Source organism: Theropithecus gelada, unplaced genomic scaffold (assembly GCF_003255815.1).
Source record: "Theropithecus gelada isolate Dixy unplaced genomic scaffold, Tgel_1.0 HiC_scaffold_15884, whole genome shotgun sequence".
Taxonomy (NCBI): domain Eukaryota; kingdom Metazoa; phylum Chordata; class Mammalia; order Primates; family Cercopithecidae; genus Theropithecus; species Theropithecus gelada.
The window spans coordinates 3,623,509-3,908,875 of NW_020257641.1; the positions used below are offsets into that span (position 1 = coordinate 3,623,509).

Genomic DNA, 285,367 nt, shown 5'->3' on the forward strand with positions numbered 1-285,367 from the left:
GTCAGCTCCCATATCTCTTCCACTCTGCATGGGCCCTGGGCGTAAACCTTTCTTTGCCCATGTTCCATAGTCTGTAAAAGGAGACACGAGCTGTCCCTGCTTCTGGGCCTGGTGCGAAGCTGAGATGAGAGAGTAGGAGCCATGCCCCTGACCTGCAGTTGCTGCCGGGCCTGGCCTGGTCCTGCTCCACCCTCACTGCCCAGCAGTGAGGGCCAGTACTGTGAGTGGGGAGGGATGAGGAGAAATGGCCTCTGATAGGGTGGTGGTCATCATTCCCAGGAGGAATGAAGCTGGGGCTGAGGGGCCAAAACCAGGGGGGCAGAGGCAGATTCTCCTCCCTCGCCCTGCCAGGGTCAGAGCAGCAGCCCCCTCCTCCCATTCTGAGGCCCGGGATGCTCCCCCCGGGACTGGCGGAGCACACAGTCAACTTCTGAAATTTTTCCTACACTCTTTCCATCAGGAGTCAGGCTAGATTTATAGTTTCTCCTAATATTTTCTCTATATTTATTAATAAGTAGCATTTTAATGGAAAAAGCAGAATAACCTTTTTACATTAAAGAACATTACCGGCCAGGTGCAGTGGCTCATGTCTGTAATCCCAGCACTTTGGGAGGCTGAGGCGGATGGATCACCTGAGGTCAGGAGTTCGAGACCAGCCTGGGCAACATAGGAAAACCCTGTCTCTACTAAAAATACAAAAATTAGCCAAGTGTGGTGGCACACACCTGTAGTCCTGGCTACTCGAGAGGCTGAGGCAGGAGAATGGCTAGAACCTGGGAGGCAGAGGTTATAGTGAGCTAAGATTGCACCACTGCACTCCAGCCTGGTGACAGAGTGAGACTCCATCTCAAAAAAAAAAAAAAAAAAAAAAAAAGAAAAAGAAGAAGAACATTACCAAAATTTCTGGCATAACTCAAAATCCCATTATTCAAACACAATTTTTTTTCTTATATACTGTCTCCCTTATACATATAATTCATTTTCCTAGTTGGAGTTATAGTGTGTGTGCAATTTTGTTTTATTTTCACTTACGTGTGATCTTAAACATTTCTGTATTTCTCGAAGTCTTTATAATAATAACCTAAAATAGGCACAGTACTGTCCCGTTGTCTTGCTATGATAGCAGTATATTAAGAACTATTTCCCTCCCGTTAAACATGTGGGGTGTTGTCAGGGTTTAATGAGTGTACTTAACCCTTCAGTGAACATCCTACATGTTTCTTCTTACCTGTGACAGTGTCACTGAGGCAGGCCAGGGACTTAGCAGGTGTTTTATGGCAGGTGGTAGACATCCTCCAGGGATAGCTGGAGTTCTACTCTTCAGTATGTTTTAAAACCAGAAACCCCTGAGCAGGCCTCCTTTGGTTTAAGTGCCTTCTGTGTGTGGGGTGCAGTACTAGATTTTTTTTTTTGCCATGAACTCATTCATAGCAATCCTGGAACATCAAATTATTAGCTCCATTTTCCATGACAAGATACCAAGGTGTGGTGAAGCTGAGTCAGTTGCCCACAGTTTGCAGCAAGAGGCTGACCCAGGCTTTAAATGCAGTACGCACCACTGCCTCTTTACAGCTTAAGGTGGTGAGACCTCCATCCCCGGGAGGATATTCGCTCAGAGCCTGGATGACAGTGCCTAGAATACGCTGGGTGAGGGTTTCTCGACTTTGGCATCATGGACATTCTGGCTGCATAATTCTCTGTTGTGGGGACTGTCCTGGTCACTACAGGATATCTACCAGGATCCCTGGTCTCAACCCACTGGCCACCACTAGCACAATTTGGAGACAGTCAAAAATGTCTCCAGATATTGCCAAATGTCCCCTGGTGGCAAAGTCACTCCCAGTTGAGAACTGCTGCTGCAGAGGATTCCTGAGTAGGTCAGGGGGTTGACTGCAGGTTCTCTTACAATCCCTGGGACCTCCATGAGGCTCCCCTACCTGGCGGGATCCCTTGGCAGACTGTCCCCATCAGTGGGCCATTGAGCGGAAAAACTTGTTGGGGAGGCCATCGAAAGGAGATGGGGAAACAGCAAGCAGCACACTGCAAAGAGTCATGGGATGCAGGCTCAGGAGAAAGCCTGGAGCACCTCTTTCATACGCAAACGCAAATTTGGGGCACACAGCTTCACAATCATCAGCTCTGGGGCAGGGGACCTGGCTCCCAGTAATGACCTCGCCTAGCAGCCTGGTGACCAAGAGACACCTACACCTGTCACCTCCTCTGCAACTTCTTGCCATCTTGGAGGACTCTCTGGTGCAAGGAAATCTCATGTGGCACCCTGGCCTCCCACATGGGCTGGGGACATCCTTGAGTATCTTTCCAGGGACAGTCCTGGCCAAGGAACCCAGAACCAAGCCCACCTGTGGCACCTGTTCTCACAAAGCCAGGCCACAGTGGGGGCTGGCAGGGAGACCGTGACTGGATTTGCAGGCTCCGTGTAGACTGGGCTTTAAAGAGCTTTCTCATTTCCTCTCCGGAAGTCTGCAAAAGGCCACGGGAACAAAAAAGGCTTGATTGATTGTGTCTTGGAGAGAGTCATCAAAAGGAGAGGGGGAAGAGCAGGCAGCACATGGCAAAGACACTTAATTCTGCACACAGTGTCATGCCAAGAAACCACAAAGTGCAGGAACAAGCAGCAGACATGCTCCTTTTATCAGTAGGGTATGTCCTTAGCGGACATGCTCCTTTTATCAGTAGGGTATGTCCTTAGCAGTAACAGCCAGGGACAGCTGGCAGCACAGAGTTTTTGGCACCTTGCTTTCTTCCTCCTGCTCCCTCCATCCCTCTCCATACTATCCACCTTGATTTAGAGAAAGGAACTGTTTATATGAAAACCACTTAAAATCGAATCTTATTCCAGGGCAGTTTGCATTTCGATAGGCTGTTCTTGAAAACTAGCAAGCTTCAAAGAAGTGATTCTCCAATGGTAGAATTTCAGGTAGGGAGTCGGGGTGATTTTTGTTTAGTTTAGCCAATGAGATCTGACTGGCACCTTCTGAGATACCAGCCACGAGCTAGGCTGCAGCTTCCTGGGAGGCTCTCTGGGGTCAGTTAAACATCCGTTACCAGCTGTCTACTGGGTGGCAGCCATGGGTGGACATGATGTGTGGGGTCAATCCAGGAGACAGCTGACTTTAGAACACTGGGTTCACGCTGATGGCCCTCACGCATGGCATGCTTACTGGATGCCAACTGTGTGCCAGGGGCCTGGGAATGAAAGCCAAATATCTGAGCCATCCAGCGAAACAGGCAGTGAAGCACACTGTGGAAGCTTCACCCGGTGCTGTGCTGTGGGTCTCCCAGGCCAATACGGGGCCACGTGGGAGCACCAGGCCCTTGCCTGGGGCAGGAGGGCTGGGACACATGTGCTGGGGGGAGGAGATCCCAGCCTTAGCTCTTAGGAGTTCATTAGACAGGTGCTTTTTGAAGGGGAAGGGCATGAATGCAAAGGCCTGACAGGCAGTGTCTGGGGGTTGCAGGCTTCTAGAAATAACATAAAGGGTGAGTCCGGAGTTGGTGGCAAGTGAGGCGGAGGAGGCAGGGAGGACACAGGCCTTGGGGGTTTTGGGGGCCCAGATAAGGAGTTTGGATGTCATTCTGCAGACAGTGGGGAGTCCCGAGGGGTGAGCACACCCTTCCAGTCTGCTGGACACTTGACTTCCAGGACTCAGAACTACAGGGTCCCACGCTTGCCCTGCCTCCTGCTCGCTGCCCAGACGCAGACTCCATCTGCTGTGGTCCTCTCTGCTTTAGCAGGCCTTTCTGGACCGGAAGTGTTCTTCCTTTGAAAATGCTCATTCATCCCTGCCTCCAGGAATCCTTCCTTGACTTCCTCAGGTCAGCAAGGTTGGCAGCCCCTGGGAGCTTATCTCTGCTGGGAGAGTTCTTCTGGGTTGGCATGGCCTGTTTCCTCTGATGCCGGTCTCCCCACCCCACACCTGGACTGGAAGCTACTGGAAGCTCTGGGGTGGTAGTACTGTTTCCCTCACCTCTGTGGTCAAGGTCGGAGACTCAAGATGGGCACACAGTAGGCCCTCAGGAAACCTGGGCCACCCGAGTGAAGAACGTCAAGCTTGTCTCAAGTCATGGAGCTGGTCGATCCCTCCTGACCTCCTTGAGCCAGCGCATGTCCAGGCTGCAGCAGACCACATTGTTGGATCCACGGGCCCAGACACCTGGCTTGGGCTGCAATGTGGTGGCTGCCAGGAGGGAGGGTGGCTGAGGGCATGTGGCCTCCTGGGCATGCAGAGGAAGACCAGGGCCTGGGAGAGGCTGGACCAGGTGGGAGCGAGGCTCACCTGGGGCCGGCTTAGCACGTGAGCTACCTCCTACCTCATCATGAAGATCCCAGCTGAAGGCAGGGCACTCCTGTTGGCTTCATTGCAAGGAAAAAGTGGTGTTCTGCTGGCCAGGGTGGTGCTGGCTGTTGGTTGCTGGCAGACTTGGAGGAAAGCCGGTGGCTGAGGCTGGCAGAGGCACAGACAGAAGGGCTGGGTGCAGGCATCACCTGGGAGGTGTGGGGAGGGCTGCAGCTGGGCAAGTCGGAGCAGGAGACCAAACCAGGAGATGCCAGGGCCACACACCGGCCCAGTTCTCCCTGGAGCCTTGAGAAGCAGAGCTGCCGCCCTGGATGTGCAGTCAGCGCTCCCACCCCTGCCCTGCCCCTGCCCCAGGCCCAACACCACCCATGGAGAGGGTGACCTCAGGCCTTGGAGATTGTTGGCTCGTGGCTGCAGGTGGCTTGGATCCATGCACTTGGATCCTGGTGTGCACCCCTCACATGGCAGAATTCCTGTTTCCATCCAATCATGGCATGACACTGTACTCCCCGGGGAATCCAGCCTGCCTATCTCACACCCAGAGTTGTGCTTCCAGTCTGGGCTGGGATAGTGGTGTGGTTAACTGCAACCAGCTGCTGTGGTTATAAGCCAGGTAAGGGGCCCAGTGACAGCTCCGCTGCATCATTGGCAAGGGACTGCTTGGGGACTGAGCTGCCCGGGGGCTGGATGAGATGACCCTTGGAGGCCTTTCTGGGTGCCAGACTCTCGCATAAGAGGGAGAAGACAGAGGGGTTAGAAACACATGGTTTGGGCTTGGGGTGGCTCCTGGCAAGGCAACCTCACAATCCCAGGATCCATAAGAAGGCAAACTTAGAGGAATCAAAATGCAGCTCTCCCCACCCCCTGGATGGGTCTCAGCGAGTGTCAGAGCCCATCCCCAGGTTCTGAGGAGCAGTGTGATGGGCCAATGGGAGGCTCCTCTCCCTGTAGCTTGCCCAGAGTGCTGCCAACCAGGCAGGGTCCCAGGTCAGCCCAGCTCCTTTCTCAAGACTTTGTGACTTGGTGTCACTTGGATCACATTGTTTGGAAGAGGTGAGATTTGTCCTTGATCTGCAGACATCTTCCCCCACTGCCATCATCCCTGCTGTTTGGGTCCTAATTGGAAGGGCCTGGAAAGGCCACCTGCACCATTCCCCTGACCCCAAAATACCACCTCAACCCCAACCCCCACCCAGCCTGCAGTTCCACTGAGAAAAAAAGCCCTTTTGAGTGTGTCTGTGTTCAAAAAGCGCTTTTAAAGAGATAAACACTTTTTAATTCATCTTGAAAATGGTTGTGCTTAGAGCACAGCAGGTACCCAGTTAATATGTATAGGCTTCAGTGCTAAGGACTATGCATGGCAAATCTTTTGCTCTCAAGGGGTTTACAATGTAAGGGAAGGAAGGCATTCTTATGCAGTGCTGGCAAACACAGTACAGTGCTGGCAGACAGTACAAGTTGATTAGTGTGCCTCCTGCAGCAGACATTAGGAGTCGATTACTGCACTTTTCCTGACCTAAGAGATAGCCTGATGCCTTCTCCAACCCAGCCCTCCCTTAAGGGTGCTTGTGAGTCTCAGGGTCTAAAAGCTGCTCACCACCTGGACTTTGTGAGGCATTGAAGCCTGAGAGGATGCTCAGAGAAGAAAAGGATTCTTGAAGACTTGAGTGCCTGAGAGCATTTATGTGTTCAGTTGGTCTCTGAGTCAGTCAACAAACATTGATGGTGTCTGTGCCTAGGGTGACCATAAAGGGAGACGAACATGTAAACATGTAGTTAAAACACAATGAGACAGGAGCCTTGACCTCGGCGGGCACACAGGCAAGACAGACCCCTGCCTGGCCTGGCAGGAGGTGGTCCCAGGGAGGCTTCTCTGAGGGGGTGTCTAGTGGGTATTGGGGAACTAGCCTTCCAGCCAGAGGAACCGCGTGATCAGAGTCACAGACAGCACGACTGAGGTGGAATGGGGGTGGGGCAGGGAACCTGGGGGTGCAGATCCTAAGGCAGGGCCTTGGGACCATGACAGCGACTTGGACCTTATCCTTTGGGCACTCACTGCCTTTGTGGTCCTTTGTCCCCTCTCAGAGTCTGCTGCAGGGATTTTCCACCCTCAGTGGTCCTTGGTCCTTGCCCCCACCACACCCAACTCCCTGCCTCCTCAGCCTCGGATTAAGGGGACCTTGGCATGGGTCTGGGTGCCTGTGGCTCCCATGTGCTAGGCTGCTGGGGTCTGTTTCTGATGTCTGCTGCCTCCCTGGGCCCCTGAGAGGCCTTCGCCCAGCCTGCAGCCTGCCCGGGGCAGTCTGTTTTCCCTCCTCAGGGCAGAGGTCAGCCTTGCTTTTCCTCCACACTCAGGAATCGTGCTTCAGGAATACACAAAGCAGCTGTTAAAATATGTGGGTCTGGCGGGCCCGCCGCACAGTGGGCCCCTTGTTCCCCTTGCAGACAGCGGCCTCAGAGCACGTCCCAACCCTCTGCTGGGTCGGGGGTGCTGGGGGAGTGGTATCAGGGAGCGACCCTGGCCCTCTAGGCTTCAGGGCTCTCCAGGGAGGAAGGTGATGGACAATGGGAATTTAGCACCGAGTGGAACAGGCACGTTAGAAACAGATGCCAACCTGAGATTTTTGATGTCAGACTGTAGAGGCGCTGGCACCGGGGTGGGTGGAGGAGGGGGGCTTGATGTGACTGTCGTGTCCATTCTTGGACAGAGCCTTCTGTTGGTGGGGCAGCTTCCAGCCACTGCTCAGGGGCAGACCTTCTCCAGCTGCAGGGACGATAAGGCCAGGCCTGTGAGTGCCAGGCCCCATGAGAGACATGCTGTTCATCCCCATTTAACGGATAAGGAAACCGAGGCTTAGGGAGAAGTCGATTCTTGTCGACAGTCCCTGATAGAGCTGGGAGGCGAACATGGCCGCTCCTTCTCCGGAGTCTGCACTCACTGGCCTCCTGCTGAATGTGCCAGCCACTGACCTGTGCAGAGCATAGTGTCAAAGTTCAGTCACAGCACAAAGAGGTTGGTGAGCTCTGTCTAGGACTCTGGGAAGAGGGTGTGAGAGCAAGCTCTCTGGGTTTTAAAGCATGGCATCCTCGGTAGAGCAGAGGGAAGAATATTCCTGGCAGGAAGGCATGGGGATTGGAGAGGGCCTGCTGGCTTTCAGGGAGTACACCCAAGTGGAAACAAACGGAAGTCACGAGGGCGTCTCAAGTGTCAACCTCAAAGTAGGTCTTACCCACAGCCTCCCAGAGGGAAAAAGCCCTCTTGATACTCATCAACTCTTATCGGAGACTGGCTGCCCCTGGAGGGGCCTGCATTTCCCACTGGGGCCCTCCCTGGCCCCTGTTCCAGCCCAGCAAGTCAGTGAATTAGGGTTAATTATCTGTTTTCCTGGACACCAGCAGGCCCAGGAGCTGGGCAAATTAGGGGAGCTTTTGTACTTGGAAAAACAAATTCAAGGAGCGATAAAGAAGCAGGTGCACCTGCTAGGATGGGGATTTTGCATGGTGCCTGCTCCTGGCCACACCGGGAGGGTGAGGGCTTTGGCCACCCCCTCAACTTGTAGGCCCCTGGGCTGCATCCCCTGGAAGAGGTGGGGGCAGCAGGCACCGGCTGGCCAGGCTGTGCTGCAGAAGCGTGTCAGACACCTAGGGGCTGGAGGCCTTCCTAAACCTCAGTCTCCTTCTAGCCTGCCCTTCCCAGATACCCTGACGGCCCCCATGGTTCCCCTTCAATCTGGCTTATCACCTATTTCTTTTCTTTCTTTCTTTCTTTTTTTGAGATGGAGTCTCGCTCTGTCGCCTGGTTGGAGTGTAGTGACAGGATCTCTGCTCACTGTAACCTCCGCCTCCCTGGTTCATGTGATTCTCCTGCCTCAGCCTGCTGAGTAGCTGGGATTACAGGCGCCTGCCACCACAGCTGGCTGATTTTTGTATTTTCAGTAGAGACGGGGTTTCACCATGTTTCACCAGGCTGGTCTCAAGCTTCTGACCTCAGGTGATCCGCCCTCGTCGGCCTCCCAAAGTGCTGGGATTACAGGTGTGAGCCACCGCACCTGGCCTCACGTACTTCTGTCTCCCTGTGGGAACACTTTTTTTCTTGCCTTAGTGTGCCAAGGGCATTTCCCTCCCTTTGCTCATGCAGTTCCCGGACCCTGGAGTGCTCTTCCCTTTGTGCTGTCTGGGCTAAGTTCAGGACCCTTTCATTCTCTGACTGGAAGCCACAGGGCAGACTGGAGGGTCACCAGGAAGCCTCCTCTGACCTCCTCAGGTAGCCCGCCCTTGTTGAACTCCCACAGGTAGAAACTCACTGCTGCTTCTTTGACATTTAGCATATACTGCCGTGGACTTTGAAGCACTCTCTACACAAGTGCCTGCCTCAACAACTCTTTACATGTGTGTCTAGAGCTGTGCTTTTATACATTTTGACACCCCTATAATAATTCTGGAGCCTGGCAGGCATCTATGCATACAAAGAAGTTGGCCATGATGGAGAAAGTAGAAAACTAGAATCCAGCAGACATGCCCTGGACCGCCAGCACTGCCGTATCTTAGCCGTGTGACTCTGGGGAGCTTACTTATCCTCTCCGGGCCTCTGATTTTAAGTGAAAGCAAGGTTCGAGATATTGGCCCAGTGGGAGTAGCTGCTGTGAAAGGTGAAATTACTTGAGGAGAGGAGCTAGCCGGCTCGGGACACCTACGTGTGCTTGAAGGTTTTGTTGTCTTTCTCTGAGCATGGGGCTCCCAGTGTAGGGTCATCCTAGGCAGAGGAGGGGGTCTCAGGAAGGACAGAGCAGTTCAAGAGGACCCTTCTTCCTCTGAGTCAGCGTGGGAGCCATGGATCCCAGGGGATTTTGGAAGAGTGATTTATTTTCTTCCAGATGTGTCTCCCTTCATTGTCCTCACGGCCTACTGGGTACCAGGTGGAGTGGTGGGCCATGCACCAAATCCGTAGAGAAACAGGGCAGTCTGTTGGGAGCAGTGGCTGTGCACTGGTGCCTCACGAACATCGCCACTTTCGAGTTTCTGGATAACCTTGCTGGGGGTGCATCCCCCTCACTGTCTGGGGGAAGCCAAGGTCAAGGTTTTAGAGCCTGAGGGGCATGGGGCTGGCCTGGACCCCATGGCCCTGTGTCCCCACATCTGACCAGTGCAGGAATCTTTTGCAGGGTCTGGGCTCCCCTCCTGAGTTTGCCGTCTCCCCAAAGGACCCAAAGTGGAGGCTGTGAGCTGTGGGAGTCCCTGGCTGGAGTGGTGGAAGAGGGACCAGCACAGGTTCCCCTCCCAGTGTGGTATGACTGGAAGAGGAGGAGCCAGGGACAGGGCATTTGACACAGCTGCCCACCCCTCCACACTCTGGAAGGCCTGGCACACCTTCCTGAGCTCTGCCTGGCCCCAATCCTGGAGCTCCTTGTTGGTGCCACTCTCTGGGGCTGTGCGGAGCTGTTATCCTGCTGGACCCTAGTGAAACCATGGCAGGCTTCGGTTTCATGTACAGTGATGGGAAGGTGGACAGAGAAGGCAGAAATTGGTGCTGCCTTGGCCTCAGACCCCACAGGCAGGTCCGAGGAGCTGGCGGAGGCCCTGACCATCCCCCCAGCGCCCTGCAGGCAGGTGATTTTTTCTTGGAGAAGAAGAAAATGCAAGAAGCTGCCCATGTAGGGCAGCTGCTATAACAGGTGTTCTGGGCCGTGCTGGGAAGGCTGACTGTCTTCCCACTCACCCTGGGAAGGAGGGTACTCTGCATCACTGGGGAGCAAACTGAAGCTCCGAGAGGGGAAGTAACATGGCCACAGACACACAGTGGATGCAGACGATGCTGGTCCAGGCACACACACACCTCTCATTGTGGGAGAATTCAGTGCCTCATGTTTTAAAATAGGATTATTTTGCCACTGGCAGTAAAATGCCAGCAGTCCTGGGGAACCCTTACGTTCCTCACGTCCCTATCTCCTTCAGGGTGGAGGAGTGAATGTAAATTTGTCTGGGTGGGACAGTGGGGACCGACCTGGGGAGTCAGAGCCCCCTTTGCTTCTAGGCTGCCAGCCTTGGCATTGTGGCATTGGGCTGGTGTCCCTGAGGTCATTTTCCCAATGGAGACAGTGATGTGATGGGAGAGGAAAGGACTGGTGCCCAGCCCCTGGTGGATATAGGACCAGTCCTCAGGGCCTCGGGCCGTGAGTTGGCTGCTCCCCTTTTAGCTGTCATGAGGTTAGAATGATGATTTCCCTTAATCCGGGCGGCCGTGTGCTTTTCACTCCAGGAGCTTTCACTTTTTATCTCCTTGGATCTTAAAAATAAGTCTGCAATCAAGGCAGGGCACGTGTTGATCTCTCGTGTATGTGCACGTGTTTGCCTGGGTCTGTGTCCTTGTATATATACATGTGAGTGTGAGGGGGCTAATGAATGGCCGGCGTAAGTCGGTGAGCATGGGCGTATCTGCGACTCATGCCACTGGTAGCCCGAGGGAGACACCAACTTCAGCTCCAAACTAGCAAAGATAAAAACTAGCAAAGATACATGTGTGTGTTCGTGTACCTCTGCGTGTAACTACATGTATCCTGTATGTGTGCACGTGTGTGGCTGCATATGTGCTGTGAGCGTATGTGTGGTGCATGTGACCATGTGTGACTTTATATATGTGTGTGCCCATGCACACATCTGTGACTTTAATGCGGTGTGCACGTGTGTATGTGGCCTGCGTGCATGTGTATGCATGCGTGTGGCTGTGTATGTGGTTTGTCGGTGTATGTGCTGTGTGCTGTGTGAGTATGTGAGCTTGCATGTGTGTGTGTGCATCCGTGTGTGCCGATGTGTGTGTGGGGGTTCTGGGCACGCATGCCGCACAGCTGACATCACAGCAGAGGTGAGAACACCGTGGCTCTGTGGTGTCTGTGATTGCTGAGAGGCGAGGCTTCCTCTCTCTCCTGGAGATTGATTTTGCCTGGGGAACAATGCTCTAATTCCTGTGAGTCACTCGTTAGAGGAGTTAAAAGAAGCCAGGTGGCGGGAGGGTGTCTGGGATTTCAGGTTTCAGGGTGATTCGCTCATTCTGCTCTGATTATTAATTTATTCTTCAAGCCAGTCCTTTAACTCAGAGTTCTTAACCTTTTCTCTGCCGTGGGCCCCTTGGCAACCAAATGCAGTTTGTGGACTCCTCCAATAATGCTATAAATGCATAGAAGAAAAGACACAGGACTATGAAAGAAAGCGATGATGCGATGTCTAAAATGTTCAGGGCACCGCATCTGTGATCAAGAATACATGTGCTGCTTTACTAACACATCAAAGGGCAAGGTCAGCGGTGGGGGTAATGAATGGCCGGCGTTAAGTCGGTGAGCATGGGCATATCTACGACTTATGCCACTGGTAGCCCGAGGGAGACACCAACTTCAGCTCCAAACTAGCAAAGATAAAAATGTATTTTTAAAATCAGGTTAGATAGTCTGCTTTAACCGGAACGTGTAGATTGTTTGTTTATTTATTTTGAGAGAGTCTTGCTCTGTTGCCCAGTCTGGAGTGCAGCGGCATGGTCTTGGCTCACTGCAAACTCCGCCTCCCAGGTTCAAGTGATTCCCCTGCCTCAGCTTCCTGATTAGCTGGGACTACCGATGCATGCCACCACGCCCGGCTAATTTTTTGTATTGTAGTAGAGACAGGCTTTCACCATGTTAGTCAAGACCGTCTTCATCTCCTGACCTCGGGATCCGCCTGCCTCGGCCTCCCAAAGTGCTGGGATTACAGGTGTGAGCCACCACGCCTGGCTGAACTTGTAGATTATTTGGAAGCCAGAAGGGACCTTATAAGCACCCCGTTCGGTTTTTCATATACCGATTCTGTGTCAGAAACAGTTGTAGAACTAACAGAAATGCAGCTCTTCTTGCCACCCCCTGCCTAGACTTGGGGAATCGGAATCTCCAGGGGAAGGCCCAGAAATGCTCCTGAAGCTTCTTGCTGTCACCAGTGCCCCTGCTGAGGCCCCAGAGAGCAGGCGACCTGGGTGAACCTCCTAATGGACAGGGGGATCCTCCAGGCCCTGGGTCCCGGGCACCTGCCCCACCCCCTTAGCAGAATTTTGGAGAGTGTGGCTGTGTTTCCTTTGTGGTTGTTTGGACAGCGGCAGAGCTGTGTGTTTCGAAGGTAAAGTGAGGAATTGACTCTTCTCCTCCCTGTGGTAAGTGCTGTGACTCCCAGCCCCTCTTTTTCTGGAGCCCTGTGGAGCCTGTGGGAACCATCCCTGGAGAGACCCTCCCTGCTGTCCCCAGGCAGCCCCTGGGGGCCCAGGTGAGACTGTCCGCTGGGGCTGCAGGGCTTGACGGGTCTGCCTCAGATGAGCTTTGGGGAGTGAAAGTGGCTGCCTGGGACCCTGGGCGCCTGGTGTTTACCTAGAAATTGTGCTAATCCGGCTAATTCCTATGATTTACACAGCCTCTTGGCTCTGTGTACTATCTTCTTCTCTGGGAAGGGGTGGGAAGGCAAGGCCACGGATGCAGTGGGCACTGCCTGGAACCCCCCTGCTGCATCTGCTCCCCACAGGCGTTCACGAAACGTCAGGTGCATCTGTGTGCACATCCTTTCCCCGAGCCACAGTCTGGGAGGTGGGCATCTGAATAAATGCCCCTCCTCCCTCACTACGTTCACCTGGTTTCTGGAGCGACCACACCCTGAGGTCTCAGGAGGCATTTGGGCTGGAGGATCTGACTGTAGGCCTGGCCCTGTGCCTCCCTGGGGAGTGGCCTTGGGCAGCTCACTCCCCATGGGGGCCTCAGCTTCCTCCCCTATAAGAATTGGTGATGACATCCGCTGTGCTGAAGTGAATAGGTGGAATTGCCATGAGGAAGCTGCAGCTGCTGTGTTTTGGGTCTGTTCTTCATGGACGGAGCCTTCTAGTTACCAGCTTGGGCTGGGCCTGGCTATGGCAATGCTGTGCTGAACAGCTCCTGGCCTGAAGGTGATGAATGTAATCCGGGGACGTTGAGTAGGGACGTGATCTGACTGCTTCAGGGCTCCAACCATGGGCTAGGAGGGGAAGGGGGGCTTCCTGGAGGAGGTGACGTCTGAGTGGCACCTTGAAGGAAGAGTAAGAGTCCATCAAACACAGAAAGGTGAACGGTTTCCAGTGAGTGGCACAGCTTGGGCAGAGGCCTGGCTGTGTGCAAGGGCAGAGCCAGTTATCCCTGTTAGGAGGGTCACGCAGCCAGGGAGCTGGTAGGGAGAGGAAGCTGTAGGTAGACATGGGAAGACTTTACCTGAAGACCAAGGGGCTCAGCAGGGGAGGGATGGAGTGATATGTGGTTTCTGGGAAGGTCCCTGGCTGAAGCACAGGGAATAAACTGGAGTGGACCAGAGGTGTGAAAAGTGCCAGGACCCAGAGGGGAAGAGTGTCTGGCACAGAGCAGCCAGTGGGAGAGGCAGTGCTGGTGAGGCGTGCAGGTGCTAGGGGGTGTGGGGTGAAGTGATGGGGCTCACAGTCTTCGTGTGTGTGGGGAGGAGAGGAGGAAGGTGGTTCAAGGATGCAGCTCAGGTGACTGGTGTGGTGGTGCCTATGACCAGGTAAGGGGCAGAGGAACAGCAGGCACGAACCAGTGCATACTGCTGGTGGCCATTCAGATAGCCAGAATCTTAAGGGGTGGATTTTAAAGTAGGCTTAAAAGAGCAGGCAGCAATCCCTGAATTTCTAGGCCACAAGGAGGCCCCTGACTCACCAGCAAGGAGATTTTTCTCTGTCCCATCTTCTTGACTTTCTTGGGCTTTCTGGGCAGGGAGTTTTGAAAGATTGTGGAAACTGGCCAGACTGGTGTGTGCAGATGAGCCAGGAGCTGACAGGAGCTGTGGACATCCTTCATGTGGCTCCTCCATTGTTCTTGTGTACTCATTTTTTTCTACTTAAAACGATGTGGAGTATTGTGTGGATTTAAAAAATAAAATTCTAGGCCGAGTGTGGTAGCGTGCACCTATAGTCCCAGCTGAGGCCGGAGGATCGCTTGAGCCCGGGAGTTTGAGGCTGCAGTGAGCTTTGATTGTGCCACTGCACTCCAGCCTGGGCGACAGGAGAGACCCTGTCTCAAAAAAGAAAAATTCTTGGCTGGGCTCGTTGGCTCACGCCTGCAATCCCAGCACTTTGGGAGGCCGAGGCAGGTGGATCACTTGAGGCCAGGAGTTCAAGACCAGCCTGGCCAACATGGTGAAACCCTGTCTCTACTAAAAAATACAAAAATTAGCTGAGTGTGATGGCACACACCTGTAATCCCAACTACTCAGGAGGCTGAGACACGAGAATCGTTTGAATCTGGGTGACGGAGGTTGCAGTGAGCTGAGATCACACCACTGCACCCCAGCCTGGGTCACAGAGTGAGACTCTGTCTAAAATAAAAATAAAAATAAAAATAAAAATAAAGACAGAAAAGTTCTAGGGCCTACTAATGTGGATTTAGCTGAGGGCCCTGGCAGTGGAGCTGACTGCAGGTGTCTGCACAATGTGACCCCCATCCCCACACTCTCTGCAGGACCTTCACACAGCTGCCCGTAACCTTTCTGCCCCACTCCTCCAGGTGTCCAGCCAAAAATGCCAGCTGTCTTCCTCACCACCTTCTTTAAAACATCTGACCGGCCAGATGCGGTGGCTCATGCCTGTAATCCCAGCACTTTAGGACTAAGGCCGAGGCGGGCAGATCACCTGAGGTCAGGTGTTTGAGACCAGCCTGACCAACATGGGGAAACCCTGTCTCTACAAAAAATATGAAATTAGCTGGGCGTGGTGGCGCCTGCCTGTAATCCCAGCTACTCAGGATTGCAGGAGAATCGCTTGAACCTGGGAGGCAGAGGTTGCGGTGAGCCAAGATCACGCCATTGCACTCCAGCCTGGGCAACAAGAGCGAAACTCCGTCTCAAAAACAAACAAACAAAAACCAAACATGTGACCTTCAGATTTCTCTTCTGATATGAAGGCTGGATTGCCAGTGTCTGCTCTGACCCACAACCCAGCTGGAGACGGAAGTTGCCTGTTTCCCGAATCCCTCTGGGTGTTCCTCCCTTGCTCACAGCCACTTTCCGTCCCTCCTTATCCAGTCTGTGGCCCGGCCTTTTGGCTCTGCCTTCAAAGCATGTCCATGTTTCATCAGCTCTACCGCCACCTGCTTAACCCAAACTTTATTGTCTCTCCCTGAGTCAATGCAGTAGGCCCCTCTCCCCCGAAAAGCCTGTTCTCTGCACAACAGTGGAGTGATCCCTTTACACAGAGAGTCAGTCCTGCCCCTCCCCTGCTCAAGACCCTCTGACGCCTGCACTTCCCTTCTGGTCACTACCCAAAGAAGCCAGCCTCTTCCCACATGGCCCCTGGCTCCTGGCTTTGCCCTCTGGCTGCAGTGGGGTGGCCCCTCAGGCATCCCATCCCTACCCCAGAGAGGCCCAGCAGTGCTGCCCCACTGTGCCCCTGCAACCCTCTCTGTCCTGCTTTCTTTTCCTGAGCCACCTCCCACTCACTAAAATTAAATCTACATTTATTTTCCCCTTGTTTGCCCCCAAGGAGAATGTAAACTCCACATATTGTATCTTCAGCACCAGGCGTGATGCCTGATGCATACTAGGGGCTTAAAAATATGTTGACTGAGTGCATGTGAGTCAATAAAGGGTGAACATTTATTGAATGAATGGGTGAAGGAATGAGCGAACATGCAGATGAATAAGTGAAAGGTTCTGGTGAGCCGGGAAGCAACCTGAAAATGAGGGCCTTTCTTTGAGGACCTCCAGGTCATTGTCACCATATTTATTTTTATTTTCCCCATGATTTGCAGACAGAGGTCATTATTTCTGACTTTACTCCCCCATCAGAGGTTACCTGCCATTCGTATCAGTAGGAACTTGTTACTTAGATTTTTAGAATCTGGGTAGAAGATGATGAGAATGGCCTGCAGTTGTCCGTGGGGTCGTTCAGAAGACCAGACGAATCCCAGGACTAATAATTCTCAAAATTAATTAAACCCTCCTTCCTAATTATAAGAGAATTAGAATGAAGTGGGTTGCTTTAGAAGCGAGTGGCGGTGTGAATCTGGGTCGGCGTTTCCCGGCTGGGTTTGGGCGCAGTGTTGGTGAGTGTCTTTGTCTTCTCTTTTAGGGTTGCCACCTAGGACGATGAGCGGCTGAGATGGAGACGTCTGCCTCAGCCACTGCCTCCGAGAAGCAAGAAGCCAAAAGTGGGATCCTGGAGGCCGCTAGCTTCCCCGACCCAGGCAAAAAGGCCTCTCCTTTGGTGGTGGCCGCAGCAGCAGCAGCAGCGGTAGCTACCCAAGGAGGTACTTTCTGTTTTGCACACTTGGAGGGCAGCAGGGGTGTTTTTCATTAGCCCATTAGGATTTAATTAGAGTGGTGGCCTATGTCATCGGGGAGGCACGCTGGGTTTATGGAAGGCGAAGAGGAGGGCGCCTCTGCTCCCGGGAATCCAAGGCACCGTGAAGGTTGCCTGTGAGTTTGCGAGGAGGTCTGGCCACCCCAAGTCCTGGGGCGGAGCTGCCTCAGACAGCGGCGGGTGGGGCCTGAGTACTGGGAGGGGAGAGAGGGAGGAGGGGCGTGGTCACTGCCAGGCAGCCCTGGGGTGCGTGCAGCTGGCACATTCGAGATGTGCCCAGAGAACTTCTTGCTTCTTGCCTGCCAAGGACTGTTTTGGAAAGTAATTGTCTCCTGATGCCTTCTGGCTCAAATTAGAGGGTCAGGTACGGAATTTACTATCTTAGGTGAATTTTTGGCCAACTTAATTATAACAAAAGAGACTCCACGAGCCACAGCCTCTCATTTTACTGCCCCAAAGAGAAAGACTCTCGGGTTTCCACTGGGCCGTCGGTGCCAGCATCCCGTTGGGAAAGTTTGGCGGGAAGACGAGACCTCCCCTGTGTCTGCACAGTCCATCTGGAGGCCACAGAACTATTTCTGTCTCGGAGGAATGGAGAGACTTCGATTTCTGTTCCTCCCTTTTTGTTCCAGTGCATTTAGTCAGGCCCTGTTGCTCTCACGGCTCAGGCACAGCTCAGAGAGCAGCCGGGGAAGAGAATGCGCCTTTTCTTCCGGCCGGCGCTTGGGTAGCGCCTCTCACACTTTGATGTGTACGCAGTTGTGGGGGGCTTGTTTCGGTGCAGACCCCGATTCAGTAAGTTGGGGCGGGGCTGAGTTTCTGCATTTCTGTTGGGTGCCAAGACGATGCTGGGGCTGCTGGTTCACAGGCCACGCGGAGCCTGTGAACACGGAACGGGAAACGGGGATCAGGAACACGGAAAGACCCTCGGAGGGGTTTAGGAGTTGGTGTTTCTAAGAGTGGACCTGAGGGTCTGCGAGGGGTTGTTACTATATTTGCTTTTATTTGTCCTGTGATTCTAAGTGGGAGGTCATTACTGGGATGTGTGGCCCATGTCAGGAAAGGGAGATCTGAGGTCAACCTTCAGGCCCCCTTGGGGAGATGGCCTTCTGAGCTGGACGATGCCTCTCCACCCTGTGCCCCTTGGACAGGGACTCTCTAGGCCCTCCCTCTGTGTGGAGGGGACGGCTGGGAGTGGAGGAAGAGCTCTTAGGTGGAGTGGGAGGAGCCAAGCGCACAGGGCGGGAAGAGCGGGTGGAGGGGCCCTGGTCCTGGGGCCACATGGTCTTTTCCTTCCCCTGGGTCAGGGCCATCCCTGGCCTGTGGGGACGCCCCAAGCTGCCCCTCTGTCCATGCTCTGAGGCCTTGTGAGCTCCAGGAAGCCTGGCCTCCGTGTATGTCTGGCCTGCCGCAGGGTTTTCAGTGGGAACCATCCCCCCATCCCTCCGCCCTGCACCCTGCCTCTTCAAGCCATGAGTGGATCATGAACCACCATGGTGCAATTTCCTGATGTGTCACACAGCAGTAGAGGACAGACTTAGGCACTAATTAGACAGTAATTAGAATGTAATTGCGGGGGAGCCCCTCTAGTGTCAGGCTGAGTTGTCATTATTGGTGCAATAGCAACAGATGCTTGAGGGATTCTTGATCTGTGGTGGGAGTAGGGGCCAGGCAGGAGGCCCAAAGCTTGGAGCACAGCACCTCCGCAAAGGCCTTCACCTCCCAACGCCACCCCACTGCACCCCACCCCTGATGCCTTTCCTGCCCACCCCGCAGTCTCTTGTTGTTTGACTGCAGGGTGACTTGGCTGGTGAGGTTCCAGCAGAGGGTGGACCCAGCCTTCGTGACCATAGTTGCCACAGGGCAGGTGGCCTGTTGGCAGTCTCGGGCCAGATGTCTGCTGCTCTGTGAGGACCCCACAGCCTCCTTACCCATCGCTGCTCCCTGCACCGGTCTCTGAGCAGCTTTTTTGGGAAGGGTCCTCCTGGAGTCAGGGGAGAGCAGCTGTTCCCGCGTGGCACAAAGCAGGGACATTGTGGGCTGAGTCTCCTGGTGCTGGTGAAACGCGGCGGCTGCATTCGTGGATGGGATGGGAGGTGCGCTGGCCTGGGTCCCAGTTTTCCTAATCTGTGTCAAGAGTGGATTTGACAGGTGTTGTCCACAGTCTTTATGATCTTGGAACTTCAGATCTTCCTTAAATGTTGCTGGATGGTGGCAGAGGTGCGTGGGCAAGAATCCTCATGTACTTAGCAACCCTGAGTCCCCCGGAAGACTCCAAAGAGCCGCGGATGTGGGCCTCACTGCCTGCAGGAGTACACACCTGTCGGCGGTGAGGAGAACGTGTGGACAGAGGTGCCTGGCGGCTGCAGGTGGTTGGCGTGGGTGCCCCTCAGGGGCAGGGATGCTCTTGCATTCATCTCTAGGTCTCAGCATCTGGTGCTGGGCCTGGCATGAGGGGTACCCAAGGGTCTTCTGGGACCAGAATGGTGTAGGAGAAAGGGTGGCATTGGTGAAGCCCGAGGAAGTCGTCATGGGCCAGAAGCATTTGCTGCGGCCACTGAAGAGTTGGGCACTCAGCCTTCAGGCGCAGGGCTGGGTGTGGGCAGTGGGTGAGGAGGGGCTGTGAGGAACTGTGCCAAGCCTGGGAGAGGGACAGTGCTGCAGGGTGCACACTGGGTGGCTGCAGGGAGCTGAGAATTCTTGCTGAGGGGCCTCTCTTCTTGAGTTATTTCTGGGAAAGACGAATCATCTTGGTCTGGGCAGCTTGTCTGAGACCGGTTTGCTGGGGGCAGGAGCAGACTGAGTCAATTCCCCTGTCGCTGCTCAGGTGACCACTTAGACACCGGCTCCTCTGAGGCCTGGCTTGTTCCTCCAAATCCCCTGACATTGTCCCCATGGTTCACACCCTGATTTGCTGTCTGGCAGAAAGGGATGATTTATACGAGCTTAGTGTTTCCTGACTTATTACACATCCGAGGAGGGGTGGGGTGGGTCCTGTCTGAGGATGTCAGGGGCACAGTGGTGAGGAAACAGCCAAATCCTTCAAGCCGTCAGGGGCTGTTTCCCGGCATCTGTAAGGTATCCAAATGTGGGGGCACCCTGCATTCCCCTGCAGTTCATGGCCCCTCATCCAGCCTCCCCCACCCCTCACTGTCACCAGTTCCAAGAGCTTCCATTCCATGGCTAGAATTGTATGGCTTCAGTTGGTTCATACAGTACACATACCTGCAGGCAGAAGGATTTCACTTTTTTGTTTGTTTGCTTGTTTTTTGAGACGGAGTCTCACTCTGTCGCCCAGTCCGGAGTGCAGTGGCATGATCTCAGCTCACGCAACCTCTGCCTCCTGGGTTCAAGCCACTATCCTGCCTTCTGAGTAGCTGGGATTACAGGTGTGCACCACCACACCCGGCTAATTTTTGTATTTTTAGTAGAGACGGGGTTTCACCATGTTGGCCAGGCTAGTCTTGAATTCCTGACCTCAAGTGATCCGCCCGCCCTGGCCTCCCAAAGTACTAGGATTACAGGCATGAGCCACCGCAGGATTTCACTTCTGAGTTATTTATATCTGTGAAAAATTGAAGACAGCCTACCTGTTCATTGATAGGGGATTGGTTCATCTATGGAACATCTTGAATGGAACACGATGCAGCCACTGAAAATGTTAATTAAGACTTTTCAATTACAGGGTGGGAACATGCTTATATTCTAATATTAAGTGGGATGAAAAGACGGTGCAACTGATCTCAAGCCCCGCTAGGAATGAGATAGAAAGTGAAGGTTCAGAGTGAGGAGAGAGGACATGAAGGAGGTGGGAGGCCCCAGCAGCAAAGCTCGGAAAACCCAGGCAGGAGCTCCTGGGTGCCAGGCTGGTGCGGTCAGAGCCTCTCTTTCAGTACCTCCCGTATTGTAGATGAGACTGAGGCCCATTTGGGCATGGGGCTTGCCCAAGGCTACCAGCTGCTTCAACCATGAGCTGGTCCCGGGGCTTGGGGCTCCTGCCTCTCACATGGTGAGAGTCTCTTTCAGGTATTTGCTTTTAGATCGTTGTTTAGATTGCTGTTAGACTTGGGCCTTAATTTAGGTCCTACTGCTACCCTGGGGTGAGTGTCCAGCCTTGGTAAGCTCTCCTCGTGTGTCTTCGTGTCTCAGTTCCCTCATCCATCCCAGGCCCTGATGGCACCTGCTCTCTTCCAAACAGCCAGTTTGTTGAGGTCTGGGGCTGTGACCTATTTGCAAAGTCACCTACCTCGACTGGCCTCTGTTGCCTGACTTCCCCTAGGAGTCCATGAGGCTGGGCCTGTTGGGGGCTGGGTGTTTCCACTCAGAGTCACTATTTCCCTGTGCCAGAAAATGCTTGAGAAACATATTTGCAGAGCAGAGCACGGCTGGGCTGGACCGAGCTGGACCAAAGGAAAAAGCAGCCCTGTGGTCAGACCGGGGAAAGGTTAGTTTAATCATCTGGCTGGAGCAGTTCGTAAGAGCAGACAGCAGAAGCCTGGGAGGGCGAGTTCTTCCCCAGCCTCTTTTGCTGTTGTGCTAACACTTTGGAGGCCATAAATCTTTTAAAACACATTTTGGCCCAGAGGTTTTCCCCTCCTTTAACTTCTAAAATGGTGTAATTTTAAAAGCAATTTGATTCAGATGTTTCTCATTGCTTTATACTGAAACTGTCCAAATTCTGTTGTATTTTCCTCCTCCGCTGTGGGTTCTCTTTCAGAAATATTTCCGAACCTCTCTGTGTGCCTCACTGAGCACCAGGGACTACTCAGAGCCTCTGGGATAATACGAAAGGCGGAGCTGGGTCTGATCTCATGAGCTTTGCTAGTTTCTGGAATCAAGCAGCCAGACAGACTTTAAACATCCTGGGATGTACCTGCCATGGCCAACACCCACCTTTTCCATGGAGTAGCCACTGTGTGCTGGGCCAGGTGTCCTCCCAGTGTGGGCCTCACCAGCAACGTCAGCATCCCCTGGGAATTGTTCGAAATGCTAATTCTTGAGCCCCACCTTAGACCCACTGCATCCGAGTCTGTGGGGGTAGAGCCCAGCAAGCTGTGTTTACACAAACCCTCTCGGTGATTCGGATACACTCCTAAGTAGGCGAACCACGTGTTCTGACTCCATGAGGTAGGCTGGAGTTTTCCATATGTAAGACGGGAGTTAGACACAGAGCTGCAGTGCAGATGATGCACTAGATGACTCTCAGCACAGTGCTCCAGTGTTCCAGGAGGCCTCTGTGCTACCTCCTCATACTGGCAGCCCTCCTATCTTCTGCATTGGCCCTGCTGGGTTCTTGGAAAGTTTTTCTGAGGCACAGTTTTGTAAGATGGGAGTTAGACACAGAGCTGCAGTGCAGAGATTTCTTTCAGGAGACTTCTGATGTACGTACACAGGCCTGCCAGGGCACTTCTTGGATAGTAGCTGTAACACTGCCTCTCTTCAGGCAGTGCCAAGGAAGTAGTGAGAAGCAGCCCAGGCTCTGGAGCCAGGCTGCCTGGTTAAGTCCCAGTTCTGCTGACTTTAGGCAGGTCTGTGCCTCACTGTTCTCATCTATAAAATGAACATGATCTTGGTTGTGAGCATTCCTTGAGTTAGCACATGGGAAGTGCTTAGAAAAGTATTGGGCACAGAGGTGGCTCTGTGTGAGGTCCAAGTAGAGTATTTGCTTTGTGAACTATTGCTATTCTTCCTACCGGTTTTCCTTTTCTAGATCTGCATACTGTGCCTGACTTAGAAAGTTTCCCTTTCACTGGTAACCCTTGCCCCCTGACCCATTGAGGCAGACAGCAGGTGGGAAGCCCAGGTTTCTGGTGATTTCCTACTTGAGAGTGGTGGGTGCCCTGGGCTGGAAATCAGACCTGGCTTCCTATCCTGCTTTGCTTTGCTCCCAGGGCCTGTCCTGGGTATCTGTCCTGAGTGGGCTCCTGGCCTGTCTGACCTGGTCTTTTCCCTAGCACACTGGAGACCAGACCAGACCAGACCAAAGGTTACTAAAACTGGCCAAGCCGTAGACTCTCGTGACAGTGACTGTATAAGTGCAGGGTCCAGGGCAGCCCCTGGGCTGGGGCCTGGGCGTATGTATTTTTAATACGCTTCACAGGTCATTGGGTGCAGTCGGTCCAAGGCATGAACAAGATCCTTTGGAGTATTAAAGAGTCTCAGGTGGGGAGACGACGGTTTGCAGCTGGTAGTACTGGCGGGGCTGTGACCAGGCTAGCATAGCTAGGGTCAAGCACTAGATGACTCTCAGCACAGTGCTCCAGTGTTCCAGGAGGCCTCTGTGCTACCTACTCATACTAGCAGCCCTCCTATCTTCTGCATTGGCCCTCCTGGGTTCTTGGAAAGTTTTTCTGAGGCATAGTTTTGCTTAGTGGCGAGGCATGCATGTCTATATGGGAACGCTAAGCAAATACCAGAATATTTAGATGACTCATTTTCATTGAGTTGGCCAGAGCTAGAAAATCCCCTCCCACCACCTGCCTTACCGCACCTAGGAATCTGTCCAATACCCCTCCATTGATACGTACCTCCAAGTCCCTGGTGTCTTTGCACTCTGCCTTTTTCTGTGCCTCCAGGATGTCCATGTGGGCAGGGCATTGCTTCTTCACCACTGTCCCCACATCCGCCCTTGCAGCAGACATCCCATAGGTGACTGTGGAATCTGATGCTATCATGCCAGAGGTGTTCCCGGTGGGCTGGTGTGGTCAGCTGTCTCTGGGTATATGGGTCAGTTGAGGCTGGCCCTGGTCTTTGGCTGCCCCCTCCCAGGCCCCATGGCCAGCAGGGAGCTGAGTGGGCCAGCTTCCCCGGCTTATCCGAGTTTCTTTGCTGGGGCCACACACTTTTGCCCTGGGCCTGGAGATGCACCCAGGTGTGACTAAGTGGGCAATTACTCTTCTTTAAGTGATTTTCAGGATGGCTGTTGATGCCGCTGGGCTTGTTTTATGGCCCAGCCACCCAGAACAACCAGTTCCCATCAGACTTTATCCAGAGAGCAGAGCTGAGTTCCCCTGACAGCCTGGCTCACCCAGGAAGCGGGGTGCAGGCTGAGCACCCAGATGTTTTTCAGGTGGTTCAGGAGTGTACTGCAAGGTTGGATGCCTGGGGTCGGGGGATGAGGCTGGAGGCTTCTTCCTGTTCCCAGCAGAGTCTAGTGGGAAGAGCATGGCTTGGGGTCAGGCAGATCTGGGCTCTTCTTACCCTCTGCTTACCAGCCATGTGTTCTGGGCAAGTCACGGAACTTCTCTGAGATTCGTGCAATGGCAAGGGTAGTGGTCACTACTTCTGGCTGCCATGGAACTAAGCGAGACAAGGTCTGCAGGGTGGCTAGCAGAGCATGTGGGCACGGAGGAAGTAAATGTCCACATAACGGAAACCTGAACATTCCTCTGGCCTGTCCTGGCCTCCCACCCACTGCCACTCAGAACGACTGCCGTCCAGAATCAGCCTGGCCGCCCCATTTCCCCCAGCACAACAGGTTTGTTCTCTGCTTCTGGCCCCAGCCCGGGTCCTGGACTCTGGGAGGCTCTCCTGGCCCCTGCCTGTTGCTCCTCTTGGTTGCAGAGACTGGCACACATGTTTGCACGTCACCTCTGTGTCACTTTGTTTTCTGGCTGGTGCCTATAAGCTGGTGAACTCTACCTGTCTGGAATGACAGCGTCAGAGGACAGTGCTGGTGGCTCCTGCCCCTGTGTGCTCCCTGGGGCCTTGGCCATCCATGCCTGGCAGGCACTCCTTCATTTCTCATGGTTCACTGTGAATGTTCAGCTGATGGCAGAGTTGGGTGAAGCTTCAAAGTCATTTCCACTTACGGAACTGGAAGAAGCTTTTGAAATCCTTTAATCTGAATCCATTCATTTTACAGATGTGGAAACTGAGGCCCAGAGACACAAACTGCAAAGGGTTGCCTGGTGATATTACTTGGACTGGAAACCAGGTCCCCAGGAACATTCTATCACATGGGACACAGCTGTCCCTCAACCTGGCCCAAACCCCAACTTCCCAAGTGACTGTGTTTATGTTGGAAACATTTTTCTGACGTTTGGTTCTGTCAAAACTAATTTTAGCATTTCTAAAGCTTGGTAAAAATACAGCCTCATTACTTTGATGTCAGTGCATAGTTTACTATTAGTATATTCTGGGGTTTATCATTTTAGTCATGTTTAACACGGCTGCAGCAGGCATGCACTATTAAATCTGGCTTATTTTACATTCCTGTCCGGAATTATTTATTTGTAACAATTTCCTCTCTATCAAAAGACACAGCTAATGCTGTGTTTTAATGTGTTATTTACACACAAAATAACCTATTTACAACTCAGTATGCGCCGGAGGGAGAATAGATGGGCCCCCGTTCCCTGCGTTCTGTTATATCAGAGTTTAACAATCTGGATTGCTAATAGAACCATTTATCATTGCTTGGGAGGGGGGAAAACAGATAATTTATTTTATGTTTGTGGCCAGGTCTCACCGCCTCTGATCTTGGGACCATTTTGAGGATAATGAAGTGAAGGGCTGCGTTTGGTGGGGGCTGTGGGGCGCCCGGGCCTGGGTGCCTGGGGGTTCCCTGCATTCATGTGCCCATCCTACAGATGGTCCCCAACTGTGGATCAGAGAGGCGGTGATGATAGGGACGTTGCCTCTGCCTTCTAGGAGCTCCCGGTTAGAGGTGACACTCAGGAGATGGTGACAAATCCTGCCCATGGGGCTTCACGGGGGAGGTGGTGTCTGAGCCTGGGGACATTCAGGTTCCACCAGGTGGAAAGAGGAAAGGGCAGGTGGGCCCTGGTGGGAGGAGGAGGGGCAGAGTGGCCCCCTGGGAGTGCGGGGAGGGGGAATTGGGAGCCATCGGCTCAGTCCGTATGTCTCCTGCGTGAGTCCGTATGTCTCCTGCCTGGCATGTGGGGTCTGAAGGACAAGGCCCCTGTTGCCCTGTGGGGAGGTGCAGAGGTGGCTGGCACACAGGTGGGTACATGGCTCATCCAGGGTACAGGCCGAGGTCTCGGAGGCTCCACTGAAGTCTCTTTGAATGGACACTGAGGGGTAAGGAGAGAACGCTCCATTTGAAGCTCCTGTCCTCTGTGGAGCTCTGTGTGGACACCAGAGGGGGATAGGAAGTGAGGGGAGATGGGTTTAAGAACCAGGGGCCATGGCCCTGTCCCCAAAAGCTTGTGGTTCCCCCATGGAGAAACCAGATACCCCAGTTACGATGCTGCTGTAGGCATTATCTGCTGCCTGCAGTAATCCAGGAAAACATTAGGGAAGGATTGTGGTCTCAGGACCTGGTAACACTGCTGTGTACAGCCCTATGACCTGGCTGCTCAGTCAGTCCCACAGAAAGCCACTGTGCACTCAGATCAGGAGCCTGGGGAGGGGGTCACCAAAGTGTGATTGCAAAGTGTGGCAGGGCTTGGGCAAGCCCCCTGGGGACGATGCAGGGAGCCATCAGCCCCAGGACACTAGCATGGTCTGGGGGCTGGGGTCTAGGCTTGGACAGGTGAGGTCTGAACCCTTGCCCTGCCCCTTCTCTGTTGCGTATCCTGTGCTGATCCGAATCCCAGTGTCCTCATTTTAAACACAGGCAAAAATACGTATTTTTAGAGGGCTAGGGTGACCAATAATGAGACTCCAGTGCTCAGAGAGCCCCTGGCGCACAGTAGGCATTCTGTAGATGGTAGTGGCAGCTGTTAGTATTATGGTTCTTGCTCTCGTTATGATTCTTCAAGAACTGTTTTCTAAGGGGTAGCACGTACGTCCCAAAAAACAGTTGAGAGAGCAAATGAAGGAGCTGAGTCTCTGTAATGAGTTAGCAGTTCACCCATGATGTGCAAGGAGGAACCACACGCTAGCCTGAGGAATAGCATGGGCAAAAAGTCCTGGGGTCTGAGAATGGCTGGAGAGGCTGAGCGGAGCAGGAAGCACTGGCAAATGAGGCTGGTTCTGTCAGCCTCCTTGTGAGGACCCTCCCAGATCCCGCACAAGCTCACATCTGAGGCCGAGTCTAGTGGCCCCTCCTAGCGTCTGTGTCCTCCCTCTGCTCACGGCCACACGTGGACACTGATGACTCAGCCAGGCCCTGTGCGCACGGCTTGCTTGGACCCCCACCCCCACCCCACCCAACCCTCAGCATCTGGCTGCTTCTTCTTCTGGGTGGGCAGGGTGGGGAGGGAGCCAGAGGGGCTCTGTCTTGAGAAGCCGCCCTTGGCTCTTTCCCCACGAATATGTCCTGGCTGGCCCTGCTCGCAGAGGGCGTGGACCTCTGCTTTGTGTTGTGGGGGACTGTGAAGCCTGAAACCCTGGCACCAGACAGTCAGGCCTCTGGGCAGAGCAGGGCCTCATCGGCCGTCTGACTTTCCATCTCGTTTTCAGCAGCGATATTTGAGAGGAGGTTTTGGTTTGGTGTGGAGTGGACAACGCTTTGCACCTTCTGTTATCCCTGCAATTCTAGAAATGGAAGGACGTCCAGGAGAAGCCCCTTGCAGGGCTGAGCATGTGGTCTCTGCATGGTGTGATGGTGGCCAGGGTGGGGAAGTCCCTGCCCCCGCCGAGTGCTGCAGTCCCACCATCAGGTGTTTACCCCCTTACTGTCACCTTACCTCTGGGTTTGGGCAGAGGCCCCGGTTGTCCATCATCCTCCTGTGACCTCTCCCCAGTGGCTCCTGGATCAGCTGGAGAGGGCCAGGCTTCTGAGCCCTGGAGTACCTGTGTCTGGGGAAGCTCACCCAGGAGAGAAGAGGGTCAGGGAGGGAAGAAAAACTTGCCAACGACACACTGTGCTGACTCGGTGAGTTGCTGAGGCTCGTTGTCAGCGAGATCTTTGTCCTGTTGCCAGTCCCCAGACTGTGAGGTCTCCACGCTGGAGTCAACAGCCCTCCATGCCATGTTGGTGACAAGAAAAGCACCAGGCACCTTCACTTAGAGGACAGACAGGTATGAGTTCACATCTAGGTGTAGGAACAGGGGCCACCCTTGCCTTGTCTGTCTGTGAAATGGGGGTGACAAGGCTCCCCTCAGCCAACTCTGTAGGGCAGGGGGGCCTGGCATGTGGGCAGTGGGCTGCTGCTGTTATGGGATAGTGGCAACCCTTGCCTGAAAGTGCCTGAGGCTGTTTATGTCATCAGTGACTGGGGCACTGTGGAGCTTCCCAGCTGCCCATAGTTCTCAGCAGCACCCTCATGCCTGGCACTCTGGATTTTCTAGCTCCAGGACAGCAGGGAGGGAGGACCCACCAATTCCACTCTTCAAGAACTACCTCGGATAATTGAAAACCTATGTGCACACAAAACTTTGTATATGAGTGTTTATGGCAATGTTAGTTACAATAGTCCCAAAATGGAAATGATACAATAGTCCCAAAAGCGTCCATCTGCTAATGAATGGATGAGCAGAATGTGGTATGTATGTAGAATGGAATATTACTGGGTCATAAAAAGGAGTGAAGTGCTGATCAATGGTATACACAGATGAACCTTGCAAACATATGCTAAGAGAAAGAAGCCAGGCATAAAAGCACAAATATTGTAGGATTCCATTTCCATGAATTGTCTAGAACGACAAATCCATAGAGACAGAAGGGAGATGAGGAGGTGCCAGAGGCTGGGAGAAGAGGGAATGGGGAATGACTGCTGTGGGCATGGGGTTTCTTTTTGGAGGGATGAAAATGTTCTGTAATTAGATAGTGGTGATGGTTGCAACAACCCTGTGAATATACTAAAAACCACTGAATTGTAGACTTTAAAAGGGTGAATTTTATGGTATGTGAATTATATCTCTGTTTAAAAAAGAAGGGAGGGAGGAGAAAGAAAGGACAGGAGGGAGGGAAAGAAAGGACAGAAGGAAGGAAAAGAGGAAGGAAGTGCCAGGGAGGGAGGGTGCCTGTGGCGGCATGGGGGCCTGGCCATGCTACTGTCCACAGCCCCTGGGATCTCCAAGTGCCTTGTGCACCGCTGCCCCTCAGGGAGGACCTTGCTTCCCCTGGCCAATGAGCAGCCTTCCCATCTAATGTATAGGCCCCAGAAGCTCTAAAAATAACTGAAGTGGAAGGAGGGTGTTTAATGACAAAGTAAATAATTACATTAAGCATGTGAGTTTGGAGGGGAGCTGAGTAAATCACTGAGAAAGAACGCCAGCCTCCAGCTAACTTCCACTCCTTTATCACCAGATTACGTCGTCTTTAGAACTGGAATCATTGACTGTGGCTGGTCGCAGGCTCTGCAGTGGTGGGGGCTGCAGTCAGGTGGGGGCTGCAGTCAGGCGGGGGCTGAGAGAGATGCCCTGTGAGCATTTCAGGGTGACCCTGCTGGCCCTCATTCCAGGTGGATGAGCCCCAGGGGTGGGGTCCCTGTGCTGCTGAAAATTAACTACTCTGCTCAGGGGAGCCAGGTCTCAGGGATGGCCTCACAGCCTTGCTGCCCACAGCTGGAGGGGCCCAGGCTTCTGAGCCACAGTGGCTTCAGGGGCCATTTGGTCCATTGAGGTCCAAGGAGGGGAATGGTCTTGCCGGTGCTACGTGGTGAGCATCTACCAGATCTTGGTAGGGAGATTTCTGGGACTGGTGTTCCCAGTCCGGGTGTGCTGGGCCGTCTTCTGTGTTGACAGCAGCATCTGCAGTGGGCAAGCCCTAGGCAGACTGTAGCCCTGGGAAGTGGCAGCGTTGACCAGCTTTGGCATGGTGTGGGTTGGGGCTGACTGGCACACCTGCCCACCTCCCCTGTCCTGGCCTAGAGCCCTCAGTAAGTCCCTTCCCTTTGCTGTCCCTCCTCCCTCTACCTCATGGCCTCATCCTGTCCTCAGGGAGGCCCAGCTGACAGCCTCTCTCCTCTCCCTGGCCCTGTGCTGCCCCTTAGGATGTGGAGGATGAGCAGGCTCCCAGGCTTATGGGATGCTCTAATAGGGGCGCTTGGAAGGGACGAGGATACAGGGAGACAGCAGTGCGTTGGTCTGCAGGGACAGATCTTCTCAATGGAAACTGAGTTAGGACGCTTGGTGCAAGCGACAGAAGCCCACTCTGGCTCTCTGAAGCTTACCTGGGGTTGTGGTCCTCCATAACTCAGAAGTTCAGGATTAGATTTGCTTTTAGGACTAGTTAAGCTTGAGGCTCCAGTGACGTCACTGGGACATGTCTCTTTCTCTCCGTGATCTCGATTGGCTTTCCGCTGGCCTGGCGTCCGGCAGCTGTGATCGTCAGAGGGTGGAGTTGCTGCAGGTGCATGTGGGCCTCATACCCGTGAGCTCAGATGGAGGAGTGTCTCATTCCAGGTGATTCCAGCAAAAGTCCTGGGGGCGACTTATTGGCTGGGCCTGGGTCCCATGCACCCTTGTGAACCATCCACTGTGACCCAGCCATGTAGTATTTTGTGGGGTCCCATGCATACCCGTGCAAAGTGAGGCGGGTCAGCCCTCTTATCTGCTGGAGCTGTGCGTAGAAGGGTGGCCCATGTGCTGCTGGTGAGGCCAAATACCAGTGTCTGCTGTGAGTCCAAATACCAGTGTCTGCCTCCCTGAAGCCAGATGGCAGGAGGAGTGGGCAGGAGACCCAGAGAGGCCTGGGCACCTGTAGACATCCACTGGTGGATGGCGGGGTCAGAGCTGGGCCCTTCAGAAGCAGCAAGGAGTCCTCTGGTCATTCCGTCCCCCCAACCTCATCCTTTGGGTTGTACCAGGGGTGACCAGGCCTGTCCCCCTCCCCTAGTTGTCCTTTTGAGCTCCCCATAAGGGTACACACACTGCTCCCTGAGAAGCGCCAGACCAGCGCCTTGGAGAGGAAATGCCAGAAAGTTCCAGGGGTGGCATCGCTAAGGAGGGCTCCTTAAAGAATGAGAGAGCTACTGGGAAGGTGGAGGTGAGCAGAGGCTCAACGGGGGGGTGGGTGACAGGGCATACGCCAGGGCAGGGAGCAGGGCAGGGAGAGGAGGCTTCATACTAGAGGTAGGAGGAGAGGTGCAGTTGGAAAGGGAGGTTGGAATTGCTGTGGGGAGCCTGGGATACCCTGAGAGGAATTTGGACTGGGGGAGTAGGGAGCCATTGAAGGACTTTGAGCAGGGGAGGGGCATTTAGAATCAGCCCGTCTCTTTGCTGATTGATTTAAAGCATTCCATACCCACAAAAGAAATCCTGCTGGACAGCTCTGCTTTTCAGAAGATTCTTTTTCCTCCCTCCCTCCCTCCCTCCTTTCCTCTCTCCTTCCTTCTCTTCCTTTTTTCCACAAGTATTCATTGGGGGCCTACTATGCACCAGGCAGTGTAGTCCCTGGGTGCTAGCAGGGAGCACACAGGCAAGGTCCACTTCTCTGGAACTGACATTCTAGTTAGGAGACATAGGCAAGTACCCAAATCAATGACCGTGCGAAACAGGATGTAAGATGGGTATTCCGGCAGGGAGAGATGGGGGCTCGGTGGCCTCAGCCTTCCTCGAGACAGGAACGCTTTTCCCAGGGTTGTTGAAGCCACTGTCTCTCTCAAATGTGCTTGTTAGGGCACAATAGAAAACCACTTCCTCTGCTGTGGGAGGAGAAGAGACTCATCCCGAAGCCAGCTGCAGGCTGAAGAGCGGGTTCATGTCATCCCCCGTGTAGCACGGCAGGGCCACACACACATGTCGTGGCCCGGTCCCCGCATTGCCTCTGGAGTCCGGCGTCCCCAGGAGCCACTGGATGGGCCCTTGTGCAGGCAGATGCCCTGGGTCCCGGCCCTGCTGTGGGAGCTGTGGCGGTTCCCGTGCATTGTTGTCTTTCACGGGGGAATGATGAGGACTTCCCCACTAGGGCCGTGGTCAGGGCTGAAACTGAGACGCAGGCCGGATACGATCCACAGGGTCATCCTCACAGGGGCTTTGGAAGGACTGACCATGCTGCCCCCACGGGGGACCTGAGGCTCTTCTTTCCATCGCTGGGGTCATGACTCCCAGAGTGGTCTTCTAGGGGCGTGTCTGGCCTCTCCCCACCCTCACGCCCTGGGGTGTCGTGGAGGATCCCATGGTCTCTGTCAGGGCACATCACCCTTCCTAGTCATTCAGGCTGCCGGGGAGACCCTTTCTCCTGTTGCCATCCTTGGCATGCGGGCTCTGACCTCTCTTTTCCTGGAACTTTTTCTCCTGGGCTGTGTTTTCAGGTCTCTGAACCTCTGGGACTGGCCCAGGTGGGCGCCCCCTCCAATCTGGCCAGTCTGTGAGCTCTGTCCTCCCTCTTCCATGGGGGGGATGCTTCACAGCAGTGACGGCGAGAGTCTTCTGTTCCTTCTGTGTGTCCCCACTGAAGAAGGTGGGGACACCTGGCCATGTTGTGGAGCCTTTCCTGGGTAGGGAAAGAGCGCTGGTCTGGGGTGGGAGATGGACGCCTAGCACTGCGACGTCCCCAGACGATGGCTGTGAAAGGGTCCTGAAGAATTTTCAGCGTGCCACGCACAGGACATGAGGTGTTGGTGCTCCTGGCCAGCGCCTGAGCACCACTAATACGGACAATGTCCTGGTAGGGCTGGGGTGGCCAAGCATGCTCCTTTTGTGCATCTGTCCCCAAGGAGGAATTGGAGGCTTCTGAAGACTTAAAAACCACACCAAAACAAAATAACCAGAGAAAATGTTTCCCTGTGCTGTGGTTCTAAGTGCTGCATTGCTTTGGGGAAGAGAGGAGGGCAAGAACCCCCTTTGAAAGCTTTTCCCGGAGGAGATGGGGGATGGTGTGGGTGCCTGTGGACATGCAGTCCACGTGATGGCTGCCATCCTCATCCCAGAATGGCCCAGCTGCACACAGAGGAACAGCCTGATCCCCTCAGCTGTGTTGAGTCTTGGGAGAGGGAGAGCCAAGCCCCAGGGGTCGATTGAAACTCTGAGTCCTGCTTGTGCAAGGACTTTGCAGCTGTGTGAGTGCCCGGGGCGATGGGTGCTGCCGCACTTGTCTGCCAGGCCATTCTCCTGACGATGTTCTTGTACATGCAGCTGTAGCTGGCCCTAGATCCCCAGGTCCCCCACCACCACCCTGGCCCCGCCCTGCCGGTTTCTCTGCCATTGCTTGCCATTCTTGCATGCAGTTTTGTCCCCAAGACAAGTGGGGAAGATGGTGCCAACCTAGTGGGCTACATTGCCCTGAGAAGGTCATGTTCAGCTTCCCCACCATCCCAGGGAAGTCTGTGCCCCTGATTTGAGGGGGAAGATGCATTTCCTAAGGTTACTTCCATTTATGGTGTCTTAGTTGTCATTCTTAGAAGCAGGTGCTTAAGAGAAGGATTCCGGTGTACCTGGTTTATTTAGAGTTGTAGGGAAGGGAGTGGTGAGATGAGATGGGAGGAAAGCACCCATAAAGGGAGCGCTAGGGAGTCAGCTGCCGCCAAGAACACCTGGAGCTTCATCCCTGAGGGGACTCTGGGGGCTGGCATGGTTATCCCATCCCAGAGGAAGGAAGCAGCTCTAAACACCAGTTGTTAGCAGTGTCCCACTGAGGGCTCCTCTCCCTCTCCAGGCCTGTTGCACAGCTGGGCAAAGTGGGCTTTGGAGACAGAAAACCCTCAGTTTACCATGATGCTGGTGGTTGGAAAGGATGTGTGCACCAAAGGGGTAATACAGGCACTGGGATTTGAGTGGGAATCAACAGGATCTGCTCTACAAAGATGGGGTGGTAAGTACTGATCGCCATGATTTCTGGGGGCTTAGGAAGCCTTTTCTGTGTCTCTGTATGATTTTGTGGTTAAACATGAAAGCTGATGACTGAAAGGTGTGTGAGTGCGGTAAAATGGATACCTCTAGGTAGACCACCTGGCTGTTGTCAGATATCAGTGGCTCACTGGGAATGAGTTGATCAGATTTCACGTTAAGAGCAGTGTTGGGTAGGGTAGAGCAGGGGTCCAGCCCCCCGGCTACAGACTGGTACCAGTCCATGCCCTGTTATGAAGCAGGCCGCACAGCGGGAGGTGAGCAGCAGGCATGAGGATTACCACCTGAGCTGTACCTCCTGTCAGATCAGCAGCGGCATTAGATTCTCATAGGAGCAAGAACCCTACTGTGAACTGCGCATGTGAGGCATCTAGGTTGTGTGTTCCTTATGAGAATCTAATGCCTGATGACCTGAGGTGGAACCGTTTTGGGATTCCTGCCCCCCGCATTGGTCCCTGGAAAAATTGTCTTCCATGAAACTGGTCCCCAGTGCCAAAAAGCTTCGGGACCATGGGGGTAGAGGGTAGGACAGAGACTGCCTCTTGGAGGATGAGGCCAGAAATGGGCGTGATGGTCCCGGAGATCCCCTGTGTGTATCCTCAGAGACAAGGGCCAGTGTCCTGTCCTGTCCTGTCGATGCCAACGTCCAGGGGGCCTGAGACAGGGAGAGGGCGATGGTTCTCCCAGCTAGGCCTTTTAGAATGGAGGAGACCCTAGACCCTGAGCCCCAGGGACGAGCCTGATCTATAACCAGTCAGTGAAAATATATACAGTGAAATGGAAGTTTCTGCCATTGAGCAGGCTCTCGCCGACCGCTGTAAAGGTAAGTAACGACAGTTTTCAGGCCACTTAAACCCTTACCTTTCGGGTATAAAGGGGTCTCTGCAGACAGTAAGTCTTTATCGGGAAATGTTTACTCATAAAAAAACACAATGAAGCTGGGGAGAGAAAGCACCTCAGCTTTTATGGCGCTGCAACCCATCTGTAACAGGAGCTGCAAATCACCTGTGGGCGGCAGACGACTCTGTCCAAAAAGTTGGGGGCGGAAGTGAGAGTAAAACCTGACTTGCTACCATGCAGACAGCATTGCCTGCCCCGCCAGCCCCCTCCCTCCACCGATAGGGGGACTGTGCTGCCCTGTGTGTGGCTCAGCCGTCTTGCTGTGGCTCCCAAGTACCGCGGGATTGAGCCTGAGCTCTGTGTTCACATGCGCCCGGGCCCACCTCTCTGGCCCTTGTGTCTGTGCACCTCTGACAGTGCTCCCCGCTTCCAGAGCACCTTCCCCTGCTTTTCTGCCCCGGGAGGGCTACCCAGATGCCCACCCCATACCAGTTACAGTCCGATCAGTGGAGTAGAATCACCGTGAGAGACTTGGAACCAGGGTGGTGATAGGATCAGCTCCTGCCCAGTCATGGGAGCAGTGATATCTCTGCACAGCCATGGTCTCTGCATCTCGTGCTGGGCTGAAGTCGCTGTAGGTCAGTGGCATTGGCAATCCGAGGGAGTGTTAGGCGTGACGTCGGGGAGAGCAAGGACAAGCTGGGACCCACCAGGACGGTTAGAGCTCACGTCTGCCTTCCTGTGCTTCCAGATTCATGACAGATGGGGGATGCACATGGGGTTGGAGGGGGGTTGCATAAGCCTCCCCCTTGGAACTGTATCCACTCCTGGCTCTACGGGAGAAAGAGCTGGCTCCAACTCTCTTTGCCCCACAGATCAGTGATGATGTTTGGAGACTGAGGGAGCCTCGGGGATCCTACACTAGCAGTTCCAAACCTTTTGGTCCACGGATCCCTGTACACTTAAAAATTACTAAGGACCCCAAAGAGCTTTTTTTTTTATGAAACTGAGTCTCACTATGTCACCCAGGCTGGAGTGCAGTGGTGTAATCTCGGCTCACTGCAACCTTCGCCTCCTGGGTTCAAGCAATTCTCCTGCCTCAGCCTCCTGAGTAGCTGGGGTTACAGGTGCCCGCCATCTTGCCCGGCTAATTTTTGTATTTTTGTAGAGACAGGATTTCACCATGTTGGCCAGGCTGGTCTCAAACTCCTGACCTCAAGTGATCCGCCCGTCTAGGCCTCCCACAGTGCTAGGATTACAGACGTAAGCCGCTGTGCCCGGCCCCAAAGAGCTTTTTTAATGTGGGTTATATCTATTGATATTTACCTTATTTGAAACTTAAAAAAATGAGAACTATTTAAAATATTTTGTCTTCAAATTCATTTGAAAATAACAATGATACAACTATTGTTTTTATGAACAGAACTTTTCCAAAATTAAAAAAAATAGTAAGAAGAGTAGGACTACACTTCTGCAAATATCCTTAATTTCTGTCTTAATGGAAGACAGCTAGATTCTCCTGTCTACCTCTGCATTGAGTCTGTTGCACTACGTTGTTTTGGTTAAAATATATAAAGGAAATCCAGCCTAACGCAGATCTAGAGATAGAAAAGAGAAGGGTATTTTAAAAGCCTTTTCACCTAATTTGGATAGTCTTTGATGCTGCACCAAAACACAACATCATGGAATCTGAAACAAATCAAAGACCTTCCCGTACTGTTGGTTAAAATCCATGGGTCTGTCTCGCACTTTGAATGGATATTTTTTTACCCATGCGTTATTTTGTGTGACTGTGCATCGATCATTCAGAATTGGAAGCTCACAGAGTTGTCCGGATCTTCCAAAGCTATAGTGGAAAACACGGAGACAATGAGCGAGGAAGACAAATGAGGTTTTAGGATTATTATGAAAATGTGACTTTGCCCATCTCTTGAGAGGACTGCTGCTCTATGCCGTCCTTCCTCCTAATCCCACATAGATTTCTGCTGTGGTCAGCCCTCACCCGGAACCACACTGGGAAGTGCAAAGTGTCAGCTTGGCTAAGTGGCTTCGGTATGAAGCTACCCCCACCGCCTCCATGGGGTCTCTCCCCGAGCTCCCAGTCCCGCAGTCTGGCTGCGCTTGTGCCCTGAAGGAGCAGGCCGTGCTCACCACCCACCTGCCACCCCTCCCATCACATGCCCATCATGAGAGACCCCCTCACTTCACCCCATTGGGCCTGCTGATGGGCTCGCTGTGGACCATCGGGGGTCCTCTTACAGTCTCTTCACCACTCTGCCTCGGCCCTTTCCTTCCGTGGCTTCTAAGCTCCCCTTGTGTTCTGCCTGCCCCTTCTCCCTCAGTGGAATGTCCTAGGCTTTGTCCTGTGTGCTCTTCTCTTCTCACGGGAAACTCATCGCAGGGGCACCTGGGCAGCGAGACCTGTTCAGCTGTCTCTGCCCAGGACCCCTATATCCATCTCATCAGCTCCATCTGCTCATCCAGTGGCCTGCCTGGTGCTGGATGTCCCAGGCTGTGTGCACAGTGCTCCCTCCCCACCCATCCCACATCACCTGGCCCCGCTCCAGGCTCCTTTGCCGGCACAGCATCCTCACCCACTCGCTTGTACGGAGCAAACTTAAGAGACCCAGCCGGCCTGAGAACCACATGGCAAGGCTGAGGGGATGGATCCCCACGGAACCTTCTGATAACAGCTTTCTGCGGCCTCCATGTCCTGCCATTACACAGGAGGCCCAGAAGGGTCCCCTGGCTTGCCCAGGGCCTCACATGGGATTTGATGGGATCCTGTTTCTAAACCCTGTGCCCCGCTCTTTCCTGTGCTTTTCCAGGCACCCTGCTCTTGGTTCAAGGGCCCTGTGGCCCTGTGCCTGCATCTGGCTGAGGTCACAGCTGCCTGAACCCTGGGGCCTTGCAGAGAGGTGGTGGGAGGAGCTGGAGAGCTCCAAGGAGCCCAGCGTTCATCCCCAAGGGGTGGCAGTGCCTGTTCCAAGCCTGTGGGGCAGGGGTGTAGAGAGTGAAGTCTGACACCAGGACAGCCAGTGGGTACATTTAGGGCTCTTGTTTGCCATCCAGGAAGAAACGTCCAAGAAGAAAATAGCATCTGCCTCTGTACTCAGCCCCTGGGAAGGAGTGCGGACGTGCCAGTGGCCCGAGACAGAGATAAATGGTGTGCACTGACCCTTTCAACTGGCTGGCCTAGTCTGGGTGCATTTAGTGCAAACAAAGCCAAGAGCCAGGGAGGACTGAACCAGACAAGGCCGAACTGGGCCAGGCATTGGCATTGGCTAAGTCCTTACCGAGTAGGCGCTGGGCACCACAGGGAGGAAGCAAGGGTGTGTCTCTCCTCCCCCCATCCAAACCCCACCCCAACACGAACCACTCCTGAGTCTTGAGAATCTTCCCAGTGAGTCTGGACCCCAGGCATGTCTCTCCAGGAACCCTCTAGTCCCTCAGTGTCTCCCTCCAGGCCCTCTGCCCTGCCAAATCCCAAGGTTCCTTCAAGGCCAAATTCAGTAGTCAATTCTGTTTCATTCAAAAAGCATTTAGATGTTTATGAAAGGCCTACTGGTTAGCTTGTTGCCAGGGCCACCCGGCTAGGAAGTGGTTTGAGCCAGGATTTGAACTTGAGTCCTTCTGAACCTCCCCCACCTTATGCTGATAACCTGCTTATCTGAAGCAGCCACAGCCCCCCCTCCTTTCACTGATACTTCTAGGTTACGTGCTGGGAAACATACCATTTTGTTAGAATCGCTTCTAAACCAAGAATCCAGAGGCACTGAATAAGGGCCTAGGGGCTCTTTTATCATACACTCTTAGTGCAAAGCCTCCGACGTGTAGGTTTGGGGGCTCAGGGGCTTCTTGGCTCTTGTTGGGTTCCCGGCTGCAGCTGGTAGAGTTGCCTTTTAGAGGTGAGGGACCTCCAGATGGGTGGGGTTTGTGCTGCACTTTAGAAGTACTGATAGTAGATATTCAGAGTGACAGAGTGCCACTAATAGAGATTTTTTTTTTTTTTTTTTTTTTTTTTGGTGAGATGGAGTCGCTCTGTCGTCCAGGCTGGAGTGCAGTGGTGCGATCTCGGTTCACTGCAACTTCTGCCTCCCAGGTTCAAGCAATTTTCCTGCCTCAGCCTCCCGAGTAGCTGAGATTACAGGCATCTACCACCATGCCTGGCTATTTTTTATATTTTTAGTAGAGATGGGGTTTTGCCATGTGGCGTGAGCCACTGCACCCCACTGGTTTTTGTATTTTCTGTCCACCCTCCTTTTTATCTTCCTTTGCCATTCCTCCTTTAGCAGCTGAAAGCCAGTGGCAGGCACAGAGACTTCTATAACCTGAGCCTTGTTCTCAAGAATTGGAAATATGAAGGACTTTGCCACAGGCAGTTTATTCATCTACTTGCAGTCATTTACCAGTTACTGTGCCAGTCCCTTGTGCTGGGGCAAATACCCACTGGCCAAGCCCCCAGGGAGCTCACCGGCTGAGAAGAAGGATTGATCAGTGCAGGGACAGCATCTTAGTGTGGTAACGACTCCAAGAGAAGTCATTTCCAGACACTTCGCCCTGCTTCTGGGGGAAGAGAGTCAGGGAAGGCTTCTTGGAGGAGGCAAGACCCAGCCTGAGCTGGGTCTTGAGGGATGAATAGGGGTTCACTAGGCAGAAAAGTGGGGTCCAGAGAACAGAATATGAACACAGGCAGCAGGATGGGCAGCAGCCAAGGCCGGGGAACCTGGGGACGGTTGACCGCTTTGCTGGAGGAAACCTCCAGCAGCATCTACTGAGGCATCCACCCCTAGAAAGACTGAGGCTGATGAAGGCAAGTGAAGGAAAGGTCCAGGCTGGTCCCTTTTGCCTTCTGTCTGGTTTTCTCTTAGCTAATATAGTTCTCTCTGGCTCCCTTAAAATCTGGACAGCGGAGCGAAGGTGGGTTTGGGGGCCAATTTCCCCCCCTCTCAGGCATCCCAGGCTGTGCTTTCTTGCTGACTGTAAACTCTCAGCTGTCGCCCTCGTATTTGCTCAGGGGCCCCTGTTAGGGGGACTATGCACTTTCATCTGGTTGGATGCCGGAGTTCCCTGGAAGCCGAGAGGGTTAAATCACTAAGCCAGCTGGTGAGCATTAGTTCCCCCCTCTCCAGGCAGTAACGTCAGAGGCTGATGCTGGCGGCAAAGAAGCTGGTGGCAGGAAGAGGCGGAGAGCTGCCGTGAGGCACTCCGGGGGTGGGCTCCTGGCCTGGGACCCTGCCCCCCCCACCCAGGTAGGCTGGCTGTGCATGTGTGGGCTCCGGACACCCTGCGAGGACGGCCGCTGCTCGTGCCGGCGTGTGGATGTGTGTGCACACCCTGTGTGTGTGTGTGTTTCTTCTCTTTGTGAGAGTTAGCCTTCTGCCGTGGCAAAAACTTCAGCGGAGAAGGAAAGAGTGAGTGCTGGCGAGGGTAGCTTTTGTTTCTAGTGGGAAGGGGACTGACTTCTTTCAACAGACACTCAAGTGTTCCAGGGGCCACAGAGCAGGCAGACGTGGCCCACCCTGCAGCTTCCAGGGGTGCTCTGTGCCACTCGGGGTGCAGTCTTGAGTGACCAGAGGAGCAGTTCGCTGAGGTGGCTTGAGAACATGTTTTCTCATCTGTCCGTGACCAGGAGGCGTTTCGAAGGGCTTGCCATGTGCCGACTCAGTAACTAGTGTGTGGCCTCCCCGTGGTTTCAGACGCCTTGCCAAGGCCGACCCGCCCCCCTCCTCGAGGAAATGCAAAAAGTGTTTCCAGGGCCCAGAACACGAAGCCTGGGATGATCTGCTCCTCCCTGACCGGCAGCCTGTCTTGGCGTGGGCGGCGGAGCTCACAGCCACCAGGACCTGATGGGGACAGTGTTTCCTGGGGCCTCGGGGCGGGGGAGGTTCTCTTGGGTTGCAAAGGTGCAGATGCTCCAGGGGAGTTCTTGGCTCCTAGGCGTCAGGGATAGAGTTTACTAGGACAAGCAAAGGCCTGGTGTGTGATCTGTTTTCCTATTTGACTGGATGTTGGGAGAAAAATGTCCAAATTAGGGATGGGCCCGTGGCTCAGCTGAGCAGAACGTTGGGTGAACTTCTACTGTGAAAGAAATAGCAGATCTGGCCGACAGTTATGGGCGACAGAGAAGGGGAGCTCAGCATTGGGGAGGGAGTTTGGTCTCGTTCTGGCCGAGACTGTCCAGTCCTCAGATGGGCTTATAAGCCAGCTCCTGGCCTAGCCTCATCAGATGTGAGGATGAAGAAGAGAGAATCTGGTGGGCCCTGGAGAGGGGACCTACACCTACACTCTCAGTGGGACACCTGGTGCCCAGTAAGCCTGGTCCACTGCCCTTCCTCACCCTCTCGTCTTTCTAATAAACAGAGGGAAGGTGCCTGTGCATAGGAGGCTGACTTGGGGACTGTTACACTGACTCAGAAAGACCCTCTTTTCCCTTTTGTCCCAACCAGTGCTTTACGAGGTTGCCTAAGCCTGTGTTGCGACCCCCAGAGGCAGGTGCAACCCTATTTTACAGATGGGGATGCCAAGGCTCTTCACCAGGGCCACCCAGCTGGATGGCAGTGGGGTGGGTCACACCGAGCCTCCTTTCCCCTGGGCTGGGCTGCCACCCGAGGCCCCCAGTATGTGTTCCTGTTTGCCTTTGCCTCTACGGGGGCCAGGAGAAAGTGGCATTGGGGAAGCCACGAGGCTGCTTGTCAACTGGCCTTTGCTGTGTTCCACACCTCTGACATGGAGGTGAGGCTGTGGTGGCTAAGATTGGGCAGTGGGCTGAGTTCATGTTCCTGCTCTGCCAGTGACAGCTGGACGAGACCTAGAGCAAGGCCATGAGCTCTTGTGGTCTTGGAGTTCTTGTCTGTGCAGCATCCTTTCAGGTGCAAGGATTGTCACAGGGATTGAATGAGCTGTTATCAGCGAAGCACTGAACAGTGCCTGGCAGGTGACAAACTCAACAAAATGTCTCTGGAGTTAGAGCAGCCTCCTCGTGGTCCCTGGACCCAGCACTGTGCTATGGGCATAGTGCCCTACACAGTGGGTGCAGCTCAAGGGACAGGGACAAAATGACCTTTTCAGAAGCATGTTAGGAAACAGCCCGGTGGGCTCTGAGGCTCCAGAACCTTTGTATCCGCTGAATCCTGACCCTCACAGGGTCCTTGCATGAACTTGACACAATTAATGCCAAGAGAGATGGTGCTGCTCCCATTCCACCCCTTCGCACGTGCCTGAAGATCACAAGGACAGCAAAAGGAAATGCCTCTGCAAATCACTTGTTCACTATTTTTCTGGTTATTAAAGTGATTGAAAATGTGAGGACTATGGAAAAGCCCAGTGAACATCTCGTTATGTTCTTCCCTGATTCCACCTCCCAGGGATGACCCTCACTCACATGTTAGTATGTTTCTTTCCAGTTCTTTCTTTCCATGCAATACTACCCTTCCAATGGAAGGTTCAATTAAGGACGTTAAAATACAACAACAACAAAACACACAAAAATAACTCCCTGGGCTTTTGAAATTCAGAGCTTCAGAGGAAATGGTACGAATGCAACCCAAATGGCAAATTGCCCACCTGATTTTATTTTCAGTATACTCTGAACCCATCTTCTTCCCCTTACCCTAGCTCTTCCTCGGGCAACCTTGAGTTTCCTTCTCCAAGGGGCATCTCCCAGGGGTGTTCTAGGACTGGGAGGCTGAGGGGGCATTGGAGGAGACACCTGGACAGGTGTGCACAGAGGCGGATATGAGAGGCGAATGAAGGACATCCCAACAGGAAACTTGCTCCTGCCCCCCGCACCCCCGCCACCTGGCTGTGTGTTTCCCAGGCGAGGCTGTGTTTGACATGCAGCGGCCGCACACCGTCTTTGGTATGCCGTTTGGTCCCTGGACTTAATGAGTTCTGCAGGGACGTTCCACTGTAGCTAAAGATCATTTACCTGAATTGCTTTTTAATTTCTGCCGTGGGAAGCTGCCCCGGCGCGATATAATTACGTTATAATTTACAGCAATCCCAAATCTATAAATTGAGCCATACGGTGGGGGAAGGGACTGGAGTTGTGTGTGGGGCTGGGGGAGAAATCCCCCCGTCATTAAGTAAACCCATGTTTCTGGGTGCAGGTTCCAGTCCCTGGGCAGGGTGGAGGAGACAGAGAGGGACATCTCTCGCCCGGTACACGCTGAAGTGTGCTTTAACACCACGCAGCATTTGGGCTAGAGCTGCTGGTGGGAGAGGATGAGTGGGTAACGTGACATTCTTTCTGATCTGCCCTCTCGTAGCAGTTTTGCTGTGGGATGTGGGGAGCACACAGAAGCAGGTAGCCTGGGGACGTCTATGGAATGCCTAGCATTGGAAGGCCGGGGTCGGAATGCTCCGCTGATTCTCTTAGGGGAAGATCTCCTGGCTGCGGGCTGTGCAGAGGAGAGCTGGGCGTAAGGGTGGAGTCCTGGGGATGTCTCTGGGCAGATGGAGCCGTTCCCTGGGAGCCTGTGGCATGTGCGGAAGTGAAACCCTGTGGGATTCCGGTAGGCCTGGGTGAAGGCGCAGTGCCGTGCAGGCCAAGGGAGGGGTTTCCTTTCCGCACCCACAAAAGGGTTCACATTCCTGGTGGTCCTGCCATTCCACGTCACTGTGTAATTTGCCCTATTCCTGTAAAACCATACATGGACCAAAATTATTCATATTTTACGGACACAAAGGCTGTTCATTAATTAATGGAATTCTATGGTGAATTAGCTTTATTTAACAAAATAAAAAACAGGCTTTTCTGATTTGTCTGCTCTGGAGATCCAAATGTTCATATCTTGGGTGGATTCCATTGGGATGACTTTGTAGCAGTGGGAGGCAGTATAGCAGCCAAAGCACCGGTGGCACCTGGGTTCGGAGAAGCTAAGTCACTTACCCCACATCAAGTAGCTGGTGGAGGAGATAAAGACCCCATGAAGGCTGAGTGGAGGACTGTCCAATGGGAAAGGGGACTAGGGGAATAGAGAGGAAGAGGGAGGCAGCAAAAAATGTACTTGCTGTGTCAACCTTGACTGTTACCAGTTTGCCCCTTAGATGGGGGACTGTGTGGAGTGGGGCTGTAGCAGCACCCTTCCCCCTGACAGGGGTGTGGGCCCCCACCCTGACACAGGTGATTGTCCCTCGCCACTCCAGAAAGCTGGTTGTCCTCAGGTCCACCCTCTGAGCTTTGGCTCCTACGTTCATGAGCGCTAGGGCTCAGAGATGGCAGAACTGCATCTCCAGAGTGTCCTCCCTCCAGGTACTCGTCGTTAGCCACTGCCCCTTGCTCCATCTCTGGCTGTAAACCCCTTTGGGCCCCCTTCGGGTCTTTACCAGCACCTGTCAGACTGACTCTGAGGAGGTCGGAGAGGGCAAGTCACGTACCCCAATGACACAGCTGGTCTTTGAGGATGTAAGCCTGCTCTGGGGGCCTTGCTCTGAGATAAGGTGTTCCCACAGCCTGATGTTCCAACCAAGTGGCACATCAGGACCTGAACTCGCTTGTCAGTGACACACCTGACAATGGATGTCCCCATGGCATTTCCTTGTTGTTGTTGTTATTTTGTCTTGAGACAGGTTATTGCTCAGTTGCTCAGGCTGGAGTGCAGTGACACAATCGTGGCCCACTATAGCCTCGACCACCCGGGCTCAAGCAATCCTCCCACCTCACCCTCCCAAGTAGCTGGGACTACAGGTGCCTGCCATCACACCCGGCTTATTTTTGTATTTTTTATAGAGACAGGGTTTCGACATGTTACCCAGGCTAGTCTTGAACTCCTGACCCAAGTGGTCCCCCTCCCAAAGTGCTGGGATTACTGGTGTGAGCCATTGTGCCCGGCCCCCATGATATTTCTCACAGCCATTGGCATTGGCATGATTTGGGAGTTTTGGGAGAATTGAAGCAAGTACTTAGAGTCTGAAAGAATGTAGTTCCTCTTTAAGGAGCCCATTTATCACTCAGGTTTTACAAATACATAAAACCCAAGGAAGGCCTGGCCCTGTCCACCTGTGCAGCCACTCACTGCCCCCACATTAAAACAGCCTCACCTGGCTGTGAGTGCGTGCTTGGCTGTGAGTGCGTGCTTGGCTGTGAATGTGCACCTGGCTGTGAGTGTGCACCTAGATGTGAGTGTGTGCTGGACTGTGTGTGCCTAGCTGTGAGTGCACCTCGGTGTGAGTGTGCACCTGCCTGTAAGGGTGTGCTTCTGGCTAGGAATGTGACCTGGCTGTGGGTGTGCTCCTGGCTGTGAGTATGCTCCTGGTTGTGAGTGTGACCTGGCTGTGAGTGTGACCTGGCTGTGGATGTGCACCTGGCTGTGTGTGCCTAGGTGTAAGGAGTGTACTCCTAGCTGCAAGTGTGCTCCTGACTGTGAGTGTGTCCTGAACTGTAAGCATGTACCTGACTATGAGTGTGCACCTGGCTGTGAGTGTGCACCTGGCTATGAGTGTGCACCTGGCTGTGAGTGTGCACCTGGCTATGAGTGTGCACCTGGCTGTGAGTGTGCACCTGGCTATGTGTGTGCACCTGGCTGTGTAGCTCCTTCTGCCCAGATGCCTGTCCTTTGCCTACTCCCTCCAGGAAGCCTGCCTTGATGACAGCCCTCTCTCCATGTCCCCCTCCTGGTGCTTCCTGCAGACATCAGATCCCTGTGGGTGTCTTCTGACAAGTCTTACCCCTGTCCCCAGGGCTGAGCCCAAGGCCAGGAGATGTTTGGATAATCTGGCCAGGGATCACAGGAGCGCTCCTTCCTGTGGCTGCTGGTTCGCAGATGGCCCTGCACAAGGCTTGGCTGCTCAGAGCTTTGCACTCCAGCTGTGGCCCAGCAGTGTCCCAGGGAGGGATAGGATGCTGGGTGAGAACACCACAGGCCCTTGCTGCTGGGCACTATGGGAGGCTGCCTGGTGACGGCCGCCTTTGTTATGACAGAGCAGAGCATTGGGCCGTGGCCAGGCTCTGTCCAGAGACAGCTGCGATGCTTCCAACCCGGCTGGGTGGGGTGGGAGGGAGCTGTGGCTGGCATGCATCTGCATGCACCCGACTTAGCAAGTTCAGCATGGAGGAGAAAAGGAGAGAGGGGAGAAACTGAGACAGAGCGGGGCTGAGTGCATGCAGCTCAAGTGGTGCCCTTGTCCCAGTCTGAATGTGCCAGAGCCAGGTTGGGCGTGAGGGTCTGCTGTCCTGTCTGTTTACATTCACTCGTGCCTGCTGTACTGCAGGCCCCAGAGCTGGAGTTTTTATTCAGCTTCTGATGTTTACATACACAGTTTCCATGCACAGGCCCGGAACCCAGCCAGCCCCTCCCTCTGCTGCTGTTCGATTTGGGAGGCAGTGTGCGTCTCCACGCAGAGGAGACCGCTGGACTGCACTTTGGAGGAAGTGGGCTCCCCTCCGTGTGGGAGCTTGCTGGAGGTGGGCAGAGGTGCTTTGGAGTGGTAGAGACTTTTATCTCATGTATGGTCTTTGGTGTCTAATCTTGGCAAAAGATGGGATTCCCTGCTTTCCCGTTTTACAGATCAGGGACCTGAGTTTCAAAGAGAGCATGTGCTCTGTGTCACACAGGTTGGGAAGTGGCTTTGGACCCAGGCCTTTTGGGAATGATTTGAGAAGCAGGCAGTTCAGTCTCTCTGTACCTGTAGTCCCCAGTGACAGCTCAGAGCCTGTTTCAGATCCACCTGGGCAGCCTGCCCGGCTCCCCCTTCCTCTGTCTCCCCTTCAAATGCTGGCACATTCTCCATCGTGACTTCCCAGCCTGCCACATCTCCCCACACCCCAGCCATGCATAACCAGTGGTGGCTCCCAGGACAAGTGGGGCTCCCACCATTTCGCCTTCACTGTGTGGTGACTCCCATGGGTCCATGAGGGACCGCTGTGTCCCCACCTCCTAGAACAGGGCCTGGCACTGCCAGTGCCAGTGGTTTGTTGACTAAATCCATGACCAGATGAGTGCCTCAGGGACCTCTAGGCTTCCCTCAGAGCCAGCCCAGAAACACAAACCTATGACAATGTTGCCCAGACCTGTGGCTGTCTTCTTTCAGGACAGTGGAGTTGACACAGCCAAACCCGAGTGTCTGCTGATAGGCTTCTTGCTAAGTGGTGAGCCCGGCCTCTCTAAGTAGTGCCTCTGCCTGTGAGCGGGTGCTGAAGAGTCAGTGGGGATTCATACCCACCGTGTGAATAGGATGGCTACTAGTAGGAAAAACACTCAGAAAACAGAATAGGTGCTGGCGAGGATGTGGAGAAGTTGGCCTTCTTGTGCACTGCTGGTGGGAAGGCGAAATCGTGCAACCACTTTGGAAGACAGTATGACAGTTCCTTGAAAAATGAAACAGAATTACCTTACAATCCAGCAATTCTACTTTTGGATTTAGACTCAAAAAAGTTGAAAGTGGGGTCTTGAAGAGATATTTGCATACCCATGTTCATAGCAGCCTTATTCACATTAGCCAAAAAGTGGAAGCAACTCAAGTGGCCACTGATGGATGAATAAATAAACAAAATGTGGTGCGTGATACAAAGGGCTGTTGCTCAGCCTTAAAAAGGAAGGGAATTTGGACACAGCACGGATGAACCTTGAGGACATTATGCTAAGTGAAATAAGTCAGTCACAAAAGGACATACACTGTTTTATTCCACTTATACACGGTCCCTAGAGTCATCAGAATCATAGAGACAGAAAGTAGAGTTGTGGTTGCCAGGGGCTGGAGGGAGGAAGGAGTGAGGAGTTCGTGTTGAATGGGTACAGAATTTCAATTTGGGGAGATGAAAAAGCGCTGGAGATGGATGGTCGTGATGGTTGCGAAACAATGTGAATGTACTCAATGCCTTTGAACAGTATGCTTAAAAGTCATGAAAATGGTAAATTTTATGTTTTGTATATTTCCCTACAAGTTTAGAAAATGAAATTCTTCAAGAGAGCCTGGGGAGCAGGTCTAAACACCCATGGACTTCTAAAGCTTCCACGAACCTTGGGTCCCCCTGGTTCCACCACCATCGATGACCAGCACATCACCCCCGGTTCAGTGCACTCTTTATGCGTAAGAGCAGCTTGCTGGGCCAAGGTCCCTGGGCCAAGCGGCTTTTCTGAGGAAATGTTCATTAGTTCTGCCCCGTCTCTCACCAGAGAAGGCACCTGTGAGGCCAGCCTCTTGTCTGAGCCCCTGCCCAGAGACTCCTAGGACATTCGAGCTCTCAACCCCAGAGAGACGCTGAGGGTGGAACTTGTGGAAAATATGTTGGTTTTAGAAATTTAAATCTGATTTTTGTCTCCTCTGTGAAAAGAATCAAAATCCAGCATAAGCTTATTACAGGCGGACTGAGGTTATTTTGGGAAGTAGCAATTAAAGGTTTTATATTTTTCCTCTCCCTTTTGCCCTTGCAGCTTGCACAGGTCTGTGAAGCTATTAAACCTTCACCCAACCCACAGCCCGGAGGAATCTGCCCTGCCCCGTTTCTCCTCCAGTTCAGTGCCTTGGGAAAGAAAAGAAAGTTAAATTCATATTAATTACAGCCAAATCCGCTCAGTAAGCACTTGCTGAATATGCTCGAGGATGAGGTTTAAAGCTCTCCTCCAAACAAAACGGTAAAATGAAAGGAATAATTTATTTGGTCAGACACTATAATTTGCCACGTCATTCCATTTCTCTTGTTACTAAAATGGATTCTCTGCTGAGGCCGTGACTTCCAGCTCCAAAAAAAAAAAAAAAAAAAAAAAATCATCCACAGCCACTATTCCTCCCAATTTCTCTGATAGGTCCTCCTTGCCCCACCAGGCTGAAGCTGGACCCAGGGCTCTTGGAAGAAGCACACAGCATTTGCTCCTGCCCACTGACACACTCTGTCACCCACAATGACATGCTGTCACCCATACTCACACACCACATGCTCACAGTCACACATATGTACACATGCATGCACGCACTCACGCAAGGACAGCCACACACATGCACCCATGTACGCACTCATTGTCACACACCCCGTCACCACGTGCACACCCAGCACCCACACGCACCCTTCATACACTTACACACACATGCACACGTTCACATGCAAATGCCTGCAGTCACCCAGTCACAGATACACAGGGACACGGAGCCCCACGGGCAGTATGCTTCAGAGCGTGTTAGTACTTCCATAAACGATCTGTTTCCACATCATTTACAGAGTGGGCGCATTGTGAGTGTCTTAAGTTTCTGACCACGGTTAATGGCTTTCTGAGGCTGACTTAGCTCAAAGGCAGTGTCGTGATTAAGATCTCAGGCCCAGGAGCTGGACAGTGCTGGGACTGAGCCCCAGTCCAGCCACTCACCAGTTGTGTGACATTCGGCAAGTAGGAGTTCCCCCAGCCTCAGCTTCCCATCTATAGATGGTGATAATGAAGAGTTGACCTCATAGGGTACATCTGAGGAATAAATAAGGCTGGGCCTAACAGCTGTTTCCCAGGAGGTTGTCATCAGAGTTGGCTGATATTGTCATTATTATTACCAATCCGTAATGCTGGGGTCCCATCCCTTCTCCAAGTGCTGACTTGGCTGGAGCTGTGGGCCTGGGCCCGGGAGAAGAGGACTCTGTCCACCAGGGTGGTTGCAGGAGGGGCTGTGTGGGCCTTGAGATCCTGCTTCCTGGCCAGGACCCATTCCCTCATGGGGCACCTTCCCCAGTTCATGGAGGGAGTTCTCAGGGCTGGGGGCACTCAGAGGGAAGTACAGGGCTGAGTTCATGTAAGTTCTACAAGCAAGTTCTGGTCTCTTTGAGTCAGCACTGTGCTGGGCGTTCAGTGGGGAGGGGACGCATGTTTTGGTAAGGGCAGGTGTGCCTGCGTGTGTGTGTGTGTGTGCGTATGTATGCACATGTATGTGTAAAGTTTGCTTAGAAGAGGTGGCTTTTGAGCAGAAGTGCCTTGGATGAAAATTGTGGCAGGCTTGGGGGTCAGAGTGTGCTGTTGAGTGAATGGGAGTCTGGTGGAGGTGGTCTTTCTAACCGGCCACAAGACCCTGGGCCCGCTCTGCCCCTCAGTCTGAGTACCTGCCATCCCGGGGGATGAGCGCTGGGCAGGCTCCTGGTGCAGACACCTGCACCGTGCAGTGCCATCACCGGGTCGTGTCTTGAGCCCCTCCTTGCCCTCCTGTTTAAGTGGCCTTGGCCTAGGTCTCTCTGCCCTCAGAGGGTCTCACTGTGCCCCCTGCATTCTGGCTGTGCCCTAGCCCTGTGGGCATAGTGCCTGGCAAATAGGGGGCCCTCAGTTAGGGCACAGGGGGAATAGAGGAGGAGGTTGGCCCTGCCAGGGCAGCATGCTTGCCAAACCTGCGTGCGTGTGGGTTTGTGTTCATGCACCTGCTGGTGTGTACGGAGAAGCGAGCACAGACAGACACAGACATACACGGATGCCCACCAGGCCCCATGTCCATCCGTGGGAAGGGCAGCACATGCTGGTAATGTGTTCCCCAAACAACAGCCTCTTGGGCTGCCTGAGCTCAGGGCAGAGCAGGGATAGGGGCCTATCTGTTGGGGCTCCGGCAGGGCAGGGGAGGGCAGGGAGTGTGAGCCCTCTGGAGAATGTGCAGGTGGCTGGGGAAGTGCTCTTCCCAGAACCTCATGGCTGAACCTGTGAGACTCAGCTCCCTGCCGTCCCGGTCCCCACCACGTTCCCTCTGTTTTCTGGGTGGCTGTCTCTGCCTCCTTTCTCTGGTTCTCTCTGTCCTTCTCTAACTTTGTCGCTGTCTCTCTCCCTGTTTCTTTGTCTGTCTGGTCTCTCCCTCTCTTCTCTCTCATTCTGTTTCCTTCACTCGGTCCCAGTCCTGGATCTTTCTGTGTCTCTGCGTCTTCTGTCTCTGTGTCCTGGTTTCACTCTGCCTCCGTATTTCTCTCTGTCTGTTTGTGTGTGTGTGTGTGTGCGCGCTTGGTCTCTTTGTTTTCCTGTCATTCTGTTTCCCTCATTTGGTCCTCGGTTTCAGCTCTGCCTGTCTGTCCTCCCTGTTTCTGTCATTCTATCTCTCTTTCTGCCATTCTCTCTCTCTGTTTCTGTCATTCTCTCTCTCTTTCTGCCATTCTCTCTCTCTCTCTGTCATTCTCTCTCTTTCTGTGTCATTCTCCATGTTTGTCTCTCTGTTACCCTTTCCTTGTCTGTCTGTGCACACCAAGGTTGCTCCCAGTTGGGAGGCTGGCCCTGTCCCGATGCCTGGCCCTCCTTCTGCCAAGGGTATCTTGGAAAGACTTGAGGTTATTCCGGTGCATTCAGTCCAGCGCTTGATAATTTTACTAACCTGGCAATTGGCAAGTGCTCCTCCCAGAGAAAACCGTCACAGTGCAGGGTCCTCTGCTGTGGGCACCAGGCCTCCCTGGAGGTTGCAGGGCTCACAGTGTGGGGACAGGTTGTCCAGGGGCAGCTGGAGTGTCCACTGGGAGGCTGATGTCAGGCCAGAGGACACCTAGGTGACAGGTCACAAGCAGGACAGCTCACACCCAGGAAAATGAAAGCCAGGCTCAGAGTACTTGATTCCTTGTTATGGTTGGGGATAGTCAGTAAAATAGTAGATTCCATTTTGAGAGTAATGTCAGTGCTCTGGGACCTGTGAAGAGAGCTTGGTGTGCTGTCTCTGGTTGTCACACAGCCCCCGATGGTGCAGGTTATTGTCGCAGTCTGCAGGAAGGGAGGCGCCTCCTGGTCTGGTGGCTGGGAGCGTGGCTTTAAACCAGTTCTGATTCTTACCAATTCACCCAACTCTCCAGGCCTCAGTTTCTGCGTTTGTCCATAGGTGGTTGTGAGGATTCAGTGAGGTCATGCTCGCAAAGTACCTGCATGGAGTAAGGATGAAATCAACGGCACTAGTGTCAGGGCTGTCTCAGAGATTATCACTCAGTCTCGGGGACTAGAGTGCCAGTGGGATTACCTGTGCTGGGCTGTGTCTGCTGCCCACCCATCGCTTCCCATATGGGGCACCACAAGGTGGTGGAGGGGGAGGAGTGGGTTCTTGGTTTGTTCGTTCAAGCAGAAGTAAACACCAGGTACATAGCATGGTACTTGCTTGGTGGAGAGGAATCAGCGTGGATTGGGGCCCCAGTCCATGCCCACCTGGCACAGGGTGCACCATCTGGTCCCACAAGGAGTCAGAGCCCCGGCCACTGAGCCCTTTGTCTCTGTATCTTAAGAGCTCGTCGGTCTCGAGTTTGCACCCCGGCTGCCCCTGCCAAGTGCTAGGGCTTATACCCAGGAGACCTGGGGCCAATGTCCTGAAAATGAGGTACCCAGAACCCCGTCACCCTACCCCACAGACCCAGAATTTTAGAGAGATGGCAGAGAGAAGAAAGGAGCTAGGAAGGGTTGCAGAGTCTGCCTAAGGCAGGGGGTGGCACCAGGGCCACTGCAGCCAGGCTAACCCGGGCAGCAGGGCCTGGGGCTGAGGCCCAGGCTGTGCCCCTTCCTGATGCGGCCTGAGCCTGGGCACTGGTCAGTCATCCCTGTGTGGTGGAGAACTCTAAACCTCACTTGCTTCCCCTCTAGGCACACTCGGGCCCTTGTAAGGGAACAATATGTCCCTCTCCCAGCCCCAGCCCAGGACTGAGCAGGCCGCAGGCCCCTTGGGGCTGCTGCTTCTGCCCAGGGTGAGGCTGGCTGTGACTCTTTTGGAGTGTGTTGGGGTAGACAATGAGAAAATCTGTGACTTTCTGCTTTGAGAAGAGACAAAGCTGGGCTGGAGAGTAGCTCTTTCCCTGCAGGCTGCGTGATGGGCAGGTCACTTCATTCCCTGAGCCTCAGGCCACGGAGTCTTCAGGAGCACGGGTGGACTGTTAGGTGGCAGCAGGCCCGGGAAGGGCTGGTCCTCCAGCCTGGGGCTCTGCTGGTCTCGTTCCTCTCTGAGACCCTTCCTCAGCTGGGTGCTGGCCGAGAACAGCTGGAGAGGACCCTCCTGCCTGAAGGATGGGGTGTGCTAGGGTGTGCTCAGGGACCAGGTCAGACACGGAGACTTGGGGCCTGGCTGCCCATGGCCTCTTACCAGCCTGGATTGCTCTGGGACTCGTCCTCTCCCAGCCCACCTCCAGGCCTCCTTCATTTTCTTCTCCTTGCCTTGCCTTTCTCTCCTGTCCACCCTCCTGCATTTCCTTTCCCTGCCCTAGCTCCTTTTCTTTCCTCCTCGGCTTGTGCCTAAGACCTCCAGGGCCTATGAGATGGTGTTTGCCTGCTGGGGATTCTCAGGGCCAGAGGCAGTGTAGCTGGGGGCCTGGCATTTGGGGAGGGTTCCTAAGGGTGGTGAACCCCAGGAACATTCCCCCTGCAGAGGGCAGCCTGCTCCCTCCCTGAGCTGGGTGAGGGTCTGCAATGGGGCCAGAACATGGGATCTATACCAAGTTCTGGGAACCAGCTCAGCAGGCCTGGGTCTGCCTCTCACATCTCTGTGCCCTGGCTGTGTGACCGTGGGCAAGGCACTGCACCTCTCTGAGACTTGTTTCCCCATCTAGAGCACCCAGAGAATCAGGCTGCCTTTGTAGGGCTGTCATGATTGGAAGCCTCGTCCCCCAACCTTGGATGAGCAGACCCCTCAAATGTGCAGCTACCCACAGAGATTTGGGCTCTCCATGGACTTTGGTGTTCAGACATCACAAGAGCCACCTCCCACCACCTCAGGAGGTCAGCTCCTGCCACGCTGCTAGTCATCAACAGGACTGCCAAGACTCCTGGGCCGGAGCATCCTTTAGCTCCCCAAACGTGCTAACTGGCAAGAAACGTGGAGGCCATTTAGGGACATTCAGCATTTGAACTTGAGATTTGTTTTCAGTAGAACCCACAAACCAAGGTTTAAAATTCAGTTGGACACCAATCCACAAGCCTTCAAAGTCATCTTAGTGCAGTTCTTAAACTTGCAAGGTAACACCTAGTTTACTAGGTCTGTTACTGGGGGTCTGTCATTGGCTTGTCTGGCTCAGCTGAAGTCAGAGCTTACAGCACATTGGCCTAACTCTCAGCCTGGCTTCACAGTAACCTGTGATGCTGCTGCACAGCTCTGGGGGTGCTCAGTCCCCCCCACCACATCATCTTGCTCAGCATCCTCTGCATAATGCACAAAAATGTTTTCAAATGCAGGTTTTAGCATGATTCAGGTATGGTGAGGCCAGTAGAGCAGCGGAGAGTTGTCGTTGAAAAGATGACTTGGTGCTCACACTTCCCAGTGCGGGGGCAGCCCACACCACGCAGGGCTACTTGGGGAAGCATCAGGGTCAGTCAGTGAGGGATCGAGGGGAGAGCATGGGAAGCAGGCTTCATTGGTTTTTCTGGAAGGGCTGGCAAGGCAGGGCCAGAAGCTTGGGGTTGGCTGGTTTGAATGATTCTAGCAGTCTCTGGGCATAGGGACCATCGCTCTTTGTCTGAGACCTGGCCCTGGGGTGTTAGGGCAGAGGCATCTGGCCTCCCAGAGTGTACAAGCCAGGTAGAGGAGATGGTTTGGAGTATGGACTCCGGATCAGTTGGTTTGCCCACGAACAGGCTCACTCCTGGGTAAGTGCTTTGCTGTCACTCGGGGAGCCTTGGGAGGGGCTGCCTTCCCCTAGTCATCGGAGGCCCAGACGTGAGAGCATCAAAAACTCAGAAAACAATCACCAGGATTGTTTAATTAATCCTGATCATCAGGAGCTGTGAGATGGGGTCTGGGTTCTTGCAGACCCCTTTGCTCACAGACCTTTTCCTGGATTTCTTTTGCGTCCAGTTTCAGATGCCTGTGTCCCCTGCAGTGATGGCTACTGTGTCATCCAAGTCATCACTAACTTTCTGTGGGGGATTATGCACAAGGCATGATCCTGGTGTTCTGGTTTCAAGGCTGAGAGGTCATGTATAAGGAAGGACCTTCTGGTGCACTCCTCGTGTGGCATTTTAGGAGCTCTGTACCCCAGGTTCTCTGGGCTAAACCCACATGGGTCCTCACTTTTCAGCTAGTTTTCCACTGTTTGTGTGCGACATTTGGGTAGAGTTGTGACCAGGCAGCCTTATCATTTTTGGAGCAAACATTACTATTTTGATTAATTGACTAGTTTTTGACAAACACACCAAACTGAAAAAAAGACAATCGCTCTAAGGGAAGGAAAGTGATCATCAAACAGTGAACGCCAGGATTTGGGGGTGGTATGGGTGGGGCCAATGGTCTTTTAGTGACATTGCTGTACTCATTTGATAGACAAAGAAGCTGAGGCAGGAAAAGAAGCTTAGGCAGTGCCCCACAGAGCTGCCCAGGAGCTGAGCCCAACCAATACCAGGCTTTGGTGGGAGCTGGTCAGATGTAGCCTTAGGGAAGGTTGGCTCCCGTTGTTGCTCAGGTGAGGCGTTAGTCCTCCCAGGCCCCAGCCAGTCACAGGCACCAGAATTTTGTTTGTTTGTTTTGTTTTGTTGTTATTGTTGTTTGTTTGTTTTTGAGACAGAGTCTCACTCTGTCACCCAGGCTGGAGTGCAGTGGCACCATCTCGGCTCAGTGCAACCTCTGCCTCCCAGGTTCCAGAGATTCTCTAGCCTCAGCCTCCTGCGTAGCTGGGATTACAGGCGCCCGCCACCATGCCTGGCTAATGTTTGTATTTTTAGTAAAGACAGGGTTTCACCATGTTGACCAGGCTAGTCTGGAACTCCTGACCTCAGGTGATCCGCCCACCTCAACCTCCCAAAGTGCTGGGATTACAGGTGTGAGCCACCGCGCGCTGGCCCAGACTATCTGTTTAGACCTTACATGTAACTGTGCTCTGGAGGTATCTTACCTTGGCATGTCTGGTCTTTGGAGAACACACATATGCACAGAAAGAGATGTGTGTGTGTGTATGTGTATACATATATATTTAAATGTTTAATATTTTAACCACACCAAAAAGATGTAACCAATACATGTACCTCCATGCAGCTTAACTTTTTTTTTGGCCGTTTTTAGTCTGCAGCATGTCAAGATGGGGGATATTCTGCCCTGGGTGCAGATAGTAGGGAGTGTGCATTGTTTATAGAGAATTCAAAAGCAATAATCAAGGCTAACAGTTTACTATATATTATTACTATGTCCTGGCAATTTTAACCTATGTCAGAGATAACACAGCCCCAACTGGGGTGGTCTGATCCCATGGCCCTCCCATCCGGACTGTTAAACCCTGATTTAAATCCCCATCTAGGGCCGGGCACGGTGGCTCAAGCCTGTAATCCCAGCACTTTGGGAGGCCGAGACAGGCGGATCACAAGGTCAGGAGATCGAGACCATCGTGGCTAACACGGTGAAACCCCGTCTCTACTAAAAAATACAAAAAACTAGCCGGGCGTGGCGGGCGCCTGTAGTCCCAGTTACTCAGGAGGCTGAGGCAGGAGAATGGTGTAAACCCGGGAGGCGGAGCTTGCAGTGAGCGGAGATCCAGCCACTGCACTCCAGCCTGGGCTACAGAGCGAGACTCCGTCTCCAAAAAAAAAAAAAAAAAAAAAAAATCCCCATCTATTGCTTTCCCTTGATTCCATCACCCTCTTCTATCCCCTGCCCCTCAGGAGTAGCGTCAGACCAGAGAATGTTGTGTTTATCATCCCTCTGGCATATTTCTCCATTTTTACTATATATGTAAATGCCCATGCATGGTGTGTTTTAAAAGTTGATTAAGATGTTATCTTATTACGTATGTGTATGTATATATTTATATTTTTCTCTGCACAAGATTATGTTTTTGAGATGTGTTCGTGTCGTTACCTGAAGCTCTGGTTTACTCATTGAAAGCTCTGTAGATGCCACAATCAATGAATATTCCACAGCCAATTTCTCTCCTCTCCTGTTGAGGTAATTTACATTGTTTACACTTTTTTATTATTGCAGACATCGTTGCCATGGGTGGCACACCTCCCTTTGTGTCCCTGTGGGAGAACTTGCTTCACATCAGGGGTTTATAAAATCAATTTTGTGGGAAACAGCATTTAAAAAGATGAAATAGAATATATAACAGTACATTGCAAGTAGTAAAGTTTTGTCAGACTGTGTTATTTGTGTGTGTGTGTGCCTGTGTATGCGCGTGGGCACCCGGAGGACATTGCAACACAAAATGTGTTTCTTTCTCTGTATCACACTGCTCGTTTAGAAGCCCAGGCCCTAGTGGAAGGATAGATGTGCTGGTCTGTTGGGTGTACACACTTTTAGCTTTGTGAGGTAGTGCCAAATTGCTCTCCAAAGTGGCTGCACAGTTTCTTCAACCTCACTTTTCGTGAAATGTATATTAGACTTGAATTTTTTCCAGTCTCATAGTGAATGATCTTAGTTTCATTTGCATTCTGCTCCTTTGCAGTGTATTGGACATTTGGGCTTCTTCTCCCTGATTTGCCTGTCTATCTCCTTTGCTCGGCTTTTTACTGGGTTGCTGTGTTTTCTGAAAATATTTTAAAGAGATACTAACCTTAAAAATCTTAATCTTGTTTAGACATGTTATAAACAATTTCTCAGTCTTCTGGTGGCCATTATCTTTGGGTATGGCATGGTTTATTGAGACAACAGTTGTACATTTTAACACAGTCAAGTGTATGATTCTTTTCCTTTGTGACTTGTATTTGTATTTCAGGAGGTTCTTTCTGTCCTTGAGGTCACACAGCTATTCTCCTATTCTAAAGTTTAAAAAATTGTGCATTTACATGTAACTTTTAAATCTAGCTGAGATTGTTTTTTCTTTGACATTATATAGAGATCAAATTTGTTTTACTTTATGTAAATAATCGTCTCAGTAGCAATTATTCTGCTTCTTAATTTTTAATGATTTTTTAAATGCAAAAACTGTCACATGTCAATTTTCCTTGCATGTGTAGCTCTGTTTCCCTACTTTGGGCTCCCTGCTTTGTTCCTGTGGTCTATTAGTTTCTTCTGGTGCCATGTCACATTGTCTTAGCTCCTACAGCTTTCTATTAAGCATGGTAGGGAAAATCCCCTCATATGTTCCTCTTTCAAACGCTCTTGGCTCTTTTTCTGCCCTTGTTCTACGTAAGAACTTTAGGATCAACTTGTTAGAGTCCTGAAAATCCCTGTTGGGGTTTTGATTAGAATTGAGTTATTTATGAATGAATTTGGAGAAGATTGCCATCTTTGTCATTTTTAGTTCTCCTATCCATGATCACGGCCTTTCTCCCTATATTTATTGGTTATTTTGTCTTTTTGTTTTGTCATTTGTATCATAAGGGTCTTACACATTTTTTTTACATTTATTCATAAGTATCCTGAAGTTTTCTTTGCTGCTGTAAATGTTTTATATATATATATACACACACACACATATATGTTACACACATACATATATAAGTTTAAAAATTACAGTTTCTAGTTCATTATGCCGGCATCTAGGCATGTAGTTAAATTTTATATATTGATCGTATTTCTAGAAATCTTGCTGATCTTTTACTAGCTTTAAATGTGTCCCTACAGATTTTATAGACATTTTATTTAATCTTGTCATTTACAAATGGTGATAGCTTTTTCCTTTCTGATTTTTCTCTCTTTTAGTTATTTTCTTGCATCTTACTGTGCTGTCTAGATTAGCACTGTCTAATAAAAATATAATGTGAACAACATTTAATTTTAAAATTTCTGATAGCCACATTGTCTTAGTCCACTTTGTGTTGCTGTAACAGAATATCATAGACTGGGAAATTTATAAAGAAAAGTCATTTACACTCATGTACCCCATAACAATATTTTGGACAATCATGAACCGCATATAGGATAGTGGTCCCATAAGATTGTAATTCCATGTTTTTACTGTACCTTTTCTAGGTTTAGATATGTTTAGATACATAAATCCTTACCATTGTGTTACAGTTGCCTGCAATATTCCCTGCAGTAACGTGCTATAGCCCAGGGTCAATAGGTTCCAGGAAGAACCTATATCATATAGCCTGGGTGTGTAGTAGGCTATACGTTTAGTGATGCACCTAGTGATGCATTTCTCAGAACATATCCCTGTCATTAAGTGGTACAGGACTGTATTTCTCACAGTTCTGGAGGCCGGAAAGTCCAAGGTTGAGGAACCTGCATCTGGCAAGGGCCTTCTTGCTGTGTCATTCCATCAACAGAGAGACTGACCTATAAATTTCCATTCTTCTCCTTATTTAGTTGAATTTTCAACTAAATTAACCTTATAACATGTCCTAAGGAATACTTCCCTTTCAATATTCAAATATTTGCCTACAGTATGGATTATCTTCAAATATTTTTATATATTTGTACATGTTCATATTTGTATATGTCAAAGATATGTTAAGGATTGTTGTCAAATATTTGTACATGTTACGAAGTTTGGAAAAACCCAAACTATAAAACCTCAGCCTGGGTTTGTTGGTTTCTTAACGTTTTTTAAAAAATTACTAATTCAGTTTATTTAATGGTTAGAGATAATTCCAGTTTTCTGTTTATTTGTGTCATCTTTCATTCAACTAGTCAATCTCCTTCTGTCTTCAGGAATGTGTTCATTTTTCTTGTTTTTAAATTTAGCAGCAGTGTTTATAACTATATCCCCTTTTCCATTCTTTATGTCATTTATTTGTCCCTTCCCTGTTTCTTGGTTAGTCTTCACAGAGTTTGTTTTATTTATTTATTTATTTATTTATTTATTTATTTATTTATTTATTTTGAGTTAGAGTCTCACTCTTGTCATTCAGGCTGGAGTGCAGTGGCACGATCTCAGCTCACTGCAACCTCCACCTCCTAGGTTCAAGAGATTCTCCTACCTCAGCCACCCGAGTAGCTGGGATTACAGGCATGCAGCACCACGCCCAGCTAATTTTTGTATTTTTAGTAGAGACGTGGTTTCATCATGTTGGCCAGGCTGGTCATGCACTCTGGACCTCAAGTAATCCGCCTGCCTTGGCCTCCCAAAGTGTTGGAATTACAGGTGTGAGCCACTGTACCCAGCCTTTTCACAGAGTTTTATTAATCCTTGCAAAGGTATAATTCAGGAGTTGGTTGATTCTCTTTCTCGTTTCTTTGTTTTCTGTCTTACTGGTTTCTCCTAGTATTGTCATTACATCGTTTCCTTTCTTTCTTAGGTGTGCTTTGACATTTTCCCAATTCCTTGAGTTGGGCACCTGTGTGATTGATTTTTAGCCTTCCTACTTTTCTGTTCTTCTTGATATAAACATATCTCTAAGTTATGCTTCAGTTACATCCCACACATTCTGAAACGTAGCAATTTTATTAAATTTGAAGCTTTAGGATCCATGTCTTTGTACAGTTTTGAAAAATTTCCACCAACCATCTCTTCAAATTATGCCTTTCCCCTCTTCTCTCCATTCTCTCTTCCTGGAACTCTCTTATTCTATCTTCCATATCTCGGCACCTCGTTTTTATATTATCCATCTTTCTGTTATGCGTCTTCTAATCCTCTCTCAAGCTGACTTTGATAATGCTCTTTGTGGTATCTGGTGACTCTTGCATGTGTGTGTGGGTGTGCGCACACGTGTGCATGTGCACTTTGTAATTTCAGATAATGAGTGGAGATTTATTTGAAGGAAATCTATGCAGCATGAGTTGAGACTGTCCTTTCAAAGTGCTTTTCTGTGTGACTACCAGGTTCTTCAGGAGTAGCATAGATGTGAGATCAATTTCATATTCTTTTCATAGCTTGGGGGTCCTCGACCACATGGGGACTATACATTTGAACCATCACTCAGCGAGAAGGCAAGCATGTGGCTACAAACATTCAGATGATACTTTTTCAACTCCTCTGCCCATTTCCCAGCAGAGGCGTAAGAAGCCAAGCATCTTGGTGTGTCCCTGTGCCGGTGGACATTAAAGGGTGTCCAGCCTGTTAGTAGAGATGCAGCGATTCCATGGCCTTGACTGCACGTGGGGGTCTCGGATCCCACTTCTCGTTTCTCCCAGACTCCAGGCCTCCTGTCCTCTCACTGCTTGGTCACTAAAAAGAGACCCACTGGGTGACTGAGGCCAGCACCCACTCCCGGGCTACTTAGCATCAGCTCTCTGCTTCTGCTCTGGTCTTTGGGGTCCCTTTGTTGTCTGGCCCCAGGTGGCCTCTTTCCTTGCCAGCTGAAATGTGCATCTAAACAGATGTTCATTCTGTTTATTGAGCTGGAGGGCTTTTAGTTTACCTTGTTGATCGTATGGCTGAAACTCGAAGTCACTATGCTGTTGTTTTTCCTATGCAAAATTAAAGGTAGAAAATGAAGTTGATGGAGAAAGAAACACATATTTTGAGAAAGAACTGTGTAATTATTATCCACTCCAGGCAAAAGACCCATGAAGTGGTCGGTTTTCAGAGGAGGAAATCCTTGGCGTCTGCCTTATTCCAAAATCCACTGGCTAAGTCACTCACCACCTAAGCCCTCTTGGACGAGGACCAAGGCTTATACGCTCCATACTAAGGCACAATGTGAGGGATTCTACAGAGGGCCTAGTGAAGAGAGAGGAGAGGGCCCATTTCATCTCACTTTGCCTAGGGCCATCCTCCAGGCTACTCTGCTGTGTGATCTCTGCAGGACACTTGACCATTTTGTGAGCGCATCCTTATCAGTGAACTACTATTTTTGTAATGGCAGTTCCCCCCAGACTCTGAATGCACAAGCTGAAGGTAAACTTGAGTCAAGAGTGATAACGTCTTGACTCTTACTTTCTGGATTTTCTCTGTCTTCATTCATTTCAACAGTATTTACTGAGGGTCTTCTGTGTGCCCAGCACTGTCCTGGGCACTGTTTAAAACATTTCTTCATTGCCTGTGATACACCAGGTGCTGGGAGGACAGAGGAGAACTAGACTTGCCTCCTAGCCTGCTCAGAGTATGGTGGGGGAGAGGCCTGTCCCCAGATTCCAGTGCAGAGCAGAATGCATGGGCCAGCTGGGGTCTCTGGTTCCCCAGTTGGGAGGAGGACCCATGGCAAGCCAGTCTGGAGTGTGTGTGTGTGTGTGTTTGTGTGGTGCTGCTGCTGGCCTCTGGGAAAGATAAATGAAGGCCCTTCTTCTTCACTCCAGTTCACTTTTGGATGAACTATTGGAGGTATTTGACTTTTGGTAAGTTTGTTTTTTTATTATTTTATTATTTTAGCTAGAGTAGTTTACATGATTCAAACTCAATAGTTACGTATTTGTCAACTTAAAAAAAAAAGCAGACCTCTTTGCTTAAAGTTGATGAGATTGAAACCAAAACAAATTCAGGAAAGGTTCTATGGTGAAAAATCTCCCTTTCAGCCAGCCCACTGGTTCCCCTCCCTGGAGACAACCAATGTTCCCCGCCTTCACATGTCCTTTGCAAGAGATTCTAGATGTGTACACATAAATAAAACGTTATTTGTGAATATTTATATATGTGTGCTTATCTATAAATTTATACACATACATACATATATATGTTTTTTAATGGAATTGTCAGCATCTTGCTTTTTTGCGTGACAATGTATCTTGGAAATTGGTCCATATCAGACCTGAAGCGCTTCTTCATATGGTTGTTTGGTATTCCATTATATGGACAGACTGTAATTTATTTAACGAGTCACCCTCTGATGGATATTTAGATTTCCAATCTTCCGCTATTTTCAAACAATGCCATGAGAAATCGTCTTGCCAAGGTGCGTCCCACATTTGAGAGCATGCTTGTAGGATGCAGGATGTAGCTTACAGGGAGCTCCTGGCATGCTGATGTGAGAACCAACCCTCCATAGCAAGGCTGACCCACGTGGCATGGGCTGGCCTGGCCTCCGAGCTTCCTTTGGGCTAAACCTATAGTTACATGAATTTTCCTAAGCCCGCCATCCACAGATGTGCAATGTGTAGTTTCTGAATGGGTGAATGAAAATACTTAAGAGAAATTGCCCTTAGCAGAAGGCGTAGGACGTAGTTTTATTTGTTAGACTTACAGACTATCTGCCTGTGAATTCAAAGAATAGTTTTCTTGTTGTTTTTGAAATGAATACATTCCATGAGAGCTGCTTACTCAGACCTTCAGTGGCCCAGCTGGAAGTCTGGTTGGGGAATCATTGCCTGGGTTGTACAAGTTGGTGCACCAGATTAAAGATAACATCATTTATGATGACACTAAAATAATGTGAGCATCACATTTGGTAGAGACTTTGTTTTTGACGCAACCCAAGATAAGACCTTATCTGCTGTGTGTACTGGAAGGTGCCCTTCAATAAAGTCCTCATTTTCCCTTTAATATTCCAGAATGCAGTGGGAGTGAACGAATGCTGGCAGCCAGCCTTGACAGAGCTACCTCCCCACCAAGATGTTCCCACTTAGTCCTCCCAACCCTGTTGTTACCACCACTTTGCAGATACCTGTGGCTCAGGTGGTGAAGTCATTTTCCCAAGATCCTGTAGGCAGGATCCATACCAGGCCTCCAGCCCCAAGGTAGTAGCGTTCAGAGCTGAGCCCTTTGCTGTGGCTACCCAGGCACACTTAGAACTTAGACATCGGGACCAGATCTGTCTGTACTTACAGCTGTACCCAGTCTGTGTTTTGGAGTTCACAAAAATAACCCCAAATGAGATTACAAGGGTAACTGAGGTGCCGCTTAAGGACATTATGTCCCTTGTTTCCTCCATGAAAATATTTTGAGAAGGAAAGCAAATACCCCGCTTTGGTTAAGGTCTGTATAGTGGATTGCAGGGCAGCCGGGACTCTGCAGGTTCCGCAGGCGTCAGAGGGGCTCTGGAGCAGGGAGGAGTGTGGTTTATTTTTGTTGTTGTTGTTGTTATTGTTGTTTTGAGACGGAGTCTCACTCTGTCTCCCAGGTTGGAGTGCAATGCACAATCTCAACTCACCGCAACCTCTGCCTCCTGGGTTCAAGCGATTCTCCTGTCTCAGTCTCCCAAGTAGCTGGGATTACGGGCACATGCCACCATGCTTGGTTAATTTTTGTATTTTTAGTAGAGATGGGGTTTCACCATGTTGGCCAGGCGGGTCTCGAACTCCTGGCCTCAAGTGATCTGCCCACCTCAGCCTCCCAAAGTGCTGGGATTACAGGCGTGAGCCACTGTGCCTGGCCAGGAGTGTGGTTTTGCTGGAACCTGCAGTGTAGTCCCCGGCAGGACCCATCTTTCACTGGGCCTGTTTCCCACCTTTTACATCAAGGCAAGGGTTCTATCTGATGTCACCAAAGAGCCCTGAGTAGCTCCTAGCAGAGGGTGCTTGACATTTTACCCAGTTTGAAATTTTACTTGTGTCTGTAAAGGCCCAGAGAGTAAAGATTTCAGTCTTTCCAGGCCGTACATATGGTCTCTGTCACAACTACTCTCCTCTGCCATTGGAACTCAAAAGCAGCATAGATGGTATGTGCATGATCGAGCAGGGCTGTGTCCCACTGAAATGAGCAGTGGACAGATTTGGCCTCAGGCTGTAGTTTGCTAATCCTTACTTTGATTGCCTAATGGCATTAGACGGAATCTGCATGAAATTAGTACATCCAGCCCTACTTGGGTACGAACTCCATTTCGTGTGTCTTTATAGTGGGTGCAGGCGAGACTTGGAGGGTCTCCGCCCCTTCCTGTCGCTTTGCTGGCTGGGAAGTCAGAAGACCTACTGCTAACTGGCTCTGTAGCCTGGAGCAGCCTTTGTTGCTCTGAACCTCACTTTCTGCATCTGTAAAATGGGAAGGTTGGACTATGGTTTCTCAAAGATTCCTTCCAGCTCCAAAATGTTCTGAATTCTAGTTAGAAAGAAAATGAACGTTTCCTTCCCTGGAGGTTGTGGTTTCAGTGTGTGTCTTTGTGACCAAGACAAAGTGGATAGGGTAATTTGGTGGTGTGATCTGCACCCCAAAGAGCACTTACTTTCTGGGGCACCCCATCCTAGCAGAGACCCCTCAGCCTCAGGAGCCAGTTGGGTAGGGATAATCCTTATTGCTTTCCTGGCCCACATAATGTCCTGAAAAGAAGCCTTCACCTGTGAGTTGCTGCATGATTACAGGTACGGACCATTAACCTCTCTAGCCTCCTGCTCTCCACCTGGAATTGCCCCCGTGTAGACTGGGTGGGAGGAGCAGGTGAGGAAAAAGAGGAGAAAGAAGCTGGTCATGGTGGCTCGTACCTATAATCCCAGCAGTTTCGGAGGCTGAGGTGGGCAGATCACTTGAGGTCAGGAGTTCAAGATCAGTCTGGCCAGCATGGTGAAACCTCGTCTCTATTAAAAATACAAAAATTAGGCAGGCATGGTGGTGCACGTCTGTAATCCCAGCTGTTCGGGAGGCTGAGGCATGAGAATCACTTGAACCCGGGAAGTGGAGGTTGCGGTGAGCCGAGATTACGCCACTGCACTCCAGCCTGGGCGACAGAGTGAGACTCCATCTCAAAAATATAAACTAAAAATAAAGGCTAAAAAGGTGCTTTGGAAATGCAAACAGTGCTAGGACTTCATTAAGACAATGACTTGTGGTTGTTCCAAAGGAAGATGTGCTATACGGGGAGGAAACATCCCCACTTGGCTTCAAGGAACGAGATCAGTCCTGGCTCAACCAAGGCCCAGGCACACCCACATGGGCCTGAACTTTCTGCCGTGCTCACATGCTGCAGCTGCCAGTTGGCTGGGGCTGGCTGCCTCCAGTCTCCTTCTCAGACACCCCGCCCAACTTTGGGTGGCCTGGGAACTGGAGAGGTGCTCCCTGGGAGACCTGGAAAACAAACTGCACAGCAGTTGGGAGCCCCGGTCAGCTTCTTGTGCTGATTTGGCTCATTCTACCACTAATGAACTGGGGACACTGCTTGGACTCTTTCCTGATTGGAATCATGGGATGGGGTGGTACCTGCATGGATACTTCTGTTTCCATGGCAAATCATCTAGTTAGTAAATATTCATTACTTACTAGGTTCCAGGTATTGTGCCTGGAATATGTCATAGTATTATGTAGATACTGTTGCTGAGGTTTTCCTAATTGCCAGGCATCAGACTAAATATTACACAAGTTAGCTCATTTGATCTTCACAACAACCCTCTCCAGTTTACAGATAGGAAAACAGAGGCTAAGTGGAATTATCTAAGTTAGTCAGCTGGTTAGAGACAGAGTCAGGATCTGGGTCTGTCATTGGATATCACTGGGGGCTCTGCCTTTCTCCAGGTCAGCTGGGAGATGTCACTAGAGGGGTCCAACGCATGACTAGACCTACTCGTGTGTTGTCATTTGAGGAGTGGGCCTGGTTTAGATCTCCCCCATTAGTCATTCTGATTTCTTGCTGTGCACTGGCCTCCCTTCCACCTTCTTCAAAGCCGTCCAATTGGGGTCATTTTCCTGGCTTGCTGGACAGAGCTAATTACACCATGCCTCTGGTCCCTGGACTTCCCATGTGCATCTGTCTGGAGAGAGAGAGGTGGAGTTCTGGGCTCTCTGTTTCTGGCCGCTCAGCGCAAAATCACTCAGAAGAGGTTTTGTGAAAACATTTGTAGGCCTTAGCCATAACTGACTGGGACTGGGAGGTGCCCAGGTATCTACATCTTTAGAGCAGGCTCTCCAAGGGGCCTCTTCACAGTTGCTGGGTCTCTGGGCACTTGGTAGTTTGGTGTGGGCTGAGTGCACAGGTGGTGGTACTGTACCTGTTCTGCAGGGGTCCTGAGGGGCTGGCACCTCTCCAGGCTGTTTCCCAACAGCCCCTGGTCATGCCGAAGCACCTGTCCTGCCTGTGTGTTCCAGGCCACTCTGGTGTACCAGGTCAAGAGGCAACAGTGTTTGGTTCTCTCCAATGAGTCTGGCCCTGGCAAAACCATGGCTCAGGCATGCAGCTGGGCAGCCCCAAGCTTGGTCCTCAGCCCTTCCCCTTCAAAGCCAGTTGGGTGAGTTCCTTGACCTCCCTGAGATTCTCTTTTTTTACCTATAAAACCCATGTTTCTAGCTGCATCTCAGAGTTGCTGTGCAGTTGGGAGGGTCCGTGTGTTCAGAGGAGTGACAGTGACCGTGTCTTCAGTCCAGGCCTTGCACAGAGCGGGCACTGCAGCTGTTTGTTTGCAGATCCTGGGAGCAAGCGTGGGTTTTAGCTGTGTCTTTCCAGCTCCTAATAAAGTCTTGGCCTATGGCAAGAGCTCAGCCACTCTGGTTTAGTCTCCAGGTTTGGGGGTTGTGATGGTTAGACTGTCGTGGCTGTCCATGCTTCTTGGGGCCTCTGAGTCTGAAACAAGAGGTGCGGGGAGGGCGACCAATCATCCGGGTTTGCCTGGGACTTAGGGAATTCCTGGAACAGTCCTAGGAAAACCTGAGACTCTGGCAAGGAAGAACAGGTGCTGACTGCTCCATCAGGCTCAGCAGGCACCGTGCTGAGGGCTCGTCATCCTGGGATGGGCCCCAAAAGTTTTAATTCTTTAATAATTGGAAGAAAATAAATGAATATAATCCAGCCCAAAAGCCTGGATTATATTCGTCTTTAAACCAACACATTTGTGAAATACAATTTTTAGTATGTCTTGTGGAGGAGGAGGTCCACACAGGCAACAGCATTTAGAGCTATGAGAGGCACCATGCAGCTCTGGGAGAGGCCGCTGCACCCAGGGACCACCTGCCCACCACGTCTCTTGAGGATCAGGAGGAAGAGAAGACAGCCAAAGAGAACTCCTGTGAGGCTCCTCCTGAGTTTCCAGCGATGGAAAGAAGTGGAGCAATGGCTGTTTCTGGGCCTGCCACCACCTAGAACTTGGATTAGGGGGTTGGTGAACTTGGACTGGGGGTTGGATTGGGAGGTTGGATTGGAGTAGGCTGAACGTCAGCCCTGGAAACTGCCACTGGCCTCCCAGAGTGAGCTGGGAGATCCTGGTGTTCAGATGTTCCTGCCTTGGCTGCGTGGGGGGCAGGGGCGGGGGTGGGGGGTTCCTATTTGGAGCCAGGGAGTTGATTTAATACAGCTGAGGCCAGGACCCAGCGTGGAGGCTACGACTGCAGCTGGATCCCTGCCAGCCCTCTTTCCCAGCCGCATGTGGCTCCAAATCCCAGAAAGGGAGAAACCCGCTGTGGGGAGGGGGTGCAGCAGATGTCACTGTCCCCACATGGCACTTCTTGTTTATCTTTTATTAAAGGCAGGCGCTTAGGCAGGGGCAGTGCTCAGAGCAGCCCTTGTGAGCGGGCCATGGTGGCGGCCTCCCTCAGAAGCTGTGGGAAGAGGAAGAAGGCATGAATGATGCAGGCTGCATCTTGACGGAGCTTGTCAGGCCCCCGCACACGGCGCAGCACACACCTGAGCAAGCACTTTGAATGCCTCTGGCTTCTGAACTTGGGAAGGAAGCTCCCGGGATAGGACTGGCTCTGCCGCCTGGTTGCAACAGCCCTGGAAGGGGCGGCAGAGCAAGCAGAAGCCTCCTGCCCTGGCCCATGGGTTTGCAACATAGTACGTGGGGCTCCTCCATTAAGAGCTCCATAGTGTTGGGAGCTACGCAGCCTCACCCCTCGTCTTATCACACCAGGAGATCGGCGAGCAGAGTGGGGATGGCCACACAAGGAGTTCGCAGCAGGGTGGTGCTCTGCCTCCCCACTCGCCCCTGGGGTTGTGCCTGTCGCCTCAGCCTTTCTCTTTATTTCGGGTGGAGGGAGGGTACTCAGGACAGGGATGAAAACTTAGGTCTGTTTTTCATTGTTCATCCTATTCTTGGCAACTTTTGCAGAAGGCGCTGGCAGGAAGGAGACCCTGGCGAGGGAAGAGTTGGAGGAGAAAGAAGTCTGTTTGGCACCTTTGCCTTTCCTGCTAAAAATGGTGGCAGTTCTGCATTTCTACTAAAAATAGCTAGTCCTCTGTCAAGAAGGCCACCCACACTTCGGTGTGGGGACTGGGGACAGCAAGATGTGGGCCTTGGGCCACACATTCTGTGGAGAGGCCTAGAAGCTCACAGACAGTCACTTTTCTTAGGAAGAAGGAAGGAGTGGTGGGAAGGGGCTGGGATGCCATCTCTGGCGAGCTGAGTGGCCCTCCTGCCCCTGTGTGACAAGGACAGGACTGCACACTCCATCAAGTATTACTCTAAGTGGCTTTAAGATTAAATGGATGATGAAGGCAGGGATAAATAAAGTGTAGCTTACCATATAATGGAATAGTATTCAACCATCAAAAGGAAGGAAATTATGACACATGCTGCAACATGAATGAACCTCAAGGACATGTGCTAAGCGAAACAAGCCAGACACAAGAGGACACATCCTCATGATTCTACTTATATGAGGCCCCTAGAGTAGTCAAATTCAGAGAGACAGTAGAATCACAGCTATCAGCAGCTGGGGAAGAGGAGAATGAGAAGTTAATGTTTAATGTACACAGAGTTTCAGTTTGGGAAGATGGAAAAGTTTTGAAGATTCACAACAATGTGAATGTATTTGATGCCACTGAGCTGTACACTTAAAAATGGTTAAAATGGTAAATCTTATGTTATATGTATTTTACCATAGTTTTTAAAAGATTCAATGAGAGTTGTTGACTCCTCTCTTCCTCTCAATCTCCCATATAGAATGACTAGAATCCAGGTATTTATCTTTTATGCCAATAGTGATGATGATGATGATGATGATGATGATGATGATGATGATGATGGCAATTGTGTTCTTTTGTGGAGAAAGTAAGGTAACTCTCTGGGGTAACCAAGGCAGACCCTGTGGATATTGGATCCCAGGGCCAAGCTTGGAGCACTCTGGCATTTGGGGGTCTCCCTGTGGAATTGCTAAAGATACCATCGGACAAGCTCCACTCATCTATGCAGAACTTCCAACCAAGTTTCCAGTCCCTCTTCTTTAAATGTGAGTGGACAGACATCTGAAGAAAGGCTGCTATGTGAAAGAGCAATGTCCACATGGACTACTGGGAAAGCATGGTTCCCAAAGCAGCAGAATTCAGGAGGAAATGAAAATGTAAGCAGACAAATTGACCTCCCACCCATTGGTATCCTCAGAAAGGCCCAAGAAAGCATTGTATCCATAAAACAAGAACAGGATGCTATGAAATAAGAATATTCAGAGAACCAAAAAGAGCTTTAGATTAAAAATATGATAGTTGAAATAAAAAGTTCATTAAAGGGATAGATGAGATTTCATAAAAGAAGAAGAAGAAAGTAAAGACTGGAACATCTGAAAGGAAAGCTTAGAAAGATGGAATACAAAGGCAGGTGATGGAGTATTTGACTAATGGAAGTTCCAGAAACTGAAACAGAAAACAGATGGGAGAAAGTTATACAAGAACAATACAAGAAAATTGCCTGGATCAGAAGGACAAAAATCTTCACATTAAAACATCCCTCAGTGTGCCCAGCACTTTAAAAGAAAAAATAATAATAATTTAGACCTGTGATTGTGAAATTTCAAATAACCAAGAATAAAGTAATGCTTCTAAAAACTTCTAGAGAAGGGGAGAACAGAACAGAACAAAACAAAACAAAACTAAACAACCTAGGTCATCTACAGAAGCAGAAGGACTAAACTACTACCCTTTTGGTCAACAGCAGTGAGTGTGTGAAGTCAGTATATTTGCCCTGGGAAATTATCAATGAAACTATCAGACAAGCTCTCAGGCAGATGGGATGGGAGAATAAGGCTGTCTTCAGTCATATAGGAGGGACTCAAAGCATTTACCTTCTGTATATATTTGGCCTTTACTTAAGGATTCTCTCTTACAGTGTGAGGGAGTAAGTGAATGCAGGGAAGACCTGAGGTCCCAGCAGGGAGACCCCCAAGAAGGGAATGACAGCAAGGCTAGGGCTGTGCAGCTGCCCCCTCTCTACAGTCGGAGCAGGGGCCATCGGGCCTGAGGGATTCCAGGGGAGGGCTGCAGCCCTGATGCCTGTGGAGGATCGGGAGCTGCTGTCATCACTGTGCAGGAGGCAGAGGTTGGCCTTATACACCATTCTGTGTGTGGTGGGGGAGGTCCAAGTGAATTGAGTTGTCCTCTATATAAATAACCGATAAATCAGAAACATTAAGCTCAGAGGATTAAAGAGTCAAAATGTGGTATTTTAATACCTTCCTCATATAGATCAGATAGCTGCCAGAGGAATTAAGAGCAGGAACATTTTTTTCAAAGTTAAAAGTGGTTGCCTCCAGAGCACAGGGAGGGGACTCTTGCCTTTCATTATAAGCCCTTTGGTGCTGTTTGTTCTTTAAAAAATCATATGCAGATCGTTTCTCAGCCTTTTGGCTAAGATCAAGTGTAAAAATCACATGCAGGATTGCTTAGATTTTTTAAAAAAAGAAAAAGAATCATGAAAATTAAAATGAAAGAACTTTCATGGGCCTCAGTTTGTAACAAGAACTCACTGGAGGTAGACTCAGGGCAGCGCGGAACAGGCCCCTCAGTGGTGCTCCTGGAACCACGGGCTGGGCCCACCTTAAGGGAGGTCATGATGGTCAGGCTGAGCTGACACTGGAGTGACCTCTCCAGTGAGGAGTTGTCAGTTCTGTGTTGCTCTGTTTGGATTTACTTTTTTGGAAATATACAAAAATGCAGCCCGTGGGCCCCCAGGGCCAGGGGACTGGAGGCGGCCCTTGCTTTTGGTGCCTGCAGGTTAGGGACGGGCTTGTCTGACATGCAGCATGACCAGGAAGGCTTTGTCAAGGCTGCTGTGTGCCTAGGGGTCGTTAGATCCGGGGATGACCTGCCAGTGACTTAGGCCTGGTCCCTGCCCTTGGGGCCCGGCTGGTACTGAACTGGAGCCTGGTGTAGCTCCAGGCAGAGTGGGGGGCCCCACCGGGGAGGTCTTTACACTGTCCCCGAATGCAGAGGAGACAGCCAGTGTCCGTTGGGCATCAGGCAGTGAACTTGGGCTAAACCAGTGCGGTCCCCACCTCCATGGCGCTCCTGTTCCCATAAGGAGGAATAGACAGTCAACAAGTCAACACACAGGTGAAATGCTTCCAGGAAGAGGTGCTATGAAGAAAATAGAGTGGGCATGAGAGGGTAACTGGGAGATGCCCCCAATGCGTACTGGGGGAGGCCTCTGCCAGGAGGTCCCAGTTTAGAGCTGAAAGCTGAGATAGTGTGAGCCTTAGGAAGGGGGTTTGCGGAGAATACAAGTAGTGCCGTCTGGTAGGAGGGGGAGGCCGGTCCGCATGGGGTGGCATTGTCACATCTTGGAGAAATACACCAGTCAATTGAAGAGTAAGTGGAGACTGGAAAGGCAGGCCAGAGGTGGGACAAGGAGCCTGACTCCACACTGAGGGCGGTAAGTCCCAGGCCCAGAGTGAGTGGGGAAGGCCCTAAGGGAGTTGGAGGATTAGAACCCAGATGGCATTCGCTTGTGTGGAGGGTGAACCTGAGCTTGGATTCTTCAGGAATTGGAGGAGGACAGGTTGGAGCACCTGGAGTCATCCCTACCCTGCCCAGGCCTATGGATCGCACAGAGACGGATGGGTAGAGAGCCGTTCCCCGTGCCACGGGGCTCCTCCTGAGCTCCATTTTTGAGCCAGCTCTGTGCTGGGCTTGGGTGGGGCCACTTCAGGCCAAAGGACATGCTGGAACACGTAGTACTCCTGCCTACTCCCACCAGGGGTGCTGGGGGGACAGCTGGCTGTCCAACAGGACCCCCAGATGATATGTCGTGTCCGTGCCAATGAAGTCGAGGCAGGACTGAGGGACGAGTGTGTTTCTGAGGGATGGCATCCAGGACCAGTGCCAGCATTCCAGAGGCAGGGCCGCCTGTAAACACAGACAGAGGAGGTAGCTGTTTACGTGGTTGGTTTGAGGAAGGCTTCTCTGCCCACAGATACCTCTCCTGCCTCCCCAGCCCACTTTGGGATGAAGCCTAGAATTCCACCATTATAGGTTCATTCCTCTGGCTTGCAATACAAACATCCCAGCGAGGAGGTGATCCCTGAGCTGTCACTGGTACTGAGCACCCCGTATGCCTTGGTAGGTCATCAGGACCTTTGCCATTCAACAGAACAGCCAGCCAGCACTTGCTGTGGCCAGCGTGGTGCCACTGTGATGGTTCTGGGTATGTGAAGAGGGTCAGGTGCTGTCCACCCACTCTGGGGGAGACAGACGCAGGAAGGGATATTGGGGGTGTAATGGATTCTGTGAGAGAGTGGCCAGGAACAGAGGAGCACAGAGAAGACAGCAATGTGCATCCTTGGGCAAATTGAAAATTCCAAATCCCCTACCCTCTCTGGCCCTCAACATGATCGCTCAGGAGACGGCAGACGACACTGTCTCTGCAAGGCGAGTGAGGAGCCAGCACCTTGCTGGCCCTCAGAGGGTCTTTGGTAAAGGCTTTCTGCAGGGGAGGTAGGGTAGGTCTAGGTTCAGCTGAGGCTGAAGGGAGAGCCAGGACACCTTCAAAGGGACAGAGAAGGTGCAGGCAGACCAGGCCAAGGAGGAGCTCGGCACAAAGGTGTGAGGCATGGGGCTGCCAAAAGCAGTTTGATCCAGGACAGAAGCTGGAGATTTGAGTTCAGAGAATGACACCTCAGGTCACCAGGGACTGGGCCTGGGGAGAGAGGAGTCATGGAAGAGAAATTCTGTAACATGGTTCCACCATTGGTTCTGGGGAGAAGATTCTCCTGCAGCTCAGAGGGGTCTCCCTTGAGACCTGCCAGTCTGCAAGGGCTGGCATGGGATTACAGTGATGGGCTTTCTGGCTATTTGGATCTGTTGTTTTTCTAAGTCATTAGTCCATTGCATATTAAGAGAAAGAAGAGAGGGAAACCCAAAAGATGGCATTGTCATGCTTTTCTTCATTTTCCCATGAAGGTCTTCGTTTTGCATTTTCAGATTGTTGCAATCAGGAGAAACAGGTACAGCGTTTCTGTATGACGTGTGTTGAGCCTCTCTCCTCACAGGCCCCAGGGGTCAGGTCCCCACATGGGGACTTGCTTTGATTCTTGCCTTCTGGCATCTGTGCGGGGTGCTGTCTGAATGGCATGGTTACAGGTGCAGCTGGCTAGGGTGGGTCTAGGGGGCTACATTTGCACAGTGGTGGTAGTGGGGATGTGGGTCCCCTGTGAGATGGAGCAGCTTGGGGGTAGCAGCTAAGATGTACAGGCATTTCCTGTCCATGATGGCCTGTGGCTCCCCCGAGCCCATTTTTGTCTCCTCCTTCATTCGACCAGCATTTATCAAACACCTATTGTGTATCAGGGGCTATAGTGGGAAATAAGACGGATTCCTGCCCTCCAACTGCTCACATTCTGGTGGAAAAAAACCAGCCAAGAGTGTAGGAGTTACAGTGTAGAGAGGCAAGAGCACAAAAGGGCAGTCCAAGGGCAGGGCCAGGAGTCAAGGAGAACTTCCTGGAGGAGGTGACTCCTGAGCTGAGTCTCAGGGGATGAGCAGAAGTTTGCCAAAAGGTCCAAATTTTCTAGGCAAAGAGGACGGTAAGTGTGAAGGCCAAGGCACAGGCAGTGACCCTGGCAGGCCCTGGCAGTTCACCTCCATCCTCTGGTCACACTTGGGTCTCACGTTTAAGAGGGCCTGCCTGCCAGTTCCAGCCGAGCATAGCCTTCCCTTTCCTGAGGCCGACAGGATGTGTCATATCACCTGCCCAGTGCTACTTCAAGGGGTGCTGCCCCAGTCATCTGCGAGTGTGTGAGCAGTCGCCTCCCCTACAGGCTGTGACAGTCAGGTGAAATCAGGATCCCAGAAGAACCTTTGGAACCCCGAGGGGCTACAGCTGCAGAAGGGGTCGTGTTTTATGTCACCCATTATATTTGGTCTCCACGATGTGTATGTTCTGAGGTTTTCTGTTTTCAATGCCTGGGGCATGCCTGACGATGAGGAGAAACCAGAAGGAAGGCAAACACACTAGAATAGACGTCTTGAGTGCCCGCTGTTGGCTTAGCATGGGGTTCTCAAACTGTCAGGTGCATCAGAATCACCCGAGAGACTTGTTAAACATGAGATTCTGGGCTCCATCCTGAGTTTCTGACTCCGTAGGCCTGAGATGGGGCTTGAAAGTTTGCATTTGTGAGTCCCCAGCTGCTGCTGCTGCTGCTGTTGGCCCAGAACACACTTGGAAAGCCCCTAGCTCAGCCCAGGGCTGGGCACTCTGGCCTGTCCAGGACCAGCACAGAGCAGGACCCCTTCATGGGCTGGCAGGAGCCCTGCACACCCTCCACACAGAGCAGGCTCCCCTCGAGGTCATTGTGGAATGACCCCAATTTCCTCGTCTGATTTGAGAGAAGGTTTATTTGGGCTAGAATAATAAAAAACACAGCAAATGAGCAGAGGAAAACATAGAACCCACCAGACATGCAAACTCACAGAAATAAACAATTCGCAGATGATCAGGGAAGAGGCTACAGGAAGGAGTTTGTGCAGACAGCTCCTATGAGAAAACGGTCCTTGGGAGGTCCCAGAGGGCTTCCTGGCTGCATGCTGATCCTGGAGGCGGCTGTCAGCTGTGGCACTGTGGTTGTTCTCGTGCTTGGAGCTGTCTTCAAAGCCAGTGAGTGAGCCACTCAAGAAACTTGGTTGGTCAGGTGGCTTCACGGGCACACTCTGCTTTTCACCCAAACGGTCTGCACGGTGCATTGTCCATTAGCATGTGTCCCTGGGGAGCGCTGTGAATTCAGGGCCCTGTGTCTCCAGTACTCAGCATCGTTACAGAATGGGTGGAGGTGGAGTGAAATGACACTCTCTTCCCATCACTTAGGATATTCACAAGGTTTAAAAACAGTCCACAAAGGAGGATTCCCAAAGGCGCTCTCCAGAGAAACCGTGGAGCACCCCAGGGAAATTGAGATGATGAAACTACTGTGAGCTCACTTTTCTTAGGGTTCCAGGCACTGCTTGGTTTTCCATGCATTGGATTATTTAATCCTCCGACAGCCCTAGTAACAGTCCCATAATCCTCACTGGACAGTGGAGGAAATGGAGACCACAGAGGTGATGTGTGGGCCTGAGGTCCCACAGCTGGTAAGTGGTGGAGCAGCCTTCCAGCCCTGGCTCTCTGACCCTGGGCCTCTGCTCTGAGCCTCTATGCTGGGCCTCCTCTCCATTCAGGAAGGCACACATATGTTCTATTAGGTTCATTAAGGAAAGTCAGTTACCTTGTTTAAAATACTGGCGGGCACTGTTTGTGCAGCACCTACTTGGATCTGGGGACCTGTATTATCTCATGCCGTCTTGATAAAAGCAAGGTCACTGTGCTTGTCCCCAGTTTGCAAAGGGGTCAACTGAGGCTCAGAGAGGGAGATGACTTGAGCAGGGCTGTACAACTAGAACTGAACCCTGGGCTGCTGACTCCTCAGCCTGAGTTCTCCCTGCTGTCCATCCCGCACTTATTTTCCAGCACCTCAGGCTGAGAAGCTGGATGAACACCTTCCTCCCGCTGCCTGTTCTGCCTGCCGGCTTCTGTCATGATGCCAGCCAGGAGGGAGTGAGGGCAGGGGGTGCCTGCCTCAAGCAGCTCAGGCAGATTCTAATGTGGGCGTTGGCAGCCTCCTGCTGGGATCAGAGCTGCCTTGCTGCTCACCTCGCCACCCTTTGTTGCACCTTCTAGCTCCTTCCTGTGGGGCTCCAGGTTGGGAGTCAGGCCCCCCATTTATGGTAGGTTTGGGCCGACTATGCCCGGGCCAGGAAGCAGGACGTTCCCTAGGTAGAGATTTGGTTGGGGTTCTCACAGTCATGAGCCTCGTTTTAAAGTGGACCTGCCCACTGCCCCTATCTCCACTGCCTGTAGACTTTGCAGTGCCTGGGCCTGGCTTTGACCTGGGACCAGCCACTGTGGAAGGGAGCTGACTCAGCTGCCTACAGAACACCCTCATGGCACCAGAACCTCCAGGGCCCCCGATCTCCAGGGGACTGCAGTCCCGAGCCCTGTGTCATTCTCCCTGCCTGACGGCTGCCCTCTCATGGCTCTGCAGACCAGCGCTTTCCTGGGCTGCTCTGTTGGCTGCCCCACTGCATTCCTCAGGGGCGCCTGAAGAAGCCTCGTGTGGCTGGAATGGGGATAAAATCCAGACGGAAAGGCCTCTGATGAGGACTTGGGCCTTTGGTGTGCCTGGCTCATTTTCAGGCCTAGAGGGAATAGCCCTCTCTGGGTTGAACTGGGCCCAGAGGCCCTCTGATTTCTATCAAGGTGGGAGCTGCCTGGGCAGGCAGAGATAATAAAGATGTGGGCCAGGGCTTACGGAAGATGGGGTGGAGGGAAAGCTGGGCAGAAAAGCTCATCCTTCCATGCCTTTTGGCCATGCTAGCCTAAAGACCAGGGGAAGGCTTAGGGCTTAGCGATGCTCCCAAGACATGCAGAGCTGTGGATCTTAATCTCTGAAGCCACTGTCCACTCTGTGGGCAGCTGCACATCACAGAGATCTCAACTGAAATGGCTATGGAGGAAAGAGTAGTGAGGTGGGGAGGAGGGTAGAGACAGAGAGATGAGAAGAGGAAGTATCCTGACTAGAGAGATTCCGTCCACTCAACCACCCACCTACCCATCTGCCCACCCCCACCCACCTACCCATCTGCCCACCCCCCACCCACCTACCCATCTGCCCACCCACCCACCCACCTGCCTACCCATCTGCCCACCCACCCACCTAGCCATCCATCCATCCACCCACCCACCTACCCATCTGCCCACCCATCTGCCCACCACCCACCTAGCCATCCATCCATCCACCCACCCATTAACTGATCCGTCTCACCCAAATACCCACCTACTCATCAACCCATCCATCCCACCCAAACACCTATCCATTCATCCACCCACCAGCCCACCCCCCATCCAATGCATTTTTCATCGATCACCTACTATATTCTAGCTATTTTCCTCCAGGTCCCACCTCAGTGTAGCTCACAGGGGATCAACCACCCCCTCACCAGTTTCTGATCTCTTTTTGTACTCACAGCCTGATGATGGCCCTGGGCCCTTGTAAACCCTCCTTCCCATTTTCTGATACTCTGCTCGTTTCTCCTTGTGGCCCGCTGAGATAAAAGCTCCTTCACTCAGAGTCGTGGTTGCTTCTAATTCCCTCACACTTTTCTTAGAGCTCTCCTTGGAGAAGTTGCTCAGAGCATCTTTTGTGAGTCGATGGAAAGGTTACTGGGAAACTTCAGTTGTTTGAGATTGGGGTCACCTGGCCTCTGTGTAGGGTGGTTGAGGTGAGAAGGGAGCTCACGTTAGGTGAACACCTGCTGAGTGCTCAGAGGGTTGGGGAGAATGACGGCTTGGTGCTGGGGAAGGAGCCCATGTTTGGAGCTGGCAGGGGTGGAATTGGTTCCCGGGGTTGATGCCAGCTGTATGGCTTTCAACAAGTCACTTAAGCTTTCTGAGTCTCAGTGCTTTTATTTGTCAAGAAACAAAATGTAAACAGACCTGAGCAATTAAATGCACATGTAAGTACTCCTCATGGAACTTGGCATGTGGCTAGTGGGCGATGGTCTCTCCCCATGCCCCTGCCATGTCCATAGATTTGAAGACTGATCAAGACCACTTTGTTGGGTTAAAGCGGGCATAGATGAAGCTTGGCTCTGGGTCAGGGCCAGGCTAGTGAACAACAATGGATAGCCTCTGATGTTTCTGGCCTCTCTTGCCTCCACCCTTGTCCTGTCTCATCCTCTTGGCCACTGGCCTGCTGGTCTCCCGGGCAGGATGGGGGAAGAGACAAGCTGCTGAGTTGCTGGCAGGCAGGATGGCTTGGATTCAGCCCGCTGCCTTGCTGTGGGCCCTGTGATTCGGGCCCTCTGTGCAGCCCAGTGACCGGAGGCTGGTTGTCCATAAGCAGGAAATGGTGGAGGTGAACTGAGCGTGAGAGGACATCAGGAGGTGTGGGGCAGGAGGCTGGGCTCTGGGGAGCGCCTGCAGTGCTGCGGGGCACAGGCATTTAATCAACTGAATTCCCACTGTCCTCTCTCCAACTCCATTTATTACCTATTAAATAATTATCTCATTTGGAAAGTGTTTCTTAATGTAGGGCAGACTCTATCCCCGGGGCCATGGGTTTTGCAACGAGTTGTCTCCTGCGTGCGTGTTCCAGGCTCGGGCAGGACCGGAGCGTTCTTGCCCTGGCTGTGCCTCTGCCTGAGCCAGGCTTTCCCGAGGCACAGTAGAGCGGGTGCCCCCTCCCCTCGACCTGGCTAATAGCATCATTACAAGGGTTTTCTTAAGCAGTCTTCTGTCTTATAAAGGAGACTGCCCGGGGCTGGGCTTCTGAAGTTACTTGCTATTTTCTGGGACTCTGCCTTAGGATCTCTAAAACGTCTGAAAATGTCAGGAATGGGAGAGGCCTTTGTCATTTTTACAGGTGAGGCCACTCAGGCCCTGAGATCACACATGGAGTTGATGGCAAAAGCAGAAGCCTAGGCCTCCCGCCTGCAAATGCAGAGCTTGCTCTGCTTCATCTCCTTTTGTCTTGGAATGTCATTGAAGCTTAAGGGTGGCCCCTTCCCCTCTTGAAGGAAGGGCTGTTTCCTGAAACAAGAGCAGGGAAGCTGTGTTGAGTGAATGCAGCTCTGCCCCACAACAGCCCTACATATACTCCCTCCCCCCATTTTTTAGACAGAGTCTCGCTCTGTCACCAGGCTGGAGTACAGTGGTGCAATCTTGGCTCACTGCAACCTCTGCCTCCCGAGTTCAAGGGATTCCCCTGCTTCGGCCTCCCGAGTAGCTGGGACTACAGGAGCGCACCACCATACCCAGCTAATTTTTGTATTTTTAGTAGAGACGGGGTTTCACCATATTGGCCAGGATGGTCTCTATCTCTTGGCCTCAGGTGATCTACCTGCCTTGGCCTCCCAAAGTGTGGGGATTACAGGTGTGAGCCACCAGGCCTGGCCTTTTTTTTTTTTTTTGAGATGGAGTTTTGCTCTTGTTGCCCAGACTGGAACGCAATGTTGTGATCTCGGCTCACTGCAACCTCTGCCTCCTGGCCTGTTGGCCAGGCTGGTCTGGAACTCCTGACCTCAGACAATCTGCCCACCTCAGCCTCCCAAAGTGCTGGAATTACAGGCATGGGCCACCGCGCCTGGCCAGTACTCCCTTTTTTGTTATTAATAACTTATACAGACTTTCTAGAACATGTGCAAACAGTACAGAAGCACGTGCAGAAACACAAGCCTTGCCCCTCTGTCTGCTCCCCAGAGGTCACGGTGGTGGCCAGGCGGATGCGTGCCCTCCTCCTGGCTATGTCATGTATGAGGGTGGATTGAAGGGGACCAAGGAGAGTGCATCGGAGAGAGTATCATTAAGGTCCTCTAGGCAAGAAGCAGAGGTAATGGACCGGGGTGGGCTTCAGATTTGTCTTCCAGTTTCAGGTGTTTAGAGTAAGGTCAAGCGGTCAGTACCACAGCATGCCCTGAGGATGGCTTCAGTCAATTCCAGTGCCCCCAAGGAGCTGCATGAAGGTGCCATCTCATCCCATCACCTACCCTGGGCTTTTCATCTGCAGGGCAGGGCTCACTGTCCTCAGGTCCTGAGATTCTCTCAGGCTCCCAACACAGGCCCTGGGGCTCTCCATGATCAGGCCAGCTATCGGTGTCCATTGCAGAAGCTCAGAGGGCCCCCTGGGACTCGGCTCCCTTTCGAGATTCTGGGAGCAGACTACAGCAGCAGTCACTGACCCTGGAGTGGTCAGGGGCCACTTTGAGGAGGTGGCTGGCTTGAACGACGAATGGCTGAGCTGCAGGGAGAGATCTGAGGAGGGCATTTCAGGCAATGGTTCTGGTGGGTCAAAAGATGCAGGAGGGACCTCGGTGTAGCCTGTTTGCCTGCGAGAAGGCGCTGTGTGGAAGAGGCAGGGTTCTTTATGGATCCTGGGCCTGGCCCATTGTTAACAGGGAGCTGTCCAGGACTCTAGAGCAGTGAGGGGGCAGCCCAGGTACCAGACACATGGTAATGAGGAAGGAGCTAGGGTCAGACCCTGGCTCTGCCACTTGGTTTCCTGAGGCCCTGCATGGATTACCCCATTTGTAATATGGCCAGGGTTAATGTACCTGGCCCAAGGATTGTTGTGAAAATTAGAGACCCATTATGGCCAGCACACAGGAGTGTGCAAGGGTGATGCAAATGATATAAATTGTGATGAATGAGGCAGAAGCTGGACCACTCTGCCTTTAAAATCCCGAAGCCCTAGACTCCCACCCTAATTGTGATAGCTGTCATTTATTATGCAATGACTGGGTGAAGATTAGAATCCATTTACTCTCTGCAAGAGAGTCTCCGTCACCCATTTTACAAGTGAGGAACCTGAGGTTCCTGATGTGTCTGAGGCCATGTAGCCCATGACTGACAGAGTGTGAATTCCATTCTGTGCTGTCTGTTCAGTGTGGTTCATATTCTACCAGGCTCCAGCCCTGCCTGTGAAACTCCATATGTAGTGGGTGTTGAAGTGAATATAAAATAGCAAGTGTGCTCCATGAGAGAAGCCAACTAGGCCCCTGCAGGCTTCCTGGAGGCACCTCCCATAGTATGACCCTTGGATGGGCCTGCTGCCCCTGTGATTCAGCTCCAGGTGGAGCCGGGGAGGGGTCCCAGTGCTGGGCCTGTGGCTGGAGTCGCCCACGGTGTAGCCATCCAGTCTGCTGTCAAGACCTTTTGCTCACTCAACTTGCTTTTTAAAACAAAAAAAGCATCCAAGGGGTTCAGTCTCCAAGCCTGGGCTGCTCTTGGACCCTCTTGAGAATTTGGACACAGGGGTTTGCTGATTGCCACAGCAAGGATTAACCCTCCACGGCCTGTGGCCTTCTCCCACCTCACTCACCCTGGGGGAGCCGGGGCCTGCTGAGCTGAGCCCTTTGTTAATACAGACGAAAAAGGCATTAACCTGCCGGTCGTGAGGCTGCCCACTGCAGAAAGGTGACTTCCCTGCCTGCACGTTAGGTGCTAAGATGCTCACTCACTGGCCCGTCCACCCCGCAGACTCATTACCGCTTGACCACCGAGGAATCACAGAGCCTGGCAGGGGTTGTGTCTGCAGGCTCCGGCAGCTCGGCGGATTTCAATGAGATGATCGCTTGTCATTTTTTATTAATGAGCGAGTGCCTGATTCATTATACATCTGAGGGGTGAACCACCCCAGATGGGGAGGAGGCACACGGAGATGTGCAGGCACCACAGAAAGGGTGATGTGGCCCGTGTGTGAGTCTTTTCTTCCTGCAAGAAACAAATAAGAAAAGCTTTCCCACTTTGGCAGGCAAGGCTCGGGTGATGGGCTGTGTGATGGTGAAGGGGAGGTGGCCCCAGGGCAAAGGGAAGTTATCACATAGAGGGCAGATGTCTATGCAGGAGGGCTTCCAAGGAGACCTGGAACGAACGAACGTGGGGTGAGCCCTGGCCTACAGGCATTTGCTAAATGTTTGTGGAATAAACAAATGCCTACACAGGAAATGCCTCCTAACATAAGGACGCAGTTCACCCACCACGCCGCCAGGCTCCTGCTGTGTGCCAGGCATTGCACGAGGTACTGGGGACACAGCAGGCCTTGCTGTCTGGGGGCTCCCAGGGCTCCTGGGTTATGTCTGCCCTGCCACTAAGGTATCTGTGTGACTTCAGGCACCCCTGTTTCCTTATCTGTAAAACATGCTGAGCTGTGTCTGACCCCATCTCTCTGTCTTCTGTGGGCTGGATTGGCAAGAGCTGTGGGAGCCAGCAGCCCCTGTGGGTCCATCGTGAGCACTTAGTGTGTGGGTGGGCCGGTGAGGGTGCTGAGCTGGGTAGGCGGGGGGCCATGCGGGGCCTTCTCAGATCTTTGAGGAAATGCACAATATCTGATTCATTATCGCTTCACCGGTGCCCGTGCAGGGAAGGCACTCGGAGGTTCTGGGTGAGTGAGTGTGGGGTCAGCAATACAGCCAGAGTGGAAGGCTGGCCCCGGCTCAGAGCGGGGCTGCTCTCGCCTGAGAGGGCAGCCTGCTCAGACCTCCAGCTAATAGGGCTGCTGGCAAACTGTACTTTGTGTTCACTGGTAGCATGAGATTGTAGCTCGTATCTCTTTCCCTCCCTGGCTCCCCAGTTGGAGGGAGCTTCCAGAGGCAGTGGAGCAGCTGGGGATCAGCTCTGCCCCTTGCCAGCTGCAAGAACCCAAGTCTTGGGTTTTCATCCACGTTAACAACATCTGCTTCATGGGGCTGCAAGGTGACCGGAGTGCCTGGAAGGGGCTATTGCTGTGGTTGAGCCATTGGAGGACTCAGCTTAGACAACTCACAACTTGGACTTATTCAAGACCAATGAGAGGACAACGTGCCTGCTGATGCACTGACAGGAGTTTCTGGGAGACCCCAGAAGCATGAAGCCCACAAGTTCCCCAGAGAGGAGCAATTGCAGGCATTTCTTCGGCAGCCGACCACTGGCCCTCAGGACCCTTGCATGCCTTGGCTCCGGCCAGTGCCCGTGTTGCCCCTGGTCAAGGGCTGCCTGACCCAGTCAGTGCTCGCCTCTTCCTGACTGCGGTCTCCACCCCATGCCTGTGATTGCACAACCCCAGGGCTGTGGAATCCACCATGGGCCGTCTCTCTGCTATGATAAGAGCCTGCCTTGCTTCAAGCACTAGGACTCCATGTGAATAACACACAGTACTTTATTCTGTTCTAATCAGATGCTTAATGGTTTTCAGTCTGCTTAATTACTAGTATTGTATTTTTTAAATAGAGGTTTTAACTGCGTCTATGTAGTATCTTAGCCACATTGTGGGTTTTCTGGGCCGTTGTGGGCTAACATGGAAAGCTACTCATATTATGTTACATTATTTTTTATGGGAAAATGCATTTAAGTTCCAAATCATTGATTTATAATATGTCGACCTTTGAGAACACAGCTCATTTGTAAGTGGGAATAGCCTGTATTCAGAACAAAATAAAGGGTCTGATATGTCCTGGGAACAGCACAGATAAGCTGAGTCACGGGAGGGCGAGGCCACAGCAACCCTTCCAGGAAGCCTCTTGCTTGGAGGAGGAGTTGATGGGGCCGAGGCGTCAATGTGAACAGGAGAGAGGGTGGCGTCTGCTGTGTCTGCTGCGTCTGCGGGCATATTAGGGTCAATGGAATGGCCAGTTTGGCAGCAAAACGGCTTGTGTGTGGGGGGGCGGCTGGAGAAGTAGACAGATTCCCGAGGGCAGTCACTAGACTTAGAGGTTACCTACTGGGCTTTGGTGGAGCCAGGGAAAGCTCTGGGTACGGGGAGTCCTGGTGGCAGCCTGCAGGAGGAGGCTCTGCGAGGGCCCGTGTGGGGACACTGGTAGGATGCCATGGTCTTCCTGCGGGGCCGGCACACAGACGGAAGAGCTGCTTCTGGGAAAGGTGGTTCTGGGGGACACTGTCCCCCGGGAAAAGAGCACACAGGCTGGCCGTGGCTGTAGTTTTGTTGCCTGGCTGTGTCTGTTTCCCACCTGCTGTCTCTGACATGGGTTGCCCAGGGCCAAGGCAGCTCCAGCTGATCCCCTCTCCAACCTCTGCCCGCTGCACGTCTTGCTCTGTGCAGAGCCCGTGTGTCTCGGTGGCTGAAGGTGGAGGTGGAATGGGGATTGGAGTGAGCTTCCCAGAGGCGCTCCCACCCTCTCTTACCTGAGCAGGGCTTTGGCTCTCTGTGGGGCACTTGTATGTCATGGAAAGGCATTTCTTCACACCCCTCCTCCTCTAAGCCTGGCTGAAGAGAACCAGCTCAGAATCATCACTGCCTATGGAAGGCCTGGCCCAGACTGCAGACACCTGGGGAAGCGGTCTCTCTGGAGATGACTGTGGGGTCCAGAGAGCAGCCCTTTCTGCGGGGCATTTGCTGTTGGAGTCCAACCAGGAGCAGTGTCTTCCAACTCGGTAATGCCTCATTCTGAGCCTGAGCATTGCCCCAGGGAAGCTGAGGGGAAGGGCTGGTGATGGTGCCCTGGGATTCTGCCCGAGGCCCCACTCACTTCCTTCGACGGGTGGTGTCGAGGCTGGAGAGCCTGAGCCGGGAGGGCTGACTAAACGTGGCTCGAGCATCTGAGCGCTTGCCTGTGTCAGTGCAGCCCTTCCGCGGTTCCAGAGCGGCCACTGCATGGAGGAGCCTCACTGATGAGCTCACTGCATGCAAACAGTAGTAGCTGGGCCAGGTCCTACTGTCTGCGTAGACACCCGGCCCCCCATGTAACACAGTTGCCACCCGACTGCAGTCAAAAGGATCAGGATTGTGAACCTGAGGAGTTCTGCCCTCGCCCCTAGGAGGGAAGGGGTCCTTCTGGCAAGGGTCCCATCAGGAAAGGGTTGGAGGCTCCGTTCCACCCGCGTCCACCCGCGTCCAGCGTGGGCTCGTGCTCCCCCGAGGCTGAGGAAAAGTTTGGTTCCCTTCCCTTGTTTTCTTTTCGTGGCCTTTGCGGTGTCCTTGGAGGTGGTACCACCCAAGAAGGGGGTCTGCTTTTCAGTTTTGCTGACCCAGGAGCGTTGGGATTGAGCTTTTTGTGTAATCGACCGGGACAAACCCCTGATCTCTTTGCAAACCCCGTGACCCTGTAGAAGTGTCGCTGAAGCAGTGTCTGGTTTGACCATCTTCTCCCCATCCCAGGAAGCCACCTGACTCATCTCAAGGGCTGCTGTATGCTGTGGGGAGGGTATATGCGGTGCTCAGACGGTGCTGGCCAACGCCTGCTCATGCAGCCCCTCCGCATTCAAAGCCTTGCCATGAGTGCCGCTCCAGGTACCCCAGGCAGGCCGGACTCTCTCTCTGGACCTGGCAACCCCTGTTCAAGAGAGGGAAGGGCAGGCCATTTGCAGCCCAACACCCTGTGCCTGCGGGCAGCACTGCCCAGACTCGGAGTGGGGACGCAGTTGGTGTTTATGGCACTCATTCTTGCTCCCCATGCTGAGGGATGTCCACAGTTCCTTCAAGATTTGAGGGAGGCCTGTGTAGGCCTGAGCTGATTTCTTGGCTCAAGATGGAGTCCCACAGCCCCCCGCCTCCTGCATAAGAACCATGTGTTACTCTAGAGGTCTCAGCCTGCACTCTTGCAGGAATGTAGCAGAGGGCGTTGGGGATAGGGTAGGGCTGGAGCTTGGCCACAGTCAGAGGGTCTCGGGTAGGGACATGGAGACTGAGCCTCTGACGAGGAGAGCCACGGGACAGGTCAGGGCAAGGGAAGGGGGTGGCCGACTCTGGAGTGCCCCCCTCCTGGTCAGGGCCCTTCTTCCCATCCTGTCCTGGGATAAATGTCAAACGTCTTGTGCTTAATGGTAATCCCATTGCTTAAGGTAAGATCTCCCTTTTGGGGACAGAAGAGCTGTTTTTCATACTCTTGATGCCTTGAGATCGGATGCAAAAGAGGGTGTAGAATGTCATTGGGGTGGCAAAGGGTGATGATGACAATAGCAATGACCCCTCCCCACCCATTATGTCTCCTGCCATCCCCCACCCCCATTAGCAGAAAATGCAGCATTCTTGCACGTGGCACCTGGCAGACGGGGCGGGTGGTGAGTGGCTGAGTGGAATCAGCAGTCCTCGCAAGCCTCACCAGTGGGTCCGTGAGCATTGGAGGTGGTGAGGTTCCAATCTTCTGTTTGATTGGAGCTCCTTGTCCCAAAGTACTTTTCATGTGTCCACTCCCTGTGGAAGGGAAAAGAGGGTGGGGGTGATTTTCCACAGCTTGATTCAAAGGACTGAAACTCGATGAGTGACATTTCAGGCTGGCTGGGGATGTGGGTTCAGATCTCCCCATGACCCCTGTGTGTGAGGAGCCACCCTACACCTGCACTGCCCGCAGGGACTCCACTTCCTGGCTCTGTGGCTCTCAGTGCCCTCAGGGAACTGCAGGGAGCCGGCTCAGAAGGTGGACAGTGGCCTGGGGGCCAGTCATATCTTTCACAGCCTTGTGCACCTTGGACAAGTCCTCCTCCCTTCCCGGGCCTCAATTTCCCCTTCTTACCCAGTGGGCTTTCTAGTCCACATGGCCCCTAAGATCCCGCCCAGCTCCCTCTTCCTCTTGGGGCCACAGAGTCAGGGGTTCGAGGCACCGTGAGCCCCAAGTTCCAGACCCTGGAGGGCAGCCGCTGCCCATGGAAGGCATGTAGACAGCAGCTTCTCCCAGGAGGAGGAATTCATGTGGGCTCCAGTCTGAGAAAGGCACCCGCACGGAGGACAGCACGCCGCCCGCCAGCAGTGGCTGGATCCCCGAATCCAGCCACCCTTTCCGTTAGCCAGCCTGCGAGCGCTCCTAAACCCTGGCCGGCGCCGGTTATAAATGATTCATGCAGCCCCGCCTCCCTCGGCGGCCACTTGATGTTCCCTGCGCTCCAGCCTGGCGGTCCACCGCCTCTCCTGCCGCTGGGCAGTGCCCTCTCCGCACCGCCGCCCCTCTGGGTGCTGCGTCCCTCCGCCCTCCCCGCACGCTGGGTAAGTTGAAGGAGGACGGCAGCTTTTCCTGACGCTCCCTGGAAAGCAGTGCTGATGAGGCCGCTCTTGTGTGTGCAGGCCTGGCCTGCAGCGCCCTTCTCCCACGTCCCTTCCCCTTGTCTGCTGCGCTCCAAGTTTGAAGCCAGCAAGCATAAGTAGGCGCCAAGGCAGGGAGGCTGTACTGGGCCTCAGGCGGGGGGGAGCTGGAGGGAAGGAGGGAGGGAAGATGGGGGAGGAAAGAAAGGAACTGGGTGGACACAGCTAGAGGGGAGGAGAGAGAGGGAATGTTCGGGGAGGCATGGAGGCACTGCTGAGAAAATGGAGCAAGAAAGTTAAGCGGCTCCTGCGTGGACTCAGGCGAGCGTGCCAGGGATTGGGGGCTCTGGAAGACTCACACCGTCAGCCGTAGGCGTTCTTTCCTGCCCACCCCCCACCCCCAACAGATGTACTCCGAGCCCCTCGAACTCTCGGGGTACCAGTGAGAACTTTGAACTGAGAGTTTCTTCTGAGATCCGGCAAAGCCGAGTTTCTGAGTGCTCAGTCTTCGCCACTTCAATTCCCCGCGGTCTGAGCTGCAAGGAGGACTCCAGACAAGAAGCTTTATTGTCTGCGAGTCCTAGCTCACGGTTACTTAGAAAAACATGTGTGTGTTAAAACAGCTTCCCGGGGGACCATGCTGTTTTCGCTTGAGGAATGAATTTGGGGAAAGTTAAGAATAGGAGAGAAGGAAACAAAATCCTATTGAACAGGAATGTTCTAGAGGCTTGGCAAAATCTAGAAGACACTTTTATTTCATCGTCCTTTTTCTTTGTAACGTCTATTGAATCTTTCTTCTTTTGACTTCCTAAAGGGCCTTACCCAGCCCTGCCTTCTGGGCCCCAGAGGTCCTAAAAGTGGGAGGACTTTTTCCAGTGGGAGGTGATGCTGCCCCTAAGGCCTTGCAGGGAAGGAACAGGCAGCGGTAACTGGCCCCGTCCCTCCTGGGTATGCTCGCATTTTCCCTTTGCCACTCAGAAATAAAGTTAGGTAAGGAGGTGAGACCTTCCTGGGAGCTGCCTTTGGGGAAGTGGTGATCGTGACCTCAAATCGAGTCAGAGTGTGACTTGCTAGAAGAGATATGGTAGAGGGAGGAGGGGGTGGGTGGCTGGAACCCTCAGGCAACAGGTAGGGATGCAGCAAGTGTGCTGGAAAGACCCTTCTGTGCATTATAGAGGGGAGACTTTGCAGGCCAAGGCAAGGAGAACGTGTGGCATCTTCTGAGAGGGAAGAAGGAGCTCAAGGAAGACGGGAAAGGTCATTGCCCTTGGACCTTGCAGGAAGCAAGGTATGGGGGCGGGCACGTGGTGTTGGAGGTCATGAGATTTCAGATCCTCAGTGCAGTGGGAAGGACATGACCAGGTGGTCGTGTGGGGACATCGCTGTAAATGCTGTCTTGAGACAGGACTGGGCCAAGAGTTCTCTATTCTGTTCCACTGGTCTGTGTGTCTGGTTTTGTACCAATGCTGTTTTGGCAGGGAAGCCACAGAGGAAACCATTTCTGGGCCTGGAATTCATGAGAGTGGCCTGGCCTGAGTGGGGGCAGGGAGGGGAGAGAAGCAACCCTGGGGCACACTTCCCTTGCCAGTCCCATGTTTGTGAGACCCGGGAGGGCTGTGGTCAGGGGGCTGGGCCCTGGGACAACAGTGCCTTTGCATTTGAGTACAAAGTGCCACTTGGTATAATGGGCACAGCTCAGTCTTGGCTGTTCTTGAGTTTTAAACAAATCATGATCCCCACCTTCCAAACAATTTAGTTCTTTTCCCCTAGCTAGCCCCATCACAAACTTTTGAAGCATGAAATGAATTTTGCTGGCCCTCACCAATAGGATCCTGTCCCTAGATAATGGATTTTATGAAATGGCTATAATCCTCCTAGGTAATGAGCAAAAGCTACACTCTCCACTTGGACCAGCATTCCTCTTCCTGATTTATGATATATTGGTTAAAATAGTAAACTGATAGCAGTTGCAAAATAGTCATCAATCACCGGGCAGTGTTGCTTAAACTACAGAAAGGTTTCCAGAAGTGAGATGCTGGAAGCCAGAAAGGGAACAATTTGGCAATCCCAAAGGCATAAAGCACCAGGGAAATCAAATCTCTGTATTTGTATTCTGGAGACAGGGGAGTGGAGTGACTCAGGGTACTAAGGAAGGAAGGAAATGCAAGCAAACCCATTCCCCAAGGTCAAAGGACACCCCTTCCGAGGCTCCAGGCTGTAAGGGGTCCTGCAGAGGGACCTTCAGTCCAGGGGGTTCTTCAGGGGGACCGTCCAGAGGGCTCTGCAGGGGGCTACAGAGCTCTCACCAGTAGGTTTAGTGTTCTGTTTCTTTTTCTAGACAGTTTTGGAAAGTTTTCCAGTTTCTAACATGTATAAATATGTTGGGCTAATAAACAGGAATGAAATTTAAAGCAAAGTTTTTCAGAAATATAAGAAGGTTGAAGTGCAAAGCTATCAAGGCCATGCCCAAGCCTCACCCATGCTCCCTCATCCCCTTGCCCCTCTGTCCGGACACCTGGCCTGCCACACCCAGCCCAGGACAGAACTTTTCTTTCCTCCTGTATACTGAGCTGTCAGACCATTAGTGTTAATCATGGGCTGATCTGATAGTTGATGCTGGAGAAACTAATGTTTTAGGGGCCAGAACAAGGTCTGCAGCACTGTTTGCATGGAACTGCCTTAGTCTGGATGAGTAACTTCATGGCTGTAGATTACTTGCATCGGCAGTTCAGGAGGAAACATTCTCCTCCATTGGATGAATGGATGAATGAGTGGTGAGAAGCTGTAGAGATCTTGTGTAGTGTCAACACCCTCATTTCACAGGGGAGGAAACTGAGTCCCAAGAGAGGGCAGCGACTTGGTTCAGGTCTCAGGGAATTGGTGAAGGAGATTGGAGTATGGCCTTGGCCGAGATCTGACGTCCAGTGACAGCTGCCGGAATGTGAACTTCAGGGATAGCTCTGGCTCACACCTGTGGTGCTTAGTGTAGGCTGCTGAGCTGACCACTTGCCCTTGATTCTTTCAAGTGGCCGTGCCATGTGCCACCTTCAGACCTGCTCCCAGATCGATCCCAGAGCCTAGGGTGGGACTGTGGTTGCTGTCATCATAGGTGTGTGATTTTCCACAGGTCATATAACCCTATTGAGGCTCATCTTCCTCTTCTGTGACACGAGAGACTCTTTCTGCAGAGCCTGGTATGTAATACATGCAACCTGCATGCCCACCTTCAGTCCAGCAATAGCCATGGGGCACCAATTCTAGACCAGGTCCTGGGCCACCCTAGAAACTCAAAGTTAGACAGGAGCTGTGTGGGAAGGCAAGGAACACTCAGGATTTTGGACACAGCTGTCCACTCCTATTCCTAAATTGAGGAAGGCAAATCCTGGGACTTGAATAAATAGATTGGGAAGACTCATGGCTGCACTAGTTCATGAAATATTATGTAAAAGCAGGAGAATAAGGCAGTCCTTTTCTTAGCCCTGTTCTTTTCCAGGCCAGAACCTGGGCTTTAACACTGACTCAGGCAGCAGCCCCTGCAGAAGCCACCCGCAGCCAGGTTGGCCTGTGCTCCCAGAGCCCCTGCCATGGATGTCCACAGGAGCCTCTTTATCCCAAAGTCATGGCTTCCTTCTCAAAGATAGGGCTGTACTTCCCTGCTTTCCCAGTGCCCACACTGAGCTGTGCATGGTGGATGCTCCATGAGTGTTTACTCACAATGATGACAGGAGCTGGCTGATGTTAAGAAATGGAGGTGAGACTTCATGGCTGGAGAACACAGCTGTCTGAACCCACGCCCAAGCCTCACCCATGCTCTCTCGTCCCCTCGCCCCTCTGTCCTGACACCTGACTGGCCACACCCAGCCTGGACAGAACTTTTCTTTCCTCCTGTGCACCGGAGCTGTCAGACCGTGGGTGCTAATCATGGGCTGATCTGTGCTCTGATAGGTATGGTTTGCAAAGGACGTCTTTTGTTCTTGTTAGAGTAGCTAACCTCTAAATCTATTTAATACCCCTTCCCTGGTTGTCCATCATTATGACACATGATTTTCCAAAGGATTTACTATTAGTTAGCAGCATAGGGCTTTCTCCCTGGGGTAGCAGCTACTTGCAGTGAAGAAAATGCATGTTCAATGTAGCAATTTGTCTTTTTTTATATATTTATTATAAGAGTAAATGAGTTATTGTTGGAGACTTCAATATTATTGCAAATTAGGTGCTGCAAACAGAGCCGGGCCCATTTATTATGTTTCTCAACTCCCACAGCAAGCACACCAGTTCAGAAATCAGCTGAGAGTTGTGGCCCTTCCCAGGGTGAACATGGAGGGACCCCCGGGGTCTGGGCATGACAACCACGACGTCACATTGTGCCAGAGGCAAAAGAGACAGGAGCCACCTGTGTAGGCGGATGAGGAGTCCTGGAAGGGGAGCACAAAGTTTATTGTGCCAGGTGGTCAGTGGCTGGTGGGCTGACAGCTGTGGTCGGAGAGCTGGAGGAGGTGGAGTGGCCTCACGCTGTGACACTTGCTCCAAGCCCATCGCTGTGGTCATGGAGCAGAGGTGAGGTGGTTGATGTTTCCAGAGTGGTCCCTAAGCCTTGAACTCACTTCCAAGGTATTGGCAGTTTCAGCCACAGAGGCCGGGCCTGGGTCCTGATTTAGGGTGTGCCCCATGAGAGAGAGAGTGGTGGCTGGAATTAACCAGCTTACAGTGGGGTCCCCTGAAATGGTGCACTCCCCAGTGAAGAATGGCTGTTGCCTAGTCCTGTCCTTTCGCCACCTGCCCAGACTAGGGGTGGACAGAGGGGCTGCAGGATGCATAGAATATTAGGGTCCTGCCTACCAGAGATGAAGGTCATACTGCAAAGTGGCATGCTGGCTGTGTGTGGTCAATACGAAGAAGTGGGCAGGCTGAGACCCGGGCATACAGCCCTGCTCCATGGCTGGAGGAATCCGTAGGGAAGGTCACGTAGCCCAGTGATCTGGAGCACAGGCTTCTGGTGACAGGCCAGCCCAGATTGGAGTCCGGGTGTCATCTGCTGATTTGTGTGATTGCTGACAACATACTCAACTTTGCTGTAACCTCAGTGTCTCTTCTGTAAAATGGGGCTGATGATCCATAGGTGTTACTGGCGTTGAATGAGCTCTTGTCCTTGAAACACTCAGTATAGTACTAGCCCATGGTAAGGGCTCAAAGGTGTCACTTGTTCAATTACTATTCAGTAGGCTTCTCTGAACATGACAGGCTAAACTCAAAACATTAATTAGTCACTTCATTTGATGGCAATAGTAATATATGTGAGTGACAGCCACGAAAGAGGCTACCCTCAGTGTACCACCCAGGGAGAGCCAGAGTTAAGATTTTGGAATATATGCTTGCAGTCTTCTGTGTTGTATATAGTGTATGCACAATTATTCACACACACATACCTGCCTGCTTTTTACAAAATGGGATTATATTGTGCTTGCTACCTCGTAACCTTTCCACCTGAAAATGTATCCTGTTATTACTGATGCCTTTCCATTCAGGTGGTTCTGCAGCTGCAGTCTCAAACTTTTTGGTCTCAGGACCCCTTTATACCCTCAAAAATTATTGGTAGCTTCAAAGAGCTTTTGTTTTTGTTGTGTGTATTTCTTGGTATTTACCGTTCTAGAAATAAAAACTGAGAAATTTAAACGATATTTTAAACTTATTTAAACCTAATAGTAATAGACCCATTTCATGTTAATGAAAACGACTAATTTTTATGAAAAATATTTTCCAAAACAACAACAAAAATGTGAAAGACGGCATTATTTTTCAATTTGACAGACCTCTTTGCTGTCTGGCCTAGTAGAAGGATGCATTCTCCTAGCTTTTCCGCCTTGGGTCTGTTGCATAGCAGCCTCTGGACACCCACAGTGTCTATTCAAGAGAGAAGAAGAGTGAAAAACACAAATCATGTCTTAGTATAGAGACAGCTTTGACTTTGCAGACCCCTTGAGGCAGTCTTGGGGAACCCCAGGGCTCTGCAGGCTACATTTTGGTCCCCTTTTTAATACCTACAGAATGTTTTTGACCTTCCCACCTGAGACTGGGCTGTGAATATCCCTCCAGCAACCACAGGCTCCCTGGGCCTCCTCATCTGACCGAACCTGTGTCCACAGAGCGTCTGAGCTCTCCTCTCTATCACTGCGAAGCGGACCGACATAAAATCTCGCTTGTTTGCAGAGTTTGTGACCACAGAGAACATTTCCATACCTTCTCACAATCATCTTTGGGGGAGACAGCCAGGAGACTGCACCACCTTGCCTGGGACATACGTGTTGTGGCCAGATCCCCATGTCAGGAACCTGCTCCAGGGGCAATCTGCTGCCCCTAAGGCCTGGGGGTCCAGTTCCGTGGACTTTGCTCATCTTCCAGGACTCTGGTCACAGGGGAACAACCCAACTCCTGCCTTGTCCTCGCCCCAGAGGCTCCCGGCTGCACACAGCTGGCTAGAGTGACGGTGTTCAACCGCCTGGTGCCTCCTGTTCAGAGCCACCCCTCCCAGCCAACAGAGCCCGGTCTGTGCAGGCTCCGTGGGTCTGTGTGAGAGCCCCTGTTTGCCTTGGCTTTGGCCTGGCTTCTCAACTGGCTGGCCGGCCCTTTTCAAAAATCGGCTGGGTGTTTTGAAACTTTATTTTCCAAAGAGAAAAATTTCTGGGCCTGTAGCAAGAGGGAAAAAAGTTATAATAATAATCAAAAGCACCAGCAGTCAAAGTAGAATGGTGAGGGTTTGGAGAAACATTGAAAGTTGTCACAAAACAGTGCAGCTCACCCATCAGCCGAAGCCCCCGTCTGTGTGCAGAGCCCTGGCCATGCTGGCTTCTCCCTGCGTCAGCGTTTGGGGAAAGACGGATGTGCCCGGAAGCGGGCCGTGCTCCTGTCTGTGTAGGCAGGCTGGCGTTGAATGTCTACGGGTGGCATCTATCATCTGTGACCTGTAGCATTTGTACTTGTTGTTTATGGTCTCTTGGCATGCATTGTTTTCTCGAGGCTGAAATATAGCACGCTAATGAGGTATCTCTCTGCTCGAGAGGACGCAGGCGGCTCAGAAAGACGCCTCGGCAGCATGCTGACTAGTTTGTCAACAGCCACTCGCTGTGGCAGCTGCTGTCCCAGCCAAGAAGAAAAAAGAGTAGGAAATGCTACGAGAAGCTGCAGCTGGGAGTGGAGGATACTCGGTGCCTGGGAACCTCAGCTCAGTTGAGTGTCTGCCCTGCAGCTCACTTGATGTTTGGCCCTGGTGCCCGTCATTTCTAGGAGGAATACGACTTGGGGGTGTCAAGCAAACTAGGTTAGAGTCCTAGCTTCCCAGACACTTTCGGCCTGAAATGCTCAGCTCCTGGGAGCCTGTTTCCTAACCCATAAAACGGGGAGGTGACCTCTGGCTTTGTGGGTGTCTGAGACTTGGCGGTGGCCTGTGTTCTGTGCTGGGTAAATGGCATCAGGGAGCCTGCTGGTGGTGCCTGTGCCTGGCATGGGGCTACTTTGTATGTGTGGGTGTTTTTCCTAAGCTGGGACCCGGGGACAGGCATGTGCCACGCATGTCAGTACTCATTGTCTGAGCGGAGCGAGGCTGACTCAGTGTCTGTTGTTGGCTCTGGGTGCCAACAGGCACTGTGTGGACAAAGGAGCCTGGAAGTGGACTACATCTAGATGGAAGGCCCACAAAGTGACCTCGGGCTGGCCATCATAGCCTAGAGATTCATGCTCTGGGAACGAGAGGGACCACGGTGCTGCTCACTTGGAGGAGGGTATACGGGGAAGGAACAAAGTCCTTTCTCTGTGGGGAAATGGCCCATGAGGCCAGGCAGAGAAGAGAATGGGCTTGGAAGGATTTGCAAGGAGAGTTACAGTAGAGACAGCCTGTCCTGAAGACCCTGCCCTGCGCCGAGTGCTAACGGCAGTGCTAATAGCTGCCGCTGTTTATGGAGTACTAGTTGCAGCCAGGCCTCTGCAGACAGTATTCCTCTTCTTCGCCTCAGGACACCCTTGTGTGTGTTATTACCTATAAATTCTGGGCGGTCAGGCACGATCTAAACCCCAGGAGGATTCTAGTGGAATTCTCTAAGCTGACTGTAAAATTCACATGGAAGGCAACAAAACGCCAAAGAGCCAGGACTAAAAGATGACAGAGATAGGGAGTGAGGTGGGCAGGCTGGTCTAGCAGACGCTAAACCATACTATAAAGCTGTAGTGATTAAAACACAGGGTTCCGGCCGGGCGCGGTGGCTCAAGCCTGTAATCCCAGCACTTTGGGAGGCCGAGGTGGGCGGATCACGAGGTCAGGAGGTCGCAACCATCCTGGCTAACACGTTGAAACCCCGTCTCTACTAAAAAAAATACAAAAAACTAGCCGGGCGACGTGGCGGGCACCTGTAGTCCCAGCTACTCGGGAGGCTGAGGCAGGAGAATGGCGTAAGCCCGGGAGGCGGAACTTGCAGTGAGCCAAGATCCAGCCACTGCACTCCAGCCTGGGCGACAGAGTCAGACTCCGTCTCAAAAAAAAAAAAAAAAAAAAAAAAAAACACACACACACACAGGGTTCCAACAGAACGGAGAGGCCGGAAATAGAGACAAGTACAATTGGGGATTTCGTTCTTTTTTTTTTTTTTTTACCAAGGATGGCTGTTCAAATCGTAGCGAAAGAATGGACTGTTCAGTAGGCAGTGCTAAGACAATTGGTTATGGAGGGAAAAAGTTAAAGCCATGCCAAATGCTCCTTACAAAAATATTTGCAAATGGGATCAGGAGCTGAATTTCTTAAATACCCACAATGACGGCAGTGGGTCCTTCCACCCAGCTGCTCCAGCAGCTGCGCTTCCCCCGGAAGTTCACTGATGTTCTCCCAGCAGCAAAGATAAATGAGATCAAATCTCACCAGGAGGAAGATTTTAAAATCACTTAATACAGTTTGAAATAGTCCCTGGAGAAGTCAGACAAGTAGGGGATGGCAGAAGGCGGAGGAGGGGGACTTTTCTTGCAGGGGTTTGCAGCTGGTGGGGTTGGAGGAGGGACACAGGTGAGTCACAGGAAGGCCCTCTCAGGAAGGCCTGGCTCCAGTGGGGCTTTGCGTGCCAGCTCTCAGTGGGCCGGTAGGGAGGAGCGAGGTTCTGCTGGCCCCGCTGAGGCCGCCTGTGTCAGGGTCAGGCACATGGGGTCTGAGGCAGGTGGAGACTCATTCTGAAAAGACAGATGCACTTGGGGTATGATGTTTAGGCTTTGGGCCCTGTTTGCACGGCCCTTTCCATGTCCCCGTGCTTAACTGTAGGTTCATTGTTTAATATTCTTTTACTTAAGACATGCCCCCAGCTGTGTAAGCTTCAGGCCCCATGGAACCTAGGCTGGTCCACTGCTCACTCAGCAGGCAGCAGTAAATGGGAAGACAAGAGGCCTGAGAAGGCCTGGGAGGGGTGGGGCCTTGGCCTTGGGTGGCTGGTGATACATTTGCATGGGGCTTGGCCCAGCTCCTCAGCATGACCTTGGTGTGGCTTGCCTGGCCTCCCCTCCTCCTCCAGCAGGTCCAGAGCCTGCCCCTGAGCACTGTCCCTGGAGCTCTTCCCAGCTCGCCCATCACACCACATCAGTCTGAACTCCCTGAGATCAGACCGTGGGCCCAATGCACAGACCCTGGGTTACTTATTTGTTTCCCCAGGGCCTTGCATGTAGATATTTGAGAAAGTTTTAAAGTGAACTATTTTGATGTGGCTTAAAAAATGGCCAGGCATCCTTCCAAAAACGTATGTGAATACAACGTACATAACCGAAAACTGCATGCATCTTAAGTGTAGGGCGTGGTGAGTTTTTATTGTTTGAACACATCCACGTAACTAGCACCCAGATGAAGAGACAGACCATGACCATGAGCTGAAGCCCCGCTGTGTCCACTCCCAGTCACTAGCCACCGCTCCCCCGTTTTGTGACAACCATACTTTGGACTTCTGAGAGCACAGCTTGGTTTCGCTTGCTTTTGTTCTTTGTAAATGGAATTATGCAGTGTGTGCACTTTTCTATCTGGTTGCTTTCTTATGTTTAGGGGATGCATTCGTGTTATGACTTGTAGTTGTGGTTTGCTCTTCTCATTGTTGAATAATAGTTCTTCTTGTTATTGTGGATATAGCACAATACACCAACCTTTTCTAATGTTGATGGGCATTTGGGTTGTTTCCAGTTTGGGGCTATTCTGTGCTGCTTATGAACATCCTTGTACGGTCTTAATGAATGTATATGTGCATTTTTCCCAGGAATATACCTAGGAATGGAACTGCTGGGCTATAGGGGGCACATGTGCTCAGCTCTGATAAATACTGCCAGCTTTCCAAAGTGGTTGTACCAATTGCCTTAGTTTTGATACTGAAATTTGCTATTAAAAGGTTTCCTTAAAAATTCTTTTATATAAACATCTAGGAAAACTGTTGAGATCAAGATGGATACATTAAAGTGTTGACTGAGCCTGGGTCCCTGATGAGAAGCTGAAGAATTATGAACTTCAGAAAAATAGACCTGCGGGAATATTCTGTGACTCGCTGACTCCCTCACTTACCTATTTGTTCTTCCCTCAGCCAGATATTCATTACGTGTATCCTCCCTCCCAGGAGCAGAGCAAAGAAGTCAAGACAATCTTTCCTCCTTATGATACCACAGTCAAATGTATTAGTTATTTCTTGTTGCCAATAATGGCTCTAACTGAGGAAGCCCATCTATCTCTTTATACAAAAATTAGGTCCAGGAAGAGCTGCCTAAGCAGAATCATGGTTGTAGTAAAGTCACTTTATGGTGTTTAAAGACTTGGCTGAATAAAGGGGAAAGTTTAAATAAATTAGTGTCTAGCTATGGACTGAGACAGTATGAATCCACTAAAATATTTATGAAGAATCTTAATGCCATAGTACAATATTAAAAGGAAAAAAAAACAGGATACAGAATTATATACACAGTATAAAAGTTATTTCTTTAAACTCTTACCCTGTCGCAAAAAGAAAAAAAAAACACACACACACACACACACACATGCTTGGTCTCATTTTTCTGGTTTTAAAAATCTTTCAGCCGGGTGCAGTGGCTCATGCCTGTAATCTTAGCACTTTGGGAGACTGAGGCGACTGAATCACTTGAGGTCAGGAGTTCAAGACCAGCCTGGCCAACATGGTGAAACCCTGTCCCTAATAAATACAAAAAATTAGCCAAGCGTGGGTGGTGCGTACCTGTAATCCCAGCTACTCCGGAGGCTGAGTCAGGAGAATCACTTGAACCCGGAAGGCAGAGGTTGCAGTGAACCGAGATCACACCACTGCACTCCAGCCTGGGTGACAGCGAGACTCCGTGTTAAAAACAAAACAAAACAAAACAAAACAAAACAAACTTTCTTCTGGCTGAAGTCCTCCAGCTCACCCCTTCTCGCCCAGTTCTGTTCTCTCAGCATCCTCAGAAGCTCAGTCTGCAAGCATGGAGGGGATAGTGTGTGTCTCCTCCTGCATTGCCCTGTGGGGTTTGGTATGGCGCTGGCTGCCTGGGCCTGGCGTTAGCTCGTAGATCTCAGTTGCGGATCAGTTTCCTTCCCCAGGAGGGGCAGGGACTTCACTTTCTGTGGCTTCTGTGCTTTCCTGGGGCCCAGCATGAGGCCTTTAGCCAGGCACTGTGCAACCCAGACTTGTTCCCAGGACAATGGGTGAGATAGAAAAGGGCTTGGTACTAGTGGAGGCAATTAGTGACTGCAGCTGAGTGTTGGGAAGGGCGGGAGAGTCAGCTGCAGCCAGGCCTGGAGGGGCTGTTTGCCCAGCTTCAGAGCTTGGGTTTTGATCAGGTTTTTGTGTTAGAATCCTCACTCTGGTGGATTGGAGGGAGCCCCAGAGTGAACATGGAGAGACTTCCTAGCCAGGCAGGAGATAACCTGCAATCAGGGCAGTAGTTCCTCGCCCGTGCATGGGGAGACAGTATGAGCAGTTAGGAGGGGGACGGTGTCCACAGTGGTCGGATGGCACCCCAGCCAGGCCACGGCGGGCTGGACAGCACTCTCAGGTGACACGTGGCCACCTGCCTGCCTCTGGCTGCGGCCCTGCCACGGGCTGGATGCCTGGATGAATCTCAGGCTGGAGTCACTTAACGGCTGGGCTGTCACCCTGCAGTAACCCATAATTACTACTTAGGAGTTTGTGGACGAAAAGCTGTAGATTCCAATTGAGTGTGTTAAACTCTGCATGCGCCTGTTCTAATGAGGAGCTTGTAACCTATGAGAGCCTGTCTGCGCGGGAGGCGGGCTCTTGAGTCAGAGAAGCCAGCCAGTCATTTTCTCCAGCCTCTAGCTGAGCCTCCACGGCCAGCCATATTTCAGCATCTAGGATTTTAAGTGCTGGTTAAAATGCTCATATAGGGAAGTGTGGATATTGTCATATTTCTGCACATCGTGCTAGAGACGAGGGTAGGAAAAAATTGGTGTGGCCAGAGATGCCACTTCAAGCTCCTTTATTCCCTCTCTGTGCACAGTATTAAACTGGGCTGTGTCTGACTTCCCAACCTTCATCCTGTGGGGGGCCCTTATGGGGGAAAGAAAGTTGTCTTAAAGGACCCTGGAGTGTGAGGGATGGAAAAGCGAAAGGTTTCCCTCCGCAAACAGGCAGTGCTGAGCGGTCGCCAGCTTAGAGCTCGTCATCCAGACACCTCGTTTTCTTTCTGTTTTACATGAATTTCCACGGCACAGCCATTGGGGTTTTGCTAGTTGGGAATTTTAATTAGAGAATTGGGCAAACTTCATTACTTTTCATTCAGGTTTAAAGCAAGGGGGCTGATTAAATTCATCCATCTTGCCCAACCGAAGTCCAGCCTCTGAGGTTTAATCCTGTTGCCTGAAGTCTCCATCGCCCGCCATCCCCCTTCCTCCTTCCTGGGCTGGCAAACAACGTCTCTCTCTCCAACTCCACCACCTGTTCCGGCCCCCGGCTCTGCCCGCAGGAGGGGAAACCAGGTCACATCTGTGGTCATTCACAAACAAACACAGCTCTGCTTTGCCCCACCAAGAGGCTGAGCCTGTGGTTTTTCTGTCCAGGTCCTGAAACACCCCAGACAGCAGGAAAGCCAGAAAAAGGCAGCTATGGGCTAGGTTAGGACAATTGAGGTATCTGCGTATGAGAGAGATGATAAATGTGTACCTTCTGGCTAAATTATGTCTTTCTCAAGCAGAATTGTGATTTGAACTGCTTTTGAAAATTAAAATGTTGGTATGTGAGGTGAAATTGAGCTTAATCTGGGGTGTTGAATAATTGTTTTCAGCCATTGAACACAAGTCCCAGCATAGCATCTACCTAGTTACATGGATGGAAATGCAAATGATTTTCCCCGCCCCCACCAGGGAGCAAAATGTGAAATTTGTCTTTCTTCTCAGCCATCCTTCGAAGGCAGCACCCCCTGTTACCATGATAACATAACCTTGTGCACCTCCATTTCCGAATCGTAAAATGGGGGCAAATCACTAACCTTATAAGATGGTCAGTGGAATTAACTAAGCAAATTTATCTAAAGCACCTGACACACTTTCAGGCACACAGAGGTTCCAAGATCTTCAATGTGATGCTTTCAAGAAAGGCAGCTCCAGTTCAGGGCCTCTGAATCCTACTCCAGATGCCCTGTCATAGGCAACACAGCCCTGAAGTTCCCTACACCATGCCTGGAAGCACTGAGGCTGGCAGTATGTGCTTGTGAAAGGCCTGGCCCCCTTCCCCGGGGTCCCGCTTGAATGTCACAGGACAGGCGGGGAGGAGGATGGGTGGAGGAGGACAGTGGCAGGGAGGACAGCAGGGAGAGGGTGGGTGGGGGGAGGGCAGTGTGGGGAGGGCAGATGGGGGAGGATAGTCAGGGGAGGACAGTGGGGAGAGGACAGGTAGGGGAAGAGCAGTAGGGGGAGGACAGTGGCAGGGAGGGCAGGTGAGGGGAGGGCAGTGAGGGGAGGGCAGGTGGGGGAGGATAGTGGGGGAGGACAATGGGGAGAGGGCAGGTGGGGGGAGGACAGGTGAGGGGAAGACAGGTAGGGGAGGGCAGGTAGTGGGAGGACAGCAGGGGTGGTGGGGGGAGGACAGGTAGGGGAGGACAGTGGCAGGGAGGGCAGCTGGGGGGAGGATAGTCGGAGGAGGAGAGTGGGGAGAGGGCAGGTGGGGGAAGGACGGTGGGGGGAGGACAGTGGTGGGGAGGGCAGGGGGGGGAAGGGCAGCGTGGGGAGGGTAGGTGGGGGGAGGGCAGTGGGGGGAGGGCAGGTGGGNAGGTGGGAGGAAGACGGGGGGGGAGAAGACAGTGGGGGGAGGACAGTGGGGAGAGGACAGTGGTGAGGAAGACAGTGAGGGGAGGGCAGGTTGGGGGAGGACAGTGGGGAGAAGGCAGTCAGGGGAGGACAGAGTGGGGAGGATCATGGGAGGAGGACAGTGGAGGGAGGGGAGGTGGGGAAAGTGGGGAGAAGGTAGGTGGGGGAAGGACAGTGGAGAGAGGACAGTGTGGGAGGACAGTGGTGGGGACAGAGAGGGCACGTGGGAAACAGGGCAGGTGGAGCCGGTGGCATCATGAACTTATGGAATAGCAAAGGGAGTTGGGGTTCTGAATGTCAGCCCAGCAACCAAAGATGGCTGGCAACGAATGGTCTGGGTCCTTTGGGATGGAATGTCACAGGGGAACACTAAGACCCTGTAGGTTCATTCCAGAATACACTATCCAGGTCCAGGGTGCAGGGGCTGTAACTTGCAGATCAAACAATTCGCCCCACTTCAGGAGTTGAACTTGGCTGTGAGTTTGTATCTGGTCTCTGGACCCATGCAGCTGCCTACAGTGAACTTGACCTTTTGGGGCTCTGGCTTCTTGAAGGAGGGAGTTCCAGGAGCCACATCCTCCTTCCGGGAGGCCAGGTCACATGGACAACATGAGGGAAGGCAGCCAGGGGGTGAGGCCTTGGGCTGGGTCTCCAGGGCAGCTCGCCACAGGGAAGGAGCGAAGGTGGCGAAGGATCAGCTGGGAGATGCTGCTCGGGCTGGAGGGCACCCGGCGCAGGATGTGATCAGTGCTCCTCACTTCATGGCCTCAGTTCGCCCGCCTGTGAAATGTAGGTGTGTGTTGCTGGAGTCCCTCCGAAGCTCTGTGAATTTGTGGAACACAGATGGAGGGAAGGTTAAGCTTGGGAGAGGGTGGTGGCGTCAGCTGCAATGCAGAACCGACGAGCACTGGTGGCAGGCCTGACTGGGCTGCCTTTGAGCGCGGGTGTCTGGGCCCACCCTCCTCTGTCGGCTTGGCTCCATTGGTCTTCTGTCCCTCATTGGACGTGGGAATCTGACTGCCATCCGGGACGTCCCCTCTGTGTCCTGCTGGCATTACTCCAGAACCACTTCGTCTTCCTTGCCCTCCAGGGCTGCGATAGCTGGTTTGGTCTCACATCTGGTCTTAAGTGCATCTTTTTTTTCTTCTCCTTTTTTCTATCTTAAAATCAGGTTTATGAAGGTATAAATTACATATAGTAAAATGCACCCTTTTGAGGCATACAGATCTGTTAATTTTAACAAATGTGTACAGTTGTGTAACCATCACAACCAAGATACAGAACAGTTCCCTCTCCCCAGAGTGGTCATCCTGTCCCTTCGTAGCCGCTCTCCCACCCTCCTACCCCCCACAGCCCCTGGCACACTCTATTATGTTTTCCGTCCCTATAATTTTGCCTTTTCCTGAATATCATGTAAATGGCATCATAAAGTATGTTTAGCTGGGGCTTTTGAGAGAGAAGTAACAGGTTCCTTCAGTCTCGACAAGGGGTTTAGCCTTTTGTTTGCACCTGCTCTCATGAAAAGGTCTGTGCTTTTATCAAGCCTAGAAGATAACCTTGGCCGGGCTGGTGGCTCACACCTGTAATCCCAGCACATTGGGAGGTGAAGGTGGGCAGATCCCTTGAGCCCAGGAGTTTGAGACCAGCCTGGGTAACATGGCAAAACCCCATCTCTATTTAAAAAAATTGGTCGAGCATGGTGTCATGTGCCTGTAGTCCCAGCCACTTGGAAGGCTGAAGTGGGAGGATCAGTTGAGGCCAGGAGGTCGAGGCTGCAGTTAACTAAGATCACACCACTGCACTCCAGCCCAAGTGACAGAGCGAAACCTTGTCTCAAAAGAATAAAACAAACAAACAAAAAAACCACAATAACCTTGAGGAAGACAGCCTCACTGTAAAGGAAGCTCTGGTGTGTGTGCAGGTATTTGTAGAGCATTTGCTGCATTGACCCCGTAAGTCCCTACGGCAGTCTCATGCAGGTAGTTATTATTGTAATCCTGTTTAACAGATGAGGAAACCAAGGCTCAGAGAAGTGTAGTCATTCACTGTGGTCACACAGCTCAGATCTGAGCCCACTTCTGTCATCCTCACCATTCTGTGTGGTTCTTCGGCTGAGTCTTGGATGAGGGATACTTACCAGGTAGCCTCTGGCCCCTGGTGGTGGGGGTAGGGAGTGGGAGAGTTGGGGAGGTAGAAGGAAGCCCCTAGATCCAGGCCTCTAGCCCCTATCTCTACCGGGGACTCCCTTCCAAGGAAAATTGTCTGTGCTCCAGACCCCCCCGGCAGAGGAGTGTGTCGAGGCCTGATTTTGGGGAGTGGGGATTTGCACCTTTCTGTAGGCCATCCCTGTGTTCCTGCTCGTACTTTTGCATAGCCACCACTTGAAGTTAGGACAGCCGCAGTCCTGGGGGAGACTTCCGGGGCCAGGGGCAGCTCAGTGCTGGGCTCACAACCACAGAGCACCAGCTTTCCTGACCTAAGTCACACTTTGCCAGGCCACACCATGAAGGGGAGAGAGTGCCCACCCTTGGGGAGCAGGAGCCAGGGTCTGTGAGGCCCAGGCGTGGGCTGCAGGGAGAGTGAGGTCGTCCGCACAGATGGTGGAGTGGACGGAGAGGCCAGCAGAGGCTGCACGCCCACGTGCGGGCCAAGGGGAGAGCGTAGGTAAAAGGACAGTATTGCAGTCTCGGGACCAAGTGCCACTAAACCTTATGGGTAATGGGTTTTTCATCCCCTGGGTAATAGGAGACACCAAAAAATGAGGACATTACTTAGTGAGTCCCTCACCTCCCTGGCCCCATTCAGCAGACTCGGAGGAAGGACATTGCCCAGCATTGAGCCGTGTGTGGATTTAATGGGGTTTCCAGCTAAACCTTCCATCAAATTTACGGCTGTGCCTGTCTCCTGACCTTCCCCCTCACACATTCTTTTCGGAAATGAAGCTGTGTGCAGGCTGTGAGGTGTCACTTCCCCCACGTTGGAGATATACAGCTTGGGCCCGGGTTGAGATGGTGGATTTAATCAGGCTGGGTCCCTGCAGTTCACCCGCCCCTAAGCTGAGTGACATTAGGGTAGCCGTTGGAGTCCAGCTAGAGTGGGCAGCACGGAGCCAGCAAGTGTTTGTCCTGCCAGCCACAGGCCTGTGCCCAACCTTGCCTCGCCTCCCTGCTGGGAGAGTGGCAGGTGGGGGCCTAACATCTGCTCACCCCCTGGGCTGGAAGGTGGGGGTCTTCGTGTCATCTTCTCCCACAGCCCCCACCTCCCACCATTGCTGCCATGGCGGGAGCATCATCACCCGGCCTCACTCCTGCTTTCCCCACTGTCCTAACAGCTGGGCTGCTCCCGGCTCCCTCTCCATTCATTTCTGGCCTTCCGTCTTGGCAGTGTTCAGAGTCTTTGCTGAATGCCCCCATCCCAACCTCACTGCCCCTCCAGAGCTTATTGCCTTTCAAATCCAGCTCAAATGTCACAACCTCCCGGAGGCTTTCCCCGATCTCATCACCCCCAGGGAAAAGATCTCCCTTCTGCGCCTCGTGCAGACCGGGTCCTAGAGGGTGAGCCTTTCTCTGTATTCCGATTGTTGCTGGGCCTGGCCCATGGAAGACACCCAGTAAGTAGACACTGTCATTGTCGCAGGGCCATGCTCCAGAGAGTGAAGCTGCAGCTACATTGCCAAGCTCACTGGGCTTTGTAAATGGCGCCTCAACCTCAAAAGCAGCAGCCGTAGTCTCACACCCTCCGAGGGTGGCTCCCCTGAGCCCAGCCACCCCAGCCTCGGAAACGCCAACGAGGCCTTTCCACCCGTCCCTTCTGGGGCAGCGTGTGGTTTCATGGCCCTTCCCTGACTGATCCCGTGTTCATCTGCCTCAGAGGGCTTGGGGCTGGGGGCAGGGCAGCCATAGCCACGGGCAGTGCCCAGTGCTCACTCGGGCACACAGGGCCCTTGAGGCAGCTGCTGGCAGCAGGAGGTGTCTAGCAGGTGGGCAGAGTGACTCAGGCTGGAGGCCACGGAGAGGATTGAAAATGAAATCGCCTCTGCTCTCTAGAAGCCGAGGCCTCTGTACTTGGAGTTGGAGGATGACAGACACGGGAGGCGGGAGAATCGCTAGCACCAAACTCCACTCTACCTGGTCATGTGTGGGAGCGGGGCCTCACGTGTGGGACCTCATCATTCACATTCAAGTGACCATTGTTATCACACAGGGCTGGCTAAAGCCGTACTTCTGTCACTCTTTGACTCTAAGAAAATGAAAAAGGGGAGTAACTCCATTTACTGAGTACCTGTTATATGCCAGATCATTTTACACGCGTTAGCATGCCATCCTCCTACCGGCTTCAGAGGTGGGAGCCCCTATTCTCATTCTTCCAAAGTGTGTGTGTTGTGTGTTTTGGTTTTGGGGGGCTTTTTTTGAGACAGGGTCTTGCTCTTTGCCCAGGCTGGAGTGCAGTGCCATTGATCATGGCTCAGTGCAGCCTTGTCCTGCTGGGCTGAAGCGATCCTCCTCCCACCTCAACCACTGGAGTAGTTGGGACCACAGGCATGCACCACCACACTTAGCTAAGTTTTTAAATTTCAGAGATGAGGTCTCCTTATTTTGCCCAGGCTGGTCTCAAATTCCTGGACTCAAGTGATACTCCCACCTCGGCCTCCCTAAGTCCTGGGATTACAGGCATGAACCACTGGGCACAGCCCCAGAGTGTTTGTGAAGGGGAGTGACAGGTCAGACCTGTGCTCCAGAGACCTCATACTAGCTTCCTGAGGGGCGTGCGAGGGTGAGGCAGAGGTGGAAAGGCCAGGAGCCTGCTTCGGTAGCTGCTGAGACAGACAGGAAATAAAGGGGCCTGCAGTGGGACCGCGGTAACCTGCCTGCTGGTCCCAAGCCGCACCTGGTGGGTGGACCCAGGGCCCCAGGGAATCCCGGATGTTGCTGCCTGGGTGGATGGCTGTGCCCTTGCTGAGGCAGGAGGCCCTGCCCAGGAGCAAGCACAAGGTGCTGGGAGAAGATGCCACGCTCTATGTCAGGCGAGGCACATCCAAGATGCCTGGGGCTCACACAAGGGCTGGACGGAGAGATCCAGGGTTCAGAAGAGAGATCTGGGCCCAGGACGCAGATGCAGAAACACATGGTGAAAATACGCATCCAACACACCCACGTTTTGCCTCCGTAGGTGCCAGCGACACTGTGGGAAGATGTCTGGCTTCCCAAGCACACCTCAGAAGCTGGCCCCCGATCAATGCCTGTGGTCCTTGAAAGCAGATGGCCAGATGCCCTGCCTGAAATCTCCCACATGGCAAGTGGTAGATGTCATAAGCCACAGAGCATCCCCCGCCCACAAGATCCCCCAGCCCGCCTGTGGGAGGGAACATCCCATTCTGGTGCTTTTGATCTCTTCCTGCAAATACGCAGCTCAGGCGACCTGGGAATATTCCCCCACAGTGAACCTGAATTGATGCTCACCAAATTAGATCAATTCCAGCCGGAGCCTGTGATTATCACCCTCTCACTGTGCTCTTTTCCTTGCTGGGCTGCGTGTTAGATTTCCAAAAGGCTTGTAATCAACACCAGAGAGAGCTATGTATAGTCCGCTCCCCGTGATGGCGAAGCCGGGGAAGGCCACTGTTTGAGGTTAGGCTTGAGTCAACTTGTACCATGTACTTGGGAGCCATTCAAAAGAGGCGGTGCACACACAAATCATGATGGGGCTAATCAGAAGTTTGGGTATTTAGTGGGATATGTACACAGCAATCATTGTTGGAAGCGCCCTTCTCCCACAGAGGCCATTATCCCGGAGCGGGGTGCTGTTTGCCTGGTTTTGTCCGGGCCACAATTTGCATTCACTTGATGGATTGTCAGGGTCGGGGGTCTCCTCCTTGGGAAACAGTGGAGTGGCTGCTCAGCACACTCTTGAGAGGAAGGGGAGCGCTAATACCAGCGTTTGCCCAGGTCCTTGAGAGGGCCCGGGGATCCTGACGCAGTGCTAGATCAATATGACAGGCACTAAGAAGCTTGGGACATGCATTCACAAACCCCTTTTATTGCTCCACTCCAAGCCAGGGAGAGGGGAGCCGCGGCTTGGGCGCAGCTAGCAGGACCTGGTCGGCAGGCTCTTGTTTGTTTTGCTGGCTGGGGTGGCCTGCAGTTCAGTTCAAGTTTGCCAAAGTGATTTGGAGTGGCCTTCCCCAGCCGAGGCTTGTGTGGGCCCTCTTAAGCCCCTGCTCCGTCACCTGCCTTCTTTCTGTCTGGCTGGATGCTAAAAAGAAACCTCCAGAGGGAGAAGGGAGTCGGAGAGGGGTGGAAGGGAGGCCTGTTTTGCCCACCGGGGCAAGGGCAGCTGTTTCTCTCGGGGTAAACACTCTTAGTTGCCAAAATGCCCTGCAGTTTAGTGGTGTTGCTTTCTCGTTTGGCAAGGCGAGAGGTGTTTCTGTTTTAGTTTTGGTATTTTCCTGGGACAGCTGTGACACCTGTTGACTCCATGAGTTCCCTCAACGAGACATGGTGGCTGAGCATTAGGAGCGAAGCCCGAGGGTTCCAAATGCTCTCCTTTTGAACAGCACTGCCATCACTTTTATCTTCTTAATTTTCATGGTTTTTTTTTTTTTTCTTTTCAGACAGGAGAGACCCTGTGCAGTTGTAGTTCAGGGGAGGGTGGGCACCAGTGAGAGACACACAGGCCATGAGGGCCATGTTCCCTGACAAGCCCAGGGTCTGGTGTCGACAGGGCCTGCTAGGTTGTATATATGGTTTGGGTGTGGTGGGTGGGGAGACTGTTGAGTTTTTTTTATTGCTACCAGTATTCAGAGCAATCAGGGATTTTCTTTTCTTTCTTCGGTCAGAAACGTGAGGAAAGCTGCCTAGCATCGACGATGCCAGGTTTTCTCTAATGGGCCACCTATTCAGCGTTGCTGCTTGCAGGTTCCAGTTCTGGGTTAGGACGCACGGCTAGCGTTGGTGGACATCTCAATAGCAATTTTTTTTTTCCTGGAGAACCCAACACTGCAAAGGCTTGTCAGTTAGTGGTGGCTTAGTGTTTCTAGTTCTCCATGTTGATGGCTAAAATTGAGACAGTTGAGTTGTCCCCAAGATGGGACCAAGTCTTTCCTTTTCCCTGGGGATGGGGAGGGTAGAGTGAAGGGGTCGCAGGCTAGACGGCCATGAGGACTCTGTCCAGAAAGGGCCCCTCCGGCGAGGGTGATGGGTCCAGCGCTGCAGGACACCGGAGAAACAGAATGCATCTTTTATCTGGTCCTCCGAAAGAAGGAAGTGCGGTGGCCATAGTCTCATCTTTTAGCCCTTTTCTGCCCGTGTCTCAGAAAAGGCTTGAAAGGGCTGGAAGTTCTGCGGGTGATGTTAGCCTGCTGAGATGCTCGAGGAAACTCAAGTGGCTCTTTCTTTGTATCACGTCTTCCCTGTCAACTCATACCCCACCTTGAACCAGCCCTCCGAAGATGGTTGCAAGAGACACACCTTGGGCAGTAAAGGTGGAGAAAGAATGCTTGCCAGCCCAGACAGTGAGCTCCTCCACCGAGGAAGATGAGAAATCACAGCCTTCAGGATCCCGGGCCAGGCACGGGACTCTTAGACTTGACACCATAAGCGTGATTCATAAAAGGAATGATTGACGCACTGGACCTCACCAAAATAAAAAATTTGCTCTTCAAAAGACACTGTTGAGAGGGTGAAGAGTCAGGCTGCAGAATGGGGGAAAATATTTGCAAACCTCATACCTAACAAGGGACTAGTACATAGAATATGTACTCAAAACTCAACAGTTAGAAACAATGCAATTAGAAAATAGGCAAAAAACAGGAAGAGACCTTTCGCAAAAGAAGATTATATAAATGGCCAATAAGCGCATGAAAAGGTGTTCAACTTCACTAGCCATTAGGGAAATGCTAATTACAACTGAGCGAGGTATTATACACACATCAGAATGGTTAAAAGAAAAAATAATGGTAGCGAGAATGCAGAGAAACAGGAGCACTCACACATTGCCGGTGGGAACGTAAGATGGTACAGCCTCTCTAGAAAGCAGTCTGGAAGCTTCTTATAAAGGTTAAACATACTGCAAAAGACCCAACAGTTACACCCTCGGGTATTTATGCCAGAGAAGTAAAAATTTATATTCACACAAAAGCCTATACACAAATATTTATAACAGCTTTATTTGTGATATCCCCAAACTGGAAACAGCCCAGGTGTCCTTCCGTGGTCGAGTGGTTAGACAAACTGTGGCACATTCATACCATGGAATACTACTCAGCAGTGAAAAGGCACAAACCACATCTGTGTACCAATTTGCTGATGTAGGTGCCAATTTGGCTGAATCTTCAGGGAATTATGCTGAGTGCAAAAGCCAATCCCAAAAGGTTACAAACTATATGGTTCCATTTATGTAGGATGTTTGATGTGATGAAATTTTAGAAACGAAGAACAGATCAGTGGTTTCCAGGATTTAATGACAGTGGGGGTGAGGGAGAGGAGGGCAGCAGGAGGGTCCTCATCATGACAGAACTGTTCAGTATCCTGACTGAGGTGGTAGATATTGAATCTGTACCTTTAATGAAATTGCATAAAACTAAATGCACACACATTCACATACATACATGCATGCAAGTAAAACTGAGGAGATTAGAACAAGGCAGATGGATTGTATCCCTGTCAGTATCTTGATTCTGATATTGCACTGTAGTTTTGCAAGACATGATTGGGGAAATCTAGGTAAATCATACACAGGATCTCTTGCTGTTACTTCTTACAGCTGCATTGGAATCTCAAATTAACTCAAAATAAACTAGGTAATTAATATATGCAGTGTGAATTAAGTCACGTGTCTCTACTAGCTTGTCCTCAAGTAAGCAAGCGTGCTGTGTCCCAAGGGGCTGGGCCTCCTTCGGGACATCTGTGCTTACCTGGAGGCTGGTGGGCTATAGAGAGGTGGGGGTATGGGTCCCCGCCAAAGCTTGGCTTCGTGAAGCTGGTACCCAGGTAGTGGGGAGGAGAGAGGATGCATGTCCTTCACTTCTCCTGTAGTCATTTTCACCTCTTGGAGTTAATGCGTCTTGGGGATGACTTCTCCTGATGCCTTCCCAGGATCCTGTTCATTCGTTCATTCATTCATTCATCAGTCCATTTGTCAGCAGGAATTTCTCAAGGACCCACTGGGCATCAGACATGGAGCCCACAGAAATGAAAAGATGGACCCTCAGCATCAGGGAGCTGATGGCTGGCAGGGAGCAGGCAGTGGTTTGAATGCCACACAGAAAGGTGCTATGGGAGAGTAGCAGGTACCCCTCACCCAGGAGTGGGTGCACCAGGTGGGGGGTCCGGTGGAGAAAGAGGAAATCAGGGAGCCTTGCTGGAGGTGGTGATGCTTGTGTTGCCTGTTGAACAAGTGGGCGTAGGCAGAGAAGGAATTTCTTGAGAGGCAGTGTTGCCTAGTGGTTAAGAGTTGGCTGCCTGGGTTTGAATTTGGTCTGTGTTTAACTTGTCTCCTTCAGTTTCCTTTTCTGTGAAATGAGGGCAAGAAGGGACCTACGTTATAGGGATCGTAATGTGGATCAAACCAGTTCACATTTTTCAGGACCTGGCCCATGGTGAGTGCTGGGTAAGTGTTTGATAAATTAAATAACACAAATAGATGAAGAGGCGTACAGAATGTGATTGAAGCCTGGGCTATGCTGGGAGAAATCAGAGCTGGAGCACAGGCTGCAAAGGGAATGGGGAGCAGCAAAGGGCAGGGCCTGGCTTTCCCCTGGACGCTCATGGGCGCCTCTCCTCTGGGGAGCCGGCTGTGCTCCTGGCTCCGGTGGAGTGGAGGGCACCACACATGCTTTCTTTATAGGGGAAGGCGCTGTTCCCTTCTGTTCCTTACTTGCCCTTTCCATGCACCCTGACCCCACTGAAAAAGCAGCAGAGAGGGGCTTTGCACACCAGGCCATCCTCATTTGCTCAGTCCAGATACCTGGGAGATTGTGAGAAGCTGGATGCAGCTTCCTAGACCAGCGACCGCTCTTTCCACTGCACTCCAGGTGTGACCAATGCCAGCCTTCACTGAGCAGTGGGTGAAGCCCCCTTCCCATCCCACCCCACCTTGCACCTTGTGACCTCCTGCTTGGCTCTGTGGATTGTGGTCACTGCCTTGGACTACTTAACCCCAGCACTTTGGACAAAGCTTGACGTCTGACCAGGCGCTCATTAAAAGCATTGTCCCATTGTCGGGCCCCCATCCACTTCTCTCCCCAGTCAGCCAGGGAAGGGAAGATTTGGTCTCTTTGCTCACGTGACAGAGATGTCCCCACCTTCTTTTTGACCTGTTGAAGGTTCTTCTGGGTCACAAGGGAGATGTTTGTTTCACGAGAGGTTTCTGCAGGTTATGGCCCTGAGCCCCCTGCTCTGGGAGGGCTGAGGTCTGGGCTGAGGAACCACATGGTCCATTCAGTGGTGGATGTGGAGTTGGAAGGCCTTGTGGGACCTTGGTCAGGGCACAGGCCTCTGTTTGCCCCTTGGGAAAGTGGGTGCATAAATCCTGCTCTCTGCATAAATCCTCTCCCAGCTAGCAAGGGGCTGCAGAGGGGCGAGTTCTGGTGCTGGTCTGGTACCAGCTTGGATGGTTAGTGTTTGCGGCGGGAGCCATCATGCCCTGGCCCTCCTGCTGCCACCTCCTGACCACTTTAGTGGATCCTGCACCTGCGTATTTGTGCCTGAGGGGCTTTCTCTTGCTGCTGCCCTGGTGGCAGTTCAGGGTGCCAGGAAATTAACACTGATAATCAATAACCCTACTTAACAAATGTCTATGGCAGAACTGGTGTGTAAATACCCCAGCTCCCTCACCCCTCAGCTGGGTCTACTCTGGTTCTCAGAAGTTCCGTGTGGAGCTCAGCTGCCCTTGCTCAGAGTGGTAGGGGGTGTGCCGTTGTCCCTGATTTGCCACTTTCGGTCACTTGTCCCTGAGTAGTGTCTCCTTCTGATGTCCTCAGGTGCCCTGTCATCTCCAAAATAAACTACTTGCACTCACATCCTTGTCTCAGGTTCTGCTCCTAGGGGACCCAAACCTGATGGGGTTGATGCCACTTTTCTGATAGATGCTGTGTATTTGAAGTCAGGCAGGATAGACCACCGCTAACCCGAGGAGTGACCGCCAGTGTGAAATGCGGGCCATGACCCCTGCCTGGCAGAGCTCCTGCCCCCAGCATGCATAGCTATGAGTTATTTGACTAAGGTGTCTTGCCACAGCTGTCTGAAATATCTCAGCAGCTCAGCCTGTCCTCTGTAGTTTGGGAGGAAGGCTGAATGGTCAGGAATAGCTGGGGCTTCTATTTCTTGTTTCCTATTTTAGTTTTTGTCCTTGTTGTGGGATGATGTGGGGGGAGAAGGGTGGGCTCAAGGTGAATAGCCAAACCCAGCCCCTGAAGGGAGAGTTCTTTTCAAACCCTGGTGGCCCCTGCCCCCCTCCCCCGGCGTCCCCTCCCCCACCTGAGGTATGTGTGTGGCTCTGGCACAATTAAGATTCTTGCTGGGTGCCCCCAGCCCCCGCTGGCCCTGCTGCTGAGCCTGTCTTGAAGGATCTTCTGAGAACGGGCTCCTTTTCTGGGGGCATTTATAAGAGATTTCTCATGGCTCAGTTCCCCTATAGAAAACCAGGAATTGTAAGTCTTACGTAGCTCAAGAAAGAAAGTGAAGGGAGTGAGTCGGAGCCGGCCAAGAATGAGTGAACAGGGTTGGTGGCAGTGTCTCGGGAGGAATTACCAAAAAAGAAGTGAAAGGAAAAAAGAAGAAAGAAAAAAAGGGAAAAAGAAAAGCAAAATCAAGTTCCCCCCAACCCCCGACAAGACATAAAAAAGAGAAACTTTTAGCACACTAAGGTGGACAGGGGGCCTCTGAACTCCCTGGCAAAGCAGTTGGGCGAGGAAGCGAGGAAGCGGATGGTTTTCTGGGTCTTCGAGTGCATTCTGCCTCCTTAGTCCAGGCCTTTGTGGACCTGGTCTGGGGGAATATTTAGCAAAGCTGTTTATTTTGCATAAACCCGAGTAATGACCCAGCCTGAGGGGAGGGAATTGTGTGGGGCTGACAGCAGTGTGATTTAAGGGGGAGCCACCTGACCCCTGCCCCTCCCAACGTCCCCTGCAGAATAAACTCGCTTTCTTCCCAGCCCGCTGCATGTTAATCACTGCCGAAGGCTGAGGCCCGAGAGGCCTATTGTGGGGACAGTCGGGTCCTCTTGGGGCTTTGTGGCAGCTCCAGCTGAGTTCCTTTCTCTCCGCTGCTAGCTCTGACTTGCCGGAAAGGCCCCAGTCTCACCCTGGAGCTCAGCTTGCTTTCCTGGTTCTTCCCAAGTGATTGTCCATCTCTCAGATCTGTGCACTTTTTGAAAGCAAAACTCATTAGTATATTTTTTAAATGTGTTTTTGTGACAGATGTCCCTTAGAAAGGACACCCCTTAGAAAGGATAGCTGCCTGGGGCCCGCATGGCTGCGCTGACTCAGGCTGGGTTTCAGCTGTGCCTCTGGGGGACTTTAGCCTTGAGTATACGCAGCCTGGGAGTCTCCAGTGCTCAGAGTGCGTACTCTGTTCCCTTCTGAGCATTCTGTTCGCTTCCCGCTCTCTTTCTGGAGCGCCAGCGTGGGATCAGTTCTTACTACCAGGGGTGGGGGTTAGTCTGTGTCTTGTGTCCTTGAGGACCATAAATGAGGACATGCATTAATCCTGGATGGGGGTACCAGTGATTTCAAGCTGACCCCCCATAAATCCCCCCACTTCCATTTTACCTCTTTCCTCCAGTATGGTTTTCTTTTTTCTTTTTTTCTTTTTTTGAGATAGAGTTTTGCCCTTGTCGCCCAGGCTGGAGTGCAGTGGCGTGATCGTGGCTCACTGCAACCTCCACCTTCCAGTTGCAAGCGATTCTCCTGCCTCAGCCTCCCAAGTAGCTGGGACTACAGGCACCTGCCACCACACCCGGCTAATTTTTGTATTTTTAATAGAGATGGGGTTTCACCATGTTGGCCAGGCTGGTCTTGAACTCCTGACCTCGTGATCTGCCTGTCTCGGCTTCCCAAAGTGCTGGGATTACAGACATGAGCCACTGTGCCCGGCCCAGTATGGTTTTCTTTCTAGTGCCTCAATGGGTGCCTCCTTGAGGACCTGGCCGATGGGGAGGGAAGGGGCTCCCTGGCGGGGACTTGGGCCACCAGGCTGTGGACACTGCATGGACCTCAGCCACCCCCGCAGGCTGGCCTGGCTTCCCTCTGTTTCAACTTTTCCAGCGTCTGCAGCCAGCAGTTCTCTCCTTGGAAACTGGGAGGGAAAAGACAACAACAAGGAAGAAACAACAACAGAACTAAACGTGTGAACTTGGCTGAGGAGAAAAGTTTTGCTTGGAGGTGGCACTGAGGAACTGATGGAAGGAATAGTCCTTTGTCAGAAGGGGTGGAAGGGGAAGTGAAGTAGTCTCTCCTTAGAATTGGGGTGAATTGTTATGAATAAGAAATACATACTTCTCAGAGCTGGACACAGTGCCTCACACCTATAATCCCAGCACTTTGGGACGCCAAGGCAGGCAAATCACTTGAGGTCAGGAGTTCGAGACCAACCTGGCCAACATGGTGAAACCCCGTCTCTACTAAAAATACAAAAAGTAGCCAGGCGTGGTGGCAGGTGCCTGTAATCCCAGCTGCTCGGGAGGCTGAGGCAGGAGAATCGCTTGAACCTGGGAGGTGAAGGCTACAGTGAACTGAGATTGCGACACTGCACTCCAGCCTGGGTGACAGAGCGAGACTCCGTCTCAAAAAACAAAACAACAACAAAAACAAAAACATACTTCTCAGTAAGTTTCCCTGGGAGGGCGGACCTCAGGGAAGCTAGTGGGCCTGGGAACCCAGAGACACTGCTTCTGGTCACTGGTCTCCCTTCGTCTTGTAATCCCTTCCTTGCCTCTTCTTAAAAGGCAGGATTTGAGCCCACTGTGGTTGCTATGGTTTTCCAACCAACACCTTGATATTTGCAAAGGGCTCTGAAGTCATTAGAGCTGTTTCTTGCTCATCACCTCCTGGTGAGACAGATGCAACTCTCCCCTCCCATTTTATAGGTCAGGAAACTGAGATTGGAGAAGGCAAACAAGGGCCAGGGTGCCCTGGAGCTGTGTGAAGGTTCTAGGGTTGTGGTTCATCAAGCCAAGAGTTAGAACTGTCATAGTTTTCTTGTCCCTCTCTGTCCCTGAGTGATCTTGGGCAGATTGGTTCTCACCCGCCTTGTTGGTCTGTGGATCTCATAGCACTAGGTGTGGCTCAGATTTCTCCCTCCCTTCTTTCCCCCACCCTCTCTCCACCCCACACCGAGGTCAGCCTGAAGGCAGCCCCCTAGCCCCACCCCAGGCCTAGTGGGAGACTCAGACACATCAAGGGTATGGGTAGGCGAGGGTTATGACGCCAGAAGGCTGTTTGGGGTCCAGAGGGAGCCCAGAGGGGCCCTGTCTTCCCTTCCTGAGGCAGGGTGGGATCTGACACGTCTCAGAGATATGAGTATTAGCCAGGCCCACCAAGTTGGGGTGGAGGGGTATTGACAGTAATAAGGAGGTGGTTTCTGTTCTGAAGGGTGAAACTCTGAAGGCCCTAGTGCTGGTGTCATGGTAACAGCAGTAAAAGTTTTAGCACCACCACCAACTGGCGTTTCGTTTTGAAGGTTGTAGTGTCAACAGGTCTCTACCATGGCTTGCTTTGAAACACACACACACACATACATACACACACCCCACACACACTCACATACACACACCCACACACCCACCCACCCCCTCACATACACACATACACATAAACACACACATCCCCATACACACCCACCCCCCTACACACACACATACACACAGCCTTCTTCTGAGGCCTTGGCCCTTTTTCTCAAGGAATCCCCAGCTTGGGCATTAATCCCTCAAGAGTCACCAACAGTTAACTCTTGAGAAGCTCGTTTATTCATTTTCACCCTGTGTAGTTCTAGAGGCAGCCTCCAAAAATGCATTGTGTGTAATAGGGCTGAACAAAAAGTGGAGGAGATCAGGGGAAAGAAAAAAATGGGGATCGTGAAATAGAAATTAACAAGTTGAAGTTGAGGCCAGCGCTTGCCTGGGGGCGGGGAGGAACGTGTCCACCTCTGTCCCAGGTGGCCTGTGTGCGGGAGCGGGGCTGGGGGAAGAGACTCCTGCAGTGCTCCCCATGGGGCTGACTGCACACACATGCTTCTCCCCAGCACCGCCCCCACTGACACGCTCCAGCCACCGCGCCGTCTCCGTCACAAATGTGGCCAGGGCTCCTGATCTTGTGTGGGTCAGCCTCGGAAGTAGCAAACTCCCTGTGTTGACTTCCTGTTAGGGGAACGAGAGTTCCATCCTTTGGGTCCTACATCTCGGAAACAGCATGGGCCCCTGCTCCTTCGCTCTGCCCAGAGTTGTCAGAGATTCAGAGAATCATCTCTCAGTTTTGCTTAAGAGCCTGAACACTACCACTTTCCTACTAAAGGCTAAAAAGAAATTTTGAAGCAATAAAGGTGATCACAGTAGAGACAGTTCTCCACTTACAGTGGCCCGACTTTGCTGTGTGTTTACTGGGGCATGGCAAGTTGAGGAGTATCTGTGTTACTTTGTAAGGAGGGCAAAGATGGTGGGCACAGGGTTTTTGGAGGCCAGGGGATTGATTCTGTTGGGTTTCTAGTCTCCTCTGGATGACATCACCAATCTGAAATCCCTTTCCTGTGTCATAACAAAGGACACTTTATGTTATTTTCTCAGATACTCACATCTTCACCACTCTATTCTGGAAAAAAATACCCATTTAGGCCTTGCCATTAACATGTGTGATCTCAGAAAAGGCCTGAAGATCTCTTAGAGACTCAGTTTCCCTTTCCGTACAATGAGTGGGTTTGACTGAGACTCACGTTGAGCTGATATCTTTTATCCTGTATTTATATAACATGGTCACCTCTTTAAGGTGCTAACATTTTAGGAGGCTTTTCTCACCTAGTCTCATGATGTCATCCAATAACTCTACCCCATGAAGGGAGATTTTATTTCTCGTTAGACATCAGAGTCATATTCAGCAAGACTCGTCTTGGTGCTGACCCTTGGGAGCTCTGCCTTTCTGCTCTCCACCATTCAGAGGAGTTGATGCCCTGTGATTTTCCTAATGAGGACCGCTTCACCTGTCCTCTTTTCTTGTTGCTGTTGTGTGGAGCGGTTCCCATCCACCCCCGACTCCCTCCAAATTAGGGTAAAAATACAAGGGCATAAGGCACTGATATAGATTCACACACACACACACATGCACACACACGCACACACACACAGAGCACACACATGCACACACACGTGCACACCCACGGACACACGCACGCACATGCACACACGCACATACACAGAGCACATGGACGCACACACATGCACACACGCACGCACACACGCGTGCACACACACACACATACACGATTGTCAGAAAGAAAATCATCGCAGTCCTGTGAGTTTGGGATTACATTTTCCCCAGACATTTGCCGTGTTTACAGAGAAAAATAAATATCTCTGTAAACATGTGTTGTATTTACAGTGAAAATAAATATCTAAATAAATATTAAGCTTCTAAAATTGGAGCACTCACAGAAGGAAATGCAAATGGATGTGAGGGAGGGCTGCCTCGCTTGGGGCGTGCATGCCTGGATTCGCACTGAACTGGGATGCGTTTGTCTGTCTCTCCTGCTCGGAGTGCAGAACCATGCTTCAGGGAGGGAAAATGAACATTTATGGAGCATCCACTGTGGGCTCGTCGCTTTACATAGAGAGCTTCATGTTATCACCACCCGGCCCTGGGTGGCAAGGCGTATCTGTGTTACTTTGTAAGGAGGGCAAAGATTGTGGGCACAGGGTTTTCGGAGGCCAGGGGATTCTGTTGGTTTCTAGTCTCCTCTGGATGACATCACCAATCTGAAATCCCTTACTTGTGTCATAACAAAGGACACTTTGTTATGTTATTTTCTTTTTTTTTTTTTTTTTTTTTTGAGACGGAGTCTTGCTCTGTCGCCCAGGCTGGAGTGCTGTGGCTGGATCTCAGCTCACTGCAAGCTCCGCCTCCCGGGTTCCCGCCATTCTCCTGCCTCAGCCTCCCGAGTAGCTGGGACTACAGGCGCCTGCCACCTCGCCCGGCTAGTTTTTTGTATTTTTTAGTAGAGACAGGGTTTCACCGTGTTAGCCAGGATGGTCTCGATCTCCTGACCTCGTGATCCGCCCGTCTCGGCCTCCCAAAGTGCTGGGATTACAGGCTTGAGCCACCGGGCCCGGCCTTTAGACAGAGAAAATAGATGAGGAAACCGCAGCTCAGAGAGGTAAAGTGACTTGTCCGAAATGACACAGTTACCAGTTGGGGTAGCTGGCTGTTGTTCTCACCCAGAATGAAAGAACAAGTTATGGAACATATCTCTACATGGCTGCTGGTGCTAACATTTTTCTAAACCCAGGACCAGGGTGAGAAAAGCCAAGAGCTGTGGCAATTGTCAGCACATGGCACCTCCAGATACAGAGAGAAACGAAAGGGTCTACGGTGAAGAGAGTCCTTTTTCCTCTGCTTCCGCCGGGAGGGCCTGGCTGCTCACGCATGTACGCCTCTCTCCAAACACTGGGGCCTTCACTGGAAACTCCTCTGAAGGACAGCAAGCCTCCTGCACCCCGCCAGGACAGCTCTTTCCTGGAGATCAGTCTGCAGAGAGCAGGCTCATTGTGAGCCAGGCTGCAGCTGGGCCTCATCTGTGCATTTGTGTTTTACAAGCAGGCGTCTTGGTGGGAGATGGGTTTTGCAGATCCCTGTAATATAGAAGCAAACACTTGAGGATGGGCGGGAGAGCACGTTTCTCACTTTAGGGATTTGCTTCCAGGGCTTCCTTTTTTGGAAGTATATTCTTTCTCTCTCATACACATTTGTGTGTACACACACACACGCACGCGCGCACACACATTCCATCCCGCAGCCTGTTCCTCAGGCTGCAGCTTCCCCAAGGAAGGTGAGTGCCCGGAGCCTGCTCCTAGCTGAGCCTGCGGAAGGCCGTCAGCCAATCTTGTCTGGGTCGAAAAGGTCTCATTGGCTGTGTGCTGCAACTTGCAGTGAACTGAGGGTGATTGTGGGAGTCACAGCAGCATCTCAGAAGGCCCTGTTCAGCCCTGCCTGGGACCTGTATGTGACGGGGCTCCGTCTCACCTCTGCAGAGTAGGAATGGCAGTGCCCATCTTCCTCTTTCTTGTGGCTGCTCTGAGGGTTAAGTGAGGTCATCACTGATATCAATATGCTTTAGAAATGAGGTTTGCACAGCGAGTACAAACGCAGGCTGTTTTGCTTAGTGGTGTCCAAGCCAGGTGTGGACCTGCAGTAAAATGCAAATGACCCTGCATGTGGACAGGGGCCATTGTGACAGTGAGCTTTGTTAGGATTGCTGCATCACCCAGAAGCCTGTCACTGCTGAGCCCCAACTCCAGCTTCTGATTCTAAGGGCCTGGGAGGGTGCGGAGGATTTATGTCTCTAGCAGGCTCCCAGGACATGCAGAGGCTGCCCGGCCGGGGGCCACACTAGGAACTACTGGGGAAAATTTGCTTTACTTTGAGCTCTGAGGCAGGCGAGGCGGAAGAGGCAGAATCTCCTGGGGGTGGGGAGTAGTTACAAAATGAGGCCCCAGCTTGTCTGCAGCCCCCATCGCCTCTCGAGTGATGGATATCCTGGCTGCCTTGCTCTTTTCCCTTCCGACTCTTTCTTGTTCCTTTTTTAATGGAATATATTCCCTTAAACCAGTGCATCCCAAACGTCAGTGTGCGAAAGAATCAGCCCAGGATCCTGCTAAAATGCCAGCTTCTGAATCCACAGGTCCAGGGTGGGGCCTGGGAGTCTTCATTTTAAACACACACCAGGGGATGGCCACTGCTGCAGCTGCTGAGGAGCAAGGACCAAAACAGGCAGCTTCCAAATAGTAAAGTCACTTCCGTTTTGCAAACTCAAATGACATTTTCTCCATGAAGCTCTCATTACCTAGCTTGGTGACCTTGTGCATAGGATCTGAGAACTCGCCGCCTCCGTTTCCCCTCTGCACCCTAGCGATGTTAACCCTTGGCCCCGTGAGGGTTGTGTGGAAGAAACAAGATGAGGCAACAACACCCAGTTCCTTGTAGGCTCTAGATAAACATTATTTGCTCTGTCTTTTACTTTCACAGCTCTTGGGTAAAAATAGCCAAGGGATGTGCGTGGAGACAGACATTGTATCCGAAAAACCCAGGTCAAGTGATGTTGAGCGATTTGCTTAGGATGGTAGAGGCGGCTCTGGAGGTGGCCCCACGTCTGCTGACTTCCATGTTCAGGTTCAGAGTTGTGGGTTCAGATTTCAGAATGCCGATCCATCAGAGAATCTGTCTGGTCACTCACTTTCCTTTGCACTTTTCAAGAATTTGATCCTTTTTCTTTTTAAGTAAAGAGGGAGAACAGAGCCCTCTTGGCTGGCGGGTGCGGGTGTAAATCTTTGCTTTGGGGTTTGTTTTTACCAGGGTACGTTCTTTCTCACACACCCACATACTTACGCTCGCCCCCACTTGCATAGGTAAGCAGCTTTTAAATGTGTATTTCCTTTCAAAATAAAGCCACTTAAGCTTTACCAAAATGCACCACTGACATGGAATTCACATTTGGCAAACCCCTGCCATCCGTGTTTTACTGAGTGCGGACTATTGTAAATTAGGGGAAGTCACTGTGTGTGTGTTTTTCCCTTCCAGACGGTTATGGAAGCAGAGCTGGTCCTAAGTAAAAGATAAATTATGGCGGGATCTAAAGAGGCATCATTTAAAAAGTGTCAGGATACAATTGGCTTCTTAAAAACCATGCAGAGCTGCTAAATTCACATGAAAATTGAGTGGAGCCGGATTGCCTGGGGTGACAGCGTCCTTGGCATTGATTTATCCCATCTGTTTGGCCGGCCTGTATGACTTGAGGCCTCTGGTGGAGAGGCGGCTTCCGCTGGGCCGGTGCTGCTCCGTGGCCTCTGCAGGTCGTCCTGGCCCCAGACGCCAGCGAGGCCACTGGGGAGCATGAACAGGTCCCGGGGTCTTCATAGACCACTAGGAGAAAGATACCAATGAAACGCAACATCCACGGACGGCACGTCCTGGGTTTCTTATTATTTGTGATAGAATCCTTGCAATATCATCTTAAAGACTGATTCTGGACTGAATCTAACCACGTCCCCCTTGTTGAGCTTTTAGATTAGATTACCTACAGTTGTTTGGTATTAGAAGTTCTACTGTGATTACAATCTCTATTCCAGCACTGTTTACCACTTAGGAGGGAAAATGAGTCCCCCAGCCTGGGCTGCTTTAGGCTCCCAAGGAGAAATGAATTCTGTTGCTTTGATGGATCGGGGAGATCAGGTGGAGCTCTCAGGTATATTTGTAAGTTGGAGTAGATTAAGGAGGTGAGATTACCGACAAAGAATAACTGTTTCCAGCAAGGTTCTTCACAATACTCTTTTCAGCATTGGATAGTCTCATTTTTAAAAATGTACTTGTAATTTTTTAGGTAGAAAATCATATTATTTAATTTGCAGGAAATTCAGATTTTTTTTTGCCTTTTTTTTTAGTAAAGAAAAGATGGTTGTGGAGACTCAATTTGGCAGTAGCGTACTGGAGCCGGCTCACACCAGCCAGCACCAGCTTGTGAGAGCTGGTTCTATGCATCTCTCCCGACTGTATGCTCAGTATCTTCTCCTTGGTACCTTGAAATCAGCCACAGTGAGAGCATTTACACCATGGAAACTGGCACATGCTACAAGCATTGCCACCCCCACCCCAACCCCTTGCCCCACTGCTTCCCCCAAAAGCTGGGTGTTAACATTTGTCAGCACACCACTGCAGCCATTTAACAACTGGCTCTAGAGGACTTGCTGGGAGAACACACAACAATAAGAAAAGCCTAGGGTCCAGTGAGAGAAGAAGCAATGGTGGTTAATATTATAATACTTGACACTCTGTGGCCAAGGGCTGTATCTTTGCAGCACTCATTGGGTGTAGTAGGAGGGGAAGCAGTCCCTTCAAGGTTTGAGTATTTCAGGAAGGCTTTGCAGGAGAATTAGAGCTCAAGCCACATTCCCCAGAGTGTGCAAAATAGGAGGGAAGGAGGAGTGAAGGCTGGAGGCATGGTGTGCTCATGGGAGTATCAGGAGGCACTCATTCCTCGTTGTAGATGATGGCTAAAATAAAAATTCCAGCTGGTGCTGTGAACCTGAGCTTTGACATTAGCCAGAGCCCTCCAGAGGCTGTGCTGCCCCTCGCCGGGTCCCTCCTGGGCGATGGCCACGATGGCAGGATGCTATGCACCTCCAGTTCCTGGCATCTGGTTCCTATTTTATTAGAGGTTGGAGTTCACCCTCAGCAATCTACAGCATGCATGCATTTCAAAGGAAATGCTTAATTAGTCCCCAAGCCTGGGCTTCTTTAGGCTCCCAAGGAGAAATGAATTTTGTTGCTTGTTGGATCGGGGAGGACAGGTGGAGCTCTCAAGTATATTTGTAAGTTGCAGAAGTTGTTCATTTGGAGACTATGTGTGTAATAAATGGTATGAGCTGAGGCAGGAGAGGGAAGTGAGACTGAAGTGATGAATGGGCAGAGGGGCATTTATTGAAGCCAGTTCTCCATGGCAGGATTTGGGGCCAGACAACATGGGGGAATAAATTTTTTTAATGCAATTCAGCGTCGGTCGCAGTGGGTCATGCTTGTAATCCCAACACTTTGGGAGGCTGAGACAGGTGGATTACTTGAGGTCAGGAGTTTGAGACCAGCCTGGACAACATGGTGAATAACCATCTCTAGTAAAAATACAAAAATTAGCCGGGCACAGTGGCAGGCACTTGTAATCCTAGCTATTTGGGAGGCTGAGGCAGGAAAATTGCTTGAACCCAGGAGGCGGAGGTTGCAGTGAGCCGAGATCACACCACCGCACTCCAGCTTGGGCGGCAGAGCGACACTCCATCTCCAAAAAAAAAAAAAAAAAATGCAATTCAGACAGTTTATTTAAACAGTCCACCAGCCTCTTGATTGTGGGTTCTGGTTGCTGGTGACCCTGCCCCTGAGAGCCCTCAGGCAGGCCTGGGCCTCACTGAGAGAGACAGAGTCCCGCTGTCAGTTCTGACTGACTGTCCCCAGGACCCTCAGCCTTAGATCCTCGGACTTTGGCATAACCACAGGCAGGTTGGCTAAGGATGCCTGAGAAAAATTAGCCAGGCTCTCAGAGTCAGAGTTGGCTTGCTGGTCCTTTATTCCACATCCCACCTTCATTTCCAGAGCGGGTACTATGCGAGGTGGGTGAGTCTCTGTCCACTTGAGATGCAGGGAGACCTACACAGCACACACCCCAGAGTCTGCTTCTGTACTGGGCTGGGGTTTGGCCTCTCTTGATTCCCTGGTGTTTCTCCTGTGCCTCCAGGGCCTGCGATCCATCAAAGTTGGGAAATAAAGGAGGTAAGGTGAGGGGTAGACGATGTCTCCCCCAACTCTATTGGCCCCTGTGCTTTGGCCTCTGGCCCAGCAGAGAGAGTGGAGGGAGTTTGGGCCGCATGGGGCAGGGAGGCAGGAAGGACAGAGCGCCTGAGCTGCAGGCTGGGCGGTGACAGCCAAGTGACAAACAGCCTTCCCAAACCCCTTTGTGCTTCCTGCCTTTGGCTACTGCTGTTCTGCCCCTCTTTCCTGCTGAGCCCAGATGTGCTCCTCCCCAAGGATCCAGAGGGATGAAGACCAAGAACCTATGAAGAGGGCCGGTAGGAGATGTGCCTGGGCAGACAGAGCCTGACTGTGGTGACTTCACATGGACCAAGAAAGTCAGGGGTTCATTGCTGCAGGTGGGCTTTCAGGAAGGGGAGGTTGGGGAGGGGCAGGTGGGCGGTGCAGAGCTTTGGGGGAATATGGCAAGCATGAAGTGTGACCTAGGGGTGGGGAAGAAGCTGCCCTCTCCAGCTCACCTCATCCCCAGGCATGTGTTTATCCCATGAGGACAGCCATGGGCAGTGGGCACGGCTCTGGAAATGGTGCCAAGAGTGACTGGGAGGATGGAGACCCTTGAGTTCTGGAACATTCTAGGCCCTTCTGGAAAGAGCATTTGGAACACCAAACAGTATCCTTACCTGTAGGACACTGAGATGGCTGAATCAGTTCCTGTAGGTAAAATCGTTCATGGATTTATTCATTCACTCATTCTTCATTCCTTGAGCATGAACCTGTGCCTGCTGTGGGGCAGCCTGGGACCACTCTTCACCCAGATGCTCGTTCTAAATCCTGCCTGCTCCAGTGGGAAGTCAGGGCCCTGGGCTCTGAGAGCCTGTTGGTCCCTGGCTCTCTGTGACCTCGCGAGCTCTGGGTTTTGGTTTTCTGCCATCAAGTGGAGAATGTCTGCCTGGCACCTCCTGGGTGCAGGACAGGTTCCATTTGAACATGTGTGAGCCATGGAGTGGGCTGCCAAGGGAAGTGGCACAGTGACTGAGGAAGAACCCACCTTCCCAGAGGAGGCACAGCTGTTCTCAATGCCCCCTGCCCGATGGAATCCGCTGGGGAGCTTTTTAAAACGCTGCTGCCCTGGAGCCACCCCAGAGTCTGCTTCTGTACTGGGCTGGGGTTTGGCCTCTCTTGATTCCCTGGTGTTTCTCCTGTGCCTCCAGGGCCTGCGATCCATCAAAGTTGGGAAATAAAGGAGGTAAGGTGAGGGGTAGACGATGTCTCCCCCAACTCTATTGGCCCCTGTGCTTTGGCCTCTGGCCCAGCAGAGAGAGTGGAGGGAGTTTGGGCCGCATGGGGCAGGGAGGCAGGAAGGACAGAGCGCCTGAGCTGCAGGCTTTCCCTCAGCCATTAAAGTTTATCGTTGCCACGGACAGTGATTGAAAAAGGCTTTTTGCAGGACTGAAATGTGAGCAATGAAACTTGCCAGTTGATACCGACACAGGGCACTTATCTCATAAAAATATCCTCCGTGTCAAAAGGTTTCAGTAAATGTGGCTGGAAGTATTAGCAGTCATTTCTGGCAGCCTCAGGCTCCCTTGGGGCCTGCAGTGAGGGGCTGTAAAAGGGGGCTCTCAGTTCCTGCAAAGAAGGAGGGAGGGAGGGAGAGAAGAAGGAGGGGAGGGGAAGCCCAAACTCAGCCTACTGCTGTGGGGAAAGTGCTGGATCCTCAATGGGGCGCGCAACAGCGTCACTGGGTGCCTGTCCATGTGCATACTCCAGCTGCTGACTTGGAGGGTGGGAAAACAGCCTACCAGAGGGGCCAGCGTGTCAATGTCCAGCCAGCTAGGGCACCAGGTTATGGGTGTGTGATCCTGTTTCTGCTGACCTGCGAGGAGGAAATGGAGACTCAGAGAGGTTGGGTGATCTGCCCAAGGTCACCCAGCTGTTAAGGGGCAGTGTCAGGATTAGGAAGCCAAAGCCCTCCTCCTTTCCAGACACTCAGAGCCTGGGATGAGTTCTCTGTGTCTGGGAGCAGGGCGTTGCCAAAGGCCAGGCTGACCTGAGCAGGCCTCTGCCCACTGCTCAGTGGCTCCTCAGGGCTTGGGCTTGGGGCACAGCTCAGGCCCGCATCTGGAGGGCCCTTCAGCAAGAACAAACGTTCTCCAGGAAGGCCTGGGCTTCTCTTGTTCTTTTTATTCCATCAAGACCCAACATAGTGCCCAACACACCGTAGCTGATGTGAAGCAGGTGTTGGCTGTTGCCCTGAGGTTACCAGGGGCTGACTGGGGGAGGGCCACACTGCCCACTGTCCCCACATGGGTCCCAGTGTCCACCCAGATGTTCAGTGCACTCAGCCCATCATGGGGCTCCGGTTACCTGCGTAGGCCACTCTTCGCCCGGATGGGACTGTGCAGTCCCAACGAGGGCCGGCGCTTCCTGCCAAGATGGCATGCCCCGCTTGCCATGGGCACAGCCACCTGAGCCCAGCCTCCTGCCAGCAGCCGCACCTACTTAGGGAGCTGGGCCAGAGACCTGGTCTCAGACAGCATGGTTGGGGGCAGGCAAGGTGTTCAATAGGAAGTCAGGGCCCCTGGGGTGACCAGGACTCCTTGACTCTGACTTGAGGGGGCGGTGGGAGTAGGACTGGGGGGCCACATCCCCGGAATGGTTTCCCCTCTCCCTGCCTGTACCAGCAGGTGGGTAATGAGGCCCACTCCACACATCAGGCCCGGAGCCCAGGGGTGCTGGGTGCAGACCATGGAGTTCGCCCTCACCTGCCCTGGACTCCAGGCAGGCTCGAAGGGAGTGGAGCACCCAGGATCCAGATTCAGCTGGCAAGGCTGGCAGCTCAGGACTATGCCTCAGGGTCAGAAACCAAGGGGCCAGGTGAGCACCAGGCAGCTCAGGCAAGAGTCCTGTCCCCAGGCTCTGGCTCCAGCTCACTCCCTCTCTTTACACACTGGCCGTGTACAATCTCATCCTCATTCAAGGTCGCAGCCACCACCCAATGTCTCCCAGAGGACAGCGTCCCACCAAGAGCTGTGCCCCCAGCTCTGGCCTCCTTTCTGTAACTAGCCTCTGGACACAGCCACTCTGTGTTCCACAGCATCTCAAACTCAGCACTTTCTCGCCCTCAAAACAGGCCTTCTCCCCTGTGTCCCCTCTCATAGCTGAGACCACCACCACCCACCTAAAGTAGTTAGCATCCTTCCTCCAGAATGCTTGACTTGCCCTCCCTGCATCCCGGCTCGGCAGAGTCCTGCTGGCCTTGCATCCTGCATTGAGTGTGAGTGCACCCCTCCCTCCTCACCACCTCTGCCCTTCCCGCTCTGGTAGAGGCCCTCCATCTGTCACCCAGTGGTCACAAGGTAAGACCAGCATCTTAATTCATTTCCTTGTCTGCAGCATCACGCACACACCCCACCCTCCACACCAACCTGGCCCTGTCACCCCCTTGCATAAACCTTCCTAATGTCTCTCCATCACCAGCAGACTCATGCCCAGCGTCCTTACATCAAACAAGCCTAGTCACAACCCAGCCCTCACCTGCTGCCTTGCCGCTGATGCTGTGACCACACGGGGCTCTCGGAGTCCCAGGAGACTCCGCTGCTCCTCATCCCTGTGCCTTTGTGTGTGCCTTCTTGGCCCTTTCCTCGGCTGGGCTTCACCTGTTGACGGGTGTCTCCCTACTGCCCTGGGTGGTCCTTGAGACCTGGCACAGCACTTTTTCCTCTGTGCATCTTCAGGGCAGAGACTGGGCCTGAGATCCTGCAGGAGGTCTGTAAACCAGAGAAACTTCCCTGACCTGAAGACGTGGGCTGCTTGGTGGAGGAGACTGGACTGGGAGCCTGGAGACTCTGGGGCTTTGGGTGGCCGTGGCCTCTCGTGGGAAGATCCCACAGGGCTGATTTATCCATTACCATGGAGAGTGCGTTTTCTGTGGTCAGAGGATTTTGCTTCTCCCCTTGTTCAGCCAGGCTATGTAATGGGAAAGAACAGTCACCATCTGCATGGCATCTTCCTCACCAGCCAGTGGGCAGGGCGGGTGGCTGCTTAAGTCTGCAAGCTGGAGAATCACCGACGAGGGTTCAGATCTTCCTTGACAGTTCCTCACTGTGTGGTCTCGGATGGGTCATGTATTCCTCAAGCCTCCGTTTCCTCAGTGTAAATGGGGGTGGTGATTATAACCCCCGCAACACACACACGTGCACACGTGCGCGCACACACACACACACACACACGGGGTTGAGATGAAGGGCAAATCAACACATGAATATGAAGTGCCTACAACCGTGCCCGCACTCGCAGCAGTTTTTGTCATTGTGTGTCACTCAGTAGATACTCACTGAGTGCTTCCCACCAGACTGCTGGGCGTGGAAAAGCAATCTTACTATCAGGAACGATGCAGCTGTGGCGGGTGCTGCCCTCATGGGGCACTTATTGACCCTCTTTCACCGCCTGGGGCTGGGGGCTAGACTGTCCTCAGGAGCCCTGGTGTGGACAGCACAGGATGGCCTCATGCCCACATGGGGCACTATTATAGGTCACTAAACCTGCCTTTGGCACTGTGGGGTCAGCAGGACCGGTTGAGAGTGAGGACTCTTACAGCAGAGGAGCCGTGGCCTGGGGGGCCTGCCACCCAGCGGTGACCCTTCATGCCCTGGTTTGGTGATCTGTGCACTCTGCCATGCTTGGCTTTGACCTCAGTGGGGTTGGCCATTGGGGAAGGTGCCCAAGATTGTCCAGAGCATGGCATGGACATGGGTTTCAGGGTGACTCATTTGTGCACACTTGGGTAGAACAAGAGAAGTGGCATCCCCACCTCCCCTCTGGTGGGCAGCTGTGTGGGGACCCATTTCCCGAACCCCTTGTGTCTGGAGGCCCCATCTTCCGAGCATTGGATCTGCTCCCCCTGCAGACTCATGCTCTAGAGTCATCCACTGTGGATCCCTCCCAGCACCTGAAAAGGGAAAAGAAGCCTGGGTCCTGGCCTAAGAACTGTGAGGTGGGGCCCTGCAGCCATCTGTGATGTGGGAGAAGGCAGTTTCCCCTTCCTAGGAGGGACGACACTGCCTGCCCCCCAACAGACCTGGCCACTGCTTGGGCCCCCTGGCTGCAGCCGCTCCCACCGATGGGCCACACAGGGCATGTGCTCTGAAGCTGAAGCTGTGGTTTAGGGGAAAACCAATGTTATGGGAACAGCTCCCAGCTCTGGCTGGTGTCACTCCAGCCTGGAGGCAGATTCGGGGTGGGTGGTTTGGTTTGGGAATCTTATTTTGCCCAGAAAGGAAGAGGGGAGCCAACCACTAAGGAGAGTGCTGAATGGCTGATGGCTGGAGGACAGACGGTCTGCAGGAGTCAGATGCAGGCTGAGAAGGCTTCAAGTTAATGCCCAGATCACCCCCATCTCTGCCTGTGCCTGGAAAGTGCATCCCTGACCCAGGGTGGAGAATTGGGGTGCAGTGTTGTCCATGGCTTGTGCTGAGGAGTTGACCTCCAGCAGAGAGGCTGTGAGGCTCCCCCAGTTCCCCGGTCCCCTGAGCCACCAGAACCCGTAGGATAGTGGCATGATTGTTGTCATTCATTGGGAATAATTGCACCCTCCGCCTTTTGGCTGGCACGGGGAGGGCTTGCTCCTGCCCAGGGTGCTCTTCCTGGTTGGGTCCTACAGAGAGTTCACCTGGAGGTGCCTCCTACCCGGTGTTCCCTGCCTGCCTGGGCCCTGCAGCCTCTTCTCAAATGTGATCCTACTGTCTCCCTCCCCACCAAGTTCAGCTCCCCTCCCCTGCTGCCCTTCCCTCAGCCGCTATCTCTGGTCAGCTCTACCCCATATCAGCTTCCTCCCACTGCACCTGGTTCTGTCCCTTGCTGTGAACTGTCTTTTGCAAAGTGCCATCCAGAAGGAAAGAAATGCTCAAAGGACATTGATTTCATGGCCCCAGACCTGGAAACCTGATGCACTGAGGTATAAAAATATGCCTGTGCAACTGTGGTTAGATCGTGCACACCCCCTCATTTATAAACCCACTTTACAGGTGGGGACCCCACAGCCCTGGGAACAGCAGACCTTTTCTAGGCCTTCCTATAGATTTATTCCATCAGGGACCCGTGACTGAAGCCATAGCTACAACTTGCCCGTGTAGGGCCAGCTGAGGGTGGAGTGAGCCTCTGTCCAGCCATCGTTGGGGCTATGGGTCCCATTTCCCTCTGGGTCCCCTCCGTTTCCCTGTGCTGTGGTTTCCTCCTTTTAGCTGTCATGTCCCAGTCTTGATCCCCCTGGGGCATCTGGTCCACCCCTGCCCGTGAGGCTTATGTCCATCCCACAACTTATAATGCTAACAAGCAGTTTGGGGCCTCCTAGTGGTCAGCAGGCCTGAGGCAGGAGTGACAGCAGGGCCCTCAGCCACCTGGTCCCTTGGCACGGTCTGTCAGGGCTTCTTGTCTAATCAAGGGATGGGTTTTAATTTATGCAAATGGGGGAGGGATGGTGGCAGAGAGTCACAGACATCCATCACCCCATTTCCTAGCACCAGTCATTCATCAGTGGGGCCTTAAAGATAATACACTTTTTGTTTCAGGCAATTACTTAATCTTGACAAACTCCTGTGTTAAGCAGGGCTATTAGCGGGGTCCATCATTAATCAGCGCAAAACCAAGTGGGTGCTTTTTCTGAACTGCAATCACTCTTGGGGACCCGGGGTGGGCCCTTTGCCATCCTCACCGCGCTAATTACACAAGCAGCATGCTAACAACCAGCATCCCACACGTGCTGCAGGGGCGCCAAGCCACGGGCAGGAGAGGGGCCCATTTTTAACGCCAGTCAGAATGTTTTCGGAGCCAGGCAGAATGATCCATGGGGGTTATTAGCAGCCACCAGGAACACAGCTGGGGAAACAGATAACTCCCCTCCCCTGGGTCCCTCCTGGACTTGCCTCTGACTTCGCTGGGTACCTGGGCAGCACTGAGATGCCACTGCATGGCAGACCCATTCTGTTTTAAGTGGTTACATTTCCTTTTGGAAAGACCACGAATGAAGTGGAAATACCAAGGCTGGCCTTGTGTTTCCTGGAGTTTGTTGGCGCTCCACCTCCTTACCAGGGCCTGGGTCACAGAGTGCTGCTCCCTCCTCCATCACACACCTGTGACCCTTATTACACCATCGCCTGGCCCAGGCTGCCCTGAGGGGTAGTGGGCACCCAGGAGAACGGGGAATGAGTTGGGCAAAGACTGGGACCTGGTCCTCCCCGTGGCCTCATTTCTTCTTCCTGGTCCAAGAAGAGTTCACACTGGCCTACCCCACCCCACCCATGTCTGGAATTTTGGAGAAATGGGTGTGAGGTCTGGCTGTGACATGGATTAGCCATTTGACTGACCCAGGGCAAGTTACTGAACTCTGCTGTGCCTCAGTTTCCTCATCTCTAAAGTGGAGATAATAGTAACAATACCTTTCAATGGCTATGAGGATGAAATGAGTTACCAAATGCGACATGCTCAGGAAGGCTCCAGTGTGAAGGAAGCCCTGTGCATTGGCTGTCACAACCACTTCGGTTTCCAGTCTCCAAGGAAGGGCCAGTGTGTGGCTGACTCCTGGGAACAGCAGTCTGTCTCCTGCTGTGGCCCTGAGCAGCATGGCTTTCTCTCCTCAGTCCTAAATTAATTTAGACTGACCGTTGGTAGCTACTGGCCACCCTTGTTATCCTCAGGTTCTGTTTTCCAGTAGTGGGAGGATTCACTCATTCATGTATTCATTCATTCATTCACTGTGCACATACTCCTCACCTCCTCCATGCCATGCACTGGGCTGGTCGTTGACTCAGAGGAAATGCTGTGGAGGGAGTATCGTCTGCCTGCAGTGGAGGGGTGTAGCAGAAGAAAGGTCCAGGAAGCTTCCTAGGGGCAGGCTAGTGTGGACTGGGGTTGCTGAGGGCAGGCTGAGTTGGCATGATGAGGATGAGGGGGTGTGGTGGGGAGGGGCTTCCTAGGCAGGGTGGAGGCAGGTTGCAGCCTAGGAGGCGTGGGGTCTGCAAGGCTGTCATTTGACCCTGGCGCTGGGAGAGTCTGTGGGGCAGGATCAGGAGGGTCCTGAGTGCCAGGCTGGGGCTTTTGACTCCATTCTGCTGGCAATGGCAGGACCTGGGGACCACCTGTCAGTCACTCGGACCCTCCTTCCGGTCCCCCTACTGGGCTGTGACTGGACCCATGAAGCAGGGCCTTTGCCCACAAACACCTCGGACGAGAGTGCACAGGCCAGGCTGCTGTTGGGTTTGTGGAAGGGGCAGCTCTGGTTTCTCCGGCCCCGAAACACATTATATTTGGGAGTTTTCCCCTAGATTTTAAACCCTGTTTATTTAGAAGGAAGTAGACTCCGTCTGCTTTTAATTCACATGCTTAGCTCATCAAAATATTGTTTTGCAAGAGGTTTTTTTTGATGTCAGGAAGGCTTTGGCATGTTTTCCTCCTCCCTTTCTTCTACAGTCTTATTCTAGGAAACGAGATTCTGGGCACCGCTCAGGGCTGGAGGGTTGGGTCATGAGACCACATATTCTGTGTCTCGGTTTCTGAACCAACAAAATAGGGGAGCAGGCTCTTCCCACGGATTTGTGGACTGGCCTCCAGTCCTGCTGGTGGACACCGCATCCCAGTAGAGAGAAATACTGTTTCCATGCGCCTCAGTGGTTGTTGGTGGGGAGTGTGGGGAGGGTGGTGGGAATGGCATGTGCTCCAACCATCATTCAGTTAACTGGGTCCAGAATCACATGGGCAGGGAGCCAGGCATCCAAAAGTGTAACATGGCTTACCCGGTGTTTCTCCACAGCCCTGCCGCACTGCTTCTCATGACCCCAACATGGGCTTTGCTTTCTGGGGACCCTCTTATTTGTCGGAAGGTCTTGGGAGTCCACACACCCGAGACTCCCGTGTTTGGGAACACTCCAAGCTTATCAAGAACGCAGCAGGCAGCAATCCAGGGCAGAACAAGGGAGGTGCTGTCGACCAGCTCTGTGCGGAGAGGTCAAGGGTGTGGAAGGGTGGGGACAGAGGCACAGGCTGACTTACTTCCCTGGGCGGGGCACCGGCCTCACCCACAGAATTGCAAGTAACCCTCCTACGATCCTGGGAACGCTTGCAAGTTAAATGAATGGAAGGGAGGGAGGAAAGGAGGGAAGAAAAATAACTGTTTTTTCATCAGTAAATGTAAGCGACCAAATAGAAGTTTGTAGGAAGTTAAGATTCAGAAGTGAGGAAGGACTGAAGTTTGGGGAGAATTCTCATCCCCGTATTTTGTGTATCGATGGAACTTTACTAAGCTAGACTAGAATTCCGAAGCAGTGGAAAGTCAATAATGATAACGAGTTAGGCCTGAGCTGTTCAGTAGGGTAGCCGCGAGCTGCGTGTGGCTGAGTGCTCGCAATGTGACTATCGTAGCTGAGATGTGCTGTGGGTGCAAGATGGGCACCAGGTTTTGAAGACGTAGTAGGAATACAATCATATAACACATCTCATTAATAATTTTATACTGGTTCCATGTTGAAGGGATAGTATTTTTGATGTACTGGTTCAATTAAATTGTATTATTAAAATAATCACCCGTTTCTTTTTAGGTTTTTAAAAATGTGGCTCCTAGAAAATTTACAATAACATATGTGGCCCACATTGTATTTCCATTGGCCAGGGCTGCATTGGATGAGTGGATACCTAGGGAAGATTCTGGTCCAAGGCAGAGAGAGTTTTAAAGGATCCCTTTGAGTAACAATTATTGGGACTGATAAGAGGCTCCCAGGAAGTGGCGCTTACGGGACCTGCTTGGATGAAGGAATGAAGAGCATTTTGTCATTTGCCTGTTGATTGCAGGAAGACAGTAAGTCCAGCCCCAGTGCTCATTTGCTTGTCCAGGTGGCTGACTCTGCTGCCCGGTTTTAAAGGTCATTGTTTGTCTGTGGCAGGCCCTGCCTCAGAATGCAGCCTGGAATAAAGAGGTGCCTTGGCTAAGCCTGGGAAACCATCACCAGGGTCTGGTGGAGACCAAATTTGGTGGCCTCACTGTCATCTTGAGAGCTATGGCAGAGTGCAAAGCAGGGGCTTGGTGGTCTCGGCAGGACGCAAGGCAGGGCCTGTAAGCCAGATCAGGAAGCCTCTTGTTGGGCTCTGCAGGGAAGGGGCTGGACGCTCATTAAGTACACAGAATGGCAGGTGACCCCTTCAGGATCCGTGGGGACCAGACAGAAGAGTGGCATGGTCATCCTCCTGAAAGGGCTAAATGCCCTATGACAAGTGGGCTTCTTAGATGGGGACCAGTCAGTATTGTCACTGCCAGCCAAGAAGGTCCCTGCCAGCTGACTTGGTCACCAGTGTGTGTGGACAAGTGAGTCTGTCAAGGGACAGCAAGATTTTAGGGGAAAGCCTGAATCCATCCCAGGCCACCTGGTCCAGCCCTGGCCTGTGACAGGTGGAAGGAGCACTAGGGCCTGGGCACTGTCTCCTCCAGGCTCCTGGGCTGGATTCCTGCTTTCTGCATTGGATTCTGCAAGGTACCAGGTCCCTGGGAGCCACGGTCCTCTGGGCTTCAAATCTATTGCATTTTGCAGTGGGGAGGCTGCACACTACTTTTTTAAAGAAACATTCTGTGTCCAAGACAGAGTTTTCAACCTTAATCAAGCTTGACCAACCCTATTGTTTCCTCCAGCCCTAAAATTCTCTAATCTGGGACTCCACGTGTCTACCTAGACAGGCGGGCAGTCCATCCCATTCCCTGTGATGGTGGGGATCTCCCAAGTGTCCTTCTGGAGCTCACCCCAGTCTCTCACCCCTTGCTAAAGGGGTAGGAGCCCAGCAGAGGGGTCTGTAGGGATGGCCACACCGGCACCCTTCGGGGCCCTACTGCGTGCCTGGCCCTGCACAAGCTCTTCTCCACTTCATTCTCCCATTGACATGGGTCCTGTCCCTACCCTATCCTCATTTTACAGATGAGGACACCGAGGCACAGGCAGGTTCAGTGAGTCAGCAGTCGAGCCAGACTTGGCTGTGGCACTGGCGGCAGTCTCAGCTCTGTCCCCCGGGATACTGTGCCGCCTCTTATGGCCTGTCTCCTGGCCACCTCAGGGCCACTGTTACGGGGAACAGATCCGATGACTGCCTGGCTCCCAAGCATTGAGACCCACATGGCACGGGGCCAGCCTCTCCTGTGGCATTGGCTGGAGCACACTCCTCACCCTGGAATGTGCAGGTCCCTCTGTGTCCCTGCCTGCCCTCACCAGGAGATCAGTCTCAGGACTCTGTGCCTGGCATGGAGTGGCTGTGCGGGCCCCAGCCCAGCGCACTCTCTCTTTCAGCAGCTAATTTGTCAAGTAACACCTCGGCCTGGGGTGGGCAGTGTGCGTGGGCGGACCCAGCAGAGGCCACGGGTCCTGCTAGGCTGTGCCTGCAGGGCAGACCTGATTGCGTGAGTGGCCTGGGCCTCAGCCAGCCGGACACCAGCCAGCTCGTGGTGTTGGAATTTCCTGTCTGATTTTAATTCCTGCTCCAACTGTTTTCCCCCAAGTAAGACAGAAGCACTTTTTAGTTGCACGCTGTGGAGTGGCCATTCAGGAGATTATTCTTATTGAATGCTTCCTGTGGGGTGGTGGCTGGGCATCAGGAGGGCCTCTGGAAGTCTCCTGTCCTGTGGCTTATTATTGAAAATCATGGTGCCATTTGCATAAGGCCGTGCAGAAGGAGGCTTTCCATGATTCGTGCTCTTTTGGCGCTTTCTGCCTCTGATGCTTCGGCGAGTGACTTTGTCCTCATTTGCGAACACCTGGTCATCTGGGCTCACGTGGCTGAAGAGCGGGTCTTTGAAAGTGTCAGGATCTCAGAACAGACCAAGGCTCCCTAGCAAAGGGAGAAGGTTCCTGGCAGCCTCTCCCAGCCCTGGTGTGCACTTTCATTCATGTACCATCGAAAAGCACAGACCCCTGGATGCCTTCCAAACGTGCATTCCCAGAGACACCCAGATCCCTTGCACCTGCTGCTCAGAAGCCCTGGTAAATGGTCCCCAGGATTCACATGTCACCCCCACTCCTGCCTCTCTGATCTTCTGTGTCGAGTTTCTCCAGCTAGTACGATGCCTCGTAGGAGCACGGACATGAGAAATGATTGCCCCTTCCTTACTGAGCAACTGGGAACTACAGAGCCACAGCAAGTGTGGAAATGCCAAAGGGCCTGTGAGTCTCCCGGGCTGGTCCCTGGAGCAGCAGCATCCGCATCACTGGGAACCTGTTAGACATGCCCAGGCTCCCTGAGGCAGGAACTCCGGGGACAGGGCCCAGCAACAGCCTGAGAAGCCCCGATATCAGGGCTTAGTGGGCGCTTCATCATGTTCCCCTTATTACGTGTATTATATCATGTGTTCCTCTCGAGGACACCAGCAAGAGGTGTTCCTAATCCTGTATGTATAGGAGAGACCACGTGCTTTGCACCGGGGCTTACTCTTCACTGGGTTCAGTGTCAGGGCACAGCTGGGCATCCTGGGCTCACTGTCCGCACTGCCCTGAGCCTGAAGAGCCTGCCATCCTCCCGCTTCCTTCTGGCTCTGCCAGATCTGGCCTCTTCTAGGGAGCCTTTCTGGCTGCTTCAGACCTCATGGAAATATTTTCTTGACTTCGAGGCCACTTGGGCAGTTTGTGCTGCGTGGGCCTCGCTGAATCCCACAGGGTCAGGCTCTCCAGCTGTGGCAGTGGCTTACACAGCAGTGCCCCAGGGCACTCCCTGTGGGCGGGAATTGTGCCTCTTGTTCTCTGTGGCCTGCAGAGCACATGAGCAGCGTCCTCTTACATTGAGCGAGTAGGGGAAGCCTTGACTTGCAGCAGGGTGTGTGGTTGTGACTTCCAGCTGTGGATGGAGAACTCTGCTGTGGGTGGTGAGCAGCTCCGCCGTGGATTCCAGAGACAGCTGCGGAGCCGGGCTTGGTGGGGCCCAAAGCCTGTGTATGTCAAGGCCATATTAATGGGGTGATGTGTCTGAACTACATCGTATCCCTAGATCAGAACTGGATGACTAAAGGAGGGAGCATCCAGCCTTTTCTTTGAAGCTGGTATCGTTATTTCTGGTATCTTCTGGGAAGCCTTTAGGTTCGACTTCCCTGGGGTTTGGGCCTGGGATCTCCGCAGGAATAGGCGAGAGCAGTCTTGCTCCATGGGATTTGTGACAAGCCCAGAATACATGGCCAGAAGAGACCTTCGCCATGCAAACAGCAAGCTGACATCCAGCATCATCGGGTGGGGTGGGGCGCTGGCCTTCTGGGGTTCATCACCAGAATGATGGTGCCGATCGCCATCCTTACCCATGAGATTAACGTTTTTCATTTCATAAGGTGTCTTCACATTCCTGTTTCATATAGGATTAAATGGTTTAATTGACCAAATTGTACATTATGTGTGGAATGGAAAGTAGCAATCACTCTCACTTTCTTTCTCTCTGTTGAGAATGGAGAGTCATTGACGACAGTGTAGCCAGTGGTGCATCTGTTCTTGTTTGACAACTCAGACCTGACCCAGGGCCCCGAGATGGCACCTGTGTGCATTCAGCCCCCACTCTGTTCTCCTGAGCCTGTGCAGACGCTTCATGGCACAGCCCAGAAGCAGCGTGAAGATGCAGTGCCCTGCCCAGCTTTGCCCTTCTTGCAGTTTTGTCCAGGCCATCCATGCGCCCCCTTTCCTGGAGGGGAGTAGTACTGGGTTTGGTGTAAAATAATTGAATTGTAGAGGGGATCCCATCTTCTGCACTGCTGCCTTGCAGCACACAGGAGGAGCCTTCATGAGATGTCACAGCCTGGGACCTGGTTACATCCCTTCTGCCTTGGGCTTCTGCTGCTGAATTTCCCAAGAGGGAAGTTATTGCTACAGCCATGGGATATGTGGCTGAATGCGGACAAGAAGAGTGGGAACCCTCCTTTTAAACAGAATTCACAACAGTGTTCACCTGAACTCCCCGACCACTTTGCAAGTTCCCCCGCCCTGCTTGTTTTCTCCGGGCAGCATGGACACAGACAGTAGGGAAAGAATGGTGGGAAACACGGGATCTTGGAGTAGCCTAAGCCTCCCAGGGACTGGTCATCTGGGAATAGGGATGGGCAGCCAGCAGGGATTAATTTGTAGAAGAGCTTTCCTGCAAAGCCATGGCTTCCATCAGTTCCTGCATCCTCACTCTCTCAAGCAGTGAGTTTGCAGAGTGCACTTCTGTGCATGGAGAACTCTGCCCTGGGTGGTGAGCAGCTCCACCGTGGATTCCAGAGACAGCTGCAGAGCCGGGCTGGGTGGAGCCCAAAGCCTGTGTATGTCAAGGCCATATTAGTGGGGCGATGTGTCTGAACTACATCGTATCCCTAGATCAGACCTGGATGGCTGAAGGAGGGAGCATCGGTGGATGCCATATATGAGTTTCTGTCTGATACATCTCAGTGTCCCTTATCCTGGGAATGGAGGAAAAGTTCCCTTCATTACCATAGCACTGGGACCCTTGTCACATCTGCTCAGAGATGGGGAAGGGCATTATCACTTATTAGGTTTCTACTCTATGGACACCATAAATTTTCTTTTTCTTTTTTTTTTTTTTTTGATACGGAACCTCTGTCTCCCAGGCTGGAGTGCATTGGTGCAATCTTAACTCACTGAAACCTCCACCTCCCAGGTTCAAGTTAGTCTCCTGCCTCAGCCTCTCCAGTAGCTGGGATTACAGCAGTGCACCGCCACACCTGGCTAATTTTTGTGTTTTTAGTAGAGATGGGATTTCGCCATGTTGGCCAGGATGGTCTCAAACTCCTGACCTCAGGTGATCCACCCACCCCGGCGTCCCAAAGCGTTGGGATTACATTCGTGAGCCACTGCGCCCGGCCCACCATGAATATTCTTCGCATCAGTTGGGTTGATGTCATTCCTGTTTTACAGATGATGAAACTGAAACTTGGAACGCTTGTTACTTGCTAGCGAATGACAGAGCTGTGGTTCACACTCAGGTCTGTCTGGATTCATGGGTTAGGTGCATTCTGTTGCTATCTCAAGCTCCTTAGACAAGAGGGATAGGTGATGTCCTGTAGGACTGTCCTTTGGCTGATGTGTGATGCTGGAGCAAGCTGGACTTCACTCTGACTATAAAGGTTACGTTGACTTCCAGCCTGCCCCTCTACTGCTTTTTTCTTTCCTCTACACTAGCACCTTCTTTTGCCAAAGATATTGGTGTATTTTGTGCCAACGTCCTTCCATTAGGAGAAAAGCAACCAGTAAGCCATCTACACTTCAGTGTGAATTCATTCCCATGACTCCCAAGTTCTGTTTGCTTCTAAGAAAATAACACTGTGCTGGATATTACTTAATATGCAAGGAATTCTAAGTTAAAGGAACATGATAAATTAGTCATTAACTGGAGAATCCCAAAGTCCCCCATAGTGAGAACAGAATTGGATGTCAAAAAGTCCTTCCGCAGTCATCCCAGAGCCACGTGAGGTAAGAATGCCTCCCCTTCAGCTGATTGGAGTCCTCACGTAAGAGTGCCCGATGCAGAGCAGGCACCCCAAGAGTGCTTTGTGTGCGAGTGCTGGCCAGGGTCCCGCACAGATCAAAGGCCTCCTGGACTGAACGCTGTGAAGGTGTGTGTGGGCATCCCGGAGGCCACCTGAGTGTGGCAGGTGGACAGGGCATGGGGACCTGTGGTCCTGACACAGGCCCGCCCAGTGGGTGCAGCATAGCTGCTCCAAAGGAGTCTCTCTCCACGTGGCTCCAGCACTGTCCCCTGGGATTCACACCCGCAGCGTGGGAGCCAATCCCTGGAACCCTCCACGGCAACACTCAGCATCACAGGCTTCCCCATCCTGGCCACAGTCAAGGGGCTGAGGGCCCTGGCATTCGGAGGCAAAGGCCTCATGCGCCCTTCCTTGATTTCTGGTCACGGATGCAGCTACCGCACTGGCCTTCTACATGGTGACCCTGGAGTGTGGGCCAACTGCCCAAGAAGGATGGGGATCCAGGCCCCAGCCGTGCATTGCCTTCCTTCCCAGGCCTACAGGCTACACTGAGATGTGTTTGTGCTACCTCGTCGTAATGCAGACCTGTATCGTGCAAGGTTGGGCCTCACCTTCCCTCCATCAGTGCCAGGGCAACTCGGTTTCTCTCTGAAACTCGTTTCATCTCTAGTCCAGGCCGGTCTGGTGCACAGCGGCCACATGCTTCCAAGCTAATTCCCTCCCGCAGTCTTGATGGAAGAGACCGTGGTAACTGGAGACGGTGCTAATCTCTATCACCGGACAGCCCAGAGGGCCGGGGCATCCCCAGCACAGCCAGTGTCTCCTGGGAGGTGGCTGCTTTCACCTCCCTGGCCTCTCTGCCATGGAACAGCCCCTCGGGCCTCTCCGGGAGCCCAGCCACGGGGCAGTGCCTCTGCGCTGTGGCAACACATGACTTCATCCGAGGAGAATTCCTCCGGCTGCTGACGGAGGCCGCCCGGTCATGTTTCCATGACCCAGTTTTCCCGATTCTTTGTCTGAACTCTGCAGACCCTTACCTCCTTCTCTCCCCCAAGAATCCACAGGATCATTTATAATGGGGCATTAACTTGAGCCAGGCTTTCCGGGGAAGGGCTGTCCTTGCCCCATCACTGCCCTCCTCACTGACACAGGACACTGCCCACACCAATGTCCCCTCACCCTGGGACCGCCAGCAAGAAGCATTTGGTGTTGAAACTGCAGCATAGAAAAATTCCAGGATTTTAAAGAAAAAGCCGTCACTCCGCCACCCTCAGCTTCTCAGGCTGTTGGGCTTTCTGTGTAGGATCAAAAACAAATGTCCATTTTTTTTTTCCCAGAGTGGAGTGGTGATCCATTGAAAATTTCCATCTTAGAGTTTCTTCCTCAGAAACTTAAAAAGAGAGTCATTTCTTTGAAATGGCATATGGGATGTGTATGTTTCGGGGGGGATGGTGTGTCTGTCCCTCTGCCGGAAGGACATGATTAATTTTGGATTTCTTCTTTTACTTGAAAAAAAAAAAAAAAAACCCATAAAAGCCAACAATGAAAGCCGTGTGTGCAAGGGCCTGGCTCAGGATGTCACTCAAGGCAACGCCTGTTCTTCCCACGCATCTTCATGCTCCTCGTGGGCTTCTGCAGCCTCTAGATGCGGCGGTTTCTTGCCAGAGTTGGAAAGCAGAATTTTTCTCTCCTCAGCCTGTCCAGGGGGCTCTGAGCAGAGCATTCACTTCTGAATGTTTCCATCGGGGCCTGTGGGATAATCCGTGCTGGTCCGAAAGAGACCACTAATGAGTCAGGATCAACCTTTATCCCTCAGGTTACTTGGGATGAAAAGTTGGTCTGTAGAGACTGTGTGTGCACGTGTGTGCCTGTGTGTGTAGGGAGGTGTTGGAGTGCCGTCCTACTACAACTGCGCTCAGGGGACTAGGGCTGGGGCTTGGTGTGTCAAGTGGGTTAGAAGGGCCGCTGGGTCATTCATTATACATACAGAGCCACAAAGATGAGCCAACACCTGCACCCAGAGCCCTGGTCTGGGCCCGCTCAGGGAGTTCCTCCTGAAGCCTTGGAGTGTCACTGGCTGGAATAAGCGAGGCCCTTTGCCTGGGAAGTGGGTAACCGTTTACAGATAGCGGGAATCTGCCCGTAGGAACTCCTCTAATCCCTGTTGTACAGGGAGTGTGAGACCCAGAGAAGGGACATAATTTCCCCAAAGTCCCATGGCCATCTAGTGGCAGGGCCAGTCTGGGATTCCTGGCGGATGGGCACTGCTGTCCCACAGCACTGAACCCTCCTTGTACGACAGTTTGAAAAGTTTTATCAGAGCAGGTGACTGCCTGCTCAGGACCTCCCAGGAGCTTCCCAGATTGCTCAGAAAAAAAAAAATCGCAAGGTTCTTCCCACAGCCTGGCCGGTACGATAGGACCTTCTCTCCTGCCTTTCCACTTCCATCCATCCTTCTGTGAGTGCAGATTGCCTTCTTGCTGAAATCACTGAGTTCTCCGGCCACCTGGCCTTTGAATTTGCTATTCCCTCTGCCCCAAGCTCCTTCTCCAAAGAGGCTGACTTACCTCCGCGCCTCATCCATGTTTCCTCTGTTCCCTCTACCTGGTGGATTTCCTCCTTAGCTTCATCCTCCTGTGACACTATGTTATAAATATATTTGCTGACCTGTCCACCACCTGTCTCCTCCCACTGGGCCGTGGTGTGGGCTGCCTTGTCACAATACTGTTCCCAGGGCCTAGAACAGTGCCTGCTGCATAGCAAGTACTTGATACAAGGTAGAGGCATGCATGCATAAATAAATGAGAGAATGAATATTTCTAGATGACAGCTATTCATACTTCACAACTGCTGATGTGAATAGATGCGGTTTTCTCTCTGAGGGTGAGCAGAGGGGTCTGGGCAGGTCCCTGATCTTACTCCTTGCACCTTCTCCGACTAGCTGACCTTATGCATCCCTGTCCATCCTGGGGCAAACGCCGCGCTACTGTATTGGGATAGCAGTGCCGGAGGCCCTACTCGCTGAAGGCCTGCTGCATGCTGGGTGCTGGGCTGGGCTGTGTGGGGAAAAGACTATGAGACCACCAGTCACTTACCGCCCGATGGATCATTGCTCATATGGAAGTAGAGTCACACCACCCTGAGCCTTGATGTTCTTTCCTGAAAAATGGGAATAAGAGCAAGGTTAATGGTAAAACTAAAGGTGCTGTCAGCAAAGCCCCATGAGGCAGTAGACTTTGCTGGAGACGAGGCCCCGCAACATCAACCCTGGTGGGCACATTGCCACTCTGCCCTGGCCAACCTCACACATCACCGCCAGGACAGGAGGACCCACTAACACATGTCCCCAGGCCCCTCCTGGGGATTCCAGGGGTGAGAGAGGGGTGCACGGTGCAGCCTGCACATTCCACAGGTGACCCAGCTCCTGGAGAGCAGCAGAGCTGGTAGGAGGTGCCGCCTGCAGCCCTGCCTGCCTGGAGAAAGAGAAAGCGCTTCCCCTGTAACCTCCACAGCCTCCACCCCGGGAGCTGCCAGAAAACAGGGCAGCCCCCACTGTAACAGGACTCTGTGGGACCCTCCCCAGGCCTCTTTCTGGAAGCCTTAGGCCCCTCCTCCAACACACACAACATGCACATACACACAGCAATACACACATACACATACAGCACACACACACATACACACATATATACAGCAACATACACACACACAACATGCACATACACACAGCAATACACACATACACATACAGCACACACACAGCAACACACACATACAACAGCACACCTACATACAACAGCACACACATACACACAGCAACATACACATACAACACACATACATACACAGCAACACATATGTACACATGCAACACACACATACACACACAGCTTCACACACATACCACACACAGCATATGCACATATGGCAACACACATGTATATATACACAGCAACATGCACGTACACACAGCAACACATACAACATACACACATACAGCATACACATGCATATATACACAGCAACACACATACACATGTAACATCCATGCACATGCACACAGCAACACACACACAGCACACATATGCACACATACACAGCAATGCATACATACACATACTACACATAAAATCCACATACAACAACACACACATCACATGCACATACACAGCAACACACATACACATACACACAGCAATACACATACACACAAAGACACAAAGACACATACTACAACAGAGACACACCACACACTACATACATACACACAACTGCATGTACTCACACATGCATGCACAGCACACACATATACATACACCACGCACGCTACACTTAGACACATACCACACACATATGCAAACACACCCCACACACGTACTTACACACACACACACACACACTCACACACACCCCACAGCTTGGTCTTGTGGGGCAGAGGGGCAGCCTCAGTGGTACCTCTACTTCATGTTTGCCTGGTAAACCCCTGGAGCTCACAATGTTCCATAGACTTTATAGACCTGGGTGAAATTGCCTGAATCCTGAATCCTGAGCAGAGCATGTCAGCTTATAGCTGGCAGTAGGGTGGGGTGGTCTGTTCTCTGATGGCATTAGGAGATACCTCTGCTCAGCCTCTGTACGAGCAAGACCATAAATGGTAGGCACACCAGGATGCTGGGGGATGGCCTGTGTGAAGACCAAGGAATCCTGGGCTGAATGCAGCTTCCTGGGGTCACTGGGAAAACCCAGGAGCTGGCATTTGCCAAGTGCTGAGAACAGAGCTGTGGACTGTGTGTGCATTTGTTAACTAAAGTACATAGCAAGGTAGGGACGTGGCGGGGCGATGGGGGCCTGGGATCACCCTGGTGCTTGGGAGCTGCCTGTGAGTGTCATTTAGGCTGGGTGGAGGGAAAAGCCATTCAGAGCCTTGGATTCTCCCCCTGGCACTGTCGTTTTTCAGTCCTGCGACTTTGGGCAGGGCCATGAATCATTCTTGGCTTCCATGTCCTCATCGCTTTAATGGGCGTAGTGACACTAGTTGCATCAGGGGGCTTCTGGATGTGCAAGGAAACATTTAGAAATACACACCACACACACACACACACACACACACACATTTTTATTTTGTTAGCAAAATACTGGAATCTGGTCTGCCCTGCCATGTTTTTAAGGCCCTTTTCTATACATTTGGGAAAGCGGTCACTGTTTCCCTGCTGGCTCCCTGGGGATCCAGTGGTCTCTTTGTCTGTGAGTAAGCAGTGCTTGGCCCCCCACCCTCCCTAGGGTTTGCACCCAGTATAAGCCACTTGTCCTGTGCCTCACATAAGTAAATTCATAGTTTGATGATGGACTTTGGAGGCTCCAAACATGAGTGCCACTTGTCCTCCTCAGCAGTGACACTTGTTGAGTGCGTCCTATCTGCACAGGCTCTGGGCGAAGCACCTCCTCTGTGTGGGTTTTTTACATCTTCACAGCAGCCATTGTAGGTAGTTACTGTTATCCATTTTCAGATGAACAAATGGAGACTCAGAGAGGCAAAGAAACTTGCAAAAGTCATGCAGCAGGTGAGCGAGCTCTGACCCTCAGGGTCCCCAGCCTCCAGAGCACCTAGTGGTCCTGTCACAGCGGCCTTAGTCACAGCCATGTGCCCAGCTCACCTGTGTGCAGCCAGGGCCTCAGAGAAAAGGTGGTCCTCCCAGCACTCGGGGGCTCTGGAAGTGATAGCTGGGCCAGAGGCTGGGACCACATGCCTGCGACCAACTCTTCTTTGAGTCTGAGTTGGGCAAACTGATTGAATCAGGGTGAGAAGATTTGCTTTTGTTTTTCCTGGTCCCCATGGAAAGTGCCAGTATTGTGAAATTATGAAGATGGAGTTGAACATGTAAAAATTAAAGTTAAAATTTCAGGAGAAAAATGTCTTCCCGTTAAGAATCCATTGTGTTCAACCCAAGCATCCATTGACAGATGGGTGGACAAAAAAATGTGGTCTATCCAGTACAATAGATTATTATTCAGCCTTAAAAAGGAAGGAGATTCTGGCACAGGCTGTAACATGGATGAACCTTGAGGACATTATGTGAAGTGAAATAAGCCAGTCCCAAAAGGACAAATACTGTATGATCCTTCTTGCACGACATAGCTCGCATGGGAAATTCATAGAGGCAGGAGGAAGAATGGTGGATGCACAGGGACTCGGGGAGAGGAATGGGAGTTAGTGTTTCGTGGGTGCAGAGTTTCAGTTGTGGAGATGGATGGTGGTGATTATTGCACAACAATGTGAAGGTGCTTAATGCCACTCAACAGTGCGTGTAAAAAAATGGTTTAAATGGGCCGGGAGTGGTGGCTCATGCCTTGTAATCCCAGCACTTTGGGAGGCCAAGGTGGGCAGATCACGAGCTGAGGAGATCGAGACCATCCTGACTAACACGGTGAAACCCCGTCTCTACTAAAAAAAATACACACAAGAAAGTTAGCTGGGCATGGTGGCGGGCGCCTGTAGTCCCATCTACTCGGGAGGCTGAGGCAGGAGAATGGTGTGAACCCGGGAGGCGGAGCTGGCAGTGAGCCGAGATCACGCCACCGCACTCTGCCTGGGAGACAGCGAAACTCCGTCTCAAAAAAAAGAAAAGAAAAGGTTTAAATGGTAAATTTTAGATGTCTTTACTACAAGGAAAAAAAAAATGGAATTCATAGTATTTATGGTGTTGTACCAGAATCTGTTTGCACAGAAACAGTTAGTAGCATTATTTTTCTGCAGTTTTTGTTTGTTTGTTTCTTTTTTGTTTTTTTGTTTTTTTGTTTTTTTTTGAGATGAAGTTTCGCTCTTTGCCTGTAATCCCAGCACTTTGGCCGGCCGAGGCATATGGATCACCTGAGGTCAGGAGTTTGAGACCAACCTGGCCAACATGATGAAACCCCGTCTCTCCTAAAACTTTGTCTGCATTTCTTAGCCTAGCAGTCAGCTGACCTGTACATACCTATCACAAACCCATCCACATTTCTTTAAAATATTAGAAATCCAAACTTTACCCTGCTTCCCACTGGCCTGTGGCCTTCAGATTGAAGGAGAGTCGACTAAGAAATCCCCACCTTTTCCCAGTATAACTACTTTGTTAAAATCTGTATTTTCCTAAAGCCTATAATTATGTTTGCCTCCAGGGTACCCAGGAATTTTTTTTTAATAAACAAAGAGCATCCTACAATTATCATGATGATTTGTTGAGGGCAGGCCAAGTTCAGACAGGAGGCTGACTCAGCTCTGGAAACTGACACACACGTGCTGGTGTTTTCGATCCTGGGGGCACCCGACAGCGTTTAGGGGTCAAGAATTAATATTAAGAGCTGGAGAACTAACAGATCCACATAGATGTCCGCTTTATACTGCCAGCAAAACGGGACAGAAGCTGGGTGGGATTTGGCCTTCGTGAGGCTGGCGGCACCATCTGTGGGCCCTGCCTTCACAAATGACTCTAGGTAAATACCTCCAGCCTGTGTGCACTGCAACATCCGGATGCCGTAACCTGGTGCTGCTGGAGCCACACGCAGCCGGGGCCGGCATGGGCAGAAGCCGGCGGAGTTGGAGCCTGTCGCTCTGTCAGCCCTGATTTGCGGGCTGAGCCCAGTTTCGTGGCCCTGCCTGTAATCTCCCCGAGTTCAAAGAGTGCTTAGCTGCTTGTCTTTGTCAAGAGCGCAGTTGGGGATCTTTTATGTGGAAGATGTAGGATTCTCGGGCGGACTTTGATTATTTATTCATCCCCCTTCGTGGGTGTGTGATCGCGCAGGCACCACGGAGCCCCTTGTCCTGGCTGCTCTTGCTATGAAATTCATTGAGCTTTAAAGCCCTTTGAAAGTAGCTTTTTGAGGGAGGGGAAAAGTTTTTGAAGTCTTGTTTCTTTCTCCCCCTCTGCAGTGCCGCAGCATCTCTTGCCACCCTTCCATGCGCCCCTACCGATTGACATGCGACACCAGGAAGGACGGTACCATTACGAGCCTCATTCTGTCCACGGTGTGCATGGGTAAGTCCTGCCCTCTGCCTGCTGCTCCTGGCGTGCAGTCACCTGCCATGGCTGAGGCCACAGCCTCAGCCACATCTCCTGCCTCTGTCTTTCTTTTGGGGGTTCCTGATCTACGTTGTCCTGAGCGGGCGATCACCTTTGCCATCATGGCCTGGGACCCTGTGTGAGCGTGTGGGTGGGCAGCATATAAATACCAACCACCCCCAGCCCACATCACCATTTCTAAGGCTCTGGGCTTCCTTGGTGTATCTATGCATGGTTTGGAGCTCTTTCTTCATCCACGAAGTGGGAATCCTCTCTAGGTCTAAGATCCTGTATAAGTAAAGTGATCTTAGGTGTATGTTGTTCCAGCATAATAATTCAGAGCACCCTTTTTCACTTCGTCACGTCTCCCCCTTTGACTAGTAAATTGTATAGTCACCGTACTTAAAAGGACAAGCTCCAAGTGATGCTTTGGGGCCCTTCCTATTTCCTAGCTTTGAGGTCCCCAGGTAGAAGGGGTGGGGTCACCATGTGGTTTCCACCTGCCTAGCCCTGTCCCCGTCATACCCACCTGGGGCCTCTAAGCTCATTGGCTGGTATCATTTTCTTGGCCTTTAGCACTCAAAATCTTGGTCCCTGGCTATCCTTCCAGGAAATAAGGCCCCTTCTTCTCCCTACCCCCGAACTCTCCACTGCTCCCCATACCTGCCTCCAGGATAGCTCTTGCAAAGGTCAGCCAGCCCTAAGACCCCTCTCAACCCAGCATCTTCATGCCCACACCCTCCGGCCCCCTCACCTGTTCATGCCAAGCTGCTTCTGTGGTTCTGTCCCGTGTCTCTGTGCCTGGGGCTGGTTGCCTGCCCAATGTGCCTGGAACCTCCCCCTATCAGGCCACCTCCAAGCCTCAACTAAGGAGTCACCTCCTCAGGGGCACTGTGATCCTTCACACTGAGTAGGGGCTGCTGCCCTGGATCCACAGGATCATCATCCATTTTTGCACCTGCCTCCCAGCTGGCTCTGAACTCTCCTCCCACCTCTGTGTCTCAACAGCTGACATGAATAGGTGTACAACCAGTACTCGCTGAGTGGAGAGAGAGCCTCTCCCCGCCCGCCACCTGTGAAGGCACATCCTCCTGCCTCTACCATCTCCCATCCCAGTGAAGTCAGTCAACACTCGCTGGGCCCTCCCTGTGCTCACAGCATTGTGCCTGAGCAGAGTCCTGTTTCAGGACACCCACTGCCTCCCCAAGACGGAGCAAACCTGGGACTTTTCCTTTCTTTTTAAAAATTGTTTTACTTTGAAATAATGAAGGTCGTACAAAAACAGTTCCAAAAACCATAAAGGCTTTCTTGGATACACTTCATGCAGCTCCTCAAATGTTGGCATCTTACGTAACCCAAGACGGACAGAATGCGGTTAACTCACCCTCAGAGCTTATCCACATTTGCTCAGTTGCCCACTAGTGTCTTTTTTACCCAGTTCGAGACCCAGTCCTGGACCCCACGTGGTACTTGGTTGTCGAGACTCCTTCGTTATCTCCTGTCTGGGACGGTTCCTTGGTCTCTTTTGTCTTTTATGACCTTGGCAGTTTTAAAGAGTACAGGCCAGTTACTATATAAGATGTCTCTGGGTTTGGGTTTGCCTGATCGATGCTGTTTCATGATGACATTCGGATCATGCATTTTGGGAATAATACTGTAAAAGTGATATGTGTCCTTTGCAGGCGTCCTGTCAGGAGGACTGTGATCTTCAGGCTTCTCATTGCTGGAAATGTTGATCACTTGGTTATGAGGCTGTCTGCTGGCTTCTCTGCTTTAAAGTTGTCCCATTCGTAATCAAGAAGTATCTTGTGGGGTAATCCTTAGAGGATATGGAAATATCCTGTTTCTTATCATATTTCCACCCGCTCACTTACACATCCATCAATGCTTCTTGCCAGAAACAGTCATTACTAGTGTTTGCCAAATGGCAATTTTCTGTTTCTATCATTTTGTCCACATTTAGTGGTTGGAATTCTCCTGTAAGGAAAAGCTGTCCCGCCTCCCACATTTCTTTATATATTTGATTGTCTATTGTTATGCACATGGATGCATGGTTATTTATACTCTATGATTATCACTATTTATTATGTTGTTCTAGTTGTCCCAGATTTGGCCATTGGGAGTCCTTTCCAGTTGTCCTCAGTGTCCTGTTGACATGTTGGGAGCTTTTTGTTTTGTTTCAGTGCGCATACCTGGTTCTCACTTGACTAGGATCCGCCACAGCAGCCTTGTGTCTGTCTGGTGGGTGTTGGGGTGATTTCCACCCTCTGCTCACCTCCAGGGCACCTCCACCTGCAGGTGGCTGAGACCACAGCCAGAGAAGCCTCTGGAAGGTGCCTGTGTTTGGAACTAGTTGGGCCACCCAAAAATTGCTCAGTCGGTGGCGTCTGAGACTCCTGGGAGGACCCAGGGAGCTCGGTCCCTATTTGGGAGAGGGTTGCTGTTGCTGATTCTTGCTCACGAGTCATGTTTGGCTGGTTCGGTGACACGGATCCCGGGCAGAGCAGGCCTGCCTCAAAGTGCTTCCTGCGCAGGATGTTGGTCAGGAGACCCGGGCAATGCTGAGAGCTTCGTGCAAAGAGAGCCCATGCTGGACTGCTTCCCCCTGCAGGTGAATGTCCTGACTCACCTCTCCCTACACACCTGAAGTGTGTAGAGGCACCACCCGAAGTGTAGGAAGACCCCAACAGTGATGACCACCATTCCCCATCATAACTGACTTTGTGAACAAGCCCTGCTATAAACGCTTTTATGTGTTCATGCCATTTAATCTTCTCAACAACCCAAAAGAGAGTCATTTTGTGTTTTTCCATTTTACAAATGAAGGAGCCAAAGCAGCACAGAGTGGGTAGATGACTAACCCTATGGCTCACCCACTTTGGAAGTTAGAAATCAAGTTCCAGCCCCCTGAGCTCAGGCCCTCCACTGCATGCTGGCCTTTCTTGTGGGAGCATAAGTATGGACCATGGGTCCCTCAGGCGAGTCCAGCTGAGCCCTTCTTGACAGCACCTCAGCTCTTCGTTAGGGCACTGCCCCGAGTCCAGTCGCTCCTAGAACCCCTAGCCAAGCAGCAGCAGTGTCCCCTGCGAGTCTGTTGTGGGTAATGCAGATCCTCAAGCCATAGCCCAGTCCCACTGAGTCAGAGACTCGGGGGAAGGGGCCTGTGTCTATGTATGCCATGCTTTGCAGGTAATGCAGCTTCAGGCTCCGGCTTGAGAGCCCTGGCTGCAGGCAGAGCCCCCGCTGAGAAGGGGGACCCTCAGCGCTGTCCTTCCCTGTGCAGGTGGGAGTCCTCAGCCGGGAAGGGGCCTGGGTCTTCACCAGGCTTTGCCATGCTCCAGCTCTGGGTAGGGCCTGCTTCCTTCCCTGGGCAGTGAGGGTTGGGTGTGAGCAGAGCACCTGGAAAAGGGGGCCGTGGATGCTGGCATGCAGCAGGGAGGGGTGGCCCAGCCAGAGGCCTGCAGGGACAGCCTTGTCCCTCCTGGCCTACTCAGCTCTTTCACTGGTTGGATTCCTGAAGAGATTCCTAAGGCTGCTGTAACTAATTACCACAAATTTCATGGCTTAAAACAATGTAAACTTATCCTCATATCGTTCTGGAGGTCGCAAGTCTGAAATAAGTCTAATGGTGCTTAAAATCAAGGAGTTGGCAGGACTGGTTCCTTCTGGAGGCTCCAGGAGAGACTCTGGCATTTCTAGGTTCTGGAGGTTGCCTGCATTCCTTGGCTTACAGCCCCATCCTCACACACATCACCTTTTCCCCCTTGCTCTGTCCTCACCTCGCCTTCTTCCTGGTCTGTGGGAGTTTCCTCCCCTGCTTCTCTCTTCTAAGGACACCTGCCATTGCCTTTCGGGCCTATTGGGATAATCCACTTGTGGCTCCCATTTCAAGATCTTTAAAGTAGTCTCGTCTCCAAAGTCCCATTTGCCGTAGAAGGAAACACTTACAAATGCCAGGGATTAGGGTGTGGAAGTTCTTGGGGGGCGTTATTCAGGTTATTTGGGATCACTGAGCCCCAGTGTGGAGTCTGGCATCAACCAGTAGAATACAGTAAAGCATATTTATAATTTGCATGGGTCTGCAGCAGGCCAGGCATGGCCCTGGGCCCTGGTGTATTGTACTGGTGAATCTTCCTGATTGCTCTATGAGATGGGGATTAAGCTTCATCTTGCAGATGCAGACATTGAGGCTCAGAGAGGCACAGTGACTTCTATGTGACATCCCTGCAAGGTAGTTACTTCTGTGAGGGCAAGGAGATGAGGCTCTGGAGTGCAGATCTCCTCCCCAGCCAAGGAGGGGCTAGTCTGGTTAAGCCCCAGTGATGGGCAGCAGCATGGTGTTCCCAGAGCCCTCCATCCCTACCTGGTCCTGCTGGGGTGGGCTTCCAGCAGCTCCACACTATCCTCAGGACAGTTGATTCGGGTGGGGGACACAGCAAGACCCTCAGGGCTGGCCCTGGGCTCCGGCAAGCCCAAGCCCTCACCTCCTCCGCCCCAGGGCCCCGGGTGGGAACCAGGACAAAGCCTGTGAGGAAAATGGCCCCGTGGCTCTGGCTTCCGTGATGAATGTGGCTGGAGCCTGGTGGAGCATCCCGATCCATCAAGCCCGTGTTGTAGCCCGCTTCTCCCTGCCGGCACGAAATGTGTCTAATTACACAGATGTTTGCACAGCAAATGAGGTGCGGTGTCATCTCATTTCTGTGTCGGCTGAGCCTGAGCCTCTGCCTGCTGCCCTGAACTGGTGACCATTTCGTGGGTGTGCCCACCACTCAGCCCTGCACCTCCTGCTTTCCACTGTTCAAGCACGCAGACCCCCTCCCCGTCCCTCTCAGGATCCCGATAGCTTCAGGAGGGTGCACCCGGTGTGTGCAGGCTCCAGAGAGGTGTTCCCTGCACTCTCTCATTCTGCCCTGACTTCTGCCCCTCGGGAGTACCTTGGTTATCACCCAAGAGCCTGCCATCGTCAGTTCTCAGCCTGCCAGGCTACCCGCCCTGGGACCCATTGCTGAACCCCCTAGTTTGGTTAACATGAATTAACTATCCTCAGCTCTCTCATATGTAGAAGGGCCAGATCCGCTGAGACAACCCACAGAAACCAGCCAACTGAGTTATTTTGAGAAGGAAACAGGGTAATGCGAGTAAAGCATCTAGAACACTTTGGAAACATGCAATGGATATGAGCAGCAGTCATGATCATTGTTGTTATCCTCACTTACTGATTTGAGAAGGGGGCCGTGGCCTGCTGGGAGACTGGGTGGCAGAGGCTGGCCACAGCATGTCCCCGGGAGAGTGGACTGTCCAGGGGCTGCAGCGTGGAAGGTGGGCGATGGGCTGAAGGAGTGCTGTGGTGCGGCGTGGGGAGGGGATCCTTCTTTCCCCCCATTGAGGAATTTGGACTTCCTCCTTTTGGCAACCAGGAGCAGCAGGGAGTGGTCAGATTTATTTTCAGGCAACTACAGGAGCAGTTAGGGAATGGACAGGAGAAGGGCGGGAGCTGTGGTGAGAGGACCTGCTAGAGCTGCTACAGTGGCCCTGGGGAGAGGGGAGCAGGACCAGGGCTGACCACCTGGCTGTAAACAGGCAGCTGCACGTGGGGAAGGCAGGGCATGGAGGTTGGCGTGAAGATAGCCACGCAGCCCAGCCCGGCTCAGTGGTCTCCTCATAGACACCCAAGCCCACTCCTCTGCAGAGCGCCCTTCCCGGTCACTTAAGGTTCAAACTCACAGCAGACTTGCATGGCTTACTGATGCTCGCGTGGTTCCGAGGGAGGAAAGTCACCGCCGTGGACTCCTGCTGCAGTGTCTTTGGGCTGCGCAAACCACGAGGGATGGGGAGACAAATGGGGCAGGGGTGTGATTGCTGGTCAAGCAAGGTTCTCTTGAGACTCCATGGGGACATCCCTGAGTCTCCAAGAGTCCACACAAGGGCGAGAAGAGAAGGCCGGCTATGAATAGAGACAGACACCCCCCAGCAGGCTCTCCAATCTTGTGATGCTAACAGGAAAGAGAAACTCTTCAGACGCCCTCTGGGCCCCCTGCCTCCCAGAAATAGGCTTGCCAGGGTGTCATGGGGAGCAAGGCTGAGGTGTGACGAGGAAGAGTCCCCCAGCTGGTGCTCCCCATTTCCTCGGTGTGTGTGGTCACACAAACATGAGTCTGGCCTGCCCTGGGCCAACATTAACTTGTGTCCTGGAAGGGAATGTAGAAGTCCATGCTCCCAGTTCGGGAGGCTGGGGTGGACCTTCAGCTCCCTATGTTGCTTTTGAGGACCTTTCCAACCCTGCCCTGCCCTGCCCTTCCCTGGGGCTTCAAAGGACCAATTTCAGCTGCTTTCCGCCCAGAAGGGCGTATAGAAACTGCCCCATGCAGCGGTTCCCAAACCTGGCTGCAGATCTGAACAAACAGGGTGCGTCTTAAAGATGCCCATTCTCAGGCCCTGGCCCCAGGAGTTCTTGTTAACTTTCAGACTAGGGTGAAACCCGGAAATCTGCTTATTTACAGGCACCCACAGGCCAGCGTTTGGGGACCGCTGCAGGCCCCCCTGCTTGCTTGACCTTCGGGAAAGCAGGCCCAGAGCTGCTTGTTGGCTTTCTGGACTCATCACTGACAGCGCCTCACCGCCAAAACACGGATTGTTAAAAATCCCCTGGTTCCTCATGATAACCCGTTCACAGACAAGTCCCTCCATGTTGACCTAAACTTATTCATATTCTCAGCTTGCAAAAGGCAGTGAGTGTATGAGGTGGGAACAGCTGCAGTATCTCAGCCTTCCTTTCTCCTCCTGCGTGGCACCCTCTGACCTCTGACATCCGTGACTCCACCCCCAACCTGACCACTGCTGATGGCTTCCTGCAGATCTCTTGATCCTGAGCTGTAGTTGGTTTGCATTGCATTGGCAGTCACGGCCCAAGGCCACCCTTCCCAGAGGAGAGACGAGAGGGCTCTTGCTGGCACAGATGGCTCAGGGTTGTAGCTATGAACCCAGGCCCAGGTATGTTAGGGCAAGAGAGCGAATGCTAGCTGGTGGGCATGGGGGCCTCACCTCCCTTTCATCCACACGCTTGGTCACGCACAATGCGCATTACCCAGGGCCTCCAGAGACAGCATGAAGAGTGTCTGCAGCCCCACTTGGTCCCCGAGACTGCTTGTTAATGGGGATGTTTAGCCCGGTGTCGGTGTGCTTCAGTTAAGAGAGTAGTTTCTTTGCTGTTACAGGGCTGAACTCATGAACTTTCCAGTCTGGGGGGATTTGAAGATTGCTTTTTCCAAGGTCAGTGTCCCATAAAGACTGCACCATTCGCCATGAGATTAATGAACACAGCAGCCTGCTCAGCCTGTGACTCACCAGTGTCATCCTGGGCCCTTATGACTCTGTCCTCAGTCATTCACTGAGGCGGGTGGGTTGAGCAGAAAGATATTTTCTTCTTGATTCTTGGCACAGCACCCGAGGTTCAGGATTCATAGAGGATTGGCTTTGTTTGTTTTTTGGGAAGAACCTTCTCCTCCCTCTGCAAACATGCTTCTTTCTTTTCAGAGCCTAGAGGAAGGAGGAGACTTCCGAAGGGCATGTCCACCTGCCCCCTGGGATGAGATGCTGGGTGGGCCCAGTGTCACTCACCAGGCAACTTGTCCCTCCTTCCCACATGGGTCCACACTGCCTCTCCATCTCCAGGGAGCTCTTCCTTAAAACCAGCTGTTGCTGACCGCTTCTTCAGAGCAACTGGACAGCAGGTAGACAGGGAGCCCGGAAACCCTGGGTCCAGGCGATGTGTCGGGCAGCAAACCCTCCTTCCACAGCTGTCTGAGGGTAGACTGACTAGATGTGGAGCCTTGGCTCACTGTGATGTCAAGGGCCCTGAGACCCCATCAGGCAGTCCGCTTCCCCTCTCTGGGCTGTGGGATGCTCGGGTCAGACCAGCAGAGAAGCAGTAGCAGGAGTCTGTGCCCAGCCCCCGGCTCATGTCATGTCACCCTCCCTGCAAGGAAGGTAGTGCTCTCACTCCCACTTCATAATTGGGGAAACTGAGGCTTGGGAAGGCTGACCGCCTTTCCAGTGATACACTCCTGGTAAGTAGCATAGATTACTTACTGGGCATTTTGGTCCCCCACCCCTTGCTAAAATCTTCCCCAGCTCTGAGAGCTTCAGATTCCCAAAGCCAAGAATGCACTCGCTGGGCTGCGTGGGACAGACGCTCATTTATAATGGAATCTGGCCTGTAAAAGTTTAACGAGGAGCGTGTCTGATAAGATGGCCTGGTCTGTGATCTTTGCTGAACGCCAATCCCTCACAGAAGAGGAGCTGCCTGGTTCTGGGCTTTGGAGAGAGCCGTGGTGGTCAGCCAAGAGCAGGAGGGGCCGGGGAGTGGAGCAAATCTTAATGTGCTGGCCGGGGCGGGCATGCAGTCGGGGAGGGGCTGCGGCAGATCGGGATGACCTTTTCAGTTCCTCTCCTGTCCCTCAGGGCCCCCACTGTCGGACATTTCCCCTCCATACCCCCAGGATGTAGACAGAACAGGGTCGAGGCCTGGGCTCACAACTTGCCTAAGCTGCTTATACTCTTTACATCCTTGGGCTTGCTTAGCCCCACAAGCCTCAGTGGCCCCATCTCTAAAATGGGGACATAGTGGCTCCCTGTGTGAAATGGTGGTGATGGGTGTCTATAAAGCATGTAGAACCACACCTGGGACATACCAAGTGGCGGACAGTCCTCTCATCACTGCCCTGCTGACTTTAGAAGGAAAGCCACGTTTCACTGCAGACACCCTGCAGGGTGCTGGGCCAGTGGTGTCCTATTCAGTCCTCCCAACACCCTGTAAGGTGGGGGATTTTCTCCTCGATTCATAGAGGAGAGAACTGGGCGTTCTCAGAATTTAAGAACTCCCCAAGACTGCTCAGCTTGTGAGATCCCACCAAGCCAGAGCTCTTCCCTGTGCCGTGATTGTCCTCAGAGAGGAAAGAGAGTCTCGCCATGCTTCTCAGGGCTGCAGTGTGTTGCTTCTGTCTGCAGACATGGAAACAGAACAGTAATCAACCCAAAGGAGTTACTCACTAACAGTAAAGTTTTAGGCATTGGTGGGGTGGATTGGCCTTTGAGGCGGGGAGTCCTCTTAGACTGCGCATGTTCAGATTGTCCGCTCAGTGGAAGCTGATGCCACTGCCAGATGCATTCATTTATCCAGTGTAACTCATTGTTGCTGGATTTATTGTATTCCAAGTGCTGTCACTTGAGGCCACTCCTGCCAGCCCGAGTCAAGATGTGTTGAGGGAAAATGTGAGCAGTGCCCGGGCACTGCTTGAAAAGGTTAGAAATTGCTGCTGCCCTCAAGCCTCTCTCACTGCAGCCAGCACTGCAGCATTGATGGCATGTCTGGTGCCCATCAAGAAGTGTGCTGGACATGTCGGGAACCCCATCCCTCAATCCTCTCCTTCCAGGGCTGCACCTCTAAAATGTACACTTGGCCTGTGCTGCCCAAACAAAAGAGCAAGAGTTCAGAGTTGCTTAACTCAGTGGGGTACGTTCTTAGTACTCGTTCCTCTGAGGACACTCACCCAGGGACCATGTGTGCCAGCCTCATGCCAGGCACTGGGAATGTGGACCCAAGGAGGCACAGTCTTTTTTAATAGAATTTTTATTTGTATAAATGTATGGGATGCAAGTCCAATTTTGTGACATGCATAAGTTTTGTAGTGAAGTCAAGACTTTTAGAGTATCCATCACCTGAATAGTGTGCATTGCACCCACTAATTTCTCAAACTTCATGCCTCTTCTACCTCCAGGAGGCACAGTCTTGCTGCCCACGTAGACCCCATGATCTGGTTGGGGAGAGGGCAGAAATTGGGCAAAATGACAGGGTGGTATGCTGGAAGTGGGGTATGGGGAGCCCAGAGCACCAGGAATACAGGAACAGAAAGCATTTATCAGCAGGGAGGCATGAAAGCTCCCCCTACCTCCCAGCCTTTCCCCAGCCCCACCCACCAAGGGCCCCACCACCTTCTTAGGGTTGCCCTGTTCCAGTGAGGGGCCTCCACTTCCAGGCAGACACCAGTGCCGCAAAAGAGGAGAATCTTCTCAAACCACATTCTCATCAAGGCTTGGTACAAATCAGCAGCATACCCGCCTCTAAGAAGAGATACATATGAGCTGCTCAGGATTCACCAGCTAGTTTTGACAGGCATCCAGGAAAGGAAATTCCACACACCACTTTGGCAGGCTGGGCCAGAGTTTAAGAATCTCACTGTGGAGGAGTTTCTATCCAGCCCGCCGGCCACCCAGGCCCTTTCTCATCGCTAAAACCCAGGCCTCTAGCAAAATATAATGAAATCTCTCCCACTAACGAAGGCCTCCCTCCAACCCCCACTCCCAAGACTGCACATCTTACTCCTATTTCCTTCTTCCCACCCATGGCTTTAAACCCTTGACTTTCTGGAAGATTCGGTTCAGCAGTGCTCAGCCAAGGGCGGCTTCTGTTACAGACAAAGGCCCCATGTACTCGGAGGTCAGTGGCACAGTTCACCTGGAGAGGGCCTAAGCAGGACCGACTCCCCCAGGGCCTCCTCCCCGGACCCAGACACATTCCTGGTTCCACTGGACAGAAGGAGCAAACCCAAGGCTTCCTCCAGGCCCCGCACCTCACTCCTCCCCTCCCCACCCTGCTCCAAAGTCTTCACTTTGCTAGGAAAAAACGTCTCCCTGATAATCCCCTCTTATCTTTTATGCTTTTTGAGTTTTCTGTTTGCAAAAGCTGATAACCTTCTTATTCTGCTCCCCGGGGAAAGCTGATAAAGGGTGAGTGAATGAATCAACTGTTGTGGACCATGTGGCTAGATTGTAACCAAGTCCATCTGTATTACCTCCTTTGTAGGCACAATTTTATAACTTAATTTCCCTACCAAAACGTCAGTGTTTACTTAGTAAGAAATCTGCTCTTTGTCAACTGAAAACAGTGATTTCTTTATTACGGCTCTGCATAGGGAGTGACAGCTGAAAGCTGGCCAGGTCTGGTGTGGTGTCCGGGTCTGTAATGGGAATGGGGTGAGTGCAGGTCGAATGTATGGGATGGTGTCTGTTGCAGATGGCCTGGAGGGAGCCTGGACAACAGATAGATGTTGTGGCCAAGAGGACCCATGGAGTGATCATGTAGACGACTGAGTCCCAGATGCTTTCCAGCAGTCACACACGTTCACCACCACCACCAGCCCTGAGTTCCCCACCACCACCAGCCCTGAGTTCCCCACCAGCACCAGCCCTGCAGCCGTCCTGCTCCCAGAATCCCTATCCACTCAGCCAACTTAAATCAGAGCCTACTTCTACCCAGCCATCCTTTTAAAAAAACAAATTGGTCTTATTAATTATTGAAAACACGCAAAAGAACAACAAAAGTGGCTGGGTGTGGTGGCTCACACCTATAATCCCAGCACTTTGGGAGGCTGAGGTAGGGGGATCACCTGAGATCGGGAGTTCGAGACCAGCCTGGCCAACATGGCAAAACCCCGTCTCTACTAAAAATACAAAAATTAGCCGGGCGTGGTGGTGGGCACCTGTAATCCCAGCTACTGGGGAGGCTGAGGCAGAAGAACCACTTAAACCCAGGAGGCGGAAGTTGCAGTGAGCTGAGATGATGCCATTGCACTGCAGCCTGGACAACAAGAGCCAAGCTCCGTCTCAGAAAAGAAAAGAAAAAGAACAACAAAAGCATGTTTAAGATATCTGAGTAATTATGACATATACACCCTTACTGTATCCCCTGCTCACTCTAAGTACTGGGGACATGCCAGCACATTTGAGGTCCCATGTGCTCCCCATTCTCCTGCCTCAGGTCCTCCCCACCCCACCATTCTTTGGGATTCGGAGTTTATCACCCCTCACATCTATGACAGTTTGACCTTGTGTCTGACTCCCCTAACAATATATTAATTCGTTTTGCCTTGTCGTGCTTTATATACATGGAATCATTGCGGAGGTATTCTTCGGGAACTTGCTTTCACACTCCGCGTTGTTCTGAAGATTCTCCCGCTAATGTGTGGAGCTCTTCATTCATTTGTTTGGGCTGCTCTGAAGCAGTCTGTGTTGACTGGCATTTGGGATATGTCTGTTTTTGCTAATTTGAACATGACTGCAGAAACACTTTTATGCCATCCTCTGGGCCCCAAGTGTGGGGTTATTTAAAGTAAATGCATGTCTGGGAACGGAAATGCTGAGTCACAGGGGATTCATGTTCTCACCCTCCTAGACATTGCCAGACTTCGCCCGCTGGTTTTGCCAACACTCACTCCCACCAGCAGAGTTTGAGAGCTGGCCTCGCCCCGTATCCTTGTGATATCCTTGTCCCATCACTTTGGAGGTGATAGCCTCTACCTTTTAATTTTTGCCAAGATGAGTTTTTTCTGTGATTCTAATTTTCTGTTTCCCTTATTACTAGTGAACCTTGAGTGTTCGTTCACATGCTTATTGGCCACTAATGTTTCCTTCCTGGGAAATGCCTGTTTCGCTATTTTGCCCATTATTCTATGAGGTCGTCTTTTTCCCATATTTGAATACGTATTTTGCACACTAAGGTTACTCCTTCTGTGGTTAGCAATATGTGCTGTGAATATCCTCTCCCAGTTTGTGCCTGGTCTCTTCACTCTCTTGATGGCAGGTTTGGGTGAAGAGAAGTTCCCATTGTAAAGTAGCTCAGGTAGGTTACCGACATTTCTACTACGGTTTTCCCTACATGTTCTCCTCACACCCAGATGTCTGGTCAGGCCTTCAGCCTCTGGACTATGGTGGCTGTTCCCCTGTACAACATGCCCTTGTTCAGCTCTTCTCCCGTCTCAGAACACCAGGCCTATACTACTCACCACCTCCATTCCATTGTCTTGTAAGAGTCTGGGCATTGTTCAGATGCCACCTCCTGCAGGAAGCCCTCTCAGATTGCACCAGCAGAGTGGGTGAATTCTTCTCCTCCCGCCGCTCTCCCTGCCTCAGCACCCTGTGTACTGTTAGAAGCCTGTAGTCAGTGTCCATTCTCTCTCTGTGACCCCAGAGGTCCTGGCATGATGATTTGGCCAAAGCACCAATGTGAACTATGGGATTGAGGGCCCGTGATTTCCAGAGCTCGTGGCTGGTCTTGGGAGTGCCTGCCAAGTAGCAGCAGCCTGTCTTACCATCACCATGGCTTCATGGGCACTCACGTGGTCTGCTGAGATCTCTGCACTTGTGGATTCAGAGTAGACCTTGGGAATGTGGGGCACAACACTTGTCAGTCAGGTTTGCAACCACCTGCTCCCTCACTACCTGGGTGCATGCGGGGCCCTGGCCAAGTCTGCCTCAGACCCCCAGCTCCCCACCATCAGTGCCATCAGAGGCCCATGCTCAGTAAGCATCGGCTGATCGGGGAGAGTGACCCAGACACATATCAGCAATGAACGTCTGATCACTGTGGCCTCAGCTCCCATGCGCAGAGCGTCCCCATGAGGACAGACTGCCACCAGACACGCAGGAGAGTGCAGATTGACAAAAGACATAGGCTGCGCTTCAGTTTGAGGAAGGGACAGTTTTCCATTGTTTTCCAAAAGAATTTGCTGCACGGCTCTTAAAAAATGCAAATCCCCTTAGTACTTTTTGGAAAGCACTTGATTTCTAGAACTTTTTAAACAAATGTATGGGAAACGGTAAGCAAGCTTGCCAATGTACAGTTTCACCTACGAAACAAAACAGAAAAACCCAAACCAACAAACGAAAACCCTGGGGAGGAGATTGAATTCCATCCAGAGGAGCATTCTGGAGCTCTGTTTCTATTTTTTGGTAGAGCCGAGGGTGGCAGGAGCTGGCCTTGCTCTACAGGGAGGCCCTGGGAGAGCAGACACATGCACGCCCTGTCCTGGCAGTAAGAAGGTCCAGTTTGGGGAGGAAGAGAGGCAAGGCGAGCTTTGGGGACTCCAGCTTCCTTTCCAGCAGGTCAGTGGGCCCTGAGGACGCCTGCCCAGCATTTCTGAGAAAGTGGGCACCTGGTCCTGAGCAGCTCAGCAACAGCAAAAAGGTCCCAGCTTCTCCACTCTGGAGCTCCGTGGACCCCACCCATAGCCCTGTGATCCTGGTGGGTGGTAGGCGTCTTGGTCCAAAGGCAGGGCTGGCATACGCAAGCCAGCCATTCCGAGGCAGGAGGAAATGGCATGCCAGGGCTGTGTGCTGGGTGGATTCTGGCTATGGGGAGTCAGTGACCATGAAATCCAGGCAGTGGGCGGGAAAGCCTGCTCCAGAGCCCTGTGCACATGGGTGTAGGAACGCAGGGCTCAGACACCTTCCTCCACTCCAACATGGGAGTTCCCCTTCCCTGCCAGCCTGCCTCAAAGGGAGCATCTCCTGGAACTTGGGTTATTCCTAGCAAATAACACAGGAGCCCTGCTAAGAGTTTAGTCTCAGAAGAACGATGGCAACAATGACAGTGATGTCTGCCACCTCCCTCTAGGCCAATGCAACACTTTTTCCATGACGAGTTCATTTCCTGGGGCTGCTGTAAACACAGTCCCACAAACTCAGTGTCTTCAAGCGATAGAAGGTGTTCTCTCAGTTTTGGAGGTCAGAAGTCCAAAATCAGTATCACTGGACCAAGATCGAGATGTCACCGGGCTGTGCACCCTCAGAGGCCCCCAGCGGAGACTCTGCCCTTGCCTCTCCCAGCTTCTGGTGCTGCCAGCATTCCTCGGCTCCTGGCCATGTCCCTGTAGTCTCTGTCTCCCTGTCGCATGGCCATCTCATCGTCTGTGTCTCCGATCTTACTCTGCTGTCTTAAAAAGACCCCATGATGGTATGTAGGACCCACCCAGGTGGCCCATAATCTCCCCATCTCCAAATCCTTGCCTTAACCCCATCTGCCCAGTCCCTTTCCCCCGTAAGTTCTCGTTCACAGGTTCCGGGGGCACAACATGGACATATCTCTGGGAGATATCATGAGCCCCCCACATGCCTTCCTCTGCTCCTCAGACAGATTTGTAAGATCACTATTATAACCGTTCAGTGAGGGCACATGCATGCTCCCAGGCAGCAGTGAGCTGAGCTGAGCTGGGACTCACGTCTTCCGCAGTAGTGTCTGTGCTCTTCCCTGGACACACTCCCTGCTTTGTTCATTCATTCATTCATTCATTCATTCATTCCTTCCTTCCTTCATTCATTCAACAGACATGTATTTGAGCATGCTCTATGTCCCTGGCATGTGCAGGGCCAGGTACAGGGCCAGCGAGTGAACAGAAACGGATACAGGAGACAGGGCGCACGTGAACTCGCAGCTGAGGACATCTGGTAGGAGCACCGTAGGAGGATCCGGACCTTGACCTGGGGCTAGGGAGCGCCTTGGGTGAGAAGTCCCTGAGCTGGCACCTCTGGGAGGAGAACAGGGGTTAACTGGCATAAGGAATGAAGAGGGAAAGGGCATGACTGGAGGTGCAGACATCAAGGGGCAAAACTGTGAGGGGCAAGCATGGCCTGTGCCAAGGACCAGAGAGTGACGTACAGGACACAGAGGGAAGAGGCAGGCCCTCGCCACATGGGATTGTGGCCCCTCACCTGCTGGCACTGAGGTCATAAATCACCCCGAGAAGCAGGCATGTGGTGAGGTTTGTAGGCTCATACCCCCAAGTGACTGGACCTCCTTTTCTCTTCATCAGCAACAGCCCTTGGACCAGTCTGGGGGCACCCAGGTTCCTGTGTTCCCACCTGCTGCTGCCGCTGGCCTCACCATGGCCATGCCACTGGTGCTTTGGGACTCAGCAGTGCTATCTGTTAAATGGGACACGAAGGACCTGTTCCTGCCTGTGTCTGGCCCCACTGACCAGCACAGATCTCAGAGCAAAGCAATCTCTGGCATGCCAAGGGTGGGCTCCTCCTCTGGCTCCAACCCCCTAGTGGGACAGCCCACCCTGATGGCTGGTGCTGAGTCTGGGTGAGTCAGCAGCCCTCAGCTCCACATTGTTCAGCTTCTCCAAACAGGCACCAAGGCTGGGGCGTGGGGGCCCCAATCCCTGCACTTCCTTCGCTTTCTCTCACACCTTGAGGAACACGCCGGTTCTTGCCCCCGCACCTTGGCTTAGGCAGTGCTCAGGCCAGACGCCCTCCCTTCTCCCCAGCCCTCAAAGTCTTACTCGTTTCTCAGGCAGAAGCTACACACCCTCCAGGTACACATCCCCCGTCATTCTCGCTCCCAGAGGAGCACCCACTCTGAGGGTCTGGCATGCTCGCTTAGGCCCAGCCAGCTGCATGCTGAGTGACACATGGCTGTGCAGGGTGCTCATTACCTTGACCTCTTCTTTTCTCTCCCACCAAAAATCTCATGGCAGCAGATGGGGAGGGGTCCTAGGATTTGATGCTGAAAGGTGTGGGCTGGGTCTACCCCACTCTCTGAGCTGCTTCCATTTGCTCATCTGCTAGATGACAGGAGTGAGCACTAATTGAGCACCTACTAAGTGCCTGGTGCTACACTGCATGCTTTCCATACTTGGCTCATCCTACCTCAGAGCTGCCCCACCTGCAGGCAAGGGATCCTGAGGCTCAGGGCACATAGCACTGAGGCTGCAACCGCACCAAAGCCATGATTCAGACCCAGATCTGTGACTTCAGGGTCCAGGTTCTGCTTACCAGTGGGGGTGGCCCCCTCAGCCTGCACTGCCCCAGAGTCACCTTGGGGACCAGCTGAAGTTATGCCTGCCAGGGGACCACCAAGCCAACCTTCTCGAGAACTGAGACAGCAAGGGCGGAGCCAGCACCAACCTGCATCTGGGTGGACCATTAGAGATGTCAGCGTGCCCGATCCGACTTCACAGAGGCAGAGAGGCTGGCCTCTACTCCGGCTCTGCCACCTCTAGCTCTGCAGCCGTGGGCAAGTCACATGACTTCCTTGAGTCTCAGTTTCCTGGTCTGTAAAATGGAGATAATGAAATCTGCCTTGCAGGCTTGCTGGATGTATTGCACATAGTAGGTGTTTTGCAAATGCTGACGACTTTGTCAGCAGCAGCAGCGTCCCTGTGGCAGCATCCACAGGGTTAACACAGCAGCCGTCCAGTGACACCTCAGTCTACTTTATCCGTTCTCCCTTTTCTCCTCTTCCTTACTTCCATTCTTCCTTACTTCCCCTCGCCACCATGCTGACCCTTGGACCTGGTCCTGAAGTCCCATCCAAGGGCTTTGCCAGGGATCTCCCACTAGGGAGGGAAGGAGAGAGGGAAGAGGAAGGATCCTGCTAAGGAGAGGCCTTTCCTGGCTCTGCGCACAGCCTCCTGGGGCAAGGACCCAATCATGGCCAGCAGGCTAGAACCAGCATCGGGAAGAAGCACAGGCATCCTCCACTGCGGCAGAGTCAGCCGCGAGGCCGGGCTCCTGCTCTTTGTTGCTGCTGCCGCTGGTCACTAACACGTGCACAGCACACACACACACACACGCACACACACACACACGAGGAGGAGGGGCTTTGATTGGTTGTCCTACTTACCCAGAGTCCGCTGCTGTGCCTCATGTCCAGACACAGAAGGACACGCCCAGCTGCACCCTCCAGCCTCAGCCACTGTGGGCAGGATGTCCAGGGACCCTTTCCTGTTCTGCGGGTGGGTGGATGGACAGGTCCGAGCAGCTATGGCTGGGGTCTGCCTTGCAGGGTGCCAGGCCCGGGATCATTCTGGGCAGTGGGAGGCTGTGTGGGTCAAAGCCTGCCTTGACAGGCCTTGGCAGTTCCCTAAGACATAAAAACTTAACTCCAAGTGATTTAAACAAACAAGCAAATGTCTTAGCTTACATAACTGAGAAGGCCAAGGATGCTAGCTTTAGGTAGAGGGGCTCAAATCAAGACACTGGCTCTTCATCTCTCAGCTCTGTTGTTCTCTGTGTCATCTTCCTTCTTGGGCTCTCCCCTGATGGCCTCCAGCAGCCCCAGGCTTGCACCCTACCAGCTCAGCAACCCTTGCAGACAGAGAGAACCAAAGACTCTAGCCAAAGCTGCTGTCTTGGGCACATGCCCATCTCTGAACTCATCACAGTACTAGCGGTATGGGATACGTTGATCAGCTGGGCTCAGGTCACGTGTCCCCTGCCCAGAGCAGCAGAAAGGAAGTGGGTTCAATATAGACCCAGCCCAAAGCACTCTGTGGGCTGTGCCCTGCCCCTCAGGCATAACCTTCATACACACACACACACACACACACACACCCCCCACAGCTTTGTGCTCCAGCCTTTCTTTGCACATGCTGCTTCCTTTGTTGGTAATGCACTACCTCGTGAACTCCTATTCATCCCTCAAGACCCAGCCCTAATCTCATCTTCTCTGAGAAGCCTTCCTGCACACTTCCAGGCAGAGTTAGAGAATCACTCCTGTGCCGGAGCCCTTATCATACTGCCCGGTAAGTACCTGATTTCATGGGTCTGCCTCTTTGCCCCCTGGGCTCTGAGCTCCCTGCAGGTCATTAGGCACAGCCCTGTTGGGAGTGTGAACACATATAAGAAGGAACAACTGGTGGCTCAGATGAGCTCAGAGCTGGACTGAGGGGAGAAGGCAATGCATAGGAGCAGTGTCCTGAGCTGAGAGTCCTGCAGAAGGGCTGGCTGTGCCGCTGGCTGATTGTGCCATGGGAGTGTGTGAGGGTGTGCCCATGTGTATCTGTGATGTAGGAGACTGTGGCCATCTTTTAAATTGAGCTCATGCAGTTCGCTCCTCCTCCCATCCTAAAGGTTGCCTCTTTGAGTCGCTGCCCAGCTGTCAGAATTCAAGGCCTGGTTGGCCACGGCTCACACCAAGGCTGAGTGCCTACAGTACAGCAGTGTGGAAATGGAAGAAGAAAGGGAGGTTGCTGCTGGGGTCGGCCTGAAGCGGTGGCTCGGACTTCACCAGTAGTCGCCTTTCCTGGTGCAGTCTCCACGGCTCGGTCGTCTGTTCACCAGCGCTGGCAACACCCAGCACGATGAGACCCTCAGCTGCGGCCTGGGATGGGGGCAATTGTCCAAGAAAGAGGGGCACTGGACCCTGAAGGACCTGCTGTGTGGTTTGGCAATGCTGGCGTGTTTCAGGGCTGCTGGGAAGCGCCCTCAGACCCCACGTGTTGTGTGATGCTGGCAGTTCTGCCTGTTCTGGCCCGTTCCTCGGGCTGTGTTTGGTCTGTCAAAATGACCACCTCTGGGAACATGTGTGCCCCTGGATCCTTAGCGGTCATCACAGCACAGTGGGGTGGGGGGTTCCAGCTCCCAACCAGAGCAGGGTGGGATTGTGTGTGATGACCAGCTAGGGGTGGGGTGGGGACCGGAGACAGAGAAGGAGCTGAAACAATGGGGAGAAAGCTCTCCTGGCCTCCCTGATCCTGCCCACACCCTGAGCCCTGCTCACCACCAACCAGCGTCATCAAGAACACCCACTTCCCTGCCAGGGCACAGGCAGGGGCTCCAGCCCAGCCCCCTCTGGGTTGGTGATGGTTCTACCACCTGCTATCTGAGCACCCTTGGCCAAGGGACCTGGCCTATCTGAGGGTGTTCCCATCTGCAAGATGGGCATGAAGTGCCTGTGTTGTGAATGTTTTATTTGAATTCATAAAGGAAATATGTGCATGTGCCCTGCCGATGGCTGGCACACAGTCAGCCCTACCCTGGGGAGATGCCACATAAGAGCATGGCTGTGATCTTACTGGCCCTATACAAAAGAGACATCACAGGAGGCTTCCTGGAGGAACTGTCTAGACAGTCACTGATGGCTACATTGGCCAATGGGCCTGTTGTCTCAGGTATTGTGTGCCCTGGGTTCCCCAGCCAGCAGACACTCTGTATTCCAAGTTGGCTTGTTGCTGAGGAGGGAAGGAAAGGGAGTTAATGTATATAAAGCCCCTACCAGGTGCCTGGCCCTGGTCTTTTCACACTACCCTGGTGAGGCGCCAGAGAGGAGCAGCATTCTGGCTGAGGCCACACAGCTAAGCGGGAAGGATTAGTGAGTCAGCGCCCTCGAGGGGACAGGCAGTGCCAGGTGCAGTGTCCTGCCCCACCCCGCTGCATCTCAGTAGCATTTGTATCTGTCTCCGGGGGATGGCTCTGTGGCTCAGATCCCCCTCTTCCAGGCCTGGCACTGCAGCCTTCCCTGGCACAGGAGAAGAGCAAGGGTTGCTCTGTACCCTTGAGTTGGACCTGTTGTGGGGGCTGGCCTGTGTCTCCGCTGCCCCTGATAGAACGTGTTCTGGGGTAGGACAGTGGCCTCTCCCAGTTTCCTGTCTGGTCACACCAAGGGAACAGGCAGTCCTGGACAGCAGAGCTGTGATGGGGTGGGCAGCGCCTGGATGAGGGAGTCCCAGCCCAGGAGTGAGGCCCGCTGGAGGGGCCTCCTGCTTGCCTCTCACTGGCCGCACAGCGTGGAGAGTGACTCCCCTGTCTGGACGCAGTGTACTCGTGATCAAGTGCAGTGGTTGGTGCCATTTTTCCATACCCACCTGTGGGGCACACAGCCGGTGCTTACTTCATGGGGGCTGCCATGAGGATATAGTCCAGGCGCCCCTGCAGAGACCCCTGGACATCCCTACAGAGCCCAGGGCCTGAGAGAGGAAGAGGGCGCCCTGGGCTACACCTGGGCTCCTGATTCCCTTGGTGATGCACGCGGTGGGAAGGGGAAGGTGGAGTCTACCTTCCCCGAACTGTGGCAGCTGCACTGTGGAGACGCAAGTCCCAGTTCCTCCATGTGTGACCCAGGCCCCACCTGCCACCTTCAGGCCCAGCTGCCTCCATGGCAGCCCCAGACAGTGGTGTGCATGTGGCCGTGACAGCACCTCACTCCAGGCCTCTCAGGGGAGGCTCACCTGGCCAGTGGGATCTGGGTCACCTTGGCCAGACTGGGCCTGCAGTGTGGCCTCACCATGTAGCTTGAAATCCCCACGTGATCACTGGCTTTCGCAGGGAGACTCAGCTGTGGTTGGCACACCCCACAGGGCAACCCTGGTGCCAGGGAGGCTGGCATTCCTGGGACCTAAGAAAGCCACCTAGGGCCACCGGCATCTGATCACAGGCTACTGTGACCTCAAACCCTGGCTGGCATCCTGCAGGCTCTGGGAACCTGCTCTGCCTGGAGTGTCTGGGGAGGACCGAGGAGTCAGGACAGGAGGCACCTCAGCTATTCTCCCAGCCTGTAGACACCCTACGTTCTGCTGAGCCGCACTCAGCCTTCCAGAACTTGTATCCTTCAGCCCAGGTCCGCCCCCAGGAGCCACACAGAGGTGATGTTGTCCCAGAGCCTTCTCTTCACAACGCGCACATCCCGTGGCAGGATGTGAGTGTCACCCTGCTGCAGTCACAGGCCGGAGCCCACAGGACCTGTCCTGAACCAGGGATGCGTCAGCCTGGCCCTACTTCTCCTCTCCCGGGCACACATAGCAGCCCCTTCCTAGGCTAAAGCTATCTGTTAAGCCCCCCACATTTCATGCCGTTCCCATGCACAGGCACCCGCCTCTACAGGCAGGCTGTGAGTGAGAACACCTTGAGGTTGTGACTTGTGACTTATTCCACAGTCTCCCTCCCATGGTGCTCAGTGGCTGGCACACAGACATGTGCCTGTCACTGATTCTGAAGGCACCTCTGAGCACCTGCATGGCGCCAGTTCCTTGCCCGTGCTGAGCATGCAGAAGTGCCTCAGACATGCCCTGCTCCCAGGCAGAGCCCGGGAACCTGGGAGATGCACCTGTCAGCCTGAGCCTGGAACAGTGCTCCCTAGGGGAGCAGAGAGAAGGGATCTTGAGCCAAGAAAAGGGGCTTCAGGAAGGGTGCCACCTGCTGGGCTGACAGGGATGAGGAGTTTGCCGCCACAGTATAGGGTGCAGGAAGGCATTGGAGGCCAAAGATTGGCGTAGGCAAAAAGACAGAAGCAGGTTCATGGGATCTACATGAGCAGAGCAGTCACATCTGCTGAAGCTAGACAACCAGGCCGTGGAAGACTCCCTCCAGGCCCGGCGCAGCGGCCTCCCAGGGGGAAGTTTGTGAAACCCAGATGTGAGGACATCTGGATGTCACCTGTTTGGGTCCTGGTTTGTACTGTACTGTAAGCCTAGTTTTCATGCACTATTGAGCATGATCAGTAATTATCTCTGGTCTGCTCAGCCAACAGACAAATCATTTCCTCCCTGAAATAACTGATCCCAGCAGTGCCCTTTCACACGTCCAGCGACAATCCAGTGTGAAAACTGTGAGGGCCTCCCGGGCACTGCTGGGTTAGCCCTCAAAGTGTGGTTCTAACCCTGTAACAGCAGTTCTCCTTTCATGACTGCCTGCCGTGTCTCTGGCACAGTTCTGGGGACTTTCATCCTCACGACAACCCTATGAGAAAGACACTACTGTGATCCGAGTTCCACAGATGAGGAAACTGAGGCTCGGAGAGGTTACAGTGTGATTCGGCTGGGATTCTAACCCAGGCTTGTCTGACTCTAACACACTCTCTTTTCTTTGCACAATGTCAAATTATGGACTGAAGAAATCAAAATGAAATCTTGGTAAATGTGGTTGCTGGTGACTTAGCTGTGGTTTCGCAGCTGTTTCACCGTAAAGTCTGATTCATCTTTAATGAGTGAGTTTTGGAGTAGATGACCTCAAAATACACCTACAGCTGCGTAGAGGCCCCAGGTCAGAAGACCTGACATAAGGCCCCGAGGTCACATTGAGTGGATTCCATGACTCTTGGTGGGCAGATTGGGGGACATGGGGGTGGACCCTGGCCATGCCCGCCCAAGCCAGGAGCACCAAGCCCAATGCACACCTGACTGTTGGGGCATCTGAGAAGGGTGGCTTTGTTAGCGCTAGGAGGAATTCCATGGCGAGGAGATATTCCAGGATTTTAGTTGGGGCTCACCAATTTCAAAACTCGCCTTGAATCCTCACCCTGCAGCCCAGCTGGTCACACCAGCAACCAACTATCCAACTGAAGCACTGAAGCCAGAGATTCTCCACTTGCAGGGCATCTCCTGATCCCCTGTCTTTTTCACATATCCTGTTAGCAGTATGAGCTCTTTGCGTTTTACCTGTGGTCTTCGTATTTTCATATTTTTTCATACATGTTTCTAGCACACAGGCCTGTGCCCGGCCTCGAGGAGGCACTGGGGAAGCCACAGTGCAACTGTGACGTGTGGGCGGCCAGGTGTGCCCGTGCTCCAGCAAGTCCAGTCACGGGTGCGAGGTCCATTCTCCAGCATGGGACTGGCGGGTGGGCGCACGCACCAGCATGGAGCTTTCAGTCTGCATTCGCTGGCTGATGCTTGAGAGTTCGGACTCTAATTCACAGATGACCAGGGGATATCGGTGTAGCAAATAATAAGTGCAGGTTGTTCTGGAAAGTCTTTCCAGGAGAGACAAGGACTGTCCATGTCGGTTTTGGGGTCTTGGTGGGGTTCCCTCTGTGTCCTCCTTCTTAGATGGCTGTCCATTGTCTCTGCAGGCCCCCCGCCCTGAGCGGCAGCCCTGTCATCTCTGACATCTCCTTGATCCGGCTTTCCCCGCACCCGGCTGGCCCTGGGGAGTCCCCCTTCAACGCCCCCCACCCGTACGTGAACCCCCACATGGAGCACTACCTCCGTTCTGTGCACAGCAGCCCTACGCTTTCCATGATCTCTGCGGCCAGGGGCCTCAGCCCCGCTGACGGTGAGTAGGGTCTGGGGATGGGGAGGGGCAGCTAGGGCATTGGGGCAGGGCACAGCCAGCCTCTCTCGCACTAACACTGTCAACTCCCCAGCCTTGGTCTCCTTGAACAGTGACCAGGCTGGCGTTCCTTCACACTACTTCCAAACAACAGGTTTTTGGTTTTTATGCTCATTAAAGAGCACTTGGTAAGCACTCTTTTGCATGCAAACCATATATGATTTACCGTAATAGTAACAGTAAGGATCTATCCAGGTAGGTCCTGTGTAGCTGAGAACCACTGGTTGTAACCAACCAAAGTCTGCAGGAGCTGGTGTTAGGAAAGGGGATGTTGTGTTGGGGTGTCTCAGGCAGAAGGAAGGCGGAGTGGGCTGGCTGCTGCCTGCGTCTCTGTTAGATCTACCCCTTGCGGGTTAACACAGGAGGCCTCCAAGTGGCAGCCCAGGCCCTGGGGCTCCGGCGATGAAGCTGTGGCATTGTGTCTCTCAGTTCAGATGCTTGACAGAGAAAATTGATTGGCCCGGCTCAGAGATCAGATGGCCACCCCTGGTGTGACTAATTTCAGCCAGAAAAGGGCAGGGTCACATGGTACAAATATGTCTTTATATGTATAAAGCAGATCTAAAATTTTATACTTCTAGTCCCCACCCACCCCACCGACAGACACATGCAGACACGTATTAGTAACCCAGACATTTGGGGGCCAGTCCCACCCATGCCGTCTCCCTGGGAAGTGCAACCCCACCCATAGTGTGGCATGGCCCTGTGCCACCCCTGACAGTGCTGCTCGCCACTCATTGTCCCCATCCTTGAAAGCAACCCAGTGCGTCTTCTCAGAATACACGAAGCTGAGACTTGACCTCTCAGGCTAGAGGACATCTGCAACTTGAACTTGAGAGCCCCATGGGCAGAGGCTCTGGGAAGTGTGGTCCCAGTGAGTCTCTTATCACTACCAGCATTCTCCCCCAGAGGAATGCATCCTCTTCCAACTGGTGGGTGTGACTATGAGTTGAAGCAGAGGCCTGGCTCTGAGAATGTGCAGGCTGGAATCTCGCGATGAAAAGGTGGCTTCCAGTTTTCAAATGTGCAGAAAGCCTCCGTGAAGCATTGACTCATCTTCCTGGCATGGAGGTTTCCCCTTTGCCTGGTCCTCACCGAAGAGAAACCAAACAAGGCAAATGGTTGTAGCCAGGGGGCTTGAAAAGGGCTAGCCGGAATGTGGCACCATTCTGAAATGGCCCCTCAAAGTCAGAAGTCAGCCCTGAACTCTGCGTGTGTCCCCTGTCTGGCCGTGACCAAGCTGGGGTGCCCTGAGGCCTGTACTGCCTCTACGCCCGGCTGCTGTCTTGTGGACAGTGGGCCTAGCCCTGTCCACATCACTCCTGAGGTCCCAGTGCTGGGATTACAGGCGTGAGCCACCGTGCCCCGTCCATGACGGGCTGACCAAGAGTCAGAGGACACAGCTCAGGTTCCAAATTCTGCCTGGCTCACACTAACACTGTCAACTCCCCAGCCTTGGTTCCCTCAGACAATGACCAGGCTGGCGTCCCTTCATACTACTCCTGAACAACAGGTTGATACTCACACCTAGTATGGCAGCTGAGGAGTGCCACCCAAAACACAGGTCCACAGCCTAACCCCCAAACCTGTGGGTATTCCCTCATTTGGAAAAGCGGTCTTTGCACATGTCATTAAGTTAGGTCTCTTAAGCTGAAGAGACCGTCCCAGATGATCCACACAGGCCCTAAATCCACTAACTGGTGTCCTTACAAGAGACAGACAGAGAAGGCAGACACATTCACGCCCATCCAGGGACACACACAGAGTCCCAGAGGAGAAGGCGATATGAAGGCAGAGGCACAGATGGGAGTAATATGGCCACAAGCAGGAAGCTGGCAACCAACAGAAACTGGAAGAGGCCAGCAACCATCTTCCCCTTAAGCCTCTGGAGGGAGCGCGACCCGGCCAGCACCTCAATTTCAGATTTCTGGCCTCCAGAACTGTGAGAGAATAAAGTTCTGCTGTTTTAACAACAGTTAACACTAAGTTTATGCTGCTCTATTACAGCATTTACCCCGGGAAACTAATACACATGGTAACAGGGCTTCCAGGGAAGAGGCAGATGGAACCTGGCTGCTCTCCCAGGGCCGGAGCCATGAGAGATGTCTGTGGGAGAAAGGAACAAAGCACCCTCCTGGAGATGCTCAGGAACCAGGGACACTGTATTCCACTGACTGCAGTGTCGCCCATGAAGAGCTGGGTGGGCTGGGCACAGTGGCTCATGCCTGTAATCTCCGGATTTTGGGAGGCCAGGTGGGAGGATCACTTGAGCCCAGGAGTTCAAGGCTGCAGTGAGCTAAGAGCGCACCACTGCACTTCAGCTTGGGCAACAGAGTGAGATCCTATCTCTAAAAAAAAAATTTTAAAAGGAGCTGGGGGTGGTGAGACAGAGCTGCCCCTGGACGAGAGGCCTTTGACCGATGGAGCACCATGCTATCTATGCATGAGTTCAAGATAGACACTGAGGTAGCTCCTGGAACACCCACGTACCCACCCACAGCCCCGTGACATGGATGGGACCTGGCTAATTTGCATGGCCCTGGCTACCACAGGAAGTAGACCAGATACTCCGAGGCCTCATCAGCCCTTGGGCTACTAAGTGACCAAAGATGGCAGATTAGGCTCAAGAGCAGCTGGCAGGAGGTCTGAATTTGAGTCCTGTGTGCCCTGCTCGGTACCAGCCCCAGAGCCTGCCGCGTGAGGTTTGGAAGGTCATCGGCGATCCGAGGCAGTGTTGGCCAGACTATGTGTGACTGGGGTCAAATGGGATCTCCAGGGAAGGTTTTGAGGGAAGTCGGGTAGGCAGCAAGGAGTAGGGGAGGGAACTTTGGGCATGGACAATGGAGGCAGAGCCTGTGGGCGATCAGCCTGGCAGGAGGCCTGAACTCTTGGGAGATGCAACAGGAGATGGCGAGAAGGAGGCAGAGGAGGATGGCGGCTTCCATGGCCCGGTCTCCTCTCTCTGCAAAGCACATAAGAGAGCTCTTTTGGAATTTGTCGAGACTGCTAACAGAAAGGCTGCACTGCACAGTGGTTAGGAGCTTGCTTCCTGGATTCAGACTGCCCTCTTTGCACACCTGTGGACTCTCGATGGCGGTGCTAGGTTTCCAAGCTCCCATTCGTTTCCTGACACCATCCTGCTGAGGGCCAGCCTCCCTCGGATGCTCTGAATTTCATCCTCGCTGCCTCCTTCCTAAGCCCTGGGCAGGGCTGACCTCAGGGTTGAAGCAAACAGCCCCGAGGCTCTGCGCTGCAGGGATAAGGATGTGTGCAGGCCAGGAGCTTTATCTGGCCAGGCCTGGTGCCCTGGCAGGGATCTCACCCTGAATGTTCAGGCACAGACTGACCTGGCCCAGCCGCGTGCCGCCGAGGTGCCTCTGTTTGCACCTTCTTTTAACTTTGAAGACTTTGCTGGACTATGGATCCTGTTGACCTGGGGCTCTGGGATTCTGAGGGGCATGGAAGCAGAGTAGGGGAAGATTGTTTATGAATCTGATGAAATGGGGGAGTACAGAGGTCGGAGTTGGGCCTCCTTCAGCAGCAACACTGCAGCTCATGCCGGCCAGGCCCAGGCCCAGCACAGCACAGACAGTGGGGCAGCGGGGTGAAAGTGCCCAGGAGAGAACCCCCCACACCAGGTGTGCATTTCTCTTTGCTTTTTTTTTTGGCAGGAAAAGCGCAGCCAGTGCCAGGTTCTGACAGCTTCTTTCTCTCCCCTCTGCCCACAGTGGCCCAGGAGCACCTTAAGGAGAGGGGACTGTTCGGCCTTCCTGCTCCAGGCACCACCCCCACAGACTATTACCACCAGATGACCCTCGTGGCAGGCCACCCCGCGCCCTACGGGGACCTGCTGATGCAGAGCGGGGGTGCTGCCAGCGCGCCCCATCTCCACGACTACCTCAACCCAGTGGACGGTGAGTGACGGCCCCGAGGGGCTGAGGATGGGGCTAGCGGGTCCCCTGTTGAGGCTGAGAAGGTCACTCGCTGTTTCTTTTGGGGACGAGGGCCCTTAAGGAGAGGTCGGGCTGTACACCGATGCCTTGCAGAATGGCTGTCCACAGACACTGAATCTTTGGACAACACTTACTGAGTCACCACGGGCCAGGAAACATCGTAAGCATCGCAGACACCACAGCAAACGAAGCTGGAACTTACAGTGTGATGGGGAGAAACAGATGCTAAGCAGCTCTAGGAATTACATATGAAAGTAGCCAATTACAAATGGACCGGGGAAACAAAGCAGGGGCAGGGGAGTGAGCACTGGGTGAGTGGGGTGCAGTTTGGAATGGGGAAGTCAGAGGAAGCCTCACTGGGAAGTTGACATCTGGGGGCGAGTGCTCCAGGCAGAGGAAACTGCAGTGCAAAGGGCCTGAGGCAGCAGTGGGCCTGCCGAGCTCAAGAAACAGCCAGGAGGCCAGTGCCAGCCGTGAGGAGTGGGAGTGGGGGTGAGGCCAGAGTTTCCAGGTGGGGTCTTGCCAACCAGTGCACCTCAGAAAAGACTGGCTTTCACTGGAGATGAGGCTGGGCAGAGGAGAAAAGAGAGCTGAGTGACTCACACAAGGAATCTCCTTCCGTGCTCATGTGAGAATTGATTTGGGGGCAAGATGGAGGCAGGAGGTCCAGTTAGTAGAGGTGGGGAGAAGGGGCCAGATCTCGGGAAGACAGTGAAGGTAGAACCACAGGATGTGCCCCCAGCTAGAATATAGAGTTGAGAGAAAGAAGGGAGTTGAAGTTGACCACAGGGTCTCAGGCCTGAGCATTTGAAGGATGGAGTAGTACTGAGCTGGGAGGCTATAGGTGGGGCCCTCATAGAAGGGAGGGAAGTCAGGTATCCTGAGTAGATGATGCTTTTGGTGTCTGTTAGACACGAAGTCCTTCCCACCCACCAAATGCCATCCTCACAGCTGCTTTCACAGGGACACCTGTGACCCTCTGACCGTGAGCCCTGGGATCAGCATGGAGCCTGTCTCAAGGAATAGTGGAGGGGGTGGAAGGCTCAGCGCCCCCTCTCATCCCCTAGTCAGTGCCACTCCACCTGCAGGCCCTGGAGCCCTGGCCGGCGGCACACAGGGACACAGGGCAGCCAGTGGAGCCAGAAGCCACCGCCGGGGACAGGCAGGCGCCTCCCGAAGAGCCAGCCTCCTCGAGCCCTGCCTGGGGTGGTGGTTTCACTCCCTGATAGCCCACGGCAGGGAGACCGTCCTGCAGGGGCAGCCCTGGTGTCTGCAGGGCCATTCAGCCTGTAGCAGGTTGGGGATCGGCTGGTGGGAAGTCACGTGGGACCAGGCAGGGCCTTGAGATTCAGGGTGGGCTACCACCTTTGCTCACCCTGACCCTCCCCCAGGGCTGTGTTCCAGGGGAACCCTTCACTTCCCTAAGGCCTGGCTGAAATCTCGCCTCCTCCAGGAAGTCTCTCTGGAAACCTCCTCCTTCGCTTTCCCCTGCCCCCTTCAGTCACTGGGACGGCTCCCTCCTCTGGCTCCTACTTCATTCTTTGCCTGGCCCACCTCATACTTACAGCAGCCACCTCATATGGCTCCTCAGCTATCTTGAGCATCTCCTGCTTCCCAGGAAGAGTTTTGCTGAGAAGAGGGTGGCTGACCTCTGACGCTGGCCCCCTGGATGTGGTCCTCGCCAGGCCCTGATGGGAGGCCATAACATGCCTCAGTGATGCCACCAGAATTTGGTCCCTGTGTCTGTCCCGTTCTTCCTTGCCTTTCCCAGCGTGGTGTTTAGTCCAGGATTAAGCACACCATCCAGATGTTCAATAACACCTCTCGGCTCTGCAGGACATCAGCGTCCCTCTGAGTACACACACGTCCGTGTGCTCTGTTCCCCTCTCCTCTCAGCAGCCCTACATGGTGCTCCCACGAGCCACAGTGAGGTGTCAGAGGTGCTGAGAGTAAGTTGTGTGCTAGACACGCTCCTTGCCAATATTAGAAACCAAATAGCAGCAACCGAGTGCATGAAGGATCATGTGCAAATTGTCACACCCAAATGTCAGCTTCTTCCAAGCAGGACCCTTCTTCCAAGGGCCTGAGGGTGGCATCAGGCCAATAGGAAAGTGGACGAGGCAGAGAAACCATGACCGAGAGAGGTAAGATGAGGCAGGTGTCCCCACAGGGCAGGAAAGGCTAAGCCAGGCAGCCAGGAGTCATCCAGTGATTTGCAGCATGAGCGTCTGCTGTGTGTGTGTGTGTGTGTGTGTGTGTGTATGTGCACGCATGAGAGACAGTGAATTGGAATGCAAACTGCCTCTGTTCTGTGCATTTACACACATTCTTCCATGTAACTCCCTTAGCCACCTTCTGAGGCTAGAAATACGCCCCTTACTCTAAGATGAGCAAATGGGCTCCCCAACATCTAGGCTTGCGCCAAGCCTCGCTCTGTTTGTTACCAGCACTGTCTGCCCTTCCCTGGGCTGCAGTTTCCAGCAGCACATGCACCTGACCAACCGTGAGCCCTGGCCCCAGGGAGGGCCAGCCAGGCCAGGTGAACTTGGGCTCAGCCCAGAGCAGCTGGGCCAGAGCCAGAGGGGAGAAGTAGTACAGTGAGCGCCAGGGCAGGCCTGGGTCAGGCCTGGCTGCACGGTGTCCTCCCTGTGGTAGCTGGGCTCAGAGGCGCTGACAGGACTGAAGGGCTGTGGAGTGGTGATCCCAAGCCCTGCGAGCTGTGTGAATTAAACACATTGACTGAGATGGCACGTGTGAGCCTGGCCCAGTGCCTGGCATACAGCAGGTGCTGGAATAATGCTGGTGCAGGTCTGTTTCCACCAGTATATCTTTCCCTCTTTAAATCCACTCCCTCTTGCAGGATTCTGTGTCTTCATTGTAGGCAGCTCTGTCCATCTGCTGCCTAAACCCAGGTCCAGGTCCTCCCAGACCTTTTCCTTGCCATCTCCCATCCTGTCCCCCAGGCCTCCAAGTGTGTTGTGTCACCCTTCCCGGGCCAGCCAGTGACATGTCACCCTCATAGCACTGCTCCATGGCTGGTGCTCATCCAACATTCCCATCTTTATCCTCTCTGCCATCCTGTGATCGGTCCGTGCCACTTCTAGCCCCCTCAGGATAAAATTCAGACTTTAGAACCCCCATCTAGAGGCCTTCCTCTCCAGCTCCTCTCTCCCACCCTGCACTGTGGTCTTGCCATGCACTGCGCCACCTGCAGGTCCCCAGATACCTCCCTGAGCTCGTCCCTGCACAGTGTCCTATGCATGGGGCCCTAGGCCTTCTCCTGAGACCCCACAAGAATCCAGCTCCAGGCCTCTCAAGCCACCAACTAGCTCCACTGTGCTAGTGGGACTCAAGGTGCCCCCAACTGGAACTGGCTGGGACATCTCCTTACATATGGCCAGATGGCCGGCCGTGCCAGGTCTGGGAGCACATCTGGCAAGGAGCGGGTCCTCTGTGTTGTTGGGTGAGTAAGTGAATGAGTGAATGGCCCTTAGAAAAGACCCTGGAATGGAAAGATACGCTCCAGCTAAAGAAGGAAGCACTCGAGGAACGTCGCTGTTGGCTCACAGGGGGCTGGAAGGGGCTGGGGAGTGGTGTTGCCTTCCGGGCACTCAGCATTTTTACAGCCCCTGGGGCTGAGCATCTCTGGGAAGCAGCAGAGGAGCCCAGAGGTGAGCTCAGCAGTGGGCGCGAGAGCTCCCAGCCCTCCAGCGGCTGCTGGGTAACTCATCACACCCCACCCGCCGTGCCTTCTCCGCCTCCGCCTTGGGAACACATCTGGCTTCAGGACGCGGGGGTAGCGGGGAAGCATCACCGATTCCAGAGCCGGCCTGAGCAGGGATATGGGTTTCTCTGGCTCCAGCATGGGCTGGGCGTGGGGACATTTTTCCCATCCATGGATTTCAGGAGCAGATGACTTCTTTCCCTTTGTTCCCAGTCAGTTACAATCCAAGAAAATCAGAGTAGTCCAGGATTATCCCTGTTTTTATTGCTACTTAATACATTTTTTCCAAAACCAGTTTTAACTAGAACCAGAACCTTCACTTCAACTTTTAAAAATGCTTTCCGCACTTCCACTCAGCTCCGACGCCTGCGTGGACGGTTTCTCACGTATGTCTCTAGGAGACGCGGAACACAACACCAGCGCTCTCGGCCAGGCGGCTGAGGCTGGACCTGTCTCTGGGGTGTCCCCCGGCCCCTCCCCTCCCGTGAACCGTGGGAGCCAGGGAGGTGTTTTTGGTGGGTGCCTGCTCCACGGGTCTGTGCCGGTCCCTCCCGGAAAGCTCCAGACCACCCAGCAGAGAATGTGATTGAGTGTTGCCACCAGGTTTCTTTTTGCCCAAATTCTCACTGAGAAAATTGTGTAGGTCATCCCTGGCGCCAGCAGTGCAGCTCAGGAGACCTGTGGAAGGGGCCTGGCTCTCTCTGAGGAATATGGGCTCACACCAGGAAGCCCCCATACACATTGTCTTGAGCACGTGAGCTCTGTGCAGGCGCAGGGGGCCTGGAGAGCTCATGGACAGCCAAGGAACACAAGCCTTCTCTCTCTGCCTTTCTCTGTCTCTGTGTCTCATGCACACACAGTGGGTGATTCGGCAGGTGTTTATTGGGCACCTTCTATGTAGCAGGCGGGTTCTAGGTCTAGGGACACAGCGCATCATGAGCAGTGCACAAGCCCTGCCTGCCTGGTGCCTGAGCTCCAGTGCAGCCCTGTGTGCGCTCCCGGGCGGGACCAGGAATACCTGTCCTGACCTGATCCCCCTCCTACCCCAGCCTCCTTTCTCAGCACCTTCATTCATGGTCCCAGAGGAGGGAGCACTGTACGGGAGAGAACTTTCCAGAGGCTTTGAATGTCCAGCCAAGGCATGGAGAGGGCTCTGCCAGGCAGCAGGGCGAGCAGGGAGAGGTGGGTGGGAACTACATGTGGGTCCGCATCCTGCAGGGCCTTGTCCCCAGTACACCCGTTTGCAAACCACCAGCCCAATTTTTACCTTAGCTGAGTGCCACCTGCACAATTGTGTATTTAATAATAGTTTTTACCAGACTCACCTTTTGGGGTTAAATAAATGGTTCTTGAAATGGAACAATGTATGTTTTCCTGAAATGAAAAATCTAATGCCTGTCTGAGGAGGATGTTCCTGTCTCTGTCTCCATCAAACCTAACATAGCCTCATCTGGGCCGTGTGTGGCCCTACATTTGGGAACACACTGCAGTGCTGGAAGAAAGGCCAGAAGCTTGAGAGGACTCGATGAGACTCTTGTGGGATTGAAAAGCTAAACCCTGCGTTCCTCCTGGGACACTGAGGCCAGGGTACTGGCAGGACAGAGGGACTTCCCAGGCTCTGATGAAAACCCACCCTCCCTGGTCTTCCAGTGGTGGGTGAAGGCCCATTTCCTCTTGTTCTTAACGGGGTCCTGATTTACAGCGGGAAGACAGGAGCGCGGCTGCATGGGAAGGTGATAGAGAACCAGTCGGGGAACCGAGGTCATCATTCTGCTGAGCGGCTCCCTGGAGAGCGGGGAATTCACCGGTTGTCACCCGGGCCCTAAAATGGAATTTTCTCATGTTATGCTGTTGAATATTGGTGATTTAACAACAGAACAGCCACCCCCTCCCGCCTCCACCACATTGAGAAGATTGAGATGTTTCCGATTGAAATGTTGTCTGTTTACAGCTCATACTTCCTCCAAGCCGTGCATTTTATTGTCATATTGACACTAATTTGGCTCGGATGTCACCTCCATTCTGACGCCCGTTCTTTATGCTGCCTGTGGATCCGGGGGGTTTTCAGAAACCAATTACATTGATCAAACCCAGAGAGGCAGGAATGCTGGTGGAGGGGCTGCCAGAGGCCCAAGTCAGGCAGGGATCCCTTGCCTAGCCCGAGACAGGAAGGGGAACCGAGGCAAAGGAAGCCAGACTGCAGGTCCCTGCGTGAGGTGGTGGAGCTGTTATATACAAGCATGGGCTAAGCAGTGTCTGTGGGTCATCTGGTAAACCCACACAGACTGTCCTGCCACATCAGCTTCATGAAGCTGCTTTATGGTGAGGAGCCTGCAGCACAGCCTGTTTCTCTGTGTTCATCACTTAGCTAGGCCGTGGTCCTGGCAACTCTGAGCCTCTCTGCTCCGTGGCCCAGACTCTTGCTACTCCCCCATCAGAGGGGGTGAGAGGACTGTGGATGGCTAGGTGTGGGGGCATTAAGGTCCTCAGGCAAGATTTCCTTAGAGCATCTCCTCGGCGAGCTAGAAAATATCTGGGTGAGGGAGCTGGGCTATGCAGGGAACACATCTTAGCCAGTGAGGATTCAGGGTACCCGAGCCCCACCACCAGGCTGTGTCCTGCTGGCCTTGATGACAACAGCACATCCCAGCCCCAGGCTGAGGATGGCATCTGGCACAGAGAAGGCTCCTGGGAGCCGGTGCCAGGATGATGCTCTTTCTTCCTGCCCCTCAGTCCAGGCTCCTGGGCACGCGGGCCTTGGGGGGATTCCCAGCCCCTCCTCCATGGAAGTCCACCCACAGGTATAGATGATATGCTGGCTATCAGCCCATAGCACTCCTGGGGTGGGTGCTGGTAGCCCATCTTCTGCATGAGGCAGCCAGTGATTGGCCCAAAGCTACCCAGTTCAGAGTGTGCAGGCAGCGTTGCAACCTGGGTCTGCCTGAGTCCAGGGCCTGTTCTTGCATCTCCTGCCCTTCCCACTGCCTCAGGAAAAGCACTGATCTCCCTCCTGAGCACCTTGGGATTCTCTAGAATAATCCTGCTTAGATGGCACTTTGCAAATCCTGACTCGTGCCTCAGAGTACCATCTTCATCTCTCTCCTACCTGGTGAGCTCCATGAGGGCAGGGTCAGAAGCTTCCCTGCCTGGAGTCCCCATGATGTCCAATCAATGCCTGGCCTACTCTCAGCACTGCATGAGGGGCAGATGGATCAATGAATCAACACAGGAATGAGCAACAGAAAGCGCTAGTGGGTGAAGCAAGGTCCAGAGGCAGGTGGTGTCGGCGTCCGCCCAGGTGAGGGTGGGCAGGTGGCCAGTCACCCGTGGCTGACCGGCATTAAAACGGGCTCATCCACAGATGAATACTCCATGTTCCCGGTCATAAATCACAGGAGAAACCACGGGAAATGAGTGCCAGGCTTTTCTTTCTATTTAGTAATTTATCAAGGGAAGAGGCGCATTAATAAACATATTTCCCATGAGAGGCGGGGATAACAGAGATGAATATCACTGTCAGATTTGGGCTGTTTCCTCTTGTTAGGGGCACACGAGAGGGTGGGAATCCAAATATTAGCAGCAGAATCTTTTTTTAAAAATGTGTTACAAAGATGTGTGTGTTTCTTACTTTATATCACGTTAGATGGTTTTTCCCCTCACATTACCGCATTTGCCACTCAGTTTGTAAGTAATAGGAGCCTTTCAGAGAATTCACTTTGGCATCTTTGTTTGAATTTCCTTTGAAGTGAGGATTGACAAGGAGTGGACTCAGTAAATAACCCAGAAGCTGAGAGGATGCCGAACGCAAGCCGATGAGTGAATGTCTAGTGACAGCTGTGTTGCTGCGTGGCCCAATCATCTTTCCTAGACTTGCTGCCCTTCACTCTATTATTGACTGGAGGCTTGCCCTGCCCCTTGGAACAGTCCTCCTAGCCCTTGAAGAAGCCACGTTCATTAGCAATTTCATGTTGGAATGCCTGCTGGGTTTTAGGCACTATTCTTGGCATTCTATGTGTGTCTTCACGACAGCCCTGCAAAGCAAGCCACACTGCCCTGATTGTGGCATGGGGAAAATCAGGAAAATCAGATGGGGAAAGAGAGGCTCAGGAAAGCTAAGTAAATGTGCTCTAAGGAAGCCACAAAGTGACAGGCTTGACAGGGACGGTGGCAGAGGCTGTCTGTGTGCCTCTGCATCATGTGTGTGTTTGTGTGTGCATACACCTGGGTGTGTGTGTCCACCTGGGGGGTGTGTGTGTGTCCACCTGGGGAGCGTGTGTGTCCACCTGGGGTGTATGTGTGTGTGTCTGCACCTGGGGGGTGTATGTGTGTGTGTCCACCTGGGGTGTGTGTCTCCACCTGGGGGGTATGTGTCCACCTGGGGTGTGTGTGTGTGTATGTGTGTGTGTCTCCACCTGGTGTGTGTGTGTGTGTATGTGTGTGTGTCTCCACCTGGGGTGTGTGTGTGTGTCCACCTGGGGGGTATGTTTGTCCACCTGGGGTGTGTGTGTGTCCACCTGGGGTGTGTGTCCACCTGGGGTGTGTGTGTGTTTGTCCACCTGGTGTGTGTGTCCACCTGGGGGGTGTGTGTGTCCACCTGGGGTGTGTGTCCACCTGGGGTGTGTGTGTGTGTGTCCACCTGGGGTGTGTGTCCACCCGGGGGGTGTGTGTGTGTCCACCTGGGGTGTGTGTGTGTGTGTCTCCACCTGGGGTGTGTGTGTGTCCCCCTGGGGTGTGTGTGTATGTCCCCCTGGGGTGTGTGTGTTTGTCCACCTGGGGAGTGCGTGTGTCTGGTGTGTGTGTCCACTTGGGGTGTATGTGTGTGTGTCTGCACCTGGGGGGTGTATGTGTGTGTGTCCACCTGGGGTGTGTGTGTGTGTGTCTCCACCTGGGGTGTGTGTGTGTCCACCTGGGGTGTGTGTGTGTGTCCACCTGGGGTGTGTGTGTGTGTGTGTGTCCACCTGGGGTGTGTGTGTGTGTCCACCTGGGGGGTGTCTCTCCACCTGGGGTGTGTGTGTGTGTGTCCACCTGGTGTGTGTGTGTGTGTCCACCTGGGGGGTGTGTGTGTGTGTCCTCCACCTGGGGTGTGTGTGTGTGTGTCTCCACCTGGGGTGTGTGTGTCCACCTGGGGTGTGTGTGTGTGTGTCTCCACCTGGGGTGTGTGTGTCCACCTGGGGTGTGTGTGTGTGTGTGTGTCTCCACCTGGGGTGTGTGTGTGTGTGTCTCCACCTGGGGTGTGTGTGTGTGTGTCTCCACCTGGGGTGTGTGTGTCCACCTGGTGTGTGTGTGTGTGTGTCCACCTGGGGTGTGTGTATGTCCACCTGGGGTGTGTGTATGTCCACCTGGAGTGTGTGTGTGTGTCCACCTGGAGTGTGTGTATGTCCACCTGGAGTGTGCGTGTGTCTCCACCTGGGGGGTGTGTGTCCACGTGGGGTGTGTGTCTCCACCTGAGGGGTGTGTGTGTGTGTCCACCTGGGGCCTCCTCCCATGCAGGGGCCCTCCCTGTCCCTTCCTGCGGTCATACTCCCTGCCCCCGAGACACCACTCCTCCTCTGCACCCTGGACATAGGCCCTGTGGCAGGTGGTTTTGGTGTCCCTGTACCTTGGGCAAGTTATTTAGTGTCCTTTGTTTCGTCTTCTGTAAAATGAGCATAACAGCCCCTTCTTCATAGGACAGTCGTGAAGATTAAATTACCTAACACTTTAAAAGTTTGGAGGAGTCCTAGCACGTGTGATGATAACATTGAGCACGTGCTGTCTTTAGGTGACTGTGAATCTGTTCTTCCTCAACACGTTCTGTCCGTGCCGTGGCTCAGCCCTTGGCATCTCCCACTGGGCTTGTGGCTGTGCCATCTGTATTCGAGTGTTGGGGATGGTCAGGTGGGAAAAGGGATTTAGGTCCCTAATGCGTAGTGAGAAAGGCAGGAGCAAGCAGATAACCGCACAGTGGATGAAAGCTCATCCCCACCCTTGTTTGGAGAGGGAGACCTGAGCATAGGGAAGATCTAACTCCAGGAGGTCAGGGAAGGCATCCCAAATGAGGTGATGACTTGGCTGAGGTCTGAACAGAGAGAGCGCCGCAGTCAAAGGAAGCTGCACGTGCAAGTCCCTGTGCAGGTGATACGGAGGAAGGGCTGGAAGGAGCCCCGGTGGCTGGAGTGAGGGCATTCCACAGGGCCACCGCCTAGGCCTTGTTTGTAATAGCAGTGGGGATGTTTGGAAAGTTTTGGGGAGAGGGCAGGGACATAATCCTATTTCCAAGTTAAAAATCTCTGTCTTTGCAGTGAGCACTGTGGATTGGATAGCTGTTAGGTGAGGGCCCCAGAATGATCCAAGTGAGTGGTGGGCTGTGCTGGGGGTGGAGTTTGAAAGGAGAGATTTTGAGAGGTGTTCATGAGCCCACACGTAAGTGGGCTCCATTGTGGTGGAGGGGAGGAGGGAAGGCCGGCTCCCGGGTCTCCCGCTGTGCCACTGCGCAGGTGGCAGGCACGTGCTGTCGAAGAGCTGGTCCAGGCACAGGACAGTAGTGTGGGGCTGGCTGTGCTGAATTGGGGCTGCCTTGCGGACAGGAGGAAAGGACGAGGAGGCAGCTGGCTCTGAGAAGGTTCACTCTTCAGAGCCACTGAAAGTGGGAAGTCGAAAACTGTTTGTGGGAGGGGATGTCCTCCTGGCCCTGGGCCTCTGCTGACCTCTCTGAAGATGGACAGAGAGGACACAGAGTCCTCAGAAAAGTCCAGACACCAGGGCTTCTTTGGACCTGGGTTCAAATCCTGCCTCTATAGCTCTGTGACCTTGAGCAAGTCACCAACCTCCAAGCGTAACTGCCTTGCTGCTTATCTGCTGCTTATCTGGTTTGCCTGGAGGATGGTGATAGCTGTTAAATGAGTCAGTGGGTCTAAGCGTCACTAAACTGTGGCTGTCACTGGGTCATTAATTGCATAAGAATTCAGAAGCAGACATTTATCCAGATACTGCACTAGAGGGGCACACTCCAGCCAGGATGCCCCTGTTTGCCCTCCAGGATCCCTGTTTAGAGTGGGTGGTCACTGGCCTGCTTCATGGGCCTCCCTGCCTCTTTCTGTCCTCAGGCAGGTGGCCTAGGATCCTTCCTGGTGTAAGAGAAAGGAGGAGTTGTCTGAGTGCGTTACCTGCTCTGCCCTGGCCCCTCTGTGGGGTAAGAGCAAATGGGCATCCCCAGAAGCATCTATGGAGCGTCTTCTGTGTACTCACTGCAGCTCTGCCTCCTAAAATATCTGTAAGCCCCAGTCTTCATAGCCCGATAGAATCAACGGCGAAAGCAGAAAGTTTAGCTGCAAGGATGTCAAAAGAAAAGAATGTTCTGATTAACTCAACTTCTTTTTCAACTGGGAGCTTTCTTAACATCACTTAACTCTTCTTGTTGAAAATAAAGTATGCCAAGTGTTGGGCCGCATGAGCATCTCAACTGCGGCCACTCTGGAGTGGCCAGGCCACCTCCCCATCCATCATCCCACTGGGTCACAGCAACCCCAGAGCTGGCAGGGGGCTTGTTTTATGCTGATGTCATTGATAAAGACCCCGAGTCTGTGACAGGTAAAACAGTTTGCCCCAAGTCATGCAGCTGACTTATGGCCCCAGCGCAGGGTAGCCAGTGTTCAGCCCCCACTTCACCCCACTGCAGGTCACTGTTCCAGTCCAGGTCTCCGTCCCTCTACCCAGAGTCCCTTCATCCAAGGCTGCTGGCTGTCTACTCCCCTCTGTGGCCTAAGACTCCCCTCATCCCATGGAAGAGGCGGTGAGGAGAGAAAACCCTGGAAGCCCCTTTCAGCCCAACGGTCCTGGATGTCCTCTGTCCCCTCCATGCCTTGGAGAGGTGCTTCTCCTGGTGGCCTGGCCGGAAAGAGCCTCCCCAGGGATCCCTAGGTCTCCTCAGGGTTGTGGCCAAGCGTGGGGCTGGGCCGGGCATGGTTGCCCCCGGGGCCCAGCGTGGATCCCAGGGCGTTCGGCTTGTTCTGTAGGTGGGTGTGGGCTCTGCCTTCACGCAGCCTTCTTGGGGACTGGCGAGTATGGAGTGGGGTTGCTCAGAGGCTCATAGGCCCTCACCCCCTGCCCTTGGTGCTCCTGCAGCTGTGGAGACAAGGAACTGCCACGTGCATGTTTCAGAGTGGCCCTAAGGTCAGTGGTCAAAGCCGTCAGGAAAGCTTCGGGAGTACCAAGAGGCTGTGTGGACTGTGAGCAGGAGGTCCACGGAGCCAGACCCTGCAGTCAGGGCAGCCTGCCTGGAGGAGCGGGCAGCCAGGCGGGGTCTCTGCAGGTCTGGGCAGGCAGAAGGGAGGAAAGCAATTATCAGAAGCCCAGGAACAGCCAAGCACTGACATGGGTGTCAGCATCGTTTACGGGCAACACTACCAGCCCACGGGGAACCCGGAGGCCTGAAAAGGATGGGTGGGCAGTGGCCAGCGGGCCATGAGAAGAGGCTGCTCCATGCAGGTGTCCAGAAAGTCAAGGACAGGCCCAAGCATTTACTGTGCCCTGCCGTGGGCCAGGTGCTCCTCACGCATCACCTAATTTATAGCTCACGCCAGCCCTGGTGGTCAGCACTATGAGAGCCCTTTAAAGAGAGGAGACTGGCTCTGGGTGGGTCTGGACAGGGCGAGAAGCTTGGCTTATGGAGAGTCATCCTCAAGCTGGTTCTTGAGTGAGGAGGCCACAGTGATGGTGGGGCTAGCGACATGCTCATCCCTATCCCCTGGGCAAGGTTCTGTCTGTCCAGGAAGTGTCAGCCTAACAGAGCCCCCAACCCCCCACCCCCACCTCCTTGTCTGCTCTCTGTTGCAGCCCAGCCTTCACCTTCCCCCACCCCATCCACCCCGTGGCCTGCCAGCAGATTCTGAGCCAGCAGAGGGGTCTGGAGTCAGCCTTTGGGCAGTGTTGTCAGACCATTTCTAGGCCACCGTTGGTGCAGAGCAGAGACCTAGAATCCTGATGGGGGCACCGTGAGGGGGAGTAGTCTGGAACCACAGTGGAAGAGCCTGTGGCCCTGGGGTGCAGGGTACTCTTGTCTGGGGCAAGCCCTCTTCCCTTCCGCAGTTATGTAGGTGTGTGACAGCAGCTGGTGAGGGCTGAGGACATAGCCATGTGTCCACACGTATGTGTGCATATGCATGTGTACACATGTCTGCATGTGGGTGCACGTGCATGCGTGGGCGGTGTGTGCACCCGCGTGCATGTGTGCCTGCATGCATGTGGTGTGCACATTCAAAGCAACAGCTTCCCAGAGCCTCCGGCAACTTTAGAACTGAGGACCTCAGTGTGCAAGAGCACCTGCCTGTGTCAGGATGCCTCTCTCTGCGCTGTCCTCGTGTCTGCCCTGCCCTGTTACAGCAGGCTGCCCAGCAGGCTCTGGATAGACAGCCAAAGGCCCAGGCATCGAGAAGAGTCTGGGGGCCGCCATCCAGGCCTCTGCTTGGCAAATGCCCTATCAGGGGGCATTTTAGTGGTGATTTCAGGTACAACATGACCCATGACCTTGGAGCACTTACTTCCATTCACTCTCTTCCCCAAGGAATTCTCCACAGCAGTGAGAACAGGCAAGCTTCTGCCACACATAGTAGCCTAGAGAAATGTTACAAACTGACCAAGTGGATGAAGGAGGCCAGACATAAAAGAGTATTTAAAATTCCATTTACACAAAGCTCAAAAGTAGGTAACACTAAGCTGTGTGTTAGAAGCCAGGATAGCAGCTGCCGTTGGGCTGGAAGGTGCAGGGGGCCTGTGGGCACTGGCCAAGCCCTGTTTCTTGACCTGGGGCTGGCTTCCCAGGTGGACTCACTTGGTGAGAGGCCACCGAACTGCTCACTTACGATTCGTGCACACTCCTGTCATGAGGTAAGCATTGCTGGATTCCAGCCGTGGTCTCTGCACCTATGCTCATTGCTCATATTCACTCGCCCAGACACCTTGCATGCACTTCTCCAGTCATCACCACACCCTGCGCTGCTCAGTCCATTTTACAGATCAACAAACTGAGGCCAAGAGGTGGCATCCTTTGCCCAAGAGCCCACAACTAGAAAGTCGGCTTAGCTGGGATACCCATTCAACCATCCTCGCAGGCTCTTCCTATCCCCCACCTACCTGTCACCCCGCCCCCCATCCCCAGTGATGCTGACGTGTCTTGTGTTGACTGTCCCACAGTGTCCCGTTTCTCCAGCCCGCGGGTGACGCCCCGCCTGAGCCGCAAGCGGGCGCTGTCCATCTCCCCACTCTCAGACGCCAGCCTGGACCTGCAGCGGATGATCCGCACCTCGCCCAATTCGCTGGTGGCCTACATCAACAACTCCCGAAGCAGCTCGGCGGCCAGCGGCTCCTACGGTCACCTGTCGGCAGGCGCCCTCAGGTGAGTCCCGCCTGCAAGCAGAGGGCTGAGAACCGGAGCTGGGCTGAGGGCCCAGTGGGGAGGCGCTGGCTTTTCAGTGGGTGCTTTTGACCCTAGGAGAAAGACAGGACCAGTGGCATCTGTGAATCCACATACTCGCACCTTTTTTATGAATTCAAAACCAATAGTGATCAAATTGAAATGAGCCCATATCTGAGTACATCTTCATGGACCAGGCCTGTCATGAATGACTCAAATGTGAAATCAAAGGTGTTTGAGGTCGAAGATGATTTTCCTAGTATTTCACTGAATTTGGTGGAGCAGCCAAGTATTGGCCAACCTTGGAGACCACACAAAATGTGATGTTCGCATGGCCTGGGCTCTCAGCAAGCCTCTGAGCTGCCAGCAGGTCTCCTCCCTCTGTAGCCATATCGTGGCACACCCACACCTCACTGACACCAGCCACCCTTCTCCCCTCTGTGTGACTCTAGACTGTCTGAGGACTGAGACCCCAGCCGGCTTGACTGAAACTCACATGCCTCCCCAAAGCCTCCGGGAGAGGCCAGGAGGTGTGAGGAATGTCAGGAGAGTTTGTCCCAGCGACCTGGAGACGGAAGGAATAGCAAGTGTATTTGTTATCTTTTCTTTTTTTTGAGACAGAGTCTCGCTCTGTCACCCAGGCTGGAGTGCAGTGGCTGGATCTCAGCTCACTGCAAGCTCCGCCTGCCGGGTTTACGCCATTCTCCTGCCTCAGCCTCCCGAGTAGCTGGGACTACAGGCGCCCGCCACCTTGCCCGGCTAGTTTTTTGTATTTTTTAGTAGAGACGGGTTTCACCGTGTTCGCCAGGATGGTCTCGATCTTCTGACCTCATGATCCGCCCGTCTCGGCCTCCCAAAGTGCTGGGATTACAGGCTTGAGCCACCGCGCCCAGCCTGTTACCTTTTGCTGCCTAACGAATTGCTCCAACACGTAGCAGTTTAAAACTACAAACAATTGTTATCTCACCCCATTTCTGAGGGTCAGGAATTTGAGACAGGCTGAGCTCCGGCTCTCTCAGGTGGCCACAGTCAAGCTGTCAGCCAGTGCTTCATCCCGCTGAAGGCGTGGCTGGGCCAGAATGGCCCCCGCACAGGGCTCTCAGCAGTACCCTTTGTCCCTCGTCTGTGAGCCTCTGCTTAGGGCTGCTTGAGTGTCCTCACAACATGGCAGACGGGTCCCAGCCCACCTTGCAGCATGTGATGCGAGAGGAAGCTGGAGGAAGCCACAGTGTCTTTTATGGTTCAACCACAGGGGTCGCCAGTCTCTCCTCGGTATCCTGCAGTGTGAAGGGTGGCTTTTATGCACGTGGTGTGACAGAGCCTAGAAGTGCAGTAAGAAGAGGAGAATAATGCAAGCTGGAGGGCTCAGGGCATGATTCCCCGATGAGGGGCCATTAGAACAGGATTCAGAGGCCTCCTGGGTTTCACGTGGTCAGGGAGCAGTGATGCCAGCATGCATTTAGGTGTCATTACAGCAGTGGAGGGGCCGGGGTGTGGGGATGAGATGGAGCCTGGTCCCTGCTGGGACCAGCCTGCCAAGGGTGGAGGCTACATCCTGGGGCAGAACCCGGGAGCTGATCACAAAAGGTGAGTGGCAGACAATAGGAAGCCACAGCTGGTTCTTGAGCGAGGAGGCCACAGTGATGGTGGGGCTAGCGACATGCTCATCCCTGTCCCCTGGGCAAGGTTCTCTCTGTCCAGGAAGTGTCAACCTAACAGAACCCCCAACCCCGACCCCCACCTCCTTGTCTGCTCTCTGTTGCAGCCCAGCCTTCACCTTCCCCCACCCCATCAACCCCGTGGCCTACCAGCAGATTCTGAGCCAGCAGAGGGGTCTGGGGTCAGCCTTTGGACACACACCACCCCTGATCCAGCCCTCACCCACCTTCCTGGCCCAGCAGCCCATGGCCCTCACCTCCGTCAATGCCACGCCCACCCAGCTCAGCAGCAGCAGCAACTGTCTGAGTGACACCAACCAGGTAGGTGGGTGCAGGGGCCAGGATGGCCACGGGTACTCATCTGGACGCATGAGGGCTGTTCACTGCCAGCTCGTGCTAAGAACTTGTGGAGGGCCTCTGGGCTCACGTCTGGCCTCTGGGGTGCCTTCTGAGCAGAGGCCACATTACAGAAAGGGCGAGACCTGGGCTCAGTCCATGGGAAGCTCCCAGCTTCTTGATTCTGCTGTCTCCCGTCCAAGAAGCATAATGAGTAGATGGGGAAAGCCTCGAGTTCCCAGGGCCTGGCACCGTGGGGATCCTCCGTGCCCAGCACATGGCATGGGTGGGTGAGTGAATCATTGTAACACTGCAGTTTCACTGTAGAGCGTGCATTTACAGCAGGCTTTCACACACTGCCTCATTCGACCCTTCCAACAGGCCTTTAGCGTGCCTGGACATCCTAGTACGGTGCCTGGCACATCCTAGGTACCATTATTATTTGGCAAATGAAGTGTGCTTTCACAGATAAGGACATGGAAAGGCACAGGCCTTAGCATTAGTCAGACCATCTTTGGGATCCTAACTCGCCTAAAAGCAGCAAATCTCTTTCCCTCTCGCAGCCTGAGCTAACTTATCTGCTAAGTGGGGTTCCTGACGCCTAGGTGGGGTCACTGTGTATGTAAACGAGCTCGTGGGTGCAGAGCCCGCGTAGGCTCTGATCCTGGGAGCACGGACAACGATGATGCCGGAGGTGAAGGGACCAGCCCAGGCCACCCACCGGCAAATTGCAGAGCCTGGATGTGGCTGCACCCTTGGAAGGAAGGCAGGACACCATGTCCTCTAGAAGCGTCCTCTGTTCCAGAATGTCCTCCCTCTCCACCCCAGGGCTCCTAGTGGCTCCCCAGAGCCTCCCCACGACAGTGGCTGTCAGCTCTGGAAACATCGCCTGATGCTTCAGCTCTAGCCCCTTCTCCTGAGGAACCAGGCTCTGGCCCGCTGTGTCCTGGGCTGGCCAGGCCCTGTTCTCAGACCCACAGTGAGAAGTTGAGCCTGGTCAGAACAGGGGCAAGGACACCCCGCATTTTCCAAAGAGAAGATCTCTTTCCCATTTCCCAGAAGTCTTGGGGAGGCAGAGATGGAGAGGATGGGGATTGGCATGCCCAGGTCTGGGTGCCCTCCTATAGCAGGACATGTGCCCCTGACAGGAGGACTGAGTTGGGGACTCTCTTTCTGATACTTAAATACAGGGTTAGCCCAGATGGTCTGTGTGGAGAGATCCTAGAGGTAAAGTCCAAAGGAATTTGGGATATCCCTGCCCTGCCCCTGAGTAACAGTCTGTCCTCTGCACCCTTCCTCAGAACAAGCAGAGCAGTGAGTCGGCCGTCAGCAGCACCGTCAACCCTGTCGCCATTCACAAGCGCAGCAAGGTCAAGACCGAGCCTGAGGGCCTGCGGCCGGCCTCCCCTCTGGCGCTGACGCAGGTAACCTGCTGCCAGCCGCACCACCTTCCTCCAGCTAGGACCAGGCCTGTGGGCTGCCTTGGGGCTATACCCTTGGTGAACGGATGGCTGGCTGCCTGCATGGATGAATGAGTGACCCCGGGAGGACTGGGTGGGAATGCTGAGCTGTGACTCTCTCACCACTGTGTTCCCAGCACCCTGGACATACATTCCCATCACACATGGTGAACGAATGCGTGAGCGAATGAATGGGCTTCTGCCTAGCCATCTCTCTTGTCTCAGGCTGCATCTGTCTCTCTCCCCGCACCTGACCTGTGCACAGCACCAGCCACAGCCTGGCTGAGTTGCTCACGTGCCCGGAATGGCTCAGGCCCCTCTAGGCTACTCTCACTCTTGGAACTCTACCCCACCCTGGCTCCTTCGCTGCCACTTCAGCCCTCCCTGATTCTCCTGGGTAAGAGGACTTAGCTCCAGGCCCCCACACCCAGCCTAGCTCAGAGGTCACTTCAGGGCATGTGCTGTGTGCACATCTGTCTCCCCGTCTGCACTCTAAGCTTTGGAGAGGTGGCACTGTGGGAGAAGGGCCTGACTGGGTTCCGTGCCACCAGGGTTTGTGCAAGTGTGCAGTCACTGACATAGTATTTTCCAGTGATTCAATGCACATTTGAGTCGGTGAGTGGCGTGGTGAGTGGGGAAGACAGGACAAGTTCAAGCGGGGAGAGAAGAGCGGGGCAGCCCACAGTCCAGTGCAGGCCTGTCGTGTGGCCCCGACCCTGCGGTGATCCTTTTGGAAACCTTGCCATTTATTCTTCTGCTTCAAGACAGCATGCAGGCAACCCCCACTCCCAGACAGGGGCCTGTCTTGTAAAGGGCATGCCGTGCCTGTTGAGCTGGTAAGTAAGCGCCTGGTCCCCCAAGTCCTCTCACGGTGGCCCAGTCTTCATCCATTACTACAGAAGCCGCAGCTTGGACACCAAGGATGCTCGGGGCCTCCTATCCCCATCTCTCCTGCATCTGCCGACCATCCTTTATCAAAACTGTGAACCATCAGGCATGCTCTGGGCACTTAATTTTCATGAAATATTGGATCCTGTTATTGTCAGGCAAACAGAGGGGTTGGTGACAAATTCTTCTCCCCTTGCTGACACCAAAGCTGGTCGCAGCATGATGCATGGTTTGCACGAGGCCGAGCATCATTGGGGGCCGATGAAATTGATGAGGACGGCACATATCCAGGGAAGACAAACACGCCAGAATGGTGAGGACAGGGCCGGCAGGCAGGCACTGAGCACCTGGGAGCCCCATGGCCACACGCCGGTAGGGCCCTATGCCCACCCTCCAACCCAGGTGGGCCACACAGGGCCTCCTGCCTGTCCAGCCTGGCTCTGCACACGTGTCAGTGCAAGGAAGGCTGTTTATCATGAGGAGGTTGTCCCCTGTCACTCAGTGTCCTCATTCACTGACCAAGGACTCCCTGACTCATTTGTAAGGTGGATGGCTGGGCTTTCTCTCCACTGGCAGAAAATGCAGCATAATGAACCCTCTCTACTGAAGCCCTCAAAACTGCAGGCTAGAGTGATGCCCAGTGCACCTGCCTCTGTGCTACCCTCTGATTGGAGTGTGATCCGTCAGCTTTCCAAATCTTCTCTGGAGTGACCAGGGCACGCAGCCGATAGAAATAATAAATTGACTTCCAGGTTTTCTCAAAGAGTGGAGAGGGTGATAGGAGGCTTTCTGGTCCACTCTCCCCATGGTCTCACCCCGACAGCCCCCAGACGATCCCGTTGCCAAAGATCTGGAAAGTAAATGCTCCCACACCTTCCTTTGATTTGGTCCCAGTATAGCCCCTGGAGCTATTGTACGACATGTTGTTGCTTTTCCTGTTCGGAACAAGTGGATTCATTGAAAGATCCTCTGAGGAACAACCAGGAGCCCTTCTTGGAAGAGGTCTTTGCGGCTCTTATGGAAAGTCAGGTGGGGTTTGAGTCTCCACTGACAGCAGGGCGTCCTGAGGCTAATTTCTGCCACTCCCAGAAAGGAACTCAGCACTAGGACTGAGATCGTGACCTGGGCAGCTGTGGCACCACCCACGGAGTCCCTGGAGCCAGTGGGCATTAGGCCTTTTGACTATGGGGCGAGATCCTTCATCCCCCTGAGCCTGACTATACATGTTTTCCCCAGAGGCTATTTTGACAGACATTTTCCTGCTGTTTTTGGAGACAGTTTGAAATGTGAAGCCAGTCTTGGTAGCATCTGCCTCTTTGCTTGGCTTTGCTCCCAGCCTGCCTAGCAGAACAGTGGAATACTGGGGAGTCCTTGACAGCCCTTGTAGGCCCTCTGCGGACTTTCCGTCACTACTTGGGGTATCTCAGCCTCTCCCTGTGCCCCGATCCCAGGCAGGTACCTTCTGCCTGTCCTTATGTCCTCTGCTCAGAGGGTGCCCCTGGTTAGCATCAGTGAGGGTAGGGATGGTCTTGTGGGTTAATTCTCAGTCTGTTGCCAGTTTGAGAGAAAAAGACTTTGTCCTTTCTGACGGGAATTTCAGGTACCTGTGATCAGGTGAGGGAATTTCAGGCATTATGATCAGGGGAAAGAATGTCTCGGGGGGGCTTTCCTTCACCTCATTAAAATGGCCACATGGGCCCTAATGTGGTCAGGAAACTCAAGTCCAGACCTAGGCTGCCTCGAGCTCACTGTGTATTCATGAGGAGGGCCTCAGATCCCCCCTATCGTACAAGAATGCAGATGCCCACGCATTAGGGCTATGGCAGGGAAAACTGGCTCCCCACAGCGGAAATCAAACCGAATAGACAAAAGTCCCTGCCCCGCCGTTCTCCGGTTCTCCTGGCTTGGAGGAGACCCAGGGTGTGACAGAACACCTTGATGATGACAAGTGGGCACTGGAGAGAAAGGAGGAGGGGCCCCAGGACAGGCCATCTGACAAGGAGAGCTGTGGACGGGGCTGAGTTGAGGAAAGGAGCTAAAAAGGCTGATGAGTGTGTGTGTGTGTGTGTGCATGTGTTGTGTGTGTGCACACATACTTGCATCCACACCTGTAACAGCCCAGGGTCCCAGGGTCCTTGCATGGGACTAACAGCGGCCTCTTTCAGGGCCAGGTGTCTGGACACGGCTCATGTGGGTATGCCCTTCCTCTCTCCCAGGAGCAGCTCGCTGACCTCAAGGAAGATCTGGACAGAGATGACTGTAAGCAGGAGGCTGAGGTAGTCATCTATGAGACCAACTGCCACTGGGAAGACTGCACCAAGGAGTACGACACCCAGGAGCAGCTGGTGCACGTAAGCCTTTGAACCCCAGCAGCCGGCCAGCCAGGGCACGGCCCAGGCCATGCAGGATGCTGAGCCTTCCAGGGCCTCTACTAGACAGAAGGGGCTAGAGGAAGAGACCCCCAGAGATGCCTGGGCCACATCTCCTGCAAGTGGGAGGCGTGATTACTTACGTGTGCCCTGCCTGTTTTCAAGATGGCTTCCAATGCCTATGTAATACAAGAGATTAAAAGAAAAAATAAGTAAATGAGACTGTCAGGGAAAAGAGAACAATAAAGTGAAACAAGGAATAGAGTTAGTATTAAAAACCAAGTGCTTTGAGCTATATTCTACATACACTTTTTTTTCCTGAGATTCCTAGTAGCCAGTGCAAAGAGGGAAATACGATTAAACCAGCCAGTACCTACACGATAATAAGTGAAAGAAGCTTCTCCCATGAAGGAAGGAGTTGATCCTTTCCTTTGGGGACTATTCACAGATACCCAGTGGATATGGGCGCAGGTGGGCGTCTACCCAGATCAGAGAGGAGGCTGCTTAACAGTGCCTGAGTAGTGACAGCTCAGGTGATTAGAGAGGACCATGGGACCCGGTGAGCCCTTCAGGGTATGCCTCTTGGTCCTCACTCCATACTCTCATACCACAGCATCCCTTATGTGGCAGACAGGGTTGATGTGGGCAGTGTGCAGAGCAGAGGCGTGGCACGGGAAACACCTGGCTCCAAACCTGTCCCCACCACAACCAGCTGAGTGGTTCTGAGCCAAGTGACTCCACCTCTGCGAGCCTCATTTTTTTTCCTATCAAGGGGATTGATGCTGCCCCACAGGAGGGTCAGTCATATTCATCAGCACCTAGTGGCTCACAGGCATTCCACACCTAGCAGCTCCCTCCTTCCTCCTCCTGCCTGTTCCCCACACCAGCCCTGAGTGGTTCTCTCTTCTCCATCCAGAGAAGAACTTAAATTCAAGAAAGCCCCCTCCCAACTCCCCAGCACACACTCCTTGGTGAGTGAGTGTCTGTAAAGATGAACCCACTAAATTAGTAGCTCGATTGCTGGGAAGAGCAGACACACACGCATGTGCACACACATGCACACGTCTCTTATTCATATTCAGAAGCTGTCCCAAAGGCGCTTGCTTCTCCCCAGCTCTGTGAACTTAGCATTTAGGACACGCCGACTCCCTCTTCTTCTTCCACTTATGCAACTTCCTCCCAAATACTGTAGCTTTCTTTTGTGTTGGAGTTTTTCCTCCCATATGCAGTTCTCACCCAGAAGACCAGAACTTCCCAGCAAATGAATGCAGCTGACATAGAACTGGTGAAGCAGGGTCTTATCTAACCCCTTCTGGATCTCAAACTTAATTTTTCAACTTGTACCACCTCTTTGGGGTACACAAGCCCTAGATGGAGCAGGGACCGTGGAGCTGTGAGTTGCAGAACAAATCAGTTATATGAAAGGAGGAGAGAGGGACAGCCTCTCAGGCCAGGGGAAGGCCAAAGCCAGAGCATGCAGATGAGGATGTCAAAGACGTGCTCTGTGATAAGTGGGTCAGCCCTGAAGAGCAGGCACAGAATTCCTCAAATGAATGCCGAGGGTCCCCAACCTGGAAGGAGGGCTTTAGCCAGGGGCTTCCGTCTGTGCCCTGGACTGTCCTGCAGCTATAGGTGGCCACCTCCACCAGGCCCTGGAAAAAACAGACCCCTTCACCTAGCTCTGTCTCTCTCTCTCTCTCTCTCTCTCTCTCTGCTCTCTGGAAAGATGGATGGAGCAGGCGCACAGGCGAGCTGGAGCCCCTGGTCGATTATTAACAATTTGTTGCTAAGTAAACCAATAAGAAAAAACTGAAAGGCATTGTCAGGAAGCATTTTTATCATTTGAAAGGCTTTACAAATGGAAAGTGAGGCTAATATGATAAGATTTCCCTGGAAGTTCAAAGTGCTGAAGATTTCACATGCTCCAGCAGGGGCATCTGTATGCCTGACACTTGGGCCAGTCGCACAGGGCATGAGGGCCTGGCAGTTTTCTGTCTTCTGGGGCAAGGTGCTGCCAGTGTCTGATGCCCAGCTCTCGGGACAGCCTCTTTTGATGGCAAAGGTCCACAGGAGAATGTCCAGCAAAACAATATAGCAGGCCACAAATGCCAGCCACCCATGTAATTTACATTTCCTAGGAGTGCATAATCCCAGCACTTTGGGAGGCCGAGACGGGCGGATCACGAGGTCAGGAGATCAAGACCATCCTGGCTAACACGGTGAAACCCCGTCTCTACTAAAAAAAAATACAAAAAACTAGCTGGGCAAGGTGGTGGGCGCCTGTAGTCCCAGCTACTCGGGAGGCTGAGGCGGGAGAATGGCGTAAACCCGGGAGGCGGAGCTTGCAGTGCGCAGAGATCGCGCCAGCACTCCAGCCCGGGCAAGAGAGCGAGACGCTGTCTCAAAAAAAAAAAAAAAAAGAGTAAAAAGAAATAGGTGAAGTTAATTTTAATATTTTTATTTAGCCCGATATGTCTGAAATATTATCATTTAGCAGGTAGTCAATAGAAAACAAAATTATCTAAATATTGTATAATCTTTTTTTTTTCCATTCTAAGTCTTTGAAACTGGTATGTAGTTTGTACTTCTAGCCCATCTCAGCTCAGGCCAGCCACATTTCAAGTGTGCAAGAGCCCCATATGGGACAAGTGGTCACTGCATTGGACAGTGTGGGTCCTAGAGGATCTGGCTCCACCACGCCGACTGCCAGGGCCCTGTGCAGGCCACTGAACTCTCTGTGCCTTTGTGGAAAGGGGACAAAGCCGTTATCTCATGGGTCAATGCCAGAAATAGAGATAAGCATGTGTTATTTTTCTATTATAACAAAAGACGTTATTTGCAAATCTCTGAAACAGCAGGAGCAAGCTGAGGAGAAGCTTCTCATGCACCCACTATGGGTACGTTTGCCTCGCTGCAGTTAATTAGTGCCTACTGTTTGCAGCCTGGGAGCATCATCACACCAGAACCCAGAGCCCAGGCTGGGGTGCACGGGATGGCTTTGCCCAGTATAGATGGTAACTTTGATGATGGATTGGAAAATGCAGGGAAGATAAGCGGCACGCAGCAGGCCATCATTTAAGGGCAGCTAGGATGCTTCATGAGGAGGCATGGCCTGGCTTGGAGGGGTGAGCTTGTTGGGTCAGTGGTCTACATATAGTAGGTGGGATGGGCAATGAGAAGCATGGTCTGAACATAATAGGCGTGGTCAGCAGGGTGGGAGGTCTGCACACAGGTGGGGGAGGGCTGGGGGGATGCTGGGGCGGGTGGTCAACTGACAGCAGGCGGAGGTCTGTGGGCCTCCTGGGCCTGCTTACCCTCTCCTGGGCATGTCCCTCCGCAGCACATCAACAACGAGCACATCCACGGGGAGAAGAAGGAGTTCGTGTGCCGCTGGCAGGCCTGCACACGGGAGCAGAAGCCCTTCAAGGCGCAGTACATGCTGGTGGTGCACATGCGGCGGCACACGGGCGAGAAGCCTCACAAGTGCACGGTGAGTGGCCTTCTCCCCACCCCCGTCGCGTCGTCAGGACCGGCCCTTCAGCCAGGCCAGGGGGATCGTGTTTGGAGGTGGCTGGCCACAGGCACACCGGGGTGGAGCAGGCCACAGCAGGGGCTCTGGGACCGGAGCCTGTTCCCACCCTGCCTGTGTGGGTCCTAGAGGCCCCTCGCCTCGTGGCATCCCAGACCTTGATGGACTTGCTCTGTGGGTGGGAGCATCTCGGTAAGCACGGCAGAGGTGTGTGGATGTGTCTGTGATTGTGAGTCCAAAGGCATATCTGCATCCTGAAGTTTGCTTGGCTGGATGACACTGGGCGGAGGGACCGCGCCATAGCACTCTGCAGAGAAAAAAACATCATTGGTAATTCAGAGCTTGAGCAATGATGGGTTAAAACTCATTTGGGTTGAGGGGTTTTTTAGTTTGTTTTTTGAGACAGTCGCACTTTGCCACCCAGGCAGCTCATTGTAGCCTCTACCTTCTGGGCTCAGCCTCCTGAGCAGCTGGGACTACAGGCACATGCCACCACACCGGGATAATTTTTGTATCTTTTTGTAGAAACGGGGTTTCGCCATGTTGCCCAGGCTGCTCTTGAACTCCTGGGCTCAAGCAGTCCGCCTGCCTCGGCCTCCCAAAGTGCTGGGATTACAGGCTTGAGCCACAGATCCTGGCTGAGTGTTTCTTTTGTTTTGTTTTGTTTTGTTTTTTTAATGAGCTCAAAGATAAGACCTTTTCTACGGTCTCCTTTAGAGGTCAACAGGATTTATGACTATTAGTTGGAGAGACTATTTTTTAAAAACACAGAAACTGCTGCCCCACAAAAGCAGACGTGGTTTTAGCTGCAGCTGAAACATCTGGAAACTCCTCTTTGTGAATTCTTGTTTCATAGATTCTAAGACATACATTCTATTTTCACCTTAACATCTCTGAAGTCAGACTGTCTTAAAATCAGTGGTGTCCGGGATCCAATGAAATATGCTACCTTCGTTGGCAAGTCAGTTTTTTTTATTGAGAAATAGCTGACATACCATAAAGTTCACCCTTTTAAGAAAATGTACAATTTAATTGTTTTTACTACATTCACAGATTTGTGCAACCATCGCTACTAGTTAATTTCAGAACATTTTCATCACCCCAGAAAGATACCCTGTACTCATTAGCAGCCACTCCTAATTCTCTCCTTCCCACAGCCCTGGACAGTTACTAATCTGCTTTCTGTCTGTATGGATTTGCCTATTCTGGAAATTTCATAAAAACTGAAATCATACAATATGTGCCTTTGTGTCTTGCTGCTTTCAGTTAACACATCTTCAAGGTTCATCTGTGTTGTAGCATGCACACGTACTTTCTTTCTTTTTGTGGCTACCTAATATTCCATTGTATGGATAGACTATGTTTTGTTTATGCATTCATCAGTTGATGGATATTTGCATTGTATTTACTTTGAGGCTATTATGAATAATGCTGCTATGAACATGTGTGTTCATGTTTTTATATGGCCAGAACGTTTTCACTTCTCTTTGAGGCTATTATGAATAATGCTGCTATGAACATGTGCGTTCATGTTTTTATATGGACAGAACGTTTTCACTTCTCTTTGAGGCTATTATGAATAATGCTGCTATGAACATGTGCGTTCATGTTTTTATATGGACAGAACGTTTTCACTTCTGTTGGGTATGTGTAACTACGAGTAGAATTGCTGAGTCATATGGCAGTTGAGGAACTGCTGGTTTGTTTTCCAGAATCAATGCTCCATTTTACCTTTCCACCCACAATGAATGAGGGTTCTGATTTCTGCAAATCCTCACCAACACTGGTTGTTACCTTTTTTATTCTAGCCATATCCTAGTGGGTGTAAAGTAGTATTTTATTGTGTTTTTGATTAGCACTTCCCTAATTAGTGATTAATAATGTTAAACACCTTTTCAGGTGCTTATTGGCCATTTGTGTATCTTCTTTGGAGAACTGTCTACTCAAATATTGCCCATTTTGAAATCTGGTTGTCTTTTTGTTGTTAAATTGTAAGAATTTTTTATGTATCTGGTTACTAGACCCTTATGAGATATATGATTTGCAAATAATTCTCCCATTCTCTGGGTTTTCTTTTCATTTCCTTGATACTTTAAAGCACAAAAGTTTTTAATTTTGAGGCTGTACAATTTTTTAATTGCTTGTGCTTTCAGCATCATAGCTAAGGAACCATTGCCTAATCCAAGGTCACAAAACTTTACCCTTATGTTTTCTTCTAAGAGTTTTATAGTTTTAAACTTTTATTTATAAAAATATTGAATACTGGCACTCTGAAAAATGTAAAAAGTAAAAAAAGAAAGAAATATATGTGTGTATAGAGAGCTTTATAATATAGCTCTTCCATTGTCACCCAGGCTGGGGTGCAGTGGTGCCATCTTGGCTCACTGCAACATCTGCATCCCAGGTTCAAGCGATTCTCCTGCCTCAGCCTCCCAAGTAGCTAGGATTACAGGCGTGCACCACCACGCCTGGCTAATATTTTGTATTTTTAGTAGAGACAGGGTTTCACCATGATGGCCAGGCTGGTCTTGAACTCCTGACCTCAGGTGATCCGCCTGCCTCAGCCTCCCAAAGTGCTAGGATTACAGGTGTGAGCCGCTACGCCCAGCCTGGAGTTAATTTTTGTACATGGTATGAGGTAGGGATCCAAACTTACTCTTTTGCATGTGATTATGCAGTTGTCCAAGTCCATTTGTTGAAAACCTGTTCTTTCCATTTGAATGGTCTTGGCACCCTTGTCAAAAATCAATTGACCTTAAGTGTCTGGGTTTCTTTCTGAACTGCCAGTTGTATTGCCTGGATCTCTATGTCTCTCTTTATGCCAGTACCACATTCAGTCTTTATTACTGTCAATTTGTAGGAAGTAAATTGGGACATATGAGTTCTCCAAATTTGTCCTCCTTTTGCAAGATTGTTCTGGCTCTTCGGGGTTCATTGCAACAAGTTATTTTCTTAACATCCTCAGTAGTGGCAAACCATAGCCCTTTGATGATATGAGCTGTGAGTTGCGGAAACAGATAAAAGGCATTTGGAGCCAACCGTGCTCAATCAGACTGGTCAGGAATAAAGGAGAGGATGGGAGGAATGAGACAGCTCCTGCCGGGGTGTACGTGTCCTCCTGAGGGCGGTTTGCATACATCCATTCAATGCAACCGCAGTATCTTTGGAATAGCTGCAGAGTTTCCTGCAATGATCTCTTCTTCCTTCTCCCCTTCCTCCCTCCTTCCCTCTCTCCCCACCTCCTTTCCTTCCTTCCTCTCTCCCTTGCTCCCTCCTTTCCTCCTTCCTTCCTTTCCAGAATTGTTTCTTGAGTGCTTAGGTGCTAAATATTAGGAAGACAGCAATGAACAAGAGCCAGAAGATTCCTGCTCTGTGGAGCTAGTATTCTACTATGAAAGCTGGGTAACAAAATGATTCAGATCATTATAAATCGAGCCAAGGGGTATAAAGAAGAGAGGATAGAGTGTTGTGATTGAGAATATCAGAAAAGTGCTCTCAGAGGAGATGACCTAAAAGATTGAGAGGGAGGGACCTGGGCCAGGAACCGGATTGGGAGGAGGTTGCAGAAGTTTCCAGCCAGAGGAGTCAGTAGTATGCAGAGGCCCCAAGCCAGGAAGAACTTAGTGGAGTCAAAGAACTGAAAGGAGACCAGCGTGTCCAGATTGAAGTTGAGGGTGGCCAACTCACTTAAGGACTTGGAAGACTGAATTTTATTCTCAGCACATTTTAGCGCACAGAAAAATTCTAATCGAGAGTGGTACTGGGAAACAGTTCAAAGTAATAGTTTAGAGTTTAATGATACGGGAATATGCTGCTGATTTAAAAACTGGTGACTGAATACTTGATATGTTCCCAATTTTGGTTTTAAAGACATGGGGAGATGAATTGCAGAGTCACCAGACATGAAACTTACCACATGTCAGCAGTGGCAGCCCCTGGGCAACCGGTGGTTTTCGTTTTTCTCTTTGTACTTTTCAGCCCTTTCCATGTTTTCAGGAAAGGAAAGTAATATCCTTAAAATGCCTGTTTCTGAGTGCGCTGATGGGGTGGAGCAGAGCAGAGGAGGGGGTGGGGAGGAAGCAGCAGCCCGCCTCTAGGTTGGGCCCCCTGGGGTGCCTTGACTGACTGAACCACCTCCTTCTAGTTCGAGGGCTGCTCGAAGGCCTACTCCCGCCTGGAGAACCTGAAGACACACCTGCGGTCCCACACCGGGGAGAAGCCATACGTGTGCGAGCACGAGGGCTGCAACAAAGCCTTCTCCAATGCTTCGGACCGCGCCAAGCACCAGAATCGCACCCACTCCAATGAGGTACCCCCGCAGGGCATGCGCTGGGCATGCACACGGGAGCCCCACTGACATCCCATGGCTTCCAGGCGTCTGTAGGCCAGTAGATAGCCAGGTGCCTGGGGTCTCGCCCCCACCACTGACCAGCTGTACATCCTCAGACACAGACCAGGACTCTGAGACCTGGACAGACCGGTCTCTTTCTCTGTGCCACATCCTTTCCTCTAAAAGATGCCCCATGAGGTCCCATGGAATACTGACCCTCTGTGTGCCTCAATTTCCTTATCTCTGTGATGAATATAATGGTGCCCTCCCCAAAGGCTGTCATGAGGTCCTCAGGAGCCGAAGCTGAGGCAGGGAAGTGGCCCCTCTGATCTCAGAGTGTTTCACATGCATCTGTCCCTATTACTTGGGGCTGCTGGGTGGGTTCTGCCTCCCCATCCCCTAGATGAGGAAACGAAGACTCAGAGATGAAGTGACTTACCCCAGTGCCAGATGAGTGATGAATCCTCTGCAGCTGTGAAAACACCCTGGATCACTGTTTCATACCCCCAAATTCCCTTTCCACCACAAGCAGGTGTCCCACTGGGGAGCAGCTGCCCCGCTGCCTGGGGGAAGCAGAGCAGTGCTGTCTGAGTGTGGCATTTGTTGGCAGCCCCCTGGCCTGTTGGCTTGGGCAGCCAGCAGTGACACGCTCCAGCTGTTAGCGCTGCCTGGGCCTGCCGTGGCAGTCAACCCCAGCAGATGGGGCATAGAGTAGCCTCTGCCACCCTGGGTAGGCAGAGCCCCTATCTGGGCTGAGAGAACCAGGGAGAAAGCGGGGCAAGAGCCGGTGGTGTCCTGGCCCAGCCACACAATTACTGTCGCTCAGGCTTACTCAGAAATGTATGTTTTTAAAAGCTTAGACACATCCTGGACCCCAAAGGGAATTTGCTCCAATGCTTATAAGAAGTCAGAGGAATTTTCTTTTTTTTTCCTTTTTTTTTGAGACGGAGTCTCTCTCTGTCGCCCAGGCTGGAGTGCAGTGGCGCAATCTCGGCTCACTGCAAGCTCCGCCTCCCGGGTTCACGCCATTCTCCTGGCTCAGCCTCCAGAGTAGCTGGGACTAGAGGCGTCCGCCACCACGCCCGGCTAATTTTTTGTGTTTTTTTTAGTATAGACGGGGTTTCACCGTGTTAGCCAGGATGGTCTCGAACTCCTGACCTCGTGATCCGCCCGCCTCGGCCTCCCAGAGTGCTGGGATTACAGGCGTGAGCCACTGCACCCGGCCTAAGTGAGAGGAATTTTCAAAGGCATCTGAACCCCTCAGAGTCTCTATGGCAAGAGCCGGCCTTAGAGGGGAGTGTGTGTGCACATGTGTGTATGTGTGTTTGTAAGTGTATTATGTATGTGTGTATAGATATGGGAGAGCAGGGGTGTGGGTATCTGTATGTGGATATGAGTGTGCACGTTTGTAAGTGTGTGTTTTTGTGTAGACGTGGTGTGGGGGGTGTGTGTGTGTATTTATGAGTCCAGGACTGAGGTTTGGAAATCCTGGGTTTTTTCACCCCATTACTGGATGACTTGGAACCCATTCCTTTGCCTCCCTGATCCTGCCTTTCTTCGTCAGAGAAATCAGGGGTGCTAGTGCTGTCACAGGGTACACTGAGCTCGTACACTTGCTACTAGTACTGAAAACCCCACTGCCCTGTTCACTGAGAGGCAGCACCGTGATTACACGAAGCATGTGTGTCCCCAGCTTCTTGTGGCAGGAACCCCCTTGGCCATGTGCTTAACTGCACGAACAAGTGCCAGACAAGCCAGGCTAAGGCCAGGCTCCTGCATGGCACCATCCACAGAGCGCTGGCTGCCAGTTCGACAGAACACCTACTGACGTTGCCAGCTGGGCTCTGCTGAGGGACGTGGGTAGCTTCAGGAGAACAGGGAGAGCGCCCTTTCAGAATTGATCCTTGTACCCCCATCCATGACACAGGCCTGCTTCTCTCCCCAGAAACCCTACATCTGCAAGATCCCAGGCTGCACCAAGAGATACACAGACCCCAGCTCTCTCCGGAAGCACGTGAAAACGGTCCACGGCCCAGATGCCCACGTCACCAAGAAGCAGCGCAACGACGTGCACCTCCGCACACCGCTGCTCAAAGAGAATGGGGACAGTGAGGCCGGCGCCGAGCCTGGCGGCCCAGAGAGCACCGAGGCCAGCAGCACCAGCCAGGCCGTGGAGGACTGCCTGCACGTCAGAGCCATCAAGACCGAGAGCTCCGGGGTAAGCAGAGCTGGGCAGCCCAGCCACGCAAGGCGACTCCATAGCCGTGCCCAGGGCCACCCCTGACCACAGTTGTGGGCTCTGTCCTAAGGCCCCCCTCTAAGGGCACAGCGATGTCCCTCCTCTCTCCAACTTGCCTTTCGCCGTTCACCAGCTTGGGCCTCACGTGAAACCTATCTTGTCCAGGTCCCATTCTGCTCTGACCAGGCTCTTGCTGGGTGTATGCCAGCACCCTCAGTGACAGAGATGCTGCCATGTACGGTGGCCCTGCACAGGGCAGGGGCAGCCCCTGCATGTCTGCCTTTCCAGCCAGCACTCAAGTGCCGCTGCCAACCCCCACCCCTCTGTCCTGTCTCTGCATCCCCACCCTTCTGGTGTCCACTCCTTTTGTTCTAACCACCTGTTCTTTGTCTCCATCTCTTTTTCCTGACTGTACCTCCCCTAAGGATAGACGGTACTGAGGTGAGCTAAGGAGCTGGGCGTGTGTGGGTGGGATGAGGGAGTGAGGGTGGCTGGGGAGCCGGTCCATGCTGCTGCCTGGCAGAGACTCACCTATCAGTCCAGGCCTCCTAGGCCCAGGCAGGTGGGCCCGGACAGGCACACACGGCAGGGCACTGCAGGTGGGGCCATTGGCCTTGGCAGCCGGAGTGGAGCTGGCAGGTGTGGGGAGCAGGGGCGCCAGGCTGTATCAGGGACAGAGTGACAGGGAGGCATGCGTCCAGGCTGCAGAAGGTCCTGAGGGCCAAGCAGAGGAATGTGGATGGCGCCATGGACAACACCTAGAAGGTCCCTGCTCCCATGAAGCCTGTATCCTCACGGGAAGGAAGATCGCAGCTTCCCAAGGAAGCTGAATTTGGGCCATTTGGCCTAACAATGAGCCCAGAGATGGTGCATCTGGTGCAGGCCTCATCTGAGCCCAGATCCGAGTTCTGTGGATGTCGTCCGAGTGGATGTCGTCCGAGTTCTGTGGTATTCTGCACTGTACATGTGCCGTGAGCTCCCTACCCCACTCTACCTAACCCAGAGGGAAGGCTGCTTTGGGGTGGCCCTTTGCACAAGGGCTGCATCCCACAGGTCCCCCTCCCTGGTCATCCTTTCCCTTTCCAACAACCTGCCCCTGGCCTTTTGAGATCATCCTGTCTGGTTGAAGCCACCACGTCAGCAGGCTTTCGTTCCTCACCTCATCAGGGCACATGGCTGGTGGCAGTGTTTAAGTGCCTTCTTTTGTGCCATACTGGGTGCCTTCTGCATGCTGCGTGCTGTCCATCCATCCACTAACTGCACTGGAATCAGTTCAGGTCCATCTCTTAGTTGGGGAAGCCAAGGTTAAGAGAAGTGAAGTGATGACCATTTTAAGCAAACAGACTCATGGTACTTTACATGCTCCTCCGCAAGGCAGCTTCCTCTCCTCACCCCCAGCCCCGCAGGGTGCGCAAGGGTGTGGTGCCCGTGCAGACCCTCTGAGTCTGTGCCTTCTCGCCTCGTCCCTGCAGCTGTGTCAGTCCAGCCCCGGGGCCCAGTCCTCCTGCAGCAGCGAGCCCTCCCCGCTGGGCAGTGCCCCCAACAATGACAGTGGCGTGGAGATGCCGGGGACGGGGCCCGGGAGCCTGGGAGACCTGACGGCACTGGATGACACACCCCCAGGGGCTGACACCTCAGCCCTGGCTGCCCCCTCCGCTGGTGGCCTCCAGCTGCGCAAACACATGACCACCATGCACCGGTTCGAGCAGCTCAAGAAGGAGAAGCTCAGGTCACTCAAGGATTCCTGCTCATGGGCCGGGCCGACTCCACACACACGGAACACCAAGCTGCCTCCCCTCCCGGGAAGTGGTGAGTGAAGGCCCGGGGTTTGCAGATGGGGCAAGAGCGAGTCTGGGGCAGCACCAACTAGGCTGGCACCCACCAAGCACCAGTGCTATCTCACTGGCTGCCTACAGGATCTTACCAGCCCAGTACAGTAAAGGAAGCTGAGGCTCAGAGAGGTGAAATGCCTTACCCAAATCAATGGCAGGGGTGAGATTTAGCCTAGGTCTGTGTGGCTCCAAAGCTCACGCTCTTTCAGCTGCACCACGCTGAGTCCCTGTAATCCCCCAAAACAAGCAGACCCTGCGCACATCATCCTCGTCCTCACCCAGTCATTCATTCACTGACTGGGCACTTGCTGTGGGCACCATAGCAAAGGCCCTAGGCAGGAGAGCCATTTAATTCCAGTCCCAAATAAGTGTATGGTTAGAAGGCTGTGCCACCAGACTCACACTCTACTGCAGAACGAGCCAGGTCCCACCAAAGCCAGAGCTTAAGGTAGAGCTGTGCAGAGGAAGGAGAAAGCACATTGAGCTGGTGATGAGCCGGGAGGACTTCACGGAGGAGGTGGCGCTGTGCTCGGCCTCAAGAGGTGTTGGCCAGGCTCTGAGATGGAAGGCGTCTTTAGCGAGCATGTCTTAGGTACTGCCTCTGTCCCAGGATTGTGCCGGGCTGCCCACTGTGGTCGACACTGATGTACCACCTGCTCTCACTTGAAGGGAGGATTTGTCGTCCCAACTTGTGGGGACTACCAGTAAATGGCCTTGAACTCTCAGCCCCCTACAGGGATCTCCTGGGTTGCAGACAGATGCCCCACCCAAGGTCACCCCTTCCCATCAGGCCCACATGCAGTGACTGGTCCCTACAGAAGTGTACAGGCCCAGCCATCAAGATGAGGCTCAGAGAGGTGCCCAACTCAGGGCAGCACTGAAGAGCCATTGGAGGTCCTGGGCTCCCTGTGAGATCCTCCCGGGCTCACTTCTCCTCTGCCCACTCTTGCAGCCTGTCTTTCCTTCCATGGGTATGGACCTCAGGGTACTCCCTGTAATAGTCTGCTCCTTAAAGTCCATCTCAGGAGAGCCCAGGTGGCAACACCTCCACGGACTGTGAGGGTACAGTGCCAGGAGACCAACCTGCGCCTTCCTGAGCTGCTCATCCCCTCCTCTCCATAACTTAGTCCTATGGAGAGACAGATTTATCTACAGCTGGAGAAACTGAGGGCCAGAGAAAGGAGAATTCAAGGCCAGACAGATAATGGTAAAGTTAAGATAGGGACTTAGGCCTCCTGGCTTCCCCTTGCCTACCCTTTCAATAAGTGCCACCATTTGTTTACATATTGCTTTTTCCTTCTCCTGCTTAATTGAAAAACCATCTGCTCACTGGGCATGGTGGCACACGTGTGCCCTAGCTACTCCAGAGTCTGAGGAGGGAGGATCCCTTGAGCCCAGGAGTTCAAGGCCAGCCTGGGAAACCCTGTCTCTAAAAAGAGAAAGAGAGAAAGCATGCATCTCCTGAGTGTACTGTGTTCCAGGCCCTCTTCTCGGGCTCCAGGCCCAGTGCGATGACTGAGCATGGTCAAAGCAGGCAGCTACCCACCCTTGTCCCGGTGCTGACTCCTCTGCTTTCCCGCAGGCTCCATCCTGGAAAACTTCAGCGGCAGTGGGGGCGGTGGGCCCGCGGGGCTGCTGCCCAACCCTCGGCTGTCGGAGCTGTCCTCCGGCGAGGTGACCATGCTGAGCCAGCTGCAGGAGCGCCGCGACAGCTCCACCAGCACCGTCAGCTCTGCCTACACCGTGAGCCGCCGCTCCTCCGGCATCTCCCCCTACTTTTCCAGCCGCCGCTCCAGCGAGGCCTCGCCCCTGGGCGCTGGCCGCCCGCACAACGCCAGCTCCGCGGACTCCTACGACCCCATCTCCACGGACGCGTCGCGGCGCTCGAGCGAGGCCAGCCAGTGCAGCGGCGGCTCTGGGCTGCTCAACCTCACGCCCGCGCAGCAGTACAGCCTGCGGGCCAAGTACGCTGCGGCCACGGGCGGCCCCCCGCCCACCCCGCTACCAGGCCTGGAGCGCATGAGCCTGCGGACCAGGCTGGCGCTGCTGGACGCGCCCGAGCGCGCGCTGCCCGCCGGCTGCCCACGCCCGCTGGTGCCGCGGCGTGGCAGCGACGGGCCGACCTATGGCCACGGCCACGTGGGGGCTGCGCCCGCCTTCCCCCACGAGGCTCCAGGCGGCGGAGCCAGACGGGCCAGCGACCCTGTGCGGCGGCCCGATGCCCTGGCCCTACCGCGGGTGCAGCGCTTCCACAGCGCCCACAACGTGAACCCCGGCCCATTGCCGCCGTGTGCCGACAGACGAGGCCTCCGCCTGCAGAGCCACCCGAGCACCGACGGCGGCCTGGCCCGCGGCGCCTACTCGCCCCGGCCGCCTAGCATCAGCGAGAACGTGGCGATGGAGGCCGTGGCGGCAGGGGCCGACGGCGCGGGGCCCGAGGGCGACCTGGGGCTGCCAGAGGACGACCTGGTGCTGCCCGACGACGTGGTGCAGTACATCAAGGCGCACGCCAGTGGCACTCTGGACGAGGGCGCCGGGCAGGTGTATCCCATGGAAAGCACTGGCTTCTCTGACAACCCCAAACTTCCCAGCCCGGGGCTGCACGGCCAGCGCAGGTTGGTGGCTGCAGACTCCAACGTGGGCCCCTCCGCGCCTGTGTTGGCAGAATGCCAGTTAGGCTTTGGGGCGCCCTCCAGCCTGAACAAAAATAACATGCCTGTGCAGTGGAACGAGGTGAGCTCCGGCACCGTGGATGCCCTGGCCAGCCAGGTGAAGCCTCCACCGTTTCCTCAGGGCAACCTGGCGCTGGTGCAGCAGAAGCCTGCCTTTGGCCAGTACCCAGGCTACAGTCCACAAGGCCTACAGGCGAGCCCCGGGGGTCTGGACAGCACACAGCCACACCTTCAGCCGCGCAGCGGAGCCCCCTCCCAGGGCATCCCCAGGGTAAACTACATGCAGCAGCCGCGGCAGCCAGTGGCCAGCAGCCAGTGTCCTGGCATGACCACCGCTATGAGCCCCCATGCCTGCTATGGCCAAGCCCACCCCCAGCTGAGCCCCAGCACCGTCAGTGGGGCCTTCAGCCAGTTCCCCCAATCCTGCAGCAACATGCCAGCCAAGCCAGGGCATCTGGGGCACCCTCAGCAGACAGAAGTTGCACCTGACCCTACCATGATGAGCAATCGCCACAGGGAACTTGGGGTCCCCAATTCAGCCCTGGCTGGAGTGCCACCACCTCACCCAGTCCAGAGCTACCCACAGCAGAGCCATCACCTGGCAGCCCCCATGAGCCAGGAGAGCTACCACCAGGTCCCCAGCCTTCTGCCTGCCCGCCAGCCTGGCTTCATGGAACCCCAACCAGGCCCGATGGGGGTGGCTACAGCAGGCTTTGGTCTAGTGCAGCCCCGGCCTCCCCTCGAGCCCAGCCCTGCTGGCCGCCACCGTGGGGTACGTGCTGTGCAGCAGCAGCTGGCCTATGCCAGGGCCACAGGCCATGCCATGGCTGCCATGCCATCCAGTCAGGAGACAGCAGAAGTTGTGCCCAAGGGAGCGATGGGCACCATGGGGTCGATGCCTCCCCAGCCACCTCCGCAGGACACAGGTGGGGCCCCGGCCCACAACATGCTCTACTACTACGGCCAGATCCACATGTACGAACAGGATGGAGGCCTGGAGAACCTCGGGGGCTGCCAGGTCATGCGGTCCCAGCCACCACAGCCACAGGCCTGTCCGGACAGCATCCAGCCCCAGCCCTTGCCCTCACCAGGGGTCAACCAGGTGTCCAGCACTGTAGACTCCCAGCTCTTGGAGGCCCCCCAAATTGACTTTGATGCCATCATGGATGATGGCGATCACTCAAGTTTGTTCTCGGGTGCTCTGAGCCCCAGCCTCCTTCACAGCCTCTCCCAGAACTCCTCCCGCCTCACCACCCCCCGAAACTCCCTGACCCTGCCCTCCATCCCCGCAGGCATCAGCAACATGGCTGTTGGAGACATGAGCTCCATGCTCACCAGCCTTGCCGAGGAGAGCAAGTTCCTGAACATGATGACCTAGAGCCCCAAGCGCCTGGCGCTGAGTGCACCCAGAGGGGTCATCGCTGCCCAGAGCCAGGGGTTCCAGCTGTTTTGTCTTTTTCCAAAAAAGTATTAAATAGGCTTGAGGGGTTGTTGCACAATGGCCGCTTCAGATGACAGATGTTGTAAGAGAAGGTTTATGGGCATCCTCTCTGGTCTTTTGGATTATTCCTCAGAACAATGAAAAAAGTCTCCATAGGACAGGAAGGAATGCAAAACTCATTCACACAGTGCTTTCCAGCCTTTGGTGCTTACAGGACCAGTCTGTTCTGGCTTCTTCAGGGCTGACATTCGGCTAACGAGGGATTACTTTGGCCAAAGCCTTTCCAAGGATATGCAGAAAGACGGTAGGGAGCATTTGGCTTTGAATCTGAACGCCATACTGGGTACTCTGCTCCGGAAAGATGAGCTGCTGCTTCTGCTACTTGGAAGGAAAAGGAATTCCTGATCCACCTGAATTCCTCTATGATCCTAACTCTTGGGGTCTCTAACGTCCCTTGTCATAGAGGAAAAACACAGATTATACCTGGAGGATTCAGAAACACATTCTGATTCCAGGTTTGGTAGAGCTGGCTCTTCTACCCCATAAAGCCGAGTCTGGGACTGGCAGCCCATCCAAGTGTATATGAACGAATAAAGTATGTAAGTATCACCAGAAAAAGGAAAGAAAAAAATGTACTCCTCGGGACAAGCCCAGAAGCTGCCCTGGCCTCTTCAGACCGTGTTTACAGTGTTTGCATGTAGAATGTAGCCCTTCCTGAAAAGAAGACTTGTTTCTAAATACCTCGGGGCTGCTGGAGCCACTGTGGGTTAGGGATAGACTGAGGCCTCGAGAAGTGAGGGTGCACCAGGGACCCAGCCTCAGGCCACCCTGGGGATCTCCCAGTAGGAAGAGGAAGTTGCATGTTTACCCAGTCCTGTTTCTCCAATGCAGTGTCCACCCACTTTACCACGAAAAACTCCAGGGCCTGACGGCAGCGCAGGCTCCCCCAGCACTCACCAGCAGCCCAGTGTTCTCCGCCAAGCCCCAGTGTGCATGCCTGGTATCCTCCGGATTCCCTTCCTTCTGCCCACCGAGTCACTGGGCAGAGAAGGATGACGTGTGTGGTAGTGTGATTGGGGTAGAAAGGGGAAGGGGTTGATCCTCAGGACTCTGAGGGAGCGTCATTGAATTTTCCTGTTCAGTGTGACCAAGACCCACCTGGAAATGGCTTCAGGAGACATCATTCCTGAACACACTGTAGGGTGAATTGGTGCATCTTCCCCACCACACACACACACACACACACACATACACACACACCCCAAACCTTTTCATGGGGAATGTGTGGCAACCTTGCCAAACAGCACCACTCAGAGTGTGACTCTGACTGTGACCTTGGCTTCCATGAGGAACCTCTTAGGACAGTTTGAGGACAAGGCCAACATCATTATCTGGGCCCCCTGTGTCTCAGCACATCAAACTCTGTTGGGAGACAAGGCCAAGTGCAAATGAAAGCCAGGGAACATTGCTAAGGGTCTGTGGCTCTGTGGTGTGGCCATTACCTTCCTGAGACAGGATTTCCCTTGCCAGTCCCAACCTGTATCTATTCTGTACAGAAGACATCCCTGGATATACTGCAGGTGAGTCGTCCAGCCAAATTTATATCTCCAAAACATTTTTAGCTTTTTCTACATGCTATGAATTGAGATGACATGTTCAACTTGTAAATAAGTCTTTTTGTACATTAAAAAAGTAATTTTTTCATAATCTATCTTGTCTATCTGCTTTTCCCTTGACAGTAGTTAATGAGAACCTGGGCAGTAAATTTGGTGCATTCGAGCAGAAATTAGGCTGTATTTTTTCTTAACAGTGTCAAAATTGACTATCCCGCCTTTGCCAAGAAATGTTTAATGCTGAGGCATTTACTGGCTGTTTGTTTGTTGTCTCCTTGGGACTGGGCAGGGTCTGACATTTCACAGTGAATATCTGACTGCTCCCCTGGTGAGCTGCTCTGAACATCTATATGCATTGCAGACCAGGGTATAGACCCAAACACTCCTGGGGTCAGACCCCTCCCTTTGGTGGGCACTCGGATGGAGCACATTTCATCAGGGTGGGGTGGGGTGAGATGGGCAAACCCCCAAGGCTCTGGTGCAGGTAGAATGAGTCAGGGCAGGCAGGTGGCACCTCCAGGATGCCCATCAGTTGGCCTTGGCAAAGGGGCCCATGGGGAGCAGCCATGAACAGGGGCTCTGAGCTCTAGGGGGCTGCCCAGCAGGTGGACAGGGAGAGCCTGGGTCCAGCGGGCAGGCTAGTCAGCTGGTGGCCCCTGCAGTAAACCTCAGGGAGCCCTTGAATGAGTCATGAGGCCCCATCTAGGGGTAGGGCCAGAGACAGGGAGCAGGGAGCAGAGCCCCAGGACTGAATTAGAGGGGTAAGAGGGCACCTTCTAAGGACCAGGCATGCCGGGCCTCTGAACGCCCAGCCCAGACCCCTTTATCCTCTCCTCTCCAGGAGAGAAGGCTTAGCACGCAGGTTGGGCAGTGTGGACACCAAAGCCACATGGGACATCATCTTTGACTGGAAGGCATGAGACACATGGACTGGGGAAGGGTTTTGTGGTCAGACACTTGCAGGAAACCCCCAAGGAGAATAGAATTGAGCAGGTTTCCTTTCCACAAGCATCCCACAGCCTCCACTGTGCATCAGGGAGCCGCCACTTCTCTGGCCAACATTTCCTAGAGGAAAGGCCCCGCTCCTCCCCAAGGAGCAGTGTTGCTCAGCGAGCTCCCAGGGAGGAAGTGAGCGTGCACAGCTCTGCCCTTCCCTCCTCTTCTTTCCAAAGCCCACTTTCGGGGCTCACACTTTCTCTGCTTCACCACTTGTTGAGCCTCTGGAAACAGCTCTGCCCTACTTTGTGGCGAGGGTGAGACCTCATGTTGTTCAGTGCCACCTGAGGTTGGATGAGCCATAGTATTAACAGCCCACTGTGGTCATTCAGACGAGCCATCTCCTCTGGGTCAGGTAACGACGTCCACAGTCGCGCTGTGTAACAACATCCGTGAAACCTCAGCACCGTATAACAATAAGCATGTAGTTAGCTCATGAACCCGAAGGTCTGAAGGTTGGCTGCCCCGGGCCGGGTTTGGCTGGGCTGTCTCCATCTGTGACTCAGCTGGGGTCAGCTAGTCTAGGTGGCTTGGCCTTGCCCAATGTGACTTGCATCTTCCTCCCAGGACCAAGACACTAGCAATGACAGAAGCACAGGAGAGCAAGCCAGCAGCCGTAGGTCCCCTAAGCAAGTCACGTGGCCAGAGCCATCACCTGTGCAGTGGGGAAGGGTCCTCCTGTGGAAGTGAGCGGAAGAGAGCAAATAGTTCCCAACAGGAATCCAGTCTACCACAGCCTGCCTTCCTAGAGACAGTGATTCATGTTCCACATGCAGAAAATACCCAATCAACACCCCCAGGAAAAAAAAAAAACTCTCCTGTCAGACTTAGACTTCAGGCTTAAAGCCCAGGATCTTGTGGTCTATGTCTGGGTGTGGTTCTTCTTACCAGCTAAAAAGACAAGTTTTCTGCCCCTCACATCCTGCACATACACCCAACATACAGTGGTGGACCAGGGCTAGAATAACACCAATGAACACTCCCATCTAGAAAGGGAGATTGAGGCACACAGCAGTCCCTGGTTCAGGCATCTGAAATCCTGCTGGACGAATGCTGCAACGCCCCTGCTCTGGGGGTGGGATGCTCCCTGAGTGGCTCCCAGGCCATCGTGATCCATAGTTCTACCTTCCCCTGCTGGGGCCTTCTTCCTTTTCCATCATCCTTTCAACTTCTGATGAGGATGTTGGAAAATAGTCCCTTTGGCAGTGGAGTAACTTTCAGCGTCTTCCTGCCTGTAGGAAGTTGGGAGCCTAAGGTTCTTTAGGTTCAAACCGTCTCAGTTTTCTTTGAGTCCTGGGCATTGCCTTTGCCCAGGGCGATCTCTCAGGCATCTCACGAGTTTTCTATGTATTTGACTCCAGCCCACTGTGTGTCAGAAGCCACACCCAAATTCCTTTAGCAATATGCCTCCCTACATTTGACAACGTGTACCCCCACATCAGGCTGTTGTGGGCCACACCCTGATAGTCTGCAGACACCCTGTTGTTGTTGAAAGGATATGCTTGGTGCCACCTTATTCCTTGCAAGGACCTGATGACAAAGGGCATTACCATTAAGGGCACATCCCTGATGTCATCTCAAATCTGAGACATGCTTCACCAACATAGCCCTAGATCTGGTCTTTGCCTCCCAGGCCAGATATGAGGTTGGTGCAAAAATAATTACTTTTATGCGGCAATTATTATGCACCAAACTAATATTAATTTGAGGACCTTTTACTGGCTGGAGAGCCTGGAGATGGGAAGTGATTTTGTTTTCTAAATTCTGCTTGTACACTGGCCAGTTCCTTTCTGAACTCGTCTTTTACTTGTAGAACCTTATCATTTGCAGCTCAAAGAAGCCCAGGTTTACAATATTCTCCCTGGAAACCATCCTGCCCAACTCCACTAACTCATAAGTACATTTTCTCCCTCCCAAAGTATCATAGGCAATAATTTTACCAGATGTTTCTCCACCACATAAGAGGTCACCATTTTTCTTGCCATTTTTCCCAACCGCCTCTGTATTTCCTCACTGCCCAGTTCCAAACCTCTGCTACGTATTTTAGGAGCAGCAGCCTCCGATTCTAGGTACCGATTTCAGAATAAGTTAACTACAGTCCAGTAGTGCTGTCTAATAAAAATGCTTACAGGCCGGATGCAGTGGTTCATGTCTGTAATCCCACCACTTTGGGAGGCTGAGGCAGGCGAATCAGAAGGTAAAGAGTTCGAGAGCAGCCTGGCAAATATGGTGAAACCCCGTCTTTACTAAAAATACAAAAATTAGCTGGGCGTGGTGGCATGCGCCTGTAGTCCCAGGTACTCAGGAGGCTGAGGCAGAAGAATCGCTTGAACTCGGGAGGTGAAGGATGCAGTGAGCCAAGAGCGTGCCAGTGCACTGCAGCCTGGGCGACAAAGCAAGACTTCAAAAACAAAACAAAATAAAAAAATGCTTACAACAGGAGGCATCTGTTTAGTTCCTAAGTCTGGGCGTCAGCTGAGGTGGACTTAGCAAGGCTGGGCTTGCTGGAGCAGTTCAGCTGTGCTGCTGTGCTACTCCTCCCCCGGGACCAGAGGATTGCTCGGACATCCATCAGTGACAGCAGAAGGACAAACAGGCAAGAGATAACACAGGAGGCCTCTTTGGGCCTAGGCTAGGAACAGGAAGCAAGGCATATGACTAAGTCCCAGGTCGGTGGAGCTAAGCAGCTCACTTCTATACAATGAGGGGAGACAGGTATCTGAGCAACAATCTAGACCAGGCATAGTGGCCCAGGCCTGTAATCCCAGCACTTTGGGAGGCCAAAGGATTGCTTGAGCTCAAGAGTTCAAGACCAGCCTGGGCAAAATGGTGAAACCCTGTCTTTACAAAAAGAAAACAGCTGGGCATGGTGGCATGCACCTGCAGTCCCAGCTACTCAGGAGGCTGAGGTAGGAGCATCACCTGAGCCCAAGGAGGTGGAGGCTACAGTGAGCTGTGATGGCACGACTGCACTCTAACCTGGGCAACAGGGTGAGAACCTGTCTCAAAACAAACAAACAAAATCCAACCTACCACATCCTCAATCCAGCTTTTATAACAGTAAGACCAACGTTGCTCCCTCCATCTGTCTGCTGAGTCTGTATTTTAGATGGTTCTAAACCCAGAAGAAGTTAGCCAGGTGTAGTGGTATGTGCCTGTAGTCCCAGCTACTGGGGAGGCTGAGGCGGGAGGATTGCTTGAGCCCAGGAGTTCACGGCTGCAGTGATTGGGCCACTGTCCTCCAGCCTGGGCAGCAGAGTAAGACCCCAGTTCTATAAAAATTTTTTTTATAAAATTAAAATAGGATAACAGTAGGGCGGTTCTTTTTTCTTCTTCTTTCTCCTTCTCCTTCTTCTTTTTTCTTTTTCGTCCTCTTCCTCCCCTTCCTCTTATCCTCCTTCTCCTTCCCCTCCTCCTCCTTCCCCTCTTCCTTCTTCTCCTTCTCCTCCTCCTTCTCCTTCTTCTGCTTCTTCTTATTCTCTTCGTGTTGTTGTTCTTATTTCTCTCTCTCTCTTTCTCATAGGAGGGAGTGATCAACTAACGGGGAAGGGATGAAAGATCAGAATGATTTGAATAAGAAAAAATATCTGGTTGGGAGGAGGGAGGGGATCAGGAAAAATAACTGAAGGGTACTAGGCTTAATTGGGTGATTAAATAATCTGTACAACAACCCCCCATGACACAAGTTTACCTATATAACAAACCTACACTTGTACCCTTGAACTTAAAATAAAAGTCAAAAAAAGAAAAAGGATCTGATTTAGGTTTTGAAAGATTAATAGGAGTTCATCTGAGGGAACTGGAGATTTCTCATCAGAAACCATGAAAGCCACGAGTAAGTGAAATATTTTTAAAGTGTTGAAAGAAAAGAACTGTCAACCCAGAACTTGTTATTCATGAAAATATCCTTGGTAAAATAGACACTGTGAGATAAATGGACATTCTCTGATAAAGGAAAACTATGAGGGTTCATTGCCCATAGACCTGCCCTAAAAGGCAGAGGGAAGTGATCCCAGAAGGAAACGTGGAGCATCAGGACCGGAGGAAGAGCAGCAGAAGTAGTAGGTGTTTGCATGAATACAGTAGACTACTCCTACCTCTTGGGTTCTTTAAAATATGTTCAACAGTTAAGAGGAAAAAAGTACAACATTGTTTGATGGAGTTTTCCATGCATGTAGGTGTCATAAAGACAAGTATTACATAAGTGGAGAGGGTTAAAGACCTGTATGGGGTTCTAGAACTACATTCCACTTGAAGTGGAAAAGTATTCATCTGCAGACTGTGCAAAGTTATATACATTCTAATCCCTAGTGCAATCAGAAAAAAACCAAACAAACTATACAAAAGGATGTAGGCAAAACCACAATAGAGATATTGAAATGGGATACTAAAAACATGTTCAAATAACCCAAAAGAGGGCAAAAAAGGGTAACAGGAATAATAACAACAAAAAGAAGCAACAGAGAAAACAAAGAATGAAATTGTTGACCTAAATCCAAACATATCAATAATTACATAAGATGAAAACGGCCTAAAAGCCTCAATTAAAAGACACAATAAAGCACTCACACAACCTGCTTTTAAGATGTACTATAAAGCTGCCATCATCAAGACAGGGTGGTATTGATGATGGGAAGACGCAGCTCAATGGTACAGAGCAGAGCAGGGTCATGCACTGTAGCCCAAAGGCAAAATCCGGCTGATATGGTTTGTCTGTGTCCCCACCCAAATCTCATCTTGAACTGCAGTTCCCATAATCCCCACATGTTGTGCTAGGGACCCAGTGGTTCCCACAGAGCTAATATAAAATATAAAACCGAAACATTTTATGGTAATTGAATCCTAGGAATGGTTATCCCCATGCTGTTCCCATGATAGTGAGTGAGTTCTCACAAGATCTGATGGTTTTGTAAGGGACTTTTCCCCCTTTGCTCGGCACTTCTCTCTCCTGCCGCCTTGTGAAGAAGGAAGTGCCCGCTTCCCCTTCCACCATGAGTGTAAGTTTCCTGAGGCATCCCCAGCCATGCAGAACTGTGTGTCAATTAAACCTCTTTCCTGTATAAATTACCCAGTCTAGGGTATCTCTTCACAGTGGCATAGGAATAGACTAATACGCACTGGCCATGGTCTCTTTTTGTATGACCAATGAGCTAAGAATGGTTTTTACATTTTTAAAGGGTTTTTTAAAAATAATAAAAGCATATGAAGCAGAGATCATATAGCCCACAAAGCCTGAAACATTTACTATTTTACCCTTCACAGAAAACATTTGCCAATCCCTGGAATAGAGAATCCAGAAATAGACCCACAAAAATATGACAATGGATTTTGAACAAAGGTGCCAAGGCAATTCAATAGGAAAAGCATAGTCTTTAAAACATATGATGTTGAAACAACTGGATATCCATAGGCATAGGCAGAAAAAAAATGAACCTTGACCGAAACCTCATACCTCACAAAAATTGCCTCAAAATAAACCATACAGCTAATATAAAATATAAAACCATAACATTTTTTAGAAGCAACCATAGCAGAAAAAATCTTTATGCCCTGAGGTTAGAAAAAAAGTTCTTATACATGACACCAAAAAACATGATCCATAAAAGAAAAATTTGGGAAATTGGATTTCATAACATTTAAAAATGCTCTCTGAATGAGACAAGAGAATGAAAACACAAGCTACAGCCTGGGAGAAAATGTTTCATCACATATCCAGTGAAGGACTTGTATCCAGACTATATAAAGAACTCTCACAATCAACAGTAAGAACACAAATAAACCAGCTTAAAAATGGGCAAAAGACGTGAACAGATGCTTCATAAAGAGGATATATGGAGGCACATGAGCACAGGAAAGGCTGCTCACCATCAATAGCCACTAGGGCAATACGAATTTAAGCACAATTAGATCCAGCCACCAGGCATCTGCGTGGCAGCAACTCTTCCCTACACTGGGAAGATGAATCTTCAGTTCCTTACAGAACTCCAGGCCTGGGATACGGGAAGTGACAAGGGACCTTGAACCCCGCTGTGCTCATCTGTGAGATAGGTTTGATAAATTGCCCATCCCAAAAACCCTTTCAAGGGTGAAATGAGATCAAATATGCAATATTCCTCAGCCTTAGTGGGTATTCAACAAGCTTCCCCTCTTTCCTGTGCCAAGAGACATCATCATCACAGAAATACTCCTTTGGCTAATAGATTTGGAACAGAAATACTCCTGGAAAAGATTACCCTCAGTCCCACCATTGTAAGAACTCATTTCCTCGGTAACTTCATTCCTAAAAATTGGTCTGAAGGTATTTTTGAGGCCTAGTAACTTTGCAACATGTCAACTTGGCTGGGCTGAACCATGCTTCTCAGAATTCCTGCTCTTGAGTATTTCTGTTAGGTTGGGTTACAAGAGAGATTCTTGTGGGAGACTTGGGGGGTGGGGGCAGAGGGATGCAGCAGGCATTTCACAGCCCATTTGTGTAGTCGATTACCTGCAGGGTCTGCCCATCTTTGTGGGGAAGCCATCTGGGCCTCCCCCCCTGGCTCCTCCTTCAGCTGCCCCACCTCCAGGCCAGGTGTGTATGTTTAGTGCCATGGTGGGGGCCCTGGCTTCAGAAAAACATTCATACCACCAAGGCCAGAAGCAACAAGCACTGACAGCTCTCAGTCTGTCCTTGTGGGCTCCAGCTTGTCCTTGCTCCTCCAGTCTACAGGTATCTTCCCTTTCTGACCATCTGCCTGTGGGCTTCGAGTTCCAGCATCAGACACAGCAAAACGCCTTACAGAGAATGCTTGACCAGCCCACATGATTGTGAAAGGCCAGGTCCTTGTAGCAGATCGGTTTCTTTATCTATCTATCTATCTATCTATCTATCTATCTATCTATCTATCTACCTATTATCTAGCTAGCTAGTATGATCTCTCTATCATCTATCATCTATCTATCCACTCACCTATCTATCTACCTAAGACCTAGCTAGCTAGTATGATCTCTATCTATCTATCTATCTATCTATCCATCCATCCATCTAGCATGATTTCTCTGTCTGTCATCTATCCATCCATCCATCCATCCATCCATCCATCCATCCATCCACCCATTCATCGCCGTGGTCCTGTGTCCCTGCTTAAGCTGTGGCTGATAACATGACCAGGGAAGGAAGGCAGCTCTGAAGGTATGGCAAGGCTGTCAAGGGCCAGCCTGGTGACCTGCCGCAGCTACTGTGGACAGGGAGCTACCCTAAGTGTTTGCTCTGTCCCAAGCACTATGCCATACACATTACTTCTCTTGGGCAGGTTATATTGCTGCAATAATGTTGGAGCCAAACCATCCCAAAACTCACAGGCTTAAAGCAATGATCATTTGTTCTCACTGCTCCACAGGTTTCCCAAGAATGGGCTGGCCTATGCCAGGCTAGGCTCAGGGGCCCAGCTCCACATTTTAGAGTCCAGACTGAAGGGTCAGCAGTGACCCCAGGGAGAGTCTCCTCGTGGGGATGGCAGAAGTTTAAGAGGACACAAGAATTTTCCAGGCTCCCTAAGGCCTAGGTTCAGAACTGGTCCACTGCCACTTCCATCCCTTTCTCTTGGCCAAAGCAAGTGACATGGCCAGACCCAAAGTCACAGAGGCAAGGAATTTCATCCCACCCTTAAGGAGGCAAGGCCAGGGCATGGACTCCAGGCAAGGTGATGAACTGGGACCAGTGATTGTGTCTACCACTCACAGTGTTTACTCTGTGGCAGGCACTGTGATAGACAGTTTACATTAATGGAGTTCTGTAATCCTCACAACAACCCTACACGATAGGTAGGAACTACATTACTTCTAGTTAGGTTAACTTGTCCAAGATTACTTTGAAGGGGATTTAGACTCAGGCAGTCTAACCCCCATGCCCTCACCTCTGTGTGATGGCAGATTGGTGAGCAAAACGAGGCTTGTTGACAGTGGGGGAAAGTGGCATTAAGCAAAAAAGGAGAACTGCAGCTCTCAGCGCCATGAAGGCTCGTGGTACTATAAGACAACATAATAGGCAGATTTGATCGAGTCAGGAAGTTTGGAGAAGACACCTGAGAAAATGGTGTCGGAGCCTCGGTCTGAGAGACGGCCATACAAAAACGACAGGGAGAGGTATTCCAGGAAAAGGGAAGAGCATGTGTAATGGCCCTGAGGGAGGAGTGGGGAGCATGGTACCAGTGAGTAAGTAAAGAAAGCAGGCATGGCTGGCAGAGGGTAAGGGGCTGAAGGAGTGGGGATGAAGGCCAATAGTGCAAAGTCTTGTAGGCTAGGGTAAGCTTAAGCTTTCTCCTAAGAGCATCAGAAAGCATTAGAGCAGTTTTGCATGGGAAGGAAATGATAAGGCTTGCATGTTGAAAAGCTCTGTCTAACTGCAAGGCGGAGAAGGACTTGGCAGGATGTACAAGGGAACACCACCTGGCATGTGGCATCCAGGGAGGGATGGTGGGGAAATGGAGTCATGGTGGATTCAAGAGCTACTTAGGGCTCCTTTGCTCCCTCTTACCATGTGATACAGGCTTCCTCTTTGCTTTCCTCAGTGATTGTAAGCTTCCTGAGGCCTCACCAGAAGCAAATGTTGGCATCATGCTGCTTATACAGCCTGCGGAACTGTGAACCAAATAGGCCTCCTTTCTATATGAATTGCCCAGTCTCAGGTATTCCCTTATATTATAGCAAGGGAAATGGACTAACACAGAAAAACGGTACCAAGGATTGGGGCATTGCTATAAAGACCTGAAGATATACAAGTGGTTTTGGGACTGGGTACAGGCAGAGTTTGGAAGAATTTGGAAGGCATTCCCTTATATTATAGCAAGGCAAAATGGACTAACAGAAAAATGGTACCAAGGATTGGGGCATTGCTATAAAGACCTGCAGATGTTCAAGTGGCTTTGGGACTGGGTACAGGCAGAGTTTGGAAGAATTTGGAAGGCTTAGAAGAAAGGAAGATGAAGGAAAGTTTGGAACTTCCTAGAGACTAGTCAAATTGTTGTGACCATGATGCTGATAGAAATATGGACAGTGAAGTCCAGTTTGATGAGATCTCAGATGGAAATGTGGAATTTATTGGAAGCTGGAGGTTACCCATGTTATGGCCTAGCAAAGAACTTGGCTGCATTGTGTCCATGCTCTAGGAATTTGTGAAAGTTTGAACTTAAAAACAATGACTTAGGGTATATGGTGGAAGAAACTTCTAAGCAGAAGTGTTCAAGAAGTGAACTGGCTACTTCCAATGATCGGACACAGGAGCAGAGAAATGATTTAAAGTTGGAATTTATATTTAAAACGGAAGCAGAGCATAAAGTTTGGAAAGTTTGAAGCCTGGCCATGTAGAGAAGGAAAAATCATTCTCAGGAGAGGAATATAAGGGAGCTGCAGAGCAACCACTTGCTAGAGAGATTCGCATGACTGAAAGAGCGACAAGTGCTAGTAGCCAAGACAAGGGGAAAGGCCTTGAAGGCATTTCAGAAGTCTTAGGGCAGCCCCTCCCATCACAGGCCCAGAGGTCTAGAAGGAAGGAATAATTTGTGGGGGAGGGGGAGAGTGTCAGGCCCAAGGCCTTGCTGCCTTGCACAGCCTTGGGACACTGCTCTCAGGATCCTGGAAGCTCTGATTCCAGCCCCAAAGAGCTCCATGTGCAGCTCAGGCCACTACATGCTGGCTTCCATGTAGTGTTAGGCCTGCAGGTACACAGAATGCAAATATAAAGGAGACTTGGCAGCTTCCACCTAGATTTCAGAGGATATATGAGAAAGCTTGGATGCCCAGGCAGAAGTCTGCTGTGGGACAGAACTCTCACAGAGAACTTCTACTAGGGCAATGTAGAGGGGAAATGTGGGGTTAAAGCCCCCACACAGAGTCCCCATCAAGGTACTACCTAGTGGAGCTGTGGGAAGGAGGCTGCTGCCCTTTAGACCTGAGAATGGTAGATCCACTTGGCAGTTAGGACCCTGAGCCTGGAAAAGCTTCAGGCACTCAACTTCAACCTGTGAGAGCAGCTTTGGGGGATGCACCCTGCAAAGCCACAGATTTGGAAATGCCCAAGGCCTTAGGAGCCCAGGACATGGAGTCAAGGATTGTTATGGAGTTTTAAGGTTTAATGTCTGCCCTGTTGGGTTCCAGACTTGCATGGGTCCTGTTGACCCTTTCTTTTGGTTGATTTCTCCCTTTTGGAGTGAGAACGTTTACCTAATGTCTGTACCACCATTGTATCTTGGAAGTAAATAACTTGTTTTTGATTTTACAGGCTCAGCTGGAAGGAACTTGCCTTGAGTCTCAGATAAGACTTTGGACTTGGGACTTTGAACTTTTAAGTTGAGACTGGAACAAGTTAAGACTTCTGGGGGCTATTGGGAAGAGATTATTGTATTTTGCAATGTGAGAAGAACATGAGATTTGGGGTACCAGGAGTGGGATGATATGGTTTGGATATGTGTCCCCTCCAAATCTCATGTCAAAATGTGATCCACAATGTTGGTGGTGGGGCCTGGTTGGAGGTGTTTCGGTCATGGGGCCGGATCTCTCATGAGTGGCTTGGTGCCTTCCTCATAATGACGAGCGAGTTTTCCCTCTGCTAGTTCACGTGAGAGGTTGTTTAAAGAAGGCTGGCACTTACCTTCTGTCTTTCTTGCTTGCTCTTGCCATGGGATATGGGCTTCCCCCTTGCCTTACACCATGATTGGAAGCTTCCTGAGTCCTCACCAGAAGCAGATGCTGGCACCATGCTGCTTGTACAGCCTGAAGAACTGTGAGCCAACTAAACTCATTTTCTTTATAGATATTTTTTTTAAAAAAAAGAGCTACTTAAGGCGTGCAATGAACAAGACACTGCAAGGGTTCCACATGAGGAATAAGAGAGAGGGAGGTGGTAGGGAGCACACGCTGATCTCTGACTTGCCTGACCTGGTGATGAGGAGTGTTGGACGAGAGCCAGTGAGATTAGGTGGGGATGATATGGGGCAGGGTGGATGGAGGGACATAGTGAGTTCTGATTTGGACGTGTTGAGTCTGCTGTGACCTCTCAAGAGGAAAGGCCTGAGAGGCATTAGGTTTGGTTTGCTGGGTCTGGAGTGAGCTCAGATGAGAGCCTGGGGTCATGGTACTTGCCTGTGAGTTGGAGCATGGAAGAGATGCTGGGAGCTGTAGGTGAGCTCACTTGGGGCAAGGTGGAGCTCCAGAGAGGAGAGGACCTGCTCAGGAGCCTTGGGAAATGCTAGCAATCAAGGGCCAGGACAGAAGAGTGCAGCTGCCAGGGACTTTGAGAGAAAACCATAAGAAGAAGGGGAGAAGAACCAGGGGAGCGTGCCCCAGGCTCCACGGAGAGGGCCTTTCCAGGAGGGTTGACAACAGTGGCTGGCACCCCGCATTGCCGTGCAGTTGAGCAGCCTTGGGTCAGCCTTGCCCATTGCTTTCTCTCATATCCCTTATCCAGTCTGTCAAGAAATCCTTTTGGCTCTAACTTCAAAGAATATCCAGAGTCTATTCACTTTTCACCACAACCCTGTGGGCCTCCATGGCATGCTGGAGCCCGAAACCATAAAATGATCAGATCAGGACTCTCTTTGCCCATTCTGGGATAGGTGGTTTAGCAGCACTCTGCTCCCCTGCTGTATCCCCCTCTTATTCTAAACTCTTCACCAAGCCTCCTTATGGGTCCACCTTCCTCCATCCTGGTCTCCTATAGCCTTTGCTCAGTCTCCAGTCGAAGCAGTTCTTCCAAGTCACGTCACTCCTCTGCTTAGCACTGATGCTGTGCTCCTGTCCCTCCCAGCACACAGGCCCCCTCAGCCCTCATTCCCCCTCCTCCCCCATCACCTCCTGGTTTACCAGCGCTCTACACCACTGCTATGCTTCACATCATCCGCTTGGCTTCCTTGCTTCACCAGGCATACTCCAGGCACACCCTGCCCCAGGGCCTCTGCACTGGCTGTTCCCCAGGTATCCACGTGACTTACACTTCATCTCCTTCAGGTCTTTGCTATCCTAACCACCCTACTTAAAATTAGAATACCAACCCCCCACCCCCATCTCCTTACCAGCTGTATTTTTTTTTTCACAGCACAAATAAGCTTCAAGATCACTGTGTAATTCACGCTTGCCAAATGAGCTCATTGGTGACAGAAGCAGGTGCTGGGTTGGCACGTGATGGAGCAGCGTCAGGTGGGAGAGAGGCAGGGAGAGCCAGAAGTGGAATCGTGTAGCGACCACTCCTTCCAGAAGTTTCCCAGTGAAGGGGAAAGAGAAGAGAGAACAATAGCAGGAGACGTTTTGTTTGTGATTTTTTTTAATGGAAAGATTATTATGTGGAGGGTTGCTGAGATGATCCAGCTGAGAGGGAGATGCCAAATAGATAGAAGGTGGAGGGTGAGATAACCAGAGTGCGTGGCGGGAGCCAAAACATGGGAAGGGGTTGGGGAGGGTTGGCTTTAGACAGCAGGATGGAAAATGCCCCTATTGGAACAGGAGGGAAGGAAAGAGAAGAGGGATGAACGGAGGTTGCTTGTAGGTTTGGACTGGGAAGAAGAAAGAGCTTCCATCCTAGCCCTTGATGTAGGCACCAAGGTGGTCTGCTGGGAGAGGGGTAATCAGAGCCCCAAGAATGCTGGAGAAGGTTTGGGACAGTTGTTATTGAGGAGCCGCAGCAATCTTAGGGAAACAGAAGAGGCTGACGATCCAAGGACGTCACTGCCCTCTTATTTGGGCATTTGTGATTCCAGCGCCAGGTTGAGCGTCAGAGACAGTGCCTCTTTCAAGGAGCTGCCTCTCTCCCTAAAAGAAATTGCTCCTGGGCGGGGGAGAAATTATGTCTAAATGTAATGCTTTACAAGGCGGAGAGAGGAGAACCCATTAGGCCTGCTGCCGGTGTCCCTGCAGCGCGGCCAGCTGCTGGAGCTAGAGGTAATTCCCCCGTGCCCTTTATTGCCTCCGCTCGGCGGGAGTGACACCGGGCCCTGCTTTACGAGCTGTCGATAAGGGCTGTGTTTTATATCACGGGCAGGACAATTCACGGGCCGCCCCAGCACTCTGCAGACAGCCATTTGGCCAGGGAGGAAAATGGCCTCATACTTAAGAAATTTGGAAGCCAGAAAACAGCCTGAGTCTATGTGTGCCTGTGCTTGTGTGCATGCATGTGTGCACGTGTGTATGTGTGTGTTGCATGCATGTGTGCACGTGTGTACGTGTGTGTGCATGCACGTGTGTACGTGTGTGTGCATGCATGTGTGCACGTGTGTATGTGTGTGTTGCATGCATGCACACATGTAACTATGTGTGTGCTCAGTTTCGTCTGCCTGACTTACTAGTATCAAAAAACAAGAAAAGCTCCATTAAATAGGCTGACTACCAAAATGAAATGAAATAAAGTGACTCATTTCCTTCTAGATATGGCCTTTGCAACACATGCTGACAACGAGGTTTTGGAGGAAGGGGCAGGTGACCAGGGGTGGTCAGTCCTGTCAGATCCACATGGATTCCTTTCTGCTTGGGTAGGTCTAGCTCTCAGCAGAACAAATGGTAACATCTCCCATGAGAGAATTTGCAACAGTTTACTGAAATGCCCGTTTTCAATCTGTCTTCACTGTAGACTCTGTGCTTCTGGAGAGGGGGGCCGTATTTCATCTGACTGCATTCCTAGGCTGCGTGACCTCAGCCTGCACCACGGCCAGGCTCAGTCTCTGGTTGTGGAATGAATGCTTAAATAAGTGAGAGTTAGCTACCTGGGCATGGAAGGGCTCTGCCAAGAGTTCATCTCCCCATTAGACTGGGACCCTTTTGCTGGCAAGGCCCTGTCTTTTTTAGGCAGGCACTGATACATAGGAGGGTCTTAGATATGTGTATTGGACTGGTGTGGACTGAGCAAGGCAGAGAACTAAGGTTAGATGACTGTATTCGTCCATTCTCTCATTGCTACAAAGAACTACCTGAGGCTGGGTAATTTATAAGAAAAGAGGTTTCATTGGCTTATGGTTCTGCAGGCTGTACAGAAAGCATGGCTGAGGAAGCCTCAGGAAACTTACAAATATGGCAGAAGGAGAGGCAAGCACGTACTATATGACTGGAGCAGGAGGAAGACAGCTAAGGGAGAGGTGCTACACACTCTTAACCAGATCTCACTATCAGGAGAATAGCAAAGGGGAAATCTGCCCCCATGATTTTATCGCCTCCCACCAGGCTCCTCCTCCCACACTGGGGATTACAATTCCACATGAGATTTGGGCAGGGACACAGATCTAAACCATATCAATGACTGCTGAGGTAAGTAGATTTCCAGCTAGTAGATCCCCCATCTCAGGCAGTGTTGAGAATGAGAATGGGTGAATGGGCTGGCTCAAGGCCATTTCTTTTGTGCTCCTGTTGCTGGCCCTCCCTCATCCCACTGCCCTCTGAGTGGTGGAGTCTCCCAGGCTCTGTCCTCAGCAGATCCTCCACATTCTGTCCCTGGATGTGCCCATGCAATCCCAAGGCTTTAATACCACCTATGTGCTGATCGCTTCCAAATGCATACCTCCCCCATGACCTTTAGGCTCTTATATTCAACTGTCTGTTTGACACTCCCTTGGAGGTCTCATCAGCACCCCCAATTTAATATTCATCCCCAAACCACCTTCTCCAGTCTTCTCCATCTTAGTAAATGATACCACCATTTGGCATTTGACTAAGGCAAGAACCCAAGAGCCAGTTGGGACAAATAATCTTAAGTGTCAACTTGACTAGTCCACGAGGTATCCATATAGTTGGTTAAACATTATTCAGGGTGTGTCTGTGAGAGTTGGTTTGATTAACTGAATAAAGCAGATTGCCCTCTCCAATGTGGGTGGAGGTCATCCAAGCCATTGAAGGCCTGAATAGAACAAAAAGATGGAGTAGGAAAGAATTCTCATTCTCTACCTGACTGTCTGCAAGCTGGGACATCAGTCCTCTCCTGCTTTTGGATTTAGATTTGGACTGGAACTTGCACCATCAGCTCTCCTGGTTCTCAGACCTTCAGACTCAGATCGGAAAGACACCAGGTCTCCAGCTTGCCAAGTGCAGATCTTAGGACTTCTCCACCTCCATAATCACATGAGCCAGTTCCTTATAATCAGCCTCTCTCTCTCTCTCTCTCTCATATACATACATACATAGTAGCACCCCTTATTTGCAGAGGATGCATTCCAAGACCCCCAGTGGATGCCTGAAACTGCAGATCTATCGAACCCTACATATGCTATGTTTTTTTCCATACATACCATACATACATACCAATGATAAAGTTCAATTTATAAATTAGGCACAGTACTCTTGTGCTTTGGGGCCATTACTAAGCAAAATAAGGGTGACCTGAGCACAAGCACTGCAATGCCACAACAGTCGATGGGAGAAGCAAGATGGCTACTAAGAGACCAAGTGGGAGGGCAGCACACACAGCATGGAGGTACTGGACAAAGGGATCATTCATGTCCTGGGGATGATGGAGCAGACAGTGCAAGATTTCATCATACTATGTAGAGAAAAGTGCAATTTAAAATGTATAAATTGTTTGTTTCTGGAATTTTTCATTTAATATATTCAGATCATGATGGACCATAAATAACTGAAACTGCAGAAAGTGAACCATGGATAAAGGGAGACTACCGTACACTACTGCCCTGTTTTTCTGGAGAAAACAGATTCATATACCATCCTTTACTATTCTCTTTCAGTCCCATTCTACATCCAATCCGCCACTGAGTTCTGTCACCTATATACCAAAAATATGTACAAAATCTGATTGCCTCTCTTTGTCTCTAGGTCGAGACAACCCCAGCAGCCTTCTCACTAGTCTCCCTGCCTTTTCTTTTCCTCTCTACAACCCATTCTCCACAGAACGACCTCCTAAGACACTGATCAGGTGGCATCATTGCCAGATGTGGTGCCCTCCTGTGGTGCATCTTCACCCTCAGAGCAGACCCACACTCCTTGCCTGTGGATCCAGCCCCACCTGTACTGCTGGTTTCCTCTCCAGCACCCCTCAACCCCTTCACTCCTGCTAACTAAAATAACCTTTGTGTTTAACTTTTTCCACTGAACCAATTTTAGACTTACAGAAAAGTTGCAAAATAGCACAGATTATTCTCTTCACCTCTACTTGTGACAACTCAAATAACCATAATATAATGATCAAGACCAAAAAATTAATGTCAGTACAATGCTTTTAACTAAACTGCAGATCCTATTTGAATTCACTGGTTTTCCTCCTATGTCTTTTTGTTCTTTCAGGATCTTATCCAAGATCCCAAATTGCATTTGTGATTTCTCTTTGTTTCTTCTAATCTGTGTCAGTCCCTTAGTCACTCCTTGTCTTGCATGACCTTGACACTTTTGAACAATGTCCCTCAATTTGGGCGTGTCTGATGTTTTCTCATGATTGGAATTAAATTATGAATTTTTGGCAAAATGACACAGTGGAAATTACGTGTCCCTATCGTATGTTATATCAAGAGATTCATGATGTTGACATGTCTTATTATTGGTCATGTTAACCTTGATCATTTGGTTATGCTGGTGTCTACCAGGTTTTTCCACTGTAAAATTAATATCTTTCCCTTTGTAACTATTATATTTGGAAGTATACTTTGAGTTTATACAAATTCTCTTTTTCCTCAAACTTTAGTATCCATTGGTGGATCTTGTCTACAACAACTATTACTATACTTTATGCTTTTTCTTGGCTCCAGGCATTTAAAGAAACGCTATGAAAACACCAGTTGATCACCAAAGTAATGGAACACAAGTATCAGTGGTCACACATGATAAAGAATTCAGACTTTATGAAAATAGTGTAGAAAATATACTAAACAAGCACACAACAACAACCCACAACAAGCAGAAACAACTAATTCTGAGAATGGGGAGGAATCTGGCTTCCAGAATTGCCCTATTATAATATTCAAACTGTCCAGCTTTCAATAAAAAAACTATAAGGCATTGAAAGAACAAGAAAATATGGTACATTTGTATGAAAAAATAAATTTATAGAAACTGTCCATGAGAGAGGCCCAGACATTGGACTTACTAGACAAAGATTTTAAATAAGAATACTCAAAAAGCTAGAAGAAATCATGGAGACAGAACTAAAAGAAACCAGGAGAGCAATGCTTCACCAAATAAAGAATATTATTAAAGAGACAGAAATTATAAAAGGAATCAAGTAGAAATTTGGGTGCTAACTTTTGATACTAGGTTTTGCTTTTCTCCCCCAGAGTCATATCTCATGATTTCCACAGTTGTTGTATTGGTGTGGAGTTTTCTGAATTGGCATAAGCTGATAACGTAATAGAGGTTTATTTTTATGATTCTACTTAAACGTGCACACGTAATTTAAAACCTGCATTGGGATCGGTTGGAATATTGTCCTAAATTAATTAAATCTTGCACTGTTTTGAATGCATCTGCTATCTATACATCTGTAAGTGGGTATTTCATAAGGAGTCTGATTATCTTTAAATTAAAATGAATAGTTTTTCCTTTGTGTTTAATTTTGTTTTGTTTTTATAAATGTTTTGTATTACAACTGATGTAGATGATAGTTTCAGTTTTTGTGAGATTTAAAAAAATAAAGCACTTATTCTGAAAAAAAAAAAAAGAAATTTGGGTGCTGAAAAGTACAAATGAAAGAAAAATTCTGCTAGAGGGGGCCAACAGCAGATTTGAACAGGCAAATGATAGAATCAGTGAACTTGAAGTTAAGTCAATTGAGATTATTTAGGTTGAAGATCAGAAAGAAAAAGAATGAAGAAAAATAAACAGAGACAGTCTAGGAGACCTGTAGGATACCATCAGTCTTACAAGCATATCATAATGGGAGTTCCAAAAGGAGAAAAAAGAGACAGGAATAATATTAGAAGAAATAATGGCTGAAAACTTCCCAAATTTGATGAAAGACATAAATCTACACATCCAATGTGTAGCTCAACAAACACCAAGCAAAATAAACTCAAAGAGATCCACATTGAGATACACTATAGCAAGTTGACCTAAGAGAAAGACAACATGTTGAAACAAGAGAGAAGAGACTCATCATAGACAAGGGATTCTGAATAAGATTAATAGCAATTTTCTCATTGGAAATCATGAAGGCCAGAAGATTATATATTTAAAGTACTGAGAGGGGAAAAAAATCAACCAATAATTCTATATCCAGAAAATATTCTGAGAGCATAAAGGAGAAATTAAAATATTCCCATATAAACAAAAACTGAGGGAATTTGTCACTAGCAGATCTTCCCTAGAAGAAATGCTAAAGGGAGTCCTTCAAGTTGAAATGAGACCAGACAGTAACTCAAAGCCACATGAAGAAATAAATGATACCAGTAAAGATAGCTAGTTACATAGGTAAATATAAAAGTTAATAGTATTGCAATTTTGGTTTGTAGCTTCTCTTTTGTTCCATATGATTTAGAAGACAAATGCATAAGTCAATAATTATAAGTTTATGTTAATGGGCACACAATGTATAAAGATGTAATTTGTGAAAATAACAATATGGGGTGGGAAGACAGAGCTGTGAAAGATCAGTTTTATGTACTATCAAAATTAAAAGTTGGTATTAGGCCAGGCGCAGTGGCTCACACTTGTAATCCCAGCACTTTGGGAGGCCAACGCGGGCAGATCACCTGAGGTCGGGAGTTCGAGACCAGCCTGACCAAAATGGAGAAACCCCATCTTTACTAAAAAAATAAAATTAGCCAGGCATGGTGGCACATGCCTGTAATCCCAAATACTTGGGAGGTTGAGGCAGGAGAATCACTTGAAGCCAAGAGTCAGAGGTTGTGGTGAGCCAAGATTGCACCATTGCACTCCAGTCTGGGTAACAAGAGAGAAATTCTGTCTCAAAAAAAAAAAAATGGTATTAATTCAAACTGGATTGTTATAAAGTTAAGATGGTAATTGTAATCTCCAGGGTAACTACTAAGAATAAAACTCAAAAACAGAGGCTGAGGCAGGAGGATTGGTTGAGACCAGGAGTTCAAGACCAGCCTGGTCAATGCAGCAAGACCCCATCTTTACAAATATACATATATTTTAAATTAACCAGGCATGGTGGTGTGTGCCTGTTATCCTAGCTACTCAGGAAGCTGAGGCAGGAGGATCTCTTTAGCTCAGGAGTTGGAGGTTGCAGTGAGCTACGACTGCACCACTATACTCCAGCCTGGGCAACAGACTGAGACTCTAGCTCAAAAAACCAAAACAAAACAAATATATACATATATATATATATATATATATATATCACTAAAAATTACTTAGTCACAAAAGAAGATAGTAGTGGAAGAACTGAGAAACAAAAAGTTTAATACACCCAGAAAACAAATAGCAAAATGGCAGACATAAGTATTTTCTTAGTAGTAATTATTGACATGTAACTTTCCAACGAAAAAGCAAACTTTGGCAAAACAGATTTTTGAAATGATACAACTATATGCTCTCCCCAAGAAACTCACTTTAAAGACACAAATAGGTTGAAAATGAAAGGATGGGGAAAGATATTACATAAAAATAGTAACCAAAAGAGAGCAAGTATGGCTATACTTATATCCGACAAAATAGACTTTAAGATAAAAAATATTATGAGACAAATATATTGATAAAATAGTCAAGCTGTCATGAATATGAAACAATTATAAATATATATGCATCTAATAACAGAGCCCCAAAATATATGAAGCAAAACTCAACAAAACTGAATGGAGAAATAGGCAGTTCTACAAAAATAGTTGGAGACTTCAATGCTGCACTTTCAGTAATAGGTAGAAGAGCTAGACAGAGGATTGAAGAAGAAATAGAGAACCTGAACAACACTATAAACCAATTAGATCCAACAAGCATATGTAGAACACTCCATCAAACAGCAGCAGAATATACATTCTTCTCAATGCACATGGAACATTCTCCAGTAAAGTTAAAAAGATAAAAATCATACAAAGAATCTTTGCTGACCACAGTGGAATGAAACTAGAAATCAGTAAAGGAAAGAGAAATGGAAACTTCACAGGCACCTGGAAATTAAACAACATACTCTTAAACAATAAGTGAGTCAAAGAAGAAATTGCAAGATAAATAAGAAAATGAGATGAATGATAATTAAACAACACACCAAAACCTATCAGATGCAGTGAAAGCAGTGATAAGAGAGAAATCTATAGCTGTAAATGTACATATTCTGTATATATGAAAAATTTATATATATAGTATATACATATATATTTTTAAGACCCCAAATCAATAACTTAATTTTATAGCTTAAGGAAACATAGAAGATAAACTAAACTCAGAGGTACTAGAAGGAAGAAAATAATAAAGATTAGAGACAAATGAAATAGAAAATAGCAAAACTATGGAAAATATTAAGGAAACTAAAAGTCGGTCCTTTGAAAATATCAACAAAATTGAAAAAAAAATTTAGTTAGACTGACCAAGAGAAAAGGAGAGAATACTCAAATTACTAAAATCAGAAGTACAAGTGGGGAAAAATAAAAAAGTCAATCCTATCACTCATATGGAATTGCAAGGCACCCGCAAATAGCCAAAACAATCTTGAAAAAGAAAAACAAGGTGGAGGACTCATATTTCCTGATTCAAAACATGTTACAAAGCTACAGTCATCAAAAGAGTGTAGTACTGGCACAAAGATAAACATAAATGGAACAGAAGTAAAGTCCAGAAATAAACAAATTTTCAACAAGGGTGCCAAGACCATCAGATGGGGAAAGAATAGAGTCTTCAACACATATAAAAGAACCAAGTTGGACACCTACTTCACACCTTACACAAAACTTAATACTGATGAACAAAGACCTGAATGGAAGAGCAAAAACTTTACAACTCTTAGAAGAAAACATAGGGGTGAATCTTCATAACCTTGGATTTGCCACTGGACTCTTAGATATGACACCTGAAGCATACACAACCAAAGAAAAAATAAATTACGCTTTATCAAAATTTAAAAATTTTGTGCTTCCAAGGGTACTATTAAAAAAGTGAAAAGACAACCCACAGAATGGGAAATATCTGCAAATCATATATGTGATAATATTCTATAATCCAGAATATCTGATACTATTCTATAATCCAGAATACATGAAGAACTCTTGCAACTCAACAATAAAAAGGCAAGCAACCCAAGCAACCCAATTTGTTTGTTTTTTGTTTTTTTTTTTTTTTTTTTGGAGGCAGGATCTGGCTCTGCTGTGTAGGGTGTGATAAATGGTGCAATCTTGGTTCACTGCAACCTCGACCTCCCAGGATCAAGCAATTCTCCTGTCTTAGGCTGTAGCTGGGACTACAGGTGCGCACCACCACACACAGCTAATTTTTGTATTTTTAGTAGAAAAATGGTTTTGCCATGTTGCCCTTGCTGGTCTTGAACTTCTGAGCTTAAGGGACCTGCCTGCCTTGGCCTCCCAAAGTGCTAAGATTACAGGCATGAGTCACTGCACCCGGTCACAGCCCAATTTTTAAATGGGCAAATGACTTGAATAGATATTTACCCAAAGAAGATATACAAATAGGAAACGAGCACATGAAAAGATGCTCAATGTCATTAGTCATTAGGGAAACATAAATCAAAACCACAATGAGATACCACTTCACGCCCACTAGGACAACTAGAATAAAAAAGGTGGCCAATAACAAGTGTTGGCAAGGACGTAGAAAAAGTGGAATCCTTGTACACTGCTAATGGGAATGTAAAATGGGGAATTTGCTGTGGAAAACAGTTTGGCTATTCCTCAAAAAATGGAACAGAGTGTGACCATGTGGCCCAGCAATTCCAATCTTAGGCACATACACAAAACAACTGAAGACAGGTATTCAAAGAAACGCTTCTACATGAATGTTCGCAGCAGCGTTCTTCACAATAGGTAGAAGCAACCGAGATTTTCGTCTGCTGATGAAGGTGTAGAGAAAGTTGGCATAGCCATACAATAGAATAGTATCTCACCACAAAAAGGACTGAAGCATCAATATATGCTACAACATGGATGAACTTTGAAATCATCATGTTCAATGAAAGAAGCCAGACACAAGAAGTCACGTATTGTATGGCTGCATTTATGTGAAATATTCAGAACTGGCAAATCCACAGAGATAGAAAGCAAATTAGTGGCTGCCTGGGACTAGGGGAAGGAGAGACAGAGTGACTGCTTAATGGGTATAGTTTCCCTTTCAGGGGATGGAAATATTTTGGAACTAGACAAAAGTGATGGCTGCACAGCATTGTAAATGTACTAAATGTGTGCTAGTTATTTTCACGTTATGTGAAACAACATAAAAAATAGTTACTTTTAAAATAGTTTAAGATAGATATTTTTATGTTGTGAAAATTTTACCTCCATAGAAAAAGTCTGACTTTCAGTTCCCAGCTCACACCTGTGGAATCAGATTCTCTAGCCTGGGAATCTGGGTGATTTGAAAGATCCCACGTGATTCCACTGGGCAGCCAGATCTGGGCTGTGCTCCCTGCAGGGTTGCTGGAGCCCGGAGCATGGTGGGGAGAGTGGAAGTGAGTTTGGGAAGGCAGGGAGGTCCCGCATGTGGGAGTGGCTGGACTGTGTTCTTCAGCTGCCCTGGCTTCTCCTACTCTCAGGAAGCCAGATTCTCCTCCTCTCTCCTATTCCTCCAGTCCCTCAAAGGCTCCCGTCACTCTTCAAGGGGCTGCTTCTCCCCACAAATTGTGTGACGTACAGAAACCGACTTCTCTTGACTGCACACCAGCCATGGGCCTGGGGCTGAGCTCTTGGCATGTGTTATTCTATTTAATCCTCCCCACAAACTTCAAAGAAAGTTATTATGATCTCCTCCTACAGCTGAGAAAACTGATGCTCAGAAAGGATAAATATTTGCGCAAGGTCACCTGGGTAGAGAGTGAAGAAACCAGACCTGCCTTACGTCAAAACCCAAACCCCACACCACAGCTCTCCTGCCAGGGCCTGGGTTCCTGTTTGTTACACTCGGCCAACTGGAGTTTGGAGACTGATCGCTTAGGGGCTCCCAGCAGCCTTGTGAGTGCTCAGAGAGATCAACTGAGGCCCAGAAGGGTCCCTGGGTTTGCCCAAGGTCCCATGGTGAGCACATGCTGATTGGCAAAGAAGAAGTGCTGAGAGCATTGAGAGAACCCCAGGTCATTTATAACACACTCTCCGCTAAACAACACGGTCACTTTCAGGCCAGCAGCACTGGCTCATGCTTGTAATCCCAGCACTTTGGGAAGCTGAGGCAGGGGAATCACTTGAGCCCAGGAGTTCAAGACCAGCCTGGGCAACATAGGGAGGCCTCGTCTCTACAAATAATTTAAAAAGTAGTCGGATGTAGTAGTGTGTGCCTAGAGTCCCAGCTACTGGGGAGGCTGAGGTGGGAGGATCATTTGAACCTAGGAAATTGAGGCTACAGTGAGCCAAGATCACACCACTGCACTCCAGCCTGGGCAACAGAACCTGTCTCAAGAAAAAACGCTTTCAGTAATAATCATGTAATGGAAAAATATAAATAGCCAGAAAAGAAACACCCCCAGTGAAAAACATATCATGTTCAATTATGATTATATATAATCATAGCATATAATATTTGTGTATTATTTGGTATGTTATATAAAAATACACTAATGTAATATATTAATATTAACTATATATTTATATATAATATAGTATTTATACGTATAATCATTCAGGTAAAGACAATTTTTAAAAAGGAAAAAGAAAGGAAAAGAAAACAAAAATTACAGTACCCAAAAGGAAAAATCTCAACTATTTATTCAATACTTTTTATATCTACCCAACAGTTTGAACTTAAATCCTTTAGTTCCAGGGTGAGGTAATACTAACTTGTGTAATTGTCTCATAACTAATAAGTTAATTTTAACAAAACCAAAACATCTGCGAAGTGCACAATGTAGGCACTTACTAAACCATACAAAGAGGTAGTGTTTTATTTTATTGACTTAACAAGTTTTAAAATAGCCAACTAACATAAAAATATACATTCGGATTTTAAAGACATTATTCAAATTCTGCCAAATAGTTCATGTATGAGCTAAAACCTGCGTTTACCAGACAAAAACATTACAGCCAGCAGTTTGCGCTGCTTGGCTGTTCTCAGTTTTGAACACTGATTCACGCCCCAAGTTCTGCGTCAGTCTTTGCAGCCACCGTGTCTAAGCAGGGTATTGCAGCAGCAGCTGGAAACACAAATTGTGCCAGAAAGGAAGTCCAATGATTCCAGGACATCTGAACATGGCTTGCAATGGGTGTAGCTGGGCCAGTGAGTGACAGCGGCCAATTGTTTGACTCGGAGCCCTCAAATTGTCTTCTATGTAGAACCCAATGTTTATTAAAGGGTAATTAATAAAAGTGTGCTCATTTGAAGCTTACACATATGCATTATTAAAATTCAACCATAGCAATTATTTACAACTTAAACCAACAAAATATTTTTTCTCAGAGGAAAATCTTACTATTGACATTGTTTAGTATGGCTGGTGCAGGTTACCAATAAAAGCAGACCAATTACTAGTCTGTTTTATTACTCATTTATTTATTTGTTTGTTTGTTTATTTATTTATAAATTGAGACAGAGTCTCACTCTGTCACCCAGGCTGGAGTTCAGTGGTGTCATCTTGGCTCACTGCAACCTCCTCCTCCCGGGTTCAAGCGATCAAGCGATTCTCCTGCCTCAGAGCGATTCTCGTGCCTCAGCTTCCCGAGTAGCTGGGATTACAGGCACGCCCCAACAAGCCCGGCTAATTTTTTTGTATTTTTAGTAGAGATGGGGTTTCACTATGTTGGCCAGGCTGTCCTCGAACTCCTGACCTCAGGTGATCCACCTGCCTCGGCCTCCCAAGGTGCTGGGATTACAGAGGTGAGCCACCGCGCCCGGCCTTGTTACTACTTCTAAATTTGCCAGAGCTCCTGCACCTGCATACTGCCTGTCCTGAGAGTGGACCTCTCCCGCCACCTGCCCGCGGTCCTGAGGTGGCCTCAGGTGACTCTTCGGCGTCTTCTACTGGGGCGGGGGGGGGAATAAGATGAAAGCAGGGGCCCTTCCGGGCCTTCTAGAAGCATCAGCTTTCTGAGAGTCCTGCTCCTCAGCACAAACCATTCTCAGGACCCCTGGGCTGTCCGTTCAGCTCGTTGCCTCCCCCGCTATTTAAGACTCAGCTCACCTCCTACCTCCCCAAGATGCCTGACCACCTCCTCCGTCTCCACAACGGGGTGCGTAAGGCCCAGCCGCCTGTGTGCCTTTGGGTCCTGCTGGGCTCCTCAAGGGTCCTTACTGTCCAGCTCCGGGCCCATGACGGGTATCTTGGGAGGTGCTCGGCGTCCGGCTCTGTTCCCGCCATACCCAGCAGAACACTGTGGTCCCTCAGGGCTGCTGAATGAGGGGCCAAAGGTAGCAGGAAGAACAGTCAGCCCTCGTGAGAGGGCCACAACCAGGCGACAGGAGACCACACGACAGCCAGACGCCCCATTGGCCTGGCAGCTGCCGTCTAGCCCTCCCAGATGAGTGGAGTTTGGGGCTCACCCCCGCAGGCAGCCCCTGAGGCTGGGAGGTGCGGGAGGGACTGGAGCCTTCCGCCCTGGTGCTCACCAGCCTAGAGCCTGGCCCTGCGCAGGCATCGCCTCACCTCATCCCCACAGCAGCCTTGCAGGCCGTCCTGTTTGGCTGGGTTCAGAGGCGCCTTGTCCCTCCAACCAGCCAGGCACGAAGGGGGCCTCGGGAGGAACGTAAGGCTCTCAGGGCAAGCAGCCGCCCTCAAAGGGCCTAGAACTCCACAAAGGCGGTGTTTCGGAAGCCTAGCGGCCTCCTCCCAGCTCTTCTGCGGGGGATTCCCGGGTTCCCCTACCCTGCGGCGCTCCAGCCTCGCCCGGTCTGCTTGCACCCTCTGCATGCCCCCAGCACAGCTTCTCTGCCTCGAGGCCCCCAGCTAACCAGCAGCTTCTCCTACTGAAAGAGAATCTGACAGCAGCCCCTGCCCCCTCCACCCAGCCATCTCCCTGGTCCACGCTCCTGCTGTGCCCAGGCTGCTGCCTCTAGGGGACCGGGGCCAGACTGGCACAGTAAAGGTCCCGTCTAACGCAGAGATCTCCTATTCTTCTTACGTCCCTCATTTTACAAATGAGGAGGTCGCGGAGAGGCCTAATGATGTGCACCAGGGCCTGCAGAAAGCGTTTCTCTGAGCACCGAGGCTAGGGAGTGGGGCCCTGGAAGGCAGTGGCCGCTGCTTGGCCCCCGCACTGGCTAACTGCTGGGATCTACTGCCTGTGGCGAGACTTATTAAGCTATTTGAAGCCGTCAAGGGAAACCTGCTATGTGTAAATATCAACCGTCTGGCAAAATACCTGGAGTGGGATTTTATTTCTGCTGGGCATTATTATGGGTATTGATTTGAGAATCTGAAAATTCAATAAAACAGATTAAACCTCCCAAGGAATGAGTATGTGGACCATCAACTCATGTCGCCCTGGGCGTGAAGTCTTCGTGGGCAGGAAGGAGTCCTCAGGCAGGCATCTGAGTGGGGCGTCGGGAACTGGAGGCAGGCTGAGCCCAGCTCAGTGGGAAACACCTCCCCAAAGGGACTGGCCTCCCAGCTCATCAGCCCAGGCCTGATCTCTGGGGCCCCCAACACGCACTGAGGATATAGGGGTGACACAAACACGGTCCCTCCTTCTGCAGGACATCTGGCCTGGCTCCTCAGGAAGCTAGTAGCCTCAGAAGAAAAGTAGCTTCTTTGTTCAGAAGAAAAAAACAACTATCAAGGACAGTCCTGGGACAATCTGTGAAATTTGAATATGGCCTGAGTGTTAGAAGATATTAGAGAAACGATTGATTTTTTAGGTGTGATAATGGTTTTGTAGGAGAATGTCGTTCTTATTAGGAGATGCACTCTGGCTGAAGTATTTAAGTGAAAAATGTCATTATGTCTGTGTCTCACTTTCAAAGGGTCAGTAAAAAAAAATCGATCTATGTACATATGTTGTCAGAGCAAACGGCAAATTATGAACAATTGTTGAATCTAGATGGAAGGTTTGCAAGCGTCCATTGTACTATCAACTTTTTTCCTCTGTTTTTAATGTTTTTAATTTTATTTTTAGACAGGGTCTCACTCTGTCATCCAAGCTGGAGTGCAGTGGCACCATCTTGGCTGCCTGCTGCTTTGATCACCCTGGGCTCAAGTAATCTTCCACCTCCCTGGGCTCAAGTCATCCTCCCACCTCAGCCTCCCGAGTAGCTAGGACTACAGGCACATGCTACCATACCCGACTAATTTTTCTGTTTTTTGCAGAGATGGGATTTCACCATTTGGCCCAGGCTAGGCTCAAACTCCTGGACTCAGACGATCCTCCAGCCTCAGCCTTCCAAAGTGCTGAGATGAGAGGTGTGGAGTCACTGCACCTGGTCTTTAATTTTTAATAATAATAAGTTTGGGAAATAGAAAGATAGAATCCCTGTCAAGAGACTCACAGTCTAGAGAGTTTAGTTAAACACACCTACACAACCAGTGACCAGTAGGTTTATCCCTGGGGATGCCCTGGTGGCGAGGCCAGGAGCCCCTCCTGCGGCGGCTCTCTCTGACTTCAGACACATCTCTCCAAGTTTAGGATACCAAATAGCAGCTTCTATGGGCTGGCTATTCTGTGCTATCTAATAGGCCAGGAGGAAGGGAAGGGACTGTCACCACATGGCGCCAAGGGAGATGCCACAGGGCAGAGGAGTCCTCTAATGTATAGGCTCTTCCCTATATCCAGGGTAGAGGGTGGCCCTGAGAGTCCTGGTGCCAGCCCCTAAGGACCCAGGGTCTGGTTTAGTTGGCCCTTTGAAGGGCTCCGGGAAACAAGAGAGTCATAGGGTGAGTCCTTGCCCTTAGAACACTAAAAACATCAATTCCTCCCAAAACTACCCTAGCCGGGAGAAAACGGCAGTAGACTGAAGTGGAAGGGGCAGGGCAGAGGCAGGGTGTGCTGGGGGCTGATGCGCACCGGGGTGGGCTCAGGCTGCTGAGTGCAGGGGCATTGGGCTGAGGCTCATGCTAAATGGGTAGGTGCTTTTTCCACACAGTTTTAGGAGACTGCTTCCCATTTTGAAGCCGGGAGCATTTTAACACACTTGTTTTCATGGAGTTCTTTTGATCCACCCTAAAAAGTAAACATTAAACTTGCAGCTTCCAAAAATAATACCAAGCATGATGCAAAACAGACATTGGCTCACCCCCCGGCAGCAGCCTCTTGCCCACACCCACCCACAAAACAGGGGACAGATGCGAACCGGAAACAGAACCAGACTCAGGGAGAACCGGTGGAGAAGGGGAACTGTAAGGATGAGGTGAGCTCAGGAAGAGCGCATAGCTCAGGGATCCCAGAACGTTACTGGATGCAGCTGAAAATTCTTGATGTTACAGTTGGCCATAGCTTTGTTAATCAATCTGGGTCACAACAATGGTGTCAGGCTCCTTGGAGAGATGGCTGGGGCAGGAAAGCTGTACGCTGTGCCAGGATCTCTTGCTGCGGCAGGAAGTGAGAAAGGGCTCCAGAAAATGAAGGGGCAGGCCAAGGGGACACAGGAGTTTCCTGAAGGGGTTCCTGTTGGCCAGACTGGGGACAACTCGAGCACCAAAGCATCATAAACCACTAGAAAAATAGGAATCCGTGAGTCTATACCAGTGGCTCTCAACTGGAGACTACTTTGGCCCCCAGGGGAGATTTGGCCATGTCCATAGATATTTTTGGTTGTTAAGTGAGAGGAAGATATGCTACTGGCATCCAGTGGGAAGAGCCCAGGGATGCCGCCAAACATCCTGAAGTGCATAGGACAGTCCCCACAACAGGGAATTCACTGGTCCAAAATGTCACTAGTGCCCAGGTTGAGAAACCCTCATTTATAGTAATGGTACAACTATAAACAGACAAGTAACTAAGTGGGAGCTCTTGCTTACAGTAGAACACTGGGTATTGATTGGTAAATGCAGAGGGTGCACCTGTGTCAAAAATTATCATTTTGATGGGCATGGTGACTCACACCTGTAATCCCAGCACTTTGGAAGGCCAAGGCAGGCAGATCACCTGAGGTCAGGAGTTTGAGAACCAGCCTGGCCAACATGGTGAAACCCCATCTCTACTAAAAATACAAAAATTAGCAGGGCATGGTGGCAGGTGCCTGTAATCCCAGCTACTTGAGAGGCTGAGGCAGGAGAATCGCTTGAACTCAGGAGGTGGAGGTTGCAGTGAGCCAAGATTGCGCCACTGCGCTCCAGCCTGGGTGTCAGAGTGAGACCCTGTCAAAAAAAGAAAGAAGGAAGGAAGGAAAGAAGGAAGGAAGGAAGGAAGGAAGGAAGGAAGGAAGGAAGGAAGGAAGGAAGGAAGGAAGGAAGGAGAGAAAGAAAGAGAGAAAGAAAGAGGGAAAGAGAAAGAAAGAAGGAAAGAAAGAAAGAAAGAGAAAGAAGGAAAGAGAGAAAGAAAGAGGAAGTGTTACAGGTCCAGAGGCCGAGCCATCGAGTACCTAGGATGCCGCGTGGAAGCCGAAGCCGCACCTCCCGCATGGCTCCTCCGGCCAGCCGGGCACCTCAGCTGAGAGCTGCACCCAGGCCGGCACCTGTCGCTCAGCCACCAGCAGCGGCACCCCCATCTGCAGTTGGCTCTTCTGCTGCTGCACCCCAGCAGCCAGGTCTGATGGCCCAGATGGCAACCACTGCAGCTGGCGTGGCTGTGGGCTCTGCTGTGGGACACACACTGGGTCATGCCATTACTGGGGGCTTCAGTGGAGGAAGTAATGCTGAGCCTGCGAGGCCTGACATCACTTACCAGGAGCCACAGGGAACCCAGCCGGCACAGCAGCAGCAGCCTTGCTTCTATGAGATCAAACAGTTTCTGGAGTGTGCCCAGAACCAGGGTGACATCAAGCTCTGTGAGGGTTTCAATGAGGTGCTGAAACAGTGCCGACTTGCAAACGGATTGGCCTAATCAAGAAGTTCAACCTGGAGAGATGGAAAATCAGCTCTCATACCTTAAGTTAATTTAGTGTAAAAATAGAATTGATAGTGAAGGTATAAAGTGTAACCGTCAGTTAAACCTCTCCTGTCATTCCTAGCTTCCTTGCTTCAGAACTGAAATGGAAGGGGGTGTGTTCCTACTCTGTAGAATTTGGGACTGGGCAAAATGTGTTACCTCCTTAAACTAGCTGTTATGATTTTATTCTTTGTGAGTTAATTAGAATAAAGTCATTTTCTTCCAAAAGAAAAAAAAAAGAAAGAGGAAGGACAGAAGGAAGAAAGAAAGAGAAAGAAAGAAAGAAAGAAAGAAAGAAAGAAAGAAAGAAAGAAAGAAAGAAAGAAAGAAAGAAAGAAAGAAAGAAAGAAAGAAAGAAAGAAAGAAAGAAAAGAAAAGAAATTATCATTTTGCAGTTGTCATCGTAGAGATTGGTTCAGGCAAGAATCATCTGGATCTGGATGCTAAATCCAGGGGATGGATTTGAGCGATGAAGAGGCAAATGTGCATGTTCCAAAGTGTCTCCCACAAAATGCTTATTTGTTGCAAGGGAGGAAAACTCTATAAAGGGGAGGATTGAGACCACATCTTAGGGTTATGAAAATTAATGCCACCATGAGAGGCAGATGGACAACATATCCTCCGGAAGAAAAGTCCTGAGAAGGATACAAAGTTATTAGTGTACTATTCTAGCCAGAGTTGCAGAAAGCTAACCCGTACATTCTTCTTATTTAAAGTCCAGTATTTTTTTTTAATGTCAGCATCAGCCAGGTGCAGTGGCTCACTCATATAATCCCAGCACTTTGGGAGATCGAGTTGAGGGGATTGTTTGAGCCCAGAGTTTGAGACCAGCCTGGGCAACATAGTGAGACCCTGTCTCTAAAACAAGTAAAAAACAAAAAAAAACAAAAAAACAAAACAAAACAAAAAAACTAGCCAGGCATGGTGGTCCTTGACTGTAGTCTCAGCTACTTGGGGGTGCTGAGGTGGGAGGATCACTTGAGCCTGGGATGTCGAGGCTACAGTGAGCCGAAATCATGCCACTGCACTCCAGCCTGAGTGACAGAGTAAGATCCAGTATCAAAAAAAAAAAAAAAAAATCAACATTGCAATAGGCAAATAAAAGCTGAGGATATTTTCCAGATTAGAGATAAAGAGATGTGACAACGAAATGCCTTATGTAATCCTAGGCAGGATCCTGTACTGAAGGAAACATGAAGTTATAAAGGGTGGCATTGGGTCAGCTAACAAAATTGGCACATCACAGTAGAATAATAGGTTAAAGTATTGTACCTACTTAAAATTTCCTGATGTTGCTATCTATACTATAGTTATATAAGAGAAAGCTCTTATTCTTAGGAAATACACGCTGAGGTTTTTAAGGATAAAGGACATGATGTATGGAATTTACTCTCAAATGGTTCAGGGGAAAAAAAACTATGTGTGAGTATATGTGTGTGTATGTGTGTGTGCATGTGTATGTTTGTATGTATAGGTGTGTGAGTATATATGTGTATGTGTGTATATATGTGTGTATGTGTATGTATACGTGTGTGTATGTAATATAGTGTATGTGTGTATGTGGCTAAAATATCCACATTCTAGTCCTCCAAACCTGTGGATGTTACCTTACATGGCAAAAGAGAGTTTGCAGATCTGATTAAGTTTAGGATCTTGAGATTGGGAGATTGGGAGGTTAGCCCAAATTATCCAGCTGGGTCCTAAGTGTCATCCCAAGGATCCTTCTCAAAGGGAGGCAGTAGATCGGAGTGAGCAGTAGGAGATGTGACAAGCAAGATGTTGTAGTGATGGATGTGAGGGGCTACAAGCCAAGGCATGCAGGTGACCCTCAGAAGCTGGACAAAGACAAGGAAATGGACTGTCTTCTGGAAGCTTCAGAAGGAACAAGGGCTGACACCTTGACGTTAGCCCAGTGAAACTGATTTTGGACTTCTGGCCTCCAGAACTATAAGAGAATAAAGTTGTGTTGTTTAATGCCACCAAGGCTCTGGTAATTTGTTATAGCAGTAATAAGAAATGAATGCCTATGCATATACCTGTATATGTGTGTGTGCGTATATGTGTATATATATGTATACACACACACACAGAGGAAATGAATACCTATGCATATACATATGTACAGGTATATGCATAGGTATCCATTTCCTACATATATATTTGTGTGTGTGTGTATTCACTAGCAGCATAATAGTATATGGTAGTACGGGTAGTACATACACACACATGCCACACAGAGTTGGTCATCATTGTTCATGGATTCCATATTTGCAAATTTACCTCCTTGGTGAAATGTCTTTGTAACCCCAAAACCAGTGCTCATGGTGCTTTTGCGGTCAATTTGCCAACATGTGCAGCAGTCGCAAAAAACTGAAGTCACCTGATGCACACGCTCCCAGCTGAGGCAGAGCAAGACAACACTCCGTCTTCTTGTTTCAGCCCTCATCCTATAAACATATGTCTTTTGTGTCATGTTTTTAACGTTTTTCTGTGTTTTCTTGGTGATTTTGCTGTTTAAAATAGCCTCCCAAACATAATGCCAGCATGCTTTCTAATGTCCCTAAGCACAAGAAGGCTGTGATGTGATTTACAGAGAAACTGTGTGTGTTAGGTTAGCTTTGTTATGGCTTTGAACTCATGTTCAACCACGAGTTCAGTGATTAATAATATGTATCAATGGATAAATAATACATATCAAAAAGGTGTTTTTAAACAGAAACAAGGTTATGTATAGATCAGTGGACAAAATATCATCACCAGAAGCTTAGGGGACCCTAACTCTGTATTTCACGTAGGAGCAATGGTTCTGTATGTGCCTTCAGAGGTCACTGTGAAGTTATAGGATGTCACTACTGAGAATAAAGAGAATATATATGGAGAGAGAGAGAGAGCACAAGTGATAAAGCAAAGGGAAAATGTGAGTCTGGGTTTAGGGCCTATGGGTGTTCTTTGTATTAGTCATGGAACTTTTCTGTAAGTGTGAAGTTATTTTCAAATAAAATGTTGAAAGACAGAGTGGCTGTGTCAAGCACTTGCATCTGAATGTCTCATATTAAGTCAGCGGATCAGCGCTCCATGAGGTGCTGGTGTCAGGAACAGGGTCTAGCTGGCTCAGGGCAGGCCCCAAGCAGGGAGTCGACAGGTGGGAAAAGGCGGAGTGGTCTCCATGGTGGCCACATTGTGAGTGGGCCAGCAGCAGCTGGTGAGAAGCAAAGGATGAGGGTACAGACCTGAGCACTGGGCTCCTGGTGGAGCCAGCAGCTGGCTGCTTAGAGCCACATCTCAGCTGAAGGCAACTGTGACACAGAGAAGTGGGAATGCCGCCCAGCAGTCACTGTGTGTATTCCCCTGGCTGAGAGAGGTAGGCAGATGCCCCAGGGAAAACCACATCACCCTCCTTCTTCAGTCCATCTAAGTGAAGGGCCCCTTCAGCCACACAGTCACCCAGGCCAGAACCTTGGCCCTTATCCTTGTCCCTACATCCAGTCACAAGCTCATCCATCCCTCCCACCGCCCCACCAGGCAACTGCCTAGTTGACATTTTACCTGGCCATCTCATCTCAAATATACCATGTGCACAAGTGAATTCTTGGTTTCCCTCCAAACCTGGCTCCCTCCCAATTGTCCTCAGTGGTGTAAATAATACCATCACTCACCTAGATGCCTGTGCCCAAAGGGTGAATGATTCCCTGGCTTCTGTTTGGGCTTTTTTTTTTTTTTTATTTATTGTGGTGGTGGTGGTAGTTTTAGTTTTGATGTTTTGCTCTGTTTTGCTTCTGGTAAAATTCGCTTACAGAAAATTGTAGCATTAAGTGTTAAATTGGATATGTTTTGATGCATGCATATACCTGTGTAACTAACACCTCAGTCACTATATAGAATGTCTCTATCAGCCCCGGAGAGTTTTCTTGTCTTCCCGTCCAGTCCCTTGTTTGATTTTTCAGATGTAACCAATCTTGCAGTCCTGTTTACATCACACTTAATGTGATTACATAAATTACACTCAATGTGATTACATGATTACCTTTTATTATTGGCTTGAATTTGCTCATATTAAATATTCTTTTTTTTTTTTTTTTTTTTTTTTTTTTTGAGACGGAGTCTCGCTCTGTCGCCCAGGCTGGACTGTAGTGGCCGGATCTCAGCTCACTGCAAGCTCCGCCTCCCGGGTTCATGCCATTCTCCGGCCTCAGCCTCCCGTGTAGCTGGGACTACAGGCGCCCGCCACCACACCCGGCTAGTTTTTTTTGTATTTTTTTAGTACACACGGGGTTTCGCCGTGTTAGCCAGGATGGTCTCGATCTCCTGACCTTGTGATCCGCCCGTCTCGGCCTCCCAAAGTGCTGGGATTACAGGCATGAGCCACCGCGCCCGGCCGAAATATTCTATTAAGGACTGTGGTTGTCTGAATAATGACCCTGGATATGCTCATGTCCTAATCCCTTGAACCTGTGATTGTGACTTTCTATGACAAAAGGGCCTTTGACGATGTGATAAGTTGGAGATCTTGAGATGGAGGGATTAGTCCTGGATTATCCAGGCAGACCCCAAATGTACTCACAAGTGTCCTTATCCCAGGAAACAGAGGGAGCTCTGACAGGAGAAGAAGGCACCGTGGTAACTGGAGCAAGATGCTTCAGCTGGGTAGCTTTGAAGATGGAGGGGCGAGCCCGGGGCTCCAGAAGTTGGGAAAGGAAAGAACACAGATTCTCTCCCTGGAACCTCAGGGAGTTCGGTCCTGCCGGCACTTTGATTGCAGCTCAGTGAAACTGATTTCCAATTTCTGACTTCTAGAATCACAAGAGAATAAATCTGTATTGTTTTAAGCCACCAAATTTGCGATGATTTGCTACAGCAGCAATTAGAAACAGGTACAGGAATTTTTGTGTTTAAATTCATAAGGAAGATTTTTCTGTAATTTTCTTTTATTTTCATGCCAAAATGTCAGGTTTTGTATCAGGAAGATTCTGGCTTCATAAAATAAGTTAGAAAATGTTTCCTGTCCTGTTTTCTGAAAGAGCTTGTGTCAAATTAGTATTATTTCTTTTGCAATTATTTGATAGAATTCACCAGCAAAACCTTCTTCACCTAGAGTCTTCCTTACGGAGAGATTTTTAAGTTATAAATGTAATTTTAAAGATAAACATAGGGCTATTTATATTTTCTATTTCTCAGTCAGTCAGCTTTGATCAGGCATGCTATTTTAAGAAATTTGCCCATTTAATCTAAGTTATCTGAGTTTATTGGCATAAAATTGTTTATACTATTTCCTTTTTATTTTGTTAATGTCTGTAAAATGTGCAGTGCTATTTCCCTTTTCATTTCTGATAATGATATCATTATAATTCAGTTCAAAGAATGTGTAATTTCTCCTCATGATTTTTTTTTTCTTTGACTTTTAGGCTATTGGATGTTTACAAGTATATTAACATTCAATACTTGGGGATTTTCTGGGTTTTTTATTCCCAAGTAAAGTTTGTTGTTGTCAGAAAATACATTCTATCAGGTCTTAATCTCTTGAAGTCTATTGAGAGCTATTTCACGGCCTATCTTCATAAACACTTCATATGCATTTAGGAAGACCATGTGTTTTGCAGACAACCCAGACTTGAATCAATCCAGGCCTGCTACTTACTAGCCATATGAGTTAAGCATATAATGTAATTTCTCTGAGCCTCAATTTCCCTAAATGTAAAACAGAAATGGATGATATTATTGATCTAACAAGGTTGTGGTGAGAATGAAATAAAAATCTCTCAGCTTGTGGAAAGTCCATTCAGTGTTAGCTATTGTCCCTCTCCTCCTCTTCCTTCTTCTCATCGCTATTGCATCTGTTATGGCCACAGCCATTCTTTTTCCATTTTTGTTATTACATAGTTGCAAGCATCTTCAACTGAACTTTGAGGTTGCTGTTAAATCCTGCCTGCCCCAGGAGGGGAGTTTCTAGTGGACTATTTTACAGTCAGTTACAGTTATTCTCACCATGATGTCTGTTCTCATCCTCATAACTAAATTGCTTTACATTTCAGGCAGAGGCTCCCATGGAGGAGGCACCAGCCCTGCCATATTCTTGAAGCCTGGTGCCATTAGGCTTGTTGAGGTGACAGCCTGGTGTTTGCTGATAACAAAACTTTCTTGAGTTCTTGACTTGAGTTCTTGACTGAGAAACAGAAAATCTAAATAGCCCTATGTTTATTTTTTAAATTACATTTATAATTTAAAAATCTCTCCACAAGGAAGACTCTAGGTAAAGATGGTTTTGGTGGTGAATTCTATCAAATACCTGCGAAAGAAATAATACTAATTTGATACAAGCTCTTTCAGAGCTAATTTTGGGGTGGCCTAGAGAGTGTGTTTTCAGCAAACTGTCTTTGTTAGGGCACCCTCTTTGGAGGTTCTGGAGCTCTTGAGTATCAGAAGGACTATTTCAGTTGTCTTTACTCTTGGCAGGTGATTGATCTGGGTGTGATGACTCCGGCTTTGCAACTTCTCCAAAATCACTTATTCGTGTTTTAATTGCCTTCTGGCATTTGAAACAGCAGAAGAGAACTCTGAGGCTAGCCCAATTCTTGTTCCTTGAGATGTAACTGGTAACACTTCCTTTTCTGCCTAGGTGCTTAAAATTTTTTTTCTTTATAATGTAATCCCACAAGTTTTGCAAAGTGTAAGCACAGGTTGAGTATCCCTTATCCAAAATGCTTGGGACCAGAAGTGTTTTGGATTTTTGACTTTTCTGAGTTTTGAATTGTTATTTCAAATACAACTGGTAATTATAAACAGGTCAGCATCCCTAATCAGAATATTCAAAATCTGAAATGCTCCAACGAACATTCCCTTTGAGTGTCGTGTTGGTACTCAAGAAGTTTTGGATATTGGAGCATTTCAGATTTTGGATTTTCGTATTGGGGATACTCAATCTGTATAAATATCTTTCTTGATTGGTTTTTGTTTTCAGATTATCCTTTTTGATCCACATACTCTTTAGCTGAGAATTTTTTTTTTAATAATGTATCTGATGGCTACATCTACGTGATTTCATTAATTCAAAATCTTTATTGAAAACCTCCCTGGCAGGTACTGGGGATAGAGTAGTGAGTAAGAAAAAATTTCTGCCCTCAGGCAGCTTGCGTATTAGTAAGAGAAATGGTCCATACACAAGTGAAAAAAATAAACTAGAACTCTATAGCAGATGCTGGCAGGGCCCCGGAAAATAATACAGCCATGCAAGGGGAGGGAGAAGGCAGTGGGTGGGGAGGACCTGACTTAGGGGTAGGGAGCATTTCAGCAGTGGCCTCTTCCTTTCTCAGAAACACTTGTTCTAGATGTTTATGAAGGAAGTGGATCTGTTCTCTGATCTAAGTATGCAGTATATTAATTTTCATCATTGGCATCTATTTTTTTCCTTTTTCTCAGCAATCTGGGAACACATGCCGAGTATGTCCTCCACGTCATCAATTTGATTGGTCACAGCCCATGGGACTCTTTCCTGCTGTGGTGAGGACCTCAGTTCTTCTCCTACAAGTGATTCCCTCATCACCCTCCCTCCCATTTCCCTCGTGCCTCTCTGGTTTTTCAACCCAACTTCTTCCCCTCCAGGTCCTTGTTTCCTGGACACTCTGTCTTCTTGCATCCTCTTCAGGCTGCCAAACAATTTTCTGAGGTTTCATCCGGACTCTTGCAATGAACCATTTTCAGGAGTCTTTTTCCTCAGAACGATCTGCCTTCCTCTTGCTCTGCAGCATTTTCCGTAGGTTCCACGGAGAAGTTTGCTTTTCTCAATTCACCCTTGGGTATGGGTTATGAAGTCCCCTTGTGTAATAGTGAGTGGGCTGGATAGCAGCACTGGCCTGCAGCACTGGACAAATTCCCTTGGGATGACTTGCTATGCCTGGATGCATAAGCACCAGAGCAGCTGTCTATCTGTCCATCTGTCTGGAATGCCATTGCTCTTCTCCACTGCCTCAGGCCCAGTCACACCAGACAGAGGGAGCATCTGAAAATACCCAGCCTGGAAAGCACTGGCCATGTAGGGCCTGGAAGACATAGGGCCATGGTTCCTGCGTCTGCCTCTGCATCTAGTACTTGATGTGTGCCAGAGAATTTAGAGGAGTAGATAACTGCAAAAAAATCGCAGACTGCTCTGCCTTGAAGTTCCTCTTCCCAGAGCTCCCAGAAGCCCCACAGCTGGAGAGTTTATTTATGTTAACCTGCTATTTGGAAATTAAGCTCCGATTTGGAAATTAGGGACTGTAATTTAGCATTAACCCAGATGTCAAGATGTAATGAGACACACTGTGGGGGAAATTGAATTCCATATTGCCAAAGACCCATTTTATTTATAATAACCAGCCACTCACATCGTGCCAATATTGATGGATCATATGTTTAAAATTTTGATAGCTCATTCATTTCTATAATTACATTTATTTCAAATTAAATTAAATAAGTCTCACACACCCTTGATATACAAAGAGACAAAATTAATTTGTGGATCAGAATTAACCTGCCATTCAACCCCGGGAACTGTCCTTTCTAGTAGGCCTTGGAGCGCGCCTTTCTGCCATTTCAGACAGGAAGGTTTGCCTGTGCACATAAACAACTTTTAACCTGGGAAGGGCTCATCCTCGGGCTTGGAGGGCACTGTCATCGCAAAGGTGATGGGGTAGGAGTGGAATTGCTCCCCAATAGGTGCAGATACAGAGACCAGGCCATTTGCCACCAGAGCTGATCTTCCCCGAAAACTGCAAAGCAATCACAGGGGCAGCAGCCGGGAGTTTCGGGGAACTGTGTAAGTGCTGGTATTTGTCTCCAGGCCACTGGTCACTGGTGAGCGACCTTGGGCAAGATTCATACAGCTGCCTTTCCGGAGCAGGGTGGTAAAAATGCTCACCACTCCCTGCACAGCCACATCCACTGCCAGGGCCCTGTCTCCTGGCTACTGCAGGCTTGTCCAAGAGTGCCGTCATGGGCAAATGTGGCCAACCAGATGGGCAGGGGAGCCAGAACAGCTGGGCCGTGTGGGTGATGTGGAGAGGGCTGAGAGAACTTCCTGACTGGTCAGCCAGAGTCAGCACTGTGCATGCTATGGAAAACCTGTCCACAGAAAGAAGGCACCTGCCTTGTAGAGTCAGACAGAAGCGGAGAGCCGGCAGTCCATCACGGGAAGGAGGGAGTGGTGTTTGCCCTTGAATCTCTGGTGCCCTTGCCTTCTTGGTGTCCTGTGGTTGTCAGTCCAAGCTTGCCTCTGCATTTGCTCGGTATACCCTTTCGCAAGCCAGGAGGCTGTGGCAGCCGGGACTGAGAGAAGCGTAACCCCACAGGGCCTGGCAGGACAGCAGAATGCAGAAGAGTGGCAGGTGTCATGTAGGTCTGAGAGGGCCTACGTGACAGAGGAGGTCCTGCTTGTGCAGCGGTGTGGCAGGCCCTATACATTTTCATGGATCTGGAGTGGGGAGCTGAGGTTGACTGTAGGAGCAGGCCTGTGAGAGAGCCAGGGGTCTTGGATCTGGAAATGTCCCAGAGATATATGTCTGGGAGCCGGGATGGGAGCTCAGCTCTATCCAAGACTTTAGTGAAGGGTCAAATTGAACCCCACAGATAATGGCAAGGCAGTGCTCACCGTGCCCTAAGCCGAGGCTGGATGGGACATTGCACGTCTTGGCTCTGTACAGGCCACGTGACTACTGAGGAGTGGAAACACCTCTACTCGGGGTATTTGCCTACCACCCCGTCCTCCTCCTCCACAATTATCTCTGTCCCAGGGGGTAGAGGATGGAGGGGGAGGTCTTCTGAATCAATGGAGTTTTAAGCCCACAGTGGCTAAGAAATCCCTGCATTTGGCTCAGTGTACTTACAAGTAATTAGGATTCTTTTTTGGTGTCAAACAGAAGAGGGACTGAGCATCAGAAATTAAACCAAGTGACACCCAAAGCAGAGATTTGCTTTCGCGTACTTGAATCTGTAGGCATGACGTGTAGCCCCTGGGACCAGCATTTCACAGCACCCCCCCATCCCTCTCCCCCAGGAAGATGGGGAGGTCCTCAGACCACACTCATGAACCGTGCTTCGCAGGAGAACACTGCACAGAGGCATGGGGCTCTTCTGAGAGATGCAGCGGCGGCACGTAGCAAAGGAAATAGGTGCTGCCTCTTCAGAGGATCTGGGTGTTAGCAGTTACAGGAGCCGTCTTCAGCTCGGCCGAGAGAAGGGTTTCCTGACCACCGTGTTCTCCATCGCTGGATGAATGTCCTGCCCCAGGATGGAGGGCCACGTGTCAGGGGCTGCAAAGAAGAAAGATGCCCTGGTAGAGTTAGAGGTTGAGCAAAGGGGCTTCTCATATCCTCTTCTCACTTAAAGATCAACAGCTACTTACACTGAGCTCCTGTTTGTGCATCTCTAGGATGAATAAGAATGAATAAATCTAAGACCAGACCCTGGGGGCTCCCAGTTACAGATATGAAAAAGTTAAAGGGGCCCCCAGCCCTGAGCCCTGCAGGAGGTGGGGATTAATAATCTTTAATTAGCCCATGCAATTACCACAACAGTCCAGATTTTGAAACTATTATCCTGATTTTACAGATGATGAAACAGATTCAATGACAGTAATTAAGCCACCCAAGGTTATGCAGTTAATAAGCAGCAGAATCAAAATTAAATCCCATCTCTCATGCCCTTCCCAAACATTCCAGGCCTCTTTAAATAATCTTTATTCTAAGAAGGACATTTTCAGAAAATCAAACGTTTACAATCTTTCGATTACACTCTGTGGACCTCAAAGGGACTTCGGTGTCAAAATCAGCTCCGATAAAGCCTCAACTGGTCATGTGCAAACTTTCCATTATTTCTGCCTATTTTTTTCCACACCTGGAATTCAGCTCTCTTTGCCTTTCCTCCCCAGAAGTCTCCTGCTCTTGTATTCGTATAAATATTTCAGACCGTCTGTGCCTGCAGAAGGAAGAGGAACAGAGCCTTCTTCATGTATTTCCCTGCACAAGTTCTGGGACTCCGTGGAAGGGACGCTGGGGACTTCTCACCTGAGTACACTGCCAGGCAAGAGAACAGTCTCAGTCAGCAATTGATCAGGGCCTCCCGCCCTGTCTCCTGGGGTGGCTCGGAAAGAACCGAGGTAGTCCACTGGGTTGAAACTGAATTGAGGGGGGCTTGCTTACCTGCTAAGGCCCTTTGCGGCTGTTACTTAGAGATGTCATTTAAAATTCAGTGTTCACTGAGGACTCCATGCACTGTAGACTCCCAGTAAATGTTGCTTATGAATTCGGCAGGGGAAAGTGGCAGCATCCAGGAGGTATTATGCATAGGAGTCTGATGCAGAGAGCCCTGGGAGGGGCCACAGGGCCATGAGGACACCGCTCTGACCCCGACCTGCCGCCCAGCCACCCCTCTATTTAATGGGGCCACAGACCTGGGTGGCTTAAACACCAAACACTTATTTCTCACAGTTCTGGAGGTTGGAAATCCGAGATTAGGGTGCCACCATGGTTCTAGATGAAGGCTTTCTTCCTGGTTTACAGACAGACATCTTCTTCTTGTATCTTCACATGACGGAGAGAGGAGAGAGAAGAAGCAAGCTCTCTCTTGTCTCTTCTTGCAAGGGCACTAATCCTCTTCATGAGGGCTTCACCTTCATGACCTCATCACCTCCCAAAGGCCCCACCTCCTAAAACCATCACCTTGGGGAGTTAGGGTTTCAGCATGTAGATTGACGGCAGAGGGGCACGTTCAGTCCATAGTACCCAATAAGGTCACATTCTGAGGTGCCAGTGGATATGAATTTTGGGGGACACTGTTCCTCCAGGATGGCTGCAGTGGCAAGTCGGGATGCAGGTCCTGCCTGACATCCAAGTCTCTTTCCCGACAGTTGAACAAAACCTCTAGGGTGGTTCTTGTGGGTGTTTCACCTCACGCCCTTGGATCCTTTTTCCTGATTCTCTGTCCCTTTGCTTTGCATTGCCTGCACCTAACACTGTGTCTGGAGGATTGCCCTGAGGCCACTGGAGAGGTTATGCAACTGGAAGTATCTGAATCTTAATTCCCAGGGGCAGCCCTTACAGCACAGCTCCTGGAACTCCCCTATAGAACCAGCTACCCTCTGCAGGACCTTACCTGAGATCACACCCTGGGAGCACTTCCTTCATAAGGCCCTTGAATGGGAATCCTTGTTTCAGAGTCTGTGTCTGGGTAGGGTTGCCAGATTTAGCAAACAAAGACACAGTTAACAATAATACTTAATAATAAAAATTAAAATTAAACAGCAATAAACAAAAGCCTAGTTAAATTTGAATTTCACAGAAGCAACAAGTAATTTTCAGTATAACTATGTCCCATGCAATATGTAGGACATATTCATAGTAAAAAAATTTGTGGTTTTTCTGAAATTCAAATTTAACTGGACAGCATGTTTTTGTTGTTTTGTTGTTGTTGCTGTTGTTGGTTTTTAGCAACTCTACCTTTAGGAAACCTAATTTAAGACAAACTTTACTCTGATTGGACCAACTTAGAGCACTGTCTTGTCCCTAAACACAGTGATGTGGCAAGCTGGTTAGGATAGGGATTTGATTAGATCAATCAAGGTCCAACCTTGGATCTGAAGGTACCATCAAGTCCACTCAAGCTTTTGCACTGGTTGCTTCACATGAGGAGGGTGGTGTGGATTTGGGGAAGACAACCACGTGATCTGTTACTAAATATAACCAACACAGTTTATTCATGATACTCAGTAGTTGTGTCTACAATGTCATGATAGACACGAAAGTAGCGCATACTGAGCCTTTGCCCCTTAGGGAAAATACAGGGTTAGATTCCTTTGAACCTCTTGATTACAACATCTTTGCCAACTAATCAATATAGAACCTTGTTCTTTGAGTGCTTCTGTTTAAAGACACCTTGTTTAATACATATTGTTGATTCACTGACGTGGAACTCACAGCCAGTAGCACACAACTCATGCCTGAACGAAGCTTACCTAACGTACAAATTTTCTCTGTGAGGCACATCACAGCCTTCTTGCACTTAGGAACACTAAACAGCGCTTCAGCACTAGGTTTGGGGCAATTTTAAAAGGCAAAACCACCGACAAAAACACACACACGAAATGTAGAAAACGTGGCACTAAATAGATTGCAGAAAGGACGCTTGTTACGGTATGAAAGCTGGAACAAGAAAGCAGAGCGCCGCCTTGCTTGGCCCCAGCTGGGAAAGGACACATCGGAGGACCCACATTTTGCCACCACGCGCATGTTTGAACATGGCGGGAACAGCACCGTGTGTATGGAGTTGGGGGTCACAAAGAAATGCTAGCAAGTAGTCAAATTCACAAATACGAAATCTGCAAATTCAACCTGTAAAAACCAATTAGTGGCTGTATTTGCAGAGCCGCCAGGGCTTGTTTCAAGTATACTCATATTACATTTACATTTCAGAGAATCTCCTACTACCGAATACAGGGGCTAGCTAGATAAATACAGAACTGAACAAACAGCCTCTTACGAGGAACTCTGTTTGCCTAGCTATCAACATGCAGCCTTTCCTTGCTATGTAACTATAGTAGCTAGTTATGTATTTACAGTGTTAACACAAATGACTTTGTACAAGACACCATATTTGCCTGGCTGTTTCGTACCTGTATGACATGAAATTCCTGAATCAGCCCTCTAGCCGCGTAATCGGTAAATAGAGTGCTTGCTTTTTAAAGAAACTAGCAGAGGGAAAGGCCATGCACTAAGCCACTTCACAAGTTGCTGCTACTGTTTACACAGCCACCTGCTATCACACATCCATGGCCCTGCCGTGGGACTGTTTAACCAAGGGTGGTTATTTTAAGTGTTTGGAAAAGATCATCCACCAAAGCCTTTCTTTATCTCTTGAAAGACACTTATCTCTTGCATAGATTGACTGTTTGCCCGAACAATCAAAACATCAAAACGGTTTTGTTTCTTTTTTTTTGACTGGAGCTGGCAGCCTGTTCTGGGGATAGTTCTCAGCTGTCCATCTATTCTCCCAGGTGCAAGAAGGATCGCTTGGAAGAATTGCATGGGAGGGAGGAGTGTTAGTATGATCTGATATTGTCATGGCAGGCCTCCTACAATATGACATTCACAATGTTTCATTTCCCCAACTTTTTGTTTTAATTAATTTTCTCATTTTAGAATTAACTTTATTTACCAAAATTATACAGTATATGCATACAGTTTTTGAATCAACCATGACTAAAAGGCTTATGCAGGAGCCCTCTAAACCCCTTCCCTGCCAGCATACACAAAGTAAGGGCTTTTTGGTTTTCTTCAGACAGGTTCTCTCTCTGTTGCCCAGGCTGGAGTGCGATGACGTGATCATAGCTCACTGCAGCCTCCAACTCCTGGGCTCAAGCAATCCTGTCGTCTCAGCCTCCCAAGTAGCTGGACTACTGGTACTCACCACAATACCTGGCTAATTTTTTACATTTTTAGTAGAGATGGGGTCTCACTATGTTGCCCAGGCTGGTCTTGAACTCCTGGCCTCAAGTGATCCTCCCACCTCAGTCTCCCAAAGTGCTAGAATCACAGGTGTTAGCCACCACACCCGGCCCTGGATTTGCTTTTGATTCTTGACTCTTTTAGCTGTTTCTTCTTATGCTGACCCTGGCTGTGGAGTAATATTTAATGTCTACTTTATCGATTTATCCATTTGAGCATTACCTATTGATTTCTTGTTAGGATGGCTGAGGTTTTAGCTCTCTTCTGCCCTCATCCTCCCCTCCCTCTCCTCCTTTCATGATTCCCCATGATGCTCCATTGATTCTCAGAGTGATAGCCACCCAGTGGCATCATGACAAGGCCCTGCATGGCCTGGCCCCTGCCAACCTCTCCAACTTCCCTCCCATCCCACCATCTCCAGTCACGTTGTCCTTCTTGTATTTCCTGGGATGCCCTGAGCTCTTTCTACCCAAGGCCTTTGCCCCTCTGGCCCTCTGGCCAGGGGCCCTCATTCTGAGTCCTCTGCCCAGGCCACCTGCTCATCCTGCACTCTCAGTCCAGCGGTCACCTCCTCAGGCTGTGCCCCGTCGTATATTCTCACAATGTGCTATGCATTTCCACAGCGTTGATCACAGCTAGGAATCACATATTTATTATACATTTCCATATTAACTATGTATGTTAACAGTTATCTTCTCCATCAAGTCTACTCATGAGGACAGAGATAGCCTCCATTGGCTGGTCATCATTTCCAAGAACCAAGCACAGTCCCTGACCCCCAAGGTGGCACTTGACACAAGTTTTTTAAAAGAATAAAAGAATGTCCCTGGGCGAGTCAACATCTCTGAGATCCAGGTGTTTCAGAAGGAAAGTAGGGCTGATGACATCCACCTTGCAGGGCTGCTATGAGGTGGGAGGGTCCTGGGCCCGTGTGTGGCCTGCAGTGGGTGCACAGGGGCACGGCAGGTGCTGCTGGCGGTTGTCCATGGGCTGACTGCACAGGCTGCATGTGCCCCGCCCTAGGGTCCTGCCTCTCTGCTGCTGAAAGGGTCTGCGGGCCTCTTTGTCTCCATCCCTTGTCCATAAAGCTTCTCGCACATGAGCTCTGTCCCTTGATCATTTCCCCATGTCCATCGTGGGTGTGGGGCTAGCACAGAGGAGACCCTCAGTGTCTTAGGTGGGGTTCCCCAGAAACAGGCCTTGGACAGGAGCCCAGAGCAGAGGCTTTCCTGGCATTTCCCCACGAGGAAGCTGGACAAGGAAGGATGGAAGGGGAGGGGGCCGAGCCAGGTTGGAGCTTCAACTTCACCCATGAGGACTCTGGTCTTGGGGGACTCTGGAGAGTAAGCAGTGCCTCATACTTGCCTCTCCTAAAGCCGAAGAGCTGGGCTTTCTTTCTTTTTTTTCTTTTAAAGACGGAGTCTCGCTCTGTCGCTCAGGCTGGAGTGCAGTGGCCGGATCTCAGCTCACTGCGAGCTCCGCCTCCCAGGTTTACGCCATTCTCCTGCCTCAGCTTCCCGGGTAGCTGGGACTACAGGCGCCCGCCACCTCGCCTGGCTAGTTTTTTGTATTTTTAGTAGAGACAGGGTTTCACCGTGTTAGCCAGGATGGTCTTGATCTCCTGACCTCGTGATCCGCCCGTCTCGGCCTCCCAAAGTGCTGGGATTACAGGCTTGAGCCCCCGCGCCCGGCTCTGTTGGAGGAAGAGAACAAGGGCCACGAGTGGGGCGTCCGGGCGATGCAGAGCAGGCACGCAGGGACACCTGGCGGGCATTGCCTAGGTGCATGAACCAACAGCTCTCCCGCGAGGGAACGCCTGGCAGGGATGTGCTGGGTGCGGCGAGGACCCACGAGCTGGGCTTTCTCTCCAAACATCCCTCAAGGGTGGAGGGCAGGGTAGGGAGTCAGTTCCAGGCACTTGATTCTCTGCACCTGGTGCCCCCCAAAAAGAGCTGCAGTTGTGAGGGTACACTCGAAAGTACATGGCGGGGACACAAAAGGCCTGAATCAAGCATCCTCATCCCCTACACTCAGCAAAGGCTCCACAACTTTGTTCCAGAATCCAAGATGGGTTCTCCTGATGACGGCAGAGGAACAGCTCTATTGCTGGCATTTCTGCTGGGGTGGCTGGCAGGAAAAAAAGGAGCTCTGCTTGGCAGTGAGTCAGCCTGGAACCCTCTCAACCTCCTGTGGGGACATCTGCCAAGTCCACTTGCCCCTGAGGTCCCACCTGGTCTCTGCTGGCTCCCTGGGTCTTGGCAGGTGGGCGGGGAGAAGGGCAGAGAAGCCCAGCCATCCCCCTACAGCCTGGGAAGTACCCATGGCTGCTTAGGTTGGAGAGGCCTTGGCAGGCCCTTCTCTAAGACAGTGTGTAAAAAAGCAGATGGAAAATCCTGACTTGGCCAATTAATACGAGCAGCAGGAAAATCCCTAAATTGGTTCCATAACAACCAATCTCTGTTTTCAGGTCCACAGGAAGACAGAAAAAAAATGGATCCCAGGTGAAGGAAAATTGAAGTGCAACCAAAAGTTCATCAATACTTTCTTGTCTTTCCCTCACCAGGTCCCGGCCAAAGCTGTTAGAACATGCCTGCCTCCCTGGTTAAGCGAGGTAATTTGATCTGGGCAATAATCGTCATAAATATTCATGGTTTTGCCTTAACATTAGGATAACATCTGTTTCCAAACATCTGCAATCTGTTTTCAATGCTTCAGTAAAATGTAAATTAGCTATAACTAATACAATAAAGCACTAATGAGGGCAGTGATAATGAAAGACGCCCATTAGGGCTGGGGTCCAGCTTGGTCTCCAATGGCCAGTTTCCTAGAGTTCTCCAGAACTTTGCTTTCTACCACTTCAAACTTCCCCCAACTGAAAGGGGCTTTGAAAAGCCTGCTCACCTCTTGGTTTGCAAGCATGTCACTAGACAGGGTGTCCTCCGTATCTCATCCTTCTCCAGAGGCGGCACACCAATCTTTCTAGAAGTCAAGGCCGCCTGGGCAGGTCCCATGCATGGAATCTTCCACTTCCTACAGAACAAAGTCCTTTCATTAACCCATTTGTTCTTTGAGGCTGGGTTATTGGCACTGTCCAGATGATGCCTGCAGCACAGTGTGGCTGAGACAAACTGGCCAATTAACAGACAGAGAGGAGCAGGGCATGCATTCACAGAAGAAATGTTGATAGTCAAGGATTATTTGAGGAGTTTCACTTTCACTAGTCATAATTTTTTTTTTAAGACAGGGTCTCACTCCAGGTTGCGTGATCTCGGCTCACTGCAACCTCACCTCCCAGGCTCAAGTGGTTCGTTCTCCTGCCTCAACCTCCTCCTGAGTAGCTGAGATTACAGGGGTGCGCCACTACTGCCTGGCTAATTTTTGTATTTTTAGTAGAGACAGGGTTTCACCATGTTGGCCAGGCTGGTCTCGAACTCCTAACCTCAAATGATTCACCCACCTCCGTCTCCCAAAGTGTGGGATCACAGGAATGAGCCACCGTGCCCAGCCTCACTAGTCATAATTAAAAGACAAATTAAAACAATGATGAACAATACATAATACTATAATTTTAACAGCAGAATAGCTAAGTTGCGAAAACAAAAATTCGTGTAAGATGACACTACTCTTATTTGTTTAAAAATGCATACTTATTAGGAAAAAATCTGGGAAAAAATATAGATACACACCAAATTGTTAAGAGTTACCTTTTAGACACAGGATTAGAGAAGATGCCTTTGTTTTATTAACTGGATTTGTTACTAAGACTATGTCTTGATTTTTGTTTGTTTGTTCAAATGAAGCAGTGGGAGTGGAAAAGGAACAAAGAAATCTGTAACTGGCTGTGATCAGTTAGTTGTAAACACCACTGCCCTTGGACCAGCCTTTATTTTTTTTAAAGCGCACCCACTGATTAATTTCAAGAGAGAGCCGAGCGCAGTAGCTCACGCCTGTAATCCCAGCTCTTTGGGAGACTGAGGCGGGTGGATCACCTGAGGTCAGGCGTTTGAGACCAGCCTGGCCAACATGGCAAAACCTCATCTCTACTAACTATACGAAAATTAGCCGGGCGTGGTGGTGGGCTCCTGTAATCCCAGCTATTCGGGAGGCTGAGACAGGAGAATTCCTTGAACCTGCGAGGCAGAGGTTGCAGCGAGCCAAGATTGTGCCACTGCACTCCAGCCTAAGTGACAGAGTGAGACTCCGTCTCAAAAAAAAAAAAAAAAAAAAAAAAATCAAGGGGGAAAACAGTAAATTTATAGTGGAAAACTCTGGAGGATACCATCTTAACCAAGTTATCAGAATGAACATTACCCTCAGCAGGACAAATGGATGCCCCATGCCTCCTCATGAGGCGTGCTGAGGAGGACGTACCTCCCTTGTGAGGCGTTCCTGACAAATTGCATCACCTGGCTGGAACTCTGTGGAGACATCACCAAGCTCAGATCAGGGGACCTTCTACACAATAACTGGCCTATCCTCTACAAGGGTGAGAATGTCACAAAATGCAAAGACGGGCTGCGTAACTGTTCCAGGTTTAAGAATACCACAGAGATGGGATATGTGGTCCTGGATTTGCATTTGCTTTGAGGGACATGATTGGAACTAGTGGAGAAATCCAAATGAAGTCCGTAGATTAGATAATAATATTATATTAATGTTTATTTCCTGATTTTGATCATTGTACTATGATTATGTAAAGGAATATTTTTGTTGTTAGTTGATGTATTTAGTTGTAGTTAGGTAGAGGTAGGATATGGCAAATGTGGTTAAATATTAGTATTTGGGGAATTTAGATGAGGCCGTATGAAATTTTTCTTATTATTCTTGCAACTTTTATTTAAGCCTGAGATTATGTCAAAATAAAACAAAAAAAAATTTAGAATCAGTTTAAAAGTGTCCTCCTCCAGGAAGTCCTCCTTGACTCCCTCAGGAAGCCCAGCAGCAACCTCATGTGCTGTAATTACCAGTTCACTCTTTTGTCTCCCCTGGCAGGCTGTGAGCTCTTCCAGAGGAGAAACTGTATCTTTTCCATGTCATACGCACAGTGCTGAGCACAGCCAGCCTTTACTAAGGAAGTCTGTTGAATAAATGAAGGAGACCTACCAAGCTTATTCTTCCGGAATGTGGTGAATGTGACAGGCCACTGTGGAGGGGCCTGGGCTGGGTGCGGTTGGGGAGGACTTGGGTGTCACTGCTGCCTGTCACAGTCACTCCTGCTGGGATTTGAATACAACCAGGTGGAGGAGTTGTGTCCCTTCTCCAAGATACACAACCGCTCCCTGATGTTACTCAGGGAAGAAAGGGCCTGGGAGCCTGACCCTTCTCCAAAGGCTTTTAAAGAGGCAAAAACATGCCTGATTGACCAAGGTGGTTGTGCTCAAAGCCAGCTTCCAGGAACCGGCATGAAGCCTCTGAAGGAAACACACCTTAAGGGAAAGAGGAGCCCAAGGTCTGCTTGTCAGGGGAGCCTGCTGGGGCTGGCCGTGGGTCTGTGGGTGATTTTGGAAACTCCCAACCTTCCCATACCTCCTGTCGTAGGTTCCAGGAAAACGGCTGCTTGTATACAGACAGAAAGAGTTAAAACGTGTGGAGTCCTGAGTGTAATGCAGACACAGAGAACACCCACGATGGCTCAGATTCACCAGTGGGCCATACCTGGGACCATGTCGTGCCCTTGTCTCAGATAAACTAGCGGGCCACACCTTGGTGCCTGTGTCACCAAGCAGCATGCCTGCCTGCCAGGGACAGCATCCGCCTGGGAGGCAGGGGCCTCAAACAGAAGAGGAACCTTCTGGAGAAGAGGATGGGACTTCTGCAAGAGAAGCGGGAGAGGCCTGGGGCCACCACAACAGAGCCTACATGATGAAGCAAGGATGCCGCCCAGGCCCAGAAGAGTGCCTGCATACACGGGAAGGCCTGTCTGTCACTAGGCCTGGGGGCCCACAGGTGGCCTCCCCTCTGACCAGGTGAGGTGATGCTGGGAGGGTCCCTCTAGTAAAGACGAGTTGGGGGTCGGGGCTGGAATGCTGGCTGTGGGCTTTTATCCATAGGATGCTGCTTAAATAATCAGAACAGCAGTCATACAAATCAAAATCCTTTTTTAGTTATTGCACCCTGCCAGGAGTTGGGCAGAATGGCTGTGGTATGGAGGGCCTTGGCTCTGCCTGGTTGGGCTCTCAGGACCTTTCCAGAGCTGTCTAGGGTGGGGATACCAAGGCCATAGGCTCACACTTCTCACATCCTCAGGTGTGTAACTTGCAATGTGATTGGCTACGACACCCCCCACCCCACCAGGTGAGTTGGATTCCAGGAGCCCCGGCGTCTAGGGAGAGAAAGACCCCAGGTGACCCCTGAAGGGCAGGTCAGGAGGCAAGTGCAGCTGTGGCAAGCGTGTGCACGTGCAGATAAGTACGTGCCTGCAGCCCAAGAGGGGCCGGCCCTGGGCAGGCTGTGCTTCACACTCCTCAGGGGTACCCTGAACATTGGTCATCCTACATTTGTATAGTGAGGCTGTGGATTGAATTGTGTCCCTCCCAAAACTCATATATTGAAGTCCTAACCCCCAATGCGGCAATTTCAGAGATAGCATCTTTAAGGAGGTAATGAAGGTTGAATTAAGTCATAAGGCTGAGGTCCCAATCTGATAGAACTTGTGTCCTTCAAAGAAAAGGAAGAGACACCAGAACATTCATTTGCATTCCACCCCTCTCTTTCTCTGTGCACACGGAGGTTAGAACACAGCAAGCAGGTGGCCATCTGCAAGCCAGGAAGGGAGCCCTCACCAGAAACCAACCCTGCTGGCACTTTGATCTTAGACTTCCAGCCTCCAGCACTGTGAGAAAATAAATGTGTGTTGTTTAAGCTTCCCTGTCTGTGGTATTTGTTACGGCAGCGTGAACCAACCAATACAGTGAATGCTGCAACCTCCCCCAGCAGGTGGTGGTAAAGGACATAGGAAAAGTACTTTTTTTGAATTGGCCCAGACTGTTGGGGCTGGGTGAGAGATTGCCTTGTGTGGGTTTCCCCGTACAGCTTCAGTACCCAAATGGGAGGCTGGGGTTCCAACACCCACCTATGTCTCTCATACAAGTTAGTATATGCCTTTGATGAGAATGCCATCACCTTAGGTGTAAAGCCCTTGTGCAGTACACAACCAGAACATCTGTACATGGCAGACTGCCCCATCACCAACACCACCAGGGGCTGAGGATGGAGCAAGTGCTTTTTTAGCAGCAATGTTATGGTAGAGAGCAGCCACAGTCATGCAAGGCTGTCCAACTTGCAAGGCACACTTTCAACCCGACCAGAGCAGGCTCTAGGGAAGCCTCTGGGAGCCTGGGGAAGAGGGCTTAGCAGGAGACCCCAGAAAGGAAGAAGTATAAAGAGGGGGACCTCGGGAAGTGAGGAAAGGAAGAGGGAAGTGCCAGGGGCCAGGAAAGGGGCTTTCTAAGAGACGGCACCCCCAGGCCCCAGGAGTTCCAGGGCAGTGAGAGAGGCTGTGACATTTGCGTAGCCCCAAAGAGAAAAGTTCATAGCTTGGAACAGCCTTGGCTCTGCCACTCACACATTCCTTCCTTTGGGTCCCCTGAGCACTGGCTTCTGGAAAAGACTCAAGAAGCACCCCAAACAGGCGGAGAAGGGGTGTACCCCCTGCCAGGGCACAGCAGGGCAGCAGCTGACCCCCCTCAGCTAGGAGCCCTCCCCACAGATGGCCCCATCATTGCCTGACCTTCACCTCCCTTCCAGGTGGCTGGAGATACTACTCACGAGACAAGAAAGGGCACCCCCTGCCATGCACAAATGCCCGCGCTACACGGGCCCCGGTGAAGAAGTCACTGGGACACATGAGCATTGATCCCCACGCAGGTAAGGACCTCACCGTGTCTGGGAAACAATAGTGCCTGGACAAATTTGTTGTTCTTGGTGCATTGTTTGGGGAAGCTGTGTGGCATGGGAGCTAGTTTCCAAGGGGAGACAGGAAATGCTTCCCTCTTGTCATTCTCTGATGGGAAGAGAGACTCCGTGACCTCCTGGCCAAGTGAGCTTCCTCTGTGTTGTCTTTGGGACAGGCCCCCAGCAGATGCCAGAGCTGCAGGCCCCCAGCCCAGCCCTGAGTGTGCCACTGAGGGTTCTTCCAGCTGATTCTGTTACTGGAGGATCTATAGGACCAGACGAAGCCAAGGTCCCAACCCTGGGTGCCCACCTCTGCTTCCAGACCAGTGTGGTAATGCACCGTGGGCATAGCGGAGCCCAAGTGCGGGGCCTCTTTTATGGCGCTGCTGCCAGGCCTGAGAAGTATTCGTGCCCCATAAATACTCTCGTTACACTTTAGAGGGGAGCACTGAGGCCACAGGGAGTCAGCAATCCTTTGTCCCGGGACCTCCAAGCTCCACAGAGCCGTCTCTGTAACGTGGCCACCCACTTTCTGTGCCTGGATTTAACCTTTGAACAGTCAGGATTAAAACCAGTGAACACAAAAAGAAAACACCTGCTCAACCCACCAGACAGCGCTGTGGTGAGGGCTGCAGGGACCGCAGCACCCAGACTACCAGGATGGATCGAGGGCCGCCTTTCACCCCCCACGGCTGGCCGGGTTTGGGGTGGTTTGTCATCAGCTCTCTTGGTTGTCAGGCACCAGGACCTCAGATTCATTCCTGAGTTAAAGGACTTCCTGTGCAGCGGCTGCCCACTGGCAGAACATCCGGACCTCTGGGGAGGGCCAGGCCACTGGATCTGACTCCCCAATGCTGGGACGCTGGTGTCCCTACTCTTCCCAAGCCTGGCATGGACAGAGTGGTGGGGCAAGGGCACGCTGGGCCACAGACCCCCTCCGCTCCCGCAGGACAGTGGGGAGCATGCGCGCCCGGGGCAGAGTGGGGCTGGCCTCCCTGGCTTTCCATCTTCACCCTCCGCACAGGGCTGCCTGAGCTCCACTCTGCAAAATGTTAACCTGGATCCACCTTTCTGCACTGGAAAGTTCCGCTTCTGACTATGGACATCCTTTCTCAGCCTCCCATGGGAGCACTGCAAATCGTCTGCAGAAAGGGCAGGGCACACAGGAGGTGGGGGAGACCTGGGCCGTCGCCCTCTGACTTCTCCCACTGTCCTCGCTCTGACAGCTCTGCCAGGGGTTTCTGCTCGGACCCTGGCAGTGGGGAGCCTGTGGGCAGAGGGCATTGGCCAGCCACATTCTTCCAGGGCACAGCTGGAGTGAGGGGCCGCACCAGTGGGGGGCCGATGGGCAGACCTGTGTAAGTTGGAGCCTGGTTTTGGCCCTAGTGGCTGAGTGAGGAGGGGCTAGTTCCTGAACATCTTGTGCCCCACTTTCCTCACAGGCTTACATGAGTTTGGGTCTACCAAGGTGCCCAGCACAGTCCCTGGCACATTCAGGAATCTCCACAACCCCCTTTTCTGCCCCTTATCTCATCTCCTTCTCTGGTCTAGAATCCCCAGAGCAACCCAAATAAGGATAGTGTTGAGTCAGTTGTGTTTGAATTTTAACTGATTTAAATCATTGTTAAAACTTTTGCTCACAATCCTTTGTGAGCTCACAATCCTAGTTGTTAAAACGGCAGATAGATGTGGTTAAGTGCCAGTCATCACAGGCATGACTGAAACCGGCACGATTTTCCAGCCAGCCGGATGCCCATAGAACTGAAGCTTGAGAAACTTATGCACCCACTGTCTGTTAACCAACGCCTCTTTCCGGCCACCCCCTCATTCCTATTTTCCTGCTTGTGGTTACAGTGAGACGCTAGTCCCCTCATTCGACCACCTGTTGCCTGTTGACCAACCCCTCCTCCTTGCTTCTCCAGTTTTCCTTCCAGCTATATAAACTCTTCACTTTATTTTTTAATTTATTTATATATATATATATATATATAATTTTTTTTTTTGAGACAGAGTCTTGCTTTGTTACCCAGGCTGGAGTGCAGTGGCCTGGTCTCAGCTCACTGCAGCCTCCACCCTCCAGTTCAAGCGATTCTCCCGCCTCAGCCTCCCGAGTAGCTGGCATTACAGGCATGTGCCACCACACCTGACTAATATTTTGTATTTTCAGGAGAGACAGGGTTTCACCACGTTGGCCAGGCTGGTCTCGAATGCCTGACCTCAAGTGATTCGCCCACCTTGGCCTCCCGAAGTGCTGGGATTACAGAAACCCTTAACTTTAGTTGGAGGGGAGGGACGAATTTCAGACCTGTCTCCCGTCTCTCTGGCTGACATCACCTGAATAAAGCATTCTTCTCTGGCCGTACTCTCAGTGATTGGCTTTCTGTGTGGTGAGCTACAGGACCAAAATCAAAGCCCTGGCATTCGGTAACATTACCAGCATGTCAAGTGGTGCATAGACCTAAGTCAGCCATGTTACCTGCCTGACCCATACCGTCAGCCATTGTTTCTCTCCAGGTACAGGGTGCTGGAAATCTTGGTTCACTGTTCAGGCTACGAATGAAATATAACTGGACTCTCCTGTATCTAAACTCAACTTCTGTTTAGAGCCCCTACTCCACTATGGTCATTTCAGTTTATGCAGAATCCCCCAGCTTTGTCCTGGAAGCATGAAGCCGCCACAGGCTCACTCCAGCCTTGGCAGGGACACCCTCACTGTGGCTGCTGTTGGTTTGCTGGCCTGGTCTCTATGCAGCCCCTTCAAATCCCTTCCCCAAGGGCACCTTGTCACCAGGGACCGGGAAACCCCCTGGGCTCACCCAGGGCTCGCTTGCCCCTGTGATCTCCTGAGTGGCTACTTCTTTCCTAGGCCTTGCCACCTCCCTGGAGCTCTGCCCAGGACCGGGAGCCCTGGTGGTCTCTGGCTCTGAGGGTCAAACATTTCCAACTCTCCCTCCAGGCTCAGAGCACCATGGCTGAACCCCCTAAGAGTTCAGCATGGCCTGTGACTTGCTCTGGCCAGTGAAAAGAAACAAGTGACAAAGGGCACCTCTTGGCAGAGGCTTTGGAAGCCAGAGTGTGATTTCTTTTGCCATGGTGACCGGTGCAATGCTTCAGGTGGTGCCTGCTCTGCCAGCTGGGTTCCCCGAGGTGAGAAGACAGCATGGGGCCCTGCTGATTCACAATGGATGTGGAGTGACAGTGAGAAATTCACCGTACTTTGTTAAGCCACTGCAGTGTGGGGTTGTTTGTTACGCAGCCGAGCCTTCCACCCTGACTGCTACAGAGACATGAGTTCCTTCTACTCTTGACCTTCCAGATCAACCTGAGGTCTAATATGCCCCATTGCTCAGCCAAGAAGGAGCAGAGTGGGAGACCCTCTTCTCGGGACACCTGCCCTCCCAACCAGGGGGAGTTTTCTTTGATGCTGGCCTGCCTCTTGCCATCAGTTTTCCATTCCTAGCCTGTTGTCCATTGCCTCAAGCCTGGGTTTCCAACACTTGAAAGGCAACAAATGACTCCACTTCTTCTACTGTCCTGCTGTCCTTCTCTGAGGCAGCACCTGAAGGCTGACTGGGGCAGGGGAGGGAGAGGAATGCCAGGGGTAGCATGGGATGGAGAATGGGGAGTGGCTGGCTGGATAATAGCCCCCCCAAGGATGACCATGTCTCGAGGCCTAATCCCCAGGACCTATGAATGTTACCTTACATGGCAAAAGGGACTTTTCAGATGTGACTAAATTAAGGATTTTGACCTCGCACGGAGGCTGACACCTGTAATCCCGGCACTTTGGGAGGCCGAGGTAGGAGGATCCCTTGAGGCCAGGAGTTCAAGACAGTCTGGGCAACAGAGTGAGTCCTTGTCTCTGCCAAAAATAGTACAAAGAAAAATTCACTATGCATGGTGCTATGCACCTGTGGGCCCAGATCCTGGGGAGGCTGAGGCAGGAGGATGGCCGAAGTCCAAGAGGTTGAGGCTGCAATGAGTTGTGGTGGCACCACTGTACTCCAGCCTGGGCAACAGAGTGAGAGCCTGTCTCAAAAACAGAAAGAAAGAAAGAGAGAGAGAGAGAGACAGACAGACAGACAGAAAGAAAGAAAGAAAGAAAGAAAGAAAGAAAGAAAGAAAGAAAGAAAGAAAAGAAAAGAAAGAAAAGAAAGAAAGAAAGAAAGAAAGAAAGAAAGAAAAGAAAGAAAAGAAAAGAAAGAAAGAAAGAAAAGAAAAAAGAGAAGGAAAGAAAGAGAAGGAAGGGAGAGAGAAAGAAATAAAAGGAAAAAAATCTAATTAAGGAGGTTGAGGTGGGAGATTATGCTAAATTATCATACATCAATGCACCCAGCCACGGGGGAGGTAGCAGGCAGGGTCAGAGAAGATGTGACGACAGGGGCGGAGGTCACAGTGATGGGCTTTAAGGACGCACACAGAGACCATGGGCGAGGAATGCAGACCGCTGGTGGGATCTGGAGAAGGCCAGAGAATGGATTTTCTTGCGAAGCCTCCAGAGGGAACACAGCCCTGCAGACGCCTTGCACTCAGCCGAGTGAGATCCTTGTTGGCTTCTCACCTTCAGAGCAGTAAGAGAATCCAATTGTGGCGGTTAAGCTGCCAAGTTTGTGGTCATTTGTGACAGCAGCAATAGGAAACTGGCACTCTTAGTGACTAATTAAAGAGTTCTCCTGTCACATCTGCAGGCCACCAGGGTGTGGCCTAACGTGAATTTTTGTCCCCTCCCATTGCTGATGTCATCCAGACCTGGCTGTGGGTCCCCCAGACTCTGCTCCTGCTATGCTCCCACCTCACTCTTCCCTGATTTCTCCTCCTGGCATTCCAGCCTCCTGGACCCCAGTATCTTCTTCAGACTAAGGATTTGACTTCTGCTTGGTCTCCTAGGGTGAGCCCTTGCCCCTGTATCTCCTTTAGTTCTAACACACCAGCCACTTCAGAGAAGCCCCTGACACCCCTGCCTTGGGAGTCCTGCTCCCTCTTCAGGTGGCTCTGCCGGTCTCTGCTGCTTTCTCTCCAGGCCCTACCAGATCCAGCCTCGAGCACAGCTGAGAAGTCAGGGTGCCTGGCCTTGCCTTTCTGGACACCCCTCACAGTGCACTGTCCAGTATGCTAGCCACTACCCCATGAGACTAGGATGAGACTAAGTAAATTTAAATTTAAATTAATGAAAAGTGAACATTTGGTTACCAGGTCATACTAGCCATATGCCAAGTGCTTCGAGGCCACATGGAGCTGGTGACGACTGTATTGGATGACACTGACATGAACATTTCCATCACTGCAGAAAGTTCCATCAGACAGCTGTGCTCTAAGGCATTCTTCCATCCTTTTAATGCTCTTACAGTCCTGCCCAGCTTAGAGAAAGGAGCTCCCATGTGCAGTTCCACGTGGGCGTGAGGAAGCTGTAATCCTTGTATTCTCTCTCCTTGGAGCATGTCGTGTATTTTATGCCTCCTCTGTGTCTAGGGAATGGCTATTTCTGGCCCATAACAAAGAAAGGGTCATCAGCAGGACACAGCCATGAGCCTCGGCATTTACTTCTTCCTCTCTGGAGTGCCTTCCCCTACCACAGAGATTTGAAAGCTTGACTACATTTCCCACAGTCCTTTGCAGTTAGGGTCCTGGTTACAAAATCAGTTCTGCCAAAGAGAAGCACTTACATGACATTAGAGGACAGAAGGCAAACAGGAAAGACCAGTGTCCAGCCTCCTGCTCCAGTTGCAGCAGTGGCTGGATTCAGCATCCCCGTGGCCAGCCTTCAGCTTCCTTTGTCAAAAGGCAACTGTCTCTATGACTGAGGATTTAGGCCCATGGGCAGTGGCAGCTCCCTAATCCCAGCTTCCCGATTCCCTGGGTTACAGCTATGACGGTGTGTTCCTGGAGTTAATTTCCTGTTCCTCGGTATTCTGGTAGTCATTCCTGGAGACCCAGACTAGAACTGAGCCATCAGCCTCTTCGGATGATTTTGTAAATTTTTAAGTGCCTGTATTAAATCCCTTCCTGCTTGAAGTACCTGGCATGGTTTCTGTTCCCTACACTCAACCTGGACTAGCAAGGAGTCAGTAACAGCTGGAGCAGGTAAATCCTAAGTCAGAGCAGCTGTCTGGGCATCTCTAAAATATAAATAGCCCCATGGTCTAAACAACTTGTCCTGGAAGCAGAAGTTTTCAACCTCAATCACCACTGTTCTACAGAGCTGGACCAAGAGACACCTGCCTTCATTTTACGTGATGGTCTTTATACACCAGCTGTTCAGAATTCTTGAATTCCAGAACAAAGGGTTTAAGGAGCCTAGATAATTTCAAACTGGCTAAAACAATAATTTTTTATTAAGGCTGGTTTTTTAAAAAGCAGAGTAACAAGGTGAAATGTTATGTCTAAAGTGTGATTGAATTGTCAAAGGTACGCAAAATCAGCCACATACAATTGCAAAACACAAGTCACGTTATATTTGTTCTGAGGAAGTGAAAAAAAGAATTTTTTCCATCAAGCTAGGAAAATGACAAAAATAACAACACTAAGAATGCCACAGCAATAAGACAGTGAGTATCACGGTCCCATGTGTCTCCTGCCACCTCCACTCAGCCGCATCCTGCTGTCCTGTCCTCAAAGTCAAGTGCCCCGGTTCATGTGTGCACAGCATTGCTTCTCTTGATTCATGTGCACCTTACTCTCCACCCGTGGTTCAATAATTCCAGCACAGCAAACTGTGGCTTCTTCCCAAGGAGTAGCAATTATTTGATATTATATCCCAAGAAGCTCATTTTTATCTCCTTGGCAATCTCCTCATAGCAAAGACTTGCCAAGAACAGAGCCTGTGCCCATCTGTCCCTCTCACTTGTTTACCAAATATTTATTGGGCACTGTTATGGATTGAATGTTGTCCTTCCTTCAAAAAAGTCCTAACTGAACAATACCTTAGAATGGGACCTTATTTGGAAATAGGGTCATTGCAGATATAATTAGTTAAGATGAGGCCATAATCTTAAGGTGAGCCCTTAATACAGTATGACTGGTGTCCTTTGAAGGAGATTGCCATGCAAAGACAGGCACACAGGGAGAATGCCAGACAAATATGTAGGCAGAGATTGGAGTGATGCCACTGTGAGCCAAGGAAGGCCAAAGATTGCCGGCCACACCAGAAGCTGGAAGAGGCAAGGGAGGATTCCTCAAAAGGTTTCAGAGGGAGTGGGACCCTGCCGGCACCTTGATTTCAGACCTTTTTGCCTCCAGAACTGCAATAGAGTACATTTCTATTGTTTTAAGCCACCTAGTTGATGGCACTTTCTTGCAGCAGCCCTAGGAACTAACACAGGTGCCAACTCTGCACCAAGCAGGATTCTGGGAGCTGAGGTTACAGTGGAGAAGGAAACAGGTATGTCTCTATCTGAATAGCTCACAGCCTCCCCCAGCGTACCCATCCCTCTCAGACGTGCTTCCCCCGTCATCCTGCAGCCTCCTTTCTCAACCTCTGGGGAACGACTGGACTGGTGTTTTCAGTGCCTCTGGGTTACAAAACCAATGAACAAGCTAATCAATCGTGGCCAGCCAGCACTGTTGATTTGGGACCTTGGCCATAGCACCTGGCTTTTTAGTTAAGAGCATGACATTTTAGTTGTGCTTTGATTCTAACCAAGGCAGCTAATTTTATATATGAGGAAACTGAGGCCTGGGGAACTGAAGAGATGCCCAAGATTGGGGTAGTTCATGCTAGACCCAGATCTAGTGCTGAAGTCCACAGATGCCCAGTCTCCATGTCCTGCCCCCTCTGAGGCCCAGCTAGAGCCAGAAGCAAAACCTCCCTCTTCCCAAGGAGCATTGGTCCTGGGTCAGTAGCTCAGTCTGCAGAGGATCCCTCTCTCAGAGCTGTGTGTCACCTGTGACAAGCCCCACCTTGTTTCCATGTACCCTGTCCTGTCCCCACTGGCCCCTGAAGCAGCCCCAAATGCATTGGTTTTCTCTGATCACTCACTCTGGGACCTCTGGGACTTCCATATGCTGAGCCAGGCCAGTCCCACCCGATGTGAGAGCTTGAGGGCTGGGCTCCCAGGCCTGCATCAGGCACAGCACACAGTTGCACACTTGGGTGACGAGTGCCTTTGTTTATGCCTCCTCTAACCTGGTATGAACAGCTGCATACAATACGTCAGTGTTTCTTGGCCGGGATGAGGTCACAGGCCCTGTAAAAATCTCGTGAAGTTATAAATCTTCCATAAAACTTGCCATTCAGACTTACACAGAAAACTTTAAACAATTCTTCAGGGGGCTCACGGGCCACCAAAGCCCGTCTGTGTCCTGAGAGGCCCATAGACTCCAGATTAAAACTCCAGGCAAAAGGTACACAGGTTTGTGCGTATAGACGCAAGCAATACCTGCCAACAGCTACATTAGTGTATAAATGGTGTGGCGTGCATTTTAGGTGATTTATTTTGTTTGAATACCTGATGTCAAATATATGTAAGGTGATGTAAGTTGAGTAGAGTGGAAGAACACAGACTTTGGAGTTCCACAGATCTCTGTTAAATTTCTACTTTGCTACTATCCTAGCTGCATGACTTTGGGTATGTAAATTTGCTTCTCTCAGCCTCAGTATCTTCATGTGTAAAATGTGGATATGCATGAAGCTATGAATCTAAAATATCTAGTAAAATTGTAGCTGGCACTTCGAAATTTACCTAAAAAATTATTACATAGCGATCCCTTTTCTCCCTCTTTATTGCTTCCTCTCTGTCTATATATGATATACCATGTCTATCTTAAAAGATATTTATCCAAATGTTACCAGTGCAGGGGCTTGGATAGATGATTTAATGTATTTTTTATATTCAACAGATAACATTTATTCTTTTGGTATACAAAAGAAAACAACAAATATTTTTTAAAATTAAATGCCTACTACAGTATTTTTTACAGAATAATTGATCAATAAGTAACACTTACTGATACCTTTATGTGTAACATGAAGGATGTTCCATATCACATATAATACAGCATTACAGAATCACTGGTGTTCAACTGATACAATTTGGATGTTGGCGCCCTCCAGATTTCATGCTGAGATGTCATCCTTGGTGGTGGAGATGGAACCTGGTGGGAAGTGTTTGGGTCATGGGAGTGGATCTCTCAGGGCTTGGTGCTGTCCTTGAGATAGTGAGTGAGTTCTCAGGAGACCCCGTTGTTTAAAGTGTGTGGCACCTCCCCCACCCACTCTCTTACTCCTGCTCTGGTCATGTGACCTGCCTGCTCCCACTTCACCTTCCTCCATGAGCAAAAGCTCCCTGAGTCCTCCCCAGAAGCCAAGCACATGCCGGCACCATACTTCCTGTACAGCCTGCAGAAGCATAAGCCAATTAAACTTCTTTCCTTTGTAAATTACCCAGCCTCAGGTATTTCTTTAGAGCAGTGCAAGAACAGCTTAACATACCACCCATCCGTAAAGCATTTGTGGAGTACCTACGACATGCATAGGCCATGACATAGGTGACCTACGACACCCAGGGGCCAGGGGTTGCAGAGAGGAAGAGACTTGGCTTGTGCCCTCTGGAAGCTGATCCTGAGTGGGGAGTGGAGACATTGTACCATTTCAGCTGGTCTCAAAGTTTTGAGGGGAGTTTTCCAAGGAGGAGATAAAATGGTAGAGGAGCTGCTGTGGGGAGAAGGTGCCAAGTGGACGTGGAGAATGGAGAGGGGCCAGCAAGCGAAACCATCCAACTTGGGGACACAATGGATTGTGAGGAAGTGTGGCAGATGGCCACGAGTGTCAGGCCAACACATTTAGACTTCATGTGGTGGAAGACAGGCGTCCCTGTGCTGCCTCTTGAGCAAAGAAGTGGCCTGATCAGAGTTCTAGTTTTTGTTTTCAATTAGGACCAAGTAGCAGAAACTGGACTGCAGTGCCTCAATTAATAGGAATTTTATTGTTTGTTTGTTTGGTTTTTGTTTCACAGACCATGGAATCTGTGAAAGGAGATAGAAAGTCCAGATCTGGCCCGGCACCGTGGCTCATGCCTGTAATACCAGCACTTTGGGAGGCTGAGGCAGGTGGATCACCTGAAGTCAGGAGTTTGAGACCAGCCTGACCAACATGACGAAACCCTATCTCTACTAAAAATGCAAAAATTAGCCGGGTGTGGTGCATGCACTGTAGTCCCAGCTACTCGGGAGGCTGAGACAGGAGAATTGGTTGAATCTGGGAGACAGAGGTTGCAGTGAGCCGAGATTGTGCCACTGCACTCCAGCATGGGTGACAGAGCAAGATTCTGTCTCAAAAAAAGAAAAAGAAAAAAAGAATAAATAAATATGCAGGACCCTCCAAAGGGAGGGCTCTGAGGATTCCATGATGTTTGCAGGGAGGGGGCGGGTGTCATGCGGTCTGTTTATGATGAGTAACCCAGGCAAGAAATGCCTTTGGCCCTCCCACATGCTCCAGATGTTAAGATGGGGTCCCATCCCACCCAACCCTGGGTCGGGGAGTTAGGGGGTCTGCACACATCTGGAATTGGGAATGTGGTAGTGCTCTGCACCGGCTGCTGGCAAGGATGCCCACTGACTGTGGGATTGGAGGAAGGAGGTCCAGGCATCTGGATTTTCCATCAGGAAAGGCCAGGTTATGCTACAGTAACAACCCCATTATGTAGGTGGCTTACAACATCAAGGGTTTGTATCTTGTTGCATCTGCTCCTGAGTCACTTGGGAACCCAAGCTGATAAAGAAGCCACCGTCTCCAACGTCACTGCTCATGGTGGCAGATGGGAAGAGAGACTGAGAGTGAGGGAGGGGGCTCCCAGCAGCAAATAAGGGTTCCAGCCCAAAGCGACACACCTGACTCCCACAGACAGCTCAGCCGGCAGAATGGTTTGTACAGACCGGCCCAACTACCAGCGACACACAGTCATCATAAGCGAAGAGCTGAAGTCAGGGTGCTTGAGGGACCTAGCCAGAGAAAACTGGAAGCTTCCGAAATTGTGTCTGTGAATATGAGCCTCTCACCTCCCGCAGCAGCCGGCAGTCTGTGCCCCACTCCTGACTGGCCGTGGCTTCCTGGGTCCTGGGGAGGTTGCCCTGGGGCCATCCCACAGCAGATCTGTCTCTCAGGCTGAGGAAGGGATGCTGAAACACGGACCTGGGGAAACTATTTTTCCTCTATGGGGCCCAGTGATTTCACTACAAGGGGTAGGTCTGAGACAACTGAAAATAGACATCCACCAGACATCCATAGCAGTACTATTCATAATAGTCAAAAGGTAGAAATGATCCAAATGTCCACCAACAGACAAATGGAGAAGTAAAATGTATTTTATCCATACAATGGAATATTATTCAGCCATAAAAAGGAGCAAACGTGTTACGTGTGATGAACCTTGAAAACATGGTGCTGACTGAAGGAAGCCACTCACAAAAGGGTGCATGCCGTATATTCTACTCACATGAGTACCCATAACAGGGGAAGCTAGAGAGATGGAAAGGAGGTTAGTGGTTGTCAGGGGCAGGGGGTTAGGGGGGGAAAGGCGACATAGAGGCGATAGTTAAAGCATACAGGGGTTCTTTTTGAAATGATGAAAACCTCAAATTTGCTGTGGTGATAATTGCACGTACCTGTGCATACACTAAAAACCATTGAGTTGTACATTTTAAAGGGATGAATTGCTTGGTGTGTAAATTACATCTCAATAAAGGCCCTTGCTACTGTCTGGCAGGGGAGCAGCTGCTCTGTCCCATTAGGTGGCGTAAGTATGGAGAACAGGCCCAGACTCTTCCTAACAGCCCACGGGAGCCAGCAGGAGCCAGCAGGAGGCCAGTGGGGATGCGGAGGGGATAGCACAAAAGGAGGGCAAGGTCCGGCAGGGGCTGGGAACATTGAGGCAGCCGCAGACTCTACAAAGTCTCCGGGTCCAGGTGAGATCCAGATGCAGCCAGATGCCTGACTGAGTCCTGCTCCCACCTCCCTCAACCTTGCTGCCGTTGCCTGACAGCCATTCATTCATTCATTTGTTCATAAATTTGCTCATTCATTCAGTGATTTCTTCACTTAGCAAACATCCATTTGATATCTACTTTGTGCTTCCAAGATTTTCATTCAGCATCCACGTAACTGTCCTCTCATGATTCTGTACACTGATTTCTCAACTATTTAATGAGCATCTACTATGCACCAGACACTGCAATAGGTGCTGGGGTGCAGGTGGACGGCACAGACAAGAATCTCTGCCTGCTCAGCAATGAACACCGCAAAAGTAAAAACATTCAAGTATCTTACATTACAGTTATTATAATGTTTTTAAAATAGGGGAGCATCTAACAAGACATAATTTTTTTCTTACGGAACTATATAGCCCAGATGAGTTTACAAATGTAATCAAGTACAACCGTAAAATCAATGAAAATGTCGGTGTTCTGTGCCTATGTTCTGTCTTGTGGAGTGTGGACCCTCTGAAGTCAGGCCTTCCTCCACAGTTTCTGTCTGAAATCCTGCTCCATGGTATGTTCAGGCTTTCATGTAGCACACGCCTCTCCTTGCTGGACACACCAGCCAGGCTTTGTCATTTTATCTTTTTTTTTTTTTTTTTGTCAGCTCATGACAGTAACAGTGGTGTCATCAAAACCAACTTTGACATTCACACCAGCACCCATCTGGGCACCAAAATCTCGAGGTGACACTTGGCTTTGAGGCCAGCCTCCCACATGATTCAGATCATGCCCCGTGAGTGACCTGAATCTGCCTGCTGACATCCTCAGGTGGAACGTGCTACCACTTCAGTGTGTCCTCTCAGGGTCCCTTCTCCAGCCCCATCACACTCTGGTCCACTCCTTCCAGGCACCCCGGAACCCCGTCAGACAGCACCAACCCACAGGATGTTCCAGGACCACGGAAGTGCTTTCTATCTGTGCTGTCTAATAGCGGAGTTATTGAACACTAGAAATGTCGTTAGTGGGCTGTGGAACTGAACTTTTAATTGCATTTAGTCGTAATTCATTTAAGTGTAAATCATCACTTGCGGCTCGTGGCTGGTTACCTTACTGGGCAGCACAGCTCTACAGGATCTAGGTCAGCCTTCTTAAAAAGATTGAAGAGGTTGGGCGCAATGGCTCACACCTGTAATCCCAGCACTTTGCGAGGCCGAGACAGGTGGATCACAAGGTCAGGAGTTCAAGACCAGCCTGGCCAACATGGTGAAAACCTGTCTCTACAAAAAATACAAAAATTAGCTGGGCATGGTGGCGGGTGCCTGTAATCCCAGCTACTTGGGAGACTGAGGCAGAGAATTGCTTGAACCTGGGAGGCGGAGGTTGCAATGAGCTGAGATTACGCCACTGCGCTCCAGCCTGACGACAGAGCGAGACTCTATCTCAAAAAAAAAAAAAAAAAAAAAAAAGTCTCTTCAGCAAAATGAGTTCTTAATCATTTATACTGTTTTGTTTTGTTCGAAGCCACGATTTACTCAGCACCCACCCTGTGCCAATCACTGTACTGGGCGCTGGGACCTGCGGATGACTAAGAGGATTTCTGCCCAAGTCCTTGGTTGGAATACTTACAGGGACTGACTCTCCCGGCCAAGGAGGGATGGGGAACAGAAGGCCCGGAGCCGAGCCCTGACCCTGAGTGGGTGCCGGGCTCCTTGGGTGGATGCAGGGAGAAGGCGTCTGCTCGGGTCCAGAAGCACGCACATGTGAAACCACAGGCTGGGCTTGAGCACAAAGGAGAGTGGAGGAGCCCGGTATGCCTGAGGCCAACGAGGCTCTGGCAGCAGGAGGAGGGTGGCAGGAGGCAGCCCCTGGAGGGCCCAAAAGTCTGATTCTGTTTGGCTCCTGAGGAGCTCGGGCACTGTCCTATGGGTGGCATGGGGTCCCGGAGTGTATGTGGAGGGCAAATGGCCAAGGTAGGAGGTTGTGGGTACCAGGCTGAGCACAGGAGAGAGGCCCAGGTTGGGACCAATCTGGGTGCCAACAGCGGGCATAGCAAAGCAGAGGGCAGTCGATGCAACAGGGGCTCCTGACAGGTAACTGCCTCGCAGACGTGCCTCCCCGCAGCAGAGGAAAGGACAGACAGACCTCAGTGGTGTCAGAGGAGGACACGCAAGGCTGGAATGAGGTCCCCCCACCATGGGTGTGGAACTCTTGAACCCCGACACCCCTATGGGCAGCCCTTGCTTGTTAGACAGGGGCCTTGGGAGGAGGCGCAGACCCAGCTTCGGGGATGGGCTCAGGCCCAGAAGAAACAGATGCCCACCTTCCCAGGCCTGTTTTTCATTCTGGTGCCACCATAAATTGCCTGGAGCAGCCCCTGCCCTCCCCCGGCCCCTGTTTTGCAGTCGGGGAGTATCAGTCATGATAAGACATTACTTAAAGCAGTGGTGACAGGGCCTAATCAGTCTTGTGAAATATAGACTTCTCCCCACACTGCGGGCAGGGCCAACATTAATACACATTTATGCAAAGCAAGAGCTGTAGCTGTCGGGGGCTAATCTTTACAAGTATGATAAATGATGTTTATTTTCAATGATGGAACGAAACACCCCAGCCGACAGTAATTGTAATAAAAAGGACAGATCAACTTCTATAAAGTGATTGAATTACCCAAGGATTACATTAATGTCCACACTCCGGTGTGTCACCAGCTTCCTCGAGGTTCCGAGGACAACGTGCAGGACAATTTCCCCTTCAAGTCACCACCTGCCCTTCACCCGGGCTCCTGGAGCAGAGGTGGCTACAGCTGGGAGTAAAGCTATTGGCGGACTCCAGCCCAGACTGTTTTCATCTTGTGTGGAAGGAACCCAGGCTGGGTGGCCGGAAGTAGCCAGGCAGTAGGTGGGAGGGTGGGGGGCGGCAGAGGAGGACCCTGCCTCGACCAGCCTTTGGGAGCAGAAAATACACTCTTATGTCTAATTCTCCCCATAATGCTGAAGGCTAGCAGCTATTATTATTCTGTTTTTGCAGGTCAGGAAGTGAAGGCTCAGAAAGGTTAAGTGGCTTGGCCAAGGTGACATAGCTAGTGTGTGTTCAAAATGAGATTCACTCCCAGAAGCATTTAACAGGATGCTACGGAAGTGCCTGAGGGGACCCCTGGCTCCCAGCTCTTCCTCTGAGGTGACCAGGTGCCTGCCCAGCCCTGACGGTGGCCTGGAGGACCTGAGTACCAGGTGCCTCACTGTGGAGGCCTGCAGAGGTCTGGGTACCAGGAGGCCTGGCCCAGAGACTCTGGGCATCCCCTTCCAACACCATAGGCCAGCACAGTGTGCCGGGGGATGTGCCTGGCCTTGGCAGGCAGATGGACCTGGGTTTGAGTCTGTCTCTTGAGCCATTGGTCTCCTGATCTGTAAAATCAGGTCAGAGAAGCAACCATCTCACAGAGGTGATGGCTGATCGGTTTAGGAGGGTCCATGCGGGTCTCAGCTGGGTCCTCTGCAGGCTCAGACAGTTCTGGGAGGTGCAGTCGCTTTGTGGAGGTGAGGGGTGTCAGTGGGCCTGAGCTAAGGGGATGACACTGGGAACTAGAATATGATCCCCACAGAAACCAGGGAGATCTTCTTAGAAAGTCAATGGGCTCTTGTCGCTCACTTGCCTAAAGCTGAAAGCCCTCCAATGTCTCCTATTGTGTTCAGGATAAAATCCCAGCTTCTTAACCACACAAATGTGTCCCAGTGTGCATGCAACTTTGTTGGAGCTATGAAAATGGCAAATAAGAGCTTCTATTTGTAGAGCCTCATTCTGGGTACTCCTCACTGCAGCCCTTTCCAGATGGGGGAACTGATACTTGGAGAGACAGAGACTTGCCCAGGGACAGACAGCTAGTTAGTGACAGAGCCAGGCTTCAAGCCCAGAGTAAAGCTGTTGCTCCCTCTGCCCCCTGACGCCTTGCGCCCAAGCCCCTACTGGCTAATTTGACTTTGTGGGGGAAAGAGTGTCCACTCTGAACTAACAAGTGGCTTGACCCAGGGGAACATTTTCAAAGTGATTCACTTTGACTACATTTAAGCTTAAATCACGACACATCCAAAATGTTCCTGAGCAGAGCCCTGCGAGGCACTGCGTTGGATGTGAATCTGCAGGTCCGGATGCTCTGTCATGAGCTGTACCCGTGGGTGAGCTCTGCAGGTATCTGAGGTGTGTGGATGGAGGTGCTGGGGGGCAGTGCACGCTAGGGGAGAGAAAGGGCCCCCCCCCCGGCGCTTCACTTCTGGTATCGTAGGGTGCTGGTTCCCAAGCTTGAGTGTGCATCAGAATCACCGGAGGGCTGGGTTTTTGGAAACCAGATTCATGTGGTCTACACAGCCCATAGACTATTATTCAGCCACACAAACGACCTCAGGGCTGATGTGGCTCCAACATGAGTGAACCCCAAGAACATGATGCTAAGAGAAAGAAGCCAGGCACAAAACGCCACACGGTGCATGATTCCATCTATAGGAAATGTCCAGAATAGGCAAATCCATACAGACAGCAAGCAGACTGCTGATTGCTGGGGGCTGGGGGTAGGGACCTGGGGAAACCCCACTTAATAGGAATGGGTTTCCTTTTGGGGTGAGAATACTGTGTGGGTACTAGAAAGCTGGGGGTTGTATAACATTGCAAGTTCACTAAATGTCACTGAATAGAACAATTTAAAATTGTTAATTTCATGTTATGTGAATTTCACCTCAGTTTTTTTTTTTTTTTTGAGATGGAGTTTCGCTCTTGTTGCCCAGGCTAGAGTGCAATGATGCGATCTCGGTTCACTGCAACCTCCTGGGTTCAAGCGATTCTCCTGCCTCAGCCTCCCAAGTGGCTGGGATTACAGACTGCACCACCATGCCTGGCTAATTTTGTATTTTTAGTAGAGATGAGGTTTCTCCATGTTGGTCAGGCTCGTCTCCAACTCCTGACCGCAGGTGATCCTGAGACCTGCCTCGGCCTCCCAAAGTGCTGGGATTACAGGTGTGAGCCACCGCACCCGGCCAACTCACCTCAATTTTTTTTAAAAGCAAAACAAAACAAACCAAAATAACAATGAGAAAGCCCCACAGCCTGTTGGGCTCACCGTCTCCATGAAGGCACCCTCATCTCCAAGTTCCTGGCTACCTGCACGCAACAGAGCACCCTCTCTGGACTCTTCCCCACTTCCCTCCCTATGGGGAGGAAAGGGAAGATTCAAACCCTTCCCCACTTCGACTGGGACATCTCAAGTGAAGAGGGAGCCCTGACCCCTATTCCACCACCTGCCGTCACTCAAAGACTGTGCAGATGGAGAAATTATACGGAAAGCCCGGCTGCTCTGCCCGCAGCCACACTGCTGCCTCAGCCTGGAGGGCTGGAAGATCATCAGCCTGCAACTGCAGCAGACACCCTTGGGCTGCGGCCATCGTCATGAGAGTACTAAGACTTTGGCTGTGTCTGTTGTGGGTAAAGCCAAATGTGACTAATGGCTTCAGAGGGAGAGCGTGAATGACTACCCTCCACCTGGCTGATTCTAGGAGCTCAGCTTCGATCCTGGGAACCTTTATCCAAAGGGAGACAAGAAGAAGAAGATGTTAAAATTCTGTTTATTTCTGAAATTCCTTCTTGGGCAGCTTATAGCTCTCGACGCTCATTCAACAGGCTCGCAATGAGGCCCACTCGCTGCCTGGCACTGAGCTCGGCCCTGGGAGGCAGAGATGAGAGCCTGCCCCTGACACACAAGTGAACAGCAGCAAGAGTGCCATAGGAGCGGCTGCAAGGCAGGCTGTGAGAGCCCAAGGGAAGTGCCTACCAGGCCGCCCAGGGCTGCGAGGATAGGCATCCAGAGGAGGGTGCCCAGAGCTGAGTGTGGGGATACCAAGAGGGCTGGGCCACACAAGCGGGTGCGGGGGAAGGAAGGACATCCCCGGGGTAAGGACAGCACGGACCCGAAGGCGCAGACGGGGTTCCTTCATGCTTTTGGGAGTAGAGGTAGAAGTGGTTTTGGTTTCTGACTACACCACCTCTAAGCCGCCTCTCCCAAAGTCCTTGAACTCCCAGGAAGCACCAGCAGATGTTCGTTAGCGGGTGGGGAGCAGGAGGACCAGAGGTGCGTGCCAGGGCAGCACGCTCGGAATAAATGCCTGGGCGGCGCTGCGGAGCTTAGCACCTGGTCTGGAGCCAGTTTGGATGGAGCTGGAGTGATCGGCGGCAACGGAAAGGAGCCGAATCGTTGTTCTTAATTATGATGATGACTTTTTATTAGGAATCCCGGCTGCCCAGACCATAAGGACATGTGCCCCCCACCTCCGTTGGAGCATAATTAGGGGGAATATTTGGGGGAGACTAATGAGGTTGGCTTAGGTAAGGAAGGGAAATAAACAGGAGAGGGCTGCTTGGCGCAGGGGGCTTTAGGGCCGAGCTAGTATTTGAGGCAGCATATTGTTGCTCACTGAGGTTCTTGTTAACGTGACCAGCTGCTCTGGGCTTTGGGGGCTGAGACGCTACCATTTGTTATGAGTATGAGGGCCGTGATGTGGGGACACTTGGAATTTCCACCCTGATAATGAGGAAGGCGACCATGCCACTCCTGGGGTCAGTTCCCGTCAGCTGTACAGGATGATTGTGGCTGAGGCCCGGATCTTGATTCATACAGGACATCACCCTGCCGAGTCTAGCCATCCAGAGACAAGAAACTATTTTTCTATATGAAGACTAGAGCAGCTATAGAACAAGACCACTCTCTTAAGTGGAAAACCCAGCCCTACCACCTCCTACAGGAAGCCTTCCTTGATAAATATGCACATTAACATCCATTCTCCCTGTTCTATCTGTGTAACTGTTAATATTATTGCTCTTGGCATATGCTAGTATCATTTACACATCACTTGCTAGTCCCTCTGGTTAGATGTGAGGACCCAGAGAACAAGGACTGTGTCCTGGTCACCTTGACCCTCCCAGTGCCCAGGACAGCCTGACATCCCAGATTTTCAGATGTGTGTTCAGTTGAGTTGACTTGAGCCTGAGTCCACCCATATGCCGCTGACCATGACCAGTTGTCCACAGGTGGGTCACAGAGGCTAGGGGGCAGCAAAAGAAGAGACTGAGGGTCAGGCAGGCTTCAGAGTGAGCACACGAGGCAGTGGCCCAGGGACAGGTCCCGCGGTGGCAGAGTCTGCCTCCCCAGAGGCTGGCTAGTATACTCCTTCCGTGTGACTGCAAGAGCTCTGTGACTTATCACCAAGTCGATAGGACAAGGTCCCCAAAGTACACCAGGAGAAAGCTGACGAGCCTCAGGGCCTGCTGCAAGTCTGTGTGCCACCAGCAGGCAAGGGGCGCTTCTCAAACCTGC

The 285,367-nt window shown here is 51.4% G+C and overlaps 2 protein-coding genes across 3 annotated transcripts; both read left to right on the top strand.

The window, feature by feature from the left end:
• Positions 1-11,579: 11,579 nt before the first annotated feature.
• Positions 11,580-212,974, top strand: LOC112617179 (zinc finger protein GLI2-like). The gene is made up of 14 exons (XM_025373939.1): positions 11,580-11,609; positions 16,426-16,603; positions 146,499-146,604; positions 170,033-170,235; positions 174,021-174,206; positions 188,140-188,341; positions 190,125-190,338; positions 191,655-191,777; positions 194,918-195,052; positions 198,411-198,560; positions 202,744-202,908; positions 204,875-205,147; positions 206,641-206,977; positions 208,583-212,974. The coding sequence occupies exons 2-14, from the start codon at positions 16,456-16,458 to the stop codon at positions 211,048-211,050; spliced, it is 4,710 nt and encodes a 1,569-aa protein (XP_025229724.1). The 5' UTR covers positions 11,580-11,609; positions 16,426-16,455; the 3' UTR covers positions 211,051-212,974.
• A 26,091-nt stretch (positions 212,975-239,065) lies between these two features.
• LOC112617154 (coiled-coil-helix-coiled-coil-helix domain-containing protein 2-like) lies at positions 239,066-243,981 on the top strand. Of its 2 annotated transcripts, XM_025373895.1 has the most exons (4): positions 239,066-239,071; positions 239,521-239,525; positions 241,697-241,699; positions 243,204-243,970. In XM_025373895.1, exon 4 carries the CDS (start codon positions 243,242-243,244, stop codon positions 243,695-243,697), a length of 456 nt encoding a protein of 151 aa, XP_025229680.1. In that variant the 5' UTR covers positions 239,066-239,071; positions 239,521-239,525; positions 241,697-241,699; positions 243,204-243,241; the 3' UTR covers positions 243,698-243,970. The 2 variants fall into 2 exon arrangements, with proteins under 2 accessions (XP_025229680.1, XP_025229681.1); XM_025373896.1 differs by lacking the exons at positions 239,066-239,071; positions 239,521-239,525; positions 241,697-241,699 and having other exon boundaries at positions 243,215-243,325; positions 243,398-243,981.
• The last annotated feature ends 41,386 nt before the right edge of the window (positions 243,982-285,367 follow it).

What these genes read in the sequence shown, in the direction of transcription:
- LOC112617179 (XM_025373939.1), top strand. Translation starts at nt 16,456, where the DNA reads ATGGAGACGTCTGCCTCAGCCACTGCCTCCGAGAAGCAAGAAGCCAAA. An exon ending in GTCTGAGTGACACCAACCAG is followed by an intron (nt 190,339 to 191,654) that starts GTAGGTGGGTGC and finishes ACCCTTCCTCAG; the next exon opens with AACAAGCAGAGCAGTGAGTC. An exon ending in TCAAGACCGAGAGCTCCGGG is followed by an intron (nt 205,148 to 206,640) that starts GTAAGCAGAGCT and finishes TCGTCCCTGCAG; the next exon opens with CTGTGTCAGTCCAGCCCCGG.
- LOC112617154 (XM_025373895.1), top strand. Translation starts at nt 243,242, where the DNA reads ATGCCGCGTGGAAGCCGAAGCCGCACCTCCCGCATGGCTCCTCCGGCC.